This window comes from Camarhynchus parvulus, chromosome 2, assembly GCF_901933205.1.
Source record: "Camarhynchus parvulus chromosome 2, STF_HiC, whole genome shotgun sequence".
Classification (NCBI taxonomy): domain Eukaryota; kingdom Metazoa; phylum Chordata; class Aves; order Passeriformes; family Thraupidae; genus Camarhynchus; species Camarhynchus parvulus.
This window is the reverse complement of record NC_044572.1, coordinates 35301293-35527378: the sequence shown is the minus strand read 5'-3', so window position 1 is coordinate 35527378 and position 226086 is coordinate 35301293. Positions and strand designations below refer to the sequence as shown.

General features: G+C 39.1%; 3 protein-coding genes across 7 annotated transcripts; 2 read left to right on the top strand and 1 right to left on the bottom strand.

The window, feature by feature from the left end:
- The first annotated feature begins 67985 nt into the window (after positions 1-67985).
- Positions 67986-187906, top strand: ANKRD28 (ankyrin repeat domain 28). Of its 3 annotated transcripts, XM_030943540.1 has the most exons (29): positions 67986-68083; positions 92049-92142; positions 114733-114816; positions 135551-135629; positions 145957-146027; positions 148886-149086; positions 149728-149815; positions 152863-153005; positions 154076-154288; positions 160156-160234; positions 160661-160775; positions 161194-161276; positions 163650-163713; positions 165019-165087; positions 166640-166780; positions 170088-170199; positions 170886-170912; positions 171811-171885; positions 172876-173077; positions 174510-174597; positions 174999-175116; positions 175714-175933; positions 176973-177060; positions 177157-177240; positions 177760-177905; positions 178079-178161; positions 178300-178382; positions 180665-180756; positions 185927-187906. In XM_030943540.1, the coding sequence occupies exons 2-29, from the start codon at positions 92101-92103 to the stop codon at positions 186211-186213; spliced, it is 3177 nt and encodes a 1058-aa protein (XP_030799400.1). In that variant the 5' UTR covers positions 67986-68083; positions 92049-92100; the 3' UTR covers positions 186214-187906. The 3 variants fall into 3 exon arrangements, with proteins under 3 accessions (XP_030799400.1, XP_030799401.1, XP_030799399.1); XM_030943541.1 differs by lacking the exon at positions 92049-92142 and having other exon boundaries at positions 67996-68083; XM_030943539.1 differs by lacking the exons at positions 67986-68083; positions 92049-92142 and adding an exon at positions 111644-113628.
- A 6760-nt stretch (positions 187907-194666) lies between these two features.
- Positions 194667-205054, bottom strand: BTD (biotinidase). 3 transcript variants are annotated; one of them, XM_030971305.1, is made up of 4 exons: positions 204932-205054; positions 199981-200215; positions 198281-198430; positions 194667-196939 (listed from the first exon to the last, which is right to left on the bottom strand). In XM_030971305.1, exons 2-4 carry the CDS (start codon positions 200209-200211, stop codon positions 195749-195751), a joined length of 1572 nt encoding a protein of 523 aa, XP_030827165.1. In that variant the 5' UTR covers positions 200212-200215; positions 204932-205054; the 3' UTR covers positions 194667-195748. The 3 variants fall into 3 exon arrangements, with proteins under 3 accessions (XP_030827165.1, XP_030827163.1, XP_030827164.1); XM_030971303.1 differs by lacking the exon at positions 204932-205054 and adding an exon at positions 204345-204846; XM_030971304.1 differs by lacking the exon at positions 204932-205054 and adding an exon at positions 204712-204746.
- HACL1 (2-hydroxyacyl-CoA lyase 1) lies at positions 204413-225590 on the top strand. The gene is made up of 17 exons (XM_030971302.1): positions 204413-204633; positions 205592-205696; positions 209267-209307; positions 209863-209943; positions 212652-212724; positions 213211-213288; positions 214270-214364; positions 214770-214882; positions 216501-216636; positions 217760-217865; positions 219233-219316; positions 219612-219713; positions 220641-220795; positions 221942-222100; positions 222394-222501; positions 223094-223280; positions 223665-225590. Exons 1-17 carry the CDS (start codon positions 204577-204579, stop codon positions 223695-223697), a joined length of 1713 nt encoding a protein of 570 aa, XP_030827162.1. The 5' UTR covers positions 204413-204576; the 3' UTR covers positions 223698-225590.
- The last annotated feature ends 496 nt before the right edge of the window (positions 225591-226086 follow it).

Genomic DNA, 226086 nt, shown 5'->3' with positions numbered 1-226086 from the left:
ACAGAACAATTTTCTCAGCAGATCTCTTCCTTATAAAAAGTATCCTAGTTTTGAAACTATTTTTTTGGAATAACATTTTATTTTATCAGAGTGTTTTAAAAAAGTGTTTGCATTATATTAGAAAATAGTTGAAACAGCAGGTTTATATATATATATATATATAGTTTTGAGGTGTGAGCAAACAAGAGATTTTGTGACAAGAAAGTTACAAAAAAGTGAAGAAAAGGAAATTCTAAATCAATGTCTTAGCTCAGTCCTAGACACAAACAAAGCAGGTAGTGTGTAAAAGCTGCTATAAAATTCAATTAAATGAAATACATGTGAACATGTGTGTTCATTAAGTGGATATTTATACACATTTATGATGTTGTTGTTGTACATGCGTTAGTGATTCAAGCATGTAACTGAAAGCTGTGTCTAAGACTTTCAAAGATCTAAGTGACTTAGATCTTGTTTTCAGCAATAATATTGGCACTCATGAGCCTTTGTTTCCTTGAAAGTTAGTGGAGCCATTCTGTCCCAGGTCTTTGGACATATACAATGGGAATTCTTATCTGTGCTTGATAATATGCAATTAAAAATGAATAAGGTATAAAAATGAATATACCTGAAGAAGCAGCACTAAGAACGTCTTTCATCTGAGCATTTTTTTCTGCCTTGCTGCCTCCCCAGGTATCAGTGGCACAAAGCACCTTGAATACAGCAGGGATCAGGAGGGTTCATCTCTAGGGTCCATCCATTAGACTGGAGGCAGATTAGGTGCCAGCAGCCACAGATCTGGAATCTGGTGGAAACGCTGCAGTTGTGTGCTGGTGATACCTCTGCTGGCAGACTTGTCCTTTATTGGGTCAAAGTGACTCAGTGTTATGGAGGGACTGAGAGCCAGAGATGGTTTGTTTCTGCTCCTGTGGCTTTGCTGAGAACTCCTCAAAGAACAAGCCTGTGGAAGAGGGATGCCTACAGCTTTCTATTTCTTTTCCAAGCCACACTATGCCCTGCTTGTAGTTTCCATTTACCTCCAGTGAATAGGTATGAAAGGTATATCCCATTCTTGAATTCTGTGAGAAATATTAGACACAAGGTGTAGAAAATATGTGAACTGAGTCTCTTAATAGACCATCTAGTAATAACCAAGTTCATTTGGGAAAAAGAGCATGGAAACTCTGCTCAGGAATATTTCATACAGTATGACTTGCTCTACAAAGTGCAGCCAGACAGTGGCAATATGCTTTTTGTGGGAGGGGAGCCAGGCCTGGAAGGCTGTGCTAAAGGCCAGTCCTCTGGAGGAGCCAGTCACAAATATTCTCACTGTGTGAAAGGCCTGTGGGCCCGCAGCGCACCAGGGCAGACCAGGGCTGGGCTGTCATAGATGCAATTTAAAATACCAGCAGTGCACCAGGGTAGACCAGGGCTGGACTGTCATAGATGCAGTTTAAAATACCAACATGTTGTGCCCACTACAGCTGAGAAGATGACTGAGGTGTGCCTCCTCCCCAGCTCTACAGCCAGGGCTGTGGCAGTGACACAGGCTGGATGGTTCAGGCACACGTCTGCCTGACGACTTGGGACTGCAGGGCTGCTCTGCTACTGCAGCACTATCATGACATCAGTCTAAATGAGATTTTGGGGCAGTGCGTGCCACATTCTCTCTCTTCTGTCATAAGAAGCCCACATGATCCCTTGTGAACAGTACCAGGCTTGCCAGTGTGGCGTGTTCAGCAGGAGCTTGATCTCGCACCAGCCACACTCTGCTTTAGCCACAGTGTAACAGAGAACTGAGCAAACCCTGTGCATGCAGGAGGGACAGGCATTGCTACCTTGCTCATCAAGTCCACATCTGTTTATTCAAAAATAGCTATCTGCAAGGTGGTGTCGCACATCCTTCTAACCTCACTGCTGTCTTTTGGACAAATTTCAACTTCCTGTGCTGAACCTTCACAATCATCTCAGTATTTTGTGGGGAAACCTGCCTTTGTCACTAATTTTTGTTAAAGAAAGCATCTGAGCATGGATATTTCCTGATTGACTTCAGTCAGAGAAAGAACATGGACGATTTTAGATCTTGAAAGCTGAAGGTCTGACAAAGTTGCCAGCAACTGGAAAGAGTGGATATGATGGAAAATATTAGCCTGGGGTAACAATGGATGGAGCAGTAGGAACACCTATAATTATGATTGTAAGTGACGAAACAGAAAGGAAAACTACATTCCATGGGATTTAAGAGGATTTAAAAAAAAAAAAAAAAACTGGGCTAGATTGTTCCCTTCTATGTCAAAACCTGCAGAAGGGGATTTTTGGAAACTGCTACATGCCGACCTGCAGGCCTGTCCCCGACTCATCCCTGAGGCAGGATCTCTTTTTCTGGTCTCCAAAGGGGGCAGAGTTTCTATTCTAAGTATGCACACAGATGCCTGAACTATCTTATTTCAGGTCCTGTCCTAATGATCTTTCTTACCCTTCACCTTACCCCTACCCCCAGTTAGCCTATTTGATTTGGAAGCATCCTTGGAGCTGTCTTGGTTTCTTGGGAGCAGCCTCTGGAATGGAAAAGGGAGAGATGGAAACTATGCAGCCTTTGGCCCCTGGCTGCACAGGTTATACGGAGAGAGAAAGGAACAGCAGAGATGGGTAAAAATCAGATTTGGCTGGAAGGGAAGGATCTGCACAGAGTGAAGAATGCTAGTACCTGGCTGCTGGCTTGCTGTTTTCTTAAAATCTGGTAACTGCCCTTCTGAGTAGTTTGATAAAAAACATAAATAAACCAGCACTGTGTTATATTAACATTTTTTATAGCATAGTATTTTTAATATAACTTTTGGCAGCGTGTGCTGAGAAGCAGAGATTTTCTCTGAAATGTGGGACCTCAGAAGAAAGACTGTTTGTCCCAAAGTGGCACGTTGTTTCTTGACCTTTCACAGATGTTTCATGAATTTGTCATCCTGAGCTACAGAATTGCTTTTGTTAGGATGTAGAAATAACTCTGTACTTGCAGAGCTGTTGGTGACATGACTCATGGTCCCACTGAATAGACTTGGACTAGTGCAATAGCTGGATAGAGAGAGGGATTTTTTTTTTTTTGCAGTCTGTTGTAGTAACAAAGGAGAGAAATTGCTCTACCTGTTGCTTTCTCCTCCTCCAACCAGTGGTAAAAGTCCTAAATAAATCTAGAAGAAAAATGAGTGATGATCTGTAGTAAGGATTTATTACTTTACCAGTTATTGAATTTCTCCCTTAAGATTGCACAAAGGGCAATTGGAGGTGTTTTCCTCATTCATAGTACAGGGTGTAGGCAAAACCAGGTAATGAAGAGCAAAGCTCAAAACAAATTATGACATCGTGAAAGAATCTGCCTTCAGTCACGGGGGAGTCCTTAAAAAATCATCCAGTTTATCAAGAAAGCATAGTCTGGGATTTATTATCTAACAAATGTTTATTGTTTTTAATATCCAGTGAGTGTTTTTCAGATTCATGTCCTAGAAAATGAGGCAAACATTCCTTCAAGCACTTGCTGGAACTCTCTGTGGACATTATGGAGCCACCTCCTCTTATCCTCTCCTGAATGACAGCAGGCACCTTTAAGACAGCCAGCTGAGATACTTGGCGCCTCTCTTGGCTCTCTGGGTTACAGGACACAAATAAAGAGCAGGTCAAACCACTCTTCTTGACTGCAGAAACTAGAAACCTAACTGAGGACAGAGTTGAGTACAAGACTGGAGGGTGGAAGGACACCTTTGGACCAAAATAAACTCCTGTTTCTGAAGGCCATTTCAGTTTCATCACTTTCAGATGCAGTGGCAGTACAGCAAGGTAGAGACAAGGTTCCCCCAGGAGAAGAAGTTACCCCCTCCTTGCTGTAACAGACACAACTATCATCCAGGGTCAAGGCAGCTCTGGTGCTGGCAGCTCTCACCACCTTCCCAGCTGCATCCTTTTATATCACCTCTGCATCCCTGCTGGCTCCCTCTTTTCTCTCAGCCTGCATTTTGGTGAGGGAGGAGGATATGGCAGTGTTGGCACCCCTGTGATGAGTGATAGGCAATAGGTCAAAGAAATCTTCCTGTAGCTCCCCTGTATTTTTGTCAGTTTGAGCTAGGAAGGTGTTTTAACTAGATGATGCTCCCAAAAAAGAAGAAACTAGTCCTCTTTTGCATATTACAGAGTGAAGTGAATTATCCTGGAGTTGATTGACTGTAAGTGCAGTTTCCCTGAGGACCTGTGCAACAACGGTGCACATGGCAGGAAGAGCTTGGCTCAGCCCTCATGGTTCTGGCCAAGTTTGAAGGATTGTTGTCAGAAGTTGTGCCTAATGCCAGGACAGGCAACCTCAGGTGCAGCCTGTACAAGTCCTCAGGGAGACTCCTAGACTCCTGCTCCATGGTGTCTTTTTCAGAGACATGGTTCTTAGGGCTGCTCTGCTCTTGGTTCCTGATAGAATAGAAGGAAAAGCAGTGAGACAGTGGTGTGAAATCAAATGAGATGACATGTGATGTTGCTAATTATGGGGGGAAAGCCTCTAAAAGTCTGGATTACAGCATATAAATCCTGTCACTTACATCCTTCTTTTGTATTGATGCAACTTTTAAGTTCATTCTTAAAAATTCAATACTCATTAAACAACCAGTGCAATGGAGCAGGAACTAAGCCTCAAAACAAGTGTGTGGTAAATATTCCACTACTCCCAGGAGCAGGAGTGAGGTGAATGGGCTGTTCCACAAGGAGAGTGGCAGTGACCACAGCACAGCTATGAGGGTGGAGGGTCTGCTCTGGGGTGTTCCAGAACACATCCTCTCCATGGCACTGTGGAGAGGTACCAGGTGTTGCTCTTGATATTTGCTTGCAAAACCAGAGAGAAAGGCTGGCCTGCAAGAATGTGTTTTCCTCACTTGCCCCATTGTTCAGTGTCAGGATTAGACCAGGAACTGCTGCCTCCCATCCCTGTGGGCCACAGAGAAGAGGTATTGGGGTGACACAGGTGTGCAAGACCAGTGTTGTCAGCGCAGGAATGTGCTGAAGGGGTCACTGGCCCCTCCCAGGAAATCTGTGTCAGGTTACCTGCTCAAGGATGGCCAATACACCAATTCATATGGATGTTAAAGTCTCCACCAGTACTGCCATTTGCTGCCCCAGGCTCTAGCTCAGCTCCTCGCTGCCAGAATTAAAGGTGGCCTACAAAGCTCTCTGTCTCCACAGCCACTAATAATGATCCACCAGTTTTCAACTGCCCAAAATTTATATGGTATGGATAATGGCCTGTTGGTTGTCTTTGGTAGTAAAGCACATTGTGTATTTTACTGTTCATTTAGAGTCTCTGAGGTAACTAATGCTGATTTATGTCCTCCTGTGAAATCCTAGTCTTTTGGTGTCAAAATGGCAGGCCTGCTCCCAGCATGCCAATAGGACAGTCAACTTGCCGCAATGCACGTCTCTCACTTGCCTTTACAATATCTCTACAGGGCAAGAAATAAAGCCTGCTCATAGCCTGCCTCTAAAACCTTTTAAATCCTTCCTAACAAATACAGTGTGGCAAGAAAAGCAATGGTTATAGGAACAGCATCAACAGGTGTTGGACTCTGAGCTGTAGAGTTCAACCTCTCCAGTATCACTAGTCAGCAGAAATCAGAGATGTCAAGCCTGGTGGCCTTTTTGGAACAGAGATCTCTTGAGGGCAGGATCAACCCTATTCACCCCTGCTGCCCATAAGGACCCCTCACTCAGTCCTTGGAGCCACTTGTGAATCCCACACCAGCTGACCAAGACTCCCAGTCTGGGGAGCTTGTGAGGATGTGTGTCTGTGGGACCATTTTTAGTTGCTTTGCTGCACTACTTTCCCAGTGCAGCACAGCCACGAGCCTTTGGGCAGCATTGTGCTTGAAGGAATTTTTAATCCAGCCCAGCTAATATAAATCTCTGGGCTTTCCCCATTGACAGCATTGCTGTGTGAATAGATGGTTAAGAAAACAGAAACACATCAAACAAGCCGCAGGAACCGCCATGGTAGGTCAGACGAAAGTCTTTCCATTGTAAGCAAAGCAAAGATACTGAGAGGCATTCCTGGGGTATGTGCTCCAGCTTCCTGGCCACCAGCTGCTGCTTGGGGACGTTCTGTTCCATCCCACTCCAGTCTGCACCTCCTGGCAGTGCTTTGGTTGCACATAACATTGCCATTACAGCGACTCCCGGGACTGCAGGAACGGGTGGATGCTTTGCTGTGTTTATCAGCAGAAAGACAGTCAAAGGCAGTTTTGTTTGGGAGCTTGGCATGCAGGTTTTATTCCCTTCAACAGGGAAAAGATGGGAACAGTCAGGGTTTAGCAGGAAAAATAGAATAGTCATGAGGAAAGAAACAGAAAAAAATGTATCTGATTAATTTTGCATCTGTTCTTACTTACGGACTGTGCTCTTGTGTGGACTGGTTACCTCAGATTCAACGTTCAAATGTAACGCGTGAATTATTTTTAACTCCGGCCTGGTAAATATCAACTATCTGCTGCTCAGACTGCCTTAGCAGATAAGTTGCCAAGCTGAACTAAATTCATCAACCAGCAACAGTAAAAACATTTACAGGACAGGAGTCATCATCAGAGGAGGGAATGAAGATATCCCAAAGTGCAAGAAAACACACCCTGACATTTCCCCAATAGAAAAATTAGTCAACAACAGTATGAACTCCCTAACTGATCTGTGTCCCCTCAGCTTGGCCTCCCTGATTGTAAGCTGGAAGAAGGCTCCACCCAAGCAGGCTGAAAACATCTGCTGCACATCAGAAGCTTTTCCCTGCACATCCACCCATTTCCATTTTCCCAGTAGCTAGACTCATATGAAAGAGTTGTCAGTGCAGCAGCTCCCTCTCAGGTGATCTCTGCCCATCAATATGGCTTTATTGACAAAGTATCTACGTGTCCTATGGGCTCAGACATTTTAGTGAAGGTCACATGGTGAGTGGGTCACAGTGACTCTAAGTCACTGAGTCTTTTGCCTGAGTACATCCTTCATGCTCAAGTGCATCCCAGAAGTCAAAATAGAGTTCTAGAGACACAGACCTTTTAATAGCCTAAGTGTTCTGTAACATGCTTTTTTAAATTAGACGGCAAAGAAAACTAAACTACCCTTTCCTTCTTGCTCAGATGGTTCTTCTTAGAGCCACCTTTTTTCTACTATCCTACTCTTTCTGCTCCTCTTCCTCTAAAACAAAGAAACTTTGCTCATTTTGCCCCCAGCACGATTTCCAGGAGTACTGCCTGCTTCCAGAAAGCAGCACTCCCCTCTATTCCCGTGTTTCAGACTTGAGAGATGGAATAGCTTGATGGCACATTTATAACAGATTTTTTTTCCAATACAAAGAGCAGCTTGAGCTGTTCTTGTACTTGCTGCTGCCAGTGGGGCTTTACAAGGCCCTCAAAAGGTGGGAGAGCAGATCAGGGCACCACAAGGAGACAGTGGCTTCATTTGCATCTTGCTACAAGTGTGTTGGTACCAATTCTGAGTCACCTCCTTTGCCCACCCTGCCATCTCATCTGTGCCTCACAGGGGCATGATCAAGATTTCTTCTGCCAACTACACCAAGAGTTGCTTTAATTTGCTTCTGTTGGGGATGAAGTACTGCTGAAGCTCCTAGGAGAGAAATAAGTTTCTTAGTTATCTCAGGGCCCAGGGGTTCAGAGTAGGCTCCCCAGCTGATATTTTTCTCAAAATGAGATTTATTTAAAAATGAATAGTTTCAGTTACCTAAAGCCCCTGGGTGAATCCATTCCTCCAATCAATGAGAAAGCTGGGCCAGAATGAAAAAATAGGAATGGGACTGTGCATGTAAGTGTAAGAAAGGGAGGGACAGGTGGAAAAACAATGTATAAACACCTCTTTCTAAAAGACAGAATTTCTCTTTCCCCGAGAAAAGCCTGAGGGGGGGAGAGATGTGCTTGGGCTCAGCCTCTCATGGATGCGGCACAGCGTGGCCTTTGACATAGCTGGGAGCAGGGCAGGATGGCAGCACTGTTTTGCACTTCTGCAAGGATGCTGCTCTTACAGCTGGGCAGGAGGAAAATCTCTCCAAACGATGAGTTACAGGCCTCAGTCTGGCCAGAGGTCTCACTCCTGACTTGGCTACTTGGATCTGGAGGCCTATGGTCCAAAAGCAGACTGGAAGATGTTCAGATCTGTGAGTGGAGTATAGTTCAGGGTTTCCTGTGAGTAAGAAATAAGGCCCTGAAAATGTTTTTACATTTAGAGGTGGTTGCTCTGATGAAGCCTCAGTCCACCTCCAGTTCTTTTTCTGGTTTGAATAGACAAGATCCTGAATTTCATCTGGTCAGATAAAAAGGGATAAATCCAGTCATGCTGTTGCAGCTGAGGATTGAGTCATGTGAAGACAGGAGGGAGCAGCAGAGTCAGAGCTTTTTTTTTTTTTAACTATCTTGAAATACATTATTAGAGACTTGGATGATGATGTAGTCTCCATGTATAACTTCAGAAACTGCTATAATCTGCCATACACTGCTATAACCTACTCCTAGATCTGCACATCTTCTCAGTGTTCCTCTTTAAACAGAAATGTTCCTCTACTGTTGGATTTTTTAACAGGTTTTCACTACTAATAGGTCAGAAGTTAAGGAAACTTGGTTAAGTGCTTGTATTTCACACAGAAGGTGTATTCCTACTAAAAAAATACTTGATTTGTACATAATAAAATATATAGAAATAAATAGGGATCATGATTGTGCAGGGAAATTCTTTGAGCCAGGAAAATAAATTATCCATTCCATTTGCAAGGAATCTATATGAAGACACTGATCCAGTCTTTTCTGGAGGCAAAGTGGTAATGTGGAGGGCTCATTCAAAATGAAAGCAGCTAACTTGCCAAAGGATTTTGATTAGCTAAAATTTTATGCTTGGAAATTTACATCATTTCTTAATCCTGTTCCATAAAAATATACTGCCATACGTAAGTGTTTAACATCGCATTTGTAGGAATTTGATCCAGTTCAACACATAGTAAATTAGTTCCGTGAATGTTGCTTGCTTTATGCTGCTCTGGCTGTTCCTAGGACTCTGCCTGTCTGACATTCCACTCTGCCCACATGTTCCATCCCTGACATATAAAAATATAAATTCAAGATGAGAAGATTAGGACCACCCTGGAATTTCTGCTTTCTTTAATTTTTTTTAAAACTAACCCCCTGTATTTTGGCTTCCATATAAGTTAAGGAAAAATGAAAGATTATAAGAATTCATTTGCAGATGATAAGGAATGTGTGGGTTTGCAGAATAGATCTCTGTGTTTGTGTGGAGTTAGAAGGCTCATGTCATGTTTTCAGGATGGGGTCAAAGAGAAGAGCAATGAGTTTGTTTTCAACACAGAAATCCTATCAGTGAGAAGGAGAGAAAAGTTTCCCAGGTGATCAAAGTACATTTTAAACCAGCTGACTTTGGGAGCTAATATTAATTTGGGGGGGATTTGGGTCAGATATGAAAGCATTTAATCCTCACATAGTTAATCCTCACAGGAGCTAATTTAAATGGAGACTGATCTGTCAATTACAGCGTTGCTTCACTACACAGTAGAACTTCTGAATTACTGAGGTTTAATTTAGCTTGAAAATTTGTTAAAGTACTCTGTTACTAGTTCAAATAAAATGGAAGCAAATGACTGAATTGAGAAAGAAGTCTGGGTTTTTTCTCCCACAGTGAGGATGGATTCCTTTGACCTAAATTGTATTTGGGGAGCTTGTTCAAGGGTGGATCTTGGTGATGTTTTTGTATATTTTGGTGAAAAATGTAGATTCAAGACAAAGAAATTTATCTTTGAACTTGTCAATTTATCGAAGAGGTTTTTAAGCTGGCAGAAAAACAAATCCAAATGTTTACTATCAGTATTTTCTCCTGAAATCCATTTGCTCTATTGAAACAAAATTTAGCTTTTATACCTGAAGAATGTTTTGAAGAGCCTACTACTTTCTGTACTCCCAAAATGAAACATATCATGTCACACTGACCAAAACAGTCTGTCTGTCTGACAACAACTTTGGCTGTTAATTTCTATGTCAAAGCTTGATGTGTTCCATTTCAGGTTGCTCTGGAACAGCACCTTTCACTTGAAGGTTCACATATCAAGCCCCAAGTCTCTGTTATTTGTGCAACTCTTTTCTGGGAATCTGGCCTCTGAGAAAAGACCACGGTAAGGGCTGGCCTATGGAACTGGCCTGACCAATTGGAGAAAACATTCCATTCTCGAAAATGTCCTCCTGACATCTAAATTTAGTTAAAATTCATGTCTTTTGAATCTTGTTCCACACAACAAATGTTTCGCCAGGCTCCATAGTGATAATGTAGCAGTGTTTTCACAGCATTAGAGAAGACAATGACATAGGCAGCTGCCTCAAATTGCCAGAAGTTTTGCACTCTCTAACAACTACAGCTCAGTGTTGGCTGATTAAATGTGGAAGTAATTTATCAAAATGAAATGCTAGGCCTTTTGCCAAGATTTTTATGTGTGGGTGTGTGTGTGCCTTATACTCTTGACCAATCCTTCTCTGCTGGATTGGTCAAGACTATAAGGCATGTTAAGATGGGAATCTTTGCTAGGTTTGGGATAATATTTCTTGTTTCTTACTGCTACTTGTCCCTCAGATTGATGCCACTCAGTATCCGGACATTTTAAAAGAAAAGAGTTGGGTGCAGGATTGTTACCTAAATCCACTGATGTATTTTGTCTTCTGTGTCCTTACTGACTGCTGCTTCTGCACCACACTTTGTAGAATGCATTTGCACTGAAAAAATGCTGGCTGCCACGCTTCATTTCTCCTTGGTCAGCTTCCATTGGGCATTTATCAAATTCCCCTTCAAAGCAGTGTTAAGGTTCCTGTTGATTTCAGGAAGCACTGGAGCAGATTTTTGTGCTGTATTGTCCTGTTTGTTTTGTGGTGGCAGGTCGGTCTGGGGCCTTGCACTTTTCTGTCTCTGAAGAATTTCAGAAGATGCCTGCCCCTCTTGGTGCCTGTTCTCCCTGCTTCTCCTTGGCCCCTTTGGCACAGAAAGGTCTCAAAAATATACCTGAACCATTTCTCAGTGACAAGGGGCATTTGCTCCCCTGCCTTCCTGGATGTGGAGCAGAGAAGAAACTGGGGTGCACAAGAGCCACTAAGCTCTTTGGGGAGAAATTGCTGGAGGCACCAGGAAATTTTTTGCTTGCTAATATGAAACCACATCTTGGCATGACAGGCCAGAAGAGCAGTGAGCTCCCTGAGGATCCCAGTGAATAAGATACTAAGGAAAGCGAATGAAATTTTGTCTCCCACCTGGGATAGCTGCTCTCCACTAAACTGATCAGAGCTTGGCTGTGGGATGAGGGCACAACATCTCTTTTCTGCCAAACTGGGGCAAACCCAGTGACTGCTCATCACCTCTCAGGGCAGGGCTCACCTTGGGACACAACATCCCTCTCCTTGGGGCCATCAGGAGTTTGATAGGAAGAGCAGGCTTTACTCAAATTTGTTCTTTGTGTCCCTCAGCTGACTACACCCTTCTAGCCAAGTGTGCAAGAACTTGAAATTTGCTGTGTCAGTCCTTCCTTTTACCTCTTTCTCCTCCACAAATATTTGTCTTTTCTGAAGTTTAATGCACTGGAGCGGATTCAGTAACATATGACAGTAAAGATTCAAGCTTGCGTATGTTACAATTCATTGCTGTTACTTAGCACTAGAAACTTCCTGTGGCTGCTAGACAGATAAAGAATGGAGCTGCTCCAGAGCCAAAGATGCTTTTCTGTATTATTCAGTTGTTTTCTAAACTTTCTTGCTATAAGTGATTGCTGAAAATAGCACTGCTGGTAAAAGAATTTTTAAAAAGCCCTTAATGTTTACATAGAACACCTCTAGTAAGGGACTTTGTTATACAGGAATAAACAAAGTTAGTTTTCTTTATTTTGTTCCTCTTTCTGCAAGAGCTTTTATATAATTTGGGGATGGAGGTTAAGAAAAGCTTGGAACATTACTTTCCCTTTAGTCCTTAGATCTCTCAGCTAACTCTACATTTTGTTTTCATGCTGAAAGGTAAAAAATATTTTCCTGGCAGGTTGAGAATGATTTTTCCATTAATCTTTCCTTTCGGAGCCAAGATATATTTTTTCACAGAGAACTGATGTGACATAATACTGTACCTGGAATTTCACACTAAGCAGAGTAGAAAAACATTCTCAGTTCTCACCACAGCAAGCAGTTACAACTGGGCTCCAAACCCTCCAGCAAATCCAAGAAGCCAAAAGAGCAATTGAAAAAGGGGATAGGAAGGGAACATAAGGCATAGTCATTTCCCACGGGGAATGAAATGTCATGCTATTTATTAAGGCCTTTCAAAGATATGCTGATAGGATATGGTATGTAGTGGGACAGGCCAACAATTATCTTGCTTGAAAGTTATTGCAGCAATTTGAAATCCTATTAATTAAAAAAAAAAAAAAAGAAAGGCACATCAGGGCAGAATCTCAAAGTGTAAATGTGAGGAGCAATAGAAATGTTTCACATTAATGCAATTCAAAGGAGAACAGAAAATGTCTCTGCAATTAAATACACATGTACATGATCTTGGATTTATGAAAGTTGATAGAATCCACCCATCTGACTATTTTTGGCTTATCAATGTTTTCTTTCAACATTTAAAGTGTTTTCTTCAAAGCTCAGTGCTGGAGCGCTTCCAGGCAGTTTAATTGTCCAGATGTGGAGTGGATTTCATAAGTACTTACAGTATAGGGAAGACATGAAGGTTTTTGCTTGGAAGACAATGAAAAGAAGACAAATCCTTTCCAATTCTGACTTGGTTTTAAAAAAGGACTTGCTGGAATCAGTCTTGAAAAATTCACAGGCCTCAAAAGACAAGCACAACTATCTTCATATGTCTCATCATGGTTCTGTGCTAAATTTATCTCTGGGTGCCCATGCATTCACAAGATACAGCCACTCTGAGTTAGTTTTGTACCCATGGTAAGGCCCATTACCTATTCAAAGGACTTTCATAGGAATACTAGATGGCTGTGCTTCTCCTTAAGCCTGCTAGAGCTCTCTATTGTGTTTCTTGGTACTAAAATCCCCCAAACAATACTGAGATACTGAAGACAGATTCAACAAAAAAGGTTCTTCTATCAAGTATTTTTCCAGCACGAGGAGGGTTCTTGGTTGCAGTGCTTACCTGAAGTGCAGTTGCCCAAGCTCTCCTGTGTTCTCCATGGCAGTCAAGCTTGTTGTCTCCCAAAAGCAAAATGTAGAGCATTTCATGCTCTCATGGCACACTATGACTGCAATATCCCTGTGGTATCACAGCCATGTAGGAAGGGTCCAGGAAAGGCAGGCATTTCTTATCTTTTTGACTGTGATCTGGTGGCATCCATCCTACTAGCCAGACTTAATATGTGGAGAGCAATATTGACTGAAATGACATTCCAAAAATCCTCTAATCACAGGATCTGATTTTTTTGGCTGGTTTGAATTTTCAACTTCACATGGTTCAGCTACCAAGGGAAGACTAGACAACTCTAAAAATCAATCTCTTCCCTTTAGCCCTGACACATGCATAGTGTCTGTTCAATCTGCCATCATGCATTGCTTCATTTAATGTTTCATTTAGTTTTCAGGCCCTAGGGCAAAACTGGCCTTCGTGTAGAGTGAACACCACCCTCTAAACCTATATTTGTGCCTGCATATAGCATACCTGAGCTTGGTCTGACATTTCTAGTGACTGTAGCCCATTTCCAGGGGTTTAGTCCACTGAGGCAGCCAGGAGGGTGCTGGTAAATTCCTGATGCCATGGCACCCTGCTTACACAGGGCTGGCATGAGATTGCTTAGTCAGCTACCAAAGGAACCTGCAAGAGTGGTTATGTGGGAGACCGTGTGTCCTAACAAAATTTTTTGAGGTAGTCAGCCTTGACTGTGCTGTGGAAATACAGAAGTTATTGTTTTGTGCTCCACTGTCACCTGCACAGGCAGCATTTTGTAGGGAGTGTGTAGAGGAAAAACCATGAGCCATAACAGCTGCTCCTCTTTCAAAATGCCCACTGCTAGCTGAGTGGTTTCACTGCAAGCAGCCATGGCTGTTGTGGGCTGTGCCTTTGCATGAAGACAGCCCACAGAGAATATCAACTGAGTCGTATTCTTCATCGTATGCTGAAGTCCTACATGCTGCTTCCTTCTCAGAAACTCATGCTCACAGCAGGGAAACTGCTGGAAATTCTCCATCTGTATCACCCAAGTCAGAGCCCCCCAGAGCCCCCCCTAAGCTCCCCCACCCATCCCAGCTGAGAGGAGCAGCCACTTCCCACAAATGAGTAACAAAAATGTTTTACTTACATTACAAATTCTAACAAATCTCGGCCCCTTTGCTGTATGTTCTGGGCTCCATGTAGGCTTACTGTTTTATTTGTATGAGTTTCTGCCAAGCTGTTTCTGAGAACTGGAAGTGTAAAAAAAACCAGAAAAGTTATATGTGAGAGAAAACCTATTTCTGTGTTTGAAATCAGTTCCCAAATCTGTGTCTGGCTAAGCCTCACCCTGATGTTATTGTGTGGTTATGGATATTGGACATGCTCTTTGCTGGAATGAGTGATGCCAAGATGCACCCATTCTGATGATCTGCTAAGGGAAAAAACAACTGTGTACCACTGCTGAATGCAAAAGTCAAAACAGGAAGCCTCTTTTTAACAAAATCCATCAGGTTCCATCAGTGTTACAGTAGGTAGGAAAAGGCTGGGAAACTTGGGTAACAGTGCAGCCCAAAATAGGGCCATTAACACACAGAAATAGTAGAAAGAGAGACATATATACCTCAGCAGTCATTTTTCTCTCCCCTTCTGTCTGTCCTCTCTCCTTAAACCTCACAATTTTCCATTTTCCTTTTAGATTTTTATCTCTTTCAGGCTAATTTTATTTTCTGTCTGGGACGAAGGCAAGTGATTTTGCTTGGTTCACTGAAAGAGTTGGGGCTCTGCTGGGAGTGATTAGGGAGCAAGCTGAGCAACACGCTTGCATTTCTAGGTGTTGTTATAAAGTCAATTATGAGCTCTTTGGTTTCATAAGGATTTTTTAGCTAAGCTATAAAACAGAGTTTGTGTCTATTTAGGGTCCTTAAAAGTCTTTTGTCATGACCCAAATGTCCCTATGATCAAATGTCAATACTTATTTTCCAGGATCTTGTTATAAATCATTGCATACTGCTAATATGAGAGTGTTACAAGCTGCTTTTGACTTTAGAAATGCCATTGTTGCAGTGGCAGGTAAAAAACACCTAGTACATCCAATATTTCTGTTTAAAAAACAGTTCTATGCCACCCTTGTCTGCATTAGCTACCCTCCAGCAAATGTACTTGTGTGGTAGGGAGATGTAGTGGCTAGCAACAGGCATGGATGGAGTGAAGGACTTCCCCTCCTATCTGCGTTTCTTCATCAGCCCGGCTTCATAAAGGGGTTTTGGGACCATTCACTGCCTTTACTACCTGCAGTAGTGTGTTTGCTCCCTGATCCTCTTTTTTTCCATTCATGTTGACTGGCACCTCACTACCTGTGCCCTGGCCAAGTCTGTGAGCTGCCTGTGACAATAAGCTCAGTTTATTCAGCTGTGACAAATTGATTTCTTCCTCAGGATCTGAGTGACATCTCCTCACATCCATGCATGAACTCCATGCAGGTGTTGGGTGCTGCAGACTTGTTCCCTCTCCCTCTGCAGAACCAAGAGGCTGAGACACCTCTTGCAAGTGTCTTGGTCTGTGCCTGACATTCCCTGGGCTGAGGGACACCCATCAGGATCCTTGCACGGGGCACAGGGATTCTGTATTGTCTTATTTCTCTTGCAGCAGAGATGTGTTTTAGGACCATTTTAGGACATATGTTTTAACCACTTCCATGACTGAATCCCCCCTGTGTTGTAGCTGTTGTAAGTGCTTTTGAAACAACATCTTTCTACCCGGTGTGCATGCCCACCGGCTTGGCCATCAATCTTTCCTCTTCTTCCTTCCCTCTTCCTAGATCTGACCATGTCACATGGCAGCTCCTATACATTTATCCTTATGACATGAATTAATTCTGATAATTACAGTGGGGAAAAATAGGCAGTGAACTATTAATTTCACTAATTAACAGTATATAATTTCTTTGTTCAGTTTGTCTAGTTGATGCAATCTGCTTTGGCTCTGCCTATCCACAACAAAAGCAATAGTCTTAGTGCTCAGGTGGCTTGCACTGCCCTTATTTCATAGCTGCTGTTACCAGCAGGTCTGGTTCTTTTAGCGTTTGCTGACGTGACACTTCACTCTTGCAAGACACTTTTGTTTCTTCCAAAGTCCACAAGTGTGTTTTGAAATCGTGCATGGAAAGTTTTTAGTCAACATTAATATTGTCATTGTATGGGAAGTCAGGTCAGCAAGACTGAAGGGGAAATATGGGAAGTCTTGAATGAATTAAATCAGGCTGGAATGTTGGTGTAGGGACCTCAGATATACAAATTATCTCACAGTTTGGTAAGAAAATGAAGAACAGTGCAATTGGTCTGTTGGCTTGCTTGTTTGGAGTTTTTTAATCTGCCTAATTTTTTTTAGTAAAATGTTGTGCCATTGTTGCCAGAATGGCATATTTGAAGGAGTTAAAGCACTAAAGGGTTATTTTGGGTAAGATGACCCTCCAAGTTCTGCATTTGAATTCACAGACTCACCACAGAGATGAGAACTTCTACAGTTTCTTACCCCAAAGGCTTCTCAAACTTTGAGGCTGGTCATCATCTCAGCTCCTGGTTGAGCTAGATACACAACATACACATGTGTGCAGATGCACACACACCTTCAAGTGTGCAACAGTAGTTTGGAATATGTGATCCAGTGCCTGTGACTTGGCCCTCACATCTCCTTGTGTATCCCTAGCAGCAGTTCAGCTAATGGATTGTGCCTTGCTGTGAAACTCCAAACAGCCTTTTCAGCTCCTGTCATCCAACAAGTTTCCTAGACCTCCAAATTTTCCATGCCTTAAGGAACATGGTTTTACTTCAGAAGGACAGCCCCAAGGTCCTGAGTTTCTTTCTTGTTCCAGGAAAAGCCATTCACCAGAGTTCCTTTGCTTTCAGTTTTGCCTAAAATTAGGCTTTCAGTTAAGGGGTTTCTATGATATTACATCTGCCATTACATCTGCAGCGTCTTTGACTTCTTTCCCAGACAAACTTCAGAGCAGGGATGGCTTTATTTAGGCACACACCACCTGTATCCCTGCTCAATACTTGTGTCTGAAGGAGCCCACTTCTTTGATGTGCCACTCCAGGACAGTGCTGGCACCGTGTTCTCCGTGTTCATGATGCCCCAAACTTCCAGGCACGTGCTGTATTGCAAATCTGGCTGTACCACAATGGGCAGTGGGTGGGATCCTGTGGCAAACTCTGCATTTGCTATAGCGAGCCCCACTCCTGAGGGAACCTGCAAGGCTCTTATTACACTTTCCAGACCATCTCCTTACAAATCATACCCAGCTTGGTACCATGCCAAGGCTATTCAGCAGGATGCTAAAAGATCTGTGTGCTGGTCCGTATGAAGACCAGGTGGTTTCAAGGCAACTTCTTTTCTAGGGTTTGCATATAGTCCAGGAGGAGGCTGATATTTGCAATCTTCAGCTTTCTTAAAAGGCCTCCCCATCCTTTGTTTCATGAATTTAAGCTCTTGTCATGAGTTTTTCCCAGGCTGAGTGCTTCCTAATACCTTGCATGCCTGGCTCCCAACCCCAATATGAGCCAGTTAGTTCCAGTGGCTTCTGCTCTCTTTTGTAGGTCAGCTCCCACATTTCCTATACAAAACTACAACAATACTGTATATTTTTCTCAATCTGAACTTATTTCCAGGGTCTCTTATATGGCAGCATGGATTTGATTGAAGGTAGTTGGCTGTGTCATTTGCTCATACATATTTATCCTAGGGAAATACCAGCTGATACATTCTCAAAGGGCTGTGGGCACCACTCCAAAATAGTGAGAGTTAGGTACTAGACATCTCTGTGGGTCTGGACCTTTAAGCGTGTAACAGAGAGTTAAGAGTGGGAAAAACCTAGAGCCCCTTCTTGAAGACGTGCTCTGTTGCCAAAGAGGTTCACTCACCTCACAGCCATTTAGGAGACATATTTAATGCTACATCTTAATGCATGAGAGGATTTAGGGTCTCCCCAGTGGTGGGAAGCCAGTGGTACCGGGGCCGTCCCCGGAGCCGGTCCTGGCAGCCCCCGTGCAGCCGGAGAGACGCTGTTCTGCTGCTCCCCTCTGCTGTTCAGCGCGGAAACAACACGCTCCCAGCCGGGCATCCTCCCCCAAACTCCAAAATATTTTCCCTGTAGCTGTTTTTCTTCTTTCTTTGGCCAGGTGTTGGAGAGGTGTTGCGGGGAAGGGAGCCGAACTGATGCTGGATGTGTTTATTGTGCTTGGCAGCTGGCTGCAAGTGCAAAAGGAAGTAATGCTGATTTCCTACGCACTGGAATTCTCATTTCTGACCTTTTTTATAGATAGGGAAGAAGAAAGATAATTTGCTGGAAAAGCAAAATAAATGGGACGCAGAACCAGAATTTGCGCCAGGAGAGATACTGACTAAATGTGCAGTGCATGGCAATGGACTGAGGCAAAGGAGCTTTAAATGTTTTGAGTCAAGGCCAAATGAAGGCTATGTTTCAAGTTCAGATTTAAAATTTTAACATTAACACATCTTGCTTTCTCAGGATGTCAGTTCCTTTTAAATGGGAATCTTAGAGTAGGGCCTTTATGGGTTTGATTGGACTGAAAAAAAAAAAAAACCAAAACAAAACCAGATGCATCTCTTCTTCTCTTTCCCCCTAAAAATTCCTTTTAAATGCTTTAGCTTTGAAATTTTGGATTCCAGTTTGATTCAAGTGGCAAGCAAAGTAAAGGAAAAGGCACTGCAACATTAGATAATTATAAATGATAAAGTGACACCCTCAGAATTTTTAAGCCTGCCAGTATAAGTAATCATTGCTTATAATAGAATTAATCATCTGGATTTCTTTCTTCAAATCAAACCCTGCTGCTAAGTCATCCTCTAAGTGTAAAAAAGAAAGAAACGAGCAAAATCACCTGTTTTTCTCAGTGGCCCTCATGTGTGTAAACAAAACATACAGCTTGGAGAGAAGACAGACATTTCTTGATATCTTCATTTTTTTTCCTCTCTGTTTACTGGATCAGCCATAACTTACTGCATTTTTCTAAAGCCTGATTAGCATTTGCAAGTTCTGCACAATGGGTCAGCATTTCTGCAATTCCTGGCTTCCTTTCACTTTGTCCTGTTTTGTCAGAGGTGACGCCAATTAACTCGAGGGGGCTCACATGTAAAAGGTTGAGACATTCTCTGGGTTAAACCCCTTAGGGAGAGCTGTAAAAGATGTGATGGCGTTTGGACTCTGCCCACCTGTAAAGGTTGCAAAAGGCCTGGGCAGTCTGACATTCCCCTCTGAAATGCAGGATATTCCAGCAGTGAACAAATAAATGCTGGGAACTGAAAGGTCTCCTCCTCCTCTGCTGAGTCAGAGAGCGACGTGCAGGCAGGCGAGATGTCAGTGCTCTGTGTCCCAGTGCTGTGCCTTTTGTGGCTACCTGGTTCACTATCTTTTCCAGAATGGAGGGGAAAAAAGATGCACTGAAATTGCAGGAAGAGCTGTGGAAGAACATGGATATCTGTTGTGAATGATTACACTGAGGGCCATGCTTCAGAGAGAGAGGAGAAGCTGATTTGAGCCTGCTCTAATCCCATTCTAAACTAAAGTGGCTGCACTGTGACTCCATTCAAATCTTCCAGAAAGAAAGTGAACTTGTCAAATGGAACTAGTTTAGGTAGGAGCATCCCTATGGGAGTTTAGTGTGGTTAAACTTTAACCACATTTATGTGTAGATGTGGCACATAAAGAAGTGGGTTTGTGGTGGACTTGGCACTGCTGGGTTAACAACTGGACTTGACCATGATCTTAAAGGTCTTTTTCAACCTAAACAATTCTGTGATTCTATAAATGAATCCTCCACAATTTCACATCTTTGATAGATTTTGATGAATTTTCCCATATAGTCTGACATCAAAAAAACCCTGCTAAGGCAGATCTAGGGAACATTTTGCTTCCTGAGGGCCCAGAAGGATTCTCCAATACATTTAGTAGAAGAGAAGTTTAGTGTGAACAGTCTGTAAGAACAAAGAATTCTCTAACAATATGGCCACAGGCTGTAAGAAATGTAGCCATGATTTTACACTCCCCAGTTTCAGGTGTTCCATGATTTGTTACTCAGAGCAAAGATCAGAGTCAGATCTGCTGTTTGAAAATACAGATCACTGGAAGCCCTTTGAGTAGAGATTGCCAGACCTCTATTAATTAACATAGGCTGCATCTTGTCTTTGTGACATTTTACAGTCAGCATGTCAAAAACTGTGCCTGCTGACTGCATGTACTGAAAACAGGGGTGCAGCTTCCCCTTCCTTCTCAAATCATAACACCGCCTCACACTGAATATAGCAGGGGTTGCCTCCATTTGTTTTTGAGTTTCTGAGTTTCCTATATTCAAGCTTTCCTGAATGGCAGATCAAAAGAGAGATATTACCAGTAAAATCTTTGTAATGCCATGATTCCAAAGCAGAAGCTTTAAGTAAATCCCAAAGTTTTCATGTGAAAATAGCAGTTCTATAGCTGCCTGCATTCCAAACAAGCCTGCCCAGAGGATTTCATTTAGATAGGTTATCATTCCTTCTTATCTATCTAGCACTCACAGTGGCTGTAAAATCCCTAGGAATGGTGACATTTCCATTTGTTTCCATGTTCAGCTCACAGACACATTCATGACATGAAAATACCATAGAAATGCAAGGTAATTATCATTATTATGTAACTCCTTGGCATCCTGGAGCAGAATTAACAGCCAGAGTGGTGCCTATAAGAAAAACAGAATACATTTCAGTAAGCAAGCCTGTCATTTTTTATCTCTTAAGTAACCTTAAATAAAATTGAACTGGCTTAGTCAGTGTGGAAAAAAAGGAAAAAAAAGCAAGTTCTTATAATCTTCACTGTGATGATAATACATGCATTACTTAATTTAAATAAAATCTCTGAACAGCACCTGGAGTTTTACAGAGAAATCCTGCACTGGGGATTTGTATGCAGCACACTTGCATATGAAATGTCAGAATTCCATGGACAAGGACAGCAGTGAAATTTAAAAGGTGATGGATAAGACAGATGGCTGAGCAGAAGTGGTCTGCATTGCCATGGAGAAAAGCCTGGTGCTATCCTCAGCAATCACTGCTCGAGTTTGCAAGAGTCTGGCTGCTATGGAAGCATCTGAGCCAACCCTGGGTGTTGCAATATGCCAGTTTTCCAAGAAACAGATTGGTGTACAGTGTGTACTATTTTTTTATTTTCTTGGGGGAGGAGGGGAGAATCTGTGGATTTGGGGCTGTCATTTGGCTTTGAATTTTATCTTATCAATGCATTTCTTGACACCTAGGAAGATCTCTTTGAAATAGAGATGATATTGTGAATACTGACATAACTGTCATTGAAATTACTCCCCCCTCCCATCTTGTGAGAGCAGAAAATCACTGTTTGTATAGAATCTACTAATTTCTACTCACTGTTCTGTATTTAATCTGTGTGAAAGGTCCCACGTTCCTTCCTTGAGACTGATAACAGAGTTAATCTCTGCTTTTCAAGGAGTTTTTTGTGGGCTTGCCTTTGTGAGGGGTCTGCACCCCCAAGAGGTCTGTGCAAGAGTCAGTCAGAGCTGATGCCCAAACAGTGAAGAGATTTCCCTTGGGCCAGGCTCAAGGCTGCATCTGTTTATAACTAGGACTGGGAGGGAAGCAGCCCAGGAGCACAGAATTCAGGGTTTGGAGTAATTGCTGAGCAATACAGGGAGCCAAGATTAAAAGAAAGTGAGAATATTCCCCCAAAAGAAGTGTGAAAGCTTTCTGCCTCCCAGGGCTAAAATTCTCTGGGATATAAAGATCTACTGGAGAGAGTTTAAACAGTGACTCAATTCTCTAACTGCAAGCAATGAGTTCCAAAATAAAGATAGTTAAGTAAAACTAGTCTAATTTCTGATAATTGTTTTCTCTAAAGCATTTGATGATTGTGAGAGTTTCCACTTAAGAGAATGCAGCTAGATATGAAACTGCATTATGGACAATTGAGTGGCACTGGCAGCCCATGAAATGTGAGCAATATATTTGTGAGTGGCAAACCAAAAGGATGGTGAGAGCACAGACAAGTAAGTGATTGGCCCACTGAGCCAACATAGTCATTTTGGGGAAATGTTGAACTCTTGGTAGGAGACTAGTATGAGTTTATACAGCAAAACACTCTGTAAAGGCTAAACTCTTGACAAGATTATCAAAACATAGCCTGAGAGGAAAGTCCCCAGCTGTGGTGAAGCTTACAGAAGCGGGCAGTTCTTTGAGACCTGGCAGCAGACCCAAGGCAGAAAGTGATGTGAATCTCTGACAGACTAGAATAAAAACATGAGCTGCACAGACTGAGACTGAGCAAACTCCCACCCCCAGCCAACACCGTGCATTTGGGGACCAGTACTGCTGTGGCTTGTGGTCCCTTGGAAAAGACAACAAGCCCAAGGGGGTTATAGCAGTGCCATGGATGACAAAGGAGTCCCAGCAGAGCAGTGTATGGAACAAATGCCAGCAGATGGGATGTGGATTCATTTTCAGTTGTATGGGAGCATGCAAACTTGTGTGGTTTCAGAAGCAGGGATCTTACTGTACTGGATGAGCAACCATGGATTGGAAAAGAGAAATAGTACAGAGGCAGGAAAAGCCCCTCTGAGAGTCTGATATAGCCAGTATCAGTTCTGATAGCAAATAGGAGAGGAAAAGGCCATATGCTGGAGAGATGGGGGTGGAAATGACATAAACAGCAGCTCAGCAGTATTCCCTTATGTTGCTTGGGTCTAGACCACTATAGCTGAGGTCACTCCAGTTCAATTTCTGACTGCAAGATGTTGAATCTTCCCCAACCCTGAATCTTAGGCCTTCTCCAGGAAGCAGGTTCTGCAAAGGAAAGACACTGGGTTGTAGAATGTGTCTCTTCCCTTGTTTTGACAGAGGAGAGAAGATTTTGCCTAAGAGCAGCCCATAGTCTTGACTGTGGACCCTGTCTTTAGGAGACCTTTATTTCAAAGAGAGGTGAGGAGAAGGGTGTCCTCTTTCCTTTTCAGCCTACTCCCTCCTGAAGTAGACCCGAGACAAATCCAGTGTAGGGACTGGGAGAAAGACAGCAGAGACTGGAGAAGGTGATGTATCCTTTGGAGGAGAGGGGGATGCTGGCACACAAAGCCCCTCAGGGCCCAAATCTGGCCAGCAGCTGCAATTCTCCCATTGGGACCTCTAGAAAACATGCAGCTTCAACAGGGAAATTAATGCTCCAGATGAAAACTGTGGAAAAGAGAGCTGAGAGAAAAATTAATTACAAATGGAATGCAATCGTGCAATAGTAAAACTTCAGTGACATTTAATTTCTGTGTAAACAGAGCATGGTTTTGTTCTCATGGTTAGCAGGGGATGGATTCAGGAAGCTGTATTAAGTTCTTGGCACTGTTTCTGATTCACTTAGTGGTCTTCAGGAAATGACTTAATTGTGGGGTCTCGCAAGTGCTGAGCACACACTGAGGAGCATTTCTTTCCTCTAAAGCAAATGGGGCTTTCTGGAGCAGGACAAGAGCTCTTCATCTCAGAGAATCAGGGTGTGTTGATTGAAAAAACACAGTCCTCTTATCTTTGTAGCTTGCATAAAAACTGAGTTCAAGAATCCAGGGTGCAAGTACCCTTATCATCTGCAAAGCAAAGAGGATGGTTTGCTGGGGATCTGCAAGGAAGCCAGCTATAAAGGGCTGTAATTGAATTAAAGGATGGACTGGCTTTGCTGAAAGAATGGGGAACAGAACCACTCAGGCATGTGGGCTCACATTGTGAAACAAATTACAGGCTGACACATCCGCTAATAATCTGTGCTTTGGTGCAATAGACAGGAATAACTCAAAACCTCTGTGGCTGGCAAAGGGGAACCAAGAGTAATAGGGGAAGCTTGTTTCCACTGATTCCTATCCCACACCCTCTGAACCAAGTCATCTGATTGTCAGCTTGGGCCGGGTGGAGGGGGACATGCCTGTAACAGAGCTGTGCTGGTGAGGCAGGTCCCCAAGGGGAACCACCTTTTTAACAGGACAGGTGAGTGCAGGGAATAAGGGGTTTTTGCTGGAGGTGAGGCAGATGTTGACAGCACTGATAGGACTGAACTAAGACACCTGCCTGACTCTGGTAAATTGTGTGTGAAATCCAGCACACACAGAATATTGCCTGGACAGAAGTGTATTCTTCCCAGAAACAGTTTCTCCAAATAGCTTCATTCTGCTGAAAATGGAGAAGACTTCTTCTGTTCAGGATGGTTAATCCTTCCCACCTTGCTGCAGGGACATGCAGTTCCCACCAGCACTGCCTTGATGTGGTCCTGTGAGCCCCATGTTGCTGCTCCCATGAGCCACCAGCCAGGCCATGGTGTTGGCCATCCTGCAATATGTGAGAGCTTTCCATACTGGAAGGCTCAGATCTGCTCCAAGGGATATAATGGGAAATTTCCTGTATGTTCACTGCAACTGGCTGCTTTTTTTCAGTGATTCTGGTTTGCACCCCAGGAAACTACTTACCATACGTGCCTAGATAAATCCCTTCTGAGGGGTGTGGGTCAGTGTTACACACTCCTGTCTGGCACAGCTCGGCTGCACTGCAGCCGTGTGATGGACATGTGGGCATGAAAGGTATGTTTTTTCAGGCCAGAACTGTAGATATCCTCAATCAAGCAGATTTCCCCAGCTTTCCTGTGCCAAGCCTCTAAAATCCATTGTGTTCCTCCTCTGACCCCGTGCTTTTGATTTCCTCAGATACCCTGTCTAGAAACAGACAAGCCTGAAACAGCCAACAGCAAACATGAACATGAAGAAAATGCATCTGTTTAGCTGTGCACAGGTTGTGTTCGGGAAATCAGCCATATAAACATTGATAGAATAAATAGATTTGTTTCATGACATAGTCACCAAGCAATTTTTATATTAAAACCCCAGTTCCATTTTTAAGATGTGGTACTAATTTCCCATATATATTTATACACCTACATACACATACAAAACATTGGTAGAAATTCTGTGTTCATATAAAAGAGGTAAAAGAAACTGTTCTCTATATAAAACTAGAACATATATTCAAGCTGAGCAAGAAGTCTTCCTTGTCTGCACTCTGTGACATTTCTGCTTCTGTTCGGTGGCTTCAGTCTTTTTTCCTGGTGTTCTTCTGTGCACTACCATTACCCTCTGCATTTTTTACTGTATTTCCCTGGATTTTTATTTTATTCCATCTTCATAGAGTGCTGGTGATAACATGTTTTAAGTGACAGCACTACATACTTCCTAAATAATCTCATTTTACTGGTTGTTTAACCAAAGATTTTTGAAAGTGTTCCTTTGCTTTTTTTGCTGTTGAGCTGTGATGTTCCAGAAGCTCCAAAAAGAGATGTCTCTTATAACTATGCTAGGAACTGCTGTCATTTAAATAAATTGACTTATGCTGATGCAAATGAGAGCAAAATTTGGCCCCATCTGTTCTACATAATCTAGTTCCTAAATCAGAAAAACCAGTCACTAAGAAATGACAGCCAGTATTTTATTTTTGTGGGAATTTGGTGTTATCACTTCTGAAAGCTGCTGAAGCTAATAATGCAGACTAGCATGCTAAACATGTTGGTTTCATCTAGGATGATGTTGGAGACTTTTCTTTCTTAGTTTCTTAGGTAAGAATACGCCTGCCTTATTTAAATGGATGTTAGATTTACTTCTTGGCAAAAAAGAGTCGTCTTCAATGCTGTAGTTTTTAGGGAGGATAATTAAAGGTGAGGAAAGTAGAGACAACAGATGTAGTGCTTAAGCACTGAATAACATCACAGTGTCTTAAACTAAGGAAGAGCAATATATTTTACCTCAGTAAACTATCTGGATAATCTCAAATCTACCAGCCTTCATTCCCAATGCCTGAAAGTGTTCCTTGTTCCTTGCTCTGTGCTACTTGCCAGACCTCTCTGCTTTGTAGTGAACAGGCTTCATGTGGAAGTGACATGCAGCTCATGTCACCCCCTTCACTTTGGAGGGGTGCTAGAACTGCCATCGATAAGTTTGCTAAAATGACTGTGGGACAGAATTGTCCATACACACAAAATTTCAGTGGAAACCGAGGGACATGTCAGTGTATTGCACTACAGTGGTGCACAAGCAAGTGCTGCTACGGGCAGTGTTTCAAACACTGTGTCCTGGGAAGAAGGAACTCTTAAAAATCACAGATCATCTGTAGTTCAAAAAATCCCATTGATGGTATTAAGATGGTTCACTGGGAGCGGTGGAATGCAGGTTTTTCCTCTCATGCTGTGTCAGTTTGTGCAATGACACCTCTCCCTTATGGCACAGTCTCACCAGTTGCATGAGATCAGGTGCGGATGACCAAAAAAAAGGAGTCAGAGACTCTGGCCAAAATTTCCAAGCCTACATATATGCACTGGATATGAGCAGCCTGGTCTTCAAGTAGATGCTCCATATTTCCAACTCCTTTTGAAGTAAATGGAGCTGCTGCAGATTTCTTTGGCAGTAGGAGAGAGTTCAGCTTTTGTGCAGATGAGGCACTTCATACTGGCTGAGGTACCCAGTTACCAAAGACTAAATGTGGACCTCATCAGTCCAAGTGTTTACCAAATACCATGATAAAAACCCAAACCCAGTAAGTACATCAAAATTAGGAGGGTTTTTTTTTAGGAATGAAGATCTGTAGTACTTAGATTATCATTCATCACCAAACGTCCTCAGGCCAGGGAAAAAGTCAATTAGCTATAAAAAGAGGCTTAGGAACTGGACATTGTATTATTTCCTGTGCAAGGGATATATTCCTTATCCTTTTGAAGAATAGAGGAAATTCAGGCCCAGTGTGTTTGGATTCCAGCTAATTCTATTTTAATGAAAGGCTCAGTATTGTAATATCAACATATGACTATTTACACTTCTCCTCAAAGAAGATTCTCTCAAAAGTGATCATCTTTGCAGAAATTATACTATATGAAGTGTCAAACTCATAAGTGAAATAATTTATAAATAATGTGTGTTTATAATACAATAATGTGTTAAACTTCACTGATTCCAGAGGATATTTTTATATAAAAGCACATGGTGTAGAGAGGTATGGAGTTTGAGTAGTGCCAAACAGAGGTGCAGTTGTTTTTTGACTGTGAGTAAGCCAGAGCTCCTGTGAGTGCTGAGGTATTTCTTGTTAGAGCAGCCATGAGGCCCCTCATGCAAGGAAAATTTATTTGCCAACACTCAGGATATATGCAGAATATATGCCTTATTTTGTTCCTCCATCTTTATACAGAAAGTAATCATTAAAAACCTTTCTGATATAATTAGTACTCTATCAAATTCTCCAGGAGTTTTCATTGCTCTTAAGTACCCCAAGTAATTACTGTGCTGGGAACTTGCCATGACCATGAGCTCACCTTGAAATCAAATTACTAATAGCAGGACTGATTCTCACTTGAGGCAGTTTTTAGAAAACTGTGACTGATTGCTGCAAAAGCTACTGATAAAAAAACCCCACATTTGTTATCCTGCCTTCTTGCAGCGGCCAGAGTCCTGGCTACACAAAGAGGCGTGTTACTGCTGACCACGTGTGAGGAGGAAATGTGGGAACTGCAGGATCTATGTGGAACCCAGGAGAGCCTGCAGACACTAGAGATATAGCAGGAAAATAGTTACTATTACAGGAAAATAATTAACATTACAGGTGTGTGCCTTCCTCTGACTAAGCTCTCTCAGCTGCGATGTCTAATATGTGCAATCTTGATTTGCCACCACCTCCTACTCATCTGAAGTATCTTAAAGGGCAGTTCCAGCAGTTCTCAGCCAGGCAGAAAGGAAATGTAGCCCTTTCTCTGGGAAGGTCATTGCATCTAGGGAAGTTTCCAAGTACCAGCCTGTAAACTTTCTACACTTGGTTGTGCTGGGCAGTGTTGCAAGTGGAGCAAATTGGTCACTAATCCCAGAAACTAAAGGCCCAAGCATTTGCATGGTTTAGAGAAAAATGTTTGGCCAATGCAATAGAACAAGCCTCTCCATCTGTAAGCAATCCTGTAGGGTCTTCAGTGAGTATAGAGTCGTCAGGTACTCAGTTTCTTGGGCCGTCTCCTGAATGTTTATGTATGGGGCAACCCAGGGAAGCCACTTGGCTTGTCCTCGAAAGATGGAAAGCTTCAAATACCTCTTGGTTCAAACACACCTGGAGTCAGAAGGCTGATAGAAACTAGCATCAGTGTGATACAGATACCTCCAGCTGATCTGCCAAAAGCGTGGATCTGTTTCAGCCCTCAGCAGTTTGTGTGTTAACTGAATCCATAGAAACTTAAGACACTTTGCTTTTCTGAATCATAAATGCATGATGCCTACTTTATCAAGCAAAATATTATCCACAAAGTAACAAGCATGATTTACCTCATTTGGGAATCAGACACACTCAGGGTTATATGATGGGTTATATGCACATCCCTTAAGGCCTATTGAAATTGATTTCACGGTTTAGGTACTGAATAGATTCAGGCAAATGATCAGGGCAGATTTTCCCCAGAATTAATAAAACAAACAGCCTTTGGCAACTGGATCACTGAATAAGAAGCGTTAATTGAAAACCTGCCATTAAACGTGATTGTGAGTGTGCCGCCTGCACAGCATCAGAGAATCAGAGATAACTTCTGGGAAACCCTCTAAATCCTGGATGGAAAATGAGTGTGAAAAGAGCAGGCCAAAACTGTGGACAATACTGTACAGGCCACCTGCCAAAAAAGTTTGCAGATCACTCAGCAAACTGAAGCTGGACATGTCCTGGCAGACAGAAAGAAAAGTGGACCTGAAGCCAATTTTTCTCAGTATTTATCAACACTATTATAGCACTGTATAATTTCCAAAAAAATTCCAGTTAGATGAGTGACAGGGTTTCTTTACATCTTTCTTCCCCTGAAATATATGCCAGAAAAGTGTCAGCTAAGACATCTGGGAAATCCTGAAAGAAAAACTGTTCAAAAAGTTTAGCCACAATGCATGAAAGCTAGATAAATCCTAGTCTGAGTGATAACAAAACCTCAGCAAATTAAGCTGTATCTGGACCAACAGGCTCCAGTGAGCTGGACTTTTTATTTCAGGCTTGAGTGACCAAAAAAATAACCAAACCACTGAGAAGGAAAGAGAGGCAAACACTTTCATAAAATCATAGAATCATTTCAGTTGATGCTTGTTTCCTTGGCATAAAAATGCCTTTGGAGGGGCTGGGAGGTCCTTCACAGCCAGACAACAGCCGGCACTGTTGGTAAGAGTGAAAACAGCCTTCTGTGACCTGACATGTGTTTTATTTCTGGTGAGGGGATGAAAGCACTTGTGATGTGCTGTGACATTTCTGTCAGTCCTCAAAATGCACTTGATGTTCCCGCAGAGAACATCATGTTTGTGCCTTGCAGGGAGATAGGAGGGTCTGTCCCCTCCTCTCTCTGCTGCCCCTGCAGCAGAGCTGCAGCAGATTCACATCCTTCGAGATGTGAATGAGTGCCAGTGGGCTGAGGTGGCACAGAGGGCAAATGCTGCTGCTGCTATTCCTCAGTATCAGGTCCTCTTCACTTGCAGAGAGAAGGGGTGGGATGCAGCCTTCCATGTAATAGAAATTCAGCATGCTTGAGAACCTTTTGCAGCATTTTCTAATCTTAGTGAGAAAGCCTCCTTACAGCAGTTCTTCTGCAATCCCACAAAAGCCAGAAATGCACTTGCAGAGGCCAGAGCCGCCCAGACCTGTCGGCACCCAGCAGACAGTGTTGGAAACAGCACAAGTGGTGAAAAGTGATCAAAAAGCTAACGCTGCTTTGGAGCCCAGTAATCCTTTCCCCAGCATTGTTCAAGCCCCAGATACACACTGCTTTTCCTAGATAGACAGGGTCACATCCTCACCTCCTATAAATGGCGCTGCTGCACCAACCGCAGTGCAGCTGACGCAGCCGGGCTAATTTGCTCCCACCAAGGATTTGACCTGCTGTTTTCTCCCTGACAGCATCCCTTAAAAGATACATGATGTTCTGCAGAGCCAGGCTAATCTGGTTGTGGAGGAGCATCCATTGTTCAGCCTGCCGTCCTTATCACCCCCTCTTGCCAGAAAAGAAGGCCAGGCTGGATGCTGGTGACAGCCCTCTTCAAGTGTGAGTCTTGCTGAGGCTGTGAGAAGCCTCATGCTGCAGAAAGCCTCCAGGAAGATGGGAAACAGCCATGCCTATGAATCACCCCAGAAACAAATGATTCGCCACGGGTAAACTTGTGGAAATGGCATGCTACTGTAAAGTGTGACAAAAGCTTTTATCCCAGAGCCATGGAAAACCTCACAGCACCCCCACCTCCCTCTTTCCATGCCATCTTGGAAGTATGTTAATTATTGCTCTGGGTCTGAATACTCCATGTCTGCATTAAGTCACTCTAAGCAAGCAAGCCCACTGCCCTTTCCATGCGAAACAGTGCTGGATTGTGTAGAAAAGACTGCTGAAAACATTTGACAAAACATGATTTTAGTGGTCAGAAAGCTGTGACTCAGCAATAACTGATGGACTTGAGAGTGGGTGATTATTTATTTAAAAGTGTTTCCCTGTTGTGCTTGCTGCCGCAGGGATCAATACAGTGAAGACAGGTGGTCCTGCAGAGCTCTAAGGCTCTCCTAGCAATGTGTTGGGACAGGAGACGTGGACTCTGCTGCTGTAAAAAAATTACTCTGTGAAAAACAATTTCTTGGTTCCCTGTTGAAAAAAAGATTGGTAGACACTTTGTCCCTACCATCATCCACAAGTTGTGAGGATGCTCTGGCCCTGGGAGTTGGCGTATTACTTTAAAGAAACGATTTAGGACTGATTGACAGGCAATGTTATTGATGGAAGCACAACCTTGTGATTCAACAAGTGGTGCTTGTTGGCATTCCCAGATCCTTCTGTGGCCCCTCATATTTCACTAGAGAAAAAATTCTCTCTGCAAAGTCAGACTGCATAGTTAGAAAAAGGATGGTAGTTTCACTCTTCTCTGAACTGCATGTTTCTGAGTGATGCCATGGGTTTTCCTGAGCTTTAGTTAACATTGGATCAACTTGCTGTTTGAAAGGACAGAGAAGTCTGACTTAAACAAATGAGTCCAGAACTGGACTGCTTTTTATCATGCTGTTTTTTTCTGTTCCCATTTTATGGCCCTGAATTTTCAAGGGCACCTTTGAATTAATCTTTTCAATTTGTTTTAAGGCCTGCCTGAATTTTCATAATGGCTGAAAATGTATATAGAAAAGCCAAGATAATAACTTCAGAAGGAAAGGTATTGCATCATGTTATTGTACAGGAAGCACAGAGTGTATGCTGAGTTTTTCCCTACAAAGACTAGACACCTTTTAATATAAATAACCTTGAAGTAAGAGCATTACCATAGCAAGAGCTTCACCAATACCTCCTTAAATGCCTATTAGCAGGCTGTATGTATGATATGAACTGCAACAACACCACTGGAATTCTACTTAGCTATTCCAAAAGACAATGCAGGCTGGGACTAACAATTATACTAATGCACTGTGTTGCTTAATTGAAGGAATTTATGACATAAAATAAATGTCAGAGTTCAAAGCCAAGTATGTGTGTGTGTGAGAGAGAGAGAGAGAGAGAGAATATATGCAGGTAGGGTTGTCGGCAGCTGGAGCACTAAATACAACCCTCTGTGATTTTACATCTGGGAAAATATCCAGAAATCCTTTCTAAGTAATAAATTATAGGCTTGTGGGACAGCAATGATATACAAGCAAAGCAGCACCTGTAATGAGCTTGCAACCATCACTGAGACCTGGGAACCTTAATGCCCATTAATCTGAGAGGGAAGAGTAAGAATGTGCCAACAATGCTTGAAAGACTCACAACATACCCACCTTGTCTTCCACCTGAATAAGTGCACAGACTGTTAATGAGAACACATTTTTATTTTTTTTCCCCCAATCAGCTTCCTGGAAAGTATTTGCTTATCAAAAATAGTTCACAGGGTCATGGTGCAATAATTTTCACTAGTTTTTACTGCTTCTGTCAGATGGGTGACTATACTGTGAATTTGGAAGTGCAGTTTAAAAAAATAATTATGAATGTCTTGATCAGTGTTGATTCATCAGTTGCTTGGTGTATGCAAAAAATGTTATCATCCTTAATTGTCTCTGTGATACTGTGCTCTGAGAGGAATATCCCTCAAAGGAAACCCTTGGGAGAAAACACTGCTCTCAGCTTTTATGATACTAATGTGGCTTGGACTAAATTGATCAAACTCACATTCCACAGCGTAGTTTAAAGGGACTATTTAGCATTATTCCCAGCTGGCAGCTTGTTCTGTCTAGTTTATAGATTTGTAAAATGTTTTCTTTGTTTTGGTTTATCCTGTGTTTTATCCTATATTAATATTTAAATTGACTTGGAACAAACAAGTTCCCTTTGATGACAACAAAGATGTTTTGATGAAACTAAAGCAAAGGCCACTTTTGGAGTTTATTCTTCCATCTTTGACTTGATACCTATTGACTTTCTTATTACATTTCCCAGAGAGAAGCTGACTCTAGGGCTTGGTGTGAAGTGCCACAAGACAATGCCATTGTACTGTTTGGTGAAAAAGTCTCTTGTGCAAAGGCTTTGATCAGCAAAGCACTTCAGTAGGTACCTAATTTTCAGCACCAGGAGTAGGCTGCAAGTGCTTTAGTGCTCTGTTTCTGTTCTGCACTCAGAGCTCCCAGGGTGGCTGTGTGGGTCCGAAGAGCACATAACCTCACTCATGGTCAACAAGGCATATCTCCATAGCACAGATTGCCTGGCAAATCCCCCTCTCCAAGGTCACCTAGAAGGTGCCCAGCCCCTTCAAAGAGAGGTCTGTGCTCTCAGTGCATGCAGAGCTCAGTTTCCAAGCCTTTGGCTTATGAACTACATGACTTGGATTGCTTGGACAAACAGGGTGATTGATGAAGGCTTTTGGCTTCCATGGTGGCTGTGTGTCGGTGGGGTCACTCCACCAGCCAGTTCCTGTCTGCACTCCTTGTGTGCTACAGGGGTGGCACAAGGAATATGTCTGGTAGTGAAACGCTGTTGCTATGGAGCAGAAGGACAGTCTTGGAAACAGTTCCTCACTGAAAGGCTTCTCCAACAGTGAGACAGCTCAGATAGCCTGGAGAGCAGCAAGAGCTCCAGTCCTGCACTCCAAAAATGCAAGGTCCTGGCACCTCCATGGAGCCTGGGGAGCAGGCAGATGGGAGCTCTGCTTGAAAGATTTCATGGGTAAGGACAGCAGGGACTATGATGTCAAAACACGGAAAAGAAGCCATGCTAGGCAATACTAGGGTCAGTGCATAAACCTCTTCACATCACGAATTGTTTTCACTCCCACACTAGATGGATCCATTAGCTGCTGCAGCAGCTACCAGAGGGCTTATTATTTAAAGGGCTCCAATGCACATACCATACACAGGATGGTGTTGCATACACACTAGAGCCAGGGAAATAGCTTTCACAATAAAAGGGTTTTGCTAGAACCTGAGGCATCTGTAGTTAGCTTGCAGTTCAAAAATTTATTCTTATTGAGGGCATGAGAGCTCGCTTTAGAGTAATCAACAACTTAGGCCAGAAGGGACTGGTCTGGTCTTGTGCATAATACAGACCAAAGAATGACCCTCTCTTAATTCCTCTACAAAAATCATTAGCAGTGTTTGGTGCTAGAAAAGCAACCAATTATAATGTTAAGCTTTCCAATTGTGGAAAATCCACTACAGCCCTTGTTAATGTTTACTTACCTTCAGTGATAAGCAAAAATGCCTCAGCTAATTTGCAGTCTGAACTCGTCTGGTCTCAACCTGCATCCACTGAGTCTTATTATACCTTTCTGTTCCACAAGAGCCCTTATATATGAAACTGCAACATTAGCTAGAAAGAAAAAAGCATAGGGGTGATATTCCACGGGAAATTAAGGTTCAGGGAGATAATGATGATGCTCCTTCAGTGAATACATGTAGCAGTGCATGTCATCTTGCAGAACATAGCCTGGAGCTGCATTTTGGGGTAATATACGTCAATCTCCTGGGACAGGAATTGCATTCTCTTCCCAGAGTCTAACGTCAATTACAGTCACTGTCTTTTAAGATGTTAAAACTACAAAAAGGGTCAACATATGAAATATTCATGCTGACATTTCCTTATAGCACATCCTCTCCTGGATCAGCCATTTCCTTAGCAATAGCTCTGTATCATACTGTGCTCCCCTGCTGCCCCTCTCCCCCTAAGCCCTGTCAATTCACCTGCTTGAGGCTCCTTTGGCCCCTTTCCAGGAGAAATTCTAGGACATTTCTACTGCTACTGCTCTGCTTGGATTGCTCTCAGCCCATGCAGTCTGTGACCTGTCTGTGTTTCTAAGCCTGTGTGATACTTTCAGTGGGCCTCTGATGCCCAGCATTATCCTGACCCCCATTCTTGATATAGTATCTACTTCATTGCACAAGTCAAAAAAATTCTATCAATAATCAGTGTATAGAATGTGTTGTGCAACAAAGCAGAGTGAAAAACAAAGATCCTTACAATTTGCAGCAGGATAAATCATCACAAAGCTTAGGTTAATTTCACATGCAAATGTTTTCATTTTGAAATGTCTGAAGCATTTCCTTGTATGAATGTTTTCTTTCAGCAAAGTTGCATAGGAAATTTATTTATGTAAATCTCTCTCTGCAAAATCTTTCCCTTTTAGTAAACTGGTCCTTTCCAAAAAATATAACACAACAAAATGAAAATAATTGACAAAGTATCTTCCAATCTGATTATGCCTAATTATGTTTAGCAAACTCATGCTGGAGGGTTTTTTATTTTTTCTTTTGTCTGCTAACAACCATGTGTGCTTCTGGTGATAGATAAATAACATCATCCTGATAGAGATGCAATTGCTAGTTCACACAGTGGTTCCTCATATTAAAGTATTTAATTTCCTAATGTAGCCTTGGGTATCCTGTCATGCTGTACCTCACCCCTGTGTTTTGAGCAGTTCCTTTAAAAATCACAATATAAGGAGTATTTTCTGAGTGTCTGTCACTTCCTCCCTTTGAGGTTGAAACTTTGCCTAAGAGATTGGCAGAGAGATTGCTTGAGATAGTTGTTGTCTGTACCACATATTTCCTTTTTTCTCCCACCATTTTTTGTAGAAGGAAATTTTCACTGCAGAGTTATCACAATCATCTTTTTAGTTTTATTCACTCAAGCCTGGGATTTGTAAGGGTCATAAATCAGGGCTTGTTTATCTGGGGACAGTTATGGAGTCAGACCTGGCTTTAAGTTGCTCCTCCTCTTTGATGGTTTTGCTGGACTAGCTCTTATATGAATGTTTGTGAGGTGATACTCTGACAGTGAGAAGGGCTGATGTGGTGTATTTAGAAAAGAAGTTCTCAGGCAACCTGCCCAGATACAGTTTGCCATGGGCAAGAGGACAAATTCTGCATTAATCCAAACGCGCAGATGTGGTGATTGGGGTGACTGTAAAAGTGGGTGCATGCCACAGTGCCAGGAAACCCGACCTCCTGTCTCCACTTGGCCATTAAACTGATGGATGCCTGTGAGGAAGAGCCTTGCTTCATCACACCTTTGCTCCATTGCATCCTCCCTTCAGCCTCCACAACATACTGAGATCACCACCTGTTTGGGGAGGGCACTGTTTTACATTCTGTATTGCTAGGAAGATGATGCCCTGCTTTTGGTAGGGCTTTTGAGGTGCTGCTGAAATAAGAACAATTAAAAACAAAACAACAGCCTCGAGCACACCAAAGCGATAAAGCAAGTTTGTTCAGAACAAGTTGTGTCACGGAGGGATACAGGGATTGTTTGTATTACTCCTAGGTAAAGCACTGAACACTTGCATCCTCTGTGCAGAAAAACAAACTGACCCAAATTCTTTAAAATTACTTTCATTCAAGAGCCACAGTTGACAGCAGAGCCATGTGCCAGCACTGAGGAAAGCAGCATCAGCAGTTTGTGGGGCAGCCCCAGACCTGTTGCTTGCTCCCTTCCCAGCACTGTGGGGCTCTTGGCAGGAGAGCTAACATGCACCAGGGGGGCAGAGGGGTCTAACCAGGCTCTCTGACCAGCAGCTCTGCTGCTCTGTGCCCTGCTAGGAGCTCAGACACGCTCAGGCACATGCCACTGCTCTGGTCAAGGTTTGGGAATGTTGTGTTCCAGTTTCCCTCCTTAGCTGCTGTGCCTCAGTCACACTCAGACATGAACTTGAGACCTGAACATATTTGTCCAGCTTGCTTCTTTTAGTTAGCTCCAGCAACACCCATGAGTCACCTGAGCCTGCTATGTTTGCTGTCACACACATTGGTGCAAGAGCAAAGCCACATCACAGATGTATATCAGGTATTTTGTATACAAAAGGTACCCTGGAAGACACAGCCAAATGCCCTATCACCGACCTAGCAAGGGAAGCCAAGCAGCCTGTGTGAGTCATTCTTTGTCAGGAAACAGATTTGCTTTCCACTCCAAGGTACTCACTGGAGAAAAAAGGGAAGCTGCAGCCTGTGCTTCTAGCTAGCCCTCTGGTAAAGTCTCTGAGCTGGTGGCACTTGGGTGACTTTACAAACAGTGTGGGGTTCTTTCCATCAGTTCAGAAGCTCCCTCCTCCCCAGAGGAAGAAATGTGTTAATTAAGCTGGTAAAGCTGTGCAAGCTAGGATGTCAGGCACTTACAGATTGTCTCTTCAGATCCTCCCTACAAAGGGATGTCTCAGCACTGTCGGGCCTCAGTCAGTTAACAATGAACAAAATGCTCCTTTGCACTCAGGAGGTGCCCAACTCCACAGCTTTACTTGTTCATTAAGCAGGTTCCTGAATTTGTCTCAGGCATATAAACAAGCAAGGGGCAGTTGCTAAGTCTGTAAATTCTCAGTGTAGTTCCCAGGTTTATTTTGGTATCAGCTCAGGCTTTTAACTAGCAGCAACTCTCAAAATTTTCAGATGTTAAGATCAGAGAACAGAACGTGAAAACTAGAGAAACTTCTTCTGGTGAATAACCCCACATGACCTTCCACCTTACAATGACCAAAAATTAACAGATTTTTCTTTTAAAATCTTTCCTGGTCCTTCCCATTTTGTTGCTATTGATGTGTAATCAACAGCTCTGTCATTTCAGCTTTTAAATTAAAAACACCTTTGAAATTTCGTCTTTGCTGTCTTAGCACATCCAAGAACTTCCTGGAAGTATTTAACGCTTGTAAATACAGCCTTAGAACACAGAAAATTAAAATACTATAAGGTGATCAGGCGGAGATCCAGCTGGCTCAGCATCCCATTTTTGACTTTTGGCAGTAATGCAAGCCATACAAAAATGCTTCCCGGAAATACTTGCATTGGCACAGCAATGTGCTGCAGAAGGATTTCCTGACTGACGGACAGTCCTTCTCAAAGAGTAGCTCTTGATGGCTGTTTTGTGCATTTATTCAATTGCCTGTGTATTTAGTGAACAAATGTTAGTGCCCTGTTGTCATGTGATAGAGAATTTAGTCTTGTTTGTGGCACATGCCTGTGAAAGTATGTTTTTAATTCAGTTATGTCTTTAAAGGGGACTCTTCCTTTAGCAGTTTATTAACATTGACAGGAGGACCAGAAGGGACTAAACTAGAGACCTGAATCCTTGAAAGGTGGCCATCTGACTCTGGTGTCATCTTCAAGCAGCAAATGATCAGGAATTGGGTGAAAGTAAGAAGTACATGAATGTGGGACTTGGGCTCAGGAAAGCAGCGGTGCATGAACACCTGCCAGCAGCCAGATGCCAAAAATTGTAAGGCAATTGTTAAAAGCCAGTCAGGAAGGAGACCTTAGGAGATAAAAAAAAAAAGATTGACAAGGGTGGGAAAATAGATAAGCACAATGTGACATCTTGGGACTCACTATCCTGACAGCATGAGAAATGTGGCAATCTGCAGAAAAGGGATCCTGCATAAAACGAACTTGTGATGGTGGAACTTGATTTGCTTTCTTGAAACTGTTGAACTGTTGATTTACCAAGACATTGAAATATCAGAGGCCATTGCACTAAAATAATACATTGCTGCTTGCAAGGAAGAGCTCTAGATAGTGGTATTGCAGCTGGCCTTCCCAAAAAAACATATGTGGAGACATAAGTGGTGTTACAGAATCAGCAGGAGGAAATACAGCAGAGAAGCTGTGATGTTGACTGTCTAGCCTGCAGACAGAGCATCAGAGGTCATGGCAGGGATTTCTAAGAGTGGAGGAATAAAATGGCAACAAAGTAAAGTGGCTTGGAAGCATTCAGTGGTGTGTTTAAAGAATGTCTTACATCAAGGACAAGGAGGGCCTTGGTTTTAGTGATATAAGCAGCACCCAGTATCCTAGATATCTGTGTTTGGACTACTGTGGTTGAGGAGACAGTCCCAGAAATATGTGGAGGTGACAGGAGAACAGACTGGATGAAAAACCATCAGTCCTGGATGAAAGTTGTGAAAAAACTAATGAGTTAACTGAGAAACTGAGAAAAAACTAATGTTAAAACTGAGTTAAAACTAATGTTAGATAAAACCTTTGAGATGAGAAGGTATTTAAAAACCATGGATCAAAAGTGACTGAGAAAGAAGGAAGGGGATAAGGCAGCCAGATCCTGGACCCAGAAACCTCTGCATTCGTACTCAAGAGTCAGAGACACAGCATCAAAATAACATGTACCAATGTTGGGAAAGATATTTAGTCCTAGAAGGAACCAAGTTCATTATGAGCTATTTCCTTAGAAGCTCAGCAGAAGGTCCTCAAACAAAAAGGAAAGAGGCCAATGTGAGGAATCACAATAAGTGCTTTGCTGTGTTGCTATCACCTGGCTCCCCTCACAGGAGGAAGGAGCAGCCATTGAAGTACATGCCTTTTCCCAGAAATAAACATTTCTCTGGATTTAGAGAATAGGGAAATGGGAGGAAACACGGTTCAGGTAGAAGGAGAAGTGTGGGGCCCCCAGGTGCAGGGAGAGAGATGGGGAGGGAGCCCACCACAACCTCAGCAGGAGGTAGGTTCCAGCTTCTGGCAAGTGCCCTGTAGGGATGACTCCAAGTAAAGCGTAAGCTGAGATCAGAGATTGGCAGGGCAGCACCTATGTGTGGTGAATAGTCAGAAGTTCAAGCATATTTGAGTCTAACAAATTCCTGATAGAAGAACTTGTTCTGTACCTTACAGAGATCTGTTTAGACAGGGGACAAATAAATCAGGCTGAAATTGGCCTGCTTTAGGGTACAGATAAAGTCAGGACTTCTTGCTTCTTGGAGAAGCAATTGGAGAAGCAATTTTGCCAGTGAGTCTCCCAAAATGAGTTATCTCCTACCTTCACTGCTGTTGCCATCAAGTTGTGAAGCTGTCTGCTTTACCTCCATTTCAGTTCGTCACAGTTTGTCTCTCAAATGTTTTATGTACAGATTCGACTGTGCTAGAAGGACAAAGTTCACATCAAGTGTAGTCTTGCTTGGTTTTGTTGGAACTGATAACAATCTCATTCCAAAGAGTGGAAACATTATTTCTGACTAATCAAGTCACACAAGATAACTTGCATACTACATTCATTATACAATGATTACTATTAAGCATTGCCCCACATGGAGAATATATTCAGCAAACTCTCTCAATCCTTTTAATTGTGCCTATAAAAGTGTGTAACGTCCTCATATAGTTGATGCATTGTCATGACCATGGTGCTCTGGAGGAGAGAGATTCTATTCTTGCACACTGCTAATTGCTACAATATACCATGGATGTTGCCATAAGTAATAAATTCCTGAAACTACCTCACTGGGATTTGGTCTCCTGTATGTTATACTGTAAAAAAATCAATGGAATGACCCCATATATATCTGGGAAAGAGGCACACTAAATGAATCACATCTTACTTTTCTGATACAAAAAGACTTGCAGAAAATGCTGCTTAACACTGCAATACTGTCTTGATACTGTCACCCTCACTTACATCATGTATTTTTGCAGATAAACAGGAGTCTGCAGGGTTTCAGCATTTCTGGACAGGCACTGCAAGGCTGAATCAAAAGGGCTCAGTCTTTCCAAAGTTCCTAGATAGCTTCCTCTATGCTCAGATTCTGTGATTGCTTTACCTCTTTGATGCACAAAAAACCCACAATTCTTTAAAAACTTTGTTCCAGTCATGTTGTTTGTTCTCATAACTTCAAATTGATAAAATAAATATTTTCCTTCATTTCTGCATAGAAAGAAAAAAATGTTAATTTCCTTCTTCATGTTCAAAAAGGCAATTAGTTGTACTCTGCCAGACCTGCACACCAATTGTGGGGAAAGAGAAAAGTACAGTAAGAAGTAATTGACATACAAAGCAACAACTTTATTTTTGTAGCAGTGAGTACAACTACCCATCACAGTTTTCAAACTCACCATTATATCGTTGTCCCTTCAAAGCAGCTTGCACTGAATATCTTTGTTTCTCTTGTTCACTGAGTGGACTCATGATTCTGGCACAATGAAAACTCTTTATTGACCTACTGGGAATGCACTTTATTCCTGAGAAGACACCATGAAGCTGGACATGTAAAAGAGTTTTGTGACTGGAATAGTTTTGTAATGCTTGGCAGAAATGTGATTTCTTATCTGGCTGTGGTGGAAATAAGCTGCATGCAAACACTAAATTTTTTTTTTTTAGGGTTAAAGGGGAATTTTTTTAGAGGGCATAAAGTCAGTTTTTATAGATAATGTTTTATATGCTCCCTTTTCCTGACTTGATTTTCCTACAGGTAGACACACACACAAAACCAAAACAGGAAAACATGACAAATTGATTGCATGACAACAGATTTATCTCTTGTCGGCTTCTTGTAATCATGTGAAAGTCATCTTAATGAGAAAGCACATACATCCAGCCACACCTTGCATTTTGCATAATCACATGCTGGAGTCTTCGTGCCTTTTCCCCCCTCTTATACTGCTTTCCTCAGCATTTGCACCCTGATGAGGACATGCAAGACACTGACTGCTGGACTATCTCAGACCTCAGTCTGGGGGTCCAAGCCCACCTGTAGCAGCACCATGCACTGACAGCACTGCCCCCCAGCCTCTCCTGGAGCTCTCACCTCCACAGCACCTGCCAGGTCTGCATGTGTTTGTATCTTTGCTGCCAAAACCCTTCCAAGCATGGGTCATTCCTGACTCACAGTTAGGGTTGGCTGATCAGGAGTTAATAGTGGACAGTGTGTGAGCCCTGAAGACTGCTGGATACACCCAGGGTGAAGCCCCACTGGGTTGCTGCAGTAGGGGCTTTCACTGTCTTCAGGGATTCCTGCACAACAGATCTGTTGAGGAAAAGGCAGAGAACTGCCTGCAAGATTTTTGTGACCATTCCCATTCAAGGAGACAAGAGGAGATGCAAGTTTTACAGGAATACCTGAGTGTGCATTCCAGTTTGCTGAGTTTTATTGCTGCTGCTGTGCTAAGCATCCAATTCTCATCCAAAAAGAGGCATTTTTTTTCATGAGGGTCATAAGCCTTAAACCTCACTTAAGCCTGGAAGCAAACAGATTGATAAGATGCAGTCCCTGAAGATTTTCCCCAGTGTCTGAAACTAAGGATACAATAAATTAAAACTGGGATTAGAATACAAGTGCTTTTTCTTTAGAATGTCATAAAGTCCTACAGTGCTGGCCCTGCTTAGTTTGCCTCTATGCATCAATGTTAAACATTAGCAAGTTATTTCAGTGCTGGGTAGGAACAAAATATGAATGAGGCATCCTTGTACAAACAAAAAGTTGTAGGCAGTGTCTGTACTACACAGCCTGAAATGTAGGTAGATCAGATATAAATGGGGTAAGGAAAGAGGTATAAAGCATAAGCAATGAGGTTCACAGGAATTATGGGGAAAATTCAGATGTTTGCCTCACAGGTATTCTTGCCATCATTTCTGAAGAGTTGAATCAGAAGGAAATCAGATAAACAAAAAGCAAATTGTGAAATGAGGATGACTAAATAGGAAAGGTGAAAAAAAGGAAAAGAGCAAATCAACGAATGAGTGATAAAGAGGTAAAGCAATTGTTACAGAGGCAGCACACAGCAGAGAGAGAGAGATACAAAAGTAAAACGTTTTTCAAGAATCCACAAACTTTGGTTTTGCTCATCAGTTAGGGTCTCAGGCTGGCTTCTTCTGGCAGTTTTCCTGAAGACAGTTTCCAGAAGTGGTGAAGAAAGAGGATCACCACCCAGGTCTTCTTGCCCTAAAAATTATGTCTGTGTGTACTGAGGAAAGACAGAAGGTAGACTGCAATGCCTCAGTTGTGGGTGAGGGTATATTGACCTATAAAGCACAGAAAAGTTTGAATCAGTTTGCTCTGCAAACTTGTGTAAAAAAGACAGCAGAGTTAAAAACAAATAAAACCCTACTTCATACATCAAAGCATGCTGGTAACACTATGGCTTTTAAGTTAAAAAACCACAAACCATTGAATATTAATCAATTTACTAAAATTTCTGTGTTGGAAAGTAGGTAATAGACGTTTGAGGAGGTTGATAGGCTGACACAAAGGCTGGTAGAACAAGCAGCTGGGAAAGCTTTTGCGCTCTGTGAGCTCCTTTGCCTCAGCAGACCCACGACTTTGAGCCCAGGGTACCCTGTTAAGCCAAAGAAATAACTTGACCAGTTATTAGAGAAGGGGACCAAAAAGCAACCCAGCTAGCAGCCCATCATCTTTCTGCCTCTTTTCCTGCTCCTTTTCTGTTCTCCTCATTTTTTGTGTGCCTTTTAAAGGAAATGTTTAGCCTTGCTGTACAAGATTAAACATTTTTCCAAAGGAGCTGTGAACACATGAGAAGAAATTATCTTAAAAAAAAACCCCAAAACACCAAAACCTTGCTTCAGTGGGATTAGTATATATTATGCAGTGGTAGATCTGACTGTGCTGTCTTTGCTTTTCTTCGGCCTTTCTCTGCGGGTAAATGCTGCAGATCTTTGAAAATCTGAAATACTGTCTTTGGAAATATTTGAAATCTCTGGTACCAGATCAGGAAGGCTGTACAGCCGTGGTGCTCTCCAAAGTTAGTTAGTCTTCTGTAGACAGGTTGCACTATGTAATGCTGATGTGGCTCAAAAGCCATCAGCTCAAAGAAAAAATCCCTTTGCTACTTGCATTTTCCTTTTCTTTGCTTCTCTTCCAAGTGTTTTATCTCTTGGACTTGTCAAAACAAAACACCCAAGTATTAAGAGTCACTCCACACTCCGAAAATAAACCTTTTACTATCTCCATCAGTATCTAAAAACTATTGCACAGCCATTACTAAGCAGAAAAAATCCCATCAGGTGGTAAGAAAAAAGGAGGAATTGTTTAAGTGAAAGCTCAGCTCATAGTTCTTCCTTCAGCTTCTGACTTGACTTTGACTCCTGTATCTTCCTCAGAGATTCAAGGAATTTGTAGTGGTGGTTGTTGATGATATGAGGAAGCAGCTCTGTCCAGCCTGACTGGAGAGCATCATGCCCAATCCTTACACAAGTCTGCTGTCAGGCAGCCATCTGGGCTGCACTGCCACCCTGACACCTGAGAAATACCCCAAAATCCAGACTCTTTGCATCATATCTCGGTGTCTGGCAAGTCTGCCCACAAGAGAGGGAAGCCTGCAATGTTTCAGGCATTCACAACCATCCTTTGTTGGATTGGGGCCCAGTGCCAGGATTTGTGCTATCTTCTGCTGGCATGGACCAACATTTGAATCCAAACCTTGATATTTAATTAAGAACAGTATTTGGAGCATCTGTTTGCAAAAGCAGTCAGAGTGTATTCAGATAATGAGCACTTTGCAGCATGTTGTGAGGCCATGCATTTTGTTATTTAGAGCTTTCTTGGAACTGAATTCCCTGCAAATATACACAGGATGAATTAGAAATAGAGTCTAAGTGTTCTTTCTTCTTCTGACCCCCAACACAGTAATGACTGTATGGAAACGGACACTGCAGAATCACACAGAGAAAATAAAATGTCTTGTGAGCCATCTGATAAACCTAAAATTAGAGCACTAGTTTGTCCAAAGAATTGGCTCAGGAAGTCAAATCACTTAAGCATAGAAGGAAGGATGCCAGAGCAGTAAGAAACAAAAAGCATAGCTTGAATTATCCTTCCTTATTCATTATTAAAGCTTTGATTTGATGGGGTTTTTTTTCCTGAGAAGTGGATGATTCTTCAAATTACAAGAACATAATTACTGATTTACCCAGTGAATATAATGTTTTACACTATGAAAGTTCTATAGAAATGAAATTAGAGTTGTTTCAAAGTACAGGCCATTAAACTCACACACTGTAGACTAATAGAAATGGTCTCAGCTAGATTTTTGTTTCTGATTACAGCTTTTGCTGAGCAACTGTCATTAACCCATGGATCTAAAAATGCTGGCTGGTAGATGAATAAACCCTGCTTGCTGCCTTAAACAGCTATTAGCAAATGGTCTTTGACATCTAACTTTGATTCTTACTCTCTTTCTTTGGGAAATTGTGATGGGGACCTTTTTCTTGTGCTGCAATGCATAACAGAAACAAGGATCTGGTGAATAAGATAAAAAAATTTGAGAATTTGAGAGATGAGATGTAAAGACATTAAATGCTTTCAGACAGGACTTTCAAGAGGAGGGTGTGATCATAAACAAGAGATGCTATAACATTTTTGTTAATGATAAAGGACAAGCCATGATGGGAGTTTAATGGGCTTCATAATGCATTTTATCAGATGTTTTTATGTTCCAAGCTGGTCTCTTCCACAAGGCTGGCAAGCTCTTTTAACATGCTGAGGGAAGTCCAATCTGCAAAGACCAACCACTTAAAAAAATGAGTGTTGATGAGGTGTAGAAATAAAAAATGCAGGAAGACAGGAATAATGACTCCAGCTGCCCGGGTAGGCAGGAGGAGGGAGGGGCAGCCATTATCCAAATACAGCTCCTTACAAGAGACAGAATGGAGCAGAGGGCCAGACCTCTTGAAAAGGACAACCCAGAAGGTATCTGCAGGCAGGAGAGTATGGGGGCAAGCTTTTGGGATCATTGAGAAAGGCTCTTTGTGCACTGATGTCTGAGCACCACCTGAGTGCCTGTTCTCTGCAGGATTGCATGCAGTGACAGCAAGGGGCTGCTCGGGTGGCTGCACTGCATCCTCAGCCTGCCCTGGGAACAGGGGGAAGGCCGATAAACTGTGGCAGTAGCCTTTCTCTCTGTCAATAAATTACAGGCTGGGGTGTGGCATTTAAAGTGCTCTGTAGGAAGGTAGATGGGAGATCTTTATTTTCAATTATATGGAAATGCACAAAGGAGTTTTGATATTTAAACTGACATACATTCATGGAGGTGGAGGCATCAGAAATTGAACTCCCATCAAGTGTGGCAGACTACTTCTCTTCAAGGAAAATACAAGAACATGAGAATTCAGAGAAAGTAGCTTGTTCTTGGAGTTCAGGGATCAGCAACATTTAGAGCAGCTCCTCCTAGGCCCAGATTTCATCTGAGGTTCTTGTTTTCCTGTATCTGAGAGACCAAAGAAAGCACCAGATCAGTATGTCCATATGCAGGCATTGCTTTTTGCATGCCATGGGTCTAAATTCATGGTTTAAGGCAGGGAAACATTCCCTTGCACATAAGGGAATTTCTACAGTAACATATTATTATAATAATATAACATATATACAACATATATATATAACATATGTATATATATAACATATAAATGATTTTCTACAATAACATAGGTATCTGGGAATGTGACTTCATACTCCTATCTCCTCTGCATGGCTTGAAAGCTGTATGAACTCTCAAAGTTAAACTGCTTCTTCTTTAAACAAATCATCATCTGTGCTAAAAATTAACATCACTATGATGCAAGGTCAGTATTAGACCTTTTTATTACTATTAAAGTTATTTGCTTACCATTTGTAATTTACTTACACGGACAATTAAACTATATCTGCTACTTAATTTGTTTCCAATCAGTTGAATTTCTTGATGTGACTAGCATAACAGCATGTTGTTTAAGGGTACATATTATGAAATAATAGAAGGAAGTTCATACATTATTTAAAGATTTGCAAAAAACAGCTCTCTTAATGTAATAATTTTAATTTTTTTTGGCATAAACAAGCCTCTCAGTGACCGTTTAGGCTACAGAAATGAAACTACTGCTGGGCATCTAGCCTCTAACCCTCTAACCTTTGAAACATTGAAATAAAACACATGGTTCCTAATAATAGGGTTCTTGATAACTCCCAAATTTCATGAGCTAGACCACACCACTGTTTTATAACTAAGAAGCAAATTATATAAAATGATGTTTCAGTCTTCAGAAAACTTCTATTCTCATGTGCTCATGTGTCCACAAATAATATGGTTTTGATAGGGGAATTACTGCTGCTGGACAATATAACTATAGAAAAGCTTTCTAATATGATGAATCTCAGAATGACAGCAATGAGGGCTGGAAAGGAGTCCAAGAGCTTATCTAGTTCATCCTTTTGCCTTGTGGTAGAGCCAGCCAGACCTTTTCCACATCCAGCAGATGTTATTAACACCACTTTCTGCCCTCCTCATCCTGTTTCCACCCAGCCTTTACAGTTAAACCCTTTTTCTCCTAATATGTAACCTAAGTCTTCCTTACTGCATTTGAAGCCCTTTAAGTCTCATCCTCTCCATAGGGAATATTCTGATAAATAATACTTCATTCCACTTTTCCAACCACTTATACGTTTCAAGAGGCATCACATTCCCTCTCTAATTCTTCTCCTTGCCTGACAAGATAATTCCAATTCTTTTAACAAGTGTTTATAAAGCACAGTGTCTGATAACAGAGGGTTATATGTTGCTTTCATCCACCAGATCCATCCTCACCTCAGCCTGTTCTCCCACCATGCAAGAGTAAGTTTGATTTTTGTGTTAAATTCATGAGATATTTTAATTAGAAATGGTGCATGTTAATTAGTTGATGGCTATTCTTGTGATATGAAAGCAATGTAAAGGATGAAATAGAAGTGATTATATGCAAAACACCTCTATTTTTGGTTGACTTTGTAGCGGAACCTACCCCTTGCTGTCCAGTTCCTACCATTTGCACAGAAAGAATATGTTGTTATTTCAGTACTTGAATTCCTGGAGCTTCTGATGACTGTAAATTTTTGTTTTCTCTCCTTTCATCAGGGCAGATCATGCTATCATCCTCCAAGGGTAATATCCCAGTGAAGATCTGCTGAAACAGATCTGAAGACTCAAAACCTGTTGAAATTTATAATTCTTCTAATGTCAAAAAAACCCAAGTATCTCATTCACAAAAACTGACATGAGAAATAAGATACTTGAGGTAAACTAGCCTGTTATATACTTAAAAGAGGTTTCCCATGTGTTTTCTCTTAGAATCAATCACAGAATCCCCTAGGTTGTTTTTTCTGTATTGCATCCTACTGCAAGCATTTAGTGTAAGAGAAAAGCAGACAATTTTTTCAGTAAATGTCTAAAAATAAAATGTATTTGTGTTCTTAAGATTAAAAGATTCTGAATCTTGCAACTTCTTAGAAATATTAACCTAGTGGGATATTTCCAAGTGCTGAACTGCCTAATTTCATGAGAATCAAGAGGAGCTTGGTAGCTAAATACTTAGGCATGTTGGAAAGTCTCTTTAGCACCTGTCAGTGGTCAGGGCAGATCTCCAATGCCATTCTTTGAGCAATTTGACTGTTTTGGTTCAGCTCAGTGAGATGAAAGTGCAAAGGACCAAAAGACTTTTCTTAATAATTTTTTATGCCTTGAAGGAGCATTTGGCCCAGTACTGCTTTTTATTTTTCCAGAACTGAGCAATACACTATAGCTTACTGTGCAGATTCCAGAGAATTACTAAAAAATTCATAACCTAGAAACATAAAAATGTAAACAGTAATGCTGGATGCTGCACTATGCATGAAAATAACTGATGCCAATTCTAATTGGTATACTGCTAATCAATGTAACTAGATTTGTAGACACTAAAATGACATCTTTGTCTTTCTTCCAACATGGGAAAATGAAACTACAAGAGGCAAAAACATCTCACAGCAGAAAACAAACTCAGTGTTGAAATCGGTCAGTAGTGCTTTCAACAGTCACTTGCTTAATTGTTTCTTGCTTTTCTTGTGCTGCAGCCAAGAACAAAGGTCATATTTAATGACTGCCTAAATAATTTGCAATATTTTTTAGACTTGGCCTAGAAGTGGCTGATGTGGATCCTTTCGTACTTGGTAGGAAAGTCTCATATGGATTACCCAGTTAAAGAAACATTATCCTTCTAAACTGATTCAAATCCCTTCACATCCTCCAAAATACACACTTTTCTTTTTCTTTTCTGTTTCATGTCAAATACTGTAGTGACAGCTCAAACAAGGCAACACTGTTTGTTTCAAGATTATAGAGCACTCAGGACATCCACATCACCTTTGAAGTAAATTTTTGAAGCCATAATCCTCTGCCAAACAAAAAAGAATATATGTCATCATAGCATCATTGTAATGACATGACCTTAATCAGGAGTCAGAGACAGCAGCAAAAGCTGAGGGCCTAAGTCTTCTCTGTCTTGTCCCTCAAGCAGAAAATGTCAGGGCTCCATCACTTAGAAGTAGTGGTTTACCATCTCAGGTCTAGAAAGTGAAATCCAATACAATCTAATTTTTTTAATAACAGGACACTCCTGGTATTTACATACCCTTTTCTTCTTGCTTTATTATAGGCCAGTAGTTGGGCAGTAAACAAAAGGAAAGTATTTTGTCACAAAGCACTTCATGGTGAGGTGAAAACAGAAGCAAGAATAGAAGAAAATAGAATATTAATTTCATAATATCAAGGACAGTCTGAGATAGACTGTTAGGTTCTCCCATCGATCCCAAAACTGGGGCACATGTGCCATGTTGAGGAGGGTTGGCAGTGGAAAGCATTGGGGCTCAAGATAATGAATTTCATTCCATCTGAGGGATCTTGATCCTATTACAAAAGTGACTTGCTACTTTCTGTATTTTCAAAAACATCTCAGTAGGACAGAGGGTGATCACAGAGGTGATGCCTACAGCATCATTACACAGATACTAAATCAGTTCAGAGTTTCCTTCTGTTCTCTTCTCCCATCACTAAAGGTGTTCCTGCCCCAGAGAATAAATTGGAATCCCACATTTTTAATGTTTCTCTGAAAACCGATCATTGGAAACACTGATTAACTACTTCAATCTGTCATGATGATTAAAATACAGTGTTTGATGTTCAGTGCATGATAGTTACTTTTCAACACTGCTGGAGTCTGCCCTTGCTATCATTTAAGTCCATACCATCACAGTACCACAGAATCACAGAATATGCTGTGTTGGAACAGACCCACCAGCACTATTGAGTCCAACTCCTGGCCCTGCTGAGGACACCCCAAGATCACACCATGTGTCTGAGAGTGCTGTCCAAATGCTTCTTGAACTCTGTCCAGCTTAGTGCTGTGACCACTTCCCTGGGGAGTCTGTTCCAGTGCCCAGCCACCCTCTGGGTGAAGAACCTTTGCCTGATACCCAACCTAAACATCCCCTGACTCTGCTTCATGCCATTTCCTCAAGTCCTGTCACTGGTCACAAGAGTGAAGAGATCAGTGCCTGCCCCTCCTCTTCCCACTGTGAGGATGCTGGAGACCACAATGAGGTCTCCACTCAGTCTTCTCTTCTCCAGGCCAAACAGACCAAGTGACCTCATAGGGCCTCCCCACTCACTGATCCTGACAGGTCCCTTCCAAATCTGCATGTACCATGATTGTATTATTCACCATCCTTGTGGCCCTTCTTTGGATGCCTTCTAATAGTTTAATGTCTTTTTTATGTTGTGGCACCCAAAACTGCCCCCAGGACTCAAGGTGACGCCAACCCAGCTCAGAGCAGAGCAGAGCAGGACAATCCCCTCCCTTGCCTGGCTGGTGATGCTGTGCCTCATGCACGCCAGGACACGGGTGGCTCTCCTGGCTGGCAGGGCACTGCTGACTCAGATTCAGCTTGCCATCAACCATGACCCACAGGTCCTTTTCCATAGTGCTCCTCTCTGGGCTCTTGTTCCCTATCTATACACACAACCAGGATTGTCCTGTCCCAGCTGCCAAATCCCATACTTTCCCTTGGTGAACTTCATTTGATTGGTGATTTCACACCTCTCTAATTTGTCAAGGTCTCTCTGCAGGGCCTCTGCCCTTAAGGGAGTCTATAGCTTCTACCAATTTAGTGTCATTCTGTGTCCAAGTCATTAATGAAGATGTTGAAGAGAAGTGGGTGGGGGATGGTCTTGGTTTAGGGAAAATTTGGGACTCACTCTTCTGAAGAGATGGCAAATTCAGGAATTCCTTTTCGTGGGGTGTAGCTCAGCTCACTCAGTCTCTTATCAGTCCCTCTGATGCTGGAAAATGCTGCATCCCAGGCCACAGTGGGCCACAGGTGTGAGCTCCTGGTGTTTTTCTGGGTTTTCAGTCTAGAGCAGGGCTGATCAGTTCCAAGAAAAAGAAAAGCCACAGTCTGGGGAACTTCTCTACCTCAGCTAGCTGAAAAAAACACTAAGTAAATGCAAAGGAGAGCTCTCTCCCACTGTCCATGCTACAAACAACACAGTCCATGAGAGAGAATGCAGGGGAGCAAGTGCAGTTTCTGGAAACAGTTTCCGGGTTTTCTCCCCCCACCTTTGCTCTCAGAACCAGTCTTAAAGGTGTAGAACTTAATATCCAGCATAAGCCGAACAGAAGATTGGGATACAACCATCATAAAGTCAACCCAGGACAAGGATGGGGCCCTGGGAGCCCCCCTAGGGACAGGACACCAGTCTAATGTCACCCCATTCCCTATAACTCTCTGTGCCCAACCCATGAGCCAGTTGCTCACCCATTGCATAACACTGTTATCCAGCTGTGTGCTGGACATTTTGTCCAGAAGGATACTGTGAGAGACAGTTTCAAAAGCTTTGCTGAAATCCAAGAAGATTACATCTACTGGCTTGTGAGGTAATCCAAGTGGAAAGGCGCCTCTGGAGGGCTCCTGTCCTCAGAGCTCTAAACAGTCGGGTTCTTCAAAACCTCCAAGGACACAGACTGTACACCCTCTCTGGGCAATGCCTTCCCATGCTCAATTTGCCTTATGAAGTTTCTTTATATCCAGTCAGAGCATCTCCTCTTTCAATCTACACCTGTTTTCTCACATGCCCTTGCCATGCACCACCATGAAAATCTTGGTTCTGTTTCCTCAAAAACCTCCTTATAGGCACTGGAATTAAAGGATGTGCGAAAGCAGAAGTAAAGCCTAAATAGGCTACAATTTGTCCACAGTAACATCAGACCTTTGTATCAGTGTCTTCTCCAATTTCCTCTCCTTCTCAATCCTGACTGAGCATTAGCTCATTAGCTCCCTCTCCTTCCCCAGCATGCTGATCCAGCAAGGTGTGACAAACAGCTGCAAGGACACCTGTGTAGAGGACCACTGACTTAAAACAACTTTCATATGCATAAACAGTCTCTCAGAAACATGAAATGTTACAATGTCACATCTTCATACTCATCTTCAGTATCATTTTTGGCTTGGAGCTAGGATTAACCATCCATTATCTCTCAGTCACAAAAGCTGGAAACCAAGCTTGAATTTATGCTTTAAATGCAAACTGATACTCTGAAATCATTCCTTGGCCCGGGACCATGCGCTGGTAGCACATTAACCAATGTGAGAACTGGTAGCACTGCATCAATACCTAGGCATGTGCTTTCAGACCTTGCCAGACAGAGGGAAGAGAGAACAGCTAAGCCTTGCATATGCTCAGTTTCCCTCAACAAAACCATAAACCAGCAAATTGTTACACTAACCTTACCTTGCACATCGAGACATTCCATTGAAATGATACACTGTAGGCTTGTGATTAGCTATCAACAGATTGTCACTTAAATGTCATCCTTCAGGATTTATTTAAGATGAAATAAATTTAGCTGAGAACCAAGCCGCACTGGGGGAAGTTCAGCTTGTAGAAATTTGCTGTCCTGTTAGCTCTGAGCCACACTCATTTTTAGTAGTGTGTAATGACATGGGTAAAACTTACCCATATTTTGTATGATGGAGACACAGCAAATTTAATAATGATTTAATTAGTCATTTGTACCAACAGTAAAAATATCCATGATTACTTTTACTAAGCCCAAACTGGAAGGCTGCCTTTCATTCCCGAGGGAACAGGCACACTACCAAATCATGGGAATTAGGAAGAAAGTGCTTTCCTGACTGCATTCCACTTTTGTTCATTATTAATGCACTTTTCATTCTCAAAAAATATGACAAGAAATCCAAGTGCAAGAGCAAGGCATGGGGGGAGAGAGAAGGAAACTGTCAGTGCACGAACTTGAACTTACTAGCACTAGCCTGGCACTTCCTAACACACTGGGAATACTGGTGTACTGGTAATAAATAGCATGAATCCTCAATTCAGAATTTGAAGTTTTGCTTATAGGAGCCTCATCTGAAGCTGTTACACTGTTTCCAACAATGTCTAGTCTACCAAGGAATGGCTTGCCCATTTCACATTTTTTCTCTGGAGTACTGCCAAATTGCAGGTCCTTCTCACCCATGGCAGAACATGTTTCTATTTCAAAGGGCATTATTATTTGCAAAAAAAACCCCAAAATTGTGCTTAACACGTGGTGGCAGCAGTGAGTAGCAAGGAAGGAATGATGAAATCGATACTCAAGCTTCAAGGAGCACAAGGTATGGGCAAACTCCACAGAACGGTTGAGTTTTCCATGTGCCCATGTGTATATTTCTGCATTCGTTATGTGTATCTTTGCAAGTCCAGGTGTGAGTAGGAGTTTTTCCTGAGGGCATTTAATCCCAGTGTGTGTGCGTGTGTGTGTGTGTGTGTGTCTGAATGCTTCTAATGAGCAGCTCAGACCACAGACAGGAACCAGATGATCCTCACAAACACAGCAGCAATGTAACACTTCTGGGCTGTTGCTGTTTAGCCCGGTTCCCAAGCCTAGGTTGCAGCAACTGCTCTTATAATATCTAATGGCAGCTCAGGGCTGAGGATGGGATGCTGAAGCCAACAGTGAAATGCAGAGAGAAGGGTGTGCCTTGTTATGTTGGGGTGTCATGTCCTTGCTCCTCTTCTTCTAGAGTACTGAGAAGAAGGCAAACCTAGTCAAGTTAAAATAGAACTGTATGTAAGAAATAAATAATAATATTGAACCCGCTAACCAAATAACAACTATGTTTAATATTTTCATAATTTTCCTTAGAGAAAAAGAAATATTAGTTATCTGAACGTTGTCAGCACTATGTCAGTGTCAGGAGACTTAATTTTGGAAATTACTTTGCTACTTTGTGTTACATCTGAGCAGACTAAGTATCAAGTATCTCTGGGCTCTGACTCAAGAAAAGGCACAGTAAGTGTCAGGAAACACGAGAAGATTAGTATTTCTGCCTCATTTTGGGACCTGTGAAGCTACATCTTCAAATGACAGGCTGCAAATGGTTTAGGAACGGTTCCTGAGCTCCTCTGCAGCCTGTGGAGCAGGGGCAGAGTGGGTGACTCCTGTGAGCTGAAGGACCTCCCCACCATAGGCTGCCTTTGCTCTTCAACAAGTGCCCTGGGAGGTTAGGGAGGAACATTAGCATGGATTTGCAGGCACACCAAAGAATGAAGTCTATCCCCAGAAAAGCTGCCAGTCACAAACTACAACAGTAATTCCAAGCATCCCTCACCTCATGGAATTGGTGTCATTAATGAGATGTCCCTTCAAAGACAGATGAGAAGATGGGAGAACATGACAGCATATTATTGTTTTATAAACAATAAACTAAGCAAAAGGTTAACATTTGCAGGTTTTCACTGCTTTTATAAAAATACTGTGGACTGCAATTGTCGTGGTCCACAAAATGATGACAGAATTGAAGGCAGATGCACTTGCAGCAACAGTGATTTCAAAGCTGTTTCCCTGAGACTGTAGTATTTGTAATGTGTGCATGAAGAAGGGATGAAGTGGTGTTGAAACACAGCAGTGCTAGAACCAATATGGTGGTGATAGGATTTAATGTGGGGAAAAAAATAGTAAGGCAGGACTTTCCACTGATGCAAGAAGTAATAGCCCAATAATGTAGATTGGTCAGCCTTGTATTGCCATTTCTTTTATCCTGACTAATCATGTGTGAAAGCTATTACTCCTGATGAATCCATATTCCTCTCTGTGTCTTCTCATGATCTGTACTAACTACTCCCACCACACCCTAAAAGTGTCCTCAGTGGGGTTTTATAGTGGCCTTAATGCTGTTGTTCACACAGGCTGATTGGTACCTTGGCCTGTGCTGTATTGCAGAGATGATTATAACATTGCCAGGCTGTAAAGACAAAGGGGAGGGGATGTAGGCATTTTAACATGTAGACTTTGAACCCCTATTTGTTGCCAGAGAAGAAGAGTTATCCTTGCCACAGTAGGGCTGTGTGAGAGAACACAAGAGAGTAAAAGAGAAACCACACTTGACAGGTCCTGCCTGAGCCCAAAGAAATGCCCTGCCAAGGCATCAGTGAGTATTTCTGTCAGAGATCCTATCAGCCCAAAAGAGCAAATGGAGAAAGGATGTTAAGGATCTGTCTTGGGTTTTCTCAGGGGCACCTTGAAATTTTGCTAGCCTGCTGTTTCCCAGTGCCTGCTCCTCAGGATGGAGCATTGCTTTGGAGGGAAACAGAGCAAGAAGGGAGGGCAAAATAAATATTATTTGCATTAACCTTGCACCTTCTGGAGATGTGAATACAGGACAAGTAGAAAAGGTAACAAAACAAAACAAAATAAACAAAAAATATCCCTGTTTTTCTACAGTTACCTGTTGCTTTCTTTGTGTTCTTAGCAGGATTAGGTTTGGGGAACATGTGGCATAAGCAGATTTCAGTATTCTATGTGGTCATATGCTACAAAAATTTAGCTGCTGAGTGTGACAGTAGTTTTACAGCACTGTTAGAGGATGGCAAGAACCACAGGCCCATTGCAGTTTCATTAGCATAATTGGCATCCACACTTATATGGATTCAGCATTACTGAAGCAGTTTCAAAGGGACTGATTATGTGCTGTATTCCTTGGAGCAGAATTTCAGCCAGAGATCCCACTGGGATGGAGCAGACATGAAAAAGAGCCCTAAATTTTATAGTGTTGTGTCAGTATTACTACAAGAAAAGTGTGGTAATAAAAGAAATTTGTCACACACAGGCAATTACCAGCTTAATGGATTTACATTGTTCTTTTAGATTTATCTTGATCAGTTCTCTGTTATAGCTTCCCTTGATCTTCTAATAGGTTTGCTCTTTCCCTAGAAACTGAACTTTAGTGTTTTTTGTTACTTGCATGCAAAATGTAGTCACTGACTTTGTGATCTAGAAAATAAGGGGTAGCATCACTCCGACACCATTAAACTACAGGTTTCTGCTAGCAGCAGGTTGTGCTCAGAGTTTTTTGTTTTCCTTTTTGAAGCAAATGCCCAAATGCAACTGCACAGCCAGCAGGGTAAAATCAGCAAGGAGGGTACAACATCATGCACTTGCTTGTCCCCAAGTCTGAGGATATAGACTAGAACCAGCCAAAAAAATTCTGACTATGGCAACACCTGCTGAGAGCTCCAACCTGTACTTGGATCTTGCTCAAGTTTCAAGGATGTCCCAGCTACCTTACAGCTCTTACTCCAGCCAGTCTTGCACTGCAACATAAAGTCATCAGGATTCCACACTTCTTTCTTTTTCTTTTTTTACCCTAGATGTGCCAGAAAGTGGGTGTACTCCTCCAGGATGATTTTGCACGGGAAGGCTAGAGCAAAGATACTTAAGAAGGTTGACAAACCAGACTTGTACTTTTTTGGAAGCCATTTTAGTTGTTAGATAAATAGAACACATTTTAACCGATATTTTTTTTATATATACATTATATATCCTTATATATGGGCTATGCAGATGTACCATTATAAAAATATGCATATTATGCAGTAAGGAATAGTGAAATGATGAAAAATTATGTTTCTGCTCATGTTACAGTATGTGTACCTGCAGCTGTGCACAACCTGTGAGACCTGATGGCTGCCAGCTCCCCTGCCCAGGTAGGGACACTGACGCACTGACAACCTACTGAAGAGTTCACAAGGACAAAAGCTAATCCAGTGCTGACTTTTGCTTACAGGTAGGAATTCAGGTTCCTATTCTGGAGGCCCCTGTGACAACATTCTGTCCAGTCCCTGCCATTCAATTACCCAAGAATTTCAGGGATCTTTCCTTAAGTCTCAGGGCTTAGTGGCTACAGGATCCCATCTAGATTTGTCATGTGCTACAAATGAAGAGAGATCTGTTAGTAATGGAGAGCCAGTAGTCTTTTAGATAGTCCTGTGTATCTTACCATCCCAAGTTAATTTACCCCTGCTCATACCTTGACCATGCAATTAAATTATTTAAATGTTTTCAAATTAATGGGTTTGTGGTTTTTTTCTTAACCCAAAGGGATTAGAACACTGAGTGTAAATGTTAAATATAATCACAGAAAAGACCACAGGTGCCCTTAAACTGTCTTTGGGACACAGAGAAGAAAATTGTTTTCTCCATTTTCTTCCTTAGACCTCTGTGGGAGACAGCAAAGAAAGCATTACATATTTCTTTTGATATATCATAGAGAGTAAGCTGTGGGGTGCTGTAAAACACTGTTAAATGCAAATATATTTTGGGAAGGATGATTAGATTTAATAAGGGTATTTAAAAACAGCACTAAATATGTCACTGGGAATACAAATAGATTAGTTCTGTTATTTTAAAATTAAACTGATATTAGTATTTACATTTCTTTAAAATTTTTTTTCCTTTTAGAAGAAAGGAAAGAAAATCTTGGTTTACATTACAAAAGGGACAGTGAGGATTTCCCTGTTTACTCTCCAAAGTTTTCTTAACCCTGATATTTTGAATCAATGAGTTGAACAGAAAGAGGATAGCTGTGGATCACAAATGAGGAACCAGATACAAATGGAATTGATGAGGCAATTAATATCACTTTCTTGTACATGTTGAAGAAAATCTGTTGTGTCCTGCACAGAAGTGTCTGTTTTGATGGGAACAGTCACCACCTATCCCACAGCTTCTTTACATGGTTCAGCAGGAAAAAAAATTACAGTTTCTATCTACGATAGTAATTAGGAATCACATTCACCAAGGAACAAAGGGCCCTAGGTCAAGCTGTGAATGCCCAGAGACATCCCAGCCTTGCTAGCAGGATGTGCTTTCACACATGCACTTGGCAGCAGCCAGTCCCATGACTCCCACCCCTCTCTCCCAGCCCCATGCCGTCCTTGACCATGCTTAGAAGGATCATTTCTGTGACTGTGCAATGAGCTGGCTCAGTGGACAGGTCTTAGCTAAAGATCATTCAGGAAAAAAAAAAATAGAAAGAAAAAAGTTATTTTTCAGCCTGCCTGTCCAGGTGGCAGAAGCAGGTTCTTGGCAGTGCATCCAGGGATGCTCACATCCCCAGCTGCTTGCAGCAGCTCCTGTGAAACCACAGCCTCACTGCAAAACTCCTCTTCTGAGGAATAGGAAAGAATGAGGGGCTATTAGCTCACTTTATCCACCTTGGTTTTTCCTGATATGGAAGAGCACTAAGCTGGTTCAGGGGAGCTGGAAAGGGGATTTTGTGATAATGGAAATTATGGTAGCACCAGCCCCAAGCATTCAGAAATCCTGAGTTGGGCTGGCAGAAGTCATAAGGTCTTTAAAAATAAGAAAGGTAGAATTTATTTTAATTCTTGCTGCAGTCTTAACCTTTAGGACATATGAGATATGCCCTAAAGATTAAGACTGAATGCACATCTTCTTAGACTTTTCAGAGGGACTAGATTGATACAACCACAAACCAAGATTTACATACTGCTCAGAAAATATAACCAGCCTTTTCTTGGTGGCTCTTTATCTACCCAGCATATCTGATGCTTATGTATCAGAAAACAGAATCTGACCCTGATAACTTAATTAAAACTTACCAGGCTGCTGTGGTGTGCATGTGCTGCCTGGGGCTGGCCATGATTCCTTGCTGCCAGCTCCAGGTGAGCAGTGAGGTCCCTGAGCTGCAGGCACCTGCAGGCACCCAGTGCTGGTGGGTGAGCTCCTGGGCCATTGACCTGCTGGTGTACCACACACCCCGTTTTGGGTCACCTCCTGCTCCAGAGCCTGCCCAGTAAGTTGTCATCAGGAAATACTTTTCCCCTGCACTCTGCTGATTTAATTTGGCAAATCCTCTGAAGATCACAACCTCCCATGAACCAGTAGAGTTTCAGATTATGTATATCTCCTCTTGGGTTTATGGGTGATCAGAGAATGCCCATATGCATTATTTATTATGCAGTTGAGGTGTTTTGACAGAGTTGGAAAATCAGCTATCAGGAGACAGTTCCAGCTCAGCATGGATGGTCTGAGAGAAATCACAAGAATTATTACACTGGGTGAAAATCTGCAACTCAGCACATGCAGACCTGACAATACATACACACAGATCTATATCTTACATTGAGATATGCAGTTTTTACTGCTATAATTTAAGTGTCAACTTTCTTCTCCTCTCCAGTGTGTCCTCACACTGCTTGGCCCCATGCAGGCCTGTCCAAAAGCCTGCTAAAAGAAAACAAACACTGATTTCAGGTGGATGAATACGTGATTCCCAGCCAAAACCACTTTGCCTTGCAGAGTGCTTCTGTTTTGCATTGTGAGTCATTACATGTACCTGGGAACAATGGGCTAAGCAGTCACAGCCTGTTTCATGCAGGATCTGGCCGCATCAGTGCAGAGGGAATTGCTGGGTTCCCATGCTGGGAGGGCACTGGGGCAGTGACCTCAGCCCCAAAGGTGTAAATGTCTGTACTAGATGCCAGCTGAAGGAGTTTGTGCTGCTTTTTCCATAGGGGAGAAGCAAAGGCATCAGACACTAAAAGAACTTTTGAGCTATATTTTATTTGTATTTGTTTGGCACAAAGAGAAGAACAATTCTGGCCAGTCTCCACAAGTGAAACTATTAATAATGTCTAACACCAATTATGCAGTGGAGCTGATCCATTGCTGTCACCAGATGCAGGGCAAAGCTGGCACAGGCTGTTCTGGGTGGCTGGGGAAGGTGCAATGCAGGCTGCAGCAACCTGGCTTCCTTTTCTCTCCAAAAAGCTGCCAGAGATCTGTGGATTCAGGACTCTTTCTGTCCTATGATGCTCTGATGGACATACTATTTTCTGGAAGTGTTAGATGTATAGCCAGATTCATTCACCTTGACTTCACCGGTTTGCCCCCAACAAAACTGTCTCAGATCCCTGAATCCCCCTGGTGCCCAGCACCTCTGACCTTTGGCTGGGCACTGCCACAGCAACAGCCCCTTCCATACAAACCCCCAGCAGGAGGGACCCTCGGAAGGCTCCTCTGCCCCCATGGGGCGCTGCTGCCGCTCTGCCATGGCTGCCGGCCGCCATGCAGCCCAGCCCTGTCGGGATCTTTAGCTTGTCAGTGACCCCGAGAAGAGTTCCAAAGTCTCCTTTCCCAGCCCGGCGCTCGAAGAAGGAGTCAGAGCTCTTCATTTCTCGGTCTCAAGGTTGTTCGTTGTATCTTATCTATAAAATTCTTTCTCCTGTCCTGCCGAGGTCAGCTCAGCAAGACAGTCCAACGCACTCTGCCTGCCCCGGGGCGGTGTTATGTCTTTATACTAAAAATTATGTATACAATGTTTATAATTACTTTCCAATACCTATCACTTATGTTAGACAGTGAGCTTCTACTCTAAACCAATCTGTAAGTGCCAACATCACAGCAGAAGATGGAGGCCAAGAAGAGGAAGAAGGAGAAAGGCTGGACACACCCAGTTCCCTCCATCTTGCCTCCTGAACCCCCATACCAAAAAACCCCAAAATCTACTTTTCCACCCCGTGATAACTTCACTATTATTCTACCTAAACTGTTGTGGCTTGCTGATCTTCATCTAAGGTTGGTAACTTGCTCCACGGGTCATAATCAAAACCACAGGCATCTTGGGCACTGTGCCAGGGTCTCTGAGCCCCCTGGCAGGGGTCTTGGCTGCTCAGGACAGCCAGAGGGATGTCCTGGGTCCTGACGCTGCCCGGGGCAGGGATTCCACTACAAACCAGCCCAGGTTTAGTGGCTCCCGCGGGTGCCAGGCACGGCTCCGGTTACCGGGAGCTGACACCGACGCCGCTCCGCCTCGTCCCCGCGTCCCGCCACCGCCACCGGCCTCAGCCTGGCAGGGCAGGAGCTCTGCCACAGAAACTGCGTCTTTGCTACCAAAACGGTGTCTCTGCAGCTGCAAGGGTGTTGTTTTGATGCTTACAGAAACTTGTGAAAGAAATGAACGGCAGGAAATCTTAGCTGGAACAGTAATGCAAATAGTAATAACAGCAATAAAAAGAAAACTTCCACATTCAGCAAATGTCTGCTCTAAATGACAGCAGTAAGGAAATAGAGATATTTATATAGGTATAAGACAGCTATGTGTGGGTGGGTGTGTCTGAGCTATAGTGCAGGGAGATGCCACTTATCCTTGATCCATGGCAGGTCTAACAGTGATTGTCATCCTCAGTTCTTATTTTGGAGGGCAACAACTTGAAACCAACTGTGATGGTAACACAGTTCTACAGTATGACTGCAGGACATAATTCTCAGAAACATAACAAATAAATTTCATATTATTTTATAGAATTGGAAAACCTGCAGTTTAGAAACATAACTACACAGTGTGTGCAGCACTTTCAATACATGCTCACATTCCAGTTCACTTACCAATGGGCTTGTGGGCAAATGCAAAGTCTTTCCCTAAATCAACACTGTGTTGCACAGACCAGTTGCCTGTACAGAACCATTGCCAAATACGTTACATGGAACTTTTCCAGTATTTCTGTTAAATTTTGTTATTTCAGTGTATGTGAATTTAAATTTAGCAAATTCACCTCATGGCAATGTAGTACTCTACAGTCAGTACTTAAGGGAATATTTGGTGTTAATGTCTTCAGTAAAAGAGCTTTAATTACCTTAATTCCAGTGCTGGCTGATGTGGAGGTTATTCTCTCCACTTTTCCAAGAAAAGTATCATACTTTCCTATTTAGAAAATGAAAATACAGGTTATTCAGCATGCCCTACAAGTTTAGGAACTCAGGCTGTGTCAGGTAAGAAGGGAGAGCAGATCACCAGTATGGATTCTGAGCAGAAAACACACCATATACAGCTTGCTGGAGCTCAGGGTTCAATCTTTGCACCTACTAAAGAAAAAAACCCAAACCACTGATTCCAGCACTGTAGTGGCAGACCCAACTATGAAAGAGCTGAAATACCTTTCTGATTTCATTTGTTGTGGCATATGTTCTAGGGGAGGGCAGGAGCACCAAGTTATCAAATCCTAATTAATAATAAAGTTGGAGATATTTTAATGCATTTTCTCTGTGCATGTCAAGTGTCAGGTCCAAAGCAGCTCCAAAATCCATACTAATGAAAAATCTCAGACTAAAATATCCATATATTAGGTTCTCTGACTGCTGCCACTGACACAGTACTAACCCATACCTGTACGACTCCATTTTGTTTTAATATTTTATACAAACGGAAATCCTTTAGCATGAGAATGAAGACAACATCCTGAAAACAGGAATAAAGTTGTCTATTAAGATGCAAAGATAAATGCAAACTGTTTGCTTCATTTTCTCTTCTTTGAGTTACAAATTTCTTGCTGTCATGAAAAACCTTTTCATCTTTCCTGAAATTCATCACTGTGGCACTCGGTTGACAAATTTATTCATCACAGTAGTGTATTTCCCAGAGATTCCTGTCTTCTGCCTCAAGCATTTTATTCCTTTAGATGATAAAAGTATTTTTCTGAGAAGAGTTTACATACATACCTGTGTGGCTGTAGGCTCACGCACATCATCAAAGTATTCAAAAAATTGTACTTCCAAGAAAAAAATCAGCTTTCAGGATGGATATTCTTTATGACAGAATCCTATTTCCACAATGGCTGCACAGTGATCGTCTTTCCACCGCGTTTGGACAGTGAAATGCTCTCTGCTGTAGCAATTAAGGAGCATGCAAGTGTATTTTATGAACTTAGAAGTTTTTTTTGGAGGTTCTCAACGTGTGGCAATGCAGCTACATTACTACATCTGGATGTGTAATAGCCATTTACATGAGATGGCATCAGGCAACACATTATTACTAGGTAAGAATATAGGTAAGTATAGCTACTGCATTTTGGTTTATACAGCTGTCCTGAGGGGAATGAGAGCTGAGAAAGTTGGCCATTACTGCAGCAACTGTGGTATTGGAAAAATAAGCTTTTCTTCACCTTCACTTTTCCTTATAGACACTGTTCCCTTTTTAATGGCACCTACTCCTGGAGTGTTGGGTGTGAAAGGGGAACTTGTGAAAGCAGAACCACCACTTGTCCTCCTTTCTAAACTCACATTGTGTTACATGTAGCTAATTTTTCAGAGCTCTCATTCCCAGTGCAATTTGGCTAGTGGAAAATATGTCTTTTCCCTTGGTTCCCTACCCCCACCCTGGTGACTACTTCAGGGCTTTATAGCCAAATACGTAAACTATTCACTGGCATCACTTTCCCACAATTGAAACCAAACCAGTCTGAAAGCAAAAGCCAGAGGATATAGTCAGAAAGGGATCTTCATCTCATCAGGAGAGGAAATTTATGCATGCAGAAATCCTCTTCTCTAAACAGGCAGCTGGTTGCAATAGTAGAATTATATCATCCACCATCAGAAGGTAAGGGGTTTGGGTGCCCAGAAATTTCTCATTCAGAAGTCAGATCCTCTATTTTGCTTGTCACATGAAAATTGGCATTTCCATTTTCATACTTGCATTACTTCCACTTAATACTTTGCTACAGAACTGGTGAAATGCATTTCAACAAAATATCCCTGTGTAGCAAGTGAAACCACTCAACAAGACTTTTGTGGTGCATAAAGCTCTCAGCTAGCCAAGGTGACTGATCAAAACTCATCCCCTCTCACTGGGCTTAGGTGCTTTATGTTGGGCGTTAGTCTTTGAAGAACTGGCCAAGCCAGAAAAAATAATTTGCCAAATCAAATCCAACTGGAGTTTCCAGTTACTCAATACTGTCCACTCTGATATACAATGAGCCTGAAAAAAATCCCAAAACATTTTGAGACATTTGGTTATTTATATAAACAAAGCAGACTATTTCATTGAATAAATAAAATGTAAGTAAAACATTCTATTTTGTTTAAATAAAGAGATATGTAAGAAAATATTCTAGTCTATAAATACTAATTCAAGGTAGGTTGATGTGAGAATGTATAAGGGTGCTGATATTCACTGTGTTTTAAGAAAGTGTCATCTTGGGGTTGGCTAATAGCAGAAAACATGTCAATTGTGTTTTTCTTTCTTTTTTCTTTCTCTTTCTCTGTCTCAGGTAATTTTAAAGATAAAATTTATTTCTTTAATGTTTATTGTATTCATTTTGGCTTCACAGCTCCTCAGAACTAATAGTATTTTGAGATCTCATTCCCAAAAGCATACATCATTTCACTACTCCTGGACAGTCTGGAGACAGTAAAAAAAGAAATCATAAGAAGATTTCAGATAAAATTCTCCTCTGTGTCAGCCCAGAGGCCAGGGTCCCTTGTACCTTTCCTGTGCCTCTTTGAGCCCCTATCCTGCTGAAGAAAATAAACTTAATTTATGGGTAAAAAGAAAGTTGCATGTTATTCAAACTAGAAGAAATGTGAACAAGATTTCTAATACAATTCCAGATAAAATTGCTACCTTTGTAAAAGCCTCATTGGCATCCCCTTTTTACCAGTATAACTGTGCATTTTTTACCAGTGGTACTGTAAAATAGGCAGCATAGCGACACACCAAACATCTTGCAAACTTCCTGCAACATTTTTCCAATCAAAATGCAAGTGATGTAATTTCTTGCCATTGCTGCCTCATTCTATATATTCTTAATTTTCTGTTTTCTCTCATTTCTACTTGATTTTTCCTTAGAATACAGAACTGATAGGAACTTAGAGCTGTTTTGTTGACCTCTGTTCCTTGCTGATTGTTCAAAGGACACTCATATTTGCCCTACCATCCTCTGGATATTAAATTTGTTCCTTGAATAAGGAGGGCACAGGAGTTCTCTCATCTGCTGTCTGCACCAGACAGGTACTAAATTGGTCAAATGAGCCACCATGAGCATAATGGTGCTTTGGAAGTGCCAATTGATGACATTTGATTGATGAAGACATTATGATACTTAATATGTTTCCACTACAATCAGTAGCTGCGAACAGCCAACAATTCAAAATGTAATCTCTGGGACAGAACTACAAAACCTTGACTGATTTAGATTTTGATGGATAAAATGTGTCACAGAATGTGTAAAAATCTTTATGATGATGCTCCCTGCATACCATTATAAAATGAGTGTGGTTTCCATCTAGCTCCCCAGAAGTGCTGATTCAGGGCCATAAAGAGAAATGCATCCCTCTGTAAGAAATTATAACATTTCTATTGATTTCAGACTCCTTGTATTCTGTGCAAAAATAAAACTAGCCCTGCTTTAATTTAGGAGTACAGGGCAGTGTACTCCCTGTTTGGAGGAGATCAGCGGCAATGAGGACTCCTGGATTCTATTCCTGGCCACAGCAGTGACTCATGCCATGACCTTGTGTAAGCCTGTTGACCTCTGTGCCTGTTTACCCACGTTGGACAATGAAAAAAGAATGAATACCTACTTCACTGGGGTTGAAGCCCTCAGTCAGAAAGAGCCAAGTATACAGGCATTCCTGGCAAAGTAAATAAATCATGAGGACGTTTCCAATGAGCTCAGAAAATATCTCCAGTATGAGGTTTCTGTGGTCCCTTCAATTTGATCCTGTTATGTATTTCAGTGCAGCACATGTCCTATCTTTAAAGCACTGGGTAGAGTTACGTGCTGTGGGATAGGTTACAGCATGAAGATTTAATATTAACATTAATGGGAGCTGTGCAGTTCAAGCCTATGGCTCTCTGCTGAAAGTGTGCCCTCAGGAGAGTCAGCCTGCTAATAATTTACAAATTGTCCAATTAAAAAGTGTTGTGGAAATTTCTGACTTCTGCAGACATATCTTCTGAACTCTGTCAGAAATGCTGTGGCTTTCAGTATGTTTGTGTGTCAGTACTGAGACTTGTGTGAAATATTCTGTGAATGTTCCTAAGGAAGGCTTGGGCAGTTACTTATCCTTTAACAAAACATTTAAAAACACTCGTTTCCTTGCAGCACTGTTACATCTGAGGTGTCATTTCTGTTCTATTTCTGTCACTCTGCAGTCAAATACTGTATTTTGTGGGACAATAGCAGATCAGACAATACTGATACTGGTGATATTCTCATTTTTTTGCTTCAGTTCTAATAACCATTTGGGCTGCTTTTCACAGAATAAGGCAGCAATTTATATTGTGGCCTGAGTAAAAATATCCACATGCAACTGACTGGTATCAGGGAAACAACACTCAGAAAATCCCCCACTTCTGTGTTAACCCCTTCATGTATGCAAGCCATCTCAACAACCTCTCGTGCTTAGACTGAAACAGACAGGTATCTCCAAGATCAGTATTTTTACTTCTGCATTTTACCATTTGAACTTTTTCATGCTGTATTATCTTGTAACCCAGAGGGGGAAAAAAGCAAAGATCAGTGGCCAGAGATCTGTTGGTTGATGACACATTTAAGTGCAGATGGTTCAGCCAACAGGCCTGTCCCTGGCTGTATCCTGAATACTGGAGCAAGGACCTGGAAAACCAATAATGTATTGGTTTTGCCTTCCCCCACTGAATCAGGACCTGGCTCCAAGCTGCACCAGGTGCTTCTGAGACAGGTGAGACATTTTCGTGTAGGATAAACTGTCTACATCAATTGCTCGAAACAGCAGGTGAGCTGAAAGCAGATGTTTTTACTGAACAACTCTATAGACTGATAAGCTTCACAGGGAGAAGAAATTTATCAGCTCCCAGACATTCTTTTCACTTTGAAAAGGAGCAGTCTAATTTGGGGACAGACAAAGGCAATGCTTCCTGATGTCATTTTCTCCTTCACTGACTGCATTGATAAAATTATCTCTAATTTCCACAACCATTGGTCTCTTCACCACATTATTATCACAATCCTTAACTGTTTTGCATACTGTGAAAATCTACCTGTTTCATATTTGCAATTTACAAAACACTTTTATTCACAAACAAACAACAACAACAACAATCCCCCATAGGCACACAAATAATAAATTAGAGGGCTACTTGAAATAAATTAAAACATTTACTTATCATAATCAGCATTTCTGGACATATCCAGATGTCAAAAACATTCATTTAGAAAGTGTGGCAATGTTGATTTTTTTTTCTTTGCCTGGTAAAATCGGACTACAATTCTTAACTGGTTAAAATAAAATAACCCAAACAAACACATTCCATCAGATCACTGGTATTCAAAGCTAACTAAAATAGTTAGCCTCAGCTAGCACCCATAGAAAACCCTTCTGCTCTCATGCTGCCAGCCTCCAAAAGAAACTGTCCATGTGCCAGGCTCCTGCTGGAATCAATAACAAGACGTGAGTGAGAGCAAAACCACACAAATGAGTGCTCACACAGAACACACTCATTGCTTTATTAAATATTCATTTTCCTTATGTTAATAATAAAGTTTAAGTAGATTCAAGTGTGTGTGGAGCATTAAGAAGTAAGTCTATTTTGAAGCTACAAGAAAATCAACTTGAAACATTCATATCAGCATTGTCTGCAGCAGTATGCAACTCCAAAAAGCCTCAGTCTCTCGAGTCTGCTATTTTTTATTTTTTGAGGGGAAATGAAAATTCAGGAGAAAATCCCTTCCCAGTTATAGTTGCTATGCTGGCTGGCTGCAGCATTATCTTATGGAAGAGCAGCACAGTCTGATTTCCGTGTCCTGTGTGCTGCTTCTCGTCCCTTTCACAGGAGGTTTTTCAAGTCCTGCCTATGTCGCACCTATCCTAATATGCCACTTTGTGCTTGATGTACAGCACACAATAAGCCTGTAAATTATCTGTCAAAATACAGAATGGGAGCGTTGCAGATGACATCTCCGCTGGTCCTCTGCCAAAAGAGGTGAACACTGAATAAATACATTGCAAAGCCATCTTTCTTTATTTCGAGTTAAGTGTTTTCTGTACTCTATGTGTACATGTCTGTTCCGTCTGGCGTTCTGTCAGAGTGCCTCTCGGTGTGTTTATCCGGCCTGCTGACACTGCCCAGCACGGTGCCCCTCCAACTCTCCATCCTTTCCCCGGGACCAGGAGCCAGAGCTGCCTTTGGAGCCGGAGCAATCCCGCCTCGGGCCAAGCCGCCTGTGCCGGTAACCCCCGTGCCGGGGCTCCTCGCTCCTCGCGGCCGAGCTCCTCGCGGCCGAGCCTGCGCCCGGGGCCTGCCGAGGGCCGCGCTGCTCCCGGGCCGTACCCGCCCCACTCCCATGTGCCCATCCCGCGGTATCGGCCCGTGCCGGGCCCGCCGCGCCCGGCCCGCCAATCAGCGCCGCCCTTACTCTGTCCCGCCTCCCGAGGGCCAATCAGCGCGGCCCTTGGTGGTGCGGGCGGGCGGGTTCATTCGGGAAGCTGCTCGGGGGCGCGAGCGGCGGGGCGGGGCCGGGAGGGCGAGGCGCGAGGAGGCCCCGCCCCCAGCGACGCGGGGTGGCGGCGGCGGGCGAGGGGGCGTGGCCGGGGGCGCGGCCGGCGCGCGGGCGGTGGCGGCGGGGGGCGTGGCCGCGCGGCGCGCGGAGCCGGGAGTCGTTGGCGGCGGGCGGAGGCGGCGGCGCGCGCTCGCTCGCCATGGTGTTCCTGAAACTCCGCGAGCAGGTGGGCATTCCCCAGCTTCCCGTCCCTTCTCCGCCCCTCCCGGGGCCGCCGGGCGCGCCCTCCGCCGCCGCGGGCTGCCGTGCGTGCGCGGGTGACAGGCGGCGGGCAGCGGGAGGCAGCATGGCTGCTGCCGCCGCTGGGGTCCGGGCTGGGTGGGAGGCGCCATGTGCGCCCGGTGTGGGCGCCGGTGCCACCGCGGGACGGGCGGGAGCCGCCGTCCCTCGCAGGTACCGGGCCGAACAGGTGGCCGCGGCAGCCCGCCCGCCCCTCGCCCCGCATCGCCGGCGGGTCCCTGCCGAGCCCCCGCCCCGGCGCGGAGGGGGAGCCCGGGAGGGGTGATGGGGGTGGGTCTGCGGGCTCCCCCCGGGGCAGCCCTGCCCCGCGCCTGTTTGGGAAAGGGAAGGGTCTCTGGACGGGATACCCGGGCCTGAGGAGCTGGCCGGTGTGAGGGGATCGACCTGGAGGCTGCCGGCGGGAGGCGGCGTGCCCGGGAGATGGGGCTGGAGCTGGCGCCGCTCCCCCGGACCCGCACCCGGCCCTTGCCCTGCGCAGTTTCACGTGCCCGGGAGCCGCCTGCTCGTCCCTCCACCTTTCCCTGCCAGGCCTTTAAAATCTTTTGTTCGGCCGCCGTGTCTTTCGCCTGCCGCGGTCATGCCAGAGCTTCCCCGAGCCCGCGCTCCCCTGCTGAAGGCGAAGGAGGTTCTTGGTGCCTTCAGTGGGTTGTTGCTCTCGTCGCATCACACCCTTCTTTGTCTGCCAGGCTCTTCGGTTTCCATCCCAGCTGGTGTAAAATACTTGTCTTCGCTGCTCTGTCCTTTCCTGGCGTCTCCCCTGTCCTACCTATTGTCTCCTGTGCGGTATCAGGATACAAAGGTGGGAGGGTCTGCGCTGCCAGTTTGCCGCCTATGAAAAGATGTTTCTTAGGAATGGTATTTTCTCGTGTTTTCATGTGTGTGAGGCCAAATTCCGTGTAAAAACCTCATACATCCTGCTGTGGGTCTCCTTGTTACTCTCCCTTAAAGATAACCAACTGTAACACTTGAAGACCCCACCCCCTTCAAAAAAAAAAAAGCCCCGCAGTAAAAAAGCCTGTAGAAACTTGGGGGTGGTAAGGCAGCTGGTATTCTGTGTCTGTTTGTTATGCTGATCAGTATCAGCCCATCCTTACCTGCGAGTCCTTTCATTAGTTACATACGCATCTGTGTTTTCACACTTAGCTTGCATGATCCCTCAGGATTTGTTCTAAGGAACATTTGGTGATATGGGGCTGAGATCTCTTATGTCCTGCTGTGTTGTGTGTAAACTTTGTGAAGTCTCATATTGTTTTAGAACCTCATCTATGAATCAGCAACAATTGTGGATCTGAAAGACACTTAGTGTCCTTTGAGTTAGATTTTCTTTCAGGATTTGTTGCTGTTCTTCTATGGGAGACTTCCCACAGAAATAAACAGTTGTTCATCTCTTCTCTTAAATAAGCCCTTCTGTTAAAACCAAGAATTACAACCCCTCTGCAAGTAATCATTGCAAAATAGTTAGCAAAAACCCCATTATCAATATGTTTACATGAAAGTACTGTATTTCAGAACTTTCCTTCTGGGAAGGATCTGCTATTGGCGGATGTTAAAGTGAAATATTGAACTGTGTGGACCATTGGTTTGACAGAGTAATGCATGTGGGGCTATCAGCTTCTGTCATAATGTAAGTTTTAATCTAGAAGAAGTACAAGGTGGATTTTTAAAGAGGCTGCACGGATCTGTAAAGGGGAATTGATACAGTGGGAATTGAAGTATTCTTTCACATAAAGGAGGAGGTACTAGGGCAGGGAAGGGATGGAAGGAAGGAAGAGAATGCTGGTTTTGGACAGTCTTTTGTAGGGGGAGTGATTTTTAGCAGCAGCTGCATTTATGCTGCTAAAGTGTCAGTTGCTTGACAAATCAGTTATTTCAAACTGAATTCTGTTCTAACAGTGTGAGAATGCCAGAAAGTCATGAGGAATGAGGTTAACATGAAATCCCTCAGCTTTGGTGTACAGAGCATTCCTGCAGGTCACTGTTGCAGTGTGCTGCAGGATGTCTTGACTTGAGGATGCTGTACTGAGAGTGAGGCACCACCTGCTCTTTATGAAAACCAGCCTGTGGGACTGTGTGGGAGCAGAGGTGTTCCTCTTCAGTAGCTCATGAAACATGCTTCTTGTGTGCTTGAACCCTTTGCTTTGCTCCATAGTGGTGTGTTTGGTCAGAATAAAGTAAGTTGTGTTGTGTATTTGTAGTCCTTAGAGTGACTCTGCCTTCAGGGGTGGCTGTGCTTCAGAGGGAAGTGCAAAGGCTGCTCTGTTTGTACTGTTCAGCTGGTATGAAGGAGGGGAGTGATTTGCTAATTTGTTTCTTCAACTGTCAGCTTAATAATTTTCTGAAAAAAATGTATTAACTAAAGAATTGTTTAAATGGAATTATCAAGATTATTTTCCAAATTCAACATAAACCTGTTGATTTTATTCCTTGATAATGTAGAAGGGCTCTGTGTTAAGTGTCAGAATTACGCCGGGGACAGGCAGACTTATGCCATTCAAGAAGCTTAGTGTTTTCTTGCACTTGCTTAGTTTTTCAAGTTACTGCAAGCTGGTGGCACAGCAGTGCTGGAGAAGTTACATCGAGGTGAGAAATTCTGCTCTGAGGCTCTTAGTTGAGCTCAGAGGGTGAAATCCCAGTTCCGCTTGCTTGATTTAATTTACTTAGTACCTGATAAACAAAACTTTGATCCTGCAGATGCTTAATGTGTTTGTGAAGCTCAAATATTTGTTTGTCTGTGGAGGCTGATTTGACACGTTTAACCTTCAGAATACATGTTTTCCATGCACTGTGAAAAGTAGGCCTTACTTGGGTTCAACAACAAGCAAGCCAGTACATTGTCTATAAATTTGTGTTGCTACTTGAGCTTTATTGCTTTGCCATCCTACCAGGTAGGAATTTATTTCAAAGTTTTGACATAATTGAGGGTATACACTGCACTTTCAGAAGTGACTTATGTTTGCTTACAAAGTATATCAGGTATCAAAAAACTCATAAGCCATGTTTGCAAAAATTATGTTTAAAGCTAAATTGAGCTGCATTGGGCAAAGCTGATACCTGTTATGCTCAATAGCAAACTGTAACTCAGGTATGGAAAAGCAAACATTCAAGTGTCAAATTAGAAGCTGTAGATTGTTCTCATTGCTCTTGGGTTTTTGTGCAGTGTTGTGCAGTTGTTGTTTAATAACAAAGGAAGCAAATCTGCAAATTCTGAATGTTAAACTATTCAAGGTAGAGATGAAAAATATGGTAAATGTACATTATAATTGAGGTATTTGCTCTTAAGTTTGTTTGCTTTTGTACTGTCTTCATATATTGGTGCTTGTATACCAGGTTCTTCTAAATGAGATGCTGCTTAAAGTACAAGAATGCTAAATGAGACAAAGCCTAGAAAAGTTTGTTCCTGAAATGCCGTGTTACACTGCTGTTAGAAACTGCACTGACAGTACAGTCTAGGTCAAGGGTCACTAATGTTTTATCACAAAATTTTGGTTTTTTCCCCATTTAGGGGGAGTGTTTGGAAGGGAAGGTATGGGGTGGGGGAAAAGAAAGAAGCGACTTGCTTGTGGGTATCCATAGTGGTTGCCTTGGTCTCCTGTGTGGAAGCCCTCTCACCTCTGCATAGCTCGGTGTGAAAGGCTAACTATCCTCTGGGGTTTTTTGTTATGCAGTCATAGGTTCTGGGAACACTGTTTCCCTGAACAGATACATTCTTACTTTAAGTGGTTGTGAATTACTCTCTCTTACGCCTAAGAGGTAATTGACAACTTAGTTTTTCTCGGCGTGCAGGTGAAATTTGGATTGCCCAACAGGGATTTATTCCTTTTCTGTTACAAACCTTACCTGCATAGGTGCCTATAGGTCATCTTTTAGGGTCACATAAGTCTACATCTCAGCAGAGTTTTGTTTAAAGGTGTGAAACAAATCAAAACTGGCTTGTTGGTTGTTTTTTTTTTCTCTAGTTTTGCAGCTATATAACTATTTCTGGCAAAAATCATTGGATGCAGTGTCATTGTATTTGGTAAAGCTTTATTTTTTTCTTTCAGTGCATCATAGTTTTAATATGAGGCATTTTAGTATTATGCATTTCCCATTTTCGCTGAATCTTAAATGTGTAATAGGAAGATGTCTTAGGGCTAATAATGATGGGCATGTGGAAGGATTTCGTATGGGATTTTCCTGTATGACTGCTAGACTGTGCTTGAGGCAGTGCATTTATTTCCATAAGTCTGATATGAGTGGTAAGGATCTGAGTAGGAACAACTGCATGAGGATATTAGGATGACCACTTATCTTTAAAGTCCTTGAACAGTGAGAGCACTGACTTCTTTATTGCCCATTTATATCTTTCTCGTAGCTGAGATGGATCTTGTTCAATTGGCAGTTAAACAAATGTTTGCAGTGTCATAGTGAAGGCTCTGAATGCCTCTATGGGTGCTATTTTCATTACTGCCAGCGTTCGACTTCATTCTTTTAGAATTTATGCCAAGAATAAATGTCCCAACTAGTTCCTTGTTACACTAAGAGGAGGAATGGTCTCCTGTGGTGATGAAAAGGAGCTGCTGCTGTTCAATGAGGGAGGGATATGGTGGGAATGGAATTATGTGGTATTGCTCTACAAATTCTGTTCAGATGTAGGCTAATGAGATGTGTGTTTTATTTTTGACTTTTTTGGTAGAAGTTATTTTAAAGTTACTCTTTTAAAAAGCCCAATAATTTCTTTCATGAATCTTGTAGTGGTTAAGAACCAGCTCTTTGTACCCTGTTGTCCACTGTATGTACTTCCTAAAATTTGCATCTAATCTTTTCAAACTGTATACAAGATAATTAAATTAAGAAATTGTAATTCTTACCAAGACACCTAAAGTCTTACTGATAGTTCTCTTGTTCCCAGGCTAAGAACTTACATGTGCTGAGAAGATAAGTTTCTTTAGCTGATGGACAACTCTGAGTAACTTGAACTCTGTTTATCTTGTTATATGCAGTAATTACCAGCCCTTCCATTAGAATGTGTTGAGAGAACCTGGTTCTACCACGTGTTCGTTTGGGGGGATCAGATTGCCCCAAGATAACTTTAGAACTTTTGACTTGTGAACAAGTCAAGAAAATAAACCTTTTAAAAGAAGGAGGAAAAAAAAGGTGGGGGAGAAACAAAGCAAGCCTTGATTCTGCAGTCAGATCCTCAAGGTGGATCCTGTTAACTCAGCAGCCTTCTGTGGGGATATAAAGGTCTATTCATGTAGATAGCATCGAAGGTTTCTGACCATTATTTGGAGGCAAATATCAGGGGGAAAATGAGGCAAATGGGCACGTCTCTATGAAGAAGTGACTTCTTTAGCACCCACAAGAAAAGATGATTCCTGTAGGAAACTAGTAGCTGTTGAGATTCTGAACTAGCAGTCTGCTATCTGGCATGGATTGTTATTTTCCCAGATTCCTAGGGTTGTTCCATTCACTGAAATGGGTTGTGGAATATGATTATTGAAATTAAATAATTTGGTATTATATACTTCATATTCTCCACCTCATCTTTTGTCAGCAAGTTTGTTTCTCATTTGCCATACCTGATATTTTTCTCTAATCAGCTGGGCCATCCTGAGGTCAAACTAATATCTGATGATTTGTTTTCTTGCTCCTGCCAACTTTTTACTTTGTTCTTACCTCTATTCCTTACTCCTATTTCTGGAAATTGAGTGGGAGACTCGTTGCCTTAGTTACAGTGACTAACTGTTTCGAAGTTATTTATAATGTTTGTTTTTAAATAACCTGTATCACAATAGAATCATAGAACATTTCACATCAATAAAAAAGTAAACAAAGCAGTACATCACTGGGAGCATGCTTACAGTGCTGATTTTTGGGAGGTTTGTTTTCCTTTCATTGTTGGGGGTGGAAGACACGTTCTCTTCTGGCCTTTCAAGACACATCTGAAATAAGGTGTCTTGGTGTTATCCTTTGTACAAAGAGAAAAGAATCTTAATGTTTAAGCTCTAAAATATCAGGGAATGTTATACTTTCCTTAGTTAAGACTCTTCCCAGGGGGTGGCAATGTACAGGTTTAACTCTGTTAATTCAGTTGTGAGTCTGGTGTTGATGAATTATACAGCACTGACCCATTTCAGCACAGAAACCAGAGCTAATGTTAGAGTGGTGGGACTGAGTAGCTGGGAGAGAAGGGAAGATGAGACTTGTAACCAGCTGTATGGGTGCAGAGAGATGAAGAGGAAGCACCAGCACTGATATGCAAATAAAAGAGGGACAAAGCAGTTGGTTTGTAGCATTCTTGTAGATTCTTGAAGCTAATGACTTAGCTGATTACTTCTGTCCTTAAATAATGAGATGCTTTTTCCTGTGAATTGAATATAACTTGAGATTTTCATTGTTTATCTCTACAGTATTGTATATATGTGAACTGAGTGAACAGTACTATGTAAGTAGATTGTTTTCTACATGAAAAAAATCTACCTATTTAGGGCAGCCTGAGAACAAATATTTTTTTCAGTAAGTTACTGAAATGGTATATATATTTGAGAAGTATGAAGCAGAAGTTTGCCTATTCTAATGCTTGGCATCTGGTAAAAAAGTCAAGCTTATATTGTTAAATGTCAGAACTAAAGTTACCTGGATGGGGGTGAAAGTGTTTACAATTGTAAACTGACTCATGTTAGAACTTCCTGAATGTTCAGGTTTTGTAGGTAACTGCCTGTTTACATGACTTCAGCCTAGTTCTGACTGTGTTTTGAACTGCTGTGAAGGGATCCTAAATGATTAATGTTTCCATATTCTCAGACAATGAACTTCACTTAATGGCCTGTCTAATTCAAGATGATGAGCATTTGCCTATAAGTCATTCTTGGTAATTTTGCAGTTATGCAATTATACTTAAGGTCCACTCTCACTTTGTGCTGAAGTCCTGTACCTGCTTCCAACTGGTGCAGAGCAGAAAGCTTGGATTTTTTTTTTTAAATTTTACTTTGGCAAAATGAAGATACAGCACTGCCTTAATGAAGGGAGAGAAGGGAGCACAAGCAAGAACAGTCAGCATGACAAAATGAAAATGAAATTGCAGTTAGTTAAAGCATTGAGACCATAACGAGCCTTTTTTAGAGCGTACAGAACTTCTAGCAATCATGATGAATCCATGTTTTGTTTCAAGATTTTGCTGTTTGTCCTCCTTTTTGTTTTTATTTTGATAGCTCCATCTATGCTGGTCCCCTTAACAAAGGAGGAAGTTGAACCTTCCATCAGGAACCTGATCATCAAGCAGCAGGCAGCATAATAAACCAGATAGACCAGGGATCTACCCAGCACATAGATGAAGGAGCTACTTGTGTCATAGACAGCTTACCTGAGGGCAGTGAAAAACATTTTCAGGAAGTTCTGTAGCTATTTATATTCTAACATAACATAAAACTAATAAATCATTAAGTAATTTAAATTCATTGCTGTAGACTAAGTTTTGTACCATGTTTGGGGTAATTGTTGTTCTCTCCTTCCCTGTCCTATCTTCAGGTCATCTGCTTCTTCTGTCAGTTGCTCATGAGAGTGGGCAGATAATCTATGCAAGTCCTTTTTTTCATCCCAAGCACTTGATTTGTCTTTCCTGCCTCAGATCTCTGTGTAGTGTCTGCTAACATTTCATTCATTCACCAGTGCGTCCCCACAAAGTATTGTAGGTTAAAAGGAAGGACATAAATCAGGAGAGGAAGAAAAACAAAATGCTAACATTGTTTTTCTGGTTGCATTATTACTCCTTGTTTCAAATTAATGCAATGTCCCAAGCCATGGTAGAAGGATGCTTCAGAAACAGCATGCTAATGGCATTCCTCACTCCTCTCCTCTGTCCCTTGCTAACTGCAGAGTTTTGTTCCATTCTTGCTGTGTTTGCTAAAACATGAGGATCGATAGAAAGAGGTCTTATGCTTAATTCTGTGCTGCTGTGCAGTCTTTGCCAGATCAGAACCCTGTAATGGTACTGCCTGATGGCTTTTATTTCCTTTGCTCCTTGTCTCAGTTCCAGGAGCTGTATTTTGTTTTTGTTTTATAGCTCTGCTGTATCTCTTACCTTTTTTTTTTTTTTAAACAGTGCTCTTTCATTCAGGGGGATAATTTTCAGTATTGAGGAGTACTTGTAGAAGGGCACTTTCTCTCCTTCCTTCTGTCACCTGCAAGGTTGCAAAGGCCATTACTGACCTGCAGCAGCACTGATCCTGTAGTAACTAACCAGCTCATTTATTTCTTCCAGTCCTACCCACTGACATTGTTTGTGGTTCCTTTCCATCCACAAGCACAGGAATATTTAAAGTTTATTATCTAACACTACTTAGATTAGAGAATGGTAAACCTATTAAAATAAAACCTTTCAAATAAAGAATATTTTATGACTTGTCCATAGACATTTCTCTATTTTTTACGATAAGTTAAGCAAATTATGATTTCTGCAATCAGGGATGTAAATAGTCAAGTTAATCTACTCCATAAGAAACAGAGCTCAAGAGAGGAGTTCTTTGAATGCTTTCGTAATGAGAGTGAAAAGGAAAGGTGAAGAGAGGATTTATAGAACACCAGAGAGAACCAGGAGGACAGAAAGGGTTAGGGTATCCCAGCTTGTCAGCATCAGCGAGCAGCAATGCTCTTCTAATGAACTTCAAGTTTCATAGTCAGTGATCATCCAAAAACCAACAGGTATCCAGCTGCCCTGTGGAGCTGTGTTTGCAATGACTTGAACATATTGATTCCTTTTTCTACCAACTGCAACTTTTTACAGCACGGGAAGGGAACTTTCACAGCATCTGTAATCTCAAACTAACACTGTGAATAATACACAGAAGAGGAGGCCTCCTACTGTTTTTCTACACCCAGAGATGTAAAAAATGGTTTTTGATCAAGTATACCAAATTTATTTTGGAAGGGCAAATATAGCTGCATGCAGCCATAACTTTTATTTCTGAAAGGACTTTGACTCTGCATATCATGAATTTGCTTCCCTTTTTTTTTAAACTCTCAACATCTAGCAAACCATAATTAAAAAATTATATTTTTATAGCATGCACTTGAACCGATTATTTATGGGATTTTCACACCTGAAGATTGATAAAATTTCTGTAATACTTTGCATGTGTTAAAACTACTTTTGTAATCATTTAAGTATCAAACTTACTGCATATATAATTCAAGAGTAATTACTAGAAGTGCCATGGTTCATGAGTCTGTGTCCGCAAGTATTAGAAGAATTTTGCAGAAAAATTGCCATGACTGTTGAAAAATTGTTGATTATATCTTTTCATTTTAGCCTTATTGTCATCTGGAAGGCTTTCTTTTGCTGCTGCAATGGCTGTACAAAACATCCCACACATTTAGGGTATCACACTGGTATCCTGTCTCGACATCCCACCCCTTGCATGGGGGAGCAGTGAGATATATTTCCTTCTGTAAAGCTCTCTGCTGGAGCATACATAAGCCAAAGAAACAGTGTCAGTTTGAACGGCAGGAGGAACAGCAATGCCAGCGGTGCTTTGGAGACTGTCAGAGAGGTTCAGCTCCCCGTCCCTGGAAGTTTGCCACACCAGTATTAGCAGTGCTCTCCTCCATGTTGACTGGAGGTGTTGCAGAGTTGTTTGGGACCTGTCATTCTGGAGCAAGTTCTTTAGAAAATTAGCTCTTTGGCTCTGCAACGGCCACAAGCACAAATAAAACCTGCAAGCCTGAATCTTGATCTGGTGGCAGCAGTTGGTCAGAGTGAACTGAACCTAAAGACAGGGTGAATGTACCTGCAGAAAAGATCTCAGAAGTGTCTGCTGCAGCTCAGCCTTCCACATTGTGGCAACCCTTATTATCTCTACTGACATACAGGTGTTTTAGATGTGTCCAAAAAATCCCTGGTGTTTGTTTTCATATGTATGTTTGTTTTATATGTATATATAGTCATACATATATGACTGTCCTACCCACTAGAGCTCCTTTTATGATGCCTGACACACACCTTGTTTTTTGGGAAAAGTAACCTGTAAAAGTAGGATGGATAATTGAAGAAAAGAGGGGGAATTGTTGGAATGACATCATTTGACCTCAAGGTTTCGTGACCTGCTCTTGTGTGGAGTGCAGTGATATGTTGCCTGCTTGGGAAGAGCTGTGTTGTCACAGGATGCCTGTTCAGAATGCCAAGTTCTTACTTTTCACTGTGTAGCATGGCTGCAGAAGTAAGGTGCAATTCCTTGTTGTATATTTGCACTGTCTTGATTTTTTCACTAGATAAGAAGCAATGAAAATGACCTGTAACAAGCAAGGTTAAAAACTGACAGAAACATTAGGATATGTTTTTCTTGTAATTCTGTTTTTCTTTTAAGAGGTTAATTAACAGCCAAAACTATGCTAATTATATGACTTGGAAATTATCTACCACAGTGAATGCCAACATTTTCAGCTGACAGATAGGAGAAGGAAATACAGATACATGAACTACTGAATGCAAATATATTTCTGGTGTAGGGTAGGACTGTGTGTGTGAGAAATGGAGTACATGCCTGGATCAACCCTGTTCTTTTAAGCCAGCAGAGTAGGTAAATTTTTATGAAAGATTAGAGTTCTGTAATTTTAGGCTGGAGTTTAATGATGTACTTCTCCTTGAGTTGTTTTTTCAGTTTTTTTGTTTTCATTTGCAAGGTTTCTAACAATAATGGTTGAAACTCACTGGCTTCTAATCTACTGCCTAAGGCCATGGTTTGATATTAGGTGGTAGCTGAGCTTAAGCAGTCTTTCATTCTTCTGCAAAGGGGTGAAAAGGGAGGGGAGAGGCAAATTATTTAGGTTAGCATAGGACTATGAAGTTGTTCTTGGAAGTTTTCCAAAGCAGGAAGTACAAATGAGTGTTTTGGATCATATAAACTTACTCTAATGTCTGTCTTTGTGTCAGATGTCCTGTAATCACAGATGATGTGTAAGTGTCCCTTGGTTTGGGGGCTGGAGGTGAGTGGAGAAACTTGAGTGCGGTCTGCCTTGGACCTTTCTCTCTGAGTAACTTTGATGCTGTTGGTCTTAAACTTCTTAGAATGTGTTTGGAAACTCAACAACAGGCTTGATTTTCATGTCTGGTTCTTGATTGTCCTGGGCTTTGAGTGTGGTTGTGAATTCTTCTTTAACTGTGAAAGAACCTAGGCTCTGCAGAAGTCTGCTTCTATTTATAACACACCATGTTGACTTATATTGACTGAAAACTCCAAAAGAAGAAAAGTTCCACTGTAACATCCTTGTTTACCACATGCATTGCCTGTCAGCACCTAGCTTTTCCCCATCTCTGGTCTGACAACAGTGTGTCAGTTTTCCTGCAGCATTTTTTAAAGTTGCTTTTTCCCCCTCAGGGTGATCACATGCTCTACCCATCAGTTTTACAACTGGAGCTCTGAAAATGACACCAAAATGACTTTCTCTTGCCTTCCATCTCTTCTCAAGAGGTTATAGTGAAAGTACAAGACCATGTTTGGGTAGTCAAGTTACCAGAAAACCATATGCCAAAAGTATTCTGAACTTGCTGCAGCCTTTTTTTTTTTTCTCACAGAAACATGTATGGATAGAGGGCCCTTCAACATTTGTGCCTCTTATGTGTGCAGCTTTCATTCTTGGACACCATCCAGTGATGGCCTGGAGTCATGTCTGTTGTGACTGGTGATCCCTCTATCTCCCTGCACAGAGATATGTGCTTGGGGTAGGGAAATATCTAGTATGAAAACATGCTCATAGAAAAATGCCTAAGTTGAAATAAACTCTACAAATAGTAATTAACAAAGCATGTCAGTCTAAGAGTAAACTGCAGTCTTCTGGAATAGAAGAAAAATTTTCATCTCAGCTCAACAGGAAATGGAAACAGAAAATAGTAGTTAGTGTTTATTATTCCACACATCGCCTCGTATAGTTGTATGAATACCACAACATAAACACACTGGTTGTGCAAATATTTTTATCAGCAGCTAGGGGAGATAACATTTTGAATTGCCATTAATGAAAACCTTATCTATCAAGATGGACTGTTCCTTACTTTATTCTGTTTCTTGGTTTGATTGTGCTGCAATAACATTTAATTCAGCAGGCCGGGGATGAGGCCATTCATCTGACTGGTTTTATTTTCTGGAATAGGCAATGGTAAAACTACAAAGCTTGCTTTAAAAGAAAAAACAAACTGGGCATGTCTTTTGACTGTAAGAATGCACTGAGAATAATTATCAGTATATTAGGGTATAATAAAATTGATCTTAACAGTTTCCAAACAAACAGTTGCCTTTATGTTTTGTTTCCAAACAAAACATATCACCTGTATGCTTTTAAGGACTTAGGTTACAGCTCCTACTTCAGGGTGGTTCTTGAAGCTGGTCATCAGCACCATTTAAATTTTGTTTAAAATTTTAGCCTAAAAGTCATAGGGAGTTGTTCAAGGGCTGCTTTCTGAGTAGGTCAGCTGTCTCTGCTGTGGGCTGCTTCTAGCAGGGGTCAAAACCTAGATGGGTGACATAAAAATGTAAAACATAAACAAATGAACACAGGAAGGGTGGGAGAGGGAATGAGAATGACAAACATTAAATAAAGAACTATTTTGCACAGTGTTAATAGGAAACATAGTTTGATATTTAAAACAGCTTACCTAAGTATCAGATTATAGATTTTCTTGTTAAGAGGACAGAATATGAGAGGATAGCAGTATCTTCTTTGCTATGCTGAAATAAACCAAATTACTAAAAGTATGCAAAGTTTTGAGAATACCTGTTTTATGTGGCTATTAGTGTTTAAAAATCAGAGTCAGTGCTGCAAATTAAATTACATTTATGGCAAATTTCTTGTTATTCTGTACTTTATGTTCCTTGTTTATAGAAGATACAGAGTACTTTTTGTTGTGCTTTTTGTATTATGTTGTACAAAGGTTCTCAGTGATAAGACTAGACAAAAGGTTAATCTATTTTCAGTGTGGTTTATTGGCATGGATTGTGGGAATTTCGAGGGAATGTTTGAGCTTGAGTACGTAGAGAACAGGACAGGGAAATTTTTAATTTAAAAGTTACATTAAGAAAAGATATGACTATAACTTGCTAAGATTTAAGTGTAGCATCTACTTGCTTTCAAAGAATTATAAAAAATAACACTTAAGTAGTATATATTTCTTGCCAGAGGATTGAATTCAAACTGCTTCATGAACGGAAGTCATGAGCTAAGCACTTGGAACGGGTTTGTGAAAGCTCACTGTTTGAAAGCAGCATTAGACAGTAGCCTCTTCTGGAACAAATGGTATTTTCTTTACAATCACCCCTCTTAATTGGTCTGTTCAGTGTTGAAAATCAGAAGAAGCTGGGAAAAAGAAAAGCTTCCCCTATGAAGTGAGGTCTGACAGAACTGTGCTAATTCTAAAATTTTGACAGACTTTGTGGCCACCCCCACGTCATTGATTCAGCTCATTAACTGTTGTTGTATGAAGGAAATACTGTGGACTACTTAACTCAAGATATTTTTGGAAGATTTTAATTAGTGGCACATGTAATTGAAACAACTTTAAAATTTTTTTTAATTTCTGTCTTTGTTAGCTGCTCTGATAAAATCACAAATTAGAAAGTATAGCAAAAGTAATAAAAGTAATGTAATTAGTGCAATAAAGTAATTAATGCAGTGTAAAGGTTATCATGTGCTATTTAAGTGCATCCAAAAAGCAAAAATAGTACACAGCTCACTTTGATTTGCCAAGATCTGCCCTTCTTCTGAACACAGGTAGAGATTAGTTGAAAAAGGGTTAGTAAAGCAATCAGCCGTCTGTTCTGAAGAGTGTTACACCTGGTGATCTTATTTAGTAGTAGCTTGCTTTTCTTCTCCCTAGGGAGGGATTTAAGCAGTCAGGACTGACAGATGTTGCTGCAACATTGCATTGCTATTGTGGAGAGAATCATTTTATAGGGGGTTTCTTTTGTGGCTGGTTTCGGTGTGCTGGATTACACCCTGTTTAGTGCATATCATTTTGTTCTCTGTTTGGAAGGTTGTCTTCATCACCAGGGTTGGAAATGACCTCTGGAGATACCAGTCCAACCCCTCCCAAGGCAGGGTCACACAGAGCAGGTGACAGAAACACGCTCAGGTGGGTTTTAAACATCTCTGGAGAGGGAGGCTCCACGACCTCTTTGGGCAGCCTGTTCCAGCACTCTGTCACCTCAATGAAAATAAGCTGCTCATTGTGTTAAGGTGGAACTTCTTGTGGTTGGTTTATGGACACTGTTCCTTCTCCTGTCACTGGGCACCACTGAAAAGATTCTGGCACCATCCTCTTGGCATCCACCTTTAGGATATTTATAAGCATTGATGAGATCCCCTCTCTGTCTTCTCTAACCTGAGAGGTGCAGCTCCCACAGTCTCTTCTCATAAGAGGAGATGTGTTCTCACAATCTTTTCCCATCTGGCCCCTATCTTCACCCTTAAGAAGTGAAAAACTTGAAATTTTCATGTGGCACAATTCTTGGGTTCCTATCTGTCAAGAAAAAATCTGACTTGTTTTATTTGTGTTTAAGAGCATTGCACCTAGATAATTGTAGGTAGGCAAACGTACTTTGGAAATGAATTCTATTTAGCCAGTGTAATGGCACTTCAACTGAGTAAGGTCTTAGTTTGGTTTGTGTGGTCTGCTTTAGATTGATGGCATGACTTGGTTGGGATTCATTTTCCTAAGAATGTCTATGTCCACCATGCAAGTGGACTTAGCTATAACAGTTAACCTTTTTTCTCATCCCTTGATGTGTTCCACAAACTGAAATGTAATATTTTTTTTAATTTACCCTTTTTTTTTCCTGTAATGGCCAGATCTTGCTGAACTTCAAAATTGTGCTCTTATGTACAGCAGTCCTCAAGTCAGATAGAGAAGGTGACTGACTTCTAGCAGTCAGAGGTATCTGATTTTCTTCCCTTTGCAGGCTGTATTGATGTAGTGGAGTCTGCTGTGGCACTTGTGCCTGGCAGGTAAGAATGCTAGTTTGCCTCATTCAGTTATGTGGAAGTGACAGTCATGATTTAAGCTTTAAGCAATTGACAGAGTGCACATAAAGGAGATGTTTGGCCATGTGTCCTCTCCAAGCAACTGGATTTTCCCATCGAATAAGAAAGTCCTAAAGTGTGTGGTAGTACCCTCTGTGTTTCCTGTGGAATTACAGTGAACTAGAAAATGTGGATCTCATTTTTCACTCAAATATTTTCTTGCAGTTCACTGATTTACTCCTCTTGTAAAGTGAAGTGCTGCTACATCCATATGTGAAAATGTGTCTGAGTCTACTGGCCGGTTATCTTTTACCGTTTTGCATTTTGGGGAATGAGAGCTGTGTATCATTTAGCAGTGTTAAAATCTCAAAGCTTTGTTCTGACACACCTATGTGGAATGCCTCTATTCCAAGTAAATTCTGACTCTCCCATTTTAAAAACATGTTTTTGTCCTGTTACAATAGCCTCAAGGCTGATAAGACAACACTATCCCATGTGTGCTAGTGTTTATATGAAATTGCAGACTCTTAAATCTGTTCCAAGAGCTGCTTATTCCATATATTTTGTTATGTTTTCCAATTTTTTTTTTAAAGGCCCAGTCAATAGGATTAAGAAGACAATTGCTGTTTGCATTGCTAGCCCTGGGAATAGAGAAATGACTGCATGCACTGTTATTCCCAGTGTATTATGGCACTTCCTCATTAAAGATCCAGTGAGGCCATTTGGATGTACTTCTATTTTTGCTTTCAAAAATTAATCTAAAAATATTCTTTTTAAAGGTACTATTTTCCTTTCAGGGAGGGAGAAACAACCCCAAGGAAGCTTTTATTTATGGTAGCTTGTTGTTGTTAGTTCATGAGTTGAATGTTTCCAGTAGACATTCTTTTTTTTTATGCCTGTGACTTAATTTTGCAAATGCATACTTTTTTGTTTGAAACAGTATTTAGGTTTTATCATTCTGTCTGATGTGTATTATCTAAAATACTCCTAGCACTTCTTCCTGGTTTTCCTACCCTTGTATTCAGTAGAGTGGAAATGTTAAAATTCAGACACATGAAAATTAAATAGCAATGATTAAAACCCATGAATCAAGAAACAATTTCCTAAAGGTGGTGTGCTGGTAAAAGATGACCTCACAAACTTCCACCCTGCTATTCTATAAATACTATTGATCAAGTCTAATCTTTGTGCCTTGACAGATACCTAAAGTATGCAATTCTTTCCTTCCTCTACCCAATATCCATTTTTAACTGCTGTCTTCCCATGGATGTTCTGAAATATGTCATTGTTGTATACTAGAAAGTCTCTGTTCCACAACCATAATATGAGGGTTTTAACTCTTCAGTCCTCCTGTGTGTTTTAAGCACTGAGGTTCCTGTGAAGACAGACTGTAGGCTTTGAGAGGTAACCTGCTATGGACAAACATAGACTCAAATAGCTCCAAACCTGTGCTTTCTTCTGATATAAATGTCTATGAACATCACTTCTTGATTTGTATTTTTCTTTGAATGTGACAGGCATCTGTTCAAATTAGAAAGCATTACTCTTTTCTGGTCTTATGTACAGTGTTTTTGAAGAGTAGCTGTAAGTTCCAAAGAAGTCTGTCCTGGTTGTGAAGTTTCTTAATGGGTTGATTTATGTATGAACTGCTGTGACTCATAGCACACCACCTCGTTTTTATCCAGATAATTACCTTGCTAAAAGATGTGTGAAATGTAAAGATTTCTTCCCTCAGCTTGAGGAGCAATGCTATTGTCTATCTGTCCTTTTGATGTTAAGTTTGATCAGAATTCATCTTCTGCTTGCTTTGACTTCTTCCCAAATTTTTAAATTGAAGTTGTCTCTGTAGTGCTTAAGGAATTGTAAAAGTGAAAATGAAGGCCACAGCTGCATCTGAGTGCAGTAGCTGCACTACTTTGTTTGTGGATTTTTTTTAAGGTGTATGTCATAAGAATTTTCAATGTTGATATGACTTTTTGTATAAATAGTTATTGTTTGAAATGATACATGTGCACATGCTGAAATAACATTTAGGTAAAGGTTTCTGGATTTGTTAGAGGATCTTACTCCTCTTCTCCTTTGATCATTTTTCATTTTTAACAGTGGTGTGAACATCAGAGGATCAACACGTGTTTTCACTTATGTCATTTGGGATGCTTCATAGATTCACAAATCTCCAGGCTTGTCAGTTCTTTATTTCACCTCTTGTTTTATGCCAGGGAACTGTTCAAGCTCAAAGCTTTTATCTGAATAGCAAATCACAGAGTCAGACTCAACATCAGGAGAACTATTAAATCTGGTTTTTAATTTACTTTTATTTAAAAATGGTCTAATACTTTTGCCATGATCTCTGACAGTTCTGCTGATTCATAATGAAACAGCTTGAATTACTGCTTTGTTTGCCTGTGAAGCTCCTCCACGTGGTTGTCCTTGGTAAATAGTAGTCACTGAGGAAACAGTAAGGGATAGCATCCTCCTACCCCCTCAAATCCTCCTCCTTCCCCTCAAATCAGCTCAGCTCACAGCTGCATGTGTATGTTAATGGTATTGATTTTATGTTAGTGTACCTACTTGTGAACTGTGATTATTGGGGACAGACATCCCTGTGAATATCTGCTGCTGCTGCTAAACCTGCTGGGAGTTGTAACTGCTGTTAATATAACCTCTAGAATGCTCTCAAATAATATGCCTGATTTTAACCAACAAAAAATTAGAGGATGAAGTAAGTAAACCAACATAAGTACATCAGTGATTTTTTTTTAGATTGTAAACAGTTTTCCCACATAATTAAAAGATGAAGGCATGAAAACAAGGAGAAAGTGAGATACCATTTTAAATTATTTGTACATTTATGCTGCTCAAAGCTTGGTATACATATTAACAAATCATTGCAAGGATTTTGGAACAGCAGATGGATGTCTATTCTCCTCCTTCCAGCCCCCGAGATATTCAGGAATATCTTGGGAAGAACTTGTTGTCCTTCCTGTACGTACTCTAGTTTATATGTAACCATGATAAATAAACTCTGTGTTTGTGCTACATTGAAACAATCTTTAGCATCATTTGGTACCACTGACACTCATCAGATGTAAAAGATGGAGGGTTCAGTGCTGCATGTGTTAAATTACATATCCTGAGATCCAAAGTAAAGCTTAATTTTGTACTTTAAAATATATTGCTTTTATTACAACTAAAATAATGTTGGTAAGCTCAGCCTCCCACATAGTTTGACTTTTCAGGACTTTTTAAAAGAGTACTGAAGACACCTGAACTTGGCAGATTTTTCCAGTATTAATAATTTGTTTCATGATAAGCCTTGGTTATGACTTCCATGAGTTTGGGTCCCCACCCACCCACCCAGCTGTTGTGGGAATAGCAGTTTTCTGTGGCATGTTGCTCCAGACGCTGATGATGGCTTTGTCTGCCCTGGCTCAGATGCTGCCACGAGTCATCTTTTTGGATGAGAGTTCCCCCACCTTTGCTGAGATCTGTCTCACACTGCATCTTTGTGAGCTCCTTGTTTTTGTAATGTGGTTATTGCTTTTACTCTGCTCAGCACAACTTGCTTCAGGAGGCTGCTTGCCAGTGTTGATTCTGTTGTTTTCATGCTATTTTTTTTTCTTAGTCAATGCATTTGGTCTTGTCTCTATAACAAATGGTTATCTTAAATAGCTTCCCTCTGAATTATTGATGTTCCACAATGACTTCTTGCACCAATCTATTTATACTTTGAGCCTATCTGCATTATTCTGTGAGATAGGAATATTCATCTGAAATACAGCATTAATCAGCCTCTGCAGTATTGTTATATATGAGTTTGTAGGTACTTCTGTACTATTGATTTCTGTGTAGCATTCTACAACTAATTTTAAATTCAGAGAATAAGGTGTTCAGTGTCTGTCACAGCAGGTAGTTCTTAGTCTAACTGCTGTCTCCCTCTATTTCCCAGCTTAACTGCATCCATAGCATTAAGAGCAGAGCATCATATTGCTTTGTGTTATCCCTGCTATCTTGCCAGACTATCATCTGAATGTGAGTACAGATGGTATGACTCATTTACACTTGTCCTAAGCAGGCAACGTACTTAACACCAAGTATGTGCCTCCAGCTTTTGATTCCTGTGAAAAAGAGTGTTTCCCTCTCACCACCCCAAGGAGAGTTATTTTGCTATGGTTCAATCAGATTTTCGTTCACCTTCCTTTTAAAATTAGGGAAGCAGTCTCTTTTTTTGTTTCCCCTACCTAAAATGCAATTGACACTATTTTTAAAAGATGCCAGACTTCTGCTGATTTTGCTGAGACCACTTTTCAATGGGGGAAAATGAAGATGAACAAATTAATGGCTCCATTGTTTGGATGTAGAAAATACACTGAGGTACTGTAGACCTACTCTGCTACTTTTTCAGTACCTCTGGAATATAGACAACTATTTTCCTAGTGTATGGGGAAGTTAGTGTATTCTGAACTTGGGACATGGATAAATGGGCAAACATTTTCCTTTTTGAAACAGAGTGGGTCTGATAGTGCTTCATTGTTGTCTAGACCTTGTATGGCAGTCTTGAATATGGTGAATGGTTTATCTTTTCTCTTTAGGAACAGGGATAAAAAAGAAATCTTAGAAACCTGGAAGTAGTGGAATATTATTTCTTTTTACACAGAAATCATTCACCTCTCTTTTCTCCATGCCTCAGCTGAGGATCTGCTCTTACAGGTAATATTGAGGAGCATGCAGTGTGTTGAAGGCACATTTGGCGCTGAACAGCACTGAAGTGGAGCTGAGAGTTTGGGATAAAATTGATAAATAGTTCTGTGCCTTACTTGTTTAGTGTTTCCCTTTTCATTTAAGTCAGGCCCAAAAACTAGTTCCATGTTGTGATATAGGATGTTGGGTTTTTTTCTTTTAAAGGCAGTAAGTTTACTGAAAAAAAGGGATCAGGAGCACATTTTCCTAACTTTTAAAAATATTAGAAATTTAAATGGGCAGAACTTTGAAGTTGTTTTTCATTATCCCATTGTATCCTGTTTTCTACTTGTAAAAATAGTACAGCAGCTTTGTTTTTCAACAAAAACTTTGTTTTCTTGCAGCTTTTTCACATATATGCTGTGTCTCAATAAGAATTTGGAGGACCAGCCCTCACTTAAAGCTGTGTAGGTGTTCATAATCATAGAACTGTGTGTCTGTTCCCACCTAGAAACTGAACACTCTTGTTTAAAGCTCGTGCTCCCTCTGATGGCAAACTGCTGCGTTTCTCTTGCTTTCTGTGTTCACTTTCATCTCTCTCCCTTGGTCTCCATTTTATCTCCTTGCTGCAACGCTGGATTAGGCTGTTGTTTCATGTGTGTCCCACTGAAAGTGGAGTTTTAATGAAGCTGATAAAATTGAAGGGCCCTACCAGACTGCATGTATACTAGGCTGTTTGGTTAGGTAGGGGGAAAGGAGGCAGAGCTTATCTTCTCCACTTGAATTTAATATTTTTAACTATTGTAGTCACTCTTCTGTGGTACAAGTCATGCTTACTTCCTAATGCTTGGCTTAAACTGATGACTGCACCTCCCTGAAGCTTGCCTATGAGTACTCTGCTCTTTTAAGCTCAAATTCTTTGTTCCAGAAATCAATTGTTTGGATAATATCATCTTATGCTTGGTACAAAGACCCCTCAGTACTACAAAGACTTCATTAGTTGCTTTTGTATGGGATTGTTATTAAGAAATAACTGTGTTTTAAATCTTGTAGTTCTAATAATAAAGATCTAATATAGAGAAAATAGAACTGTCATTGCAGCTTGTGTGTTAATGATGGGATAGCATATGGTAATCTCATCAGTAAATTTGGCATGTAGATTACAAATAGTAATCTAAACCAAAATTTTAGATTTTAGAATTCTAGTGAAACAAAGCTGTTTATCATGAGGTTACAGAAATAAGACACTGTATAGTTTGTATGTCTTTGTACATCTGTGTATAGAAGACCAGTTTGAGAGAAAAGATAACCATCCTGTTGGCCCTTTGATAAACGACCCTTTGCTACAACACTAGTCAGAGGAGAAGTCAGCAGATCTTTGTGTTCTCATTGCATCTCTTCCCTGCTTCAGTAGTAGTCGTTTCAAATGTTTCTTGAAAGCGTTTGCTAAATTATTTAATTATTATTAAATATTACTAATTTAATTAAATCTAACCTTTGCTTAACATCAATTATTTAAATGGGTGAGGACTATCAGTTCTCGCTCATTGTCACTGACTACAATAGCACTGTTGGGTACTTACTGTGTGTGGTGTTGCCTTTCATGTGTGATGCTGGCAAGGGTTTCAGCTGGTGGAAGAGATGTAGGACTGTAATGAGTTTTCTGGTGTGCTGTCAGGCCTTTTCTGGTGGCATGAAATCCAAATCCATGGTGCATCTGACTCAGGGTCCCCTATTTTGTTCAGTTTGTAGGAACTGTTGGCTTTCAAGTATTGCTTCTGTTTGCTTGCTCAGCCTTGCACCTGTTTGGTAATACTATTTAGCATGCTTATGGCAATTTTGGTGGAGGTAGGTGAACCTCTAAACATGTCAAAAAGACTGAAATAAAGCTCTTATAATTTTGAGCCTTTAGTATCTTCTTGAATGTGAAGTCACTGGTCTTAAAATTTTAGGTGCCTGCCTTAAAATATGTGAAGTGACTAGAGCCTTCCAGGAATTCTGGCACTTGTAGGAGAGATATTAAAGTAATATGTGCTGGGAAGCAATTTTATGGTCTTGCTCAAGTGTTTTGGTTTTCTTTGGTGTGCTGCCACCAAGTGGCAAGGTTTGATATTGCTGCTCTTTATTTTCTGTTTTTGTTTTGGGTTTTTTTAAGAGTGATTTCCACTAATCACTCTCTTTTCTTTCTTTCAAACTGGAAAAGTTAGAAGATTACTTTATGCTCCTGGTACATTCGAATACAATATTCCAAATTATTATTCAGAATAACATGACTGCTTGGAAAGTCTGACTGAAAATTTATAGGATAAAAGAACTGTCAAAGCTAAGCTTTTTTCCCTCCATCATTCTGCTGTTCAGTTTAGATATTCTGGATTCTATAAATTATTGTGGAGTCTCTGTCACTGGAGATATTAAAGAATCATCTGGATGCAATCCTGTACCATGTACTCCTGGATTGAGCAGGGAGGTTGGACTCGATCACCCACTGTGGTCCTTTCCAACCTCATCCATGCTGTGATTCCCTGATTGGAAATAATCTTCAAACTGAAACAATACAATGTAAGCACATGTCTGAAAATAAACATGAAATATAAAAATGCTGAGATCAAAAACCAATATCTGGCAGATCAAAATGTATTATAGAAATAATGCTTGAATCCTACATTTAAACATTTCAAGGTATTTTTGATGAACAATTTTACAAAAATAATCAGTATATTAAACCAGTATTCTAAGCAACACTCAAAATGCTCAAAATACTTCCCTATTTGTTAATTTATTCAAAACTTGCTTTGCTTGGTGGGATAAAGGATGTTGGTGTATTTAAGGGGAGAGTGTTGCAGATGGAGTGGGGTAGTCATGAGGTGCTGGGGGTGACCTGACATCTGTGCAGTTCACATATCTGAGGTGTGCTGTCTATTTGACCTGCTGGGCACTGTGTGTGGACAGGAATGATGGTGGGGCGCAGAAATTAGAGACAAGATGATACATTTCCACTGATTACTGATACTGCCACTGATACTCTCTATCTTCTGATTCTTACAGACTTGAGTGCTATAAAAATTGCTAAGCAGTGAAATTATACTTTCTTTCTAAGAAAGTGAAGATGTTTAAGACTTTAGTTACAGCATTATTTGGGAATATGATTAGAGGTCTGATTTGTAGATGAGACCAGTAGCCAAGGTACATTTGCACAGATAAGCAAATCCATCCTAAGTGCCGTTTAAGAAGACTTCAAATTTCAAGCTCTTGCTAGAAAAGATAGTCTCCTGTATATCCCTCCCTTGGGAGTTTCCTGGCTGTTCTCTCGCACTGTTGTTCAGCAGATCTTACAGCAGGCAAGTTTGGGGGCTGAATTAGGAAAAAACAGTTTTAGCTTTCTGCCAGTTGTTCTCTGTAGGTCAGCTTATGGGACAGTAAGGTAAATGCAGTGGTAGCACAAAGAAAACACTGGGGACATGTAACTACAGCAGTAGTTCCTCTTTGTTCTTGGCTTTGCTGGGGCTGAATATGTCACGTGCTACTCTGCCCTGTTTGGAAAGGTGACTGAGGATTCTATTTTGACCTGAGTAATTAATTAGTCATTAAGACTCATCTAAACAATGTTGTAATCATGCAGATATTTTGGATTGTTCTGTACCTGCTTGCCACAGCTGTTACCTTGCTATTTGCCTTCTGTACCCACTCTTAACTATGAATGCTGAATCTTTTGAGGTTTGCTCCCTGCTCTCCCCTTTTGCCCCTCCTCACATGGAAGGGAGGCATCTGTGAAAGCTAGGCTTTCTTTGTAAATATCATGTGTAAAGGAGGAGGGGAAAATAGTGATTCACTTGTTTTGGTCCACAGAGAGGAAATCCGTCAGTAAAACCTAATAGCAATAAAGACCAAAACAGTTTATATAAATACATTGAAGCTTCCAGAGATCTCCTCTCTGGCACAGGAAATGTCACGTGTTGCTGACTATGCTGCCAGTTCTATCCCCAAGTATTGGCCTATCAATATGCCAGCTGTGCTTCTTATTTGGCAAAAGAAAAATATTAATTACCCAAGGTACTGTTTTGTTTGCCTCAGTAAACTATTGCAACAGTTTTAGCATAATTAAAACATATACTTCTGAGGTGACAATAGTTATTCCTGTAAGATATAGCCAGCATGTGATATATTGGGTTATATTTAAACTTAGTGAAAGAGGATTTAAGTTCTGAATTTTTTTTCCTGTAAATTAGGAATTAATTTTGCCTGTGGCCATTTCAACTCCAGTGTAAGTGTTCCTGTCTCATGGTGCGTAAAGGCTACCACAGTCACATGGCATTTCGCAGGGTAAGACGCTTCTGTATAATTTCATTAAATGCTCTGTTTCCTGTTGTGTATTTCCTTGTTCTCCTAATGTTCTTCAAGTGCTTGTGTTATTTATTAATATAGCAAAATAAGTAAATTTAATTAAATCCAAAGTAAATTTCATTAAATCCACTGTGTGTTTGATGATGTAAGTTTCATTGGTTCCCCTTACAGAACTAACTTATAAAGGAATATCCAAAGCGTTTAGAACTGGTATTGTGGATAGACTTCTTAAATAAAAAACACTTATCCTCCTAACTTTCAAAGTAGTAGGGATGTGTAATTAAGCCCATGTCTTTATTCTATTTAAGGTAAATATATCAAGGTTGTACGTTACCTTAATTCTGCCGTTTTCTGGCTTGGTTTGATCCTGGTGGGCGCCTCAGCCCTATGCAGGCACTTGCTCATTCTCTACCAGTGCAATGGGGGAGAGAATCAGAAATATAAACATGAGAAAAGTCATTGGGTGAGATAAAGGCAGTTCAATAGTGAAAGCAAAAACTGTGCATGCAAGCAAAGCAGAACAAGGAATTCATTCACCACTTCCCGCGGGCAGGCAGGTGTTGAGCCATCTCCAGGAAAGCAAGGCCCCATCACACATAATGATGACTTGGGAAGACAAATGTCATCACTCCAAACGCTCCTCTCTTCATCCTCCTTCCCTCATCTTTATATGCTGAGTGTGATCTCATATGGCATGGGGATATCCCTTGGGTCAATTGGGGTCAGCTGTTTCAGCTCTGTCCCTTACAGCTCTCAGATCACCAGCCTGCTTACTGGTGGGGCATTGTGAGAAGCAGAAAAGGCCTTGGTGCTGTGCAAGTATAGCTCAGCAGTAAGTAAAGCAACCCTGTGTTATTAATATGGTTCTCATCACAAATCTAAAATACTGCCCTATTACAGCTACTGTGAAGAAAATTAACTTCTGTCCCAATACCTGTACACTGAGTACCTTGAGCTAGTGTTTTGTATGCAGTGTTTCTGTCCTTCATGTGTTTGGATAAAGGCAACTACTGCAACTACCTATTTTGGCATATAAATAAAATGGATAAGCAAAAAAAGAGTGAAACTTGTCAGGATGTGATGCCTGTAATTTAACAAGTAAACTGTGTGAGGTCATGTGGTTTGTGGCAGCACTTTTTTTGTTAACTATATTTATTTTGATAGTACCTGGATTGTAGAAGACTGTGAGAAAAATTGGTTTAGGTTGATTGAGCAGGTCACTGGTGATGGAAGCCTTTAGGAGAACACAAGTAGACTTCCATTACTGCTTTAGAGCCATGGGTGTGTTTTAGCTTTGCACCTGAAGTTGCATTTGGTGTAATTTCTTATACATTGGGGATTTTGCTTCAGATTCTGAACTCTGTTTTATATGTTTGTCCTGGTTTAGGGCAAATTTGGGAGATGTCCCAGTTTCAAGACTAAACATCATTGTTTCATTTGAAATTATAGATAATTTTTTTTAACTGAAGTATGTTTTCCTGTTTAGCCATGACAGTGACTCTTGGCTTGTCTATTGCCTTCTGGTTTAGACTAGTTCAGCTACTTCATTTCTTCCTTCTAGCGTGGGAAAATAGATCAAGATTCTTTACCCTTAAAAGTAGTTCTGAAACTCTAAAAGGAGCATTACTGTCAAGCTCTCTCCTAGGACTAGAATCTCCCTAGAGGAGATTATCCTATGCTACTATTGTCAGTGTAATATCTATGGATTCTCTGAACAAAGTAGTCCCTGTTGACAAAAGTCTAATTTAGAGTTTGCTGGCATAACTACTTTAGTTGCGTAAAACCACTGTTCTTCCCAGCTTGCACAGGTTTTCTGTTATTTTTTTTAATATAGGTCTCAAAGAAGTAGTTGCTTTGCTCTTTATAGGGGCCAAAACACTTTTAAGCTGTTACGCTCTGTTTTGTTGATTCCTCTTGCTAAGCTGCAACACTTATGGAGGGAAAGATAAGTGTTTATGGCATGGGGATATCCCATGCCACAGTGAAAAACCTGGCATAGTGAAAAAATCATAAGAGCTTAGAGAAGATGTAAATCCTATCTTTTTCTTGTCTGTTGAGGGAGAACTGATTATTTGTAGACTAGTCCAGATTTTTGGAAAAGCATTGCAGTTTTTAATGCTTGACTTCAAAAGTAAATTTACCTGAGAAGCTAGTGTACATAATTTCAGATTATTACTGCTGAATAAAAGCTGAGAAGGCCAGTTTTGACCAACAGGCTGTATGTTCACCAGTTCTAATTAATATGGGTTTTTATACTGGGCTGATTCTGTATTGAAGAAGACCTCTACTTTGAAAGACGCAGCACCTACATTGTTTTTTTCTGTGTTGCTACCACCAGGTTAGAAATTTGGAGTCTATTGTCACTTAGCATGTTCTTACCGTATTCCACATACCGCTTCCATGTAGACTGTGACATGGAAACAAACTGTAGTAATACTTCTTGCCAATAATGAAAAGGTGCGCTGTTCATATTATTTTGGTTTGAAAGCCCCAGATTCTGGGAGCAATGATATTAGGACAATTTTGGTGGAACTTTAAATTCTGTAAGTTCATGATGGTATGATAGATTTCTAAGCAGAGAAATTGCTGGATATAAGAGGAAGTAGTTTCAATATTTCTCTCTCCAGTCTCAACAACTTTCTTATGCTGGATGAGGAAGATTGTCATGAAATGGTAGTTTCAGTTGCTGGAAATTTTTGCTTCAATGTGTGGGACATGAATCTCACTTAGTTCATTAAGACCTTTCATGCTCATACAGTAATCCTTCCTTCTTCATGCATTTCTACTGCTTAAACGTGTGACTTTTAAAATCAAACCCAAAAGCTGTGATTTGTCTTGGAGCTCCATATGGGCAAGTCTGTTTATAAAACTGAAGCAAGCAGTAGTCTGCTTTTCACATCCCTCCCAGAGCTGATCTCACCCTGGTCTGTGAGCTGGTCTCTGTTGGGACCTTGGAGCCTGGCAGTCCATGTCCCCAGCAAATGGGATACTTCTGGCTGAGCCCATACAGGGCCTGTGTTTGGCTGCTGGGGACTCCCCAGTTGGGGTGCAGTGGAAGCCATCTCCCTTGTGAGTGATGTTCAGCAAGACCCTTAACTTGCAGAGCTTTACAGCATCTTTGTTGCTAAGTATTGCTTGTGGGTACTCCTGACTATCCTTACAGCATTTGCAGCAAAATTGTTAAAACTGGAACTGTTTGATTAAAGCCTTCTTTTGCAAGACACATTCCTGTTGAGACTAGTAGGGACTTCAGAAAGTTTCACTATACTCCTTTTGTTTTGTCTTCAAGTCTCTATAGTTGCTGTTATTTGCACAGAAGTGTTCAATTTGGGATAGTTACCATATGGTTAGGATGATTATGTCTTTCCAGGGTTTCAAGGTAAATTACATTCAGAATTTCATCTGAATAGATGGCCAAACTCACGCTGAGCATCAGGAGAGAAATGGCACACAGAACTCTCTCAGATCTTCGTTAGAACAACCTCCCCAGACTGTTCAGTTTATGTAGCTATGTATTTTGCTCTCAAAGAATCACCTCCCTTGGCCTGCTGGCTACAGTGGTTTTGATGCAGCCCAGGACACGTTTGGCTCTCTGTGCTGCAAGCACACATTGGTGGGTTACAATGAGCTTCTTGTCCACCCACTCACCCAGGTCCTTCTTCCCAGGGCTACTCTCAATCCATCCTCTGCCCAGTCTGTACTTGTGTTTGGGATTGCCCCAACCCACATGCAGGACTTTGCACTTGGCCCTACTGAACCACATGAAGTTCACCTCTCAAGCCTGTGAAGCTCCCTCTGGATGACACTCCTTACTCCAGTCTGTTACCACACCACACCACCCATCTTGGTATTGGTGGCAAGCTTGCTGAGGGTGCACTTGACCCCACTGTCAATGTCACTGACAAAAATGTTTAAAAGGATCAGTCCCAATACTGACCCCTGAGGGACATCACTCATCACTGTTCTCCACTTGGACATTGAGCTGCTGACCACAGCTCTTTGAGTGAGGCCATCCAGACAATATTTTATCCACTGAGTGGTCCATCCATTAAATCCACATCTCTCCAGTTTAGAGTCAAGAATATTGTGCAAGACAGTGTCAAATGCTTTTCACAAGTCCAGGTAAGTGATGTCTGTTGCCCTTCTCTCATCCACCACTGCTGCACAAGCCCATCATAGAAAGCCAGCAAACTGGTAAGGCGTGATTTGCCTTCAGTGAAGCCAGTGCTGACTGTCACCAATCACCACCTTATTTTCCATTTGCCTAAGTGTAGTTTAAAGAAGAATCTGTTCCATGATCTTGCCAGGCACTAAGGTGAGACTGACCAGCCTGTAGTTGCCTGGGGCTTCCTTATTTCCTTTTTTTTAATATGGGAATTATATTCCCCATTTTCCAGTCAGTCAAAACTTTGCTATACTGCCATAACTTCTCAAATATGATGGATTAGCTTAGCCACTTCCTTGGGCAGTTGCCTCAGGCCCCATGGATGTATCTTACCAGGTTCCATGGACTTGTGAGCCTTCAGGTTCCTTACATGATCTTGAGCTTGATCTTCTCATACAGAGGGAGGTTCTTTTTTTTCCCCAGTTCCTGCTTTCACATTCTGCAAATTGGGCAGCGTGGCTGGAGCACTTGCTGGTAAAAACCAAGGCAAAATAGTCACTGAATCTGTCAGCCTTCTCACATGTCCTGGGTAACCAGGGCTCCCATATCTTTCCTGAGAGGACCTAAATTTTTCCAACTCTTTCTTTTATTAATAATGTATCTAAAGGAGTTTTATTTTTTTACCCTTAATCCTCTTGAATAGATTTACCTCTGCCAGTGCTTTCCTAACCAGATCCCTGTCTGTTCAGACAATTTGTCTCTATTCCTCCCAGGCTATCTGTCCTTGCTTCCGCCCTCTGTAAGCTGGTTGTGTTTGTTCATCCAGGAGCTCCTTGTTCATCCCTGCAGGCCTTCTGGCGTTCTGCACTCTTTCCTGAACTTTGTTGGGATACATTGCTCTTGAGCCTGAAGCAGACAATCTTTGAATATCATTCAGCTCTTTTGGGCCCCTCTTCCCCCTAGGGCTCTATCCCATGGCACTCTACTAAGGGGATCCTTGAAGAGACCAAAGTCTGCCCTCCTGTCCAAGGTAGTAAGCTTGCTGTGTGCCCTCCTGGCTGCCCTAAGGATCTTGAACTGAAGATCAAGTAGACTTTATACCATCCTGTTAAATGTCTTTGTTAATAATCATAATTAAAAAGTGGGTTCTGTTTTGTACTGCTGGTACCAGTTGTATTTTTTCAGTTTTGAAGAGCTGCATCTTCTCTTAGTTCCTCAACATTACTTGCTAGAAATCTGGAGGCCAAGCTGCTTTGTGGTGTAGATGTCCTCCTATAATTTGGGGCCTGTGTGAAGATCAGGTTCCAGATCTGTCCCCTCACCTGACCTTTTACAGTTTTATATGTCTGGTAGTTGTTTTTCTTAACTGACATTGGAAAATAATCCCAATATTACCGGGTGGAACATGCCTGGGCTCTTCTGGGCCTTGCTGCTTGGCCAGAGGCAGCAGCTGTGGTGTTTCACCTCAGAGACACCTTTTGGCTGGCTCTATGTTGCAGCTAGGCACTTAGACAAGTCCAGGCAAGCAGGAATTCAGATATTACCTCTGATGGAAAAGCTTTAGGCGAGGTGAAGATGAAGAGGAGACGGATTCTGCGGAGGGTTTAATCCAGGGTTTTATTCCAGGGTCACTGATCTCTGAATCTTGGTAACAGCTCCACAGAAATCCTGACTGCATGGTCTCAGTGTCCTTTTAAGCTTGGGGGGAGGGAAGGGGCAGGTATGGCACCACCCAGGTAGGAAGGGGGGAAGGCTCAGGGGACAAGTGACACTTGGCTAGGCCAATGACCCCAGGGCTGAGGGGCATCTTTTGAACTTCACCAACCAGATGACGCCCTTGCTGGAATGTTAAGACTTAGCAAAGGGGGCAAGGGGAGGGGAAGGGAGAAGGTATTGCCACACTTGGGGAAGGACTGGGATAGCTAAAACAGGAAATTGCATCACACTGCAAAAACTGACCTGTCATGGAGTCAAACTAGAGCAACTTTAATGCAAATCATACTATTAGAGGAAAGTGCCCTGACAAATGTCCTGGAAGAAGAGTTGGTTTCCCCATCTCCTCCTTACATCTTTCCTGTTGCTGAAGTGGTTGTGAAGATGATGGTTTATAGTGTTTTAGTTTAGAAACTGAAAACCATGGTAGCTGATAAACCTTGTTTTGCTCTTCTGCCAATACAAAAGTGATGCACGTCCTTATTTAGAAATACTGGAAACACATTGCTAACTACAGTATTTCCAAAATGCACATGCTGAGAGATAGGTGATTGGTTTTTGGGTGGAGCATACAGTCCACTTTATACATGTTATCGCAATTGATCTTTTGGGGTAAATTATTCAGGAAACTGGGTCACCAGACAGCTACAAGTTATCCAAACACATTGGTCATGTACAGATAAGAGACTTTACATATCCATTATTTGTGTGTAATGGGTACCAGAATGCTGCCTGTTTCTTTCTTTGACCTTTCAAAATTTCAGTACCAGCTATAAAATACTGTGCTGCTATATAACACTTAGGGTGCTATAACTTAAATTACTGTGTGGATTAAACAGATGAAAATAAATTTTATTTTTATCCTAATCTTAGTGATACTGGGTGGGTGGAGGTTCATTGTTGGTTTGGCTTTTTAAAATTTTTTCTTTTCCCTATATTTTTTTATCTGATTCTGGCACCTGATAGAGAAAACTTGAGTCTGAATTTTGACCAAGTTTAAAAGCTGGATGCCTGTGGCACTTAGTATGTGTGGTCTAGGATTTGTGCAGATGTTGTGGTAGCTCTTTAATGCAAATAATGGGGAGCTGAATAAGTTTTATTTGTAAGTGTATTACCTTGGATTCTTTCTCCAATGTGAACTTCAAGATGACCTCATTTTATTCTTTTATAAATGTGACTACGTGTGATATTTCCATAGCTGCTGACCAGATGGTGATAGTAATGACTGAAAAATAAGCTCCTTCCATGATGAATGGAATTTATCGACTGCTGCTTTTTGGCAGGGGTGGGAGGGAATGTTGTAAAAATATGCTGACTGGCAGTTTGCTTGTTCCATCTCTGTTAAAGCCAGGAGTTTTGTGGGGCAAGAATTTGGATGTTTCTCTGATATGGAAAGTGAATCTTTTTGTCCTTCTTGATCATGTTTTAACGCTACAGGAATTCCACTTCGATATATGTAAAACAAAGCTTGTATTACATAAAGAGTAAATGCTTGAGAATCTTTTCCCTTAGAGTTGGTAAAGAGATGGAGTAAAGGCTTATTTTTACATTTGCTTTTAATAATTTTTTTAAACATGGAAAGTTTTACAGATTTTGCCAAAATATTAATATTGTATTAATTAATGTTATAAGTACTTCAAAGAATAGAATTCAAGTGTTCTTTCTTAGAAGGTCAAGAAATTAGAAGTAGCATCTCTAAAGAAATTATATAATGTAGCTGCATTTCATTTTTAAGAACTGACAATGTCCTCTAAATGGCTTTGTCTTGCATATTTAGGTAAAGATAGATATTTCAAAAGAATGAGTCTTTTTTTCCGTGGATATTAACATTTCTTGGATACTATTAATTCAGTTACCTCTACAGGATTTAAAAAGAGTTGGTAATACCCCTAGCAAATAACATCACAGGCCTATTACATATATATTACTCTTTATTTTTCACAGTTGAAGACTTTATAATTTCAGATAGCAAGGAGTAGTTTGTTAGATTATCAGTCTTGAGATATGTAGTGTGTGACTTGACTATTTATATAGATATGACACAGAGTTCTCAATCAAGAAGGAAAAAATGGCAGAGATTTGGTGTTTTTTTCATGTCACCCTGTTGGAAAGAGTGAAAAGTAACACACTTCTGTTTCCAGTATGAGAATCTGGAGGAAGTAGTGAATTTTACTAATATTCTTAGGCAATCATGTGTGTAACTTTGAAGGTTTTCACGTACTTCAAAGAGTAAAAGGTTTTTGTGTAATTACAGAAATTTATCCAGAGGCTGTTTCTGTCATTTGGGGAGGAACATTTCCGGTCTCATTCTTCATATGGCAGTAATGCTATTTATCTTCCTGATCTCTCTGTTCTGTAAGGAGTTACAGCAGCTGTGGTTGCTTCCCTGCAGTTTGCAGGGTCTGAAGCCGGAGAGAAAAGTTACCTTGTCCTTCAGTCTTCCATGAATCAGTGTTTGTGGGGGGCAGAGTTCCTCATTGCTCATCAAAAATTAATGCTAAGTAGTTTCTTACTAAGAGGAAAGGAGCAATACGCCAAATAATGTAATTTTAAGATTGACATTTCTAAAGAGGACAACATTTCATTAAAAGAAAAAGGAATTAATTGGAGTTTTTAAAAAGGAGAGAAAAACAGAACAAAGAAAGCGTAGACCTTAAGTATTTTTTAAATGGCCATGAGGTGTCAGTGTAAATCCAAAAAGAAATTTGGGTGATCAATGCTTCTGAAAAAATGATTGTCTTTATTTCCTAGGGCCTGAAATAAATCTCTAGGGACAAGGTTACAGCAGCTGAGTCAAGACTATAAAAATGTATATCTGCATGAGTTGAAGGTTACATTTTCATACTTATTTGGTGTTTTTTAACCAAGATGTGTAAGTTTATTGATGCATTTCTAGACTCTAGTTTAGTTTCCAAACCAGTTCATGAGTTCAGTGGTGTGTCCCTTCATTGCTCTGCATTATGATCATGCTGGTTGCACAAGGTGTTTTCTGGGGAAGACACTCCACAGCTTGCTATGTAAGTTATAAACAAATAGGACTATTCCTAACCATATTACTGACTTCTTGTTACTAAATATTGAAGTCTTCCTAATATATTTATATTTTATAGAAATATTTTTTTTTACAATGCTTTTATAAAACAAAAGTTCTCTTGCCAAGAAGAGGTAGAAAACAATTGCATACAAGATGCCCCGTGGCCTCATTTTTGCCACAAAACTTGACCAAATACTCTCCCTTTTTATACCCACTTATTTGCTGAGTGGGTTTTGGTTATTTGTAGGTTCTAAGATACCTAATCCTAAAGGAGTGTTAGAGGCAAGGGTGTGTAGAAGGTAATTTTCTTAATATTTTGAATAAGTAGTAGACAGCTCACGTGTATTGTGTATTATGTAGTGTTTTGATATATCTTTCTGATTCTGTATGATAATATTCCTTTATAATGCAATTTGTTGGCTCTTAGGAATGCCAAAATTTACTTTGCAAGTTCTCCCCTAGGTGTCGTCTTAATTAAATAAATCACTGATTGAAGCCAGTGTTAGGAAGATTTTGCAAGACATGAAGCCCAAAATAATCCTGATTGAAAAAAATACTAAACCCCTCAAACTCACAAGTTTTAGATCATGTTGGATAATTGTGTAAAAGTTGTAACTACCTTGCTGTGCTTGTATTTAATACATAAATTCCTTGTGTGTGGATTCTGGATATATAATTGGTTTTGTCTGCTTTTTTTTTAAATTCTCTAGTATTTTTTTATAGAACCATATGCTTTATAAATACTGTTAGTACTGTAGGGACAGTTTGATTAACACAATCTGTGAAATTTCTATGTTGCAAAACGCTTTTTTTTTTTTAAGGAAATGTATTAGAAGCAATTTACATATTGAATCATGGGAGGAGAAAATAATTCTTTGCATGACTATGGTTTTGTGTAATTAGAAAGAATTTAAAGAGTGATATACTTGGTTTTAATAGTGTCCAAGTTTAGAAAAGTTCAGGTGTGATGAAAAGTGTTTTGAGATATTTTAAGGAAAATACAAGAACGGAATAGTTCTGATCCATGGTTGATGGAGGGAGCTGGGTTGATGGGTGTGGGTTTGCAAAGCCATCACTGTCTGTTGCAATGAGCAGTTTGAACCCTCCCACTGCTCTGTGGCAACTGCAGGCCAGAAAAAAAAAAAGTAAATAGGGACAGTTGGGTCATACAAATTGCCTGTGCTGGCTCAGGAAAGGGATGTGAATGTGCAAGGATCATGTGGGGAAGGGAGGAGTGAAGAGCCTGTCTGGTGACCAGCAGTTAAAATCAGACTAATACACTTTTAAAAATGTCACTTAGGAAAAAAAAAACCAAACCTAAACAAACAGGTCTCTAGGGTGGTAAGAATTTAATTAGCATTCTAAAGTAATACTCTGTTGTACTTTATGGAATTTTATTTGGTAATAGACTTTTTAAGCAAAGTGCTTTTTAATCTTCTAAATACAGAATTGAAAAATTGTTAGGAAAAGTAACTAAGGAGTGCAGGTTGTGTTCATGCTCTTATCCTGTAGTGATGTGTAAGAGCCCTCCTCCTGAAGAGCTGCTTCCCTTGTGGGCATTGTAAGGAGGACTCCTTGGAAGGTTTGAAGCAGGCAGGGATGATTTTTTGTCTGCAGCTGTGTTTCTCCTTGCTTCTTCTTTGGGAGAAGCCACATCTATTTTGGCAGCTGCAGAAGTTTTAGATGAGCTCTCTCATCCTGCAGTAGTGCCTGTATGTGTGTGTGTGAATACGTGGATTTCATCCAGCTGTGTTTTATAGTGTTTTCAGTTGCCAGGAAGGAGCTTTTTCTTGGACATGAGGGAGGTGTCAGGGGTTCCTAAAAACTTCTAGAAAGTTTAGCTTTCCTCAAGCAGCAAATCCTGATGCTTGAGGCAGCTATTGACACACAGTATTTTAAAGATAATCATAATAATTTGTGTACAGTGACGCTGTTTACATACTGAAAAGAGAAAAAAAAAGTGGTATCCATAGCAACTGGGATTAATTTTGCTCACTCACATACAGTGTTTTGAGTCCTGGTATGTATGGAAACCAAAATTTCACATGTGAGCAAGCCAGCTGAACTGTGGCTTCTGTGGTCACAGTCTATTCCTATCTACCCAAAACTGAATTAAAAGTCTTGCACTAGTAGGAATGTTATATGCATTTTTAGTATTATAATAGTTAAATATTTATTTAAAATTTTGTTCCAATGCTTATAACTTCTGTAAGAGAGAACTGATTTTAAAAAAGTTTCCTTTAAAAGAAAACTTTTAAATCTTCTAAAAAAATGAATGTATTCAGGACCTTTCCCTCCTAAACTCAATCCTGGGAAAAAAGCCCTCATCATTAAAATGTGCCCCCCTTTTTGCCTCCTCTGTCCCTGCAACACTCATTCCTGGGTGGAACAGGGAGGGGGAGACTGGGCTGTAGGCAGATTGTACCATCACATGACTAATGAGTAGGAAAATCTGAACAGAAACTTTTAAAGGCCACATATTTTCTGTTTTCTTTTAGAGCTATGAAATTATTCAGCCTCTTCCTTCCCTCAGTATTACGGACTCCCTCAACTTTCTACTAGGAGAGTTTCAGTAATGACAAAAGTATTGAATAGGTATTTTGCAGAAGCAGATTTTGTAGTCCTATTCTGCTTGACAAAATCAGAGCTGTGTTTCGAATAGCAGAAATTGTGTGGTTCTCTTCAAAAATATATGTTGTTATCACTGTTATTCTAAATAGTTTCCTCTAGATAATGCATTTTAGTTCTTTTACTTATCAGACTAAGTGAATAGCAGACATACATTTGAAGCTGAGTAAACTTTCCTTCCCTAAGATGGTCAGATTTGGAAGTGTTCTCTTCCTGATGCCCTTCTAGTAGAGGTAAAGCAGCCTGTACTGTATAGTTGCTCCTCTTTAGGTTTTATCTTTGTTCCTCAGTCCAACCTGTGTTATTTCCCCTTTTGGTCATTTAAGCACTGGAAGCCAGTGAGAGCTGTTTAACACTTCTTTGGATGCATTGCTCTGCTCTGGTTCTTAGTTTTTCACAGGGTATTCATTACTTCTCACTCTTAATTGGTTGTATGTTCTTGCTTCTGTGACTGGATTAACATTTGGTTAGTATTTGCTGCTGAGATAACCCAGCTGTGAGTCCAAGCAAAACATGGACTAAGATAAAACCCTGCTAATATTGCTGAAATAAGACAGGTAATGCACTGTTTGTTATAGCAGCATATCCAAGCTGATTCTTGCAAATATGCTAAAATCAAACTTAAATCAGCATAGTTAGCAGTTGGAAGTCGGTGAGCTTTCTGACCTTGGCTAGCAGAGATAGATCCACTGAGCTTCTTGGGTCTTGTGCTTTGGGAGGAGGTGGAGGGGCAAAAAAATCTCCAACTCTTTCCTTTTTACTAATTCTCTGATAGTTGAATGGTTCTGTTGAAAGCGGGTCTGTCAGTGTTGTTTATTTTTTTTGAATAGGCAACTGCTGTTTGTTACTTGAGAAAAGCAACTGGTTCTGGAAATGTTCTAAACTGATGTGAGTCATCAGTGAAGGATTTAAATAGTTGAATATGATGTTTGTTTCCTCCCTTCCATGGCTCAAAATGGTATGAATCATTTCTTTTAGTGTTTCCCAGATAATAGTCTGAGTGGAAGTGGTATGTGTTTCTGACTCAAGTTCCTAAATGTTGGTGGAGCACTCCCAGCCACTGCTGATTTTGGTCATGTGGGAATTCCATAGGAACTTCTGACAGATGTATAAAAGCAAACATTTTGTAACCATGGCAACTTACCCACAAGGATTGGCATGGTTGGTGGCATAAAATTTTGAAAGTCTTCTTCTGACTAGCATAACTAATATGACTTTTCTGCCTAAAATGTGTTAAAAGGTATAGGATAAAAGTTCAGTCATGAGAATTGCTTTTCAAATATGTAGAATGTCTTGTAGAATGCTATAATTTGTGTTGCATTTTTATATGGCTGCCTGCTACTGTTCCAAAATTGAGGTGTTATTTATGAACCCACATCTCTGTAGTTTCATATGCTCTTAGCTAATTTCAGGTTTCCTTCTTCTTTCTACATAACTTGGAGCATCAAAAATGATGCATACTCCAGTGTTAACTGAAAAGGTGCTGAAAAAATTAGCTAGTGAATTTTACAGGATAAAGAGAAGGGGAAAAGAAAAAGAATGGGCACATGTGTTTTAAAGAATGGTATTAGGAGGATAATCTTGATGTAACCTGGAAAAGACTAACTGATTTGTCTGTCATCCCAAGCTCATCAAACATACTGCAATGAAAGGTTTTATATGTCATCAGTATAGTGGAGATTGGGATTGAATCAGAATGGTTACTCAGCAGAGCAATTCTCATTTCTAGAAATCTCTCTGACTACCATTTTCTTCTTTAGAAGCTCAGCAGCATGGCAGCCCAGCAGAGTTTTAATAAGGAAGTAATAAACTTTATGCCAGATTTCTTGGCTCCAGTGAGAACCTCCTCATTTTCAGCCTCAACACCAGCACTGTCCAGTGCTGAATCTGGGTGTTTTGCATTGTGCTGCCTTTCCTTTAAGGGGGTTTCCAGTGTTACAGCTAAACAACCAAGGTTAGAAAAAGAGCAAAGGATAAAGGTTATTGGTTTATAGCCCATCTAGCTGAATGAGCCTCTGTGGGGAAGCTGAGCCCTACAGACTAAATGTAGTGTGTTCCTAATCATCTGCTGGAGGAACAGCAGTTTGTTCAAAAACAAACCAGAAAAGCGTACAAATCTGGGGAAACTGGCACTTGTTCTTTTCCCATAGAGCAATGAAAGATCACACTCAGGGCTTTTTTGAGTAAGCAGCTGCTGGGTGAGAATTGCTTCTTTTCCTTGGGATACAAACATAGAGAATTGGTTTCATTGCATCAGAGACAGAAGAAGTGTGTTATGCCATACATTAGAAAATCCCAAGGAATTTCTGGTATTCAAGGATGCAGTCTCTGAGAGGCTTGTGGTGCTCTTGTGTGTTATAGTGCCTGTCCTTGAATCCCATATGCTATCCACAAACGCCTTAATTCCTACTGAAGAGAGAAGAGCAAACCTATTACATGGTGAAAAATAAGGCAATGTTATGTTGACCTTCTGTGATGTGAGCTAGTTTTTCTGTAATGAATAATGAGTTTGATTTTTTTTCTCTGTGGGAACAGTATTGCAGGAGGAAATTTTCAAAGAGGAAATATGTAAAATCAGCACTTCCTCTGTTCATCTTGAGCGTGACTATAGATCAGTAGAAAAGTAGATCAAAGGAGATGTACTAATTCTTCTCAGTGTATGTGTGTGCCCACGGGCCCAAAGGGAATTTTCTTTGTTGTTTTACCAGCTGCACTAATATAATTTAGTAGAATCATATTTTAGTTAATTTACAGGAGTGTGTGCAGTAGTGGTATAAACACTTTCAAAGCAAGGTGATAGATGATATAAAATTAGGATTAGGAATTCTGCAGTTGTCATTTGCTCCAGCCAAGGTACCTGTTTCTTCTCCTTGGGAAACATAGTAGCATCGTTCCCTGAAGCATCAGGCTGTCAGTGCCAGCTGTTACAGTGGGTTCTTCTTCCAATGTGTCTGGGTTGTTATTTTTGTTCTCTTGCTGGCGTTCCCATCCAGCCTCACTTCCCAGCAACGAGCTGGTGTGCTGGGAGAGGGTGCTTGAATGTGAAAGAGCAAACGGGAACTGCTGAGACTGAGCCTTTGATTTTTGTTTTGTTTTTGTCAACTCTGCTTTTAGAGCTGGTGTGCACAGCTGAAATTTCTGCCCCCAGTAATTATTCCTGGAAGGACACTGTGGTTATTATTGTAATTGATGCCATTTTCAGTGCCAAAACCCAGAATTGGCCAGGGACATGATATGAACTGGAAGGAGCTAAGGAGGCCAGAAGAATTGCTCCTATCAGTGTCTTTTCTGCCTTTGCTCTGCCAAGAGGTGGAAATACTTTCAACAGATCTGTGGGCCTTGCTTTTTGTATTATGAAAACATTTTTAAAAGCTGTCATGCTTGTGAAAACCTTAAGTGTATAGCTAATAATTTTGTATTTGTGTGGGTTTAACAAATACTGAAATGTTTTGCCTGCTTCTCTCTTTGACTAAATGGATATTTTAAGATAATATCTTCTCCATTTTCCATCAGAAATCATTTTCTCTCACTTACCTTCTCCCAGAAAGAAAAATTGCTTAAAAAACATGTCTTCTGTCCAAAATCCATGCCACAGTAGCTAAAGCAGGTCGTCAAGGTCTTTGTCTTCATGGATGCAAACCTACCTTAACTGTTCATAACAATATATGTGCATAGGTGCACCTTTTTGTGGTCTCTCTTCCCTGAAACAGGAGTTGTTTTGACTTCTAGTCAATTTTACAAGACTGACAATATCACCATCAGACTCGTGTGCTTGTTATTTAGAAAAGCTGTTGGATGTAATAGCTGCCTTCTGTTTCCCTAAAGACAGAGAGGTGGCTGCTGTTGGGTGCAGCTGATAAATCTGAGCACACGCATTTTCTACAAAGTACCTTGAGACTGTGAATTCAGACAGACTGGACGACTTCTTTTGTCTACTGTGTGTTAATGTAAGAATGAATTGTTGATTTTGATTACAGGGTTGTACACTGAAAGTGCACAAGGTACCTCCTCCTGGCAGTGAATTTAAATCTGGCCTAAAAGGAAAGTGTACTCGGTGACATCCTAGCTAGAAAACATGTTGGAAGATGCAGGACCCTCATATTTTCACTTTCTTTTAAGAGAAATAGGAGTTGCATTTGCTTTTCTGGGTTTTGGTCTGTGCATAGTTTGATTGCTAGACTCCATGTTTTGGACTCCAGAGATAATTTTTTTCAGGTATTTACTTATCTTGTACTGTGATGGCTGCATGGTCCTTCAGCCAAGAGTTTGTCTGCAGGTGCATTGTGCAGACATACAGAATAGAAGTCTTAAACAGAAAATTGCTTGGTGGATTTTAAACACTTTGAAGGTGCTTTATTGCTCTTTGATCAGATTATATTTTTAACATGTTACTGGGTGTTTAAGTATACAACTGAAGTTTATATCTGAGTCACAGATATTTTTTATTAATTATTTTTCTTCTCTTGCTCCAGTTGAGGAAAGTTATAATGACTGCTGGATTATTTTTCTTCTTTGTATTTCAGTTTCAGCTGAAATGGCTTTTCAGATACTGGATTTTATTAATTGCCAAGTGTTCAAAGATAGTATGCGACTATGTGAAATAGTTCTTTAGATTAACAGAGCCTGTATAATTGCACGAGAAAAAGTAGGAATTGCCTATGGTATCATGAAGTGCAAGCAGAGCTATTTTGCATGTCCTTAGAAGCAGAACTGGGGAGTCCAGGGGTTAAAACTATTCTGCAGATGCAGATGCTCTGGAATAAACAGAACAAAACTGTTAGGAAGAAAGGTATTAATTTCTTGCTTTAGACTGTTCTCTTTCCTGACTCCACCTCATTCCCTCAGGAGTGGGGAGGAAACAGCAGAGGAGTTCAGATGAGTGACTCATGAGAAGTGTTCTAGAAGTATTGTAACTTATATTCATGGTGATGCTGAACACTCATCTCTGTCTGTATGTGATAAAATCAGCTTATACTGGGGCATGCCTGTTTACTTAGAGCTGTAGCTGTTAAAAGCAATTTTTGTCTTATGAAGAAATACACAGATTCGGTATTTGTCTTGCAAAGTTGATATATGACTTGGTTCTAAGTTTTTTCATTTTTACTGGAACCTGACAGAACAATTTTCTTTCCTAGATCCTTTTAATCATACAAAATATTACATGAAACCAGGTGGATTAACCTCAGCCCAGAAAAAACTTGGTAAATTCCGATTGGCAAGAGGCAAATCTTTATCTGAGTAGATTCTTTGATACTGGTTGTCCTTTGGTTTTTGGTGTCATCAGCAGGTCTGCTACGGTCTTTTGCTTATTTGTTCCTAGAGAAGAGGGCAGATCCATAGAAAAGGTCGCTATTTTTAGCTGATTTAGAGTTCATGTTTTTTCTGTCTAGCGTAGATGGCTGACATCTGTGTTTTAACCTGCAGGCTGCATTCTTGTAATATATTCTCTTTATATGCACCCATTAAAGACTCTTGAAACTTGATTTACTTAAAGCCATGTGTAGTTTGAAAATTACAACACTTTTTTTTCCTTACAGCTACCATGTCCACAAAAAAGCCTTTATTTTTACAAAAATGGATATCATCATTGCACTTCTTAAAATTTGAGAGTTAAATGTGGAGATCTTACTTTGCTAACAGATCTTGTGGAGGTCATCAGATCACCACTCAAACCCCTGTAGACATGGCATTCTTTTTTTAAGTTAGACCATTTTTGAGCCTTCTTTCCTACTTCTGATTTCATAAGCTTTTGTATGGAAATAGATGACATTTGGAGGAGAGGGATGATGATGACCTGCTGTCTTCAGTTATTTTATTAATACAAACTGAGATGCAATGTTCTTTATACCTTCTCAAAGTTCTGTTATGATTCCTAAATTAGTTTGAGGAACAGAAGCTTAAATTAGTCATCTTGAATTTACTCCTCTTTCATTCTCTGTTGCTATTAACTCTTCTACACAGAAAGTTGTTAGTCTAGATAAGCTGCTGAAAAATTGAAGCCTTAGTTTGGTTTCTCACAGTAGAATTCTAAACAGCTTTTGGTCTTTAGAAGACCTCCTAGGTAACATTAGGAACTGCATTTTGCACACCAGAAGATACTTTGGATGGTTTTTTGAAGTTGAAAGAAGAGGTCGTTAGAGATGCTGTTTGCATTGAGGTGAAGGCACAGCTTTTGCTTGAAGGGGATGTAAGGGAGAAATGCCAGTTAATTGTGAGCAAAAATTAAATATCTAGAACTGGGTTTTCCTTTAGTTATGGAAGCAGTTGCACACACACAGTCCTACCATGAGCAGGGTGTTTTTGCTTACTTACATGGTTTAGATTGCTGTAGAAATCAATATAATATTGACTCAGTTGTGTTGGTTCTCTTTCTAATGCAAACTGTGATGTACTGGCATTTAACTCTCTGTTGTAATGTCAGAATTCAAAAATATACAATGTTAGGTGAGATATATGTTAACTTGCTTTTGGAAATAGTTTATATTAATTGTATTTTATCTGAGATCACTAGAAAAATTATCAGAGTAAGTTAAAATGTTCTGAATTTTTGCAATTAACTGATTGTGAAATCATACTTTCTAAGGTAACTATTGAATTTCTAGCTGACTTTGAAGCATTAATTACAAAGGTAAAAAATGAGTCACATTCAGATAATTTGAACTAAGTTAGGCATTATCTCTACCTAGCAATGTATCCAGTTGGTAATTCCAAAGCATATCCCTTGGCATTTGCTTTCTGCATAAATGTACTGACTCCTGAAAAGTGTTCACTTACACTGAACATATGGGCTTAGCTGGAAAACCATTATCTAGCAAGTGTGTGTGTATCATGGAGCTTGAGTATGCATTTTGCCAGTATTTTGCTTTTACACATAAAGTCTGACTTTTAATTTTTTTTTAATGCAAGTTTAGTTATGCAAGAAGCTAAAGTGTCTGTTCCTTGGGGCATTTTTCACAAATAGAAAGCAAGCTATTTTCTATGTTGTGGTTGTTGTGTTCCATAGCAGACAGTAGGGTGTTGCAATAGCTGAGCTTTGAGGATGTCCATAGTTTATTTGAACTAGTTCTGCTGTGGTCAAGATGAACATGAGCTGTCATATGTACTGAGGTGAATGAATCTGTGTTGTTGCTTTTTAATAAATGGATGAAATGCTAGAACAAAGCAGTGTGGTGTACAAATCATTGCTTTTTTGTAATTAAGACCAAAAGTATGAGATTTCAAAACAACTAGACTCTGTGTAATGAACAGACTATATTTATAAAGTTATTTGTTAGTTTTGAGAAATTTTAATCTGAAGTTTCATGATGAATCAGAATCTGGTGCTATATTCTGCCATGCCAGGACTCTAGAGGTCAGGGAGCCCTTGACCAAGGTACTCTTTTGCACTTAGAATTAAGTTTCACCTGACACTTCATGCAGCTGAAACTTATTCTAAGTGCAAAAGAGTACCTTGGTCAAGGGCTCCCTGACCAAGGTAAAGTGTCAGGGGGAAAGGGAGGTGTTTAAGCAATTCGTTATGTTACAATCAAGCTACTGTAGGCATTTTTGCAAAAGAGTTCACGTAAGCTTTTCCTGTCTGCGACCCCCAAAGGTGGGAATTCAGTAGGTCTATTTATATCCAAACCATTTACACACCATTTAAACCTGTCTTTCTCTCTGTCTGGATTCTTATGTGAAACCTGAGAGCAAATACTTTATTGAAGAGCTATAAACTTGCTCACCATTGACAAATTCTGCTCTTAGCAGCCACTGAAGGACATCAGAATTGCCTTCATGCTGCACAGCAGGAGCAAAAACCCTCCCTCTGTTCCTGTAGCACTGAAGCTTATCCAGCAACTTTTGACAGAAGCCATTTACATAATACACCCACGAGCCAGCACCATTTAGGCAGATTCAAGCTGAAGTATTTATTCAGCAAGTTGTAGGGCTTCATAGTATACTTAATTATTATGGTATATTTTAATAATATTATATTTAAATTATACTTAATGTAATCTTTTTGCAAGTTGAGGTTGTGTTTGTCTGTACTAATTGCAAAAACCCACAGCTTTGGTTGTTAATAACTGGCTTTTTAATAGTCAGCCTATTGCTTTAAGATTTTACTTTTCATTTAATATTCAGAGGATTTGTGTGGGGCATTTGTTGTCTTTAGTGAGTTAAGTGAGGACTGTTTTGCTGCTCTGACCAGTGCCATATGAAAGCAGTTAAAGTGCTGGAATTGTTTACTGCCTAAAGTGTAGTTAGTCAGCAAAGCCAGTACACCACATTGCTTTGCGGCTTTTGGTGGAAAATATTAAACAGTCGCTCTTTCTTCAGTTATAGAATTTTTACGTTTTCAGCTGCGTTAGTCACCGAACTGGCGCAGGCTGCAAAGACTGCCCCCAAAAAAAGCAAAAGGCGGGTTTTTTTTGGTGCCAGAGGAAGTTGCCCTGGGAGCGGTGGCCGGGTGCTCCGGTAAGTGACATGTGAGCATTACCAGGCATTGCACCCTGGCAGGCTGCAGCGCTGCTCGCCAGGCTGCTGCTCAGGGCAGCGCTGCCGTGGCACCGCTCGCTGCGCCGCTCCTGCCGACCCGGACAGCCGAGCTGGGCTTTGAGCTTTACAAGGCTATCTGCTGATTGTATAATTTAATTTGTCAAGGAAAAAACCTGATAAGCAGAAGCTCTAACTGAAGAGGAGAATCAGGTTGGCGCAGTGACAGATGTTCGGATAAAGAAGTTGGCTCAGAGAAGATGTACAGAGTCTGATTTTTTTTTTCTTTTTTTCCTCCCCCTCAATCTGAATGAAGACTATCATGGGAACTGCATTCACATGGTGATCAAAAGAAACACTTGAGTGATGAACTGCTTTTGCAGAAGTCTTCTAAGGCAGTAATTTGAGCTTTTGTGTGCAGTAGCTAGCTTGTTTTGCTGAAGCATTCCTCCTCGACAGTATTTTTGCCTTACGCATTCCCTGATGGAGAAGCCACAGCTACTGCCTGCTGAAGGAGAAATGAACGCTCCGCATTGCTCGTGTCCCTGACGGAGTAACACCGGCTGCGCTGCTTTTGCTGGATTCAGCCGGCAGTACTATTCAAGGAGTTCATTGTCCCGGTGGTCTGACTCATTGCATGTAAATGTGCTGCAGCTCTGCTGCACGTTGCAGCTATTTTCTTGCATGGGAAAGAATTTTTTTCCTCTGAGCAGGTCCTGAATAACTGCTGAACCGAGATGTGTTTTTCTGTCCGGACTGTTTTTGACATTGAGAGAGGAAGCTGTAGAATGGCAGGATGATCGGAAGGCACGTTTATTTTCAGTCACCACAAAGCCTGTGAGGGTTGATTTAAACTGACCTTGCAGGAGTGGGAATAGCTGCGGCCGTCTCTCTCGGGGCAATTGTTCCTTGTTCCGTCCTCTGCAGGACGGAGTCGTGTCTTCTGCAACAATGACTTCACTGTGGGGGTAGAGGGACGCTGTGGAAGTTGTGACATTAACAAAGACAAATTTGCTTCTGAAAGGACAGCTGTGTGCGACAGTGAGAGCTGTTCGAATGGAATTGGATCTTGGGATATTTTTATCAGCTGTTCTACGGTTTTGTTATTGTGGTTTCGATGCTTAGGGACTTTTTATTTTATAAAGAACAACTTTTTTTTCAGCAGTGTCTTGAACATCTCATGGTGTTTAAGTCTGGAAAATGAAGCGTGGGGGGGGATTGGAATGTCCCTTTCTAGATGCTAAGACACCAGCAGTAGCACTCACAAGTTGGTGAGGACCTGTGAAACAGGTGAAAGTGTTTCCTCTATGGTCCCTATTGCAATACCTGCAGTCTGCTTCCAAAAATACCATTGCTGGCATTTTCTTGTTTGCTTTTGCTTCCTCAAACGGAGCGAATGAGTCGAGTCTGTATTGTTGTTTTGGAGGAGGAGGAAGATGATTCTCCCACATTTATTTCCAATTTACCTCAGGAAAATGTATCTGTACATCCATCGCCCCCTGGAAATGGGCTGGTAAGGCATGTTGTTTGTTGGCATATTTCCTGCTTATAATGCTGTCTCAGATACTGATAGCTATATTCCTAAGATAAGGATGAATGTGTACAACGTTGAAACGAGACAAGGTGATAAAATCTGCATGTAATAACAATGGAAAAAGCTGAAACTTAGTGGTAGAATTTATGCTTGCAAGGGTCCTTTCTATTTCACGTAACCTTATTTATGGTGCAGCAAGAACAGGTCTTGATTCTTGTGTAATAGCAGTGGGGTTTTAGAAGGCTTGGGGAAGTGTATTTAAAGTAAATGGGCTTTCCCTGCTCCACTTCTCACTCTTCAATAGTACATTTATGCAGTACCACTTTAGAAGCTGATGTGATCATTGTATTATAATCATATGCTCTGTTTATTTTAAGAACTGATAGAGTATATAGTTATATCAAACAAGACCAAGTCTAAGCTAAAATAAAAATTACCATAAGTCACAATCTTGGTATTACTGTTAGATTCAAGTTATCACTTTCTGAAAATGATCAACGCTGAGGACTGTGCTTTTATTGCTTTAAATTATTTTATTCTGTCAAGTGACTGACTTAAATCTTGCTAGCATACCTCAGCAGCTTTTCTTACTTACTAAGAAATCCTGCTATATTTAGTAATAGATGTGTGTGAGTGTGAATTTGTTACCATACTTATCTGATGCACTTTGCTTTCCCACTCTGTCTAAACAGGTGAAAGACTTCCAGTAACTTGAGTCACTTGCTAATGTAAAAGGGGATTGTTTGCTTATACTGTATAGAATTTGCAGCATGTAATGACAACCCTAATTTTGTTCTAAGGCGTTCTCTTTTCAGCTGTTATAAGCTTGTCTTCTCAGCTCCTTTTTTTTTTTCTTTCACATATATATTTAATTGACTTAGAGGATGTCTGTGTGTTTGAGGTTTTTAAAACTTGCAATTTCTTTGATTCTAAATACTCGTGCTGGTTTCTTTGTTTTACTGCCTGGAATGGGGTTTTTTGTCATTACCTTGGGTTTCTGTTATGTATCAAAAAAACCTGTATGTGTATCACTAAAACCTAAAATGGGATTTTATTTTAAGATGTGTTTTTTCTTCATTTTAGCCACCATTGGTTCAAGCTATATTTAATGGAGATCCTGATGAAGTTCGAGCATTAATATTTAAGAAAGAAGATGTTAATTTTCAGGTAAAATCAAATATAGCTATCTTTGAATGTATTTTCATTTTTAATGTATTTTAATTTTGTTTGTTACATCTTTCTGCTGTACTAATCTCTTGAAAACTTTGCTTATTCTTGCGCTGTACATTTTATATTCTAGACTAAGTAATGCCTGTACATACACTTAATACTGGGAGTCAGGTGTATAGCTTTGCAAATTTGTGTGAATAGTAAAGACCTAATTTTATATTCCTTGTAAATGTTAGTTCTGCAGTGTTTGGGCAACTGCAAAGTTTGTTTATACAGTTGCATCAGACTAATTTACAGAAAGCTAGACTGGTTGAGTGTGATGCTATGTAGACTTGAATTGTTTTTAAATTGAATATGGCATATAATATACATGACACAATTATAAGAACATAGTCTGGGGTTTCAGTAGGTACATTTAATAGTGGATTTAAAAAAGGGAAGCCTAATGATTGTATTAGTAAGAATGAGAAACAGGATTTTTATTTTTGCAGTGCTGCCGATTCAGGCACTGTAGACATAAAAATTATACTGAAATGGTACTAAGTTTGTTCCACTGGGTGATATTCAAGATTTGAACAGCATGCAGTTACTGTATTTCTATTAAAATTCTAATATGTGTGTTTGACACTGTGAAAGATAATATAGCATAAAGTCTTTACATGGATTAGAAATTGCTTTGATTATTACAGCAAATTGACAAAGACCATTTAGGGCTTATGCCATAGGAATGTATACAGCTGTTTCTCCTCCAAGTGCCTCAGAGCAAGAGTGATGCTAAAGGGCAAAGGCTAAGATGTAGTTGCTACCTAGGGGCCCGTTTAAGACCATAATGATTGCTTACACTTTCTTCGAGGGAGATGTACACCAAAAGCAAATATTTAGTTTGGTATGTCTCTTTTGACATTTAAAAGCATTCTGCAGAATTTACAGCTGAGAAAGGCTGTGTGAAAAGTCCCAGTGTAAGGGAGCCCTCCTGTTGTCTTGAAGAGCTTGAGTAGGACCCTATATAAAGAAATTTTTGTCAAATCTGAACCTTTGTTTGCTAAGGTTGGACTTTTTATCCTATTTCAGGGGTTTTGTATGTCCTTAAGTAAGATTGTATGATGAATTATACCAAAAGACTTAATATTATTTTTAGTTATGAGAGCATTAGTTTTGTATCCTTCCCATGTCTGCCTCTGTATGCTCTGGTCCCACTGCCATTTTTATTTCTGGAAGATAATTAGTGTTGTTGCTTTGTATTCATTAGTTAAAGTCAGGTTTAGTATTCATAGCTATAAAGCTTGTAGAGAAGTTAGGTTTACTATCTTTCTGCTTTTTTTTTATTATGTATTACCAAAGTCTCTGCTGTATTTCAGCATGTATGTGGGAGTGGTTTGGTATTGCATTTTGTTCTTTATCGAGTTCTGTTGAACACTTGCATATAAATAGGAAGATAGGAAGTCAACTAATGTGCTTAAATAGGAAAGATCATGTTTTTTGCTGTCTTGAAAGACAATTACTTTTATTGTAGGAAGAATAGTCAAAATCGGGAGGTTTTTACATTTTATGTCTTAATTTTTTTTTTAAATTCCTTTCTGTGGATGTATCTCTCTTTAACAGAACATGTGTGCACTAGGTGTTAGCCTAGTAACATCCAAGATGTGGTTAGAGTCCATGAAGGACAGATATGCCATTTTTTCACAACCACCTTCTTCAGCACAGAGAGATGCTTATCACACATGACCACTGTTTATTATCATGGCAATCCTAGTCCTGCTACAGTATTTAATATTAAATTGACATTTATCCCATAAGCGCTGTTTGTTGGGACTAAATGAGCATGTAAATTCTCCCATTGTCTGGTAGACAATGAAGTAGACTGCTTAATACATTTTTCCGTGTGTCTGTGTGGATTTTGTTCCTTTCCTTGGGTTTTTTGTTGAAAACATCCTTGGCTGGAGGTAATATATCTCTACATAAGTCTAGATCCAGAGTTGCTCCCTGAGTTATGTGTTACAAATTGGTGTGGACAGAAGGAGGGAAAAAGTGAAGGAAATGTGGTAGTTGTTTATATTCCTCAGAAAGAGAAGGATCAAACTGTTTTGACCACTGTGGATTGTAGTAGACCAGTGTATATACTGGATTTTTTTCCACTTTGCTATCCAAATATTTCAGTGCAGTTATTTGAATTCCAGAGTCACTCCCTTCAATGCCTCTGCAGAGTCATTTCCCCCTCTCAAGAGTAACTAATTATTTTACAGTTTGTATTCTAATAGTTGAGATTCCTTCCATCCTCCCTTTCCCTGTGCATGGGCCAGACTCTGTAACTGGAGACCCAGCAGCATTCTATGAGTTAATTTTGCCCAAAAGCAAACTGAAGATAGGGCTGATGCACATCTTTGTTGTGACAGTGACATTCATCTAGGAAGGTTTTTTATGATGAAATGTGGGTATTTTTTCCTTCTGTTTCATCCAGCTTCATTTACCTTCTTACTTTTACGAAGTCTTACAGATTGTGAGTTGCTGTTGTGACTGTAAGATGATGTACAAATAGCAAATGGGCTTTTTTCAGGAAGAAGATTGTTTTCTGTTCATGCCACACCAGCCTCTTGAGTCACAGGCTCAGTTTAGATTTAGAAAGTATGTATTATATTCCATCTGCTCTTATAATCTTTTGTGAAGAAAGAACAAATTGAGTGTATCCCTAGCTGCTTTAACTGGGGTTCGAAAAGGCTTACCCTCCCTGCAAGCTGGAAATGTGCAGCTCTTTATAGACAAAACTGATTTATAGGAACTTTGTTCAAATAAGTTGTTTGGAAGGTGTACTTTCCTGAGGCTCCAGTCAATGGGGAAAAAAAAACCAAACAGAGGGGATGACGTTGCTTCTTGCTCATCTTTCCCCAAGAAAGCTTGAGTAACTGTAGCTGCTTGTTTCATAAATCAGGCTTAAATCACATGCATCACATATGTCAAACAGCATAGAGATTCTGTTACAAGCATGGCTTCTGCTATGCTGTGTGTGTTTGTTTAAAAAATTATTATTATTTCTTGGTACCATCTTGAGCTTTTGAGACTTGACAGAAAGAAAAATCTTGCATGATAATGGACACATTTAATATCTATTAGTTAATGGAGATCCTCAACGTTTCCTGCCCTTGCTGATTAGATTAGTGTGGGTGGTTTGAATTCTACTTTTCAGCAATTCGTTTTTGCTAACTGAATGATTTCAGCATTGCATTTATAAATTAGTATTGGTTTGGAACTTTTTTTTTAAGATTTGGAGATCTGTTACTGTTGTAAACTCGGCCATTTCTGTTTGTAATCAAAACTTGTATGATGCACGTTTAGTTTAAAAGATCATGAAAATTGAATATTTCATCTCAGCTATTAGTGAAGAATGTAATTCTCTCAAGGGAATACCAGCACAGTGTCAAAATGATTTAAAGGTTGCAAATCTGACTACTGAAGTGATTGTTCAAAATCAGAACAATTTTTCTTCCTCCTAGACCTATTAGGGTAGTATTTCTTGCCATGAAAATTGATACTTCAGGTAACCCAATATGCATTTTTTATAACTCCATTGCACTTGATCTTAGCCAAGGGGACAAACATCTGATCCTCTCTGGAACTGGTGTCAGTGTGCCCCTTGCTCTTTTCATACTAAAGCCAAACAAGCTTTTTTTTTTTTGGAGGATTCCCAAAATCACACAGATCTCTCACAGTGAGCTCAAAAGTGCTCACCTGTTGCTATATAAAATAGTAATGTTGACATATGTGAGAAGTTACTTAAAAATTAAGTACCTGGATCTTACTTTGTATTGTGCTTTGTGAGATTACAATAGATTTTAAACTATGAAATGTTCTAAAGCTGCTTTATGTGTGAGTTGGTGTTTTTTTCCCAACATAAAATGAAATAATGGGAAGTGAAATTCCTCATACTGTACCATTACAGCCATTGTTACCCTGCAGCAATCAGGGTTCTCTGTATGGTTTCTATTCTGAATTATTGATCCAGCATGACTCCTAATTTAATGTATTTTTTGTATAGTAAGTAACCACAAAGTAAAAATTCACCTGTGCTGCTGTTTTGGGAAGATGGGAAAAACAAAAAAAAACCCCATGGAACCAAATGGTCTTTTGTCTGCGCTCCCTAACCCACACCTATATTAGATAGCAATGAAAGGTTACCTGTAAATCCCACGTTTTGTTGGTGGGACTCACAAGGGCCATGATCCTGTAGCACCAAAGTGCTGGGTACAAACAAGATGGCTAAAATTCTCTCTGACTGGTGGTAGGGTGCCTCCATGGATAACTGTTCCAGTAGAGATGTGGGCTTCATTCCCAGTGCTGCCAAATATGGGATTGCATAACTTCTTCTTTGTGTTTTTTGTATAGTAGGAGAATGCTGCTGGATGTTGTTCTAGGATAAGACACAGCATTAGGTTATCCTACTCTGCAGGTCACTGTATGTAGTGAAAGAAGAAGAGAGCTGGCTTTTCAGTCTAGTGACAAGTCTAGGGCTCCTTATACAGCATCAGGTCTGGGTACCGAGAGAATTAGATTATTGGGGGTCTCAAATATATCAGTAATTTAAGAATGAATAATGAAAATTTCAGTACACTTTAAATAGCAAGAAAGATTCTTTGAGATGATGGTTATGGTCAGCAAAGCCCTAAAAGAAAGAGGTTAAATAGAAAAAATAGGTAATGGATGTATGGTCACTTGGCTTTCATCTTTATACTTGTTGTTTGGACTACTGGAGTAACAGGTGTTTTTCTGTACACTTGAGAGTGCAGTGTAGAAGAGGAAAGCCTGAATCACTTGGCTGTAGTATGGAACATTCTACAAGATGTAATAAAGTTTGTTGTTCTGATCATGCAAATGGCTCCTGTGCCTATTTCATACAGTAAAAGAATTTTTATATATGTTGTTCTGCGAGAAATTGTAATTGCTCTCTAATTCAGCAATTATATTGAAATATTTCTCAGTGTAAAGAACCTTACATGAGTAAATATCATGGACGTGTTTGAAAACAAATGAATAAGAAGCCATAATTTGTAATGAGGTAAAAATAATCATTAGGCATTTTCTTACCTTTGTGTTCCCAATCTTTCTGTAGCCAATTATTTTACCAATTACTAATATGGATTTTCTCATTTGTCTGTTTTTTAGAAAAAGTATACATGCAGACTACAGATGCACATTCACTTTAGTTTGACTTATCTGTGCTTCTAGAAACTTTTCTGCATTAATTGATATGCATAAAGTATTTGAGCTATGCCTTTTGTTATCAGTGCCTTTGTAACTTAAATTAACTGTTAGTGTAAGAATTTGCTAGTTGGGACAACTGAAAGAAGTTCTCAAAGGAGGTTAATATGTGATGCTCTTTAAATAGTGGTGGTTGATGTACAGCACCATGTTTCTGTGCTTTTGGTGAGAGCAAGACTCAGATGTTATTTTTAACAGGGAGTGGAAATTGTTTTGAGAACAGGGGAGAAGACCTTGACAGTTTTGCAGAGATTTGTATGGGCCAGATAAAAGCAATGGGAAGAGAGGCATGTCCTAGCAGTCCTCCTTTCCACTTCAGGAATGCTGATACTATTGATCACAAAAAGGAGTTCAGAGTGCTTTGTGATTTGGTGCACTCAGAGTATGTTTGCAGGGAAATAATTTTCCAGACCAGTTCTAGGCTGCAACACCTCTTGGTTCTAGAAAAAGCTTCTGGCAGTCACAGCAAAGCTACCCTCTGGTTTTTGTACCTAAACTGGTGAGAGTAAATAGTGGTTAAAAATGAGTGTAATGTAACAAAAGCTAAGCAGGAGTTGCGAAGAGTTTTTAACTCTTCAAGTTGTGTTTCTGTAGAGGTGAGATGATGGGTTTGCTAGCCAGTCTGTTTGTCCCAGACATGCCTCACACTCAGCGTTGGTAACTATTTTGTCAGATTCCTGCAGGCAAATCAGATGATTTACAGGAAGGACTTTTTCACTGGCAACTGGAGTTGGCAACAAAAACTTGCACTAAAGTATTTGTTACTGTGGAGCAGCATCTTAGTGTATTCCTTGGCAGGACAGACATAATGTCTGGTTTGCTCATTTGAATGCTAGGGAGGAATTAAAAAGATGCCCAGAAAATTGTAAAATATTCTGAAGAGCATGATTTATTTATTTTTTAGCTCCTATTTTAATAGGTCAGGTTTTACACTTTTGGTTTCTTAGTTGTTGCCATTGCTTAAGAGTTTCAATCAGTTATGCATTTTTGTTCTCTAAAAGTGTCAGTCACTGTTTTTTTATTGGATCTTGTGCTAATTTCCAAAGGCAGGCAAGCTTTTAATAAAGAAACACTGTAGTTATTGTAACTTGGACACTGTAGTTATTGTAACTTGAACCATCTAGACTGACTTTGTGAAAGTGTAGCTGCTGTAATATTTTGGAGGAGTGCACAGTTTAGATCTATTAAAATAAAACTTGAATTTAAGGCCTTCTCTCCAAAAATGTAATATCTTGAGTCTCTAATCACAGCAAAGAAGTATTTTGTGAAAATAGTAACTTTTGAGATACTAATAAAGTGCATAGAAATATTTGCATGCTTTCTGCTATATTGAGAACACTTTTTTCTCCTCAGAGATTGTTAGAATAAGGACAGATTTAGTTTCCTATTTTTGTGATGTATTTTTTTATAGCTGCTGTGTATCTTAATATTTATATCTTTATATATTTATTTATATCTTTATATCTTAAATATTTATATCACATTATAGTGATCAAATCTAGAAGAAAAATTGTTTTAAAATTGCTTGCTAATTTCCCATATCACTTATCTATTTAAAAATCTGTTCAACCTTGAAGCCATTTCTTAATCCACTAGAAAGGTTTCTACTTGGTTGAACATTCTTTGTGATATGTTTTTATCTTCAATTTAGAGTGTAGCAGATTTGGGAGATAAAATTAAAGGTATTTATGAATTTGAAAGGCTTCTTAATATGATGAGGAGATAGGATATGTTGTAACTTAGAGCAGCAGTAATTCCCCCTCAGTTTTCCTGCAAATAAGAACTGTATATTGAAAGAACACATACATGTGTATGCCTGTATGTAAATGCATTCAAGTTACAGATAAAATGTGAGCTTATTTTTTTTAAATGGTCGCTTGCCTAATGTTAACAACAGAAGGCATACAATGAAATGACAGTGAGAACAGGCCTCTGAAATAGCTGCAGGAGGTTGGAGAGGAAATAAAACATTCCTATATAAACAAACACTAATAAAGAGAATTCCTGCAGTAAAATACACTGCTGAGAAACTCAGGGCAGCAGCTGGTGCCTGGCAGCCTGTGCCTGGAATCCAGCTTCAGGTGCTGCATCAGGGGCCAAGAAATCTCATATTGGGCAAGTGAGGGGATGTGAGACTTCACACAGCACAGGCAAACTCAGGGTGCACAGAGAACACAAAACAAGCTGTGTGTGCCTTCAGACCCTACTACTGCTAACTTCTAATAGAAGAATTTTTATTACCCATTTAAATAACAGTAATTATACCTATCTCTTACTAAGAACTGATCTCTAGTAAGAACTGGGAGCTTTTGTAATTAGATAGAGACATTTAAAATGGTTAATGGCTTTAATTTGGTGTGTTTTAATTTTGGGCAAAGTATATGTAAATATATTCTTTGAATGGATGGATGAGAAAACTATAGTGTATAACCTCAGAGATTGATGGTAGTTATTATCTTCTCTATTTGTTTGCCCACATACTTCTAACAAAATACAGCTTTCTAATGGGAACAAGATGTTTCTTTCTCCTTAAACCTGTGTTTGGATTTTTGTCCAATGTGCATCTCAGTGTACTGTATTGGTTTCTGCTTCTAGATATTCTCTGTACTAAACTTTCTAAGTGTTTTTACCACAATCAGGAACCCCCATTTCCTGCATGACCAGCCTGATGAAATGAGTCATAAGAGACTGTTGCTTTATAATGTGTTCAGTTAATTGAAATTTCTTCACATCTGAATGAAGATTCTGTGAAGAATTCTGGTTTTGAGGGGAGTATTTGTGATCTCAAACAAACAGGAGCAGGCTGCTCAGAACTTGCATTTATGCATCAACTTTTAATGTGGAGCTGAAGTATCTTGCATGTAAGAAAGTCCAGGAATTTGTTTTTAGAAGGACATTTTGTGAATAGCACAGGCCAAAGTGTGTGGTGTTGCATTAACAAGAGACAAATCTTGTGAAACACCTTGTCACTAAACCTGATCAGTTTTTAGTGAGGTGTTTCTAAAGGAGGAAATGGACAATGTGGGAATGTCCAGGAGTTATTTTGGTAAAGAATTATGTTCCTTGTTAAATACTCGAATATTCATGTTTTATGTCTGAAGAGATAAGAAGAAACTTCACTGTACAAAATGTAGGGAAGCTCTTTCTATATAAAAGCTGATTCTACTTCTAAAGGATTCAGTATTAGGTTGTTTGATCCATAGATCTGAGCCTGACTGAGTCCTGAAATGGAGAACTTTGGAGACTAATTCTTCCAGGTGTAGTGGAAACTAGCTGCCAGTTGTATATTGTAAACAGTATCCATCAGCTGCTCAAAAATTATTTAAATTCTTCACACAGTACTTATTTACTGTAACTTAGCTTTAAAGTTGAGCATTTCCTGTTCATTAGCATAGGATTTTTTCAAGCATGTCATCTGTAATGATTAATCAGATATCTTAGTTCCTCTGTAGTGTTTTAGAGTGAATCATGTTTTTCAGCCTCAATATAAAGTCTATCCAAATGGTGTTGAGTTCCTCTTCTGGCTTAGAAATAGATTCAAGATGTTTTAAATACAAATCTGTATAATCAGGCGTTTTCCTTCAGAATTAAAATGTTTAATGAGAGAAATTTGCTAGTCCAGAAAGGAATAAGTTTTATGCTTTGTGTCAATACCACTGTCTTTAGCCTCTGCAAATGAGATTTTCAGCTGGATCAAGTTATTACTCTTATTAGAGTGGTACAAACAAACCTTGAGCAGAGTTACAGGATAATCTGACCAACATCAGCAAACTGGTACTCAGTACAGCTGGTACTGTGCCCATACTGTCTTATGGGGAGTGGCTCTTGAAAAGTTACCTTTGCAAAGGGTAGAACTGAGAAGAACATGGTGCTTACATGGCATGCTGCTGTCTTGAACAGGAAATGAGAATTATTCTTTAGAGACTTGAGTATGAGTTAATATTAGTGTGCTACTCAGGCAAACATCTCCTTCTCATCAGGCCTGGTAAGCTTGCCCAGTACTATGCTAATGTGGATTTACTGCTTGCTAAACTGGGCAAACAAGCCTGGATGTCTGCATGGCAGTGCTTTACAGTATTGGCCAAACACTGAATTTCTTCTGCAGTAATTGGGAATTTGACAGACAGCTTTTGTTTCAGTCACTGTGATTTCTTTAACATTGAAAAATTCTCTTTGGTGTAGAGAGCCTTGAATAACTACTTCAAATTTAAAAGTTTGAAGAATTTTTAAAGTTTCAAGGGTTTTGTGTTTGAGTCTCCTGTATGATTCTTAGTGAAAATGATTTGGTAGATCATGTCTAATTTGCCTTTTTACTTTTAGTGATTATTGCTTAAGATGGTAACCTTCAAAGCAGAGTTGAAGTTATGCATTTCTTGCTGCTTTTACAAAACAAGCTAGAGGCAAGGTCTTGAATAGTTAGAGCTTACTGGGGTTATTCCTGGCAGTTGCTGTGCCTGACATGCAAAGAATTGGTATTTTAGAACAGAACATCCCCACTGAGAGAGCAGAGAGAAGAAAAAAGTCCAATAGTCTTAATGTGCATTAGCTTCCAACACAGACACAGCCCTTAAAGAGGGCATTGCTGGGAAAAGCAAGATAGGGCTTGAATTTACTGATTATTTGCAGTCATTTTCTGGATGAAAACCCTTTATGCATATGTAACATCCCTTGGAGCAAGACAATTTTCTCCACTATGCAAGTTGTTGGAGCTATCTTGCTGTGGGCTATCCAATCAGTAAACATAATTTCCTTTGTCCAGTTTGGCCCTTGTACACAAGCTCTACATGAGCTAGATGCATCTTTTAAGATCCTTAAATTTTCTTTAATAAAGGATGGATATACATAAAAAACAGTGAAAAGAATGTGTTTCTCATTCGTTTACTACATGATGTAGGGAGGGCTGTCCCATAAATACCCAAGGAGGGGGACTATTGTCTATTGTCAGTAGCACCTGAAAAAGCTCATACTGGTGTCAGGTATCAGGACAAAGGAACTGAAGGTCCTTTACAATGAGTTCTTGCTGAAGAGCATGCTCCAAAATTTCAGATACAATGTCTTGATTATGAAGTTTGGGGGGGTATTTTCTCAGGCCTATGATGTCAGCCTGTACCCTCTGTTTCCAAAACCAGTGGAATTCTGTTCTCTTTCCAATCTTTTGAAGTCTTACATTATTATTATCATCCTTCCTGATCATTAATTTAATTTGTTTGAATTTGTGTTAAATACTAGTTATATACATATGTATATGTGTAATTATGGTAACTTATAAATAAATTACATGATGCTGACTTGCTGTCTCAAAGGAGTGCAAGTATCTTGCCTTAGTTGTTGCAAGCTTTTCCTATAATGACAGTTATCTTCTAAGCTTTTCCTGTGTCCACTTAGCCTAAGAAATAGTGCACAGAAGATACTTTGATCCTAAGATAACCAGCAGGTTTAGATGAGTTCCACTGTCAGAGGCTTTGTGTTGGGTTTCTTTTGTGATCAGTGTAGAGACTTCTCATTTTCCATTGTTGGATGGAAGTTTTTTTGCTCTCATTTTACTTGTGTTTTTCAGAATAGATGTGTTCTGCAGGACTTTTCTTGCCTAACAATTAGCCTTTGAATTAGCATAGATTGTGTTGTATGCTGTGTGGAGTTCAGAATGGGGCAAAGGTCTCTTAAAAAGAGGGCTTTGCATATTCCAACTAGATGACCTTACTTCATGAAGCTAAACACACACCAGGAAAATGTTTTGGCTTGCTCCAAGAAGAGGTACTAACATTAAACATACAACCTAAAAAGCACATCTTTTCCTGTCAGCAAGACAATGCAGTTAGTGGGACAAATACCTGTTTTCCATCGGTGCTTGTCATTTGAGCACTTGCCTTTGCAGTGAAAAGGGCAGAAACCCCAGCTTTTCTGAACAAAAGTGTCAGTGGCCCGAACGTAATGTGCTGGATTTAAACTGTGCTGGAGATGTGCATACCTTACCTAGTGTGGTGTGTGATCTTTCACTGGAGCATAAACAGAGCCTGTATTGTACTGATTTCACTCTTGGCATATTTTCTTATTTGTGTCCTCAAACATTACAGATGATGACACTGTAAGACGAGGCAGTGCCCCTGTTCCAGCCCACTCTGTGAGCACAGGCTGGGTTACATAATGTGCTCCATGGCACTGTACTCTCATTATGGAAAATCCATTGTTTTCTTATGTTGCTGCTTTTTTTTTTTTTTTCAGAAATAGTTTCAGAATTATTTATCATTTTTCTTACCAGCAACTACATTCTGTTTAAAAGCTGGGGTTTTCTTCTGCCATACCTGCCAGGTAAATGTTTGTAACTCATATAACTGGCATTTGGGAAGGATAAAGGCAAGGGCAAGTATTTTCAATTGGTTTGGGGGGATTATTGGTTTTATTGGTTTGGGGGATTTGGGGATTTTGTGGAGGTTTTTTTGGGTTTTTTTTTTTGGTTGTTGTTGGGATTTTGTGTGTTTTTTGGGTTTTTTTTAAGTATAGCAGAGTTCTGAAATCTGGAGGGGTTAATGGATGAGTATTTTTTTAATTTTAGTGATTTTTTTTTTGCTCTCTCCCCCCACAGGGATCTAACATGCTAAAAAATTGTCTTGGCCCTAAAAGTTGCTTCTTTTTTCTTCCCAAGTTAAAGGAAAGAAAGTACATCCAAAATGCCTCAGCTGCACTGTGAGATCAAGTTGCTCTTACCAAAGGGTACAGAATAGCTCTTTATTCATTTCATGTATTGGGCAAGAATTCAGTAACCTTTATTAGTGATAAATAGGACCAGTTCTTGATGTTGGAACTCCTCTGTGAAAGGGAGCAGCAGCTTGCAAAACCTGCTTAGTTATTCAGGTCCTTATCCAATATCCAAATGAATGCCTGAGTTTGCTCACAAGAAATCCTGGCCTTTCTAATTCAGCCAGAAACATTTATGTGTTGTGTAAAAATATTGTTGTGTCTACAAAGCGTGTAAAAATGTAGAAGCTTGTAAAAACCTGGGTTTAGCTTTTCTTTAGCTTGTTCCCTACACAAGTTCTAAAACCTGACCAGCAGAATTATGATAGCAATATTACAAAATCTGTGTGGAGCATCAAGGTTAAAAGGTATGAGAAGATGAGTATTTCCAAAAAACACTCTGACTCAATACTTTCAAGAAAGAATAATTGAAGATAAATGGTTTTGAGCTGAATTACTTGGAAGTGGAAATATGCAGAGATGTTTAGTTGTTTCAAAATCTGCTTCTTGAAATACTTGACAGCAAGTCAAGAAGTCTTCTTGCTGTGGACCTCTTTAGTTGAGACAAATAAAGATTCAGTGTCTGCCAGAACACCTCAAGCACTCCTGTTCTCATGTGTGAACAAGGTGTGCTCAAGTACTGAATCTCACTTTTCAAACATCTTCACCACATCAAAATAACTTGTTGGGGGTTTTACTGTATGTATTTAAATGAGAATTTTTTAGTCTCATGTTCTGAATGAGACATCAGCTGGCTGTAAGGTCCAGCAATCATAATCTTAGATGAAGTTTGAAGCTTAATTGCTGTTCTTTGCTCTAAGTGTGACTCTCTTTTGTTTGTCTTTCTTTTGGGGCCACTCTTATAAGACAAACAGGGCTTCAAACAATTACACCTGAATGGTGTTTTGTACCTAATTTTTGTCATGTAAGACAGCATTTGAAGTTAACTCATTTAATGAAAGATGCCTGGAATGGTGTTATTATACAACATGAATTGTTCTGAACTTTGGGTTCCTTTTTTACCAATCTTTTTTGGTAGTGTAGTATCAACTTACATTTAAAATCTCACTTCACAGAGTTTCTGTGGACATTTTGAGATTCAATAAAAGTTAAGCCAGCAAATTTTCTCCTGTCCTCTTCCTGTCAAGTTGTTCTGCTCTGTGCCAAAGTCAAAGACTAGATTATCTTTTAGACAAGAGTAGTTTTGGCATCTGATGTTTGCTCACGTGACTTGAGCTCTCGATATTTTTTGTACAATTTTTATAAAAGATATTTTCCAGTGTTGTTTAAAAATACTGAAAAGATACAAATGGGCTATCTTAGACATAAAATGATGTTTCTTCTGTGCAAACATAATTTTAAGATTAAGATTGCTTTAATGTTCAAGCATTTTAGAAATGAACCAAACCTTCAATGTGTTTTTTGTTTATAAGTTTTTATATTGTACATTAATTGTTTGCAGTGATTCAGTAAGGACAGAGATTTTTATCAGTTTTAGGTTTATTATTTGCCTAGAATCATTAGCTGAATGGGAAGTAAATTATCTTCCAGGGATTTTAGTGCTGTTCTGTGAACTTGAGCCTAATTTAAGTCACAAAAATTTTAAAAATGCCAAGAGGCATCATGCTAAACGAGGATGTTTCTGGAGCTGCCAAGTATGTCTGTACAGCAAAGCCATGCAATGTGAATTCTTTCCTGCCTTCTTCGTGGGGATTCTCATTGTGTGCATGCAATGTAGAATGGTGTGCAGATAATGTCATTCTGCTCTTCTCTAGCTAAAGGTAAAACTTAAATGTTTGACTTTTTCCTGTAAAACTTTAAATATTCCCCAGGTTACATGTTAGGAAAGAAACTTGATTGCCTGGGATGTTTCAATAGTCAGAAAAGGAAAAGACAGTTGTTTGGTTATGAAATGCATTCTAGTTGGTCAGTTGGTCATTGTTTTTATAGACTTTAAAAACTCCAATTTGGCATAAGTGATACTTTTTTCCCCCCTTAGGTTTTTACTATGACAGATAACTTATTGTCCAGGAGAAGGAGGTTTCCAGACTAAGGTTCACTGTGTCAATTATTAATTAATTAATTAATTTCTCATGGTGGAAATGTGAATATATATTGATAGTTTTTATAGCAAAATTTCTTAACCAATTATAAATGCCATAAGTATTGAAAACAGAATAGATCAGACTTTTTCATTGCTGTAGTTTTTAAAGCCACTCTGCATGGATTTCCCCCATTTTACTCGTCCTGTTCACCCAGACTCAAGTTAAACTTTTGTCTTGTTTCTGAAATATGTCCATATGCAAAATCTGACCATTTGCAGTTGCTGAGGGATTTTTTTGTTTGGAAAATCAGATTTTTGAAGTCGAAAGTTAGTGTCTCCTTTGCAATTATATAGCTAGTAGTAATTTCTTCGAACATGCTACGAGTATGGTGCTTCATGGTTGTTTTGTGGGTCAGTGTAGATTCACTCAAAAATATCTTACAATGGGATTTTATTTTTTATTATTGTTCCTTGTGACAATTTAGAAAACTGTAACCCTGTACTCTTGAGGAACACAAGTGTTTAGAATGACTTATGTTCAGGTAAACTCTTGGTTTGTCATAAAATAGTGCACCGGTAACATTTTTCCAGGCTGCTTTGAAGTTCTCTTCTCTTGATGTATCTTTTATTTTTTATTGTAACCTACAGCTGCTATCCAGTTTTTTTAAGGCCTCCACGAACTCACAGTGCCACAAATGGTAGTCATAAGTAAAAGCTTTTGTGGTTTATTCCATGGTGTGCCAGTTTTTATTATTGTTGTTGTTGTTACTATTATAATTTTCATTATTATCAGCTAGAAACAAGTAAAGAGCATGCACTATTAAACTGCTACTGAAGATCTTACCTAGCAACAACAGTGGGGTTTGGCAGATTGTGGCTGATGTGACCCTTGTTGCTAAAACCACTTCTTTTCTCCTGCAAGATAAAGTCTCTCTCATCAATGGTCACTCTGTCTAAATGAGCAAGAGGGTAAAAATTCCTCCTCTTTTTTTGTGATTTTTTTGGAGTTCTAGATTTGTTCTGCTCTCCTAACAGCTGGCATGAAGAGGATATGTCCTGAAATTTAACAAGTAGTGATAACTTTCACAAGTCTTACTAGTGAAAGTTTAATATTGGGCTTTCAAAAATATTTCTTGCAAATGCGCAGTACAAGTGTTCATACAAACAGGAGTATGACAATTAGTTCAAGAAATTAATGCAGTCAGTATGCCAAATCTAATAATTTCAACTAAAATGTATCTATTGTCTGACTTCAAAGGGTACTTTGTGTTTAGCCATGTAATATGTCTCAGCTTTGTGGTTACTGTCATGCTTTCTTCATTTTCTAAGCATGCAGGAGACTATTAATGTTATATTAGCTCTCTATATTGGATATGCATCTTAATTTTGAAATATGGGTAGAAAATAGAGGTCAGCTTCCAAAAATTATGTCAAGCAAAATTAGTTGGAAATTGGTTGATTTTTGGCAATGCGAAGTTCTGAGAATTGACTTAAAAATACAAGAAAAAATCCAAAGAAATAGCAGATGTGTTACAGTTAAGGTTGGGTAGGGATACAGTATTAATTTCTCATGTATTTACAAGTTTTGAAAGTCTAGTACTTGATCTTTTTCTTCTAGTTTCAATTCAGTAATTTTCAAACGCTAGCTATGTGTTTCTAAGACACAGTTGGGATTGAACATACTTCTGAAGAGTTAGTCCTCATTTCTGGAATCAAGTACCTAAAGTAAACTTCTAAGAAGTTTAAAGTTGGAATGTGAAAGCCAAATATTTATGTGTGTTCTTTTTTTTTTTTTTTTTAATATATAGGAACAAAAAATTTAGTTAGAGTAGACAGTTATTCTACCTGAGGAAATTATTATACTGAAAACTGTAGCAAAATTTGTAACTAAAATTTGTTGTTTTAATGATTCCCAAGAGTAGCACTGGGACTTCACACTGTGATACTGGACACTATCAAAGGATTGGAAATACTTTGTAATCATTTCTTAGGCATTTTCCATGAACCCAAGAGTTATACATCACCCTGGTTGAAAAGTCATGTCTCTCTAAACTAACTGAATAATACACTTAAGAGTTATATTTAAACCCAGTTTCATTTAAAAGGAATGTTTGTTAAAGCTACTGCAGGGTATGTTGGAATTGAAACTTGTTCAAGATTTGTGATTGTGTATTTAGGGTTGATTTCTACCAGGAACAGATGGCACTAGAAGCAGACAGATGACAAGTCATACAGCACAAAACACCTATTAAAAGATATTTTGTAACTGTGATCATAAAATAATGAGAGTATATTAAAATGTTATTGCAGAATTTGGTTTTGAAGAACAGATAGCTAAAGAGGAGTTTTTATGAAGGGGGAAGTTGCATTCAGGCTATTTCAGAAAATGCTTTTAATTCAAAGATTCCAGATCAGTAGGTGTTGAACTATTTGAAGGGCAAATTGAAATTATATTCTAATGTACTCTTGGGGGAATCATAGACGGATTATGGCCATCTTACTGGATGTGCATGGGATAAGAGATTTGCCTTAAAGGCATCTAGCTCCTTGAAACTCACTGCAGTTGTATGTGGTTAATCTAAATCAATTACTGAGATAGAGCCCAAACCAGGAAAAAATTGTTTTATCTCCAAGGACTCTTACTCAAAGGATACTTTAAAAAGAGTTAGGTTTGAAACCTGCATCTTTAAATTAGCATCAATTTGTCCTTTGTAGAAGTTTTGATCCATAAAATAAGCAATGAAGCAATTAAAGCTTCTGGTTTAGGTCAAAAGAAACAAAGGCAACATTACCATTGTTCTAGGTTAGAGTTTATGAAGAAGCTCACAGCGTCAATGTCACTTTATTCCAAATTTGGTTTTGGCAGGGTCAAAAGGCCTTCTCCTGTGCATTTCTCATATTGCCATTTTATGCAAACCTTTGTGTAGATGAAATGCTTGGGAAACTCAATAAATGGAATTACTGGGAATGGCAGGATTATATATTTTTCACATAATGCAAAGGCACATATAGATGCTGGGGCTTTTGTGATGCAAAAGTATCATTCTGAAAACTAATTCCTTAATATCTGAGCCCTTTTATTGCTTTTTAGCAAATTCATGACAGTACTGACCAATATCTGGAATTCAACTTGAGAGTTTCTTATTGGGAATATAAATCCCTTTGTTGTTTACACACGAAACAAGTTTTTAAAAGGTGAAAGTTGTCTTTCAACTGTGTAAAACCTGCTTAATACAGTCAGTGTGATCTGTGTCCTTACTACCATTACAGCTGATTTAGAGTTGTAATAGTCCAGTTTGCCATGCAGAGTTTTGAACTGGAAAATGAAGGTGCCACAACACTTGCTTTTCTGTGTTGTAGATACTGCTGCAACACTACAATACTTGGAATTAAATAGTACCAGCAGTATTAGATTTTCCATTCTGTGTAACAGTGACTAATATGAACAGCATTCCCTTTTCTAGTGAAATTTTTCTTTTAGTGTCATTTAAATTTATGAAATTAAAGGAAGAATATTAGGTCCAGTATTTATATTAGTGTGACAACACCAACACCGGTGGTGCAACATGTTGGCTTCCAAAGTTCCTTGTTAAGGCTGAAAGCTTTCTTAGTGTTATTTAAAGTAGTCCTTTATATGCAGCAATTTGTATTTGCAGATGAAATTTGTTCATCAAATGATTACTTGTTTGAATAAAATGTAGTTGATTTGTTCAGTAGTACTTTAGTAGCATTTAAAATACAGAATTCTCTTTAATTTTATTCAAATTTCATTTATTGAAATTCATTCGTTAAGTGTATGTCTTCAGATGGAGCAAAATGAGAATTTTCCTCTAGTGGAATTAAAACAACATCATGAGAGGTTGCTGAATGCAGCATTTCTGCTTTTTTGACAGATTCTGAAAACCAGGTTTTTAAATACTAAATAAAAAACCTTTTGTACAGAGACATTACATTTTTTCAAAAAGTGTTTGGAAGCATCAAAAAAATGCCAGCTGTGAAACTAGGGGGGAAGGAAAGGCCAGGGTTTCTGTCAAAGCACCCTCAGCATGTGGAATATTTGTGGTCGGTAGATACCCTGGGGCTTGAGATTGTTGAAATTCCGATCTCTGGAGCTGACCCAGAAAGTGGCAAACCCTGAGTGTCCCAGCAGTGCTACCCTGGTGCTGCAGAGAGCAGGGACATGTCCAACCTCCTGCCTAGGTATGCTCCCAGTTTGTGCTCCCTGCTGCAGAACTGGGAGCTGGGCTTTGAGTGTTTTCAGTCTGTGAGAGCTTAAGAGCAGCAAAACTGAAATATTTGCGTGGCTGGAAACTCACAGCTTGGAGAGATGGAGTGGAAATGTTGCTTGTGTTTAAGCTACTTTTATGTTTGTATCTTGGTGATTTCAGGGTTTTCACTATAAGAGGTTGGATTTTTTTGGGAAGTATGTCAGAAATTTATTAGAAGTTTGGACCATGGATGTTTTGGGAAAATGTATTTGTGGCTTGGTGATGAGTGTAGTTCTAGATAAACCCCTCCCTTCTGCCCACCGTTTTATCGGAAGATTTCTGATTCACTCTGTCACATTGGTTACTGGTGTGACTTTTATCACTGAGATGTTAAAAAAACACAAAAGAAGACAAAGTCACCAACAACACAAGTGTGATGTACATTTTTATAATAATGAGTTTTGCCCACTGAGTGGGGAATGCAGTTTTTCTCATGTTCCTGTGTAAATGCTGTCTCTACAGAAGAATGTGCTCATGGCCCATCTTATTTTCTCTAACTCTATGATGAAATTGCAGACAGTATACTATCATACTCATTCTTACGTGTTCCCTAGTCTCTAGTTTATAGGCTTTTTAGCATTATTCAAAAGGCTTCAAGGCCAGCTACCTATAGGAGCTCTGTTTTCCATACTGGAGGAATAAAAACAGATTTTCATTGCTGGCTGGTCTTTACTGTCTTTCAGCTGGGGAAGCAAGTTTAATATTTGTATTGCTTTTCTTTTTCCTTTGTGCTTCTGGTATTTTTCCTTTCCTTTTTTCTTGTTTGATTTTGGTTTTGTGGGGAGTTTTTTGTTTTGGTTTTTTGTTTGCATTTTTTGTTTTGTTTGCCTTTTTTGTTTGGTTGGTTTTTGAGGGGGCAGGTGTTTGGTTTTTCTCCTTTTTTAAAGTTTTTTTTTCAAGATAGCAAGTCCTTGGTGCCAGGGGCCTATCTTTTTTTATCCTAGATGTGTAAGCTACATTTGAGACATCCTGGCAAGAAATTGGTGAGGTACTATGTAGTGTTAGTGATAAGTGTAGCATTGATTCCTTAGGGTGCATCAGTGTCAGGTTTGCACTGCTCAGTTTGGAATTTCTTGCATGTAATTCAGATATTTTGTAAGGAAACATTGCTAATATGGTGAACTGTGTAGCTTTAACTTTTTCTGAACAGGGACTAGGCAGGGAGTGGGTTGTTTGGGGCAAGGGGTTGTGTGTGTGATGATGTTTCTTTAGAGGGGGTGGTTTGAATGCTCTGAATTCTGAAGTTCTCTTTTATGTTTCAGAAGAACCTCTTGGGTCTCAGCTCCAGTTTTGCTCTAAGATCTTTCCTGCCCTGAACTCTAATTTTATTCTTACATGATGCTAGCTGTCAAGTCAGGGTTCACTAAATAAGGTTATTCTAGCAAGGGAGAAGATTGCTTTTCACAATAAAATGTCAATAGAAAATGTGTGTTAATTTTATGATAGTCCTGACGCAACAGTAGAACTAATAGAAATGCCTTGCCACTTAGAATTTCTTGTTGCTTATTATCTTGATCCCTCACTCCCAGTGTATTTGAAACTCTACTAAAAGGATCTAAGCAGAACTTAGGCCAGAACCAGGATGCTGACTGATTATCTGTCTCTTTTCTGATTTCTCACCAGCCTTCCCTCAGAGAGCAAACTGGTTGGTTCTTGTTCATTTTTATCACTCACTGTGATGTGATCTTATTTTTCTGATTAAGCTATAAAGTGGTGCAGGGAAATTAGCACTGATCCTGAAAGAGTTGAGAGATATTTTGTGTTTATCTTTCAAAAGAGCAACTTCATTGTTATATATTGTGCATGAATAAATAATATCTCTTACTGATACCTTCAGAAGGACCTTAGATCAGCTTGAACTAATTAAAAGTACTGGAGAGTTCCTTGCAGAATGAGTTTTTTGCAAAAGAAATTTCACCTCTGTCTTCTCTTTACTATTAGCAGTAATTGAAACAGTTAAAATTAGATTCCACTATTTTTGCCCTTAAACACTGTAGGTTCTTTTCTATTTTCTATGTAAAATAATAACTTCTGAAATTGCTTTAAACTTCACCAAAAAAAATGTTTCTCACTAATTGTTGCATATGACAATAACACACTGGTTTTAACTGTGTGGGACAGACTCAAGTTCTTGTCTCTGGAGACAAGTGACTGGTGATTTAGAACTGGTGGGTTAATCTGAAGATGTGATGAGCATCCTGTGTGTGTCAGGAAAACAGTGGTTGGCTGTGTGGGTGTTAAGAACTCCTTAGGGAGAAGCATGCTTGTCTTAGTAAGTTTGACCGATGTCTTTAGAGTAATTATAGTTTTTTAAATATATAATGTACAATATTTGAAAGATGAACTTTCATGCAGTGTTTTTTCATAACATACAAAATGCTAAACCATACTTTTTTATTTTAAATAAAACCTTTTTTCCCCCCTCTTACCACAGGATAATGAGAAAAGGACCCCTTTACATGCTGCTGCCTATCTGGGAGATGCAGAAATTATTGAACTACTTATTTTATCTGGTATGTTCTGTTCCTGTTAATGGAAAACAAATAACTCTATGCACATCCAAGGAAGTATTTATGTACATCTTAGTCTGTGTAGCTTTTATTGAGATATTAAATGTACTAGAAATTAAAGATGCTTGTACTGAAATTTTAGTTTCCAGATTTATTAGTATTACAATACTGTGTATTTCTGTAATTCTGCTCTAAATTATTTCTTTGTAGAAAGCTTTCTCAATTATAGTTAGTTTTATTTGTAGCTTGATCAGCTTTCAATAGTTCAACACTAATTGAAGGAAGTAATAGTGTATATGGTACAGGTAGATGTTAGCAGTATTTCTTTCCTTCTGAAATGCCCTTCAGAAAAGCAATTACATTTGAACATAACAATGCCATCCAGAGTTGGTTGTATTATTTTAAGTATCTTTGCCTGTTGGCTTGAATGCACAGAATATAATTAGAACCAGCTGAAAATGTTATAAAATATCTTTTTTTTTTTCCTATTTATTTGTACTAATAAAAATTCCAAGTTATGCAAAACAGTATACTTTGGGTACTTTGGGTTGTGGGTTTTGTTTTGTTTTGTTTTTTAAAGGGTAGAGAACCAAGAAACTAAACCAGAAACCTGAAGAACATCATGACAGATGGATTGAATTGACTGTCTTTGATCTTGGAGAGACCTACCCATCAAGTAGCTTGAGGCTGAATTTATAATACAGAGCTTCGAGCTTACATAGAAAGATGAAAACTTGTAGCAGTCCCACGGAACTACTTTAATCTTCAGTCTGCTTAATTGCAGGCCTTACCTGTGCAAAGCTGGCTATTTCTGCTGCCACCACCCCCCATCAACCCCTTCTTACAAATTCTGCTTGAAGGAAATACCACTTTTAGGATTATAGGAGTCACTTCCAGACGGTCAACTGAATTTGCTGATCATAATTTAATTTGTTATCATTTTAGTGTGATGTAATATTTTTGTTATATGTATTGCTTGTACTCTCTCTATATAAGTGTATATACAACTCATAAATATACATGATGTGATGTTAATTAATATATCTATTTTGTGGACATACTCTCTAGTGACATTTTGTTCAGAAAAGTTCACTTTTGAAAAGGTGCAAGGTTTAAAAATCTAAGAAGGAAGGAAGTTCCTATCAAGAAGGAAGGCAAGTTCTGGTGGCTCTTGAAAATACATAGTGACCCCCTTAATCAACTAACAATGTTACAAATTTTGCAAAGTTGTAGTCAGCTACTTCTGAGAGGGCATCTTCTGTCAGGGTTAGCTGAACACAGTCTGTTTACTAGATCAGTGTTAGAACAAAATATCCCTTTCTTGGGTGAAGGGCTTATGGAAGGAGGGGAATTCTAGTTCAGATGGGAATGAACCAACATCCTGGCTGGGGGGAAGTGGTAGGAGAAGAAATATTAGTCCGGCTCTTTGGGCATGTAGCCTGGGGTTAAGCATAAGGAAAAATGGAGAACAAAGAAGGGAGGTAAGAATTAGAACTGTACAAGTAGTGCAAACCTGAGCAGCTGCATGAAGGAGAGGTTGTAGGTGCTGCAGTGTCTGCAGATTGTTCAGGGAGGATGTGAGGCATCGATATGTCCCAGATAACATTTATTTAATGAAAATCAAGATTGGCTTACAACAAAACAATGCATTCGATAGTTGCAAATCAAAAGCTCTGAAAGCTGTGGTGATGTCAGTCCAACCTTGGTGTGCTCATGTGCTGTGCTGTGGAGTGCAGTTCCGTGTTGTGCCTTGCTGGAAGGGCAAAGCCTCCTGAAAGTCCCAGGGAGGGGCTGCACTGGGCGTGAACTGGGGTGGTGCAGTGGGGGGTGCACAGGTAGGTGTGAGTTGTTGACACGTTTATAAGTCAGTGGAGAGAGGCATCAGTTGCAGGGTGGAAGTGATGTCTGAGTGCTCAGGCTCTTCAGTTTGCCAGGCTGTGCTGTACTCAGGCACAAATATGTATATTACTTGCCTGCAAGCAGTAGTTTTAGGCAAGCCTCTTAAATATTTAAAAAGTATTCACCGATTTAGTCTTCCTCATTTCTGAATGCTGGATTTGAAATCTTTGTGGTTGGTGAAGTATGAGCACTCAGCTGTATCAGAAGTGCTGAGGCAGCTGCTTCTCAGAGAAATCAGGTCTAAATGTATCAAAATGCACAAACTTTGATTTGACTTTTAGCTCTCTTAATTGAAAGGTGGGGAACAGAGGTTAAGTGTATTTATCCTCTCAATTTCATAAAGATAAGGAAAATTCATCTGTTGTGTTTCAGCTGGAAATCAAATCTCTCCTTTGAGGCAGATGTATAATGTTACATTTTGTCGTAATAGATGAGCATTAGGGAGCAAATAAGGAACATCTGTTAACGCAGCAAGGCTTGAAAGCTGTTTGTTGTGTTGCAAGACCTCTTTTTTAAAATTGAGGAGAGTGATTTGTTGAATAAATAGCATTTCTGTACAACCATCTCCTCTGTGCAGTAAATTCACATGCAAAAATTGGGTGACTTTGACTGACCTATTGTAACATACCTGTGCAAGGGATTAAATGAAGTGTAGACTACTTTCATTCTAATATTTCTCACCTTGTGAAAGCTTGTCTTTGCAACTTTTCATGTCCTCTAACACAGCTTTGCTGGAATGTTACTAGGAACCACTTTACAGTTTTCCTGCTGTGCAAACTATTCTAGAAAGACTGTTTGCTTTGATGTTTTTATTCTTTCTTCAAACTAAACCTCAAAATTACTGAAGTCAGTATTAATCTTCCCACTATTCGGTGGCTCATACTTGATTCATTCTTATTATTCTCTATTCTTAAAGTGTTATTATAGACTACTTACACATATACTCACTTACACAGTGAGTTTTAAAATTTGATTGGAATGTCTTTTTCATCCTGCTCCAGGGGATCCACATTGCTTTCAAATATGTATTGTGGATCACATATTGCAGTCACAGTGTCTTTATATTACTTTGCTACAGACCTAAGTAACTCATATTGCACATCCTGAAAATATAACTGCAACCTTTTTGCAGACTTTTTTGGAGTAAATTTTCAGTCTCAAGAGCATTCTTACATAGTTGTTGAATTCTTGAGATAATTTTCTACTAAATATTAAGGTTGCTCTGTGACCTTTCCTATTATCTTTCAGCTGGACAAGGAATCTGAAGCTACTGGTTTGCATACAGGCTCCAAACATCAAAGAAAATTGCTTTACTGACTCCAATTTGGGCCTGGACATTAAATTGCCTTTTGTTTTTTTTTTTTTTTTTGAGACTCTGAACACTAATAAACTTGTCCCCTGAGGACGTGAATGTCTTACCAACAGTTTTTCATACCACTGTGGTTTGTGGAAGTTTAAATTTTCAAATAATCTCTCACTTTTGGATTGTAGCTTGATAAGCAATTAGCATTCCTAGATTTGTTGTGTAGGGAGGTGACCAAGAGGAGGCATGAAGATTATTTGTAGCATCCAGAAGGACAGAACAGAAGTTTAAATTTTAGTCACTTGAAAATCATAATTTTAGAAGCATTTTCCTTTTTGTATTACTCTGGGAAGAGTAGCACGTAGCACTCATCACAGTTGTATTTTTATGACCTGTGTACAGCTCTGCATCCTGGTGCACAAATACATCTGTCTACTTTGCATAATTGCACTGACTTTAAGACTGTAAATGATGGCAAACTACTGAAAAGTAGCAAAGTATAATAGTTAAGTCTTAATTAACTGAATGTCCTGTTTTTTGTTCTTTCCAAGAAGTCCTGATTTAAAAAATCAAACCCTTCTTTAAGTCTGGCATGTGAACTGTTCTGGAGAGGCTTCTTGCTTTATAAAAAAATCATTCTTTCTAGCTGTCCTATGATTTTTAATCATCAGAGTCTAGTGTGCCAGGAAGTGTCATGTGAAAAGCAGAACAAATTAGTGTGATCACCCAATGTATTCTTTTGATTACTAACTTTTTCCATTTATTTTCTAAAAATACTGTGGAGATGATTATTGCTTTCACTGAAATCAATGTAATTCACAAAAATCAACATTTGAATTGTCTGTTATTTTCTTCTGAATAGGTTTAGTTACTATATTGCATTGATACTTAAATACTAGCACAACACATTGCTGTTTGCTTAACCCAACATTTTCTCTGCATGAAGCTCAGTGTTATGTGAGTGTGGTCAAACTCCATCTCATTAAGGTTTGGCAGCCCACAAGTTTTTGTTTCCTCTGGGTCAGGTGGAAAATGTAAGAACTGTGCTGATGCTGGAAAACTGCCACTGTAGTCATAGCAGATTTTGGAAGATAGTAAAGACCCTTCAGTGTCATACCACTCTACCTCTCTTTCTTTCATCTAATTATGAATCTCTGTGAGTATGAGAAATCCATGCCATGAGAGTCACATAGCTCAGCTGCTGAAAGGCTCTTGCTGCCTCAGTCCCAGCAGAGTAAAGCTCCCTTTGTTGGGATTGCAGATGTACCCACAGGCTGGGGGTGTTTCACAGGGGCCCCTTTGACACTGACTGTATCTTTCAGCCGCTTCCTCTTCTTTTGACAGCATTGTTGGCCGATGTTTTTCTTTTCCAAGCTGGCCTAACTTCCCCCTGGCAGCAGTAAATGTCAGTTGCTGTGAAGAAAGTAGCTCTGATGTTCTTTGAGAGAAAAAGTTAAGCTGACTCAGGAAAAGAAGAACTCTTCAGTAGCTTGAGTCAGAGAACCTCATGTTGCTCACTGAAGCTCAAGGGGTGGTGGCTGAGATGTGTCAGAAACTGAAATTCTGAAAGGAAATTGGCTTATATTGACAAATCACTAAAGTCCTGGAAGGATGGCTTCAACTTGACTGTTTTCCTCCCTTTTCTGGCCAGTGTGTCTCCATGTTTTGTGGGGTTGTTTTGGGGTTTGGGAATAGGTTTTTTTTGTTGGTTTCTTAAGGAACAAAAATAAAACCTGTTCTTGGAGTCTTAATCTGTCTGGACAAATGATTCCAGACCAGTTCCTCTTGGATTTTTTTATCACCATTCTATAGATCTTCTGCTATGCATTTAGCTTTTAAGTTGCAAGAAGCTTTCTCTCCATAAGGTCTTAGTCATTATTTTTGCAACAATGATTTTCCAAGTATCCAAGTTTTCAATAGGAAATGACACTCCATTTCTATTATTGATTATTCCAATTCATATCTCAAATCTTCTAATACTTTAAAAACTTCTTTATCTCTCCTGACTGTTTGCATAGTTTTCTATGTAAGGCAAAGTTTTCATCTCTATCTGTTTATTCCTCAGTATGGTCTGAGAATTTCTGCTTGCCAGTTTAAGTGCTTTCAAGGTCATGGTCTCTAGATAAAACAGTGGATCATTCAAAAGGAAGAACTTCTGAACCTATTACTAGCTGTTAGGAAAATAATTAAGTAGAATCTAATTACCATAGGACTAGTGGTTACTCTCAGTGATTTATACCTGAGATCTTCCTAATTTCTCCAAATATAATATCTAAAATTATTTCAGTATACTAGTTTCTAAGACAAGGTTTGTTACTTTCTTAAATGCACTCTGTAAAGATCTTATGTACACCTTTTACTCCTAAACAGACATTTCAGAGCTTCAAATACCAAACATTGGATGTCTGTATTGCATAACTGAATGAAAACACTTTTGCTTTCTTTGCTTATGTTATGATATTGCTCAGTCACTAGCACATCTTGTACAATAACAAAGGAAAATACCATCCTTGAGAGTCTAAAAATACAGACCGCAAACAGAACTGTGGAAGGCAATTGAGTACTTAAATCAGTACTGTGAACAAAGATGAAAATGTCTTGTCAGTTCTGTTGTATTTCTTAATTTATTTCCAACTAGTGACGCATAATTCAGCCACTGCATTCATTAGTCTTCTGAGGACATTTCCAAATAGGAAGAGTTTTGGTGCAGAGGAGCTGTGGAGGAGTGTCACAGCCAGAGTTTTTGTGAGAGGAACACAGAGGTGGTGTGAGACAGGACAGTGTAAGAGTAGTGTGGCAGTTTATGGGTGAAGGAAGAGATGCGTGGTTGTTCCTTGCAGCATTTCCTGCCCAGTCATTCCTTGTCTGTCTTTGTAAGAGATGGTTGAGATGCTAGATCCTACTGGAATGTAAGGATATGGACACCAAAAGTATGCAGAAACATATGGCCAGGAACTGGTGGCTAATAGCATATTTAAATGTGCAATTGCCACATGTGGGCTGGTAGAATTAAATCCTCCAGGATCATTCTGTAAATCAGTTCATGTATTCAATTAGAAGATTTGCCTCTTGAAACAAATTTGCTAGAAGTAAGCATCACAGAGCTTTTCAGGAGCCTCTGTACTTTATCTATTAAGTAAAATATGTCTTTCTAATTGTCAGTCTTGCAAATACAACTTGGCAAGATGAGATGTAACATTCAGGGACAAGGGAAGAAAATTATGTAATGCTTCTCTCTCATTCCCACCCCACCTTTTGCAGACCAAAAATGCTTTAATATTTGCCTAGATGTGTGACCTTACTGGGGCGTACTAACGAAATTAGTGATGAAATAGACGATCTTCTTTAATGTTTTGGCTTAGTGCACCAACATGGAATAATAATTCACTTTATTTGGAAGATGCTGTTTTAGGGGAGAGTTGTTCATGATTGGTTCTTAAGTTCTGTTTGTGTTCCAGCATTGGGATTGCTCTGACAAGCACCCTTATCCTTTTCCTGCAAACTCTGTGGCATGAAAAGAGTTGAAATTTTATAGTAAACAAGTTTGAAGTTTTAATAAGCATATCAAGACCAGGCCCTTGAAGTCTGGAAGATCCAAGGGACAGAGGCAGAGGGGGAGAAGAGCAGTTGCTTAGGGTTGTTTTTTGTTTTGTTTTTTTGGTTTTCCACACAGGGAATTAAGATACACTGTACTGTGCTTTGAAGAAGCAAACTGCTCATAGCTGGCATTTGAAATGTGAGAAATGCCCTGGTTAACATGTCAGCAGGTTGAGCTTCACAGGGATAATATTGCATTGGCAGTGCTGTGCTGTAGGTTATACACATACATGTGTTCAGACTCTCTTTAAGCCAAATGTGAAGCAAGATCTTAAAGCAAAAGTTATTCAGTGGAGGTATAACATTTGGTGTACATTCTTGTAACATTTCTTTTCAGTGGTCTGGAGTAGAGCTTTACCTCAGATGATCAAGGCTGCAGACTCCCTCACTGCTGCATGCTAGGACTGTGACAGGTTTAGAGAGCCCATGAAGAGTCAGGGAGGAGCAGTGACATTTTCCCCAAATCATGTGCTAGGCAGTAAAGAACAGCCTACAGGAGGATTACATCCTTAGATACAAGGCTGTTTGGAAAAGCTCCTTTATGAAATTTAAATGATTCTCAGCAGCATGGCTTCTTGGAGATGATTAAGGGCAAAGTATCTCTCTATTAATTTTAAAATGTTATTTTGTTTAATGTATCTAAAGCTGGCGATCTCCCAGTCCCCAAATTAATAATGCATATGTGGTTTTTGGTAGTACATTTATTCTGATTATTGCTTAAAAACTTTCTTTCAATATAACAATTTTGCAACTTCTTTAAGAGTTTTTTCTTGAGTAAGGAAAAGACAAGCTTGGTGATTCTTTCTTAAGTCCATCAGAGATTCAGATTTGTTATCAAAAGTCAACTTTAGCCTTTCCTCTGTCAGAGAATCTACAATATTTTGTGTATTTGAAAAGTTAACTTATTTTAGTATCTGTATTTTACACTGTTTCAATGTGGTAGACCTAGGCATCCCTGTTTCTTTGGGTGGTAGGCCACTTATGGAATGAGGGCAGGTATTTGTTATACTGACTTTTGTTCTATTAAGAGGACCATGTTACTTTTAGATATCACTTCAAATTTCCTTAGACATTTCTCTGGCTAATGCTTTCTTAATGATTTTCTTTCTTACTTTCACATATTCTTTTCTTTTAGTCTTAGCGAGTATGATTAACTTATCATTGTGAAAACCTTTTGTACGGCATCTTTTTGTATTTATTTCTTCTCTCTTCTGGTGGAGTTTTTAGGCTGTATGTTAGATGTACCAGAAATGTCAGTAAAATCTGAACACTTCCACACTGCTTGGACTCTAAGTACATTTTCACTGAGAGCTAGAGCTGAAGTAACTGCTGCTTTTTTGGAGTGGAAATTTCTTCTCTTCTGATGGGCACATTCCTTTTCCTGTCTTGGGCTTCACTACCTGGATAGATCTGAGCTGACCCCAGATCTTGCAAATGCATTTTCTCAGGAAAATCAGGATAGTAATTAATGGCTTAGTAACTCACTCAAGTTCTTTCAAATGCTTTAAAGACATTTATATCCTAAAGTTAGAGATAGAAATCAGTTTTTGAAAGTCTTTATTTTTTGGTTGTTGGCTGCATGTGAAGTCAGGTTGAATTTGGAGTATGATTTTGGCTCTTGTTTTTTGTCTCATATGCTGAAACAAAATGTGGCCATCAATTACCTGGAATATAATCAAGAATTACAGATATTTTTTGACATATATTGATTACATTCTCACTTACCAATCATTACCTCATTATATTTGTGATGTCATTCATCACTTGCTGTCTTCTGGGAAGGATTGCCAAAAATCCTCAGGCATTTCTAGTGACTTTTAGAATACTCAGATTCTTTCTTTGCTTGAGTTCTATGCAAGACTGGATATAGTACAATTTGCTGTGGCACATGATGTGTTGCAGTGCACCACTGGGTCCTTAGGATGTGTGACAAAAACAGATACTCATGGTGTCTCCTAAATTTTTGTTAGACTGTGGTGGTTTTCTTCAAATGGGCTTGGACTTTCTTCCCTATTTCCTAGTCTTATTTTTCAAAAACTTCTGCACTTAGGAAAATAGGACAACATCCTATTCTGAAATTTAGATAAGAAAAGATGGAAATCCCTGAAATTGTAGCTAGCAGTTAGATCTCAGTCTGTCCAGTGGATGGAAGACCTAGGATCAGATTGGAAGTTTGGATCCTGCATCAGCTTCCATGTTCTGTTTTTATGACTGAAAGGGATGGATTGATTAGAAGCTCAAGAGAATTGACCTCAGATATTTGTATATACAGTGATTTTGTACACACTACTGGGTTTCTTGATCAAGTAGCCCGGGAGAGACTTCTTTGCTGATGCAGATCTTGGATCAAAATATCCTGTCTCTCAGTTGAATATCCTGGTTTGACCAACAGCCTTTTTGGCATCTTGTGTCTTACTGGCCTTCCACCTTTTTCTGTTCCTTGCATAGAAAAAACAGCAATTGGTTCTGACATACCAGTGTTATGTTTAGCTTGAGATGTTAATCAGCACTGGTCAGATAGCATTAATGTTACTGTGTGATTCTTTCCAACAATATTTTGTAACTCTTTCTCTCAAAAATGTAAGATTTTATCCAAGCTATCCCTGTAAAATATCAGAAGTTTCAAAATAAAGATGGGTTAGTTTTCAGTCAGGGTATAAATATCCTACAAGGTTCTGTATGAACTAAATTATTAATCTTAATCATTAGGTTTTCTTGTTTGTTGGAGTTCACTGGAAGTTAAGATGTAGTTCAGCCGCTTCCTTCAGGGGAAAGAAGTTCCCAAACCCTTCTTTCCTTTTATTATTAAGAAAAAAATTAAAATCTAAACCCAGGCTTGTGTCCCTTAGAGCTGTTTGTGCAGCTTTGTTTCCTGGGGACAGGGAGGGCTATTCCTTGAGTGTGCTTTCAGAAGTGGAGAGGTGTGGCTGGTAGTCTCTCTCATGAAGGGAGGACCAGGAGGTACCAGGGTGGGCTAGATGACCTGCTGGAGTAGTGAAAATTTGTTCCCAAAGTAAATCCCAGTAGAAGAATCATCCTCATTCTACATACCTCTCCATCAGACATGGCAACCACAAGGAAACTGTAGGTGTGGGGAGTAAATGCAGCCTCTTTCTATATTATTTTTCCTAGATAATTTCAGCTATAATGGGAAACCGTGAGATTTTTGTTGCTTTGTGAAGGCAAGGAGTTGATCTTTCTTAGGCAGCAGCCTTTTATGTGGCTTTGGAAGGGCAAAAGATTATAGAGGATGACCTAGTATAAAAATATGAGTATATTTTGATGTGGAAGAGTATTATTGGTAGTGTTAAAAGAATTTTCTCAAAGGGTTGATTTCAGCTGGAGAAAAGATTCCTTTTTCATTTTTTTCCATGAAAAATGCAAAGAAATGCCTAGAATGAGTAAATTCATTTTGTTAGAATAAATAAATAGTTCTATTTCTGAAAATATCTTCTTGAAAACATCTTGAAAATATTTTAGTCATTCTGTAAATACCTTTTAAATTTCTGTGTTTTTTATTTTTTGTTACAGGAGCTAGAGTTAATGCCAAAGACAGCAAATGGTTGACTCCTTTACACAGAGCTGTAGCATCTTGTAGTGAGGTATGTTGCTCATTTTGACTACTTTGTGTTAAAATAAGACATCTCAAATTACCTTCTGTCTGTTGTTCATTTTTTAAAAGGTGAAACTACTCCAAAAGTTTGGAATTGCAGAACATTTTTGCAATGGTTTTTTTGGATTTTGAGGGAATGTATATATATATATCTATTGCTAAAGCAGTAAGAAAGGAGGAAAACTATAAACTTTGAGTTCTCAGCTTTGCTCTCTGTGACTTCCCTAGCAGAGGACTCTGCATGCAGTGTTCTTAAGTCCTGTTTGCTTCTGCTAAGGTAACGAGAATAGTTCAGCATGAGGGAAGATTAATTAAGATTTAGAACAACTTTTACAGCATGGTCTTTGCATTACTTCATATTTTTTTTACATGCTTGTGTGTTCAGGCATTGAAGAAATAAATTATTCTATTAAAGGCCTGTCCTGCAAGTGTCTTTTTTTTTAAAAAGTGATTCATTAGTAGTATTGAATATCAGTTTAAAATTCTTAAATGGAATGTAGACTGTTTCTTGAAGTCTACCAGTTACACAGTTGTGAGAATATAATAATGCAAGAAATTATTTGGTTATTGTTTCCCTGTGGTGGTTGTCCTAATAAAAAATTTAAATGCCTGTAGAAGATCAAAACAAACAGAGAAATGCTGATCTTGTTATGTGGAAGAGTTTATGCAAAACTATCTCCTTTGAGACCCTGAATCAAATTGATGTTCATTTCAGTACGTTTCAAATAAAGTTTTTTTATTAGTAAATTTTTGTTTGGGAAGATAGAATTGAATATTTTAGTTCTGACAAGCACTGAACTTCAAGTGTTTGATCCATGAGCTATCTAAACAAGCCTTGTTTCAGTTTTTGCCTTTGAATTCCCTGGATAAACTGCAGTATTTTGTCACTAGCATTAATAGCAAAGTTATGTAGAGATCATGTTATTCAAAAAAACAGTGTTTGAAAATGAATCTTCAAGGGCTTCTTATTCCCAAATGCTATTTGTTCTTGAGATATTTTTAGGCTGTTCCTTTGGGAGCTGACCAAAGCACCAAATGCTGCATTCTTCAGAGCTGAGGAGCAATAAAAGCTCTCCACATCAGTAATGCTTGCAGAGGCAGAGTGCTGCAAACAAACTGGGATTAAATGATTACTTCAAGAAATGCAATCATGGTCATAGGTTTTTTTTTAAATATGGAAGATTTCAAACAAAACATTATTCAGAGGCAAACAAGATAAGTAAACCAGTCAGAGCTTGATAGATGCTTGTCAGAATTCTCTATTTATGAACACACTGAGTCATGGGAGCCCATGTACAGGGTTGGTACATGTAGGCACTGTTTTCTAGCTGACAGACCTATATGGGTTTGGGGCACTGGATGAAAAGCTGTCGTGAAAAAATTGCATAATGATTTCAGTAGAACATCTGGACTCTTGAAGTGAAGACAGCTGCAATTAAACAAGGACATTGAAACTTAAAAAATAGCTGCAGTTATGGATTTAGCTGTCAGCTGCACAAGTTCAGGCAGCTTCATGTCAAGACAGTCACATTTTTATTTGTGTGTGCTTGCTGTATGTTGCAAATTTAAAAAAAAGAAACCCCAAGTAGATTCAGTCATGAAATTCATAAATGCACATAAAATTAGATTCATTATTTTTATACTAATGTTGTGATGCTTCCTTCTGCAAAAGGGGTAATAGCTGTTCTGAAATTTCCTTGTTCTGATATGGTACTTCTTAATATTTGGGTTAAAAAAGACAAGATTTAAAATATAATTAGTTTTTTAAGGAATTAAACCTGCATCAGTTTCTCAGAGAAGACCTATTCAATTTTCTCATTAAAGTACAAGCCTGTGATGCAGTATTTTCACTTTTGTGTTTGTTCCTATCTTCTTTTTTATTAGCAGTACAAGAAATTTCAACATTTTAAATATTATTTATTATTATTTATCTAATATAAATATGACCAATAGTGACTTAGCATTCTGCCCATGGACCTCGCTATTGTGCCACAGTATAATTCAGAATCTCTAGTAACAACTTCTGGTAACAAGTTTTAAGTTCAAAGTGGTAATCAGTTATTTGTGTGCTCAGTGACTGAGTTGGCAGTCACCAAAAGCAATTAGTGAATCGTGGGAAGGTCACACAGCTGATGAAAAATGCAATATTCATCATCATGTTGATACTGCCAGCACATTTATTTTTTTACGCATTCCAATTGTGTGCGCATATTTTAATGGGATTTGTTTATCTTGCTGTAAGAATTACAGTCTTATTTGTCAAATTTTCACAGCTTGTACTTCTAACAAAAGGAAATGAATAATCATTTTGAGAGATGGAATTCAGTGCAATATTTTGAAATGGTTTTCAGGAATTTTGCAACAGTGTATGTTGAAACTTTTTGTGACTATGCACGGTTTTATTTGTGGTTCTCTAAATGTACATTTAATAATCTCGGGTTTGCCATTTGTAGACTTGATCAGTTGAAAAATTTTACTTGGCAGATTGATGGAAATTCATTGTAAGTTCATAGTACTTCACTAATCCTTGGCTAAGAATTCCACTAATGGAAGAAATCCTAAGAGGGTTTATTAAACTTTGGAAATCAGTTGTGATTACAAAATAATTTTCCATGTGGCTTAAGGAATAAAAGACCTGGCAATGGTTGATTTGGTTAAATTATTCATGTCCTTGAGAACATCCCCAAGTTTGGATTTATCATAAAGTACTAATCCCAAAGTGTCCCAATGATTATGTTTGCAAATGAACAAATGGTAAATAGTTGTTTTCCACTGTGCTGTCCTTAAATCCAGGGCAGTAATTTCTGATCTTTACTAAGTGGTTTGGTTTTTTTGTAAATGCTTCAGGATGCTGTTCAGGTGTTGTTAAAGCATTCAGCAGATGTCAATGCTCGTGATAAAAACTGGCAGACACCCCTACACATAGCAGCTGCAAACAAAGCTGTGAAGTGTGCTGAAGCTTTGGTGCCTCTCCTAAGCAATGTAAATGTGTCTGATCGAGCAGGCAGAACTGCACTGCATCATGCAGCCTTCAGTGGACATGTTGAGGTAAAAGTTAATTTTCTTGTCTTCCACTCATCACTCTGTCCCTCACATTTCTGATATTTCATTTTTGAGTTTAAAACCATTTCTCCCCCATTCCCTCAAAAATCCTCAACCCCTATTTTGTATTTGAATTTGTTTTCCATATGCATCTCTGTGCAGAAAAGTTGTGGAAAATAAACGTTGCATCATTTAATTGAGAGTTTATTACAATGTTCACTTTTCTTGTGACAGAAGCAAATTTGTGAAGTGGAGTTAAACAACAGGTAAATTTAAAATGGAAAAGCCAGGATATTTTTCTGCTCAGTAAATAGTGAACATAGGGAGTATGTTGTCACTGAAATTTGGAGGAAATATATGTAATGAGCTCCTAGTCATTAGTCCCTTAGTAATTACCTGAATATATAAAAGATTTCATGGCTTTGCAATATTTAACTGAGAAACATTTTTGTTGACATCAAGTTTTGTGTTCCTTACAGTCACTTAATTGTGGCAGCCAGTTTTTTCAAACTTATGGACTATTCAAAGCCCACCACATTTAAATCCTCTGAAAACACATAAATTTTTGTTTTCTTCCATGGTTTGCTCCATTGAGGCAAAGTTTTTTCCATTATGACTAGAAGATTTGTGTTCTTTTTCTATCTCAGATGGTCAGCTTACTGTTGTCTAGAGGGGCCAATATTAATGCATTTGACAAGAAAGACAGACGAGCTATACATTGGGCAGCATATATGGGTATGTACATATTTCAGTTGATTAATACTGTAGTAATAAAAAAATCATCTCATGTTTAGTGGTTTGACATATTTCTAGGAAAAATATTTGCATTCTAAGTTTATCTGTGTCTGCAAAAAAATGTTAATAGTATAGTTCAAATTGCCTTGTAAATGTGTATTTTGTGGTGAGGAAAATCAATTTGTTGGGAAAAGAAAAGTAAGGTAAGTAGTTTTGTTCTTTAAAAAGGAGGAACTATGTTCTTCAGTCAGCAAGTCTAGTCACAGGTGAAAAATTTTGCAGAAATGCTAAATAAAAAGTAAGCAGTTGATACAAGGGGCGCCTGAAACAGAGGATCATTGCAGCATCCCTGGGGATTGTATTTTCAAAGAATATTTCATCTCTGAAACTACAAATTCTTGCCTCACCATTCTTATTCCAGGAGTGGATAATTATTGTTCTCGTGGTCTTGATCAATACCCTGGCAATACTGTCAGAGTAATGTTCTTCCTTCCCTTTTATCAGACTTGGAAAGAATTGAATGTGCCATTCAATTAGGAAGTGATCATCACAGCAATAATGCTCTTAATTTATTATTTGAAGCTGGATGAGATTGCACTTCAGGTATTGATATCAGTACTTAAAACCCCAGAAGTTAAAGAACAATCTTCATTATTAATTTAATGTTCTTACAGTATTAGTATTTTTAATGTGGTTATATCTGCAAAGCAATGTCTGTGGCAGTCTGTCCAGCCACCTTATTGAATGTGGTTATTTGCAAAATTTTGTTGAATGAAACTTGTATGTGAAATTTCAGAGAACTGACAAGTGTCAATGATGGGCCAGAGACACCTTCTGCCTTGTGCTTGCCTAGATGAAAAGTCTGTTTTGCAGATAAGCTACATTTATTCCAATTTTAATCAGTGCTATATTGTAGGCTATTTACAGGGAACTCTCTTCATTAAGAGTGTTTGGGCAGGAAAAATGTAGTTTAATTGATGTGGATCTGCCTAAATGTCCCTGTAGACAATAGAGAAGAAAAAGCTTTTGAAAGTCTTCAATCAAAGTAAAAATATTTATGACATTCTCCCTCACAATTTAGAGCCATTGTACATTGCTTCAATTGTTTGGAGAAAACCTTAAAAACTTTTCCACCATGTGAAACTGACCATAAAATAAAGAAGTTATGCTTTTCGTCACTCTACTATAAATAACTTTCTAGGGTGATGTCCATTGTTTTGCTTCCTTCCTGCTTTTCCCCCGGCTCCATTGCTGTCCAGCTGCAAAGCTGTGACTGAAATGGACTCGCAGTGCTGTGTGCTGGTGTTGCCCTCACTGGTGCACCGGGATGTCTCTGCTGCACTTCTCAAGTCAAGTACCTTGCTCTTCCCTTTGAGAGTCTTCCACTGGTCGCTGCTTGCCTTTTCAATGCAGGTCAGGGCAGTTTTTTTGGCTTTTTACCCTCTCTTTGAAGCTTTTTCTGCCACTATTCTGTTCACTGTCTCTATTCCTTTCACTGCTTTAGATATCTTCTGTACTTCTGTTTCTCCTTTAGGGCTTGTTTTCATTCTTTTCCCTATTGTATTTGGGTAAAAAGATGAGTATTGTGTTTGCATTTCTCTTTCCCCTCTTTCCTACTATACTGAGATAATTAAGAAGTGAAATATTATTGCAGCACTTCACATTGCATGGGTAAAGTCTCTTGGCTTTGGTTGGTATAGCTAGGTGAAATGGTATTTTGTGTGCTGTTAGGTATGCAGCATAAAAGTATCACAGTGTCTGAGTGCTTATAAAAATACCTTTGTCTGTATTCCTTTGGGTAGGCACTTCCTATTCAAACTTTTGCAAATTCTCTTAACTGCTTACAAAGCAAAGATCCACACTCTTTGTGAAGCACCTGAACTGAAAGCTGGATTTGATACTTTCTACTTAGATATCTGACTGGATAAGTATAAACATAAGTATTCAGTGTGCCCCTCACCACTTCTTTAACTAAGGAAACGATGTCACCTGAAAGGTAAAATAGAGAGTTCTGCGTGGGTCAGTTACAAAAGTAAAGTGCCAAGTGTATTGTGCTCTCTTAAAGTCATGTATTTCTTTATTCAGCAGTCTTTGTCATGACTATCCATGTGCTTTCAGTAACTAGTTGTTTGGCAGTTACATTAACAATAGAGCAAGAATGACAGATACTTGGCTACCCCATTTTCATGGCTTCTTAGCAGGCAGTGTCACAAGTGCCTGCAAGCAGAGGAGGAGCATGGAAGGGAAAAGCTCATTGCCCCTTGCAGCTGGGGTGGGCGCTGGTGCTGAGGTCCGTGACCCAAAGCTGGCAGTGAGAGCTACTGCCCACCACTTCAGGGTGGGCTCCCTGCCCTCTCTTCTCTTTTCCACCTGGAACCTCCCCCATGCCTTCTTCATTATCCCAACTCTTACTCTTACTCTTCCTTGTACTCTACTTCCATTGTCTTAGGAGAGCAGTTGATGCTTTTAAAAGGCTGCAGTCCCTAAAAGACTGAGTCAGTCTTGAAGACAGAGCTTTACTAAATCCTGTATGATGTGGCTTAACATTTTAAATGCTTTGTGGGTAAAGGGAGTTGGATTGGGGGGTATATTTTGATGTAAAAGTAGAATATTTTCCTCTTTTCATGTTTGCATCAATTTTTCAAAGTTTCTGTAAGATTTAAAAATCTTAATGGGCGTGTTTGGAATTGGGGTGACAGTGGAAGATTGACAGTTATGTTGTCTCGCAAGTTGTTAATGTAAATTTGTGGTAAATACTTAATAATTACAAAATTGCTTTGTCTCTCTAGTTCTCCAGGATTGTGTTTTGAGTATACAAATTTATTTTTGCAGTGGTTGTTGGGAGGGGTGTGTGGAGATGATTATTTTATGTTGCTTTTATAGTTCATGATATTATTAGAAAACAAGAACAATTCTTTCTTTTCTACATTAGGTCCAAAGGAATAGTTTCTTGATCATGTTATAAAAATTGTAGAATTATGAAGTTTGCAAACCTGTGCTGGTTAATAAAATATGATGCTTCATTTTATTTGTCTTTATTATTTTAGGTCACATTGAAGTTGTGAAATTACTCGTGACCCATACAGCCGAAGTGACATGCAAAGACAAGAAATCATATACACCCTTACATGCTGCAGCATCTAGTGGGATGATTAGTGTAGTCAAATATCTTCTGGATCTTGGAGTTGATGTAAGGAAAAATAAAATTAAATGGGATTTTTTTTTTGTTTGAAATGCTCTTGTTAGTACTGTAGCACACTGTTTATTTAGGGACAGGTTATGCTATCGTGAAAGTACGAGAAGGAAGATCTCTGGAGGTACTACTTTTTCTTTTATAAACCCTCATTTCTCCATTAAAAGAAAACCTTCAGAGCCTTGCAGATTTTGCGCAATACTTGGAAAATAAATGTGTATTTAGTGGGGCTTTTTGTTTATTTGATATTTCTTGCTCTTAATTCACTGGACTGGAAGTCGGGAAATAGGAATTCCGATCCTAGCTTTGCCGCACAATAATTTTTGAAGTGCAGGAAATTAAATGCTTTTGCTTCATTTGGTAAAATATACGTGGAACTGACTTTTCTACGTGACATAAATTTTAGATGATACTAAAAATTGTGAGAAACTTCAGTACTGCAGTAAATGAGGCCATATTAATATTGAAATGCAAAACAAATTAAAAGGTTCTACAGTACCTGCCTGTAGAAGGAGTGTTAACAGCAAACTGTGAAACTGTGTAAGAAATCTACATTGTGAATCATAATCTTAGTCTTGCAAGGCTGGAGACTGCAACTCAAGCTCAATATTGAGAAGTAGATCAGAATTCAGTGTCATGTTGTGTACAACAAGAAATTCTGTTTCTATATGTGCACATACATGCACAAAAAGGCTCTTTGACCTCTGTTTTTAAAGAAAACTCGCAATGCTGTTTTATATGGGTCTGTGCTATGCTTTGCGTATAGCATCTGTGCAAATTGGCGAAGTTGATATTTTTGGCATGTGTGGCTTCTCTTAGAGTTGCATACAGGAAACTGGTTTGGAGACAATTGGAGGAGGTTGGCTCACTTGTAAAGTAATCATATCTTTCCCAGGACAGAGAGCTCAATCAACATGCTATATCCAGAACTTGCTTTTAATTTCTGCTTTTGAAGTGTTCCAAAACATAATCTCGTGACTTGATATTTTTTCTTTGCTAGAATTAAATGCTGCATTAAGTACAGCTTTTTGCCTACTAACTAATCTTGGGGTTTTTTTCTCTTATAGATGAATGAGCCAAATGCCTATGGAAATACTCCTCTCCATGTAGCTTGTTACAATGGGCAAGATGTTGTAGTGAATGAACTCATAGACTGTGGTGCTAATGTAAATCAAGTGAATGAAAAGGGGTTCACACCTTTGCACTTTGCTGCTGCATCAACACATGGAGCATTGTGTTTAGAGCTCTTGGTCTGCAATGGAGCAGATGTAAATATAAAGGTAGGTGCATCCAAAGCCATCCTTTCACATTAAAAATGCTTTACATCTTTATTGGAGGTAGTTTTTTCAAATATGCTTGTTTTGATAACATGGAGAAGTTCCCACTGATAGATGGAGTATTTGTTTGAAAAGTACTGCAGTAAAAATGAGCCAGTATGTTTCTTCAAGAATTGATCTGAATCTGGAAACCTCAGTGGGATATATTATATAGCCCAAAAGGATGAAGAAAAATGCCAATAATGTCTGGCCAATCTCAATTATATTTAAATGTCAGAATTCTGTATGCTTTGCTTTCCCTAGTCTAGCCATGTAAGTAAGAGCCAATAATTTGAAAAAATGCAGAAGTACATGTTTTTCTTATAAATAAGTAACGTGAACAAAATATAGGATATTTTAGGGAAATGTGTATGACCTGGCTAATTGCTGGAGCAGTTGAAGAGATGATAATGTAAGATCTTAGAATCTAATCAGTCAGGGAGATTTGGGAAAAGTGTATTAAAAATACAAATGTAAGTAGATCAGGCCAATGGAAATTCTTAAACAGCTGGTGTTTTAATTACTCCAGCAAAATTGTGTGAGCAGAGTCAGTATGCATTTTACATCTCTGGTCACAAGTCTTTGACTGCAGCCTTGTTGCAGGTAGAGAGATGTAAGACCTTCTGGTTTGTATTTTGTTGATCTTTACTTTAGTAATGAAAACTTAACTGTGTTCAGAAATATTTAGTGGCAGTATCTGGTGTCTTGGCAGGTTTTAGGCTGAGAGAAGTAGGAAATGGGTATATAGAATGAAGAGTCCAAGTGTTCCTTATGGCAAAGTGTATGGTTGCCTGAACTGTCACCCGCATGTAGTATGACAGGAATTATCTGTTATTTAATTTCTTGAAAAAAATTGAAAAGAAACCTACTTAATAGGTTTATGCCTGAATTTCAGCACAATCTGAGCAGGAGGTGAATATTGGAGTAGCTGACATTTCTGTTAAAAATCTTGGGGTTTGTGGTTCATTTCACGTAAGCAGTGATTTTTACTGTGATTCAAGCTGATTTTCAGCTAACTAATTGCAAAATAAAGTTTTATATCTATTGTTAATACAAAACTCATAGCCAACTGAAAATTTGATAGTATTTTAAAAATAAGCTCTTTGATGTGGAAAAATCCTAAATGAATGTTTCTGCTCACTGTTACATATATTTAGACATCCAGCTCATTTAATTAAAATGTGCATAACTCAGTTGTGGAAAAATTCATCACCGAAGTGCCCTGCAGAAGTAAGGAGCTGTGTTACAGGGTTTATTGCCAACTTGTCCTAAAATATCCAGGTCACAGTCCATTTATTTTTGTTGCCAGCTTTCTGCTCTGCCTAATGTCCCAGGCTGCATATGACTGAGTGTTCAGTGTTGCAGGGCTGGCTGACTTTTGTCCTACATTCTTGAAACATCATTTTTCAGTAAAGTGTGGTCTGCCATGAAAATAATCCCACAATGTTAAATATACTACTGATTAGATTTGTGTGTTTCTCGTACAAATAAGAGCAAAGGAGAGCTTAGAGCACCTTCTAGTACCTGAAGGGGGCCTACAAGAGAGCTGGACAGGGACTTTGTGCAAGGGCATGGAGTTATAGGACAAGGGGAAATGGCTTCAGACTTTGAGAGTAGGGTTAGATTAGATATTAGGAAGAAATTCTTTACTGTGAAGGTGGTGAGGCCTTGGAACAGGTTGTCCAGGGAAGTTGTGGATGCCCCATCCCTGGAAGGGCTCGATGCCAGGCTGGATGGGGCTTTGAGCTACTTAGTCAAGTGGAACCCTGCCCATGATAGTGGGGTTGGAACCAGACGATCTTTAAGGTCCCTTTGAACCCAAACTATTCTGTGATGCTCTGACAAACAAGACAAGAATTACTGTTTTTCTAAATGCAGGGCTGCAAGGGTTCATGATCATGGGCATATTTCTGATGCAGAAGAAAGAAGTGGACAAGGCTCCATTTCAGAAACAACATTAGCTTTAGCTATGGGTTGGGTGTAATTAAAATGTGCTGATTTCATACATCAAAATTCTTAAGTGCAAAATTAAGCGAGTAGGGCTATGTAGGGATTTTAAGCAATTGTAGCTTCAAAACAGCATTTATCCCCACTTTCCTCATCAAGGTGTTTCTGTTGTGATTCTGTTAGTAGCATTTCTGTGGATTTATACCAGCATGACTGAATTTGGCCTGTAAATTTGCACCTGAGGGCATGAACAGCCTTACTTTGCATATAAAAACTTGTCACTTGCACTGTGAAAAAGTGCAAAAACTGAGGCAAAAGAAAATAATTTTTAAGTCAACTTCTACTTCCTTGGAAAGGCCTATAAAGATAAATCTTGGATTTAATCAGAAGAGCAATCTCTAAAAAAATAGAATATGTTGTGTAACTAAGAAAGAATTGTGGATTTAAAATGAGATGGAATTAGGGTGTTCTTACTAAATATTTATTGAAACCAAGCTGGTTCAGTTTCTGAATACTGAGGCTGGAGTTCAAATTAGTTCTTAAAATGGCTCTGAGATCTATTTTTCATCATAATTATGTTGCTTGTGTAGGCTGATTCAATCATTTCCTCCCATGTGCAGCTTTTCCTGTGATTTTAGAGGTAAGAGAGTGGATATGGACGGTGATGTAGGTGCAGACTGGACAGTACTATTACAGCGCTTCCTGCTGTGGATGACTGAGTGGGGAGAGCAAAAGGGAAACACTCTTACTCTTGATGGCAGATAGAGGGGATGTTCTTGTGCATATGTGTGAGTGCTGGCCTCATCTCAAGAAGGGATTATGTAGCAGAAGATAATAGAACAGTAGAAATATGTTATATGCTTTTTATACCTCTGGACATAATTTCCTACTTGTTTTCATAGCCTTGTCAGTGTCCACTGTAGAACAGTGAATCTTATTAAGTATTGCTCATTACTGCAGCACTCCCTCTTCACTATTCAGAATTTCCTTGCATGGAGGAGCACATTGAAATGAGTATGTAATGGGACAGTATTAATTGTTTTATGGACCTCATTGCTGCTTGAAAATTCAGTGACCTAAATAAAAAAAGTTTTTAACTTTCATTGGTGGTACTAGAACATAAGAATTGTTGCTAGGGGGAAATTTCATTTGGAGGAATGCTGTGGCATGATAGACCCACATTTCCTCTCCCTCAGTGAAGCTCAGTAGTCTGAGTACAATTAATATGTGAGTAATCACTCAATAAGGCACCTTGTGCTGTGTATTATTTCTGTCTAATAGCAATTACTGTTCTTAGCAAATTTGCTATGATCTAAGTATTTTGTGGACGCATTTTCTCTAGTGATAGGAGAGATTTGGGTGATTCCTTTCCCATTACCACATTTAGCTGAGTTTCAGAGAAGACGGCAAAATTTATCATTAGCCCATAGCTGTCCTGTCATGTGCTATGATCCTGTCTGATCTCATTAAATCACACAGCAGTAGTTAGCTTGATATTTAGAGAGAAGAACCTAAAGACATAAAGAAAAGGAAATGGAAGTACAGTTTAGAAGGTACCTCCCTGCTTCTGCAGTCCAATCTCCTGGCATCTCAGGAAATAGTGATTTGCTTAAGAGAACCTTGATATTTCATTGCTTAAAGAAATGTCTGGCGACTGGTTCTGGTCCTATATATCCTTTTCTAGTGTCTTAGAAGGTAATTCTGAATGCAATCCTATACCTGGCAGTTCTGCTTCAACATGGGAATTGTCTTCATTAAATTTCATACCTGTTCTATGTTAATATGTTCATAGATAATTGCATGTTGTGTTTCCTGGGCTGGAAAGGAACTTGAGACTGTTAGACATGAGAGAGGCACTCTCATAAAATCCATTGTCTTAGAAGTCTATGTTAAGTGCATTTTTTAGTAAATTTGAACAGAGTAAAACTAAAAATCTCTTATTGACTGTACTGTGTTTTTTCATTTAGAAGTGAAAAATGATTCTGTAGCTTGTTTTCCTGTTCTTTGCAAGATCTTACTGAACTTTTCTTGTAAGAAAGCTTAACCACAGTGCTCTTCAGTTTCTAGTACTGTCACCTTAAGTTATTCCTATGTCTTTGTAAGGTGCATTATGAGATCTGTGTTTTTTCAGCTCCATCTTCTTCCTCTTCATTAGCCTTCCTCTGAGATACAGATTTATCCCATCTAAGCCAGTGAGACTGCAGGCTACTTTATCTGAGTCCTGAAATTCTGTCTGTTACTTCACTGAGCTTATTTTATTTTATAATTTTTCTTTAAATTATAGATCCTATAGACTCTTCGGGTTAAAGAAGGATAAAAGCGAGGGGAAAAGTCACCAGATGTCTAACAGTTGTTTTAAAGTAATTGGACATAGAGACTTTTAGTGGCTGGATAAAGAGATGAGAACTGAACTGTAAGGAGAAACATGAAAGAAAACTGGAGTACAGAGGTTGCTTGGAGAAATTGTCACTTATGGTGTGTTTATTTGGCTTTTTCTTAAGGCCTCCAATGACAGAATTAAAATTGATTGCCTAATTCCTCAAGAGGATTTCAACCCCATGTTCTGTGTTTATTTGCATCTACTATGGATATGTGGATGTTGTCTTTTGGATTATTTATGGTTAAAGAAATCTGCTAGCTGGAAGAGCTAGAGATAACTTGGCATTCCTTATCAAGTGTTTAATTTCTTTCAACCTAGGTCTGAGAAGACAGTGTTTCACATAATTTTGCTGTTATGCTGCTGTGGGCAGTGACACAATGAAAAATTCTGTATCCATCCCTAAAAGGGTCTTCAGCAGACTTTCAGTATCACATCCATAGAACCATGTCCATTTGGTGCCAAAGGGAGAGTAAAGATGGGAAGACACTTTTGCATATAACTTTTGCATTTAAGAATTTGTGATGTTTCAATACATGTGTTCATATGATATGTGCCCCTGCCATATTTGTCTGATTTAACTTTGTATTTTGTGAACATTTCATACTCTTCAAAGGCATCATTGAAAATAGATGCAGTATGCATGTGCATACTGCACTCAAGGGTCCTTTGATTTTCTGTGTCATGTTTGAAATTTTTTGAGTGCATGTGTAGGAACTTTTTCCTGCAGTAAAGCTTTCCCATTACTTGTGACAAGTATGAGGGGAAGATCATTCCAAAATAATAGCAACAGTAAAAATGGTGCTTTGAGCTGTTAAAAAGTGAAGTTTCCTTATGTGTTACTGTTAGCCTGCTTTCAAGGATGTCTTTACTGGGTGAATGACTAAGTGCACATACAAAATGTGCATTTAATGTGCACAAAACTAAGTGCACATTCAGCATTTCAAATGTGTAGTACCTAGTAGGGTTGAATAGTTCTACCCTATGACTACTTGTAGTTTATGATAAATTGCTTACAAACATCACTTTGCAGAAATTTCTAGGAAACACATGGGCTTTGTGATGTGTTGTCTTCTAATATAATGTGTAAACCCCTCTAGTAAATACAGCTACTTTCTTTCAATAAACAAGCTTAAAACATTGTTTTATTTTAGCCTTGGGGAGGGGAGGGGTTGGACATAGACTTGTTGCTGAAATTGTGTGCTGTCATCATCCTCTTGAGAGTTATCTTAGGGGCAGAAGTGTGAGTGAGTGGGCATCACTGGGTTGTCACTGGCAGCTGGAAGAGTGACTAAGAGCAGCTCTTGTGAAAAACTTGCCATGTCATGCTGAACTTGTCATTGCCAGCATCTGTCTGGCAAAAGTGCATAGAAACAATTTAAAGGATGGAGTGTAGAGAAAAAAGAAGAAAGAAATGTCCTTTTTGTTGTTTTTTTTTTTTTTTTGTCAGAACCGATTAATTGCTGTTACTGGCAATAAGTAACAGCATTTCTTTTTTCTTTTCCAGAGTAAAGATGGGAAAACACCTTTGCACATGACAGCGATCCATGGTAGATTTTCAAGATCCCAAACCATCATTCAAAATGGTAAAAAGGGGGAGGGAGTATTTTTGTCATAAACTTTCCATTTTGGATGTTTTCATCCTCTTGTATTGGTAACAATGTGCTGAATTTTTTTCAGGTCCAGTGTCCAGAAATAGTGGTAGAGTCTGGCATATCTGTTTATAAAGTTTGATAAGTTACACTGATGAACCATTTCTTTTTAAGAATGCAGGAATATGTATATAGATTTGTTTTCCATAACCCAGGTTGTTTTCCATAATCCAGTTTGTCCCATAAGGTTACACAATGAAATGCTTTTCTCTACCACTGAAATCTATATAAGTTTTAAATCCAAACTCCTCAGTCACTGACAATTAATAATGTTACTTAAATGATCATCAATCCTATTTTTCTAACAAAGTATCTGAATGCCTGGCTATACCCTTACTTAGTAATTACTCTTTATTATAGGAGCTGAAATAGACTGTGAAGATAAGAATGGAAATACCCCTTTGCACATAGCAGCTAGATATGGCCATGAGCTATTAATCAACACTCTGATCACGAGTGGTGCTGACACTGCAAAGTAGGTAACTTTACTGACACGAATGCAAGCTGACATAATTTACAAGTGTATTTATTAGGTTAACAGAACTAGTGCAATTTTTAATATAATCTTCAACTTGCAACAGGAAATCCTTGGTTTATTATGCTGTATTGTACTTATAAGTAGCTAGTCAGTATATCACAATTTGTACCAAAACAAAGAGAAATAGAGTTTTCTGTAATGTATTTGAAGTAAAAGCTCTGAAAGTTTTAATAGGCTGTTGCACTGATAATGCATGCTGATAGCTTGGAAGGAAGTGCTTAAGATGGGAAGTTAGCTCAGTATTCTAATGAGGTGGTTTGCTGAACCCACCATGCATGTGCACTTTGGCACACAATCATGTTTGTTTTATTTTAATTGTAATGAAACTGTGATACCTGATTATGGTGTATCTTAGGCGGGGTATACATGGGATGTTTCCTCTCCATTTGGCAGCATTAAGTGGATTTTCAGACTGCTGCAGAAAGCTCCTCTCATCAGGTAGGACACTCTTTTAACTTCTTACAAGGTGCTTTGTACTTCATTGTGTATTTCACAGAATAGCTTTTAATTAAGTCTTAATTTAGTGAAGCATAGAAATCCTCACAGTTTACTAGTACCTTGGAGCCAATGCTTGTTTTTTAATGGACAGTCCATAGTTAAAGTGAATGCAAACTTTTGGAGACATAAGTTTAAAAAAATCCAAATTTTAATAATACATTTATAATTTCTTTAATATTGTGTTTGTGCATTTTGAGTTGGCCATAGAGGTGGAATGACTGGTTTAGACCATAATGAAACTTCAAGGAGAAAGATTGATAATAATATTTTTTATTAATTTATGGACCATCCAATTTCCATTCCATGATGTCTTTAGCTTAATACAGATCAGTCTATTCCCATCTGTTCCTGTAGTGGGCACCTAATAGCTCTGAAGACTCTGTGCACTGCTGTATTAAGAAACTGTTGCACTGGTATTATGTTGTTAACCAAATGCAAGCAGACTGCGCTTTTCTTTTGATGTTTGACTTCTCCCTGAAGATGTGGTTGTTGGAAGGTCATTACTTCTCTTGTTGGCCAGAATCTTAGGTGAATTCTGAGCTCTTTGAACCATTGCAATTCTGAGAAAGTAGATTTTTCCAAATGAAGCTTCTGGAACAGAAGAAGAATAAGAATAATCTCAATGGTTCTGTATTAATCTGAAGATACTTATTGTTTTAAGTGGGGAGGAGAGAGCTGGGGAAAAGGAAGCATAAGAAGTTGCTTCCCCAGCTTTATACTGTTTGTTAGGGAAGCCTGGGAGAAGAACTAGAGGAATATAACTAAAGCTACCTACTGGAAAGGTTTTTTATTTACTGTCCTGTCATGGGCAAACTTGCAAGGATTCACTTCAGGAAAGAACTGTCCAATAGTTGACAATATTTCAATTGGATGTGCTCAAAATGAGGGATACTGGCTCTTTCTCCTTCCTGCACGTGGTATGGTGCTGGCTGTGCCCTTACTGGAGGTTCAGTATGGCAAAGGAAATCATGTGGAGGACTTGCAAATGATTTCTGTGGCTTTTACATGAATTGAGAAAACTTGGATGCAAATCGAGCCTGGAGCAGATAAGGACTTGAAGAGTATGTTCAGCCTTCAGGCTAGAAAGACTAAATAGTGCCAAGAGCTTTTTGGATGTGCTCTTGGTGTGGGGATTGGTGTGTGCAGAGTATGTGTCCTTTTTGGGGTCAGGAGATGTCTCTTTTATGTAAATTAAAGATCTCTGATTTTTAAATTCCTTTATATTCATGTGCAAACCTTAACAAAATGTCACCAATCTGCCTTGTCCCAGTACTGAATGACATTTAAGTAATTAGTGATGGTAGACAAGCAACTTAGGGATGTGGAAAGGCATCAAAGGCTATTCTTCAAACCAAGCTAGTAAACTGTCTTAATTATTTGCTAATAGAGCATTCCCTGTTGAAATGGGATAAAAACATAGTGGTGCATACAAAACCTGTTTTAGGGGATATGGAGTAGGAAAACAGTCTTGAAATAATAGTATTTTTGAATAACATGTCTTTTGTTGTTCATTATCTATTGTTGTTTAACGGTTCTTAAAAAAAACAAAACAAAACAAAAACAAAAAAACAGCATTCCCAGGTACCGCAAATGGAGACTTAGTAAATAAGTTACATTACACAAGAGCAAAACTCTCATAAGAGTGTAATAGTTTTCTCAAACCAAAAATGTAGCTTTGAAACCTGATTTAAATAGTAATCTTTCTGTCAAAATATATGGGTGGATGTGGAATTACACGGCTAGTGTTTGTGATCTTGAAGTTCCATAGCTGAGCCTTTTTGGAAAGAGAAAGCTCCAGTGTTCTGCAAAGAGCTCCTCTGTAATTAACTGCTATTTGCAACCATCACTCCAACTCAATAAAGTTCTTTCTTTGGGACTAAAGCTCTAAACTCAAGGAAAAAATTTAAGCAGCTCCTATATTTAGTAATACTGACATCCCCAAAAATTAATAATCTCTGCACAACAGTGATAAATTCTAGCGTATTCCTGAATTTTTATATGACCTGCATATATCTTATCTTCAATAGTAAATGGCACTGAAATATTAGCAGGTAAATAGAAAGAGACAGAGCAGAGCCTAAGTGCAGCTACTTGTCTTTTACCTTACCCCTTTCAGTTTTATTTAAATGCATGTTTTTCAGAACATTGGAAATAGCAAGGACATGTTTCAAATGAAGTAATTTTTAATGCTTGAGTGCTCTTTTGCAAATAGCTGTTAAGTTTGCTTAGCAAGCATTTCTCTTAACAGCAGATGACAGCAGTTTTGTGAAAGGTGATGTTACATAATGATTTTACAAAATATTTGCTTTGTAGGTTTTGACATTGACACACCAGATGACTTTGGCAGGACTTGTCTTCATGCAGCTGCAGCTGGAGGGTGTGTAAAAAAGCATTCATGCTTTCATATTCAGTATTTATTTTCAATTGCTGATCATTCTTGTTCTTTTTCTATTATCTTCTCTCTGTTTTTCCTGCCCTCTCCCCTTGGAACTTATGTAAACATGAAAATAATTTCAAGATGGATTCTATCTGCAAACAAAAAATTAATTAACTGTTCAGCTCAATAGGTCATTGCTGGAGTACGGTGTCCAAGTGTCATCAGCCTTACATTAGATATATATTTGGGGATGAACTGATTTTTTTTTTCATTCCCATGGATGATGATAAAATTTTTGGAATTTACAGCATTCAAAGATGGCATGCCTACCTAAGATAACTGTGAGACATGACATAGAGAACAGCAACTTTGGGAAATTTGTTTTTACCAAATCCATAAATAAAAAGTCAGTCTAAATAAAATAAAAGCAATAATTAAATTCCAGGGTTTAGGTGGATGAAGTAGTCAGAACTACTTGCTCATCACTTGAGTTGTGATCCATATTGATTATTGTTATTGTATTGTAGGTTTTCTATAGCAGCTACTCAAAATTGCCTGGAAGAATTGGGTAATAAATTTCATGATACACTTTGTGGGACACAAGAACTCCATGATATTGATATTTTCATTTTTCTGTTTGAATGTTGTTTAAGTAATACTGTTAAGTAATCATTCTAAGTGAAAAGTACTTGCTAAATACATCCTTGTTGCAAGTGATAGAAGTTAAAATGCTATCTCTTCATATAAAAACCAAATAATTTGTGACACATGCCCTCACTCATCTCCAGTTTAGGAAAGTTACCAAATATAGTGTTTAAACAATAAAAAATATAGTATATCTATTATGATGATCATATTTTTATTCAAAATTGATTACACTAAAAAGTAAAATATCTATGTTTCAACTTACATTTGGCCTTTAAAAATATGCAATAAAATCTTGCCTCTGTGCTGGAATCCTGGTAGCAAAAGCGTGTGACATGCAGGTGTTGTTGTTTGTTTGTTTATAAGAATTGAATTATTTCTTGAATTAGGTTCATGTTTATGTGCTTTATGCATGCCAATTGTATCAATTAAATTTATAGACGTGGTCTTGAAATAATTTGTATTCTTTATTGGTTTGGTCCATAAATTATGGAATCTATTTTACATACAGAAATGTATATATCAAAAATTCCACATTATAGTTCAGTTCCATTAACCTAACATATGAGATGTTCATGTGTTGTAGTTCTGATATTTGTAGAGGCCAATATTAATGAAATAAAATTTGCAATCACAAATAATAGTGTATTAATTTAATAGGAATTTGGAGTGCCTAAATCTTCTACTAAATACTGGTGCAGACTTCAACAAAAAGGACAGATTTGGAAGGTAAGACATTTCACATTTGTATATTGGAAAGGGCTGTTAAAAGTATTGCAGTAGCAGCTTATTGATATGTGGCTAATTCTGGGTTCCAGTTTAAATGGTTTTTTTTTTTGTTATGATGTCTCTAATAAACTATGTTTCAGCATGTGTTCTCAAAAGTCACAAACATATTTTGTAATCCTCTTTTGTTAGGTAGGTGTTTAGTCTTGTTTTTAAAGATTGAATTTCACATTCAACTGTAATTTTTGTGAACCTTCTTTCCTTACAACATGGGTCTAATATGTTTAAATTGCTCTCATTCAAGGACATTACTAATGTTTTCCAAATAATGCATTAGTCACATCTATACATCTGTGGCTATTTCTAAGCTCTTTTATTAATATACCCAGTATTTTATTATAACTGCTTCACCTTTTTCATTTCACAATATCGGTGCCTTTCTGCTTCCCCGTTTGAGCTCTGAACTCTTTGGAATGACATTAATTTCTATTTTTAGTGTATGATTATTTAAGTTTAGATGGCAGGATCAGTACTCATGTAAAATCTCATGTCACATCATGGAAAATATGATTTTCTGGGATGTGAAGAGCAGGAGTAGGACTTAAAGAAAATGTTATGGATCCAAAGTTCTATTTTGCTTTAAATTCCACTTCCATTATTTCCTGAGAAAGGAACAACTATCTGTCATAACTTTTGTCATCAAAAGTTGGGGTTTTCTTTTGGGTTGGATTTTGGTTTAACGTTCATGTTATATAGAGGATTTTTTTCAGGAGATGGAAAATATTAGTTTAAAATGGGAAAAATGGGAAAAAGACATTTTAAGGGAGAGGAAAGAGACTGACTGTCTCCTCAAAATCAAGTTATTTATAGCTGCAGTCTCTTTAAAAATAGAAAATGAAATTCTGAGTCATATTGGTCTTTTTAAAATTTTAGTTAAACTGGCATATTTAGAGAATTGTTTATGTATTTGAAGCTGGGATAAGTTTTCCCTGAGATTATACATCAGTACTAATATTTCATGGTTTTGATACAAGAAGACAAGATATATTTAACAGTGCCTCTGCTATGTCAGTATAGATAAAAATAAATAGTAATGTTTTCCTCTCTTAAGCAAAATTGTGCTTTTTTATTAAAAATGTCTGTTTGTGCAATTGTTGTATTTTATTTGTGCTATATTTAGTTGTTGTGCAGTTTTTGATTTGTCCATATTTTTCTATGTGGCTTAAAATTACTTAACAGAAAATAGTCTTTCTAATGTAAACTGGATTTCCCTCTCTAAGTTTACACAAGAAAATCCAAATAAAGCTTCATTTAATATGAAGTTTGTGCATATTTTGGCTGGCAAATAAATCCACTATATATAGTACAGCATTGTTAAGTGGTCCCTAGAAAGTGGCCCTATTCTTTAGTACTGTGATAATGCATTCTTCACCACAAATACTTACTTACATATGCAAGGAGGATTTAAGTTTCACTTTATTTTGCTTTTTCTGTCTCTATAATATTATTTTGCTGTTATTTACCATTGTACTTTTTATTTAAATGTGTACTAAAGAACTCCACTCCATTATGCTGCTGCCAATTGTAATTATCAGTGCCTGTTTGCCCTTGTGGGATCTGGAGCTAGTGTGAATGACCTTGATGAGAGGGGTTGTACACCTCTGCACTATGCAGCTGCATCAGACACAGATGGGAAGTAAGTGGCATGCTTTGTACTAAAGCCTTTCTCATTAGGAACATCTGAGCTGTGAATTTTGTGTGTGTTCTGCCTTCAGATTTGCCAAATGCATTTCTTGTTTTTTTAAAGATTAAACTTGACAGAGGTGTGTGCATTGTATATAAAAGACTTTATGTAACAAATATTTCAGAGGAAAAAAAATGAACAGCAGGAAAATGTATTGTAAGAATTTTATGTCCTATAATGCAAATGTGCTTAATCAGGAATTAATTGGGAATAGAGTTCTTAATCCTATCTACTGTGTAGTGGTTGAATAAATATCCTTTGTGGGGGTTATTAAGTTGGTTGTAGGCAATAGAGTCATTTTCCCTTACAATCAAATTCTGATGAAGGATGGATATTAACTTGATATTTCAATATAAGATGCTTTGTCTATTCGATGTTTGAGTAAATCACAGCTGTAATGCCAAACATGACTATCTGTTGATAGTGTAAATTTTTATGATGCAGTTACACTTCTATTAATGAAATGCATCAAGAATCTTTCATAAATCCACACTCTCTTGGGTTTTTTCCAATGGTTATATTTGTTATTGTGTTTATTTTCCAATGGTTATATTTGACATATATATTAATGACCTAAATGACTTTGCTTATATGCAAAGTGTATATATAGGTAGCACCAAAGAGATGATGACTTAAGCTCCAGACATTGGATATATTGAGGAGACAAGAAGAGCATCACTTCTTGTGCACACACTCACATATGCAGGTCGTGGTGTGCAGCAGCACATTCCACATGCACACAGTGACACCTTCCCTGGAGAAGTGCTGCTTCATGCCAAATCACCTTTTTTTTGATACAGCACATTTTAAAGGGTGAGATAGCAATAAGAATGAGGTGGTGTATAACTTAGATTGGGTTTTGAAGGCTAAATAAAGAATACTTTTATGGCTATTTAACTTATATTTGAACAGCGTGCCTTTTTTATGTTAAGCCAGATTTCAAAATTAAATTGTCTGCTGCTCTTTAGAAATAATATCAATTCCTGCTGGAGCTTGCTGAGATAATTTTACTTTAATTGCCCTCTTACAAGTTGAGCAGGATTAATTTTAGCTTCACAGTTGCTCTGAAAACCTCCAAACTATAATGGTTCTTCAGATGACATCGTTTTGCCATCTGTCTTACAAAAGGCACGAGCAGGAGTGACGATGACAATGCTGCAGAGCTTTGGGAGGTAACTCAAAGCATCCTCTCTGGAGCCCATGGGCTGCTGCCCTTCTCATTAACATTTGGGTCTCTGGAAGACAGGCTGCAAAGCAGAATGGCCTGAGGGGAAGCTTTTTATATTGCTGCACCAAGATGAGTAGTAACAGCTGGAAAACCAATACTGCTCAGCTCATTCAAAACAGAAATGAAGTTAAAAATGATTACTGGAGTCAGAATATAAAGCCTGGGAAAAACACATCATAAACCATCTACCAGGAAACCATCTACATAAAATTGCAAAAATATTTGTGTGCAGTTTTATGGTCTTTGTTCAGACATCTTTAAAGACCGATTGTAGAGACAGGGATTTTTTTGTTGAAAATTATTTTGCAGTTTATTCCTGTTTGAAAGTATTTTTTTCGTATCTTTAACAAATACTTTTGTCCGGAACAAACACCACTAAGCCCCATTTTACCAAGATTAGAGAAAAGCATGATTTCATAATTTTCTCTTAGAGGGGAAAAAGAATGTTGCTTCTATTTATACTTTTCTAATGGAAAATAAATAAAATGAATAAAGAATGAATATATGAAAAATAAATTTAATTTATCTGGGCTTTCAGAAAGTTTGATTAATATCCTCTTTAAGAGACCTGTTGAGGACAGTTAATTATGTGAAAGATGCAGGAGTAATCTCTCTCTTGGATGCAAAAAACCATTGAAAATAATTGTCTAATTTGCACTGGAAAGATTTGGTACTTGAGGATTTTTAGCAGACTTGGCTCTGTGCAGTGTATTTAGTGTATTGTAGAAATTTAGGTAGCCAAAGCCAGTGACATGTAACATTTATTAATCACCCATGAATGTTAACACCAAATTACTGATCCAAATTAGAAAGAAAGTTAGATGATGGGACAAATGAAATGTAAGAACTGTAATTCTTACTTAATGAGACAAATTAATTTGTCTTTGGGTTTTCATAAATCTCATCTCATTTTAATTCAAGCAAAAACAGGCAAGCACAGTTGTCATTAATGAAGTCTAAGCATTTATTTACTGGACAAATAAAAGCTGAATTGATTGGTTAAAAACATAGGTATGCTTTACAAGTAGCTTTTTATTAGCTGTACTGAGTAGTTTTAAAGTTACTTGCATCTTATGTTACATATGTTATTCTTTAAAACTCATGAAATTTTACCTTTTTCACTACATATCAAGTCCTTGTTTATGCTGGGCAAAAAATTATGGAAGTGAGAGTGCACTTCTGATAGGGAAGTATTTAATGATCCCAGAGAGAAGAAGGGATGTTGACCTGTTGTACACATCAGAGTAAGGAATAGCTTCACTAGCAAGTTCAAGGTCATAATAATGACTTTTGAAAATATTGCTGAAATGATAGACAACATAAAAGTATGAAACAGCAGGGTTATTACTTGCAATCATTGGTGTGCACACATGGAGTCTCTCAAAAACAGAAAAATAGGGAGAGAGTGAGCTGACTTGAAACCCCCATTTCCCATCCTCCCAAATGAGTGTGGATGAAACTGGGCTGGTCATATTTTGCCCTATAAATTTGTCTAGTTAAAGTAAGGAATGGTAAGATATATGTGTGACAACAACTGAGTATTTGCTGTATAAACAAATTTTAAAAATTGTATCTGGTGGTAGTGGAAGTGTGTGTGTGTGTGTGTGTATGTGTGTTATTCTTGTATGCTGCCATGAAGATCTGCTTCTCTTCTTTGCATATAACATACAGTAGAAGAAATTAATGCAGAAAAGCATACAAAATAGTAATCATTGATATTAGCAAAGCTAACTGCAGTTGTGTTAGCTAGGAGGAAAATAGCCATGAAGTACTAGTTTTAACCAAGTCAGATAACTCAGAAGATGCAGGGTGTCTGCAGAGAAGGATTATTTCAAACTTTGAAGCTTTGTGATTGACCTTTATGTTTGATGTAATGAGGTAGCTTTCTCTAGTCCTAGCCAATATTGTACATTAAATCAGTGTCCCTGTGTGCTGTATTCTATTTTCCAGTTGAATTGGAACAATTTATCACTTAGCATTAAGTTGAAATTCAGCATTTAGATACATGGTTGCATATGTCAATTTGAATAGGTGCCTGGAATACTTGCTAAGAAATGATGCCAACCCCGGGATCCGAGACAAGCAAGGATACAATGCAGTTCATTACTCAGCTGCCTACGGTCATCGCTTGTGTCTTGAATTGGTAAGAGAACATCTCCTGGATGGAAGGTGTCACTGCTGCTCTTCCAGGGTGTGCTGCAGAGGCCAGGGGATTCCTCCTCCTTGGCTGTCAGCTGGGTCAATACTGGATTTTCAGTATTTTTAAAAATAATTTTATAATTATAAAAAATAATTATAAAATAAAATTATAATTTTCAGCCTCAGTGCAGATAAATTCAATCATTTGGTATTCCTAAAATAGAAGCAAAGTGAGCAGCTAGGATGCTAGATACTGGCTTAAAAAGATGAAAAATTCTCAGATGAGAAGACAACTGGTTGAAGATGTGGGATATTAGTTTTGTTTTGTGTCTTAATTTAAAATACACTACTATTTTTTTTTTCTGGTGACTGAAATAAAATAATCACAAGTTATCCCACTGAGAACCTTTCAGAAATTTCATGAATGTCATTTGAAAGGAGCAAATTAAAATATGGGGAGAACCTGTAAAGAAAGAGTGCCTTATAAAATAGTTCATGCAGTTACAGTAACTAGTGGCCACAGAATATATTTTCAGATAATAAAGCCATAGTTAGTTTTTTATTGCTCCCTTTACAAAAATATGTGTACTATTTGATATGCTGTCTTATACAACTTCAGTATTTTTATTAAAATTACTTTTTTATATTTAAATGTATTCAAACATGAATTTTGGATGTTTTTAATTACAGATTGCAAGTGAAACGCCTCTAGATGTTGTAAGTCTATTATTTCTCACTTTTTAAGTATTACTACAGAGCAAAAGGGAACATGTAGTTTTAAAAATACTGCTTATTTTTTAGACTTATACAGACATTTCTTCAATGCATTAATGTATTATTTCATTTCAACTACAGTTTATATTTAATTGGGTTTTACAATTTTAAAATGGGAAATTATTTTTAAGCCATGTAGTTTTTTACTTAAACAGTTGGTTGACCATGCTATACATGTCTGATAATGAAAATGTAATTTGAATGTATTTGGTGTTCTTCAAATACTTTGAATGTTTTAATTCTACTAATGTACTTAATTAAATATGGTCTTGAAGAAGACCCAGAAGTAAAACTTCAGAATACATCTGAAAGTCACAAATAGAAATGTATATACATAGATATTTTAATGCTATAGCTTTTGCTTTTTTTGAGACCATTTTTTCTCTCTGAGAATTGTTTTCCTGTTCTGAGAAATCCATCCTGCTGTCTGGCCTTTCATATTGTATTCTGCTGACTTTTCACCTAATCAGAATGCTTACTTGGCTGATGTCTGGGGGTTTTTTCTTGCTGCTGTTGTCACTTGTCCTTGTCTTCCCTTTGTATTCATCGTTCATATTGCTCTTCAGAAAAAATACTAATTTTAATTTAGTTTCTTATTGAATTATTGCATTATTATGCAAAATTAAACTACTGGGGTTGGAACATGAATATGGGGGATATGTTGCTGAGTTGATTCAGACTCTAAAATGTTGAAGATCAGGACGTCTGTAATTCTATACTATTCTTCCTACTTTTTCTCCTTTATTTTTCAATCTGTGTATATGGGAAAATGTAGCAATTATTGCTGAGTGTTTTCAAAGGTGAGGGGGTTTTGCACTCACTCTGACTTTTTCTCTCTAAGCTGATGGAAACATCAGGTACTGACATGCTGAATGACTCAGACAACAGAGCACCTATAAGTCCACTGCATTTAGCTGTAAGTTCTCAGTTCTTTAGTGATGACAACTCATCTGGTAGCAAACAGTTGTTGCACAGGTTTATTCATTCTGGATTTTTTCAAAATAGGTTAATAAACAATATGCAAACATATGTACTAATATTCCTGAATGAGGTATACAGGATGATTTTTGCATTTCACTTGAAATTTGCTTCACGGAACAGCTTTCATGTGGAATCTTCTAATTAAAATCTGTGCTAATGAAACTTTTATAAGACTTGTTCTATAAGTAATTATGACTTTTTTAATCATTACACTGTCTTACTCTCTTAATTGTTTAGTATGAGAAATGTTTGTCCTCAATACTTTAGGGAAGATTTGCACAAGGAGTAGTGTAGGATAGTGATGAAATTCTGTCTATAAAAAAATATTCAAAATACAGAGTAACCAGCTCAATGTGTAGCTTTGATCTTTTCCCTGAATTTAAAAGCAATTGAAAAGCCACTCTATACTTTCTGAAAATAGAGTCTCATGCAGTACATATATATATATCAATAAAGTAAAAATAATCTTTGATAGTGGTAAATGAACGCTATTTGTACTGCATTCCTATTACAGGTGCTTTTTAAAAAAATATTTTATGTATAAAAGCCAGAAGAAATTACTTAAATTTGCTTATGTTCCTCACTTGACATAATCTGAGGTTGATGTAACTCCAACATAAAGGGATGAAACATTGTGCAGTAGTCAAAATACTGGTTTTTATGCAGATTGAAGACAGATTATTTTCTGGGAGTAGTTTCAGTTGCTGACTGAAAGGATAAAATAGGAAAACACCACCAACCTTTTGCTGAAGTTGTGGGGTTTTAAAATTAGTTATAACTGCTGTAACTACTTATGTGCTGCATCAGTTGCTCTTCTGCATGCTAAAGTAAGGATAGTCTCTTTACAGTTTCATTTATGTAGTTTTAGCAAGAAAGGGAAAAACGTTAAGGATGGGAAAATTGAAGAATTTTCTTATTCTTGTAGGCCTATCATGGCCACCATCAAGCTCTGGAAGTGCTGGTACAGTCACTGCTGGACCTTGATGTGAGGAATAACAATGGAAGGACGCCACTGGATCTTGCTGCCTTTAAGGGACATGTGGAATGTGTAGATGTGCTCATTAATCAGGGAGCATCAATCTTGGTGAAAGATTATGTTGTAAAGAGGACCCCAATTCATGCTGCAGGTATGTGCTAGCTACTAACCTCTAAAATTTTGGCTTTTGAAATGTGTAATCTGTTTAGAAGTCTCTGTCATTAATGTTCTAAGAAATAGTATTTAGGAACAGAGGATGACTTTCAAGTATATGCTGTGCTGAGAAACATGTAGCAAGAGAGTTGCAGGCAGGAGCCAGGATTAATCCAATAAACCAGTGGAGTCCAAGAGTGCTGTTCCACACTTCCCTCTGGAAGGGTGCATTGTCCTTGTCCATTCAAGTGGCTGTGCTGACAGGTGCAGTGACATGTCCCTGCTTCTCTCCTCGTCTTTCACGCTGTCCAAACTGCAGGCCCAAATTTAGAAAGGCAAATTGCGTTGCCTGTCTTGGCAGTAAAATACTTCTAAAAATGACTGGAGTCTTGGAGAATTTTGGCAGTTTGAGAAGAGACATGAAAACTTACTTTGATTTTTTTCCAAGGATTTAAATGACTCCTGAGCATTTTCAAAATAACAGCAATCCTTTGCAGTGTTTTCTTGCTGACTTTCCTAGAAAACATCTCTAGGCCTGCCATTCTCTGAGTCTAGAATCCACACTAGAGTCTTATTTTTCCCCTCGCATTAAAAATAGGCTTATTCAATTCGGCATTTATAGTAATGGTGTTACAGAAGTGTTGCAGTTAAAAAGAGCATTATGTACAAAACATCATCATTCTTGACAACTTGTTTTGTTGTCCATGAGCACAAACTGCATTCTTCTATTTGATTGAGCTTTCCTAACTTGTGTTAGCATGTCTGTCAGCTACAGAAATGTGAATTGTCGCTGTGCTTGTGTGAACTGAATACTGCAGCTGTAGGTCAGAAATAATTTCCCTTCCAAGAAGCAATCATTTATCTTTCATGAGTTGCATTTAAATGAGATTTCTCAATTTTCTGTTTGTTCATTTTCCTTTTTTTTTAACTGCTTGGTTTATTACATCTATGCATTACATTTCCTTCCCCTTTCTAAATGTGATTTCCATTATTATTTTATAACTATGTGCATGCTGCACTTGCTAACAAAATCTGACTATGATTTGCTAGGTATGTGTTTCCCAGTGCCTTAAAACAAGCAAAAATTATGCTAATTCCTATATTTTAGTGTTCCTTCTTGTGTGTGTTGTATAAGCATATATTCCAATTACTTTTAATATATGCAACCTCATTAATATATATATGTTTACATAAAATCTGTTGGCAGTTGATAGTTGGAATCAGTTTTTCTAACACTGTACAGTTGAGAATATCTGATTGCTGAAATTTTCTAGTATTCATATTTTAATTCAAATGATTACAATAGTAAAGCTATACAGTGGGTTTTCAAGCTAATGGGCTTTAGTCTGAGCAGATAGGTTGCCATTCTGTTTGAGCTCTCTTCTCAAAGGCAATTCATGTAAATCCCATATTTTTATAATGTTTTACAGCTACAAATGGTCATTCAGAATGTTTGCGGCTATTGATAGGAAATGCAGAGCCACAGAATGCAGTGGACATTCAAGATGGAAATGGACAGTGAGTTTAAATCATGGGCATTCTGTTCTACACAAGTTATTGCATTTTGTAAAAGAAAAAAAACCAAATACTTTACAGTAATTATTTTAAACTTATTTTAAAAGGAAATTATTGCAATAAACATGAAGTTGAGAGTGAAAAATGTTCAGCTGGGAGGAAACTAAAATGTGTCTTACTGCCCAGATGCTGAGAAAATGGATTCTAGTTACTTAATCAGGACTTCTGAACTGGGGCATGTTACTTTATTTTCTCAAATCTAAAAAGCAAATGAGTGGAAGGTCATTGATGATGTAAGTCTTAACAGTGTTGAGTGCAAGGATAGCAGTTGTTGTGTTTGAGCTGAGCGCTAGTCTGTTAAATTTCCAAGTGTAAATTTCCACTTTATTTCTGTCTCCGCTTAGGACTCCTCTGATGTTGTCAGTTCTCAATGGGCACACCGACTGTGTTTATTCACTCCTTAACAAAGGAGCAAATGTAGATGCCAAAGATAAGTGGGGAAGGACAGCATTGCACAGAGGGGTAAGAGAATATTCCCTTTTTTTAATTTCCAGTTTTCTACATGCTAATTTCAAATAAATACTTAATATGTAGTGTTAGTTAATGTCTCATTATTCTCATCTTGCCATTTGAATTTAATTGTATTTTTAGTTGCATTCGAAAGGTGCATTCTGCCTGTTTACTACCTACCGTCAGAATTCCTTTGGACTTTTAGAACCTCCTAATCTTGCTGTAAAATGTTAACTGGAGAGGTCCTAGAGTACAATATTTTGTTGGGGGGAAGGTAGTGTTAATAGGAGGAAGAAAAGCATGATATGTGCCACATGCCAAATATTTTGTTTCTAGCGTCTGCCAGATAAGACAATTGAATGAGCCCAAGAGATTAGTAGTTCATTCAGTGTTATTCCAAGAAAATATTCTGACATGAGTATTATAATACATTGCTATTTTCCCAACAGAATGTCTGTTTTTAGGAATAAAAATAGTAACTTATTTTGCTTATTTTGTTACGCCTTAAAAATGCAAGAATTTGCCTGAGGTTTTCTTGCTTGGGTTCTACACCTCGGCTTACATACATGAATATTTTCAAACTGGCCCTCTCCTGTGTCTCTCTGACAGGCAGTTACTGGGCATGAGGAATGTGTGGAAGCATTGCTCCAACACGGTGCTAAGTCCTTACTGCGGGACTGCCGGGGCCGCACGCCCATCCACCTGTCAGCGGCGTGCGGCCACATCGGCGTGCTGGGGGCTCTGCTGCAGGCAGCTGCCAGTGGGGATGCAGCCCCTGCCATGGCAGACAATCACGGCTACACATCGCTGCACTGGGCCTGCTACAATGGTAAATGCATCAAAATACAGCTCTGCATCCGTTTGTTGATATTGGGATAGAAGTATTAATAACTTAATATTCATACAAAAGCAACATCCTCTTTCAGTTCCTTTCAGTGAATGAGAGAAAATGACAGGATATCTTGAAGAGGAATGTATTAACATCTAATTCATAAGAGATGTTTACTTTTGTCCTACATTTTTGTCATATAGTATCTTAGTTTTATGCCTCAAGAAGTCTGTAAAGAAATTCAGCATAATACCTCTGAATAGAAATGTGTCACACACATCCCAAAAAATAACTTTTATAAGGAGGAGTGGTTTCAGATTAAATCTGTATTAAACTTGCTTCATATCAAATATGGTAGGCATAAGAATCTCAAGGATATAGAAGTGATTCAATACGAATTTTTTTTTCTTCACTGATAATTTCATGGATTTGACAGTGAGGGAGTCCTTAAAATGTAGAAAAATCATTCAGCTCCCTTGCTAAAAATTTTGTTCTGTGTGTTCATTTAGAACACAGTAGAGGTTGTTATTTATTTCATCTCATTCAGAGATGAAATAAATAACATGATAGAGAAAAATCAAGAAGTAAGAGATTAAACCTTCATTTCACCAATTATTATTAAGTGAATAACTACTGAGCTGATGCAGCTGGGTGATAATTTCAACTAAATGTGGAACAAAAATAAACCTCAAATGGTGGAGTTGTTTTCATGGAGACAAAGTGATGAATGTACAGAAGAGTTTGCAATGCAGAGGTGTAAAGAATTCAATTAGGTGTTCTGGATGTCCTTCAGACAGCGTGAGGTACCTTATAAATTTCATAAAGTTTACAGTATTACATGTCAGTTTGATTTTCAGGATTCTAAGAATGTATTGGTTCCTAAACGTTGAATATTCAGCCCTGTTGAATATAACCAGTTTTTCTTTGAAATTTTCAAATACAATACTGCTTAATCTAATTTAGGTACATATTTTTCATTGTAAACCATAGTTAGACCTTTTCCCTTCTTTTCAATACCTAACTCCTACATTTGCTTTAGGTCACGACAGTTGTGTAGAGCTGCTCCTGGAACAGGAAGTTTTTCAGAAAATGGAAGGAAATTCTTTCAGTCCCTTGCATTGTGCTGTGTAAGGAAGTACAAAATTATTCTTCATAAATTTCATTGCTGTATTTAACAAAAGATTTATCATTCTGTAAATAACAGTCTGTTTAATTCATTGTAGGATAAATGACAATGAAGGTGCTGCAGAAATGTTAATTGATACACTAGGTGGTGGTATTGTAAATTCAACGGATTCAAAAGGAAGGTAAGAGTGCAAATGCAGAAGGAATGTCTGTAATGTCATACAGTGGCTGTGCTAAATTCTTTATTTGTTTGGGGGGTTTGTATTTGCTACTTAACATTAATTCCTCATTCCCCCTCGTTTTATTCTTTGAAGGTTTTTGTTTTATTCTGTGCTAGAAATAAATTTTAGATTTTAAAAATCCTGTTCTGATTCAGTAAACTTGAATCAACTTTTTATTATACAGGCAACTTAGAGCACATTTTAAATTTTTTTCATTTTGTGGATAGAGCTTTATGCATCTTTTATTTTTTCTGAATCAAATTGTATCTCTATTATAAACTGTGTGGGTGGCATTAGTTGAACCTAGAAAGGGACTTTTATAAAGGCAGCAATCACAACTCCAGCAATACTGATTGCAAAGGATCAGTGGGAGAGACTGCAGAGTCTTTTTTATTTGTAGGATCACAGGCAGGGATGCCCCTTTGAATACAGTAGAAAGCATGGCTGAACATGGCCATATTGTCTTTTGATCTGTTGTAGAACACCTCTGCATGCAGCAGCTTTTACAGATCACGTTGAGTGTCTACAGCTTCTGCTTGGTCACAGTGCTCAAGTAAATGCTGTAGATTCTTCTGGGAAAACACCTTTAATGATGGCTGCAGAAAATGGACAGACGAATACAGTTGGTAAAGAGAAAGCTTTATGTATTTCTGCTTTTAGCTCTGTTAATCTTACTGTGGGTGAAGTAGCCTTACAGTTCATGTTCTTGTGAATATATTTTGCCAAAATTCTGTTTTCATTTTACCGTTTGGATTTTAAGGAATATGCTTTTAGTTAATAAAAGTCTTTATTTCCCCAGAGGTGCTGGTTAGCAGTGCTAAGGCTGATCTGACTTTGCAAGACAATTCTAAGAACACAGCACTCCACTTGGCTTGCAGCAAGGTGTGTGCACGGTCTGACTTATCAGTGCTGAGCTTTGTGTTATCAAGCACTGTTTGAAAGTATTGTTACTTTGAGAAAACACGCAAAACAATTTGTGAAGAATATTTGTTATGTGACAGATGTTTGTTCTGTGTTAAGGGTCATGAAACTAGTGCCTTGTTAATCCTGGAGAAGATTACAGATAGAAACCTCATCAACGCCACCAACGCAGCCTTGCAAACGTACGTATCAGCAGGGAGCGTGTTTGAAAGATGAGTTCTTGGTGTGTATCTTGCTCATAAAGAGGAATATTTTTTAGATTTTTTTTTCAAACTTACTGAATTTAAACTGTTAATAGGTACCAAGAGTTGAACCAATTTGGAATTGAAAGGGTGTTTTGCTCATACTTACAGCTCTGGATATTTTTTTTTTTTCATGTGGGTGAATAGGATGATAAGTAAAACTTACATTATTGTGATTCATGTGTGGAGTTACTGCAATCCACTGTGATTACCTGTAAACTGAAATTTTTCCATTTTAAAAATTATCCAGTTTTTCAATTAAAAATCACTTCATTTAACAACTAGAGGCAAACTAAGACTTAGTCTTCAAAGATAGCTACTTTAAAAAAAATAACTGCCTGAAGTGTGCTTTTATTCTTCAGCATGCTTTCTGTTTCATGTTTCAAGGGTGAAACTTTGTTGTCTATTAAATATCATAGAGAATACACTCTTCTTAAACCTTCCTGAAGATGGTCTCTCAAATAGAATTAAACCTATTTGGTTAGCCTGAATCACGAGGAAACCTTAGAAATGTGTGGTATGTCATACCAGTCAAGATGGGTTACTAAAATGACTCTTCTGCATTTTTTCCTTTTGGAGAATGCATTTGTGTTCAAAGAATACTTGGCACACAATGTATAGCTGAGTTATGCACATGAATTATTAGACTGCTTCAGTAATGGTATCACAGACCATTTAGGGAAAAAAAAGCCAAAAAATCACCAAAACCACCTTACACTGGAACTTGTAAGCAACTCACATATTATTCTGGCCTTATGTCCCTTCTGCAATCTTGCCATATTCAAGCTCATACAGTGCTTCCAAGTATTCCCTGAGACCTGCTTGAATTAAGGAGTTAAAATAGTAAGAATTCTTCCTTTGCTTTTGCTGCTCACCATGGTGCACCTCAGGCAGCATGAAATAACCAGAAAGCAGGAAAGGATTGATTGCCTCATTTCTGGCTTTAAACAAGGATGTCTTGGGAGAAGGAAAAGCAAAAAGGAGATGGGAACAGATGTGGGAAAGTATGCTACCATAGGCTCATGTAATTCCACCCACATGCCTTGGCTCAAATAGTTCGATCAAGAGATGTCATGGGATAAAATAGGTACACATTTGCACCTCTCTAAAGTGTGTATATAAATTGCAAGGTTTTAACCGTTGTTTAAATAATACTACTTTAGCAAATGTTTAATAACTAAATTAACTTTCTGAACAGCTTAAACAAAGTCCTTCTTTGTGGCAAGATAAGCATTAAAATTGTTGGTCTCTACAGTAAAATTATTTTAATTACAGTACATTTTTCAGTTTATCTGTGGGGTGTGGTAATTCTTGCATTTTTAATACTTTAATGTAAGCACCATAGATACAGCTGCTTCTGTTTGTATCTTTTGCATTTCTGATATATAAGTAAGGCATTTTTTCCAGCTTATAGTTAATTCAAACAACTTCAGGAATCTTAGAATGAATGAAGAGCAATATAAAGCAGAAGGGAAGTAAGCTGATAATTTTGTTTCCTGCTGCATGATAGTAAGGTTTTATTTAAGCCAATGGGAACCAATTTTGAAAAACTGTTGCATTTGAAAAAGATATAATTAGAATATTTGAGATAAAGCTACACTTTCCTTTATAGAGCAAGTCAACACAAAATTGATTTATGGTTAGTAGTTTGAGGTTTTGAAAAGTAATCTGCTTTTCTTGCTTCATGCATTATACTGTGAAATATTTTTTCATCTCTAATCACAATGGAATATAGTGGTTTCTAGAAGGCAGATTGATGAAGTGTTTCTGCATCTCTTATGGGTATTTACATGTAGCAGCAAAGGGCTGCCATTCTGCTGTTAGAGCTCCAGTGAGTGATGGCAGTGATATGCACTTACTCTCACATGTGACAGTATCTGTTACAGCAGCTGAGTGGGGATTTATCAGCAGTAGGGTGCCAAGTGTTTCTGACTTTTTAACATGATAAAGTCCATAAGCAGGCACATCTTTACTAGCAGCTGCTTCCTCCCTGTGTGCTGCCATGGAAAGAAGAATGTTCACAATTGGTATTTTACAGTTTCTTTGCAATAAGAAAAAAGATTTGCTGAGTTTCCCATCTTAGTTATTACATCTATAATATTTGTATAAAAAATGTGTAAATAACACAGAAGTATAAGTATTACATTTAACTAGATGCAAGCTACCTATCTTACTTCATGACTTGTTGTAAGGTTTATATATGAGTTTGCTTGTCTTCACAGACCTCTGCATGTTGCTGCTCGAAATGGACTAACGGTTGTAGTTCAAGAGCTTTTAGGGAAGGGAGCAAGTGTACTTGCTGTAGATGAAAATGGTAAGAAAAATCTAACTTTGTTTTCCTGTGAGGAACTGTGGTTCTAAACTCAACTCCTTGAAAAACAGTAACTCTGGAAACTCCAGATGAGCCTTGCAGTAGGTTGCCCTCGCAGAAAAAAATGGGTTGCTGGTGGATCATTTTAACAAAGCAACGGAAGTAGGGAGAGTGAAAACGTTCAGAATGATGCAGGTCACAGCACAGAAAAGTTTGGCTTGCATTTGTAGTTTTATGATGCACTATAAAAGTAGTTTTATGATGCACCTATAAATGCAGTAGCTTTGGCATACCAAAAATGGTCAGAAAAACATAATGCTCAAAGTAAAATATAACTTTCAGCTGTTAAGCTGGATTGAATTGCTATTTGTTTTGTCACAGTAGGTATATTGGTGTTAGCTTTTAAAAGCTAGTATGATTTACAGCTCACAGTTACTGCTCTCAAGCTTTTGGCTCTTCAGAGTTTTTTGGCACTTAGAAGTAAGAAGTAACTGCTTTATCACGAGAATAAATCCTGCATCTTGTAAAACAAAAGAAAATTAGATTTACTGACTAATTCACATTTTCATGTAAGATATCTGTGGTCCTCTAAAGCTGTGCTTTTGAAAGCGTAAGGCTCTGCCACTTATGCCATGAAAGCAGTAGTTGGGATTTGGGGAGGGGTGAAGCAATAGATTGTTTGCTTTTTGACTTTGGATTTCTATGTTATTTTTTATTCCAAAAGTTATGTGCCTAATTGATAGTTCTAATTATATTTCCAGTTTGGAAAGTTTTTCCTCTTTTAATGTTCACTGTGACTTTCTCTGTGTGTTTCTCAAATTACACTGCTTAAAGTAACATGGGTGACTTAAAGATCATTCCTTGCCTAAAATAGGGCACAAGAGAGTAAGTGCTAAAAGAAACTCCTTCAAATGAAAAGATTGAAAGATATATCTTTTTTTTTATTTTTGCTTCTCATCCCATGTATGCTGACTGGAGACATTTGCATTTTTGTGGGCTTCTCATATACAGCCAGCCAGTCCCTTGTTAGGATGGATCTCTGACGTAACAGAGGGAAAACATTTGTATCAAAGTACTCTGGCAGCCTGGGGATCTAAAAACCTTCTTTTTAATTCTGCTCATTTTAAATTTTTAAGTAAGTCTGAGCACTATCTAATATTTTTCGTCACTGTGGTTCTTTCTAATAGCAGTTGCTTTGTTTATAAATTTTTAAGCAGCCTTGAGACTATATCAAGCAGCCTTGATGGAGTCTTTTTCTGACTGACGAAATAGGCAGTGGAATATTTTGGGTCATACACTGGCATTCTCTTACTTCAGCATAGTCCAGATAAGTTCAGTGATCTGCCAAACAAGATTGGCATTTCATACAGAATTAGATGATAAGGGAGTTTAATTTTAGTTTTAGACAGTTTTAGTGTTTTACATGGAACCTGTCTTGGTTCCTTATATGGAACATGTAACCAGCAGAGCCTCAGCTGTTATGGAGTGATGATCCACTTTTTGTCTTTGAATTTGTCCTTTCTGTAAAAACTACATTGACTTTTTCAAGCAGTCTCTATTTGTGTCTATAGCAGTATAAATTGAGTCCTCTGCTGCTATATCTGAGCATTATTGAAAAACATGAGCTTTGAAAAAAGCCAGCATCACTCCAGTTACCTGTGTTTCAGTTTACAAATAGTTTATAAGATTTTTAAAGTGAATTTGAACTCACGCTGCTTTTGTCATAGAGCGTCTCTTAAAATGGTGAGATCATTTTTGTTTAAGAACTAATGTCAGTAGAAAAAATTTAATCCTCTTGGTTCTTAATAGATTAAATGCAGCTGAAACAGAAAATTAACTTTCCAGTATACTTCCCCAAAGTGGTTGTGTTGAGGGTTCATTCTCAGCTCTGTATCTGTTGTTATTCAAATTTCTTTTTTTTCCCTATTTTTCTGCACCAGTCATGATGAAACTGCCATCACCTTCATCTACAAAAATTCTGTTGAATTGGACATTATTTATGCAAATTTGCCCATCTTAAAAGAAATTATTGGCTTTTTCTTCATTTGACACCATATGAAGTTTTATTTTGTCACTCAACCAACGTTTCAGGAGGGATTTCTTTGTGTGTTTTGTATTGTAGTGGGTTTTTTTTTTCCTGAGTATTTAACTGGTATTTTAGTTTATATTGGAGATGTCCAGTTTTCTGGAAGGAATTTTTCTGTAAGTAGTTTTCAGATTACTTGTGCCTCAGACTCTCATCTCTTTCCCTGTGTTAATACCTCATTCATTTGATCTTGAGAACTCTCATTGCACTGATCACTTCACTAACACTCTGATTTTCCTCTGGACGCCTTCCTGGCAACTTTCAAGCCCCAGGGGAGGGAGCAGCTCTGCATTTGGGCAGGAGGAGCCTCAGCCTTAAGTCAGTGTCCATCATGCAGACCCTTGCTTTTTGTTGTGCAAGGATTCTGCCCCAACTCACTCTACTTCTATTGCCCCATCTACAAATGAAGATAGTAAATATTTTGTTGTTGTTCTGTGAAGCCTTACACAGGTACAAGTGCAGATTATGAGGACCATTACAGGAGAGTGGAGTTAAGAGTATTTCAGTGGAGTCAGTTCATTTATCAACATCATCTTCAAAGGAAATATAAAGTATTTATATCTGCTGTTTCCCTGGTTTATGAATTATCACTCTGCAGTTAAGTGACATAAAATTACAATTTGTTCTTATAAATTTGAATTTGATATAGTGGAGTTAATATAAGTTAATGTGGTGGAGGACACAGATGTCAGTCTTCTGTGGTGTAAGCAGTTACTTCATCTTGCTATGTCTAAGGCAGGAATAAAACGGGGGTATTTCATTCCTGCTTATGAAAGCCAGGAGCTTGAGACCTACAGTTGTGTATGAATTATAAACACAGTTTTTAGACAACAGAGAATTTTTAACAGAAGCAAGTATTTTGTTTAATCCTTACATTGACCTTTTTATGATGAACTGGGATGCACTGCTCCAGAAGGAACATGAGTATTCAAGACCCTAGAAGTCTTTAAAAGGGGGGAGGGGGGAAGGGGTCAAACAAACAAATAAAACCCTTAAAATAGCAGATGACTGCTTGTTTTTCTTCTTTGAATTTTTATCAAGTCACATTAGTGAAAGGAATGGTGTTGAATATGACCAGCTTGAATAAACTTACTTTGTGTGTCATCTTACCTTCACACAACCTCCAGCAACTGTAGATATTAAATGGTGTGCATCTGAGTATCAGTTCTGAGCCTTCTGTTCTGCCTTACATGCCTGAAATGCAGTCATGATCCAGGTGTGGCGAGCCCTGGCCCTTGCTTCTGAATCCTCTCAAAATGTATCTCTTCTGCAGACTGTCACTGTTAACTCTGAGCTGTTTAAGTGCTGTGGTACCTTACTAACAATGAAACCATCCGCTGCGCTGCACTTCTGTACGGCCCTATCGCATGGTCAGCTGGTGCGTTCTGTGCTTGACTTCTCTGTGTTTCCTTGGATTGTGTGCTCCTTTGGGCAGGGACTCTTGTCTTGCTCTGTTCAAAGCATCAAGCACAAGGTCTGTCCTGAGTGAAAAATAGTTCAACTGTCCTGCGTGAAAAATAGGTCAATAGACCATCCCCTGCTTGCTGTTTTCTTAATTTCTAGCTACAGTTATTTTCCATAAAGTGCTTACTGGTTTAATACCTATGTGCAGTTGCACAATACAGTAACTGCTCCTGATGTCTATCCTAAAACTTGATCTGGACCTACTTCTAAAATAAAGATGGTTCCTTTGAAGTAGTTGAAACACTTGCTGGTAGAAAGAGCATGGCCTTGTTTTCCCTGCCTTCCTAAAGTCTCGATAGAAGTCTATCATGCACTTTGCGTTAAAGCCATCTATTATTTAAAATTACTTGTGTGCTTTTTACTTGGATGTTGTCCACCTTGAACTTGTGGACTATGAGGTAGTGCAGGACTTCAGACTCCCAAATGTACCTGAATATGAATCTTCCTGTTGAGCTCATTGTGGGCATTTCTGTCCCACACAATGAGAGATGCTGCAGGGTGGAGCCAGGGAGGGGAACTTGTCCTGCTTTTGACATCAGAATTAGCTGTGATCTGTGGTGGTACTTGGGATACTGCCCTGCTTTTAGAGCTGCCAGTGGCACCAGCAAGGACAGTCCCTTGGTGCTGCAGATGCACCGAGACCTGTGCCAGAACTCACCCTCAGGCGCCATCCGAATGGCTAAGCCTGAGACAGGAGCAGTGCACGGATCTCTGCTGAGGAGAATTTGAAGCGTTTTTCTTGACATTGAATGAATAGAGGCAAGTACACAGAGAAGGGGAAACTGCAGAAGGAACAGTGGTGGAGGATTATTAGAGCCACAGAAACCTAGAAGAGATGTCACAGCTACATGACCTGACTGCAAATCATTCCACAGCCTGAGACCTCCTGCATTTGGGGGTTGTCACAGCAGCAATGCCTGGCAGAAGTTTGGTTGGACCAGTTGGGCAACCAAGTGGTCTCCCTGCAAGTTCTAGCCTGCTAACCCAGCTGGCATTTACTGAAACTTCTCTGGATTTCTTAATTGATACCATGCAAATAGAAATCAGGCATTGGCTTTATAATTTATATTATTGAATATTGTAATGAAGTATATTACACTATTGTGATGAAGTAATTACACTCTGCCTTTTCAATTGACTGGCTTTGATCCTTTAGCCAGCTTGTTACTGAGATAGCACAGTGTTATTGAAGTGCCTGTCTGTGATGAGCAGCTGTGGTGGAGATGCTGGATGAAGAAACATTTGAGCTCTAGTTTGTGCAGTAGCTCTTTAGTGAATGCTCTCACCTATCCCTGTTGGCTGCTTTTAGTTGTCTCTCCTCAGCCCAGTGACTTCCTCACCATTTTCAGGTCTGGGCTTTTCTCACTGGCCTAGAGTGTTTGGCTCTGCTTAACAAAGCAATTACATCTTTTTTGCAAAGCCCATTAATTTCAAGATTGTTTTTGTAATGAGAAGTTTAAAAATACTAATTGATAATGCGTTTATTTCATTTTTTTGTTTTTTTAAACAGTGTGGAGTTAAGCAATGTAAAACACTTTTACAGCTGAAAGATTGTATGAACTTGGAGAAATTTGTCCATTGTCTTTATTTTAAATGAAGGTTTTGTTTTCTCTCGATCTGTAGGTTACACGCCGGCTTTGGCCTGCGCGCCCAACAAGGACGTGGCCGATTGCCTGGCTCTCATCCTGGCCACCATGATGCCTGTTTCATCGAGCAGCACATTGCCCTCCCTCACCTTCAATGCCATTAATCATTACACCAACACCTCAAAAACTGTCACCTTCGATTCCTTGCCAATCATGAGGAGTGACCACAGCTCCTACTGTACTTTCAACAACATTGGCAGGGAAGGTGGCTACCCCTACACAGAAGAAGACGAGCTCAATGACTCAGATTCTGAGACCTATTAGAAGATGATTTGTAGGTCTGAGTGAACCCTCACGGTGGAAGGTCAGACTCGTGCTATCAGAAAGCTGTTGCTGTTTGAATACAGAAGGAGGACACACCTTTGAGAAGATGTTTTTTATTGTGGTTACATATAAAAAAAATCTGTGAGACTCTAGGAAGATTTTTAAGAGCATATTTTGCAGAAGAAGCATAAATTCTTGAATAAGTACTTTGAATCCATGGCAAAAAAAAAATAAAGAATGTCAAAACTGTTTTATTTAACTGTATTCTACCATTCTGTTTCTGGTGCCGGGAGTAATTCCTGCAGACTGGGCACCCAACTTGGTGTAAATGAACAAGACAAAGGATGCTAGATTCAGATGCTCTCAATAAACCTAAAACCATTTTGAAGGCAATAAATGAGTTTGGTACAGTAGGCATTGTTTGTGCTGCAAATTGCCAAAGGACCAAATAACTTAAAGATTTTTTTAATTAAATACATTTTTGTGAAAACTGGAATAGGTTATTTGAGAAGTTATTTCAACCAAACCTTAATTACTTCTGGAAACGAAGCTTAGATTTGGGGTTAAATGTTGAATTTTATTTTTTTTTAATCATCTGAAAGCCTTCCGACACTATTAAATGTACCATAAAAGAAAGCAGATGTGCTTTTAAATTTTATTTTCTTTTTCTTTTAGGTGAAATGAAAATGATCTGTCATACTTTTATAATACTAAAATTAAACCAGCTAACAAGGTGAAGTCAGGGTGAAAAATGTACAGTGTAATAAGGGAAGGAATGGGTGGGAGATGTGGGAGGGAAGAAGTAATTGTTGCACAGTTACAGATTTTTTTTTTTAACTTTTGGGTTTTGGATGGAATTTTTCTTAATTTAAAAATACATTAATAACTTGCAAACTATGAAACTGCATAAAAAATTGAATTGAAATGTCTTGATAACCCTGTTGTCACTGAGAGTTCTTTTCAGTAATTTATCTACTTCCTTACATCATAAAATTGTATGTAAGATTAAAATTGTATATCCCTGTCACTTTTTTTTTTTTTAATCCCAGATTAACGGGGCGGGGGGAGGAGGGGAGGTGAATTTAAAAGTATAATTCCCTATTAGAGAAAAAAGTACAGTGTCTGGTCTGTGGGAAGAGCTGTGTATCTTTGTTGTGCTCCATTTAGAAAATAAACAGCAGAAACAGGTCCCTGTAATGTAGTTCAGACTTGCCCAATTTTTTTTTTATTTATAACAGACTACTGTGGTTTTTTTAATTGCCTGAAGAATGAAAAACTGACATAAGTAAGCTGAAGTTTTGTCTGTTAAATATGAATTTATTGGCTCTGCTTTAACTATAACTGTTACTTTTCAAGTGAATTTGTTTATGTACATGCAAGGAATCCTTGCGTGTCCTGGCAAAGTACAAATAAATTACTACAAACTGATTCCAATTTCATTTTTATGCTTTTTTTCTATTGTGAAACTGGAAATCTTTGATATTGTAAATTAACAGCTGCTTTTCTGAACATAGTGTGGAAACATGGGACAATATTTTGATCTATTTGATAATTTTGTGGGGTTTTTGAAGAATTAATGAGCATGTACATAGAAATAGTGACTGCTTGAATACTGTATTTACCTGCACTCTTTCAGTACTTCAAGATTCCTGTATATTTTACAGAGTATAATAAAACCCAAATGTGAGTTCTACTAATGAATAATTTATTTGTATGTACTAAGAAGTAATGATAAAGTCTCTTGTCAAGCTGTTGGAGTTTATAAAATCTTCACGAAGATTTGCCAGTATTTTAATTCTAAAGCAAAGGTGAGCTACTTAAAATAATTTTGAATATTACTACATTATTCCTTTAGGCTTCCTTATAAATACTGCTTTCTTAACCATTTGTACCTGTGTTCATTGTTTATCTGTGAGCAGAGTTAGAGGACTTCAGGGAGGTGGTGATTTCTGTGCTCTCTTCCCTCTGAATCTCCCGCGTGCATGGCTCTGTGGCAGCGATGTTTGTGCCACAGGCAGCACTCACGAGATCCACATGGGCCTGTCTTGGGATTCACTGCAACCATTTCCATTCAAATGCTGAAGCAACATGGACCCATTTTTTCCTCAAATGCTTGTGGGAAACCTGATGAGAATGCCAAGTGGTGTGACAGTTATTTAAAAGGTAACAGCTGCATGTTTCTTGTTCATGAAACTGTCTGATGTTAATTCAAAAGCACTGTGGAAGGATGATATTAATAGGCCTTTATTATCTGTGCTGACCTCTGTCTGACTTGGAGATGACCCGGTATCTCTGTGTGGTGTCTGTAGCTATAGGGCACAAAATATATCAGGGGTTCACTTCTGTCCTGCTGGAAGAATTGTAGTGCAGTAGAGGCTGGGTGGCAGAGGAGGAAAAGCTCAGATGGCATTGGTTTATTGAAACGTCAAAGATTTGGATATGGAATACAGATACATGCAGAAAACAGTGCTGTTGAATGTGTTTGTTCCCTTATGCCAATCAGAAATTGTGCCTTTCATTTTGTTGCTGCTCACCTCTTGAAAAGTTTCTCACTGCATTAAATTGCATTATTTTAACTTAGGTTTTGTGAACTTTTTTGAGCTAAATATCTGTCTTTTCTAATTATGAATTCTTAAATTGACTTTGGAATTCATATTTACATGACTTGTGTATCTCATCTGTCTGATCATTGCAGTTTATTCCGTGAGCCTGTACCTTGCAATTTGCATGTATTTGTTAAAAAAACCCCAAAACTCTATTATTACCTAGCAGTATGGGTGGGACAGTAATTGTGCCTTCTAAGTGATAATTAAGATTATTATTAGAATATGGTCTAATTCCAAAAGTGGAACGTGATTTGTTTAAAGACCATGCTGCTGTGCTCAGAGACCACTTCTTAATGAGAGGTCAAGGAACAGCAGGCTCCTTGTCTCTGAAAAGCAAGTAATGATGATGGTGTTGTAGGGCTTTAAAAAAAAATGTTCATACCTCAGTTAGGGGCCCGTTCCTTTCCAGAAAATTATGTTGGAACCTCCATTTTTCTAAAAGAAATTCTCCTGATTTTCTACAGATGAATATTGCACAGCTATTCTTACAGCCTTTTTCCAAACAATCAATTGGATTTTCATCAAGCGAGAGCAGTGAGCCTTGGCTGGACTACTGAAGCAATAGATTAGAATAAAAGAAACCCTTTATGTCCTGGTGAAGAAAAAAAAAATCAGATGGACTTAAGGAATGAGGACAGCTGGCTCTGCTCAGCTTTCTGTGTGCTTTGACTTCTGGGATGTTTTATGGGTTTTCCATTCTCAGGATAAATGTTCTGCAGGAGAAAATGCCAAGTCAGTATTAACCTCCTAGGCTGAGCTGTTACTTTTAGAGTGTCATGTTTCATGATAAATGCTGGATGCTGATAAGATGAAGAATCAGTGTGTCTCCCCCTAAGAGTGACACTACTGCAGTTGAGGAGATTTTCCATGTAATCCCATATAAAAATCTCTGTGTCCTGCTTTGTATTTCCTCCTGTAAGTTTTTATTGCCTTTCCATGGTTAAATGTCTCCAAAATAGTTGTATAAATATATGTGGAACAGTAAGAGCTTTTATTCTAGGCACTTTTTAGACTTTGATTGGTTGCAATTGTTGGCGGGGTTTTTTTTTCTGGTAATTTATTTTGTTTAAAATTCTGACTTGTCTATCTTCTGGTTTTGGCTACCAGGCTGAAGAATTAACAAATGTTTGGTTGAAAAAGAAGTTAATATTTAAAAATTAATTCTTCAAAGTTTTGCTCCTTTTAACATCTACACAGATGTTAAAAGGAGCACTAAAGTTCCCAAAGCTGTTACCTAAACTGTAGGGAAGATAACTAAAAAGGAGTATGAGATAATGTTTACAGATTCTCCAACCCAATTAATTCTGGTTTTGACAAGAATTGGCCTTCCTGTCTTGCCCAGATTGTACCCATTTAAACACAACAACTACTGTAGTAACCCAGAAGAACATTCTCTATTTATAGCTACTATTAAAAAAAAAAAAGAGAGTGTTCATTAAATGCAGTTGGTTGTGGATAACACAAGTATTTGGGTAACTCAGGTTCTCTTTTGCCAAAAAAAAAAAAGAAGTGTGGTGATCTTTCTGTTGTTGGTGCTGCAATAACTAGGTGAGAGGATCAGTGTGTAGAACGATGGGAAGCATCAATGAATACTACCCAAAGAACTGGCAAGCATGACTTGAGAGAAGTTTGTCACAATCAGGGAACATTTCTAACAGTGCCAGATGTCTGCAGGGAGCCCATGCTACTCAATTCCATGTTTGGATCTGTGAAGTTCACATCTTCAAACACTGAAACCAAAATGAAAAGGGTAAATTTTTATGGAAACAGCAGTTCTGCAGAACTGGAGGTCGTGCTCTGGCTCTGTGTACCACAGGGCAGGTGAGGGAGCTCCATGGGCTTCCTGGCTCCAGCTGCAGGAGCAGCAGGAGGATCTTCCTCATCTCCCACAGCTTTGCACTGGGTCTCTTCTGATGGTATGTATCCACAAAATAAATGCCATCACACTCTTGGTTAAAAAGCATTGATTCCCCCAGACAGTAATTTCTGATAACCCAGTCCTGATGGAATCAGACTAACCAGACTTTGGAGAGAAGGGTCTCTTTTAATCTCTTCATAATTCTAACACAACTTCCATAGGTTTGAATCCAAACTTTGTAAAATTGATATTAATATCACGAAAAAGTATTTAAATTCTTAAAGCTGGTCAAGCCAATTCATACAAATCCTTAAATCCAAGATTGACAGTTATTGCCTCTTGCAGTAATCTCAGTGATTTGTGATGATTTCCTTATAATCCTCTTTAATATGCTGCAGAAGCTGGCAGGACAGTTGGAGATTCTGATTGGGATGGAAAACTTTTTTTTTTGTATATAAAAGTGTAACTGTGACTCTGAATCAGACAAGATAAGAATTTATAAAACATGGGGTTCCAAACTTTACATACTGAAACTTGAGGTGGTAAATGCTCTTGGGAATGTGGTGTGATCCTTGGGGTGATCATGTGCAGGGCCTGGAGCTGGGTTTCCATGGTCTTAGTGGATTCTTTCCAGTCATAGACTATGAAATGAGGAGACACAGCACAGGCCTCTTTGTTAGCTGATAGCATTGGCTTTTTGCTTTTTCTGGTGTCTTTCTCTCACTTTAATATCTATATGTTTTCAAATGTTAAGTGCAAAGGTATCACTGTGCATTAATTTTAATGATGAAACAACTGGCTATTCTTAAGAAACTATCCTGTTATTGTATTTATGAGAATCTGTAAGCCTTATCACAAAATCCTTTCATTTTACTGCTTAACAGGAGAAGGAAATGCCTGGCTGGACATGGTGAATGTCACCCAGGCTCCCAGCCTGATCTGTGTTCCCACTCAGACCTACTGAGAGCAAAATGGTCTGAAATGGCAGCCTTGGAAAGAGCATTTTGTTCAGTTGTTCAGGCATCTAGAGCCCAGCAAGATCACAAGACTGTTTTGGTTTCCTTTCCCAGTGGAAGACTAGCTATAAATGTGACTAAAATTTTCAAATTCTACAGCTCATCTCACAACTGAACTTTCCTGACAGGGAAAGATGACTGTCCCTGCTTACAGAACTTGGAGATTTCTTGCAGCTCTTTCCAACCTGGTATCCCAGTCTCTTTAGCACACTATTTGTCTTCAGATAAAGCAGTATTTAAATTATCTGTCCTTCCCTGGTGTGCTGTGTGTTATTTTACATTAGGATTAATTTAGCTCTCTCCATTCTATGCTATGTTTTGGCAATTTTCAAGCTGAGGTTGGGAAAGAGATCTTGCAGTGTTTCCCCATGTAACCGTAAACATAGTTGAATAATAGAGAACCTAAAGAGCCTTTCAAGGTTGTCTTCATGTTGATGGTGTCACTAAATATTTAAAGAGGAAAAAAACACCTTATAATCTTTCTTTTTTTAATTAAAAATGCAATAGATGCAGCCAGAACTCTTGCTATTCAGGTTTACAACAGAACAGAATAAAATCTGCTTTCAAGTCTTGTCAAAGAACAGACTTGCAAGGTTTCTTCTCTGTACCTGGGATCTGACATGTCTGACATCACAGGTGTTCTATGTTAAAAGAATAGATTAGATAGCTTAAACAGTTTTAAAGCAAAATCTAGTGATTCATGCATCCTGTCATGTATTTCCTGTCCCTTGCCAAACTTTGTTACTCAAACTGTCTGCTAATTTTATAAAAATCTTAAAACTTCCTAATCTATTAAAGTCTTAATGAATTCAACCTTTCCAATCTCTTCTATCCCAAGTTTGTTTCATTGGCTGTGGGTTCCATTATTATCTCTGATTTCTGACCTGTGTTGCCCATACCTGCTCTTCCAGGGCAGGGAAAAAGGAGAGCACAGTGACTCTTCCAAGTATTTTCATTGTTGTTGACTTTTAAAAACTTGATGGAGTGTTAGTTCAGTTCAGCCTGTGAATATTTGGGGTTTTCATTTCACTGGCTGAGATCTGCCTCAAGGAGCTTGTGCTGTTGGGCCTTGTGAAGGTCTTTGATCAGAGCAGATTGTGTCACCACAGCCTCCTGCCATGCCTCTTGATAGCTCAACTTCCAAGGTTGTTTTCCAGCTGTTCCTTTGGTCTGCTTTCTGGTGTTTCTCTTACAGTAAGGAAAGTATCCCGACATCCACCTGGAAAAATCACTGTGAATCCTGAAGTAGCAGATCCCTTATGAGGCACCTTCCAACTCCTCTGACTTGTTGTGCTAATACTCCTACCCGGACAGAGAGTTTCTCTGGTTGTTATCCTGCTCAGGAGCAGTGTCCTTTACAGACACCATCCCCTGCTGTCTCAGAGAGGAAGTTTCTTTATTGTCAGTACAAATTCCCAAATCCTGGTTTCACTTTGGTCCACAGACTGAGTGCTTTAAAGCTGCTCTGGATTTTAGCTCTGCTTCCTCTATGTCAAAAATCCTTGTGTTCCTGGTTTGGTTTTGTTCCACTCTCAGATAGGAATGCTGGGAAGCTTTAATAAAACTGTTCATATCCATTAGATGATGGGACGCATTGCAGTGTGTAACCAGTGAACATCAGCCTTGCTGAAGGCTTCTCACGCCTCCTTGCATGTGGTAAATAGCTTCACTCACAAGACTGCAGGCTTGTTTGGGAACAGAGCAGTGCTGGGATTGCTGCTCCAGCACACACTTCTGGAAGCCACCAGTGTGTGGGGGTGTTGCAGGTTACTGCTGGCCACCCCAGGTCAGACAGACACATCTGCTGTTACTCAAGGATCAGGGTGGGAGGTAGGAGTTGATACTTCCTGGTAATCCACTGTGTCTAGTACTGCCTGTTCAACCTTTCCAGTGTTTCTTTGCTGGAGGCAGGTGTTTTGGGTGAAGGGAGGAAAGTATCAGAACAACCCTCTGATACTGCCTGCTCTTCTCAGAGAGGAGACAGGAATGTGCCTCATGCAAACTCCAGTAGGGCTAGAAGGTCTTCTTCTAAGAGTTTTACCATACCCAGACTTGGAATAGCTCTTTGGGACACACTTTGCAAGTATTTCACAGATAAGTACCTCTTCTTTCCTTAAGCATAGCAAATATGTGTAATGCTATTTTTTTGTTTAGCCTCACTTACTGTGATAATGGTCTGCTCCGGAACTAAATCCCAAGGAGAGTTTTAGTGCATGCAGCTGCATGTTTTTCAGCCTCCAAAGTGGAGAGTCCTGAGAGGTGAAATCTCCAGTTGTTCATTGTTCCATTCTTTCAGACTTGGTCATGTGGTACTGGAAGCAGCAGCACCACCAAGCACTGCAAATGCTTTTCTGTTCTACCCTGTACATCCTGGAACCGTGCAGCATTCAGCAAGAACATGGTATGGGTGCCAAAGAATTAATGATCTTTAATAACCCTGTGGTGGAATGGCCTGCTTTATAGCAGCAAGTTTATGCCTAATGAGATACAGACATTCCCCTCTCCAGATTTCTGTCCAGTATATGCTGCAGGATAAACAAGCCTGGTGTGCTGCTGTGTGAGAGTGGTGTTCAACAAGGGACTGACTCACAGGGATACAGACTGGAGAAGGAAGGTTTGATAGAGCCCAAGATCTTCCATAATTATACACTAATTCTGTATAAATATCTAAGAAACATAAAGGTAGAAATTTTTTTTGTTGTTTTGCTTTCTGAAACCAGAAAAAAAACATTTGAAGCAGGAGCTGATTGAGCACCTCTCAGGACTCATCCTTGTAGCTGTGGTGGTTTCAGTTTGAACCAACTGAGACCACCAGAACAAAGAGAGACTCTGAGCTCTCCTGTCTCCTGTGCTCTGCTCCTCAGCCCAGTAACAGAGCAGCCAGAACACAAGAACTCACCAAAGGAACAGTTGTGTTTATTCCATTACTCACAGCCATTACCCAGATGAAGTCATAATAGCCAATAAGACCCCATAAAATTAAAATGCTTGAGAATACATTAACTTGTCTGAATGTAACCCCAAATTAATATCCTTTGAATATTCCCTTCCCAGCTTCTTCACTGCAGTAGAACAGCTATAGCACTTAATCTAGTTATTGCTCTGGAAAAAAATGGTGTGTTTTACTTAGCAGCACAAACCTGCAATCTGGCACATGAAACATTGATGCAAAATCCTTGCTGTCCCACAGCTTATTATGTGCTTTTCATAACTGCCCTTGTATAAATTCATGAACAGCGTGTAAGATGTCTTAAAGTCAAAACAGTCTTAAAATGACTATTCTTTTGAACAGGGAAGTTAAAGTACTCAAACAGTACATAACATGGCCACTGATATTCAATGCTGATGTTTTCTTTGAACATAATTTATTGTGAATTGTGTCTTGCTGCATCTAGGTTTTCACAGTCACTGATATCCTGTTCCCCAGATTAGCTATTCTGTAGATGTTATAACTGTAACATTCAGTTAAATGTGTAACAGGATTTCAGATACCTGGGTGGCCAGTCCATGGTAATGACTTCAGCTGGAAGTTTTTGACTCTTAAGAAAAAAACCAATCATGGCACCCTAACCAGAGATCAGAACCTCAGCACATAAAAGCCATCTGTATGTACACCTACATGATCTTGTCCATGTTATGCACAATATTTGTGTCTTCCTTCCCTTTCTTTTGTTTGTTTTTTTTTTCTTTTTCTTGCAGTAGTTTTCCATTCTAATAATTTCCATACTCCCAGCAGGACCACCAAAACCCAAAGGATTAAATTAAAAGGAACAAATTCAGTTGAAATGAGAAGTGTTATTTTCTGGTATCAATCATCTCACCAGATCACAGCAAGCCTTTACCTTTGCAAGGCAGTTCTTTCACTCCTGGTAGGACATAAGCTACCAGGGTACAGACTGTACTTAGAGCCATTATTTCAAATGTGGGACCTAATCAGGCAGTGATGGGACAAACACACTTGAACCTCTAGCAAATATGGATATTTAACAACTTCTGTTAAGATATATATTCTGATCATATGGGCAGTTGTTTTCTGACTCAGTCAAGTATCTGTGCTAGTCCTTTTCATACCATCGTCCATAGAGAGCAGCTGTCAGGAGGCCAGCAGATGTTCTATTTTTGCTGAGGAAATAGTGGTTGTTTTTCCAGCCCATGTGATCGGCAAAGTCCAAAGTAATACCAGATGTCAGCAGCAAAGGAAAGATGTAAGGGGTGCTCATATTTCCCCATAGCTGGAAATCTATCAGAGCAGTGGCATCCGTGACCTCCTGTCCACAAGTGCTAAAGCTGAGACCACCACACTTCACCAAGGCACAGGCCTGGACATAGTATGTGCCATGCACTGTGTGGAGCCCATCAAAAACTCCCAAAGCATATAATTCATCAGTTAGAAGAGCTTTCTGATAGTTTAAGTAACAACAAAGGCTATTGGCACAAACCTGGAGCTCTCCTTTTTCCCCCCATAACGGAACAAAAGTGAAGTTGTCATACATCATTTCTGCATAAAAGGAAGGAGGTGACTGTTCCTTTCCTTTTCTTTTTTCAGATATTCTGCCAGGAGTCTCTTCTTGCTCCTTAAAGCAAACTTCATCATCCAGTGAGGTGCTCGTAGAAGTCCTGCATGAGTCATGTAAGTTCTCTCTAAATCTTTCATTACTCTCTAAATTGGTTTTATAATCTGCAGTAATCACAGGAATTTCTGCTACTATGAGCTTGCCACCATAACTTTCCATGTTGTGATAGATGAATGATTTGACTGGCGTGTATATGCCACTCCCTGTCATGCCCAAGGTAGGGTGGTGGATGTTGGCTGCTAAAATATTGACATTGAAAGCTGTTGAAAAAGCTTGTTGAAACTCTACAGCAGACAAAAGCGGGAGCTGGTTCATCCAGGCAGTTGGATAAACAATTTGCTTCAAATTGTATTGTCTGATGAGGCTCACTGCAGGCTCATAGAAGAGTATATCGAAGCAAGTGAACATGCCAAACCTGCCAGCAAAAGGGGTGTCAAAGAATGCATGGTCTGGCTGTGCAGGGGTGTCGAAGGCGCTCTCGAAGTACAGGTTGTGTTTGCGGTAGGTGGCCAGCAGCGCGCCGTCCGCGCCCAGCGCCACGTTGGTGTTGAACTGGAAGCGCCCGTCTGGCGGGCACTGCGGCTCCCAGCGCTCGCACGGCTGCTTGCTGCCCAGGTTGGCCACCAGGAATATCTTGTTCTGCAGGGCCATGCAGCTCAGGCGCTGAACGACCTGCAGCACAGCATGGGGAAATGGGAGCACTTCACAATGTGGTGGAGTAAGTTTTTCTATGACTTATTTAATATTATTTCGGAAATTCAAAATTGAACACATTTAACCATATTCATTAAAATTTAAAAGCACTGATGATTTTGTGACAAGAGCTACTGGAACCAGTAGCTTTGTAGGCAAAAAGTTATTTCAGATGTTTATTTTAAAACAGCTCTGAAAAAAATTGTCTTAAATTTTATTTCCTCAGAAGGAAGTAAGTAAATAAATCTATTCCAAGGGTGTTAATTTTTAGAAACTTGTGACTTTTAGGAGCACCAATGCCTTTAAAACACTGTACGCCAACTGAAAACTTTGCAAAGGCAACACAACTGATCTGTGTGTGCCTTTAGAACAGCAAATGTCTAATAATGATCATGTGCACCTGGATGTTTTTACTATAAATTTTTAAAAAGCAATTACTACCTATGACTTAGAGAAGCAGAGATTGAAAGGGACAGACCTTGCATATTACAGCAAAGAAACAGAAAACACTGCAGACCACAGTATTACTGGGATATTTCTTCCATAACACAGAGTGCTGTATCAAAGACTGACATTACTGCAATCTCCAAACAGCACCTGAATGGCAAACTAAGTTCTTGCTTGCTTGGCCATGATCATTGGTAACAAAGATTCAAACAGGTCATTGTTTACAACTCCCATTCATGCTCACACACAAATCCTGCTCACTAGGTACAGGCATGATTTCTTTCATTATATTGATTACTGGAAGAATTAGCAGTCTGTATTTACTGAGCATGGTTATTTTCAATTCAGGTCCAGAACAGTTAGTGACAATACTATTTTTGTAACATCCAGGTCATATCTTATGTAATCATGCTTGGTCCATGCCAAGCTGTGATTTCTATTACGTTCTAGCAGGTAAGTCCTGTTACTTGTGCTAATCATTTTACAATGATTGCTGAGTCAGAATGCTGAGATGTCATTAAGTCATTAAAGCCAAATAACAAGAATGCACCAAAAGGGAAGATACTACTATCTTGTTTTGTATAAAACAATGTTGTTCAAACTACAAACCACACAGAACAGATAAGACAGCAGTTACCATTTCAGAGGTTGGGGAGGAGGAGATGACAAATCCAGATGGTTCATACACAACTGATCTCCCTGCATGTATGGATCTAAACCCTCCTCTGCTAAGAATGAAACTGGCAGAGCTTGAGCATCCATGAAAACAGAATCTGGTACTAGGAGTTAAATTTCTTGCTTACTTCCCTTTGAACTCCTTCCCACTTGGAGCATTCAGTTATCCCACCCTGCAGGCATCACCCCTACATTTACCTCTGTGTCATTGTACAAATAGGGCTCTCTGCAGGGATTCCACTTCCCAGAGTGTGAATGTGGAATGAAATCCAAGTAAGGGTAAATGGAGCTTCTGGTGAAGTTGAAGCCATGGATTCCATCTTCAGGAAAAACAATGATCTGTGCCCCCTGTATGTAAAACCAAGACATGGTTTGTAGGCAAAGCAAAGGAAAAGGGGGATCTCATGGATAAAAAGAGCTAAAGAAAGTTAAAGATAACCCAGTTATATTTTGCCAATAATGCAGCTTGAAGATGTCTTTTCTTCAGCTTCATAGTAGGTGTAACTATGTAATAGGTGTGTAACTATATGTATAAAAAAAACTTGTTTAACCTGATGCATACCTTTATCTTGAAAAATAATGCATTTGACATAATTTTAAGGGCATGCAAATAAGAGCATACTGCATCCAATTTCTTACCAAAGGTATCCACCCTTTTCACACAAGTTATGAGAATGTCATCATTCAGGTTAAAAACTTACGATGTTAAAACTTGTCTTAATTTTTTTATCAGAATTATGCTATTTGCAGATACAGTGTCAAAGTGTACAGCATCACTTAATTAATTAGGTATTGGGTGATCCACAGCTCCCTGAATTTTTCCAAAGCAAATACAGACTGACAGACACATGCATGAAGAGACATCTCTAAATCTCATTACAATATAGGGTTGGACAGGGAGTGTTGATTTTAGAAACAGCTTCACTGTGGAAGCAGTACACAGCCTGATAGAAATGTAGCCATGCCAGAGGCTCTGCCTGAAATTCAGGGAGATCTGAATTGTTCCTAAAAATGAGGTGCATTCTTCTTAAATCAGACACAGCACCATCAGTCAATTTCCTGTTAGTTTTCAAAAGTCAGCTCAAATGTGTTATCTATGTGATGGCTTTGGGATAATTTATGTGTCTTGGATGCAGGGCTGCATAAAAATTGCTATTATGCTTCTGCCCATTCATCTGAAATTCTCAAAAAAAAAATAATATCATGTTTTCAAATGATATGAAAATAGTAATTATTCTCTCCCAGAACAACAGATCTATGAAAATTGCAAGTCAGTTCTTCTCTGTGTAGGGCCAGTAACATTTGCTTCCTGTCACTAGAACCAGCCTGGGTTTTCTTGGGAGGGGAGGAAAGAGAGCTGTGCCTAAGAACAGCTGGCAATACTAGTCTCTCTCCTCTGAATATATTTAGACTGAGAACCATTCCATGGTGGGTAGGAGAAAGGAATGGAAAATTTTAGTTCCACAAAGCTGTTAAAAGCAGAACATTCATTTCCAAAGCATTTGACTTCTTTAGTTTTTAGAAACATTCAGGAATTTCCATTGAGAGCACTGGAATAAAACCAAACCCAAGACAGCTGCCAGCAAGACAAACTTTCAAGGAAACTCTTCCATTTAAGAAAACAGAAAGGAGCTAGGTATTCAGACCAAAATAGAAAATTAATTTCCCTATACTAAGTAACAATGGGCGTGTTTTTCCAAGCTTGGAATAGCCCAAGTCAGGCGGGATGCTAATTGGCTGCTTCTTTTTCAGAGCTGCTGGCAGGTCAGATCGTCTGAGAACCCAGACCATATGGATATAAATACGGCTTCAGTTGCCTGGGAACACAGATGTGAAAGATTATCTTCAAATAGCATATACCCAGGGCACACACAAGTGCTGCCTGGAGCTGGGCATACCTGCCTGGCAGCAGCCTGCACTTGCTGCTCATAGATGTCGAGGTTCCTGCCCATGAGCTCCAGCGCGGCGCGGCGCTCCACCAGCACCGCCGGGGCCGGGCTCAGGATGGACTCGTGCTCGTACACGGCCGCCACGTAGTGCCCCTCCCTCCTTGCTCTTCCTGAGACCACTTGATAGAAGAGAAAGCAGATGGACAGCTTCCAGCACAGAGCCACCATGGTCAATGCCATAAACCTAGAGGGAAAAAAACCCCAGACAGGTGGAGTGGGGGAGCTTGAAAAAAATATCATGCCAGGAATTTAAATTTACAATTAAGTGTGGATGTTAACTGAGGCTCTCAGCAGTGTGGTGCTTTTAAGTTCCTGGATGACCAAGTGCATATTGTTTCTAAACCTTAAATCCATCTACACTGGTGCTTTGAACAACTGTGTCCTGTTCAAAAGCATTTAAGCTTCATATGTAGTTCTAGTGATCTCCTTGCTTGGTTTCCCTTTATAATTTATAAACATCTATTTATAGATTATCTCACCTTATATCAAAACATCTTTGAGAAAAGTTTAAAGCAGCTCACAAATTTGCATTTCCTCCCCCATTCAGTGATGGGAGATGTATTTAAAAGTAGCATTTCCTAAAATTACTTGGAAACTGTATTTAGCAGTCAAGCAGAAATAGGACTTATTTTATCAACACTGAAACAGATAATTGCCAAGAGAATTACACCAGACAATATTTCTGCATCTATCATGAAAATGCCTCTCCTAATGGAATCAGAATTCACTGTATTCTAACTCCACATATGAAATAGGCAAATATTTCTCCTACAGTGCAGCTTTTTTGAACACTTATAAAAACGTTGAGTGCAATTCAGATCTGCATTCCTCCCACATAACGCAGATAAGTAAGTTTAAAAATGCTTTCATAGTAACAAAAATAAATTTTAAAAAACTCTATCTAATTTGCATTAGTTAGGTTTTCTCTGAAAAAAGGAAGAATTATTGAGTCTGGAAGGCTGAGGCACTCTCTGCAATATGGGCTCCCCATGTAACCTTTTGACTTCCCAAGTTAGGGAAGGACTTAGAACAAGTACTGACACAGTCAATGGTTGTGCAACACTTCAGAAAGACTACAGAAATGCCTTTTCATTCAGAATTATTCTCACAACATGAGAATTCTCTATTTGTCACCACAGTGTCACTAGTATCGTTAAGCAATTAAATCTCTAATATCAGTGAAGTTGAAAGAGGGTGCAGGAGAGATTACTGGTGCTATATATTGATAGCTCTAAGTTCAGTTACTGACTTTTTAATTGTGTTTGCTCTCTGGGAACTTGTATCCAAAATATAAAGTTCCAAAACACTCTTAGTGCCCTTCAGGCTTTGTGAGCTACAGCTCCCTGAATTTTTCCAAAGCAAATAAAGACTGATAGACACATGCATGAAGAGACTTCTCTAAAGCTCAGCAGGAAAAAAAGATCAATTCTAAACTAACCACAGTCTTACTTTTATTTATGTTCTATTAAAGGTAGTTTTGTACCTAAAAAAAGAAAGTCTATGGCAAGTTAACTGAAAATATCTCTCTGCTTGAATTCCAGGATGAAAAGCAGCTAATAACAATCCTCAATACTGCTTTTTTCCCCTAAACACCAACTGTTTAGTACCTAACAATGAGCAAATGGAAAAAGCATCATGTAGGACAGCAAAATTATAACCTTGGTGCCCATGGGAGGCAGAATTGTTTGCTTAACCAAAAGGTCTTAACAGGTAATAGTAACACATCTAAGGGTACAGGAGTAACTTAGCTGTTCAGTGCTGCTAAGCTCAACTACATATGTCTACTTCCTTGAAATGTGTCCATACATACATGCCTTCAAGGGAAAATTTATTTAAAGTGTGATGAAAACAGAATAAAACCTTGGCCTCTCTGTAATCAGATGGATTAAAGAAACTGCATTTATGTAAACAGTTTTGAAAAGTGATGTATGACAAGCTATCCTTGCTATTCTGCATGTTGAGGAAAACATTTGGTACTTTTGGGGGTGATTTGGCAATGCATGCCAAGAATGGAGGGGCCTCCTTGTCCTGTGCAGCTCAGCTTTGCAACTGAAACACCAAAGCACATGTGAAGAGATAAACCAGTAGCAGGAGGAGGGAGTTCAGGGGTGAGAAACCTCTCACAGTTAAGGAACATACTGAAAATAAACAAGCTGTGCTGCACTTCACTGACAAAACTCTCTTTTCTATTTCTTGTCACCCCTTCAAAGCCAAAATGCCTATTTAGGGCAGGAATGGGCTCTAGTCAGCTGCTCCTTAATAAAGTTGTCAACTAAGATGTAATTAGAATTCATTCTTACTAGTGATGGAAAAAGCTGGAGAGTTTCGGATCACGAGACGGAATTGCTATGCATTAGAAAATCTGCCTTTTTTAAAAGCCAAACACGCTAATAAAAAAAATTAACAGGTAATGAGCCTCTGCAAAATGTTGCATTTTACAAACATGCTTGCAGAGGTCTTATTTCTGTACCATGTTTCATTTCCTGGTGGTCAGAAACACTCAGAAGTACTAATCTGAATCTTTAACTCATTTAGATGCACAAGAGGTTTAACACTGAACAAGCAACTACACAACCCCATCTGGCTGAACCTGGGGCAACTGAAATAACTAAAATAATTCCTCTGAGTCCAACCCTGGGTTGTGATTACTGCCACTCCTCCAGATGATGGCTGAGCACTTGTGTGAGTGCTCCCTAAAGCCTTTCCCCTGTCTGACAGCTTAAATGACAGGACTCTGCTCTCTCATGGATTGATTCTAACACACAGAGCCACGAAAGCCCCAGGGCTAGGTTGGGTGTATTAAACTTTCCAGCCAAAATAAGGATACCAACAGGGTTTACTCAGCCCTTGGGCTGTTGAGATTCCAAATATGTCTCGGGCACACTCTGGATGCTTTTACTACTGGAAGATGTCACACCATCTCATAAATCTTTTTCTTGAAGAGAAGTTAATTTGCTTAGGATCTACAGAGCTGCCACCTCACCTGAGCCATGACTTTGAATTCTCATTACCTGAAATGCTTTACAATTTTATCTCTTTTTATGTCCCTTTCCTGTGATTTATGTGGTCTTCTGCCTGACAGACAAGCTTCAGCAGGATCATGCCGCCCAAATACAAATATTTCACAGCAGTATTATTGTCATGCAGTCACAATATTCCAGCTGTAGTTCTCCACAAAGGGTAAAAAGACTGGTGTCCATGTTTGGATGCCAAGTTTTCTCCCCAGTCACACTGCAGCCTGTTTTCCTTTTCAGAACCATCTGATCTCAGTGTGTTGTGAAGTAAATCATCCAGTCACTCTCTTTGGAAGCTTAGAAGTCTGTCACCTGTCACCACACCTGGATGTATATACAGACAAAAGCAACACATACCCTTCTTCTTCACACTTCTACACTCAGAAGAATCTTGAAACAACAGAGGTAGCACAGCACTAGTCTGGGTCCTCCCGAGTGATTAATAGCAAATGCATGTTAAGCTATGCCCAACATATAGTATCGTAACATAAATAGCAACATAAGGAGTAATAATAGTAACATAAACAGTACTGATTACTAGGCAAATATTCAATTGGCTATGAAAAAACAAAGTGGTTTTTAGGTTGAATGACAACCATGGATTGTGATGTTGCTGACATTCCGCTATATATTATACAATATATTTTAAAAATGCATAAAATATAGTGAAATTCAAGGTGATTTCCACTGATACCTCGTGTCTACTGCTTTTATTTGCTGCATTGTATTACAGTATTTTATAATGTGGGTTTTGTGAAGGTTTTTGCTATCTATGCCATCGGTATTTTGTTATCTATGTGTTTTTGTTGTTTGGCAAGTGAGGGCGAATGGAGCGCTGCTATCATCAGTGGTTCGGCTGGACAATCCGGGCGGTGGCACGGACAAGCCGGACCGTGAGGCGAGGACATGCTGTCACCTGTGTCCCCTCAGCGACCCGTGCCAGGATGGGCAGAGCCGGGCAGAGAGGCGTGCGCCATCCCTCAGTGGGATTTTGGGAGGGTGCCTCGCCCTCCTCCGGCGCTTTCCCTGCTGCTCTCCAGCGCCGGGCCCCGGCGCCTCACACAGCCCCGGACTTTGCCCCGCGCCGCGTTCGCCACCTCTGACCAGCCCCACACAGCCGGAGCGCTCGGGAGCGGCTGCCCTGGGTACCGGGCAGCCCTGCGGCTCACGGAGGCCACCGGGGCCACTGCCGGGCCTGCAGCGATCGATCGATCGATCCACCCATTCCTCCCTCCCGGCCCGCCCCGCTCCCGGCCGGGTCCGGACCCCGCTCCCGACCCCGCGCGCCGCGAGCCTCACGCTTCAGGGCCGGCGCCTCGCGGCCTCCGATTAGCTGCCCGCGCTGGCCAATAGGAAGCTACCCCGGTCTCCGCCCCGCGCCGCCCGCCAGCGGGGTCAGGGGTGGGTCCCTTGAGCCCGCCCTCTCCGCTGTCCGATTGGCCGAGCCGCCTGTCAGTCACAGCGCGCGCCCTTCGCCCCTGTCCCGGCCCGGTTCGGCCCGTTCCAGGCGGGCGGCGCGACCGGGGCAGCCATGGAGGACGAGGCGGTCAGCGGGGCGCAGCTCATCGCCCAGGCCCTCAGGGCCCAAGTAAGAGCGCGGGACGGGGACCGGCAGCCTGCGGGCCGGGATAGCCTGCAGCGAGTGAATGTGCGCGGCCGGACTCACCGCGAGCGGCGCTGCCGCTCTCCCGGCGGCGGACGGAAAGGGCTCGCCCCGCCGCTCTGTGGGAGCGAGGGAGGGGAAGGGAGGGAGGTTCCGCCGCACAGCCCCGGCAGCGGCCCGGCCCCCGAGCGGCGTTCCCCAGGCCGATACTGATTCCCTTCTTCTGGAGAGCCTGCCCCGTTCCCGGGCCTGCCCCCTCCCGAGCTCAGCCATCCCCCGTTACCACCAAGCGATGCCGGGGCTCCTCTGCGGCTCTGCCCGTGAGAGCTGGATGGATGTGCCTCCTGCGCCTCCTTACAGCGACGAAAACTCTGTGTTATCACTAAACTGGAGATGCTGGCACGGGTCTTGGGAGAACACACTGCGTTTGGCCTGTGAAACATGGAAAAGTAGTTCAGTTGTAATCCAGATAAACGTAGTCTTCTCCATCTCTGTCTTTCCGTGGGCACAGTGCTTTCCCAGCCGTTTCTTGGGGGCTTTTTGCCGTTAATTTTCTGTGAAAGTGTGAAAGCACAAGGTGCCACGAGGCATTTTCAGCGTAGAGGAAGCTGACATACTGAGAATCAGAAAAGTGACATAGCAGGGATGTCCCAGGTAAGAATTGCTCAGTGGAAAGCGCTAAACACACCTTGACTGAGGCACTGAACCCTTGTCCCACTGCTTGTGGACTCCCAAAATCCAGGGCTTTCACAACCACAGAGGGCTGAGCTGCAAACATCAGCTGATGTTGCCACAGTGACCTGTGAGCTTCTCTGTGACTATAAATGTTACATTTTAGTTTTAGATTGCCTGTGTAGTTAGCATGTCTGTGTTTGGCATGTGCTTATTATAGCTGTCTTTTAAGAAAAAACAATCTGACTTTTCTCAACTTTTTTCTTTATAGAATATTGAATACATGTTTGGCATTGTTGGTATTCCAGTCACTGAAATTGCAATTGCAGCCCAGGCAGCTGGAATAAAATATGTTGGAATGAGAAATGAGCAAGCTGTAAGTATATATCTGTAGTGTGACCAACTCTCTCCTTAACTGTTTTACAATGGAATGAAACCCAGTTTAAGTGTTCTTACTAGAAAGAATGTGGTCTCTGAATTTTCCTTTAAAGAATCTATACAGGAGCAGCCACTGTTATTTTGGAATAATGGAGAACATTGGTGCATTGGGTTGAGTGTTTCTTTGTGCCCTTCTTTCCCCACATCATTTTAAAGTGGCCCCTCCTTTTCTGTTAAGGGTATTGCATCTTCTTTCGTTTAAAAATGCTATTCTCCAATAAGGGAGCAAGGATAGGAGAGAGGAAAAAATAATTTAAAGACAGCATGTGATGGAGAACAAAAAAAATTATAAAAAGTTATCTGCTTCAAGTGATATACTGTCAGATATTATCTGCCACGTTTTGAGATGCTCATCCAGGGCTTTTTGTTTTTATGTAGCTTTCTACACACTTCCCAATATTACCATTCTTACTCCAACTGGTAGTATTTTAGTTCTTTTTAGGACTTTATTGCCTGCTCCTTTACTTTTTTTCCCCTGTCTATATCGTGTTCTTAAGTGCCCAAAGAGGAAAGTTTTCCTGTTGATTGATAAACTTGTTCTGACAATTGTAATAATTCTAGGTTTTTTCCTTAACTGTGTTTTAAAAGCTCACAGAACAGCAAACCAGAGAAGGTAATAATGCTTCCAAGTGCTCAAAATCAACCATGAACATAGACTCTCTTATTTATATTTTAGCTTTATTGTGTAGGTGTCAGAAATTAAAGAGTCCAGCTCCTCAGCATTTTGGTGCTGTGCTGCTAGTTCTGCATGTGTTTGGTTTCCCACAGTAGTAACTCTTTCATCTCAGTAATTTCTTGGGTAATCTCAGATTGAAGATAACCTTGGGATTATATGTTGTTTTGAAGGCTTGCTGCACAAGATGGGGAGCTGGCTGCTGAACTGGTGGCTGAGGGACCAGCAACTTCCCCTCCATACCTGGTCTACAGCAGTTGCCAGTTTTCCTTAACTTATTTAGTTAATAATCTTTAGGATTGTCCCAGTCCTCAACACAGTATTGTTACAGTACTTCTTAATCAGGTGGTTGTGAGCTGTATGTTTTTGCTGTCTGATCCCTACATTGTTTTATTGGAATGTGAGAATTTAGAGGAATGCATGTCTCTGTGGAAAATCTGTAATATATGAGAAAGGCAAACATAGACAAACATATTTAAAAGGTGTATTTGAGTCTTTGAAGAACTGGGAATTCAGCACAATCTTTTATGTTCCTGTAGGCCATTTAGCAAATATTCTAGTTTTAGCTGTGGTTACTAACATGATTAAAATTAATTTCCTCATGTGTCTGTAATTACCAGAGAAGATTGCTTTGCACTGCCAAACGAGACGCTGTTCTATTTATTAGTCTTTACTAGATGAAGGAGGCAAAAAACATTCTGCTGATTACTTATAAGCTGCTTTTGTTAGTAGAATAAAAACAGCACAAAGGCTGTTTTAAGGTCAAAATGTCAGGATTTCTCTTCTTTGAGGAGTTGAAAAGGATGAATGAAGCTGCATCTTGTAGTGAGTTTTGGTTTGTTCTTTATCCTCAGTGAATAATAATTTCTTGGTAAAGGGTGAAAGGTTATGTATAGTATATTCAAGATATACTCAATATATACATGTCATAGTTTTAAATGTCTCAGTTGTATGGTCTGGATGTGGAGGATGTGTATACAGCTGCCTCCTTTATTGGTGAAGCCAGCTGTATATGATATATGGAAAATTAAGGGATTTTTTTCCAAGGGTTGAGTTTCTACCTCATTTCTAGGCCAGATGTAACAAAAGGATTTCCCTGTAAAAGTGATAAAATTTTAATTAGTAGTGTTCATAGGAGATAGGGCCCATAAACAAGTTAAAATACAATAAAATCTCATGATGAGATAATAATCAAGCATTGTACTTGTTGGTTGGCATCCTTATGTTCTTATTCTGCCTAGGATGGTGGTGGAGTCCCCATCCCTGGAGGTGTTCAAAAACGACTGGATGTGGCACTGAGGGCCATGCTCCAGTTGACAAGGTGGTGATTGGTCACAGGTTGGACTCGGTGATCTTGGAGGTCTTTTCCAACCTTAATAATTCTGTGAAAAGCTCAAAAACTGCAGAATAGAAACGCCTGATGAAAGCATGAAGCTAAAAGTAACACAACCAATACCCATAAGCCGTTCTCCTGTGGCTTGTAACATGGTGTGAATTTGCCAGAAGCAGCTCACCTGCACCCACATGCCCTTTGAACAGTGAAAACTGTGTTGCAACTTCACAGGGGCGGGTGGTTTTTGTATCTCTCCTTGGGTAATTAGAGATTGTTGCCGTTGTTTAGAAGACTGATAACCCAGCTCGGCTCTAAACTTCAAAACCCCCTTTACTATATGTTTATTTGTTAACGAAACACATTGTTTATGTTAGTTCTTAATCTTTAATAATAATTATCACTACATATTCAAAGCAATCTCTTGATATTTGTATCCTAAGTTAGTTGTGAGCATATAATATGCTGGAGTTGGTGCAGCTGTGAAGGGAATCAGGCTCAAAGAACCCTTTAATAATGGCAGCTGAAATCAAAGTGGGCATCTTATCGCCAGAGTACTCAATTATAATTAAAATCAAATCTCCACTCTATTTAAAAATGAAAGAGGCAGGTTCCAAGGGCAGAAGCTTACTTAAAAAAATTACAAAATATTTCAAAATGAGGTTTTTTTCCAGTAAGTGTTAGAACTTGCTTATTTCAAGATGGAAATATGAAAATATGAGAGAATGGGCAATGTCACATGTGAATTCTTGAGTTCTGTTGTCACCTGTAAACTTCATGATCACATGCTGTCATTTTACCAGGTGAAATTTATATCCAAATGTTTAATATCATTACAGGAATAGCTTAAAAACATACTCTGCAATAACACTGATGATGAGCTATGCCAATACATGTTGTAGATGTTACTTTTGTGATTTTTATTCAAAACATAATTTTTTTTTAAATATGTGGTACCAAAGCAGAGTGAGAAGTATTTCAGCAGCTCAGCTTATAAAAGATGATCCCAAATCATCTAATTATTCTCTCCAATGTGAGATTTCAACCTTTTGCTTGATTTCTGAAATACAGTTCAGAATGGCTGCATTTCTGCTTGTTGTCTTTCTCTTGCAAGTCCCTCTTCCATGTTCATCCAGAAGGCAGTGAAGAGCAGAACTTTCATGTTTTGTTCTATTTATTTTTTCCCCTGGTTTTAGTTGGGTTTTTTGATCTGGTTGACTTTTTTCTTTTTCAATTCCCAAATAATCCTAATGTAATATCTTGTGACAACAGGAGCCTGAAATGTGGAGAGAAGTGGAGAAGAGTCTTGAGATTTTTCATATTAATCTTCATGGACACTTCTAATAATGGGAAGGGTGAAATGGAGTTTTACTTATATTTAAGCTCTTATAGTCAGGGAAGAATCTGTACCTGCTTATTTTCAGTATTTTTGTTGAAAGTTATGTACAAAATATCATTAAATGTATAAATAATAATAATATCATTAACACCAATATTTTCAACAGGCCTGTTATGCTGCATCTGCAGTTGGATATTTGACTGGCAGGTATGTAAAGAGTGTGCAAAGCTGTTAAGAAATGCTCACTAGTTAAGAATTATCATTTTTTTATCTCATCACCTGGAATAGCAAGTGTGTCTGCTTGAATTAAATTTCAGTAAAATTTGTGTTGAATCAGATGCAATTCTTCCAGTGTGAGTTTTCTTAATTGGTAACTGCTGATAAAGTACAGTGGAGAAAACTCAAACATAGGTTTACCAAATTGCATATAAATGTTAGATGGCAGAGCAAATGTGATAGAAGAAGTCAGAGCTGTGTCAGGATAAGCCTGTGTATATTGCCCATCTCTGTGTGGGTGGCACATAATTGTTCACTTGCTTTTCTAATTGGATTGATACAGCTTCATAGTTTCTGATTTCCATGTCTACCTTTAGTCATTCACACAAATTCCTAGCCATTACTTAGTTTTGGTGACATGAGTAAAACTTTAATATTCTATATTTCAGCACCTTACTAATTTTTGTTGATTATTTATTTGGTGTTCTCTGTACTCACTTTCCTTTTCTCTCTTCCTCTTTTTTTCTTTTTGTATTTTCTGTGTAGACCAGGAGTATGTCTTGTAGTGTCTGGTCCAGGCTTCTTACACACCCTTGGTGGGATGGCAAATGCAACCATTAACTGCTGGTAATTTAACTGCATTTTTCCTTTAAAATTCTAATAATTGTGTGTTGTTACTTGTTTCAGATGTTGAGCTCCACAGTATTAAGTATTTTAATTTTCTCATTATCCACATGAAAGGGGAAAAAAGGAATTCTTCCTTTATCAACATTAAAATTAATTTAGTTACATTTTTTGTATTCTCATGGATAAAATTCTTGGTTTTATCCTACTCTATTGTGTATATATTAGAAAATCTACCGGTATAGCTGGTTGTATGGATGTGTTTGAAAATAAACTCAATATTAGCCTGTAATGCTCTCATGATGATGGAGATCATCTTAAAGGTGTTTCCTAAATTTAAATTCATACTGCCTTTGAATTACTGTATTTCATACATGAATAAATTGACAACTGCATTGTTAAAATCCCTATTTGCTCCCCACGCAGTCATTTAGAGCAGTAATTAAGTATTGAATTAAATGAGGTACAGAGGGATAGTACTTACTCCTATAAGCCTTCAGTGAGATGTGACAGCTTTGTCTGGTCTGGCCCTGAAAGCTGTTCAGGAAGCTGTACTGAGGAATTTTGGGAAGAAGCTGTAGCAATACCAAGCAGATGTGTTCACAGAACAGAATGTGATCCAGAGCAGTGTGAACACTGGAACACTGAATTAGCAGTGGCTAATGGATGAGGGAAGCTCGCTAATGGGAACACTATAAATCAAGGCTGACATTTTGAAGAAAGTCCTCTAGTGTTCAAATTCTTTTTTTAAAAAATGAGTTATTGACGAAAATTTCACTGTCACTATTTGACCTTAGACTAAAAGAGATTATAGGAAAACCTTGCTTTTGAACAGTCAGGAGTTTGATTATAAGAAAGAAGTGTGCATGTCATTTACTTATGGATTTGCAGGAGACATTTTTGAGGGTGAACTGCATTTTCAAGGGTAAAACCTCTTGATATTTCCTGCTGAAAATTGCCTGCCATGCTGCTGCCTCCTGTCCTGCCTCATTCTGTCTGTGACAATAGACTCCAAATACAAGTGTGTGATAGTTGGTCAGATTTGGAGTAAACAAGCATGCTGAAGTTACAGTTAATTTGTTTTTATCAATTTACTGAAGTTCTTCTCCTGGAAGTCCATAAGACTTATCATTATTAGTTCCATTATAGTCAAATGTTCTTTCTTCTTCACTGGTTTTTTTTTTTTGCCTTGCTTTATAAGCACTGCTCTTCAAAATGTCTGCAATATTGTGACAGTAGTACAATGATTTCCTCGAGGGAAAAACTTATTTCTAGTTAGAATTATTTAAAACTTCAAGGGCAAAACGAAACCTTTTCAAGATATAGCTGTTGGAGTTGGCTTTCTAAATAATAGACCAGTTTGGTCTACTATTGTAGAAATTGTTTCATTTGTAATCTATGAAATTGTATTTCATTTTTGGGAAGTAGTAGTTAATTTTTTCATTAAAATATTTAAATGAATTTGGAAAAGGCGAGTGAGAGGGACATAGGGTTTGTTGCTGTCAAGCAGTGTTGGATAGTAATAATCATTTTGTTGAGGGGATGAAGCAGTATGAAATGTGTAGAGCAGTCACCAAGCGAGTTTTTCCATAAAGATTTTTTGCGGAGGTAGGATGCAGCCTGAAGTTCTCATTTCACTGCTCCAGGGGATTAGAACTGAGATTTTAGATGTATGGCAGAGGAATGGCCTGGTTATGAAGCTCAGATCTAGATACGCATATCCCCAAGTCTTATGGGTGATTAAATTTAAGATTATGCATGGAACAAACTGCTAATATTTCAGCTTGATACATTGTATAGATAAATGCAGTCTATAAGGCCATATCTGAAGAGAAATTGTTTAAGAGAAAAAGCCTAGAAAGCTATAGACCCAATATTTCAGTATAGCGTAGATGAATAAGGAGATTAATAAAACAACTTTGTTGATTCAGGACTTAGCATTTTAAGGAGTTTGACCTACAATTTGAACAACAGACAGGTTTTCATTCACTGTAGGAAAATTATTTATTATATTTTGTGGCAATTACAGTAAAAATGTGCTCCTGTGGACTGCATAACCGTTATGGTAAAGTAATACTGCCTTCCTCGCATAGCTGTGAACTGATTTAAGTTCAGGACTGCTTGCAGGCATGTTAATCTTTTGTCTTTTATCTTTTCTTTTGGTTTTGGAGTTTTTTACTAAAAATAAAATACAGGGAGTTGTGCTCTCAGCCAGCTAACTTTGCTGTGTTGCAAATTATATACAAAGAAAACATAATCTTTTCGGAAAATTGTATCCTAGCTTGTTTCTTAGTTCTAGTGCTTGTGCATGTTACACTATCCTTTATAAACACACATCTTAATACATTTTGGACAGACAATACTTTTTAACTTATTAGGTGTTGTCATTCCCTCAAACCACTGTGTCACCCATATTTTCAAACTTGAATGAAAATTGCCTGCAATGGGATTTGGTTTTAGAACTTCTATGATCCAAGCCACTTAATATGGCCAAATTGTCCCAAAATTGGTGACCCAAAAGCTGCTGAGAAGGCTACTGGCTGACACTCTGATATTTAGAATACATTTCTGTGTTCTGTATCTATTCTTGTACAGATCTGGGGATGCTATATATATATAATATATGTGTGTGTGTATGTATATATATATGTATGTATGTATGTATGTATACTTAGGGGGATTTTTGTTTGTTTTTTAATATACTTTTCTAGGCCTTTGATTGTTATTGGCGGTTCTTCTGACAGAAATCAGGAAACCATGGGAGCTTTCCAAGAATTCCCACAGGTACACAGACATATGGCTTTCTACAGGAAGGTTTCAGTTAAATAATTCTTGTTTCTTCATTGTTGTAGGAAAACCAGTCCTGAACACTAATATTTCCTAGCAGATATTATAATGCTGTTGATTTGCTCCATCTACTGGTTTAAAATTGACATTGTGTAAATACAGCCCAATGCCTTCATGTTGGAATTCGTACTCTCTTTTAGGTTTTCAGCTAGTATAAATTACCTTTGTTTGTTCTGAGGTGGACAAAAGCAAAATGTCCAAGAAAATAAACCAGTTTATGGAGGAAGGAAAAAAAAGCCAAAAAACTTAAGTACATGGAGGAATGAGTATGGTTTTGACAGTTTTCACCAGTTGCTACTGCATTTTTCTATGGGGAAGTTTCCACCTCGTTGGTTTTCATCTGGCATTTCTTTCATTTTATTCATGTGGAAATTAGAAAATTACTTTGATAAATCAATACAATGGTTATTTGCCTTGATTCAGGTTGAAGCTGGCAGGCTGTACAACAAGCTGTCTGTCCGCCCAAGCAGCCTGGAAGTTATTCCTGCTGTTATTGAAAAGGTATGAAAAAATACAAAATGAGCAACAGAACATCAGGTAACTGTCTCCTGTTTAAGTTTTGAGGGTTTACTTTTGTATAGTTGTTATTCTAAGTAATTTGCTCTGGCAGAGAGGAGGTGATGGTTGATTGAGTAAATTAACAACTGGGGAGGTTCTGCCTTATGAACAATGCTGTGGAGTAGGCTAGAAATAGATCCTAGTCCAGTCAGATGCTTACTGGTCCCTGCAGTGATTTTTGTTAGCTTCAGATAGAGTTGGAAAATTTTTATGAAATAAATGCTTTTAGGGAGAGATGCAATAACTAGAAATGTAATGCTTCAGCTGTTTTACCATTGGCATGTGAAGGAGATTTGGAGGGGGGCAGTGGAGATGGTTGTGTTTGGGGTTTGAGTTTGGTTGTTGTTCTGTTGGGTTTTATTGAGAGTGAGAAAGAACACATCCTTATCTCAGTGCCTCAGAGAGGATTAGAGAAGTCTCCTGGTACTGCTGTAGCAGCCCTTCAGCCATGTAAGCCTAAATTCTGCATACAGTCATACTGTTTCCAGAAGTGCAGATTCAGCAGAGCATCTACCTGCAATAGAAGAACTGGGATCAAAAGTAATAGAGAACAGAGGCATTGGTTATCTTGGTTTTACTCTGTTTGTGCTACTTTAAGTAGAATTCAGCATGAATATTTAATTTTGTATCTCCAAACATAACAGCTAATAAAGCCATTGTCTCATTGCAAATGAAACAAAGAATTTAGAGGCTAATACTGTACATCTACTGAAAGGCTTCAGCCGGTATATAAGAGAAAGTGTAAATAGCTGTCAAAACCTTATTTTGTTGGTATAAATCCATGGAAGCTCCCACTGTGATTAATCAGCAAAATGAAACTGTACACCTTGTCTGCCTACAGCAGAGTTTTCTTGCTTTTTTGAATATAAATGTTTTTAAAATCCTGTCAAACAGTGATTAAAGCTGTGATTGTATGTTTTCTAGGCTGTAAGAACCAGTATGTATGGTCGTCCAGGTTCCTGCTATATTGACATACCCGGGGATTTTGTGAATCTTCAGGTGAATAAGAGCTCTGTCAAGTGCGTAAAGATTACATTCATTATTTTTAAAGTTATTGAACAAAAGAAAATTCATTTATAGGTCAATTTCTTTCCTAAAACAAGAAAATCTAGCCTCTAAACGTGACATTCCATCATAACATGATACATATTACAGTTTGTAATGAAATGTGCAAAAAAGAATGAGTTAATATGTTAATATAATGATGTCACTCTGTATATCTCTGAAACAAAACTACCTACAAGATTAAAGAGGAAAAGAGGGAAAACTTCAAAGGCTGTTTTGAAAAAAATATTTCCTGTTCTAATAAATGCTGTGGCATGGTGTGTAGCAACTGCAATTTTATGCTAAACAATAGGTTTTGTCTTTCAGCATTTCTTGTTTTGAATTTTTTAAAGAGTCTCTTTTGTTTTGCTTGGCAGCAGGTACACAGAATGCTGCCTGCCACCTCCCATCAGCATGGCTGAACACTCTGCTGTATCCAAAGCAGCCTCTGTCATTGCTCTTTCCCAGCAGCCTCTGCTCATCATTGGCAAAGGTAGAATGCTTTGTTGTAGCTTTGAACTGTGCATGTTCAGGACAAGAACAGTGATTGCTTTTCCCTGGAAGTGTTACCCATCTTCTTTTTAGTCCAACAAACCAACCAACCAGTAGTAAAAACACAAAATTCTTTGGATTTTAGTGTTAAAATCTGCTCTGGTTTTAGAATTTTTTTCTGTTCTTTAATGGTTTATTTTTCATCTAGTTTAAAGAAAAATCAATTGGTAAAATACAAGTTTATGTAGAAAAAAATCAGATAACTATTGTCTTTAATCCTAGAGCAAATACCAAGGGATCACTTCCAAAATTCCAAGCAATTTAAATTCTATTAAAGAAATTATATTCTCTGCTCTGACATATATAGCAAGAATCAGAGTAACCAAAGGTCATTTTTCTGTTGGTTCTTGCTGAAAGTGCCAGCCTGCCTGTGTGGGTATGTACAGCAACACAACAGGTGCTGCTGCTGTTGCTGTTTTACAGACTTTTCTTTGTACTCTGCCAGTCTAATAAATTCCTGGAGATGGGGGGTAATTATTTTCTGTGCTGCTTCACTTCTTTTATGCCTCCTTGAGGAATGTTAGCCAGTGCAGTGGGTGTTTCTGTTGAAGATACAGGTCAGCTAGGAAGAGAATTAAAGTAACCAGCTCATTTAACCCAGGCTGTTTTCCTGCAGATATGGGGAATGATCTCTGTCTGGGTTTAACTGGGGAGTGCAGTGATTGAACTGAGATGGATCTTATGATTGATTAGGTAATGAAATTGAAAACAGAAGGTAGATCAGAAGAGATTAGGGTTTGGTTTTTTTCTCTCTGGCTGGATACACAGGAAGAAAAGGGTGTTCTTTGAAAGTGAAAGGTGGAAAACTCAAAAAAAAAGTGATATGTTTTGTCTATGTCAGCAATTGAGAATTTACTCAACAAATGTACCTGGACTTTCTGCTATATATTGTTGTTAGCAGAATTTTTTTTTTGAATGATTTGCAAAAGCATATTTTTCAGGATTTAAGGCTCATAGATTCAAGCCATTGCACAAAGACCAGTCAGTTAATTCAGGTTGCCTGGGCAAGCTTAATTCAGCAGCCATGTACTGCTGTAGCATCACAGGAAATGTATGCACAAACACATACCTTTGCAAGGACTTGTTTGTATTTCTCTCTTTTCTCTAAAGGCTTCTAGTAGAGTCTTTGGGCAGGTTGTTATGGAGCAAGGGGTAAGCAGGAAATGACATGACACAACATAAAGATCATCTTGTGTTGCTGCTGCAGAAGTCTCTGTGCCATAATACCAAATTTCACTCACTAAAAAATTGTCATTTTAAATAAACAAGATCTCCTATTTTTCCCTTCCCTGCTTCATAAAAATTGATAAAAGAGTTCAGCTGAAGTCTTACAAAAAAACCAAGCAAACAAAACTTGTTGTTGAAAATATGTGAAATTTTAACCGCAGATATCTGTGATTTGGCATGTTTAGTTTTGAGTTCTTCAGAATGAAAAGTAACAGGCAGATTTCGTAGTGGAAAACAGTGCTATTTCTGCCATAATGTAATCAACTTAATTGTAGTTCAAGCAAATACAGTTAGTTTCTGTGGTATTAAGCAGTCTCTTTCATTTCATTCAGGTGCTGCTTATTCACATGCTGAAAACAACGTCAGAAAGCTGGTGGACCTTTGTGGACTGCCTTTTTTGCCTACACCAATGGCAAAAGGAGTAGTTCCTGATAACCATCCAAATTGTGTAGCTGCAGCAAGATCAATGTAAATATAAAGCAAACAGCTGAGAAACAGCTAGGAATTTTGGTGGGCTACAGATGCCAGGGAAGAGAAAATTCATACCACAAAAATTTTTTCAACTATGTTTTGCACCACACTGTACAGCACTGGCGATCCTGCTGGAAAAGGGACAACAGATTTAAGTGGATCACTTTAGAATGCTGACCAGGAGGATACTTTGAGATATTTTATATTCTGTAGCTGTGAAACCTATGGCAAGTAGATGGATTAATGTTGCTAGTGTGTATTTTGTAATACAAAACAGAGCTGGCAAACAGTTTATGTTAAACATTTAACTTCGTGCACTAGACAAACTCCTTCTTTTTACTTTACAACCTTAAACAGAAGCTTGAACTGCCCATGTTGCAGTTGAAGTTTTGCCAGCTGTTGTTTCTGTGTGGTGTTTGCAATACCCTATCACTAAATTGCACTTTATTTATAAAGAAAAGTAAGATATTTCAAACTACTCTGAACAACTATGTTTAAAGGGATTTTTAACAGGGTTTTTTTTTTTGGCTTTTGGTAAAATTAATATGAATGAACTCTAAGAACACCACTATGTATGAATATGCACAGTCACTTTGCAGATGGAGCATTTATATACCCTGGAAGTAAAATGCTGTCCATTACTGAGCATATTAGCTTTAGCACTGTTAAGCATGCTGCTAGGCAGAATGGAGACTAAAATATACCAAATATTGTCTGCCTATCTGGAAGATAAATTATGGGAGACTAAACTAAGAGGCCCATACCAATCTTAATTTTGTCACCCACCGTTGCCAGTGTCACAATAGCAAGTCTTTTGCTTCAACCTGAGCATTATTCTAGCATCTTGTTGGTTTCCCAATGTAATGATTCCTCTCCTATAGTGTAATAGGAGAATAGTAATTAATTTTCTTCTTAAGTTCCTTAACTTTAGAGTGGCTTGGTGATTGGCTGTATAAAAGGATACAGGGTTTTGGGGCTAAGCAAGCAGCTTAGAGCAATGAAGAATTCTATGTGTATTCTGGGGTTTGCTGTGGTGGTTAGGGTTGTTTCTAATTTTGCAGAGACTGTTAAATGTAATAGTGATTCCTTCTTATCTGCTTCTGTCATTTCCCTTTATTAGGGCATTACAGCATGCTGATGTAATCATCTTGCTTGGTGCAAGGTTGAATTGGATTTTGCATTTTGGTCTTCCACCAAGGTATCGACAGGATGTAAAGGTTATTCAGGTAAGCAGGAAAATTATTATCACTGAATAGAAATCTTCTGTGTTCTAGCATTGACCAGAGCAATTATTGTAAAATATTTTGGTAATGTGTTTCATGTGGCAAATACTGCCATACGGACAGTGCAGTATGGTGCATATAGTTATGGTAATTCTCCAGAAATACTTATGCTATCTTTAATTATTGTTTTTACTTCCTGATTTTTTTTTCAAGAATGCTTACAATATTGTTCCTAGTATCAAGAGCTTGGTGCTGCTGTAATGAGGAGGGCATACACATCTATGCAGTTGACTAATACAGGGTTAGACTCACAATACTGTTGTGATCTTTGGAGCATTGGGATTTTTGTGATTGAAAGAAAACTGTCTTTGAAATTGTGGAATCTTTCATACTGCTCTCTTGGCTGATTTTTTTCTGAAAAAGAACTGCTTTCAGATCCTGTCATAATGTAAGAGCTCAGTTACTCAGAAATGAAGTAAGAGGAAGAAAGGCTGTTTAAGTAATTAATGCATTTGACAATCTGCCAGCTTTTAGAAAGAGAAGTCTTTACATTGTGTCCTTAAAATCTCCTCTCCAAGACTCTGTGATCAAATAGTAGTGGTTGATTCAACATATTGGCTGTCCTGCTTACACTGACCTGGAACATAGTCTAAAGTTCCAAACTTCACTTCAAACTTAATAGCATTAATTTTTAAGCTAATTTTTTAAAAATACATGTTATTTTTGCAAATATTATTTTTACAAATAATACATATTTTATGTTTCCTCTTCCTAAAAAATTTAAAGATAACATTTTTTCATTTCACTTAATTTTTTTCACTGTCAGAGATTAGTATTAAAACACTAAATCAGTTCATAGTCTGTGTGACCTGGTCAAAAATAACAGTTTATGTAACCTTAGAGGGCTCATGCATCACTGATAGATTTGCTTCAGTAATTGCAACTAACTTTTCAGTTTCTTCATGTTAAGTTCTTACTGTCAAGTAGCATACACACAGTTTTCTCAGTGAGAAAATTGCTGCTTTGTATAGGTATACCTGCTTTTTAACCTAGATTTTTAGCTCACATACAATGCTGTAATAAATTTCTACGGTGTCTACAGGAGCTTGAAAGAAGCAAGCAGTCAGCTTTAAGGATATATATAACTTGTCATTAAAATAGGTATGTACCATAGGGTTTTACTTTGTATAAAACGTTTCCTGATGTCATGTCAAGGAAAGACAAAGGAAGTTACCTGTGCAGCCAAAATAGGGTGTGAAGACAATGTTAGGCATCTATGCATGTTGGGGCATGTTCCTCACTGGAACTGAAAAAAAAAAATTCTGGCTAATATCCTTGAGTTAATGGTTGATTTTCTTTTTGAAATACAGATTGATATTTGTGCAGAAGAGCTGGGGAATAATGTAAGGCCAGCTGCAACTTTATTAGGTGACATAAACGCCGTGACTGAGCAGGTAACGTAATGTCCTATGTCCTCTGATTTTGACCTCAATTTCCTCTGATTCATGTGATCTAATTTTCCAGTTAAAAATAAAAGAAAAAAAAAAACCCAACTGTTCAAGAAAAACCATTTTTCAGGCAGTATATTCATATTGTATATCCAGTCTATTCTCAAATTTTATGTTAAAGATTCTGATTAGTGTTACTGTGATTGTGCTGGGATGGTTCTTAGTAATGTTATTATTGATGCTTTTGTTGTGTTTTAAACATGTTGAAAGACCCCTTTACAACATTCCAATATTGTTCCAGCTCTTAGAAGAATTCAACAGAAGATCATGGAAATATCCTTCTAATTCAGAGTGGTGGCAGAAGCTAAGAGAGAAAATAAAGAACAACGAGGAAAGATCGAAGGTAGTGTGACATTAAAGAAAATAAAAGGATTCTTGCAATAACAGGCACTGATAAACTGTCAGTTTTATAACTGGTCTATATCCAATCTCCTCAATTATATCTCAGTTAAGTCACCCAGACTTTGAAAATTTGTACCATTCTCATACAGGCTTACACTTCTTATGCATAGAAACTGTAATCATTATAGGTTAAGTATTCTATGATTTTGTATAAATTCAAGCTGTGTAGAAATCATTGCACTTTGGGATTGGATTCTTAAAGCCATTAGTAGGAGACCACAGCCAGAGCGGCTGTATTATGGGCAGTGACTTCTAAGCAATAGACAGATATTCCAAGTGGAAACTGGCTTGGGCGAAGCCAGTTTTAATGATTACAATTAGTTTTCTTCTAATTGTAATCACTGTTTGTAATTGTGCAGTTTAGCAATGCTGGTCTAGCTTTAATCTATGTAAAAAAGAAGTAGTTGTTAAGGCAAAGAGACCACAAATGCTTGGTATATACCTAACTTTGTGTAACTCATATTCTATAACTTCAGGTGCATGTTCCCAAGACTGGGATCTAAAATAAAGTCATTTTAGCAGATTGTGCTTTTGAATTGTCTCCCAGCACACAGATTACAGCTCACTTAGGGTTGTAAATAGTCACACCTGATGTAGAAAAATTTCATGAGCCTCTTGGGTTAGAGTTTTAATAGCTTCTGCTAATGATAGGCCATTGAAGGGCTGCTGAGCTTGTTGAGCCTCTGATAAATATGTTGTGTCACCAGGATAGATAAAGAAGGAGTGACCTTGATGCAGTGCCTGAAAAACCAAATACTCCAGCCTTACCTAGCAGAGTGTATTTTATTTCCATCATTATTATTTATATGTCTCTGTTCTGCACCCTAAATTCTATTCATGGGAGTTACTAATATCTTTTCTTTTAAAGGGATTAGCACTGCAGAAATCTCTGCCTATGAATTATTATACAGTCTTTCATCACATCAGAGAACTGATACCCAAGGACTGCATTTTAGTAAGTGAGGGAGCAAACACCATGGACATTGGACGGACTATGCTTCCAAATTTCTATCCCCGGCAAAGGTGTGATATCTTCTGTTCTGACTCAACATGCTACATTTCTGCATAAATGTTTTCATTTAGCTAAGAAGTATAATGGCCTGGAAAACAGAAGTATGATATGTTGGGAGAGGGATTAAGGAAAGTTCTCCGCTCACATACTGATGTCCTGTCATAGAGTGTAACAATTCTCTGCGTGCTCTGCAGCAGAATGGTGATAGTTGCTCTCTTCTTATGGAAAGGGGGTGATGAGCATTGTGTTCAGTTCCCTGACCTTGATGTTTGTTTCTGTGTTCAGAGTCTGTGGTAAATATTGATGAAAAATAAAAACAATCATTTGGATTCCTATGTTGAAAAGAATTCACATGAAGAGTTTTTCTTTGGAACACTTCAGAACAGGGAAAACTTGAAAATTGGATTATATGTTGGGCATGCTTTCATGTAAACCTGCATGACTAAGGTGTGGGTACTCAAAATGCTGCTTTGTGAGCAAAACAACCAACAACACCCATCTACTTCCAGTAGAGCTGGGGAAAGAGTGTCTATTTTCCCCCTTATTTAAAATAAGTACACAGTAATGTTACTGGTTGTCTCGTCAGACTGCACTGCACATGTCTGAAAGGAAATTCAAGCAGTTAACCCTAGAATAATCTAGTGCTTTATGTACTTTTGTATCCATTATGTGCTTCTGATGGAAATGATCTAACTAAATTATAGCTTTCAATTTGATTTCAAATGGTTGAACAGAAGACTAAAATTTGAACAGCAGTATTTAATCAATGGCTTTCAGACTAATAGTTATATTTTCAAGGAATTAAATATAGAAATATTTCATGTTGTCTGTCTCTACAGTAATTGAATGTTTTTGAAATACTGTAACTATGCAAGCTAAAAGCATATGAGAATAGTTCTTTATTGTAGCACTAGTGTACAAGAGTTCTTCATTTCAATTTGAGTTTTCCAGTATGTTTATATTACTTAAAACATTTGCAGTTTTATCAAATGTTTGGCTGACTATAATAATCTCTGCATGTGGTATCTCTTTATACAAATTGTTTATAAAACAATACTTGCATACTATATGGCAAAGTATTAAAAGTAAGGCACCATGAATTAATTAAAGAGATTGAGTAGAAATAAAGGGACAGTAATTCTGTATTCTCCCTTTAGGCTTGATGCAGGTACTTTTGGAACCATGGGAGTGGGGCTGGGTTTTGCCATAGCAGCTGCCATGGTAGCCAGGGACCGCACACCTGGAAGGCGAGTTGTCTGCATAGAAGGGGATAGTGCTTTTGGATTTTCTGGAATGGAAGTGGAGACTATCTGCAGGTAACTGGTTTTTTTTGGCTCAAGAAGATGCTCTTCAGGGTCACTTTAACTAGAAGAACTTAACTGCTGGTAGGTGGGGCATCCATAAAACACATGAAAACAAGCCAGAAAACATGCATGCTCATTTTTGATGTTTGTTGTGATGTAGTGCTTTACTAGTGATGGTTGAATCATATTTCAGGTGGAAGTGGTTTGGTTTTTTTCTCATTTTACTTGTAAGGAAAATTACACTCTTAGCATCTTACAGAAGGGGGCAAGTATTTCAGAATTCTTCCAAATACGTCTTTTTACAGATACAACTTGCCAATCCTGATAATTGTAGTAAACAACAATGGGATTTACACTGGTTTGGATGCAAATTCCTGGGAGCAAATCTTAAAGTTTGGTGACCTTGCTACATGGTAAGCATCTTCAATGTCCTTTGTAATTATGGAAGTGACCAAATGGTCATTCTCTTATTTTTAATGCTTTATGATCCAGATTAAAATTACATTTATAAAATCAATTTAGTCTTGGGCTAGGTTCATATAAGTAAGAACCAGTTACCAAAAGCAAACAGCCAACCTACTTCCAGCCTACTGTTTGCACAGCAGCACAGCAGAGAGATGATTCTCTGTTGGTTTTCTCAGATTCCTGCAGCAGCTCAGCTCACGCAGTATAGAGTTCATAGTGGGTAACTTTCAAAATCCTGATACTCTCCAAAATTACCTGAGATCTGAGTTTACGCAGGACTTCTGTTTCTGAGCTGAGATCTCTGTACTAAGAGAACTAAGCTAAAGCTTAGCTGAGAAATGACTCCACAAGGTAAAAATTAGTATGGTACCCTGTAAACACATCTGAGGTGATACAGCAACCATAGTTCTTTCAGCCCAGAAGAATTCATCAGGCCAGCACAATAATCATCTTGCACTTTAAAATTGGTGCTAAAGTAATTAAATTAGTCAGCCTGGCAATTTTCCCATGCCATTAGTCATGTTTTCCATTCTGTTACAGTGTACCTCCTGTTTCTCTCCTGCCAAATGCACACTATGAGAAAATTATGTCTGCCTTTGGAGGTAAAGGATACTTTGTTAAAACACCAGAAGAATTGCAGAATGCTCTGAAAGCAAGTGTGGCTGACAAGCAAACACCTTCTCTTATAAATGTAATGATTGATCCACAATCTGAGAGAAAGAAACAGGTGTGTATGTTTTTTCCTTTCTTTTACTGCAAGCTTCATAGTGGTAAGCTTCTGAAAACCTTAGGGACTATCATTTAAACCACAGAGGAGGCAGGATGGTTGCAAGGAAGAAAGATTGTTGTTAGAATTGGGAGATGGAAAAAATAGGTCCTTTTACACCATGCCATCTACTTTCCTTGCTATCTGCTTGTTTGGGTTTTTCCCCCTACTGGCTGTATAGTGTCCTTAATGACTGTTTCCAGAATTTAAGGTTATTCCTTTTCATTTTAGACCAAAGGAGATGAACCATTTTTAAGCACTCTTTATATCCTGTGGATTCCCTCTTACTGTTTGTCCATTCTGATGTGGTTTTTATTCTGTGTTGGTTTGTTTTTTTGCTTCCAGGAATTTCCCTGGCTGACTCGTTCCAACCTGTAGTAGAAGAGGAAGATGATGGTGGTGCAAGGCATCATGTTAAACAAAACTGAGTTGTTTTCTGGAAGTGCAACTGATACAACTGTATTTGCATAAGCATTGGAACAAAGTGGGATTTTAGAACTGCTGTTAGAGGAATCTTTAAATGCTGAAATTAGGTAATTGTAAAATGAGAAAGACACATATGAAATGTATATCAGGCCTTCAAACAGATTGTACACAAACGCTAATGATAAAATTATATACTTTTTCTTTTACTCAGAGTAATACCCATTATCTGTGAATTAAAATCTTGAATGTTCTGGATGAACAGAATAAGGTGAGGGTTTTATGCTCTCTGAAACACAGAAGTGTTTGCCAGTCTGCAATTATAGTAGCTTGATTTTTAACCAACCACACCACCATTCTGCTTGTTAAAACCTTTGTCCTCTAAGGACCAAACTAAAGCATCTTATTGTGAATAATTCCTGATTGACCTCATTATGCATTGAAGCCTGTTGCATTGGTCGTAGCTTCCTAATTTTACAGATTTTTCATCTTCTTCTGTATGTAGAAGTAGTGTATTAAAAATGCAAACTTGCTCAAGGGCTAAGCTTCTGTCTACTGAATTTGTTTTTACTAACTGGAACTTATGGTGTTTGTAGGAAAAGCAAACCCTGGATTTTTGTTTGAAGCTTAGCTCTTCACAAACACCACCATGTCTGTAGGCTGAAAACATGGCGTTATTTATTAGTGAGATTTCCAGTATTAATAGATTGTAAATCTTTATAATCAGAAGCATTATAAATAAAACATTACCATCACCATCACTGAAATATCAACAGTGACACCATCAAAAAGACCACAAAGAAAACCCGAAAAACCCAAATGAAAACCAAATTTTTAAAAATCCCTCACCAGAACAACAACAATAAAAACTATTAGACTGGAGCATAATGTTAATTTTGGATGGCATCACAAAGCAACCACCAGTGTTTGTGCTGTGGCTGGCTAATTGTACAACAAAGGTTCTTCCTGTAACTGCATGGAGGCCTAGAGTCCCACCTGCACTGTGATGCAGAGGTGACATTTGAAGCAGATATTTGGCCTGCCTTGTATTCTGTCTACTGTGTTTTCATTTGTTGCTGCATCTGACAATCTGACTTAGAGCTCAGACTTTAGAAATTAAGTAGCTCTTTGTCTATGCTTCTGTCATGGCCTACAACAGTTACTATGCAGGATACTCTTAAACAGATTACTTTATATTTGCATCTGATCTTAAATGCGAGGTTCTTTGTTGTTACATGCACAGAAGGGAATATTCTGTCTCTGATTTGGGTTTTGCTTGCCTTATTTTCTATTATTCCATTGTCAGTAAGTGTTAGTTATCTAGTGGAAAGCACTTGATGACCTAAGGAAAGAAAGCACTGAGCTGGCAGGGGATTGTGGCCTGCAGTCAGGTTTGTTCCAAAAGGCTTGGCTTATTGGGTCTGGCACTTTGGTTTGGGTCTGGCCCAAGGCCATGGGTTACTGTTAGGCAGAGGAATGTAGGAATTTCTCTGCACACTGGTACGGGAAGATAATATCTGAAAGAAATAATATCCAAAATAATCTGAAGTGCAAAAGGATAAAATCCTAGAATGAATACAGCTCACAAAAAAATGTTAGGTTGCTGAGTTGCTGTGTTCTCTGGGATACTCTGCAAGGAAGGTGGAACAATGTTGAATCTTGACATTAATTTTGTTTCATTCTTCTTGTCTCACAAATTCATTTTGATATGTTTCTCTGATTAAACACAACCCGTTATTATGATGTAAAATATCTGTAAGAGTTAATGCTGGAACTGACCACAGGGGAGATAATTTGCGTTGGATAACAAATGTAGAAAATACTATTTTATACTTGAAAATTAATAAAAAGTGATTTTCATGCTGTTTCTTCTTTAATGAGAGTGTTTGAATTATGTCAGCATTTTGTGTCAGCTGTTGGAAATCGGCTTACTTTTGTTACTGTCTCAGCACCTCACAAAATAGCACAATGTGTTGAGTATGTGTTCCTGCAGCCCCATGTGTGCTCAGCTTGCTAACAGGTTTAGTTTGCAGTAATTCCAAACTGCTCAGTAATTGTGTTCCACCTTCAGTCTGCAGTGAATTCTGTAGGCTCTGCCCTGTGAGCATTTGGGTGTAGGGTGTGTCTGCTTGCCTTCAGGTGTTATGGCCGCATAGCACATACCCATTGTGGTGTGGAGTCAGGTGTAGGTTTGGTCTGGCCAGATTTGATTTTAAGCACTCCTTCAAAAGCCCAGGTACACAAAACAAGCAGCAATGCATCTTCAGCTCTGCCACTCTGAACCCACAAGCACACACTGTCTGGAAGCTACGGTAAAAGTCTTATTAGGAAATATGTCTTCTGC

Excerpts from the sequence above, each read along its gene's own strand:
- ANKRD28 (XM_030943539.1), top strand. The coding sequence starts at position 113,512 with ATGAGTCGAGTCTGTATTGTTGTTTTGGAGGAGGAGGAAGATGATTCT. Across the intron at positions 160,776-161,193 it reads AGTGGTGCTGACACTGCAAA|GCGGGGTATACATGGGATGT; the intron begins GTAGGTAACTTT and ends GGTGTATCTTAG. Across the intron at positions 171,886-172,875 it reads TAAGTCCACTGCATTTAGCT|GCCTATCATGGCCACCATCA; the intron begins GTAAGTTCTCAG and ends TTATTCTTGTAG.
- BTD (XM_030971305.1), bottom strand. The coding sequence starts at position 200,211 with ATGGCATTGACCATGGTGGCTCTGTGCTGGAAGCTGTCCATCTGCTTT. Across the intron at positions 198,431-199,980 it reads TGCAGGCTGCTGCCAGGCAG|GGGGCACAGATCATTGTTTT; the intron begins GTATGCCCAGCT and ends TTTTACATACAG. Across the intron at positions 196,940-198,280 it reads ATTTGTACAATGACACAGAG|GTCGTTCAGCGCCTGAGCTG; the intron begins GTAAATGTAGGG and ends GCTGTGCTGCAG.
- HACL1 (XM_030971302.1), top strand. The coding sequence starts at position 204,577 with ATGGAGGACGAGGCGGTCAGCGGGGCGCAGCTCATCGCCCAGGCCCTC. Across the intron at positions 204,634-205,591 it reads CCCAGGCCCTCAGGGCCCAA|AATATTGAATACATGTTTGG; the intron begins GTAAGAGCGCGG and ends TTTTCTTTATAG. Across the intron at positions 216,637-217,759 it reads GTAGCTGCAGCAAGATCAAT|GGCATTACAGCATGCTGATG; the intron begins GTAAATATAAAG and ends TCCCTTTATTAG.